Genomic DNA, 288,358 nt, shown 5'->3' with positions numbered 1-288,358 from the left:
CCATGATAGTCTTAGCTTAAGGTGTTGAAGGCAATGTTGACCAAGACAAACTTGAAAGTGCATTGTGCTGTAGCCATTATAAATAGTACCCTCCCAAATGAGGAACTATTTGAAAGCTATTACTCAATTCACCAAAGTTCCTACAGCATTGACAAATGAGTGAACTGATCATCTCTTTAAGGCGTATTCTAGAGAGTAGGTGTAAACAGGGGTGAGGGTATGTGTGCACATCCCGGAAGTGTCCAGAACAGGAGCTAGAGTTACAGGCAATTATGAGCTGCCAATGCAGGTACTGGGAACCAAAGTTGAGTCTGGAAGAGCATTAAGTGCTCCTGCCAGAGTCATCTCTCCAGCACCCATGGCCTGCTTAGCTTTTTTCACCTTTCACTAACAAAAATACAATCAACATCTGTGTCAGAAAGCCTATTCGTCAGTGACATGAACGGCTTCTCGACCAAATCCAGTAATGTCATAATAGACACAGTGTGGTTTGCTTTACACTATTGTTGCAAAGACAATTTTTAAAGAACTGATGGAGATTTAGCAAGAAATAGCACCTCACACTGAAGTTATATTTAGACTACAAAACAAAATGTTATAATTTAAAGTTGGTATTAGTTCTAAAATAACACATTGCAGCTATGACCTATCAGTTGGGCTTAGCCACACAGTTAACAGAAGAGTATTCATCTGTGCTGATCTGAAAGTCTCTCTCCATCATGTTAGTCACCAGAAGCTTATCCTCTTGTAGGGAGAAAAATTAAAATATAATTCTTTTTTTAAAATTCTTACATAAGATTAAATATCTTATAACTTAAATATTTTATAATTAAATTCATTTTCTTTTCTCCTTTTTTGTCTTGTTTGATTATTTGTTGTTAGATAGGTTTTTTATGTTACAGCATGGGCTGGCTTTGAACTACTGATGCTCCTGCCTCAGCCTCCCAAGGGCCAGGGTTATAGGCATGAGCCACGACAATCAGCTCAATTCATTCTCTACATTAAACTGTTTTAAAGTTATACGTGCTTTTATCACACACTGTAAGTGTGAGGTATCATCTTAGATAACTTCACTACATCTTGTAGTAATTAAAACCCAAGATGCTGGCACACCTGCAAGGGATTTTCTTAATCCAATTATTTAACGTAGGGAGACAGACCCTAAATCAGCCCACACCCACTGGCGGCCCATACACAAGGATATGGAAGAATGAGACTGCTATTTTTTTTTCCTACAAAAGTAAAAATTCACTCTGTAAATCCTGTTCCTTTAGAGAACCGACAAATACAATAAGGATAAATCTAGCATGAGAGGATTTTGTTTAATACGTGTACAGGTGTACAGGAACCAATCAAACAATCTGAAAAGCACTGCCCTTGTTCCCCATGAAGGCTTCCTTCGCAGTTGACTTTTCAGCTTCGTCCTGGGGTTTGCTTCCTAACGACTAAGTTGGACCTCTGTAAAACCAAATGTTTGTATCCCTGGACTCCAGGACAGATGTCTGTGGGAGACCAGCTGGCACCAGGGAACAGGTGAGAAAATTCAGGGAGTTTCCAGTCCTCGCATTCACTTATCCAGAAACACGTCTCACAGTCATTCCCCCCACTGAGCTGACAAATGTTCAGGATTTTTAAGGTGGCCAAGTGCTCCTCAGTCCCGGAGCTGTAAACTGACCTAGGAAATTGAGATCTGTCGTTTCTGCTATGTACACAGTCTGCTCTCTGAGCACCTGGAATTGTAACATAAGACCCTAAAGCGCCCTCTGCTGGCGACCACCGTTAGACACTGAAGTAAGAAAATGCTGCAAAATTCACTAGTACACGCGGTTTATGTAGTTCACGCATGGTTATTTTGCATTTATCGTTATGTGCTCCAATGGACAAAATGAAATTCAAGCCCCATAAGTTAAGGTAACTCTAAGTTTGAAAAACCCAAAGTTTTAGGTTTATGTTTTCAAATATTAGAGACAAACCTACACAATATAAAAGTGAACAGAAGAGTCACTTATAACTATGAGAAAGTTGTTAGAAGGGAAAAAATAACTGGTTTGAAATTTTGTACTAGATACAGTTGTATTTCCAGAATAATATAGTAGGCGTCCCCGTGGACAGGCACACAGCCCTGAAGTACACCGCAACCAATCAGCATCTTTTCTTAGACTGAGCAGGCGCAGGAGCATCCTCTTCCAAGTGTCGTTTTACATCTCTGCCAGCTAAAAATCATGACTATTAGACAAAAGAAAAATTATATCCTGGATTTTTGTTAAAGATATATTTGTATGTGGACAGGTGTTATGCCTGTAAACATGTCTCTGCACCAAGTGTTGCAGTACCCCTAGACACCAGAAGAGGGTGCTGGGTTCCCCGGTACTGGAGATGCAGACAGCTGAGAGCAGACACGCAGGTGCTGAGAACCAAACCCAGGTCTTCTAGCACAGCAGCCTGTACCCCTGTACCCATCTCTCCAATCCCAGTTCCTGGAATTATTAAAATTAGGTTTATATTTGCTATGTTTAATAGTGTAGTTTACTATTATTCTACGAACTTAGATTTAAAAGAGTATTAAGGGGCCTGATGGGCCAGTTTGATGAGTAAAGTCACTTACTACCAAGCCTGATGATCTAAGTTCACTCTCCGGAGCCATAAGGTGGAAGGAAATAACCTACTCCCATGAATTTTCCTCTAACCTCCACAAGCATACACACATGAATACACACTTACTGCACACACACACACACACACACACACACACGTAAGAAAACAATCAAATTATATGCAATCAAGTAGTAAAATACTGTCTTGAAAACTCAGTTCACTTAAATTAATAATTACTAAATTGTTTATTTATCCCTATGTAAACATAATCATAAAGAAGATAATTTAAAACACCATCATCATATCTCTCTCTCTCTCTCTCTCTCTCTCTCTCTCTCTCTCTCTCTCTCATTTGTTTGTTTTTCAAGACAGGGTCTCTCTGTGTTGCCTCGGCTGGAGACCAGGCTGGCCTCGAACTCACATCGATCGACCTGCCTCTGCCTCCCGAGTGCTGGGATTAAAGGTGTGCGCCACCACATCCGGCCTTTTCTCTCTTTCAAAGTTACTTCATGGGCTTGGCAAGATGGCTTAGCAAATGAAAGTACTTGCCACCATGCCTGCTGACTTGAATTCAATCCTTGGGACCCATGTGGCAGCAGGAGGAAACACTCCCACAAGTTGTCCTCTGACCTCCATACATGTGTGCATGCATGGGCGCGCACGCGCGCGCACACACACACACACACACACACACACACACACACACACACACACTGCAATGCAAAATACTTACAGGTATTTACAGTACATACTTAACTTTATCTAGAAAACTTCTAGACAGCATACATTTCCCAAGTTTTAAAACTCTAATAATATTTTGCCTGTATATTGAGGTCGTTAAAACCTTCCCATAACTTTGGGTATGACTAAATAGGTCAATGATAATGTTTAGTCCATCAGAATTTGAGAAAAAAATTTATGTAAAAGATAAATGGAGCCTGAGTGGAGCTCTGCAAGAAAACACTCAGCCTGGGCAAGGTCCTGCACTGCAGCTCAGCACTGATTTAAAAATCTGCAAAGTGATTCATGTCCAATACATTAGTTTGTATTAATTTGCCATATGGAAAATGTCTGCATTATCAGCCGGGGCTGGGTGTGATAGTGCACATCTGCAAGGCACTCAGGAGGCTGAGGCAGGAGGATCAGGACCTCAAAGCCAGACTGGGCTACAGTGTAAGATCCTGCTTCCAATAAGAACACAAAAGTAGTGCTGCTTCTGACTATCAGCACCCTAGAGAATCTACTGGTGCTATACACATGGCTAGGTTTTTAAAAGCAGATGTCTCTTATTAAAAGTTTATCTTTAAGAGCATAGTTATTTTAATAAGTCCCAGATAAAAATCAGGGGAGTGTGGAGCAAAAACCCTTAACAGGGTTATTGAATCCATAGACAAATAGGAACTGTATCCCCGCCACATCCCTTCAAAGCACTTCCATCTGTAAGAAAAGTTCTAATGTTTCTTTGTTTAACGGAATACTTTGTTTCTATAGTAACTCTAAAGCATATAATTGGCTGCAACTTCCCTAAGCCTTTAACATGGCAAATTCTTTTCAGTTAGTAAACAGTAATAAAATATAATCCTTGTTTAGAACTTCATCGTCCTCCTGAATATCCCTTAATTAGTATGCAACAGGATTAAATTCAACGTTAGCCTCATTACAAGATTTTGAATAATTAGGAGGAAAAGTCCAAATTCTAAAGTAAGCACATGCATCTTGTAGGAGTTTACTGCCACCTTCAGGCTTTAATCAAATACCCAGAAACTAGAGATTTTATTACATCTCCTGGAAACAGCCTCTAGGTAGTGTAGTCGAAATATTATTGTTGTTTTTAAAAAGCAAAATACTTTTGTTATCTTATAGCACAATGTCTTGGAAAAACCCCTTCTGTCTTGTCTTTATGTCTGATGTGAGTTGTTCAATAAACCCAAGTTTATCTGACCAGTCACTCTAACTGCAGTGACAGAGTTGAAGCTCCCGCAATGCTGTCACAAATGTAAGTATTTTAAAAGGCTAAATCTAGTGAATAATTCTTCAGACTAGTTTAAGGCCAGGCATCGTGGCACAAGCCTGTAATACCAGAACTTTGGAGACAAAAGAGGATTGGGAGCTCAAGGTCACCCGATTACAGAAGATCCTGTCTCACAAGAACCAAAACGGACCAGCAAGATGACTCGGTGGGAAAAGGCACTCACCGCACACACCTGATGAACTGAGATCTGCAGAACCCATATGGTGGGAGGAGAGAAGCAATTCCACAAAGCTATCCTCTGACCTGCACATGTGTGCTTTGGTGTGTGTACACAATCAGATCTTAAATTAAAATGCTTAAAAGGAACAGAAGATAACCATTTAGCTGTCTTACATATTCCATGTATGGAGAAGGGATGGAGAGATGGCTCAGATGCTGAGAGAGCACTTCCTGTTTGTGTCTCAGCACCCACACTGGGCAGATCATGGCCACTTTTAATTCCAGTTACAGGAGTTGCTATCTTCTTGTCTGGTCTCTATGGACACTCACATGCACACCACCAAACATATACATAAAACGATTTTTAAAATAAACATTTTATATATTGATGGTCCCTGAACAAAGGTCAGCAGGAATTCGCTTATGCTGGCCAAGCTGAGCTCCTGATACAGCATGAGCCATGAGTGTGCTATGAAGAATGGCAGGCATCTGAGTAGGACAGGGTTAGAAAAGACTCGTGGGCTTGTAGTAGAGTTATTATTGCTGTTGTTAGACTTGGAGTAGGGCTCCAGCAATGGATAGGATAGAACAGTGACCTGGGCATATTATTACTGCTAATAATGTTAATATATCCAGATGAGGAAAATAAAGAAAAAACCCACTCAGTAAGCAGTACACACAGCTACAAGAGGGAACACCTGGCCTCCTCCTGCCTTACAAATAGACATTTTTTAACATAGTAGTTTTATTGGTTCTTTGGGAATTTTATATCACGCACCCCATCACATTCAGTCCTTCCATGTCAGCCCCAACCCTTGTAGCCTCTCTCTTCTACAAGAAAAGAAGAAGAAGAAGAAGAAGAAGAAGAAGAAGAAGAAGAAGAAGAAGAAGAAGAAGAAGAAGAAGAAGAAAGAAGAAGAAGAAAGAAGAAGAAGAAGAAGAGGAGCCTAATTTGTGTTGTCTATATACTCCTTGGAGCATGCTCAAGTTTAGTGGCCTGCACCTTAAATAGAACTGAGTCCTTCTGCTCCTGAACCCCCCAAAACAAGCCATCAATTGTGGAGAGCTACACCTTAGCATCCTTATCACACTTTTTTTTTTTTTTTTTTTTTTTTTTTGAGACAGGGTTTCTCTGCGTAGCCTTGGCTGTCCTGGAATTCTTTGTAGACCAGGCTGGCCTTGAACTCACAGAGATCCACCTGTCTCTGCTTCCCAAGTGCTGGGATTAAAGGTGTGCACCACCACACCCTGCCCTTATCACACTTTTTAAGAGTTCTCTTTTGATGGCTTCCTGTTTAGGCTGTTACTTTGTGGAGAAGGGATGTAGGAATTATCACAAAAGTTTTCTACTACAGAGAGACTTGCTCATCCATGTTTGTTGCTGCTCTATTCTTAGCCAGAAATTAGAATCAGATGAATGGACAATAAAAATGTGGCACATGTACACAATGGAATACTGTTCAGCTGTAAAAAATGAAATTTACAGGTGAATGGATGTAGCTAGAAAAAGATCATCCTGAGTGATGTATAATCTACACCCAAAATGACAAATGCTGTATATATGTATGGTTTGGATGTATGCATTATGTATGTATGTTAGCTTGTAAGCCTTCAGCAGGTGTTGTTCTAGGTTCTGCTTCTGGCCTCAGGGTCTCCAGAAACTGCTGGGGTCCAAACCTTTGTGGTCCTCATAATCCTCCTAATACGTGAATTGTGTGGGCGGTATCATTGGCATACTCAATAACAATGCTTGATCTCTTTCAGGCATTGCTGCTGGAGCAGATTAATGACTCAACCAGCACCTTTGAAAACAACCTGCAGATGTGGATTGCTAACAATGACCACGACCCTTAGGAAGGAAAACAACCTGCAGATGTGGTTTGCTAACAATGACCACCACCCTTAGGAAGGAAAACAACCTGCAGATGTGGATTGCTAACAATGACCACGACCCTTAGGAAGGACTTGGAAAGATAGATTGTCCAACAAGGCTAGGGAAAGACGTTTTTGCTAGTGGCTCTGATGTAGACAGTCTTAGGGAAAAATGGATTGTTAGTTAGGTAAAGATGTTTTTGCTATTGGCTCTGATTGAGGACACATTAGTGGACAACTGAAGTTAAGAAAAAGTATACTCTTAATAGTAAAGCTAGTGACTTTTGAGATTGGTGAACAAAAAGAGTACTCCAATTAAGACTAGCTGGCATGACTCACTGAAGCTGGAGGTCAAGGTGACTTATTTCTTATACTTATTTTTGCCCTCAGCTTCCTGATATGATTTAATAAAAAAAAAAAATACCAACGAGTAGATGAGCGTCTTTTGGATTTAAAGTAGAGCTGGCTGATTGTTTTTTATGTAAAAGTTGAGAGTTGTGACTCTTCTAAGATCTTTGTAAGAGGCTGGGCATGGTGGTGCACACCTTTAATCCCAGCACTCAGGAGGCAGAGGCTGGTGGATCGCTGTGAGTTCGAGGCCAGCCTGGTCTACAAAAGCGAGTCTAGGACAGCCAAGGCTACACAGAGAAACCCCATCTCAGAAAACAAAACATAACAAAAAAAAAAAGTGATTCTTTCTTTGTAACCACAAATTGCAACCTGACAGTAAAGAAAAGCTGGCTGAGAAATCACCTTGCTAGCTTATACTGTTAATATGTAACAAGTTGCTTAGGTGCAAATGTGTGTGGGTTCTTGGAAATGACTTGTTATTCATGTTTATTTCTCACCCATACTACAGAAAACATTTGATCATGTGAAGGTATTAGGGCACATGATTTTCTTACATATATCCATTGTAATCATTTTATAGAGAAATAGAGTGTAAACACACTGTGATTTTTGTACTGCTTGAAAGATTGTGTTGGGGTATATAAACTGTGGGAGAAAATAAAAAGTAAGAAGCTTGTTGAAACCTACCTGATGGAGCCGGGCATGGTGGCACACACCTTTAATCCCAGTACTTGGGAGGCAGAGGCAGGTGGATTACTGTGAGTTCGAGGCCAGCCTGGTCTACAAAGCAAGTCTAGGACGGCCAAGGCTACACAGAGAAACCTTGTCTCGAAAAAGAAAAAAAAACAACAACAAAAACCTACCTGCTGGAGTCTGTCTTACTTCATCATCAAGTGTGTGTGTGTGTTTCTTTTCTCGCCTTTCTTTTTTTTTTTTTTTTTTTTTTTTTTTTTTTTTTTTTTTTTTGGTGCTTGCCACCATCAGTGGAAGCCTCAGCTTGCCACCTTTAACGGAAGCTATTGCCCATATCAATCAGTTCAAGCCCAGCCGGGAAGGTTGCCCTCAGAGAAAGTCTGCAGGATCAGCAGCCAGCCGCGGGATCTACGCCCGTTTTAGTTCCTCTCACTGATGTCGAAGCTGGACTTCCATAACACACTGTTGCTCACCGCTCCTAGAAAGAATGAAGTTTAACCGCATGGCTGGGTTAGCAGCGAGTTCCCCGGGGGAGCCTCCTCTGAGGACGGTTTTCAGTGAAACAGCTCTTTATTCCGGAGCAAGGGGGCAGGGGGCTATATAAACCTTGGGGAAGCGAGAAGGGGTTTTTGCGGTGAGTGTACATCATTGGCTGGGGCTGAGGTGCTGAGAATGCTTCGTTTGCATGGAGAATTCCAGGTCCTAGCTGGACATGCTCTTGTAAGGAAATAGGAAGTGACTCCAGGCTGTATGGCTACCTCAAGGGCGGCAGAGGTGAGAGTCCGAAGGCTACATGCACTGAAGCATGAAGGGCCACAACAGGGAAGGAGCGATCCTCACTTCTGCCGGTCTCAAGACGAGATTTTTCGGGGTTTGGACACATCTTGACCTCACTCTTGCTCAAGGACGGTTCCCCTGTCCCACAGCTCACTTGCCCCACAGATAGGCATGCTGCAGCTGGTATAACCACAGAATTTAGGTATAGAGTGAGAGAATGATAGGGAGGGGAGGATCTCCCAGGGGAGGGGAAGTGGAGAGACAGCTGTGAAACTGGGACATGAGGATTAACCAAGGAGGAGGAGGAGGACAGAAGGGAGCAAGGGAGGGAATTCAGGGAAGGAAAAACTAACACTAAGGCCATTTGAAGGGCCTTATGGAGACCAACTACTTGAGAGGGATTAGGAGCTGTGGCCTTGTTGAAGGAAGTGTGTCAGTAGGGGTAGGCTTTGGGATTCCAAAAGTCCAAGCTAGTCCCAATAGCTCTCTCTTCCTGCTGCCTGCAGATCCAGATGTAGAACTCACAGCTGCTTCTCCAGCACCATGTCTGCCTGCGTGCACCATACTCCCCACAATGATGTCAATGGACTAAAAGTAAACTGGAAGCAAGCACCAATTAAATGCTTTCCTTTATAGGGTTGCTATAGCCATGGTGTCTCTTCACTATAACTGAACAGTGACTAAGATAAGTAGTTTCCTCCCAAAGTGCCTCAGTGGGTACATATAAACCACACTAACGGCAGGCCCCATGCCCAGCAACACATGGCCAACACAAAACAAATTCAATGGTATTTTTGTAGATTTCTATTACTTTATTGGGGATGTTTCATTGGGCTCTTACTAGTCTTGTTTGCATTCTATGGTTTCCAATTTTGCAGGTGTGTGTGTGTGTGTGTGTGTGTGTGTGTGTGTTTTGTTTTTTTATTTGCCTGTTTGTTTCTAAAGAGAGAAAAAAGGCATGGAATTCAATGGGTAGGAATATGGGAAGATCTGGAAGGAATCAGAATAAAATGTATGAAAATTATTTTCAATAAAAAGTCATTAAAACACATGCATTCATATACATGTAACCTTTCCATGTTATACCATGTTGCAAATACTTCCCTATGACCTTGACATATACTAATTTATTAAACTCTCACTACAACCCTACAAAGTCTTAATCACCATGTAATTTTCAAATAAGGATACTGAGGCCTCAGAGGTTAAGTTTCCAAGCATATAATCAGTAAACTACAAAACTCACAACCAGACAGTGTAGTTCCAAATCTAGGAGTCAAGTCACCTACCACAGCCTTCACAAGAGTCTCAGTGTAGGTGGTAATTTGAATAGAAGCAAAATCAAGACCAAGAAAGGGGGAGAGGAAAGGCTCCTTGTGCCAAGAACACAGCCATGGCAGTTGGCAATAAGAAATATGAAAACATGGTGAAGACAGTGGTCAGCTTGGTGTTTTACAGGGCAGTGATGCTACCGGAGCCTATGAGGGCAGACACTCTGAGGGAGCAGAATGAGGGTCTAGCTGGCTGACTAATGCAAAGCGACTCAAGGCAACACAGGAAAATGACATTGAATAGTCACTGAAAACCACCCCAGTGTTCCCGTGATTTGGAGAAATAGGCACCCCTATATATTGTGAGTGGAATTATAAACTGGGATCATTTATTTACAGGGAAGTCTGGCAATGTCTATTAAGATATAAACTCCCCAAGGATTCAATTGAGCAACTTCACCTGAGAAATGGGATCCATCTACAAATGTTGTCTTCACAGACTAAAGAGACTTATGTACAAGAGTGTTCACTTCAGACTTTGATTAAGAAAGGGTAATCAAGGTGGGAGGAAATGGAAATTTTACATGTTGGCCAATGTCATGCTATATACCCCGGACTGCCACACCTCTTTATTCCAAAAAAGAACACTATGTGGCCCGGAACAAGAATAAGGTGCATCTCCAGAGGATGATAATGGAAGGTCACTGCGTTGATAAAATTTTCATCACTGTGATAGTGAAACACCAAACCAGAATACTTTTAAAGGGAAAAAAAAAAAATAAGGTTTATTTGGGTCCCAGCTTTGGAGGCTCAAAGTTCAAGACTACTAGACACTTGTTTTGGGTTGGCGTCTGCTGAGAGCAGATGGCAGCAGAAGTGACTGTGGGAGTGCAGAGAGAAGAACGGGCTCACAGCTCCAACAGGAAACAGATGGACAAAGCCAAGCTCACACCTTGAGAACAATCCTCAAAAGAACCACCAAGGTTCTCTAAGACCTCACCTCCCAATGGTCCGCCCCATCCCAAGAGCGCCACCCTGTGGACCAAGTCCTCAATCCCAAAAGACTTGTCGGACACCCAAACCACAGCCAATTACCAAGACACATTACGCTTAAAAAGAAAATGCAAAAGAGTGAAACATATATCTTCCTTTAGTACCAGGGGAAAAATACACGCCTTCTGTGTCCCTTCCTCTTTAACTGGAAGACAAATATAGAACAGAATCTTACAATACCTTCTAAGCCTTCAGATGGAAGTAAAAAAGTTAAAGAGAACCAGGCCAAGGAGGCAGTGACCAGCAAAGCAACCCTCCTTCTCAGGAGTTTAAACCCAGGCCATGACCTCACCTGAATGTTCCTTTGGACAATGCATAGCAGAAGAGACAAAATTACAGGTCTCAGTGCTGGGAGGATAGGTGGTTTAAGTCCCAGGCTCCCTTGCTAAGCCTCTCAACAGAAACTTTGGACCTGGGCGAGGCTATGGTGTGCGGCTCTTGGGTGACTGTTATTATATACATAAATATTTACAAGATATGGTCTAACACCACAGGGTATATGGTTCAAATATGTCTTAGGTGATAGAAGCAGGTGGATCTGTGTGAGTTCAAGGCCAGCCTTCTCAACATAAGCATTTCAGGCTAGGACTAGAGGGTGAGACCCTGTCTCAAAACAAAACTGCTAGGGTTCAAGGATAAACAAATGTTAAGTGCTCGAGGTACTCAGTGGGGGTTATGACCCTCCAAGGCACTTACATAACGTACTGAAACCCAAACAAACCTCCACACACAAGCAGGTCATTGTCTCCTCCCCTGTAGCCGCCTGCCGCAGAACCCTTCGGTAGCAAATGAAGTCGACTATTTCTCTCAGCATCCCTGTAGAGAAGGGAAGGCTGAGTCTCTGACCAACGACCTTCTTCCTCAGTTTAACATGATTTATAATCTTTAGTCGCAGTGATGAAAGGGCACCATATGGCCTGCTTCCAAGCCACAGGCCTACAGCGATTTCCCAGCAAGGTCGCCCACCCTCACCTATTTTAGCAACAAAAAGACAAAAAAGGAGGGAGGACTTGGAAGGCGCTGCTATCTAACTGCTCTCGACGTTCCTTTAACAAAATGTCTTCAAAGAGAACATAAGCTTCGACTTTTGGTGAAAAGGATTTATACACTTACAAACTTCGGCTTACCATAGCATAACACACACATTTTTTTCCTGAAAGATAAGCTATTGGAGACTGTTTCAGAATATTCATGCTATTTTGCCTTTCATATTCTGATAATGTAAGGCAAAACAAAACCCCTCAACTTAGGACAAAATTGTAGTCAGAATTCTTAGATTTTTTATTCATTTTGTTTTGAACATGCAAAAACTGGTGACTTTCGGCTTAAACACCAATGTGGCACATGGAAGGAACTCAAATTATAACTTTTTCTTTTTAAATCACTGGCTACCCATTAGTCAGGGGCCACTCTGTTCCAGAAAGAGCATAGAATGGGGCTGGAGGAGATAACTTGGTGTTTAAGAACATTTGCTGCTCTTCCAGAAGACCCAAGTTTGGTTCCCAGCACTGTTACCGGGTACCTCACAAAAGCCTATAACTGCAGCTTTAAGGGATCAAATGCTCTCATGGCTAACACACACGTGTGCACAGATGCGCACACACACATACACACTTCACTCTCGGAGACACACACACATAAATAAGCATTTTAAAAAATAAATCTTAAAGAAGGTAGGAAGCTGCGGGAGGGCAAGATGCTGGCCCACAGAGAGCAGTGGGGGGAACTTGCCACAAATCACACACAGTGCACAAGCATGGATTCCTGCAGCTCATCCACAGACACAAGGCATGCCGCCTCTCTGCCTCTACTCTGGACTTCCCTGTGCTTTTTAGTATTTTACATCTCTTCATCTTTCAAAATACAATAGCTTAGATTCCAATTTGGCAAGAGATCCTGGCTACTATACTCATTCCCTCCTTAGTCATTTCCCCCTTTCCTTAAGGAAAATGCACATTTCATTCTATCTTATAGCAGATTTACTGACTACAAAGGCAGAGGCTTAGAAACAACCAGTTTCCTTATTCTTTTATTTTCATTTATTCACTTTATATCCTGATCGCAGACCCCCCCAGTCCTGCCCTCACACCTCCCCCTCCCCCATTCCCATCTTCTCTCCATAGTCTCCTCTGAGAAGTGGAGGCCCTCCATGGGTACCAACCCACGCTAGCACATCAAGTCACAGTAGGACTAAGTCTGTCCTCTACCACTGAGGCCAGACAAGGCAGCCCAGCTAGGGAAAAGGGATCCAAAGACAGACAACAGAGACAGAGACAGACCCAGACCTTAAATTGTCCCTATTCTTCTTAAACAACTACCAAAGAAGGGTAAGGTACACAGATGGTTCTAGAAGTGAAATCATAGTGTACACCAAAACATAATTTTCTTTTCTTTTTTTTTTTCCCACCCACTTTGTTGGTTTGAAACAACCAACATATAGCCCAGGCCAGCCTCAAACTCTATAGCCAATTCTGGCCTTAAACTTCTAATCCTCCTGCCTCTGCGTCCCAAGTGCTAAAGTTACAGGAATGTGTCACCACACCCAGGAAGAATAATTTTTATTGAACACAGAATGAAATCACCCAGTGCTCAGCCCTCCAATATGAGCCAGGAGAAAGCGGACAAAATAAAGTGTACCCATTAATGTTTTCTAGAAGTTACTAATGAATTAGATGATGGTAGAGATCTTTTTCTTAATGTGAGATGACAGGCAAGGTGAGGTCTCCTTGTTCACATACAAGGAGCAGTGGTTTTAAAAAAAAGGCCCAGAAACCAACAGTAGAAAACTGACCATAAACACAGCAGTGGCAGCAGCTGGTACAGCACACCGCAGGATTTCCACCTATTCTCTAAAATTAAATCTTATGACTAAAAGACTGATGGGAAAGCACCTGTAGTAAACTATTTCATGTCACTGATAAGTGATATTAAATAGTATTCATATGCTGACCTCAATGTTAATATGACTGATGGTGAAATAGTAAGTATGAAACAGAAATTAAAGTTTTCACAGTAAGTGTGAGAAATAAACCTGTTTTTTTCTGGTTAGAATTTCAAAATACAGAGTACACTTGTGAAAGGATAACACACCTGCATAGCTCAGCTTCTTAAACACCTGCATCCACCCACAAGGGTGCATATGTGGGAGGCTGAGCAGAAGCACGGCCACAGCACTTTAGTTCCACTGATGGCAACCAGCTGAAACCATGCCACGGGTGGACAGGGCATAAACAACCAAACATGAGCATTAGTAAGAAACACACGACACCATAAATGACACTCAGACACTTCTTTTATTACATACTAAATTTAAAAATACAAATCTCATTAAAAATGCTTATCAAACATCATATATATATATATATATATAAGCACTGCCAAATGCTACTGGATTGGGACAGTACGGTAGCCACTAAGGTTCATCAGAAACAGAGCAGAGCAGCACAATGTTGCTGATACTGAATTTCAAAAGTCAAACCGGTTACAATTTGGCAACTGTGACATAGTGACCTGCACAGGATATCTGTAGAGGTAAAAACCATAAGGAATTAACGGAATCATGCAGAGGCTCCTTCGTGGAGTGTTAAATGAACCTTCCTCGTCATCCTCTTAAATACCATTGTAACAGAAATTAAAGTGCATGAGACCACCAGAATACTTGGTTTGGTTGTAACCTAAATACATACTATAGCTAACTGTGTTTGCCAAGCTGAGGGCTTCGATTTGCTGCACAGTTCCAGAGGCTTTGGAAGTTAATTTTGAGTGTGGCTAAGGGAAAGGAGGCCAGCATTTTCTAAATTGCACCAAGTGGCCATAAAAACGTGGAATATTTCTTTAAATCCCAATTTAGGGGGTTGATAGATTCAAGGAAAGTGTCCACATCTATTTTACAGTAGCAATAAAATTAGAATAAGGATCTAGTTTTGCCTTTGGAAAATACTTGCTAAAATCTTCAAAAGTTCAGACACACAGAAAGCACCACAATACTGCCAGCCACTGCTCACGTGGACACTGTGCATCATAAACACCTGCCCTCACAAAGCGCACCATAAACACAGCCAGCAACATGATCATACTTGATACAATGTCACTAATAAACATCATTTCTGATCTGGAAAAGAGGTCATCACCATCAAGGAAAAAGAGAAAGAAAACCAGTCTATAAAAGTGCTCCCTTTACTTCTCAAGCCCAACAGTTTAATTTGGGGTAAAACAAGATTGTACGGGTAGGCCACCAGTTCTCAGCACACTGATGACACCATATATACATACACACATATGTATAAATTTCAGTTCTGATTTAAACTAATGCACTAATACAAATCATTTATAGGAAACATTTCATCAGTCTTATTTACAAACACAAATAGTGACAAAGGTGTGGAAATTTAAAAATTGCAGATAACTATAGTTGCAGCTCACTAAAGATGAGACACACTCACATGATTAAGACACAAAATGAAATGAAACTGAGAAAGAAATACCTACCAAATAGATCTGTTGGCCACTGGACCTATGAGGCAAATAAACGTGATGGTCATGATTAAACTGTCTCACTATTTCTCTTAATGACTGACTAATGTGGGATCTACTTAGAGCACTGCCTAGAAGACATTCTCTCATGATGGATGAGACTATTAAGCTGCTGGATACATTTCTCGGTTCCCATGGCACATTACACTTGGTAACACTAATAAGGTAGATATGGGTAACACTTAAATAGTGATTATGAATGCTTAATTGAATATTTTCCTTTCTGTAGCTGTGAAATATAAAGCTTAGATTTGCTTCCATCAGGCCTCTTAAACCAAACTTCATCATGGTTAATTGTTGTAATTACAGCACTAAAAAAGAAAAAAAATTGAATGAATCACAATATAGTTCATTTAATTTAATTTAACTTAATTTAATACTTTGGGGCTTTATTTTCCTTTTCTTTTTAAAAACATGCCTTGTTATATATAGCTCAGGTTGGCTCTGAGCTTGCATTTCTTCTGCCTCTGCCTAGTTTATACTAATCTCATTTTAGATTACTAGCTTAAAAACAAGGTTTCATATATTATAAGATATGATAGGCTCAGTAGGTTCAGGTATAAAATGGGCATTTACCAGATGCTGCACTATCTGCAGGGCATGGAGTAGAAAATATCACAATGATTAACATTTAATAGTTATTCTTTCCTTCTTAATGAAATCAATAAACTTCTCTTTCTATTAGAACTATAGCTATGTAGTAATATACATAAGAACTATATATAATAATATAGAGTTTTATTAGAACATATAGCTATGTAGTAATATATATAAAAACTGTATATAATAATATAGAGTTTTATTAGAACTATAGCTATGTAGTAATATACATAAGAACCGTATATAATAATAGAGTTCTATTAGAACTATAGCTATGTAACATTTTTATCAATAATAGACTGCATACACTTGCAGCTTCATGAGCTAAAACTGAAGCTAAAAACTTCTTAGGTTGCCCTGTCAAAATATCACAGCACAATGCATTCTTCGTGTATGTGTGCTAACACTGGTGCATAGAAACCTACTGTGCTGCCAACTACCTGAAAGCAGAGCATATACAATCACATGCCATACCCAACACTAGGCAAAGACTGGCACACTTTGTAACTTGCTGACGGTGTACTTTTTACACCAAATATCTTTTCTGAGTGCTGAACACTGACACCTGGCCTTTGTGCACAGTAGGCAAGCACTTGACCACTGAGCTACATCCCCAGCCCTTTGGCTGTATTAGAATTTTTGTTATAATTTTAGTACATATTTCTTTCCAATTTTTTTAATACAATAAAAAGGGTTGCTGTAACGCATCTTACAACTCAGGTTTATCTCATCTCTTGACTGCATCAAGTGGCTGCACCATGTGACTGGCCTGTAATGTTTAGATGTGTGAGTGTGCTCTATGCTGCTTATACAAGTGCTGAAATGCCCTGTGGCACATATCCCCTTGCTAGGTGAGTCACTGGCTGCTCTAAAGCACATGACCCCCACCCCATCCACACTTCAGCCTCCAGAAGGACAGTGGGCTGACAGCCATTACTCAGGTAGTAACACAGCCTCTGCTATCAGTCTCAGCTGTAGGAAATCTTTTAAATACTAACCTATCAATTCCCAGTGTTAGATCATCTGTGGTCCTGACTTTTTTCTCAACACTACTAATCTTTAAATAAAAAACACTTAAAATCTATTTTCAAAAGACTTATCTCTTTCACTGCCATCTCTTTTTAACCACTTTAATGCTAAGTAGTAGTAAAATGTCTCAAAAATAATAAAATGAGAATTGGTATTATAAGAGTGAAATGAGAAAAGTTGTCATGTGGGACCTGGAAAGATGGCTCAGCGGTTAAGAGCACTGGCTGCTCTTCCAGAGGTCCTAAGTTCAATTCCCAGAAACCATCTATAACAAGATCTGGTACCCTCTTCTGATAGGCAGGCACACACGCAGGCAGAGAACATTGTAAACATAACAAATAAATAAATCTTAAAAAAAAAAAAAGTTGAGCCAGGCATGGTGGCGCATGCCTTTAATCTCAGCACTCGAGAGGCAGAGGCAGGTGGATTGATGTGAGTTCAAGGATAATCTGGTCTACAAAGCGAGTCCAGGACAGCCAACACAGAGAGACAGAGAGACCTTGTTTCAAAATACCAAAATAAAATAAGTTGTTATGCATGTCCCTGAAATCCAAAAATTTAAAGATGAAGTCATAAGCCAATTAAGCTTTCAAAACAATTCAAACTAAACTCAAATACTGTTATCTAGAAAAAGGTGTTTCTTACTGTAGAAAGCTGATACTCTAACCTTTTACCCGTTAGCCCTAGAGGATGAAAACAATAACTCCTTACTATTTTCAAAAGAAACCACAGCAAGATAACGTATAGGCTATACGGCTATATAAACTTTAGGTCTAGATTGACATGTAAAACTCAATTTCTAGTTTTCAAGTTATATTTTAATTAAAAAGTACTCTTTAACTTAAAGCTTTATTTTTGGTTTTTGTTTTATGTATGTGAATGTTGTATTTTCACAATGTACAAACTGTGTGCAGTGTTCACAGAGGCCAGAAAAGAGAGCCAGATCCATGGAGCTGGCATTAACTGACAGTTGTGGTGCTGTGGTTGAGAACCAGGGTTCTCTCGGAGAGCTGCTCTCAGCCATAAAACCATCTCTCTGCCCTCACTAAGTACTCTTAAATTTTTCATTAATTTTCCATTTGTTTCCAGTTTTAATCAATACTTTTTGTCTGAAGTAGAGTCTCCTGTATCCCAGGATGCCCTCCAACTCTCTATGTAGCTAAGAGTTAGGACTACAACAGTCCTTGTGTTCACACATAACCTCTAGGGGAAACAGGAATTTTAAACACGCAGGGTTTTCCACACAGAAGGCTGAGAATGGAGTGGCTGAGAGCCTAGGAGACCCTTGTGCTATCTGACTTCCAGGAGCTCTCCCCGGCTCCCACACTTAGGACTGAAGATGGCTAATAGTCTAGATGACCTCTGTGCTATCCATATGACCAAGGCCATGCCAGATCCTCCTCAAGGCCCTGAAGATAACACATGTAGCCTATCTTTAGAACAAACCCTCATGGAAGAAGTGACATGTACTTTGAGAAGAGTTGCAATGTAATTATGCTTCCTTGTGCACACAGGATTGTGTTACACCAGAAAAAATTTTTTCTAGTTGTACTGTACCTAAATATGCCTAAAATAAACTTCCTGGTGTCAGACTCTTGAAGTTTAAACTAATACCAGCTACCAAGTCATGCTGAACCAATTTTCTTCTTGTTTCACACGGATTGTTACTCTGTTGGCTGTGGCCATGGCATTTGCAGAGACACCCCACACACACACACACACACACACCTCCCTAGTGCTGGGATTATAGGTTCTCCACCTGCCCAGGTCCTGTAATGTTGGGGACTGAAACCAGAGCTTTGTGTATGCTAAACAAGCCCTCTAACAACTGGGCTGCACCACCAGCTGATTAAAGAAAACCGCAATGGGACCAAAAGCCCACCAAACTTCTTTAATAGTCTGGTCTGAAAGTCATTATATTAAGATCATAACAATTAATTACACTCTAAGAATTAACAAACAGGATCATTTCATGGATAAATAACTCTAAACATATCCACTATGTTAATACTGTGTTCAACTATAATATGAAGTCTACTATAGAAATGCTCTATCAATGCTACAAAATGCTACTATATAAGTAAAAATAACAACTGTGTACACATGATTGCCTCTTAGTCAAGTAAAAAGCATCCAGAGGAACTAGTGATGACATGACAAATATCCTACAGAGGCTGCAAATGTTGATTGACAACAGGTGTAAAACAGCAATTCCCAGCAACAACGAAGTGACAGGAGCTTCTTACCTTGTAGGACATTCATCTTTTTTATCAATACATATCGTTTGTCCGCGTATATACCATTCACCATCATAATACAGTCTTCCCTCTTCAGATCTAGCACTGTGCAAATGTTTTTCCAGTTTCACAGGCGCTAAAAGGATCAGTTAAATAACATGTTAATAAGACACTGTCAGAACTTCAGAAGATGGCAGTAATCCACGCACATGTATGTATAAAAACATTTGAAATATTCTTACATAGGAATCATATAAAATGTAATAAAAACAAGAGCATTTTTAGTTGGTTTTTTGTGTTTGTTTGTTTTTGAGACAGGGTTTCTCTGTGTAGCCCTGGATATCCCAGAACTCAAATTCACAGATATCCTCCTGCCTCTGCCTTCCTGAGTGATGGGATTATAGGCGTGCGCCACTGTGCCCGGCTCCAGAGCACCTTTTGCTTTGGAGCTCACTGTCTAATACAAAGGTAAGCAATAAGCAATGATCAGTAGAAGAGAGCCAGAGAGGAAGCAGCACGCCATGATTAATCACCAGCACCATTTGTTAAGCAGCCCCGAGAAATGTGAGTTGTCATATTTTCACTGAAAATTACTTTCCAAATCTCCTCCCCTATAAGGCATACTTAGAAAGAAGCAAAATCTAATGCAAGAGAGATCCCCAGAACTTTAATTCTCCTAAATAAAACTTGCATTTCCAACTCTCAGAAATAGTTTAGCATTAGTAAATAAACGACTGCAGGGAAAACATGTTCCTTACGGAAGCACATTGTCAGTTGCCCCAGGCAGTAGCTGCGCCTTCCCCATCCTGCTGTCACTTCTCAGAAACTCATCACAACTCCACATGGACTTCACAATGATTGTAATCACCTGGCACTAACTTACTTAGTCACACACATAGTACCCCACCCCCTGAAAGGAGGCTCCAAGTTTATTTCTTTCCCTATTGTCTCTTCAAGAACCTAAAATAGTCTCTGATATGTAGAAAGGAGTAAGTATATATATGCATTTGTTTTTCAGGCATTCATTCATTACATATCTGAGTCCATCCTATACACAAGGAACTGTGCTGGGTGCTGAGGAAAAAAATAAATAAATAAAGATATGGAGGTGGCATTGGTAAACCTTATAATCCAGTCTGGAAACAGATAAGCAAGTAGACAATTAATTTAAAAGTACCAATAGGGCGAGTGAGAAGACTGATGACGTAAGTTTGATGTTTGATTCCAAAACTCCCAGTAGAAGGAAGGAAGCAACTCCCAAAAGTTGTCCTCTGATCTCCACATGTGCCATGGCATGCAGGTGATCACATCCACACATATCACACACACATACACACACAAACCAATCACACATAGCTTACATGTACAGTAACAATAAATTTTTCTTTTAAAAAATTGTGGAATTTATCATTCTTAAAAAATGAGTGTACGAGTGAAGGTAAATGTTATGAATCAAAGTAGAACACTAAACTAAAAGGCAGGCTCAAAGAGAGCCATTTACCATTCTTCAAAATAAAGTAAATGTACAACTGGAGGTAAATGTTAGGAATAACAGTAGAGGAGCACTAAGAGAAAACAGGCTAGAAGAGAGCCATTCAGCTGCGTGCTGGGGCTCTAATCTATGAGGGGCTGCAAATATGTCTCACTGGCTGCACTAGTGTGAGGACCAAAGCGACATAAAAGCCAGGTAGGCATAGCAACCAACTAAAATCCCAACACAGGGAAGCAATGATCGGGGCTTCCCAGAGCACTAAGGGCAGCTAGAATTACCAGAATTGGCACTCTATTCAACAAGAAATCTTACTTCGATAAATGTAAATAAAGCAGAGAGCTATCAAGGACAGATCTCTAGCCTCCACATATACACACTCATATAACCACACATATGTCCACACATGCGAACACATATACACACTCATATAACCACACATATGTCCACACATGCGAACACATATACACACTCATATAACCACACATATGTCCACACATGCGAACACATATACACACTCATATAACCACACATATGTCCACACATGCGAACACATATACACACTCATATAACCACACATATGTCCACACATGCGAACACATATACACACTCATATAACCACACATATGTCCACACATGCGAACACATATACACACTCATATAACCACACATATGTCCACACATGCGAACACATATACACACTCATATAACCACACATATGTCCACACATGCGAACACATATACACACTCATATAACCACACATATGTCCACACATGCGAACACATATACACACTCATATAACCACACATATGTCCACACATGTGAACACATATACACACTCATATAACCACACATATGTCCACACATGCGAACACATATACACACTCATATAACCACACATATGTCCACACATGCGAACACATATACACACTCATATAACCACACATATGTCCACACATGCGAACACATATACACACTCATATAACCACACATATGTCCACACATGCGAACACATATACACACTCATATAACCACATATATGTCCACACATGTGAACACATATACACACTCATATAACCACACATCATATGTCCACACATGTGAACACATATACACACTCATATAACCACACATATGTCCACACATGCGAACACATATACACACTCATATAACCACATATATGTCCACACATGCGAACACATATACACACTCATATAACCACACATCATATGTCCACACATGCGAACACACATTCACATGCCCTGCCTCCCCCTCAAAAAAAAGGTCAATGAGCCAGAAACGTTCTAGAGAATGCATCTATCCCTCCCGTCAAGGGGAGTACATAGATACAGTACTGTGCAACTTTCTGATATGAAATAAAGTTCAAAGGATCCACTAAAAATAAACCAAACTCAAATTTTTTTGCGACAGGGTTTCTCTGTGTTGCCCTGGCTATCCTAGAACTCACTCTTTAGACCAGGCTGGCCTCAAACTCACAAAGAACCACCTGCCTCTGCCTCCCACGTGCTGAGACTCAAGATGAGCACCACTATCACCCAGCTAAGGATCTCTTAAAGATACTTTCAAAATGGAAGAAAAAAATTATTTTCTTTGATGCTTAAAACGTGCTTTTTAAAAATATAACCCCACCGCCTTTTAAAGGATTAACAAAAAATGTTTCAAAAAAAAAGACATCAATGTTCATCACAACTTGGACAGTTGTCTTAAGGATTGCCAAAAAACAGAAACAAAAAAGGTTTAAAAAGCATGTAACCCTAGCACTCAGGAGACAGAGGCAAACAGGTCATAATTTCCAGCCCAGCCGACTTAGCAAAGACCTGTCTCAAAACAAAACATATAAATCTTAGCAGCAGATAAATCTCTTAGTATTCCACTGACAGAATTCTAATCTCTGCGCAGAAAATAGATAGATAGATATATAGATAGATAGATAGATAGATAGATAGATAGATAGATAGATGATTGATAGATGATAGATAGATAGACAGACAGATAGATAGAATGAACGAATGAATGAATGAATGAATGAAAGGAAAAGGACTCCTAAGAAATTCAGTACACAACTCCAGAGATTCTAGCCTCCCTGGAATTAATTCATCAATTCATGAATTCCCAACACTTCCCCTGACGAAGTAATAGGCCAATTTAAAACAAACAAACAAAAAAACACGGATAAATGCATCTTGAATTACAGATCTAACATAAGAATACGGCTTAACAATGACAGAAATATACATTGGACACTTTCAAACTTTTACATGAAGCAGGAGACTCCTGAGTTCCCTGTAACGTCAGTTGCAGAGTTCGCAGACTAATGGAATCAACTGATATGTTCCTCCTCAATACACAGGCAATTAACCACCCTGACTCAACAGCTCTCCAGAGATGCATCACAAATCACAACTTACGTTCTGTTTTAACTCGGTGTGGACCCAAGGTAGCCATTGCCTTAGAGAAAAAGAGGGGGAAAGGGGAGAAATGTGAGTCAGACTGAAAATTTATTTTGCTATCTATAACACATAGAGTGTTCTTGATTGGCTCAATACAGAATAGAATATAAACATTAGCTGCTCTTATTTTCTTCTGGTGCTGGGGGAGAGGCATCCCCAGCCTCCAGACTAATGTGTAAAGCCACAGAGAACACGTTCTCCCATAGGTATTACTAACAGCGTAAATCATTTCTCTGGGCAATTTATAAACATGAAAATTTTTAATAAGGAAAGCAAGCCTTGAGCCAGACCTGGTGGCACAGCTTGTAATCTAGCTCCCAAGAAGGTCAAGGCAGGAGGCCCACAAATTCAAAGACTATGGGGGCTACAAAGTGAATTCTAGGGCAGTCTGAGCAAAACAAAAAGTAAAAATGATAGCAAAAATAAACAAAAAGTAAAAAAAAGGCAAGATATATAGCTCCATTTGTAAACAAGCATCAAAGAATCCACTCATGCCTCCAGAGTTAACAAAATATGGCACATAGGTTCAAGGTATTCATTCAACAAATATTTACTGGGTACCTTATACACCAGAAACAGACAAAGCTCTGAACCCAAATACTCTAGGGCAAGCTAAACATATTCTATTCCGTATTCATATAAATTATTACATTATTGAAAGAAGAAAAACAATTATTCATATGTCTCTAATTCTTAAAATAGTCTACAGCCCAATGTTAAACAAAGTATATTTACAACAATTATATTTTCCTGTGTTACTGAACTCCTAATAGACTGCTGCCGCACCAGTCGTCAATCATACCTTCCTGATTGTTGTCCAGTCCTCAAGAATATCAAGATCCTGCAGCATATACACTATATATGGGCGTGAGAAGTCAAGGTCAACTCAGCAGGGACAATCCCACACACTCTGGAGCCCAGCACTCAGTGTTCGGGTGCACAAGGACTATGAGTTCAGGGCTAGCCTGGGCTACATTGAGACCTTGTCTCAAAAGCAACAAAAAGCACCTGTACAAACTAACCACACTGTCTCGTTCGCAGCTGTCCCCCTCAGTCCTGTGGGCTGGACACTAACAGTTCTCAAGGCTGTAGACGCCCAGCACTCCGCTTCCCCTACCCCTCCTTGGTCAACAGTCAAACTTCGCCTGCGGTCCGTCTGTCAGTCCCCATGGGCTCGCTCCAGGGCAGGCACCAGGCGAGAGCCCAGACCGCGTGGGAAAGGATATCTGACACGACGACCGGCTTCTTCTTGTCGGGGCTGAAAGGGTCCTTCCTCTTTTTCCTTGACTGAAGCTCATCATTCCACAGCTCTGCAAGGGAATCGAGAGTGAGAGCTGGTCTCAGCGGCCACAGGGAGAAGGAGCTGCACGGCCTGCCATCTGTACTCTCATTTACGGAAACCACACACAGGGAGTTTTCTTCCCTTCCTTTCCACTTTTTTACATCTCTTTATTCATCCATTGTGCATGTTGCATGTGTATGCATGCTCACACAGCACAGCACACATGTAGAGGGCAATTTGTGAGAGTGAGGTCTCTCCTTCCACCACATGGATGCCGGGGATCGATTTGGGGTTGCCAGCCTTGGGGCAAGCACTTTTATCCTCTGAAGCATCTCGCCAGCCCTGAGGTAGCTATTCTTTTTCCTTCACTTTTCTAGACAAGAGCATTGACTTAGAAGAACTAAGCAACTGTCCACAGACACTCAACTCAAGAGGGAACACCTGCCCCAACTATAGTGGAGAAACAAAATGCAAAACACAGCAACAATACATACCCAAGAACTGTGGGCCAATCTAGTAAACCATCTGTCAGCGCACAACAGGAAACTTCCCTCATCATCCTGAAATGGCCGCAATGCATGCTGACCTGATTGTTAGAACAATCTCCAAGGCAAAACCTACCACCCTGTCACGTCTATCCACATGCCTGGAAGAACACAGGCGGCTGTCTTCCAGGACAGTCCCACGCTAGCTCCTGCCACACTTCTGGTCTGTCCCTTTTCCTGTGCTGTACTTTTTATATCTTTCTAGAGTGTGACTCTGATCTCACTCTTCAGAAGTCTCCTCCCCTGTTCCCTCCAGCTAGGGCACTGCATTTGCATAGCACTTATGCGAGAAGACTGAGGCTTTACGGGACACCACATCACACCGCGGCCCTGACCTGAGGTGATGTCGATGCTGTGCCTGTCCTCCTCAAGCCTTCTTATCTTCTCCTCAAGCTCACTCTGGACTGTATCATATAACAAAAGCTTTTCACTCTGGAAAGAAATATGACACTTAAGTGAAAAGAAAGAAAATACCAGTTCATCTTAACCAACAATACCGAATACTTAGAGTTCTTTAATATGTGGTAGCTTTATGTGTTTGTTCATTTGGTTTTGTTTTGTTTTTTGTTTGTTTGTTTGTGTGTTTGTTTAATAAATGGTGGTTGTATTTGCTTTTTGGGGTTTTTGGGGTTTTTTTTGGTTTTTCGAGACAGGGGTTTCTCTTTTTTGGTTTATCTTACTCATTTTTGCCCCTTCCCCCAGTTCTGAGGACTGAAGCAAGGGCATGTGCATACTAGGTAAGTGCTCTGTCACTGAGCTACATCTTTAGCCCTACAATTTAAAATGTTTAAATTAGAAAGGGTTAGTACATAAAAGAAATAAAACCAGGAAACATTTATAAAACCAGATTTAACTAAGTAAAATAGCATCCTGTTTAAGACTATCTAAGTTGGAGCCAGAAAGATGGCTCAGGTACTTGCAGCTCTTGCAGATAACCCAGGCTCAGTTCTCAGTACCTATGTGGTAGCAACTCAAAACCATCTATAACTCCAGCTCCAGGGGATTTGATGCCCTCTTCTGGCTTCCATGAGCATGCGCGCGCGTGCGCACACACACACACACACACACACACACACACACACACACACACAAAACAAAAATAAAAATTTTAAATTAACTGAAATAGAAGGGATCTAGTTTTTACTATCTCTACATCATATCCTACAGTAACATGTCACAAAAATATTTAGGTACAAATATTACAACATATTTAATAATCAAATAAAATAATACATTTCAGTTAGAATATACTTAATAAATTGACAGAAGAAAGTGACATGTTAACTCAATTATAAAATTACAGCTTAATTACATCAGATTCACTTGCTAAAACAGACAAGTCAGAATAAGAATGAAATCTAACAGGAGAGCATGGTAAGGGCTTTTGTGCAGTCCTTAGCGCCACAAAACATAAAAATATGAATAAAACAGACAATAAACAAACATGGCTCAGCAATTAAGAGCACTCAGTGTTCTTTCAGTGGACCCGAGTTCAATTCCCAGCACTCATACTGCAGCTCACGACCATTTGTTTGTTGTTGCAAAGCAACCTAGGCAAGCGTTTATTATGGCTTCCAGCCTGAGGCTGCTGGGTACACTGCACTCATTCAGGAAGTAGAGAAACAAAGCTAGTGCCCAGTTGGCTTCCTCCTCACCCGATACAGGACCCTAGGCCACAGAGTGTTGTCCATATTCAGGCGGGCCTTCCCTCTTATTAAGTACCCTCACAAACATGCCTTGCGCTGTGTCTCTAAAGCCAGGCAAGCTGACAACAACAATTAATCTTCACACTCTCCTTTTAAAGAGACTTTCTCCTCATTCTCCAACCCTGCAAGACCCTCAGAAGCTTCTCAAAGAGAGAGAGAAAAAGTTATACTTGATTTGAGTTCGAGCCCAACCTGGTCTACAAAGTGAGTCTAGGATAGCCAAAGCAGAGAAACTCTGTCTCAAAAAACCAAAAAACAAGCAAGCAAACCGACAACAAACAAAGAAATCATACTTGAGCAGCCAGAAATGACACACAACTCTTTGGGTGCCCGCAGTCATTTTTCTGTTCAGTGCGTGACTACTTACAGAGCGTCCAGCCTCTATTCTCACACAGACTGGCTGAACCTACTCATTAGTCCTTACCTGTTGACGTCTTTGCTATTCTCATTAGGGCAGTTCTAAGGACTCCCAGGATAATGACCCCAAGGTTCCATTTTTGTACTAACTTCACACTGACCTATATTGAGAATGAACCCCCTTTTGGAAGTTTCTTGCCAGAAGTGCCTCACAGTTCTCAATTTCCTTCAGGATTGGAACCCTGGGAGATTTTGAAGGATCAGAGAGTGACGCACCACAGTAGACAGGACTGGTAGTGCATGCCCGTAATTCTGGGACTTAGGAGGTAAAAACAGGAGGATCAGAGTTCAAGGTTAGCACAGCTACATAAGTGGCTTTGAGGCCAGCTGAGGCTCCATGAGACCTTGCAGTAATACCCTGGGCTAGTGAGATGGCTCAGCAGTTGAAGGCACTTGGAGTGCAAACCTAGGGACTTCAAATTTGATCCCAGAGCCCATGGAACAGTAGAAGGAAAGGCCTGACTCTACGAAGTTTTCCTCTGCTGTCCTCATGCACACTGTGGTGCATGCACTGCCCCCCCCCACACACACACACTACACTATGCCCAAACTAAAAAGGAAAAAGCAACTACACTGAAATTTTAAAAGAGAAAGAAAAAAGGAAGGAAGGAAGGAAGGAAGGAAAGAAAGAAAGAAACCAACTTAGAACAGACCTTTAAGCCTTAGGCCCTGTCTAAGGGAAAATCATTACAGTCAGCTTTCAAATTAACTGCAAATACAAGGCTATGGGGTGGTAACAAATATTAGTTTAGTTCTATTTGCAGGGCTGGAGGTGTAGCTCAGAGATTCCTGGTACACACAAGTCCCTGGAGTCACCTCCAGAACCTCCCTCAAAAGGACTAAAGAGTTCAGTCTATAAAATTAAATCTAAAAGAAATTAAAGAGAGACATTTTTCCCAAAATGGAATATATGTTTCCTGAAACTGGGTGTGGTAATGGATCCCTGCAATCTTGGTACTTGGAAGTCTGTCGAAAATACTGCTACAAGTTCAAGGCTAGCCTGGGCTATATAGGAAAACCCTATCTCAAAAAATTAAAAGTTCCCCCGAGTATCCTGCACACTGAATGAAAAAGAGACCCATGCCTCACTCCTCTCCAAAACCAAGGATGAGAAGGAACATCCTGTAAGTATTCAGGAAGCAAACAGATCAGAAGCAGTAATCAAAATGACATCTCAAAGGCAGTGAGGAGCCAGGCCTGACACACATTTAGGAGAGTGAAGTGCTAGGCCAATCTTGGATCCATAGCAAGATCCCATCTCAAAAAAGGAAACTATCCTGAGGAAACACAATACCACTCAGAGCTCTATGCTCTCAAGTGAGAGTCATGACGGTTTAGGACAACAAAGATGTAGTAGGTGAAAACAGTTCCTTGACACCACTAACTTAAAAATATAAACTAGGTTTTTCTCTCCTTGAATGTGGGCAGCAGGTTTGTTTGTTTGTTTGTTTGTTTGTTTTTAACACCTTTAATGAGCAAAATAAGGCAAAACTCTAGGTCAAATGAAAGTCACTTCTATCTCATTCTCTTTGTTCATTCAGTCTTGGAAAAGCCAGCCACCAGGTCCTAAGAGTGGAGAACAAAGGCAGCACGCCATGACCGGCACCATCCTGCCAACTCTGAGAGGGAGACATGCCCCCCACCCTCTGTCAAGCCTCACAAAGCCCTGACATCAAACTACTAAAAACGCTCTAAGCTACTAAGTTTTGGAGTAACTGAGCATACAACAATACAGAGCCAACACACAAAATCTCCAACACTGACTTCTCCACATCTTCTCTCAAGATGCCACCGAAAAATACTCTCTACCAAGCCGAAAAAGGAAATGAGATCCAGCCCAAGAGACAGGAGTAAGGAGGTAAAAATGACCTCCAGGTCAATGGCAAAGAGAACTTCATGAGGACAAAAATGCAGTTTATTCTAGAAAGCAGAGAAGGATAGAACAGAATAAAGTAGAATAGGGGCAGGATGAGGCCGCACGGAAGGGGAGGGTGGGGAGGGATCAGGGAGCTGGGGGAAGCAGCACCTTACAGGCACTAGGGCTTCAGGACAGCACAGGAGCAAACCACGTAAGACCTCTCTTACAGCTCACTTGGCAGTAAGAAGCTGGCCTGCCCCTTCTAGAACATGACTTTAAACTAGTGTAACTGAAAATGGGTCACAGGCCTCATGTTTACTGAGACTTTCCTTGAGTTTACTAGGTAACTGAAGAGGGGCAAGGGAACACAGGCTGGCTCCCTGAGATGGCGGCTTCTTCCCAGCAAACACAGGAAGAAGAAACAACAGGAAGGCATGGGGGCAAGAACAACACGATCAAATAGGGGAAGAGGAGGCCCAGAGGCCCTAAAAAATACCTAAGCCAGCTCAGTTAGCAGACTCCCAGCTGCAGGGCCCCTCCCCTCCCAAAGGAAGACAGTAGATACTGTCTTATGTTCCTTGTGGCTTGGTCCTTCCCAGATGGTCAATTCTTTGTCAAAGAGAATAAGCTCAGCAAATTCCCTAAACAACTATCAGTACCCCATTATAGTAACATGCAATTTAATTTTTCACATAGACCTTGTGGGGAAACCAAAGAAACTGTAATGTTTGACTTTGTTTTTAAAAGTAACAACTTCAGGGACTCACTAATCTGTGGAAATCCTGGGGAAGAACTAAAAAGAAAGCAGGTAAGTTAGGCCTGATAACATAACTTACCACATACTGTAGGCCTACCTAGACTGCCGAGTGAGTTCAAGGCCAGTCTGGCCAGATTAGTGTCATAAAAATAAAAGGTAAGTAGAGGGCCAGGGACACAGCTCAGGGTGGAGCATGTGGCCAGCACGTTCAAATCTCAGAGAAGAAGAAACAAAGCCGACAGTGAGTAAAAGTGTAACTTTTCTTCATGTTAAATATAAATTTTAATTACAAAAACTGTAGTTATTATCAACCTCTGCACAGACAGGCATGGTATACACAGGTGTTATCTGTACACAGAAAGAGTCACTAGGATACATAACTCTGGCTCATGAACAGTATTTACAACTAGGGCGACAGCAAGAACAACGACACAAAGATGGGAGAGGAACGGAGTGAAGAAGCTCATGGGACTCGTCCTTGGTTAACAAGAAGCTAACCGCATCTAAAGCTGACAGGGATATGGGGGTGACTCCAGGGCAGCATCTAGAAGTCACAGAGTTTAGACCCAGGACAGCACACTGTCTGTTCTCACTGGAAGTCTGTGCCTTCAGAAGTGTGTACATGGAACACACCTCCAGAGAGTATTTAACCACAGCATGAGCGTGAAGCTCTGGTTGAAAATACTTTAGAAAGCTGAAGAATTGTTCGGAATCACACCAGCTATGTTGCAAAATATATACAAATATGCTCACTTATTAACAGCCATTAACTCTGCATGGAAAATTATGATTTCAGTCTCTTCTTTACACTTCTTTTTCCAATTTTATCAGCAAGCATTTACTTAGCTTATAAATCAAAAGCAAACTTTCTTTTTAGCTTGTGTATGTCTATATGTGTTCCTATGTGTGCGTGAGCATGGGAGTGCAAGCACACATGAGTGTTTGCATATGGGGGCTAGAGGTTCAAGTCTGGTGTCTTCTTCAATTACTTTCCACCTTAGATCTTGAGGCGGGGTCTCTCACCAACTGGGCTGCACTGCATCGTCAGCAAGCTCCAGGGATCCTCTGCTCAATACTGAGGCCACAGCTACCCACTGCCAGCCACATCTGGCTTCTGCATGGGTTCTGGGGATCCACACCCAGCTTCCTGTTGACCAAAAGAGATCAGAACCCAGAAGAGCTCTCAACAATCTTCTCAGGAACCAGAAGCCAGACTGACTCTGAAGGCCTCCAACTGAGTCCTGGCTCCCACCTACTGCTGGCTTATAGGCACACGCTACCACCGCACGCAGTTGTATGAGGTGCTGAGGATTAAGCCGGGGCTTTGTGCATTCTAGACAAGCACTCTACTAACTGAGCCACATCTCCCACAGAATCCAATAAAATACAGCAGCAGTGAGACTTCTTCCAAATTTACAAAACCCTGCTCTTAAATATTAGCAAGGAAGGCTCTTGATTCAATATTCAGCATCTCAAAAAATAAACAGAGATCATGAAGTCAAGGAAAGCCTAAGGAAGTACTCCACTGAAGAAAACTAGCATGGTGCGCCCAGCACCAACATGCAGTCTAACACTAACAACGGTCTATAACTCCAGTGTAAGAGAATCCAATGTCCTCTTCGGGCACTGCACACACTTGGTGCACAGCAAACAAAACACCCACACAAAATAAGAATAAAAAGTTTTAAATCATAAACACAAACATAATTGACACTCATAGAACTGACAGCTGAAGTCTTAAATATATATCTCTATAGCACAGAGAATATCAATTATTCCTAATTTGTCTTATATAATCTAAAATCAAATCAAAGACAGTCCTGAAATTTGAAAATAAACTTCACTTATAAAAAAGGAATGAAACCTCTAAACAAAATACTAGCAATGTGCCCAGCATGGTGGCACACCTGTTACCACTATCTTTGGGGAACAGAAGCAGGAGGATGGAGAGTTCAAGTCCAGCCTGCACTACACAGTAAGCCCGGCCTCAAGAAGGAGTCGGGGGAGGGGGAACAGTAGTAGTCTGGGTGTGGTGGCATGCATCTCACAGTCTACATGAGTCCCCGACTAGGTATGGCTACACACTGAGATATAACTCAAAAAAAAGAGGGAGAGTCCATTCTTTATACTTATTCAGATATGGTACATTAAAATAAGGAATATTAGGGGATGAAGAGATGGTTCGATGGTGAAGAGCACTTGCTGGTCTTGCAGAAGACCCAGGTTAGATTCCCAGTACCCACATGGTAGCTCACAACCATTTCTAACTCCAGTTCTAAGGGATACAATGACCTCTTCTAGCTTCTGAGGGAACCAGGTACAAACAGACAAGCACTCAGGCACAACAGGAATATACATAAAACAATAAAAATATTTTTAAATTAGAATTAGGGGCTATTTCTAGAACTTGTCTTTTCAGCCTTTTAAGATATCTAAGTCTTACAAAAAGTTATTTGCAAAATTAGCATGATTTTCTTTCTTTCTCTCTTTTTTCAAGGCAGGGTTTCCGTGTGTAGCCTTGGCTGTCCTGGACTCACTTTGCAGACCAGACCGGCCTTGAACTCACAGAGATCCCCCTGCCTCTGCCTCCCTGAGTGCTGGGATTACAGGCATGTGCCACCCTGCCCAACTAGCATGATTTTCTTAAACACTACTCAATATAAACAACACATGAAGGAAACATACTTATATTTTCTTCACATAAAAAAAATGCTGTTCTAACATGTATAAAACAGTAGCCAGCCAGAGCTTAATTCTACAGCCCAGTGTTCTAGCGTCAGCACGGCATACACATTGATTAGCCTACGGCCCTATGTTGTGCCACATTCTATAGTGTACTTTTTATACTATAGCTTCACTTGTCTGATGACATGATCACTATCCAGTTCTCTAAAGTCACGTTACAGACTCTATGGCTGCAGCTCAAAAGACCTGAAGCGATGCAATGAGCTTACACGTTAGGCAGAGTGACCGTACCTCACAGTGCTGGCGAGAAGCCTGGATTTCACATTCATACTTGTTCTTCACAGACTCTAAGCAGAGCTCTCTATAGATTCCTGCAACCAAGCACAGTGATTCTGGTTACGCTGACAGTAAAGCTGGGGTCACCAGTACTTCCCTATAGTCTGTGTCCACCCCAGTTCATAAGGGGACTCAATAAGACAGTCACAAATGATTACAACTTTATCCTAAAACAAAAAAAGCAAAACACTTATCAAAGAAGATGAAAAAATTAAGAGGTCACGAGCTAGGAAGAAAGCACAGAGCTATTTTTTGCTCCTACCTCACAGTCCCAAGAATATTGCTCAGTGTTCACTAGAGAATGAACAAGACACAAAGCACAGTCCTTTCCTCCTCAGAGCCCTCCTGACAGGAAGGGAGACAGGCAATAAGCTCTGGCTTTATCATTGGATACTTTACTCTGTCAAAACCACTGTGTCCAAACTATTCTCATTAGAATCAGAAGCTTCGCAGGAGGGCTAACGGTGTAAATAGGCAGTACGCGGCGGAGCACGGGGAGCGCCCCCAACAGGCAGATGCCCAATACTACTCCTGCAGGGTAACGTGGGCAGCATGGCCTGCGCAGGAGCCCTGCAGAAGGCAAGCGCACACCCCTACATGTGCATACTCAGTGCCAAGCCACAAGTGGCCTAGGGATGTCACCATCTGTCTGTGCAGTCAGGGCAGCTGGCAGACACCTGGACTTATGCCATCTCCATACAACACCACAAAATCAAACTGTCACAAAGTGTACAAAACGTCACACATTCCTACCTGCTACCTTTGTGCGAATCTGCATATTTTCTTGTAGAGTTGCCAGTGGTTCCAAATACTCTGGTGCTTTTCCAGCTATGACTTCTTGGAGTTTTGCATCCACCTGACTTAACCGTTCTTTGTAAAGTCTTAACAAAGCAAAAATCAAGACATTAATTAAAATCTCCCAACAAAGGCAAGCAACTTTGTTCCAATAGCCTATCAAATATATTCTTGCCTTGACTGCAATCAGAAAATGCACTTATACACACCATAAAATTAAGTATCAGTCCAGAGTTTGTTTAAATCACTATTATTCTTTAGTCACAACAAAAAATGCAATTAAAATTCGAGCCCACCGGCCTTTGTCTCTTGTTAAAGTGACTGGGGAAGGGGAGTGAGGTAAGAAGATGAAATGGACTAGGCAACACAGCAAGAACCAGCTTAAAAAAATAAAAGAAAAAACTTGAAATGACTACTCTGGGACTCGCAACTTGTTTTAATGGAACAATAATAAATCAATTCTAAAAGAAAAGTTTAGACACTGAGCTTAAAAACAAACAAAAACTAAACTAAACAAAAAGGAAAGCCAGGCACAGTAGTACATGCCTATAATCCCGGCACTCAGGGAGGCAGAGGTAGGCAGATCCCTGTGAGTTCCAGGCCAGCCTGATCTACAAAGCAAGTCCAGGACAGCCAAGACTACACAGAGAAACCCTGTCTTGAAAAAAACAAACAAACAAAAAACCCATCTTACCTGAAAAAGCACAGCCCATATTCAACCCATTTAATTTAATCTGTTGTTTCTGGTATTTGAGCCAGGTCTCACTGTATAACCCAGGCTAGTCTAAAACTCACTATGTAGCCCAGGCTAGTCTTCAACTCACAAAGGTCCTGCCTCAACTTCCTGAGTGCTAAGATTACAAGTGAGAGTGACTATGCATGGCTCCTATTTAGTGTTTAAAAAAACAAAAAAGGACCAGCCCTGATGTGGGGAGGAGGGGGTGCATTATAGAGCCCATGATCTGGTATACACAACGCAACTGGAAATGAATAAAGTGAAATAAGATGAGTTACTAGATGAAGCACAGCACCACACAAGCCTGGATGATGGAGGCAGAAAAGGCCTATGTTTGAGACCATCCTGGGCAATATAATGGGTTCTGCATAGCCTGGACTACAATGTAATAAACTATTTAAAAAATATAAGAATAAGCCAGTTGTGGTGGCACACTCTGGTAGGATATGCTAAAAAAGCAGAAGCAGGGGAATCACAAGTTGGAGGGCAGCCTGGGCTACACCTTAGGACCAGTAAGGCAGCTCAGTGGGAAAGGCCTTTGCTGCCAAAACTGATGACCTGAGTTTGATCCCCAGAAACCAACAGGGCGGGAAGAGAGAACTGACTGCTGCCACTTATCCTGACAGGCACTACGGCTCAAATATACTATGCATACATATGCAGTCACACATATGAGCACACGCAAATAAACATTCAAATCCTAGCACTCACATGGTGGCTACCAACCACCCTTAACTCCAGCCTAAGGAGAGTTGATGCCCTTTTATGGCCATCACAGGCATTGCACACACATGGTACACAGACACAAATGCAGGTAAAACAGGCATATACATAAACTAATATACATATATAACAAAATCTAAACAAGTAAACAAATGCGTTTAAAGGGGATGAAATGAAAAATGGGCAAAGGGTCTCTATTGCCCCTACTTATAAATCTGCTTATAGATACTGTAAAATAAAGAGGGGAGTACCTTAATTTGGAGTGGGAATGTATCCCAGCACTATAACACTTACCTAGAATCTACAAGGCATGGGGTTCAACCATCAATAACAAGAGAAAAAAACAAATCTTTACCACTGATGTAATAGTTGGATTATGAGACTTTTGGGGCGGGGGTTGAGACAGGTTGACACTTTAGTTAGTTAGTTAGTTAGTTAGTTAGTTAGTTAGTTAGTTAGTTTTAAAGAACCCTACCGTACAGGGTTTATAAACAAGAAACAGGAAATCCTACTGTTTTTAAGAAGAAACTTTTTATACTGCTATACTTCATGAAGGAAACTATCTTTTCTGGTTTTATGATATTTTAAGACTGTTCTAGGGCTGGAGAGTTGGCTCAGAGGCTAAGAGCTGTCTGCTCTTGCAGAGGTTCTGAATTTAATTCCTAGCCACCACATGGTGGCTCACAACCATCTATACTGTGACCTGATGCCCTCTCCTGGCCTGCAGGTGTACATGCAGGCAGAACACTGTATACATTAATAATAAATCTTTAAAAAAAAATAAGACTGTTCTAAAAAAATTCAAAGGAGATTGACAATTTATTTTGCAAGTTCCTTTTATTCCATTCATTACTTTTATTATAGGCAATATGAATGCATACATACATACATGTGTATATGTATAACACATGTACACATTGTATACAACATGTTATGTTGGAAGATGGCTTGCTTATTCTGAATTCAAAACGGCCCATGATGGGTGAATCTGCTCTTCCAGATAACCTGAGTTTGGTTCCCAGGAACCCAGCCACTCATGTCAAGTGGCTCACAACCACCTGTAACTCAGCTCTAGGGAATCCAACTTCTGACCTGCATGGCACCTGCACTCTCATGTATGCATACCCATCCTCCAGTCACATCCCTGCTCACACACATAAGCCTCCTCCAAATCACAAACAGCAGCAGAGCGAAGACGATGTAATCGCCCCTGCGGCTAGTAAAACCAACACACTCGTGACAGCGGCCGTCTCCAGTTAGTACTTACTGGTCTTTGAGATCTGTAAACTGCTTCTCAAGATTGGACATTTCATCTAGACATTCCATCCTTCTCCTTTCACAATCTTCATCATCCATTTCTGTCAATAAAAAAACAAAAAAGGAAACATCAACGATAAAACTTCAAGGCCGGCCTGAAGGCACACACTTGTGATCTCAGCGTTTGGGAGGGTCAGGCAGGGGATTAGGAGCTTAAGGCTAACTACGACTATGGACTATGTGCTACATAGCCAGTTTGAGGCCAGCCTGGGACATGTGAGACCCTGTCTCAAAAAAACAAAAAGAAACTAAAAGATAAAACTTTCAAATATATCTGAGGTTAGTCCAAACAGAAAAAAAAAAAAAAGTTTAAATTGGACATCCAAGGTCTATATTAAATCTTAAAGGAAAATAAACAATTCTTTTTAAAATTTATTTATTATATATACAATGTTCTGCCTGTATGCATGCCTGCACACCAGAAGAGGACACCAGATTTCATTATAGATGATTATGAGCCACCATGTGGTTGCTGGGAATTGAACACAGGACCTTTGAAAGAGCAGCCAGTGCTCTTAACTTCTGAGTCATCTCTCTAGGCCCCAATAAACAATTTTTTTTCCATTTTTTTCAGACAGGGTTTCTCTCTGTAGCCTTGGCTGTCCTGGACTCGCTTTGTGGACCAGGCTGGCCTCGAACTCACAGAGATCCACCTGCCTCTGCCTCTCAAGTGCTGGGATTACAGGCGTGTGCCACTACTGCCCAGATCAATAAACAATTCTTATCCAAAATAGTTATTACAGTAGAATTAATTTAATGTCAGATTAGTTAAAGCTCCAGGCATCTCTAGAGCTTCTATTGTTTATCCATTTTTCAATCTTATAGGACCTTGAGAGCCATGAATGAAGTACTAAAGTCAATGAAGTAATTAACCTTCTTTTGATTTTACACTAATTCTTGAGAATTCAGTACAAAAAAATGACTATGTTCAAAAAAGGTCAGTATTTTGTTTTTGTTTTTGTTGTTTTTTGGTTTTTCGCGACAGGGTTTCTCTGTGTAGCGTTGGCCATCCTGGACTCACTTTGTAGACCAGGCTGGCCTCGAACTCACAGCAATCCGCCTGCCTCTGCCTCCCAAGTGCTGGGATTAAAGACGTGTGCCACCACGCCCGGCTTTTTTTTTTTTTTTTAAATCCACATTTGGACTTCTCTCTTCACAACTGGAGCATGTCAGCTGTGGTGTACAGTGATTGAATTCCCGTCATTTGAAAATGCTGGAGAAATGATGAGGGTTCAAAGTCAGCCTGGGCTGAAGAAAAACGAAACAACAACAACAACAACAACAACAACAACACAACAACAGAACAGAGCTGAAAGATGTCTCATAAGCTAAGTGTGAAGTGAATACCGCTCTGCTCTTACAGAGACCCAAGTTCAGTTCTCAGAATTCATGCCATGGCTCAGAGCCGCCTGTAACTCCAGGTCCAGGGGGGTCTGATGCCCTCCTCTGCCTGCAAACATACCATGAACATTCACATGATTTAATTTTTTTAATCTTAAAACTAAATTACAGGTGGAAGAGGAGCCACATGGCTAATTATCCCATCACATAAAAAAAACAAAAACAAAACAAAACAAATAATAGTTGGCAGCATGGTAGTACATGTCTTTGATTCTAGCACTTGGAAGCAGGGGCAGACAGATCTGAGGTGGAGGCCAGGCTGGTCTACACAGGGAGTTCCGGGCAGCCAAGGCTGCATAGTGAGACTTTGTCTCAGGAACAAAAAGCAAACTAACCCCATTACGTTTATGGAATCTGGGACTGCCACTCACCCTCTCATTGTTCCCTGTCCCCAGATTACTGTCGGTCAACAAAAAAGAATAAGGAGAAAGATAAGCCAACTTTTAAAGACAGCAGCTATTAATTACCAGTCTGCCCTATTTTCACATCTTCTGGTTTTACATCATATATATGCAAAATATCTGAGGTATAAATTGATCTTCATCTTGATCTTCATCAAATAAAGGTCAAACTATAGCGGGTGGTGGTAGCACTCCCCTTTAATCCCAGCACTCTGGGGAGGCAGAGGCAGGCAGATCTCTGAGTTTGAGGCCAGCCTATTCTACAAAGTGAGTCTAGGCCAGGCCAAGGCTATACAGAGAAACACTGTCTCAAAAACAAAACAAAACAACAACAAAAAGGTCAAAGTATGAGAAAGAAAGTTGCAGCACGTCCAGTTATTTTCATATAACAAGGAAGTAGATAGTGGTAATTTTCTAAAACAAATGTAAAATATTTCTGCCTCTTCATAGCTTACTCTGTTGCTCTTTAAAACCCAGTCCCTGACCAGAGTCATACCTCAGGGGTACAGCATGTGCCCAAGCTATTTAAGGCCCAGGGTTTGACAGGGAGCAGGAGGGACATGGTAAGGACACATGATCGCACACTCAACACTTGGTTCCTCAAATTTTCTTATTTTCTGAGTTCTGTAGAAAGTTTCTGTGCTCACAGGATCTGCTCAATACCAAGGTTTGGGAGGAAAAGCTGGGATGTGTTATAGGCAAAATGTATTATGATCTTTGTAATTATTTTCTAGGATGAGTTTTTTTTTTTTTTTGAACAGGTTAAAAATCACAACAACTTAAACATTCAAAGGGGAATTATAACCCATGCAATTTTATGAGAACCTGGCTCCCATTAAAACCCAAGAACAGGAGCTAGAGAGACGGCTCAGGGGTTCTGAGCACACTGTTCTTGCAGGGAACCAGAGCTGGGTTCCCAGCACCCACACTAGGTGGCTCACAACCGCTTGTAACTCTAGCTTGAGGAGATCCAATGCCCTCTTTTGGATTCCGTGGGTACCTTCACTCACACACTCACACCTACACACAAACACACACATATACACCTAGGCAGATGACTTCAGAATTCGACGTCTCATCCCTGATGAGATCCAATGCCACATTTCCATCTCCCGGTTCAGACAGTCTTACAGAAACAGACTGTACCCTCAACATAAACATACTCAACATAGATCACCTTCCAGCTTCAAGTGCAGTGCTTTGTTTTTCCACCAGTGTTGACCATACGCACACCTCTCCCTGTATCTGAGCTTTCGTCTTACCTTCACTCCTAAAGTTGTACTCATCAATTTCTGCTTTTTCCTTCTTTGAACTCTCTCACAGGCACAGCATTCTTTGCCTTTCCAAGCTGGTTGGTCTCCCAACCAAACTGGCTTTCTCATCCTTCAGCAAGCTTTGAACTCTGGCCTTTGCACTTTTTCTTACATTCCTTCTCCCATATGAACTTTCTGCCTTCCCTATCCCAACCCAAACTCTTCAAAACTGGGCAGTCCCACTTTCAACTAAATGTGCTGACCACTCAATCCTGGAAGTCTTTTCCCTGTCCCTGAATTCTTACAACGTTATTTACATTCAATCGTTTATTCTGAAACTTAATCAAGTAGTGTCTAGATGTTTTTTATTAATTCTTTGAACATAGTCACTGCCCCTCCCCCAGCTCCTCCAGATCCACTCCCATCTCCCTAACCCACCCAACTTTAAGTTCCCTACTTTTTATTTTATTTTTGCAAAATCATGGAGTTCAATTTGATTGGCCTAACTATTCTTGGGTTAGAGGCAGCCCTGGTGTGTGGCTGATCTACCAGAGGTCATGCTATTAAAGAAAACTGACTCTCCCAAAAGCTAACAAATATGGCAACTCCCTGCTAGTGATGGAACTTGATGCCCACCTCCACCCCTCCATACTAGGATTTTTTTTTTTCCAGGATTGAGCCTGCCCAGGTCTTGTGCACACTGTCACAACTGCCGTGAGTTCATATGTTCAGCTGCCCTGTTGAGTGAGAACACTGTTCTTCAACTGAGACAAGATAATATAACTATATATTTAGACCTCGTGCTTAGCAGTGCCCAATACTGAGCAAAAAGTCCCCATAAATATTGACTTTTGGAAGGCTGACTTACTGACACTGCATTCTCCCATGGAGAAGTGCACTCTGAAACACAAACCTGAAAAAAAGGTGTGGAGTGATAACGCACTGTCATTAGCCTGTTATCAATGCTTCCCTTTACAGGGCCAAAACCTGGATTAGACAAAGAAGCCATTCTCTATCAAACGGTCAGAGAAGGAAGGACCCAGGAAGTCACAGTTCAATTCGTTTTTGAATGACATTATTAAAAATTTACACAATTTATTTGTAGTGTTAATCTACCTCCCGCATCAAAAGACATCAAATATAAGGGGTCAAAAACAGCCCAAAGTCACAAAATAATGAACGCTCGAGAATTCTGGAAATGTCAATAGTGCCTACATAGTCTAGATTAAAAACCGATAACGATTCAGAATTATCCCCAGGCTAGTCCTTTCTTAGTGTTGAAAACTTTAGGACCTACTATGGACCGCATAGTTGCCAAGTCAGTCCCCTCGAGGGCACCGATTACAATACCAGTGACAGGCTGGCCTAAAAGGGAAGGTTAATGAGTTTCAAGCCCGGCAAGGACCAAGGCAAATCTATCCGCAGCCCCCACACACACGCTGACAAGCCTGGCAGAGACTGGTTTGAGCAAAGGGACATTTCCAGGTCTCCCAAACTAGCCAGTGGGACATTCCACTCCAGGGTCAGTAGCCACAAGGCACTGCCAGATGTCCCTAGGACGGGGCCCCACGGTGGACAGAAGCGCCTCGGGTCGACACAAGCCCGAGCTCGCCCAGTCCACCGGGAGCCCGCGCTGGCGCCCGCGGCGCCCCGCAGCTCCGGGGTGTCTGAGGCCGAGCCAGTCCCCGCCCCTTCCCCCGTCTCCCCGCCCCGCGCTCGCAGCAGGACGCGCCGCCCGGCGTGAGCACCGCGGCCTGTCGCGCGCCGGGCGCAGGGGACCCGGCATCCCCGCCCAGCTGGGTCGCGCACCTGAGCTGTCCCCATCCTCCGAGACCGACGAGCTCTCGGTGTCCTCGTCTTCGGAGCTGCTCCCCTCGTTCTCCGCGTAGTCCACCTCCATCTCATCGTGGTGATTCGTCTCCTTCTTATCCCCTCGGGAATGGACCGGCATTTTCCAGCCGCGCCGTCGCTTCCCACTCCCGGCTCCCAGCCCGGCCACTGCCGCTTCAGTGAAGGGTGCGCCGAACGCCCCGACCCACCCGGCCGCCGAGCTTCGCTCCGAAACCCTGGACTCCTCCCCACCCCCGGCCCCGGCCTCACAACCTAACCCACAAGCTGTGCGCTGCGAGCCCTGCCATTGGCCAAGGCTGTCCCAGAGCTGGGGGCGTGGCTTGGCATTCATGCGTATGATTGGTTACCGTGATTACGGCACGGCCTTCCCGGGTATTTCGGGAGTTGTAGTCCGCAGGCCTCAGCGCTTCAGGGGCTGTGGGCTTCTGAGATCCAGCTGCCTGAATCACTTCTAACTTCGGACTTCAAGTCCCACAAGGCAGGAAAGCTGACATACTGGAACGCAGTTTATAAACTAAACAGAAACAGATGGTGCAGGTTTGGTCGGTACTTATCCTTTTCCCGCCAAGTGGTTGTCTGATCTGCCTGGCTATGTGAAAATGATGTGAAAAGGTCCTTTGCCTGAAAGTCTTTGCATACTGTTTGAGCCTAGAGAGCTGCAGAATCATCTCTTCTACATTAGTAGTAACTTTATTACTGCGAATAAACTATTGAATTTGTATAAGAAATAATTTGTACTTTTTTAATTTTCACACAAAAAATTAATTGTTCTTGACAATTTTAATGGCCAAAAATACAGAGGGGAAGGAAATTGTATCTTGGTATTTCAATCTAGCATTTTTGTGTTTATTAAAGTGAAAGATGCCACCAGTTGATTTAATTTAAGGTTCCAATGAAAACTACATGTTTGACTTAAAAACTCTCTCTCTCACTCTCTCTCTCTCTATCTATCTCTACCTCTCCTTCTCTCTCTCCCTCTCTTTTTTTTTCCCCAAGGACAGGATACGTAGAGAAGTAGGGCTCAGTAACTACTGTGATAGTTGTGACTCATAAGTTGTAACTTACACTCTATGTCAGGTTGTCTTGGTAAATTCATTGCATGGGTTAGATGAGTTGCAGCCCTAAAGTAGGAGTCCGCATTGTGTCCATTTTGTAAACAAGGAAATCACTTCCAGACAAATCTTAAAGATGAGCGTGTAGGAACTTGCCTGTAGTCTCTACTTGGAAGGAAGAGGGGGCAAGGTCACAAGTACAGAACTGTCCTCAGCTACAGCCCAGAGTTTGAAGCCAGCACTATCTATCTGAGACAAAAGAAATGAAAAATTGTATCTTACCATTCATAAGGATTTACCATTCCTAAGTCATTTACTCCTGAAAGACGTTTCATAGAATGCACTAGAATGATAGCTCGGCACTTGAGACCGTGCTCTGCTCTCACAGGGGACCAGGGTTCGGTCCCCAGCACCACAGCAAGCCTCACATACACATACGTCCACACAGACGCATATGTAAACTTAACAATAACTTTTTAAAAAAATCTTAACTTGTTCTTCAGAGGCTGGAGGGATGGGTCAAGGGTCAAGAGTACTTCTTCTTGCAGAGGACCTGGGTTCGGTTCCCAGCACCCACAGAATAGTTCACAACTATCCATAACTCTGTTGTCGAAGGAGCCTATGCCTTCTGACCTCTCTGGACTTCAGTGCATGCACATGGTTCACACACATACATGCAGGCAAAACACTAAGACACATAAAATTAATTAAATCTAAAATAAAAAAAACCTTTAAATATTCTTCTCAGAGAACACAGTGCACCACACAGCGTTTCTTCCTCAGAAATGAGGTCCAAAGGCATTGGACCATATGTGATATCAACGCCCAATCATAACTCCATTGAAAGTTAGAGTTGTAGTTTTTCTTTGCTTTTTGCTTTGGTTTTTGGTTTTTGGAGACAGTTTTCTCTGTGTAACAGCCCTAGATGTCCTGGACTTGCTTTGTAGACCAGGCTGGGCTCAAACTCACAAAGATCCGCCTGCCTCTGCCTCCCTGCATACTGGGCTAGATTTGTAGTTTAACAATAGACAACATTTCAACAGCTGGCCATTTCCTGCATGGTAAAAATCCAAGTTAGAGGCTTCTATTATTTTGTGTCAATCTATTCTATCACTTCTAGATAAAATCTGAAGGGGGAAAAAGCTCTCTTTATGGTTGCTAAGGGCATGAACTGGTTCTCCCATTTCTTTACACATTCAATTCTCTCCACAAGCCCCTCCCTCTTCCTTTCTTGTTCAAAGCCTCTTTGTTGACGACTTGTGCCACCACCAGCATCTCCACCATCCCATATGCTCTTGTGTACTATGCCGGGTTATGGCTCTGCTCTGGACTTGTCCTACTATGCCGGGTTATGGCTCTGCTCTGGACTTGACAATACTGTCCTCTTCACCCCACCCCACCCCCACCCCGGCTGTATTCAGCCAGTGTGAGTCACGTATAGAATTGAGTCCCTTGAGAACAAGCGTTGTTTTAGTCAAGTATGAAAATACAAGGCGTGTGGGCTGCTGCTATGTTACAACCAGCCAGTTGTTAGGTTCTGAGAATTTTAGCCTAAGAATATCAAGCCTTCCAATTTTCAAGAGAAACTAAACTTGGGACTTCTGTATGGAATGCCAAGATACAAACGCTGTCTCAGATGAAGTGTTTTGTTTTGTTACGAGCATGTCTGTTGGACCTCATTCTTGAGAAAGAAATGTTGTGTGATGCTGACCTCGAACTCAGTGTTGCCCCCTCTTCCTGAGAGCTTGGGTAGTGCTATGCACCACTGCTACAGGCCCTAAGTTCTGTTTCTGAAATGCAGATCAAATAAAATCAGCTGTGGGCAAAGTCACTGGCTCCAGTTAATCTTGCTATCAATAACCAGAGAATGTGTCCTAAATAGTGCTGAGGTTTCAGGTTGCGACATATGTCTTGCACTGGTTTGTTTTTTTTTTTTTAAGTTTTTATTTATTTATTGTGTATACAATGTTCTCCCAGAATGTACACCTGCGTACCACAAGAGGGCACCAGATCTCATTAGGGATGGCTGTGAGCCACCATATGGTTGCTGGGAATTGAACTCAGGACCTTTGGAAGAGCAGCCAGTGCTCTTAACCTCTGAGCCATCTCTCCAGCCCATGCATTGCACTGTTACGTGCTTTAAATAAGTCAGTCCATTTAGCCTCTATAACAAATGAGTCAATTTTACAAATGAGGAAACTGAGGCAAGGCCAAACAGGTGGTAAATAAGAGGTGTCAGATTTGAACATTAGGGGGTGCGATATCAGAGCTTGCATATACTCTCTTGGCGTAAGTAATCCTTGAGCAGGTGCTGCCTGTTTCTGCTGTTCAGAGATAAGCGGAAGGAGCAAGGCATGGTGTTTTACACCTGTAATCCTGGCAACTGCAGAGGCTGGGGCAAGGGATGTGTCACACATGGCCAACCTCAAACAGAAGAAAGTTAGAGAGCAAGAGGCATGAATTCAAGCCTTGCTTCTCCCAATAACCCAGCAGTAAACTTGGCAACACATAGGCTCTCTGGTCAGTTATAAAGTGAGAAATTTATGTAATCTTATCTTTAAATTCCTTTCAAGGTCTTAAATTCTAATCATAGGCTGGAAAGATCGCTTTGCTGTGAAAATGTGAGGACTGGAATTCAAATACCCAGATTCCAAGTAAAGACCCAGCAGGCAGAGTAGCCCGCGTGTAACCCCAACACTAAGGAAACAGAGAGAGAATCCTGGGCTATCTGAATCAGTGAGTTCTGGGTTCAATAAGGGCTAGTACCTCAACATCTACAAAGGAAAGCAATAGAAGAAGAGATTAAACATCAACCTCTTGTCTCCATATGCACCTCCAGACACATGTGAACATACATACCCGTGCTGGCTGGTCTTATGTCGGCTTGACACACAGCTAGAGTCACCTGGAAGGAGAAAACCTTAATTGAGAAAACACCTCCATAAAATCTAGCCGTAAGGCTTTTTTTTTTTTTTAATTAGTTATCAATGGAACCCACCCAGCCCATTGTGGGTGGTTCCATTCCTGGGCAGGTGGTCCTGGGTTCTATAAGAAAGCAGACTGACCAAGCCATGGGGAACAAGCAAGTAAGCAGCACCCCTCCATGACCTCTGCCTCCAGGTTTCTGCCCTGTTTGAGTTCCCACCCTGACTTCCATAATAGCAATATTAGAAGTGTGAGCCAAATAAACCCTTTCCTCCCCGACTTACTTTTTGGTCATGCTGTTTCGCTGCCACAATTAAAAAAAAAAAAAAAAAAAAACCTAAAATAATACCATAGACACAATACACACCAAAAAAAAAGCATTAAATTTTTCATAATTTTTAAGATTTTATTTTTAATTATGTGTTCAAATCCATCCCTGATATTACCTGTGTCCTGTGTCCCCATCCAGAATGACAGTGGTTGGGTTTTGTTCTTGTTGTTCTTTTATTTTATTAATTAATGTGTTTATTTTGTGAGTCTCACTGTATAACTCAGACTGGGTGGAAATGACTATGTAAATCAGGCTGGGCTCAGACTCATAGAGACTCACCTGCCGTTATTTCCTCCACCCTGAGTGCTAAGATTAAGGGGTCCTGCCACTGTGCTCCAGTTACAATGTTATTTAACCATTCTTTTTTTCAATATCAAAGGTATTTGCATACAGTATAATTGTACTTTGATTTTTTTTCTGACGCAAGGTTTCTCTGTGTAGCCCTGGTTGTGCAGAAACTCACAATCTAGAATAGGCTGGCCTCGAACTCAGAGATCTACCTGCCTTTGCCTCTTAGTTCTGAAACTAAATGCATGTGCCACCACTGTCCAGCTTTTTCGAGATCTAATGATTTATGTATGAATGTTAACATGCACATGTTGACAGGCATTCAGATTGCTTTGAATGTTTTCACTATTAAAGATAGGTTTATTTTGTTAATAGGGATATTATTGTTCAAAGCATTTGGTAACTATTTTGACAAATGAGCTAGAGCAGCCACAGTATCAGAATCAGGGTGGTTTTTGTTTTGTTTTGTTTTGTTTTTGTTTGTTTGTTTTGGTTTGGTTTGGTTTTTTTTTTTTTTTTTTTTTTTTTTTTTTTGTCTTTTCTTTTTTCACATTTGAAAAACCCTGTCAAAATGAGGTCTGAATTTGTCAAACAGATAAAATGATAGTAGAATATATCCTCCCAGTTTATAGTACTTTTGAGTTTTTAAAGTAAATGAAAACTGCATTTTATTATATTTTTAAAGTATATTCTAAGCCTTCCAGTAGCATAAGCATAATTCAAGTTGTCACTTTCTCTGGTGCAGACTTGATAAACTGGAGACTCTGAAGTGGGAATCCCAAAATCATACCAGCCACTTTTATGTGTTACATATAATTCGTAAAAGGAAAAGTTATATGCAAATTGGGTACATAAACAATTTTCCATTTCTCTAAAGGAACACAGTGAACGGAACATCATGAATAAATATAGCTTTTATAATCCCCAAAAGATAAAAATAGTTGCTGAATGAGCACTGTTACATGAATCTCTTAAATTACATGTATGGGAATTTCTCTATATCAGAGTCTCCAAACTGGGTTATGTTTATGCAGAGACTGTCATAGGGAAGGGGAGCGGAAGGACACAAATCAAAGCTACACTGAAATTTTACCTCATACCAGTCAGAATGGCCATTATCAAGAAAACAAATAACTAATGTTGGTGAAGATGGAACTCTCACACACTGCTGGTGGGAATGCTGAGCGATGCAGTCAGGATACAAGACAATAGAGAGGTTCCAGAAACAAACAAACAAAGCAAAAGCAAAAGTAGAATTATAATGTGATCTGGCTGTCTAATGCGTGCCTATCATCTCAGCGCTCAGGAACCAGTGACAGGGGAATCCCTGCAAGCTCAAAGCTAGCCTTGTCTACATAGCAAGGTCAAGGCCACCCAAGACTACACAGTGAGGCTATGTCTGTAAACCAAGCCAAACCAAAATCCTGCCATATGACCAGTCTATACCAGTCCACTGAAACACTTGCACATCTATGCCTATTGTAGCACTATTCACAACATCTAAGGCATGGTACCAGCCTAGATGCCCATCAACTAATAAAAAAAAAATGTGGCATGTGTACACAACGTATTTTATTCAACCATACAGAAGAAAATCATGCCAATTGCAGACATGAATGGAACTAGAGCCATTGTGTCTGAAGACTCAGAAAGACACATATTCTATACTTTTTACCTCCTCCTCCTCTTCTTTTGGTTTTTCTAGACAGTGTTTCTCTGGGTAGCCCTGGTTGGCCTAGAAGTCACAGAGATCCACCTGCTTCTGCTTCCCAAGTGCTGGAATTAAAGGTGTACACCATCACCACCCAGCTTATTTCTTCTTTATAATATGTACCTAGGTATCTGTATGTTATCTACAGATAGATAGATAGATAGATAGATAGATAGATAGATAGATAGATGTATCTGAGATATGAAAACAGGAGAACTATTGTGTGAGGTAGAAAAGAAGCCAGGTGGAAGGTAAAGGTGAATGTGAGAGAAGTATAGAAATATACATGTATAAAGATGAGATAATAAATCTCATTTTACATTAAAAATTATTTTAAAACTTATAATGTTTTTAATTCCAGCTGTTTGCAATAAAATAGATACAGAGATGTTTTTTCTTTTCAAAATTCCTTTTCTGTTTTGAGACAGGGCCTCATTATGCGTCCCAGACTGTCTTCGAAGTTAACAATCCTCCTGCCTCCCCCTTCCCAGTGTTGGTATCATAGGCACATGTGCCACTACTCTCATCTTATAATTCCTCAATTAAATTCTCATTTATCTTCCTTAGCTTGTTTTCAGCCTGTGTCTCATGAAAAGCAAACAATTCCAAAATCTGCCACCTGGGGGAGCTGAGATATCAGCCACATAATCTCCAGGTTTGTCACTTCTGATAAGGCCAAGGTCGGATGCTGAACCGAAGTCAAAATAACAGAGGTTGTGACTAACAACTAGAATCTAAATTTTGGCATACCAACTGTAAGATAGGGCTTCAGATAAGTATATTGACAACTAGATAAAGACTGATTTTTTTTATGCCAGGCTAACCTGGAATTTACTGTGTAGCCCAGGCTGGCCTCAAACTTAGGATCTATCTGCCTCAGCCTCCCAAGTGTTGGGGTTACAAGCATGAGCTACTATACTCCACATTGTATTTGGGGTTCTTTTTTAATGTAAGTGGTGAATAAAGTATATTAAAATCTCTCAACATAAGATACTATTGTTGTTTAAAACTTCCTTCTCTGAAAATAAAAGGATCCAGAGGGTCCTAGAAACCTACAAGTAGAACAATATGATAGGCAGATTTGGGCCCAGGGGTCCTGCTCAAACTAAGGCACCAGCCAAGGACAATACAGGAGGTAAACTTTAAACCCCTTCCCAGATCTAGCCAATGGTCAGAATATTCTCCACAGTTGAGTGGAGAGTGGGATATGACTTTCTCACGTACTCTGGTGCCTCACATTTGACCATGTCCCCTGGAGGGGGAGACCTTGTGGCACTCAGAGGAAGGACAGCAAGTAGCCAAGAAGAGACTTGATACCCTATGAGAATATATAGGGGGAGGTAATCCCCCTCAGGAACAGTCATAGGGGAGGGGAATAATGGGAAAATGGGGGGGGGGAGGAATGGGAGGATACAAGGGATGGGATAAACATTGAGATGTAACAAGAATAAATTAATAATTTAAAAAAAGATATATAAAAAAAAAAACAAAACTTCCTTCTCTGGGGAGGGGCTGGGTACATGGTTTAGTGGGTAAGGTGCATACTGTTCAAATCCCCAGCACCTGTTGGAGCACTCTGCTTGCTTGAGGTTGCAGTCCTCCCCGTCCAGATAGCCTTTCTAAGCTCAGCTCTAGATGGAGGACTCCCTCTCCCCAGCAGAGCCTCCTCCTCTCTGCCTGACCTCATCCACAGAGTGTCTTAGGCACAGATGCCTCTAGCCATATCTGGTATATGACCTTAGGCATAGTTCCCTGCTAGCACTCCCCTGTCACTGCGCATATAGGATAATTGGGTACTGTGTTTCTGCTCATGTGATAGGAGCGTGCTGCCAAATGCAAACAAAAGCATCCCTGGAGTCCCTAGCCTTAATCAGTTATGCACACCTATCCTGGGAACTCCCCCCCACTCCCCAAGGACTATATAGCCTTTGTTCACCCTGAATAAAGTTAAGCTATCTCACAGAAGTAGTTGCCGGAGGTCATTCTGTAGTACTTGCAGGCCATCCGAAACCCCCGTGCGTCATTGCCTCTGCTCCCTTGTTCCTGAGGACCAGTGGCCAAAAAGTCAGGAATGAGGGAGAGCCATAAGTACCTATGTAAAAAAGCTGAAAATGGCAGTGTACTCCTGTAATCCCAGAGCTAGGAAGCTGAGAAAGGAGGACCTTGGTGGCTTGCTGGCCAGCCAGTCTAGCCAACTGGCGAGTTCCAGGTTTAGTAAGAGACCTTGCTTAAAATGCTAAGGTGGAGAGCCATAGAGGAGATACCCAACTCTATCTCTGGCCTCCTCCCATGCATATGTGGGCATCTGCACACACAGGCAGGCATACACACACACACACATACAGGGGTGGGGGTGGCAGGGAGCAGAGGCAGGTATGGTGGCTTATGCCTAAAATCTCAGAACTTGGGAGGTTGAGGCAAGAGGATTACCTAGCATTGAGGGCTATTCTGGGCTATAATGAGTTCTAGGTCAGCCTGAGCTAGAGAAAAATTATATCTCCTCCAAATTCCTTTCCACACTCATTAGTATATTATTTACCAAGTGCGTATTATGTGACAAGTATGGTGAGAATTTCAGGAGATAACTCAATGCAGAAAATAGGCTCTGCTTGTCTTTTACAGACCTTCAAGAAAAAGTGGAAAGAAGTATAAGCAGCTCTGCAAACTGGAGCAGCTTTCCTGTGTATTGTAAGCACAGGTCTGTGTTCCCAATAATAAAATCCAGACTTCTCTGGGATGGGGACGTAGCTCAACACTAGAGCAATGGACATCCTTGCATGCCTCACATGTACAAGGGCCCTGGGTTCGATCCTTAGCACAGGCAAATGATGATGATGATCATGCTTCCCAGTGAAAATTAGGAATTTGGAAAACCTTAGTGAACCTAAAGAGCATAATAGACTTCCAGGACTTAAAGGATTTTTCTGAAGTGTATGATTGTTTGATATTATTTAATGAAACTTATCATCAGATAGCCTAGTGTACAGTTCTTTTCCAAATGGCTCTGCATAGAGAAAAGATAGGTTTAAGGTGTAGGATTTTACTGTAGAAAACAGAGAATGTTTGCCCATGTGCTTTTCTATGCCCTATTGCAACTCATCAGCTCAGCAGTTAAGAACACTGACTGTTCTTTCAAAGGTCCAGGGTTCAATTCCCAGTACCCATATGGCAGCTCACAACTGTCTGTAACTCCAAGATCTGACACCCTCACACTGACATAGATGCAGACAAAACATCAAAAGACATAAAATAAAAAATAAATAAATAATAAACAAAACAAAACAAAACACAAGTGCCACTTTGGGGCTTTTAGTGCAATGGTCACAATTATTAAAAGAAATGATCAAAATAGTCTCTATTTCTGATTGTGTAAAGACATGGAACCAGAGGTTTTTTTCTCCTCAATACACAATTCAAGCAAAAAATGGTATCACGTCATAAGAATCTAGCTGTCTTCTATTTGGACATTCAAGAATTTGGGGAAAAGCACAATAATGATACTTTTCTAACTAAATACTTTTTGTTTTTTTTCGAGACAGGGTCTCTCTGTGTAGCCTTGGCTGTCCTGGACTCACTTTGTAGACCAGGCTGGCCTCGAACTCACAGTGATCTGCCTACCTCTGCCTCCGAAGTGCTGGGATTAAAGGCGTGCGCCACCACGCCCGGCCAATATTTTTGTTTAGAAAAGATTTTCCGAGGGGCTGGGGATGTAGCTCAGTTGGTAGAGTGCTGGGCTGACACTCATGTGGCTCAGGTTCAGTCCCAGCAGCGCATAACATAAAGTGTGATGAGGAGTACTTGGAATTCTGGTACTCATGAGGTAGGAGCAGGAAAGTCAGAGCTCAAGGTCATCCTTGGCTGCACTGAATCTGGTCTGGGATACATAGTATTCCGTCTCAGAAATGAAAAGGTTTACCATTCTGCCACCTCTGGTGAACAACATAATTTAAAATACATAGACTCCTTGTCTTTTTCTCATACTCGCTGAATTTCATTCTTACCTCAACTGTATATCATATTCTGATATTTTAAGGCTTTAATATTAATTGGGTTTTTACACTTGATACTACAGTTGGTCTTAGTCAAGGCATAAAAGTGGTCTCATAGGTGACATGGGTTAAAATAAAACATGAAAACTGTGTAGCTTAGTGTTAGAAGACTCACCCCATGTTTGTCAAGCCTTGGGTTTGCTCTCCAGCACTGTCTCCCCCTCTCTCCAATGCAAACATTTTCTTTTTTTGTTTTTGTTTTGTTTTGTTTTTTCGAGACAAGGTTTCTCTGTGTAGCCTTGGCTGTCCAGGACTCACTTCTGTAGACCAGGCTGGCCTTGAACTCACAGCGATCCACCTGCCTCGGCCTCCCTAGTGCTGGGATTAAAGGTGTGCACCACCACGCCTGGCCTCAAAATTTTTCTCAAGTGTAAGGAAAGCATAGAATATATTTCTGTGTGATTCAAACTCACAAAACGTTCACCTTTTACTTTGGCCTGCTATTATGAAGCACTGTTTCCTCCTCCCTATCCCCCACCCTGCCTCCTACCATCATGGTTTCTTCTCCTCTTGTGTTATCCTTAAGCAAATTGTCTTTTTTCTTTTTTTAACCTGATGTTCTTTGTTTAACAAATCTCACTCATTGAAATGTCCATTTTGGCTTTCATTTTCTGCTTTCTTTCTAACGTTTTATTGATTCTTTGTGAATTTCACATCATGTACTCTAGTTCCCCTCATCTCCCCAACCCCTCATAGCCACCCTTTGCCCTTGCAATCCCCCCCAATAAAACACACAAGCAAACAAACAAACAACAACAACAACAACAACAAAACCCCTACAATGTATAGAAAACATCTCAAGGTGGAGGCTGTACTATGTCACAGTGTGTCCCACAGTGTATCCCTCCATTCACACATCTTCACTTGCAAATGTTCATTGCAGTGAGTCATTGATCTGATTTGAGTCCCCTAATTTCTGTGATACCATCAATATTGAATCCTCATCAGGACTCCTCCTGGTTATCCTGTTGTTGCCCTGTGTCATAGGGACCCTGCAGCTTTGGAACAGCAGGACTGACCCCTTCATGAATCCCAACCATTTGCAGACGATTCAGATTTTGGGGTGAGCCAATTCAGAGCCCTGGGTCTGGGCCTGGGTGTTAGCTGAGCTGGTCAGCTTGCCTGCTGTCCCTTATCTGCAGCATCAGGGCAAGCTCTCCAGCACTGTTCTGTCCAGGACACCTAATGCCACCATGTGCAGGAGGCAGCCAGTGAGGGCCAGAGCTAACTCTCCTGCTCTAATGACTGCAAGGCCAACTCTCTTGACTGCTATAGGTGGTGAGAGCGAGGGGCAAGGGGGCAAGACATCACACCCTCCATGCCATCACACAGCGCAGACAAGTGCCCCCCCCCCCACCCCGTCCCAAGGTCAGCTCTGTTTTGCTGTCCAGGCGAAGTACAGGGCATGCTCTCCAGAGTGTTGCCCCTGGTGAGAGGCAAGGCTAGCTTGTCCAAGTTCAAGACCCTGTGAGCAGCTTTCCTGATTGGCAGAGCTGTCGAGGGGCAAAAGGGGACTGAGGAAGGGGGCCAGTATCACCTCTGGGCCTGGGCCTGGGCCACCCCACGGCAGATAAGTGGTAGGGTCAGCTCTCCCACATACACACCCCCTACCAGGACCAGCTCCCCTGAACTTGCTGGACAAAGCACAGGGTCTGTTCTTCCTAGTGCGGCGTCCTGCACTGCTGGAGGTGGAGCCAGCTCTCCAGCACATGCAGTGAGGGACCGGGCCAATTATGCACGCTCCTGGACACCCGCGTGGTCCTCGGTGGCTGCCCCAATCAGGGACATCCCCGTGCTCTCTAGTGGTAATACGAGCTTCAGACATCGACACTGACCCCTGCCACTGCATAACCAAAGACTCAGTGGCAGCTCCCGCTGGAACGTCACCATGGCCCCAGGTGGCGGGGATGGCCACTCACCAGCCTACTTCTTTCCAAGCTTGAGTCTGCAGTTCTACCTGTCTTCATAATGCTCCCAGAGGCTCCACTTCTTTCTCGCCCCTTTGACCACCACATACTAGCACACTGTGGCGGCTCCCCCTGCTGAAGGCTCACCATGCCCTGGAGGGGGAGGTCTGTGGGTGGCAAGGCAGTCCCCAGGACTCCTACTGCGCGCGCTGCCTGAATATGATTTGATTTTTTTGTGAGTCCTAGGCATAAAACAGCTTTGGCCGGTAAGCCAGGCATCAGGCTAGGATGAACAACGGACTGCCATCGCTCTGCCCCTGACTGATAGAAGACCACCACCAACAAGGTGTCTCTTTGCCCATTGCCAGGGCGACAAATTGTCATTATTGAGCTGACAGCAAAGTAATTGGCAACTTAAATATATTGCATAAATCATGTAAGCAGTTACTGAGTACCTACTGTTTACACAATCTTTGCATATGTATACACTGTGTATCTAGCGCTTAACTCTGATATTACAGGGCTAAACTGAAGTGGTGGTGTAGCATCAGCAACTGATCACCCAGCAGACTTTACTCTGAGGGTAAAAAGCTTGACTCTCCAGGCCAGAACTGATAGTAACTGGTGGAGGGTCAGAGTTGATGCTCTACACGTACATACGCGCATACATACATACACGTTCTCACATTGGGTGGATGGAGCAAAGCTTCGAGGAGAAAGCTCCAGCTACTTTACATATATATGTATACACATATACACATCTGGTGGATGGAACAAACTCCACAGGCTCTAACCATTTTTACATATATACATATATACACATCTACACATTTTGTAGATGGAACAAAATTCCAACCACTCCAACAACTTTATTTTTTTTCTCCTACAGCTTATATATCCCAGCAAAATCTTTTAGGTAGTACAGAAATCACAATGTAGTTACATTCTATTTTTCTTTAGGCAAATGATTACAATGAGTATACATAGAAACACATGTTCCCCAATACCCTCACATGATCAAGTGTTTTATGTATTATGGATGAAGAAAACAAATTATTCCAAAGAGCGCACACGCATTTGTAACTAAGCAACTTGTTATAGATTAACAAAGTGTAAGCAGGCAAGGTAATTTCTTAGCCAGTCTCTGTTTATTGGCAGTTACAAAAAAAAAAAAAAATCAATTGTTTTAAAAAGTTATTTTATAAAATTCATAGAAGAATCATGAATCTTAACTTTTATATAAAAACAATCATCCATTTTACTTTAAATCCTCAAAGTATACATTTATTCATTAACAATTTTTATTAAATTATATCAGGAAACTGAATGCAAAAATGGGTACAAGAAATGAATCATCACCAGCCCAGCTTCAGTGAGTCACATCAGCCAGTGTTAATTAGAATATTGTTCTTGCTCCTTGACCTCAAAAAGTCCCCAGCCAGCTATTAAGAGTGTACTTTTCTGAATTTCAAATTCTTCCTCAATATTTTCTATATCAGAGCCACTGACAAAACCATCTTAATCTTTCTAAAACTACTTAAAGCAAATTGGGAATTCTCTAAAATCGTTAATCCATATAAACAATGTTTTATGAAGGTTCATCTTCATAATGATCTGCAAGAAAATGCTTGCATATGAGTGGGTTGTCACTCAGACTATAGGCAATCAGGGTCTCCCCACGCTTATTCACACCATGCCAGATATGTGAGGAATACAGCAATGACAAACACGAGAAGGCACAGCAGCTGCAAGAAATCCAGAGACTAAGCCCCCAGGGCTGTGCCTCCTCAAGGCATACCCACTGTGGCCATGCAAAACAGTGGGCTGTCACCAGGAAGCTTGCTTGCCCTCCTGCGTGGTGCCCACCAAGTGTGTGTATGCTCAATTTTTTTAACCAATCTATTTTATTAACAACTTAGTGACCGAGCATACATCACTTATAACCCGACTAACCAAAACAATAGGAAATGAGGATTAATGGACACAATAACAAAACCATAAGGATATCAGTTCCAAGAAACAATTCTCCTGGCACAATCTTCAGGATTTCTTCTGTTGGAACCTAGAGTAACCAGAAACCAGAACCTCAGCAGGAGCAGGAGCCCCGAAGCCTTCCCTCAAGCAGTTCTTCTCTCTAGGAGCGCCTCGAAGTGCAGCGATGAACAACCAAAACTATCCCAAGTCTCTAAAAAGCCCCGCCTCCAGTTCTGGGCTCATTTATATATCTCCTCCCAGAGTCTGTTCACGGGATCTTTTCAGCTGGCAACAATCAAGCTCCCGCATGAGGTGGTCGGTCTTCTAGTGGATTAACCTCACCTGTTCTCTCACAAGACCATTCCAATCCCGCACTTGGGATCCTAAAAAACAGGTTTATCTCTCCTTCAAGTGTGGGTTTGGGTCTTTTGATCAGAAGTGCTATACGTTCCCTAAATAATTATATACTATGCCCCCAAATTATGTGCACTGATATCAATACATCCATTTCGCGCGCGCATGCGCGCGCGTGTGTGCGTGTGCATGTGTGTGTGGGTGTGTGTGTTTCTTTTGCAGGGTAAGTACTACAACCTTGAGCTACATTCCATGCCCCTAGCACTTTTTCCAGCACTCCAAGGATGGAGACAGGAAGTTTATGAATTCAAGATCAACACCAACACTATAGTTGAGATGACCAAACAAAGATATATGTAGGAAGTGAAATCGTCAGGACTTGGTAGTTGATTAGACACAAGGGGAAAGGAAGCCTTAAGACAGAACTATCTGGGCGAGGGGAGGACTAGGGAGATGGTTCCTTACAGTTCTCTACACACAAGCATGGGAACCTGAGTTCAGATTCCAAGTGTCCAACATGAAAGCAGTAAAACCTGGGCCTAGCTACGCTCTGGAACCCCAGTCCTCAGAGCCCATTGGCCAGCCAATCGACAAGCTCTGGGTTTAAAAACTAAGGCAGAGAGTGATAGAAGACATCTGAGTTTCAATCTCTGGCCTGCACTGAACACACATTTGCACACTCACACTAACATGTGCGCGCGCGCGCGCACACACACACACACACACACACACACACACACACACACAAACTGTAAGACAATTCAGGCTTGTTTCTTGAAATCCATGCTAGCATTAGGACTGTATACCTAATGAGGGAAGATGAGTCAATGAAGCGAGAATTTGTTTTAATCCCAGGTGTGGGGTATGCGGCTGCTTCAGACTGTCTCCAGCAGCCGACTATGATTTGTCTTGTACTCTGGCAGGGGCATGATTTTCCAGAATTCTGGGGATTCCGCAGAGGGTACATCAATGCCAGAGCCTCAAGAGAGGCGGCAGCTGCTGCTCCCCCTGCTGTTGTTGCTGTTTACTATTTGTTGTTTGTTGCTGTTTTCTGGATTGCTGGTTGCTGGTTGGAGATATCCCGGTGAAGATCAAACTTGCCTGAAGAAACTCGACACCCCTATCCGCACTAAGTTGTCTAACAGTATCACTGTCCCATCTCCCCTCTAACCTTCTTTCTCTCCTACCTAGTATTGGGGGGCTGGAAGGGATAGGGGTGGTGTAAGGAGGTCACCCTCAACTATATACTGAGTTTGAGGTGAGCCTGAGCATGTCTACAGATAAGTAAATAAATAGAAACTCTTAAAAAAAAAAAACTAGGTGTTTTACAAAGCGTTACTTCCGCCCTCCTGACTTGTAGCTCACCTCAAACTCAGTATGTAGTTGAGGGTGACCTTGAACTACTTATCCTCCTGCCTCTAGCTCCACAGTGCTGGGACTACAAGGATGAGCCACCTTGCTGCAGCCTACCAACCTAGCTCTGCCTCCAGCCTGACAGTTTCTATTCTCACACAAACATATTGATTTTTTTAGCTTAAAATTGATATGTTATTTTTTCTTTTCTTTTCTTTTTATTTATTTTCTCCCTTTCCTAGATGACACTAGCTTGTGTCAAGTTAACAACAAAAAAACAAAAAACAAAAACAAAAAGCTAACCAGTACATATGACAGACTATCCATTGACCATTCAACTAACTTCTGATGGGAGTCATTCATAGTAGAGATTTTCTTTTCTTTTCTTTCTTTCTTTCTTTTTTTTGTTCTGTTCTGTTCTGTTTTGTTTTGCTTTTGAGACAGGGTTTCTCTGTGTAGCCCTGGCTGTCCTAGAAATTGATCTGTAGACTAGGCTAGCCTGGAACTCAAAGGTACCTGTCGCGTGCCAGGATAAACAGTGTGTGCTACCACAGCCTGGCCATAGCAGAATTTTTCAATGCTATAGTCAGGTCGAGGTCCAGGGGAAACCCTTTCCCTCAAATTCCAAAAGGCAGAAGGGACGAAGGGCTGTCCGTGGTGCCAAGTAGCACAACGAAGTGCACTGTGACCTCCAGACTCCCTCAGTATCACAGGTACTGTTACACACTGCAAACTCCATAGCATCCTTCTCACAGCTTCCCGTACCCCAGACTTCTCTCACCCCAGCTGTACCCATTCCCCTTACAGCCCTGTTATTTCTCAGCATCACTCTCTGCCCTCCAACACTCCCCCTACGCTCTGTTCCTCCACCTCTCTCTGCTCTGCTCCTGCTTCTCTCCGAGCCAGGCCCAGTCTGCCGTTCACATTCAGTGTACGATTTTGTCTCTGTGCTCTGGACTCTTTCAGATGCCTCTGGCTATTCTCTCATATCTGCAACAAAAATCTTGCCCTTAACCATACCATGGAGAGATCACATAGTCAGCTTATATGGTTATAAATAATGCTTTAATCTTTCCAGACTTTCCCCCTCATTTCTGACACCCTTCAGAAGAGTTCTAAAAGTGGAACTTCTGAATCCGATCACACAAAGATGTTTACGTCTCCGATCACACAAAGATGCTTACGTCTCCGATCACACAAAGATGCTTACGTCTCCGATCACACAAAGATGCTTACGTCTCCGATCACACAAAGATGTTTACGTCTTGTTATTTTTCAGAAGCTTCGTATTAATCACTGTTTCTTACAGATAGGCTGGGTCGTCTACGCTGTTACACTCACCGCTGAATTGCTATCTGAAGGCAAACATTACTGATGAAACAATGCATCACTGTGAAAAAAGAGTTTTGTTGACTGAAGGAAGCTCGAGACAATTAAGAGTATTCTTGGACTTTATGTAAAACCCTCGGGGTTGGGGGGGAGCTGATCAGTGGTGAAGGGAGCATATGGTCTTGCAGAGGACCCATGTTTGCCTTTAAGTTCAGCTTCAAGGTCTCTGACATCTCTGGCCTCAAAGGGCACCTGCACTAATGTGTGAGCACACACACACACATACACACTTTAAAATAAAAGTAAATCAGCTCAGTGATTAAGAGGACCTGGGTTCAGTTCCCAAAACCAACACGGCAGCTCACAGCCATCTGTAACTCTAGTTCCAGATGATCTGGCACCATCACACAGACATACATGCAGGCAGGAAAACACCAAAACAAACAAACAAGTATGCTGGACATTGGTGGTGCACACCTTTAATCCCAGCACTCGGGAGGCAGAAGCAAGTGGATTTCTGTAAGTTTGAGGCCAGGCTGGTCTACACAGTGAGTTCCAGGACAGCCAGGGCAAAGAAACCCTGTCTTGAAAGACCCAAACCAACCAACCAACCGAGCAGCCAGCCAAACAAATAAAAATAAATCTTTTAAAATCTTTAAAAGAAAAAATACAAACAAAACCCTCTAAGAAATATGAATTCAGAGTGACAGAAGGCAGATCAGCAGGTGCCCAGGCACCAGGGATGGACAATGAGAAAGACACTGTTGAGAAAGTAAGAGGTGCATAATTCTGTAATTATTATTCATGTTTTTCATTTTTCTCTATTTTTTTTTTTTTTTGCTTTGTTTTTGAGACACGGTCTAATGTAGCTGAGCCTGACTTTGAATTTTGTTTCATCTCCCAAATGCTGGGATGACAGGAGAGCACTACCACACTTAGTTAATTGTTTTAATTGGACTGGACAGATCTTTCTTTAGATTTGTTTGAGTACTTCACTTACTAAGACAGCCTTCCTTTAAAAATCATCCAGATTTAATTTTTCTCTCAATACATGGTTGTACTCCTTTACCTGTACAAGATATTTATTTGATTATGTATTTTTTGTTATTTGATTATGTGCTGGAGATCACCGGCCCTGGCCATATGCGTGGTAACTTAAAGGAAAAGGATGTACCACACTCCTACGCGTCTCTAAAGTACAGTACATTTTTGATCATTCGTTTTCAAAACACAGGAAGACTCCAAATTAGAAAGTGAACAATTTGCAAAACATAGGAGGAATCATAGTTAGATAGTGAAATGACGTTACAGCCAAGGCTTCAGAGCTGTTATCAAGCTGGCTTTGCACATCGGCTCTGATGTTTACCTCAAGTTACTAGGAGCAACTTAAAGAGCAGAGATATATGACCTTATCAACAAAAACTCTAGAAACCGCTGTTTACAACGAGCACACCCTCCTTAGCTACCCTGCCCTTCATTAGTGCTCACAGAAGAAACCAAAGAGGTGAGAGCCCGCAGAAATGAGCTCAGGCCGGCGTGACGTCACGAGCATTTGACGTCAGAAGGCGGTTGCCACGGGGACCGCTCGCCACCGACGGCAGAGTCGTGAAACTCCATCTCCACACGACTCGGTTTTGGCCTCTGCGGAGTTGAAGCTGCTAGAGAAGCTTCAACCTTAAGGGGGCCTCAGGGAGAGAGGGGTGGCGGCGCGGCGGAGCGCTCCATCTCCGCGGCGGTGGGGCCCGGGCCGAGGCCTGGGCGGCGGCGGCCGCTCCGCGTCTTCTCGTCGCTGCAGCGCGCCGGGCGGATCCGCCATATTGGAGCCGGGGCCGCAGGTTCCGTGCAGCGGCGGCGCGAGGCGGGCCTGGCAGCGGGGCCGGCGCGGCGGCGGCGGGGGAGCGCATGAGTCGCCGCGGCTAGCCTCTTCCCCGCCCACCGCCTGCGCTGGGCCGTCGGGACCCGGCCGGGAGGGGCCGCGGCGGCCGCAGGATGTTCTCTAAGAAGCCGCACGGGGACGTGAAGAAGTCCACCCAGAAGGTGCTGGACACCAAGAAGGACGCGCTGACCCGCCTCAAGCACCTGCGCATCGTCATCGGTGAGGAGAGCGGCGACCTGGGGGGCGATGCCGGGGCCTGTGAGCCCCGGGGGTTCGCCCTCGCGACCTGGCGCGGTCGGGAGGGCGGCGTCTCTGCCCACTCGCGGCGGGGCGGAGGGTGAGGGAAAGGGGCAGCTTGACAGTTGGCACAAACCGATCGGTACCGACACCGAGAGACCCACGTTTGAGTTCGTGGTCTGAATTCTTAAAAAACAACAGCAACAGAAAAACAAACAAACAAAAAAGGAGCGTCAGGCTAGAAACTTAAGTCCTTGATGAGACTTCAGGGGCACTTGGTGTTGTGGGTAATGGTGTTTAGAGGGTGTGTTTGCTCTATGACTGACAACTGCCATCCCCACCCAAGTAGAAAGAAAAGCAAATGCTCGTTCGGGCGGTATAACCCGTAGTCTGCAGTTACACCTCTTTGGGAAGTGGGTGGTTCCCGAAGCTTGTGGGAAAGAACCCGCCCCACATCCCCCGTTCTTCCTTTGCTGTCCTTTAGAAAGAAAAATAATTACAGAGAACAAGATTCTCCAGAACTCTACAGAATTCAGTTTTCATGAAAAATTTCTTATTCTCAGCCGTCTTCAACTTCAGTTTTTCTAAAGACCGAACCGAGCTGAGTTTGGGGTACAGTGTTACATGAGGGGTTTGGATACTTGGTCATAGATAATGTTGATGCGGGCCAGACTGTACCTATGGAACTTTTTGTTCTGTACTTGAATGTTGTTGTTGTTGTTTTTTAATGAGGAAGTTTGAGATGAAAAGGACAGTTAGCCAGGGTTTATGTATTGAATAATAGCATAACTGAGCTTAGAGCTCAGATGCCTGGACTCCTATTCGAAGTTTATCATCGTAGGCTCTTTTCCCGTAACTTCCTGTTTTGGAGAGTGACATAGGATTAGTGGTGTGTCCTCTGTTTTAGGGATGTATTTCTCTACTGTGCTGTGACAGATACCACTAATAATACCCGCCATTGTGCTGTGCTTTCCTGTCTACAAAGGGTCTCACATGAATTATTATAATCTGTTTTTGCAATCTGTCTGGAAATAGAGATATTCTTGCCATTTTTTTTTTTTTTTAACAAATGAGAAAGTTGAAGGTAAGCCGTGGTTCTACTAAGCTGCTGTGATACTAAATTAAGACCAGATTTTGTGTCTCTAATTTATTTTTCAACCTTCCTACATATATGACAGCTAATCTTTATCACAATACTTAGATTAGAGAACGTGACTAAATCCAGCTTATGCAAACCATTTGAATATGGTAGAAGTTTTAGATGGTAGAGGTTTTCTTTTTGTTTGTTTGTTTGTTTTTATAAACATCTTACTTTCATTCTGGAGCTAAGTCATTAAAGCAAGATTTGTCCGAGAAGATGTGGCTGAGACATGCTACGTGTGACCATAGCTGTGTTAGAAAATAATGGCGGTTGGGAACCGGACACTTAGTGGAACATGATTCTCACTCGGGACAAGCGGTAGACTCCGTAAATGCAGAACTTTGAAGCTGAGTTACAACGGGGTATTGGGATTTCCTAAATTAACTGCCACTGATAAAGAGTGGTTTCTGTGGTGTGTGTGTGTGTGTGTATGTATGTGTGTGTGTCTATGTGTGTGTGTATGTATGTGTGTGTGTCTATGTGTGTGTGTCTGTGTGTGTGTGTGTGTTTCCTAACTTGGGAAATAAGAGATGTATTGCTGTCACACACGTTGGGTATTTTGTAGGACTTAGCTTCCTCATTTGAAACTACAGTACTTAAAAAAAAAAAAAAAAAAACAAAACCTCTTTTGCTTTATTAATTTAAAGGTTCTTTTTTATTTTATTTTATTTTATTTATTTATTTATTTTTAGGTGCAGTGAACTTTATTGATGGTATTCAAGAGAGTAGGGCTCCCTGGGCCCCTCCCATTATTCTGGGCTCTAGGATGGAGACTGTGAGGGGGAGATTCTCAGTGTCAGGGGCAGAGTTGGAACAGGGACTCCTCAGCAGCCGAGGGCCTCTCTCTCGCTCTCGTGTCCTTGCTGGGGTGGGGGGTGGGCTCCAGGGCTTCTTACTCCTTGGAGGCCATGTAGGCCATGAGGTCCACCACCCTGTTGCTGTAGCCAAATTCATTGTCATACCAGGAAATGAGCTTTACAAAGTTGTCATTGAGGGCAATGCCAGCCCCAGCATCAAAGGTGGAAGAGTGGGAGTCGCTGTTGAAGTCGCAGGAGACAACCTGGTCCTCAGTGTAGCCCAGGATACCCTTCAGTGGGCCCTCAGATGCCTGCTTTACCACCTTTTTGATGTCTTCATACTTGGCGGGTTTCTCCAGTCGGCATGTCAGATCCACGACGGACACGTTGGGCGTGGGAACATGGAAGGCCATGCCAGTGAGCTTCCTATTGAGCTCTGGGATGACCTTGCCCACAGCCTTGGCAGCACCAGTGGATGCAGGGATGATGTTCTGGGCAGCCCCACGGCCATCACGCCACAGCTTTCCAGAGGGGCCATCCACAGTCTTCTGGGTGGCAGTGATGGCATGGACTGTGGTCATGAGTCCTTCCACAATGCCAAAGTTGTCATGGATGACCTTGGCCAGGGGCGCTGAGCAGTTGGTGGTGCAGGAAGCGTTGCTGACAATTCTGAGTGAGCTGTCATACTCCTCCTGGTTCACGCCCATCACACCCATCACAAACATGGGGGCATCGGCAGAAGGGGCGGAGATGATGACCCTTTTGGCTCCACCCTTCAAGTGGGCCCCGGCCTTCTCCATGGTAGTGAAGATACCAGTGGACTCCACAACATACTCGGCACCAGCATCAGCCCATTTGATGTTAGCGAGATCTCGCTCCTGGAAGGTGGTGATGGCCTTCCCGTTGATGACAAGCTTTCCGTTCTCAGCCTTGACCGTGCCGCAGAACTTGCCGTGGGTAGAGGCATACTGGAACATGTAGACCATGTAGTTGAGGTCAATGAAGGGGTCATTGATGGCAACAATATCCACTTTGCCAGACATGAAGGCAGCCCTGGTAACCAGGCGCCCAATACGGCCAAATCCGTTTACTCCAACCTTCACCATCGTGTCAAGGGACGAGGCTGGCACTGCACGAAAAGATGCAGCTGTCTCTGGAACAGGGAGGGGCAGAGAGCTAAAGATTCTTTTTTAAAATATAGAAATCACCAGGAAGACATCTTCCAGGACTTTGAGACGTTGAACATCTTATAGACCTGTGCTCCATGAGAAGCCCACACTGACGTAGTTGTAGAACCGTGCTGTCTCACCAGACGCGTTTTGCCAACAACAGACAGTTGATCGTGTCTGGAAGCGCTTTTTCTGTGGGAGTTACTAGACATAACATGCTAGATGCTGCTAAATGAACAGAAAAACAGGATTCAGGTCCCAAGTGTCAGAGTACTGGGTTCTGAGCCCTTATCATTAACGCATACTAATAGATGAACCCACAAGTGTTAAGTTCTCTCCCTCTGCCTTAGGGCGAGGAATTGAACCCGGGCCTCAAGTCTGTGAGCAGACTCTTGCTGCTGAGCAGCGTTTCAACTTCGATATTTGATAGTTACAGCTATTTTATTTAAAATAAGATTAATATGATTTCTAAGAAAATGTGAGAAATAGAAAGACAAAGTTGAACCCTTAGAACCTTGCCAATTAGTATATTATTTGTAGTTAGAAGAGCCATTTTAAATTCTTTTTGAAAATAAATAGGGTTTTAAGTAAATACAGTGAAGAGACTGCTTAGTTGGCTAATTACATAGAGCCGTATCAGACCAAAGAAAAATACATCCAGATAATAAAATATCAACTCCCCTTAGACAAAGTCTTTGTAGATAGGATCTGTCTCCTGTTGGCATCACGGTTTTACAACCACTTTAGTGTGATCTTCTGTATAGGTCCTTACTGACAGGACAGAAAGCTATAAGAATGTTCAATATTTGAAAGTCTTTAGAGATGTTTTCCTCAGTGCTTTCCATTAAAAGATGTATTATATTTTTCATGTGTATGGATGTTCTGCCTGCATGTATGACTATGCAGTACATGCTTTGCATGTATGTCTGTGTACTGCATGTTTATTTGGTGCTTTGGTACCCAAGGAAGCCAGAAGAGGGTGTTGGGTCCATGGTGGAATTCCAGATAGTTGTAAGCTACCTTATGATAGCTTGAGACTAGATGGGACTTGAACCTTTAGGTTCTCTGGAAGAGCAGCCAGTGTTCTTAATCACTGAATTACCTCTCCAGCCCACCTTTCATTTTGTTTTTAAAGTCCTTAAAATGCAAACAAAGTGTGTGTGTGTGTGGGGTCTTTTTTTTCTTCTTTAAAAATCGGTTATTATATGAAAATATAAAATTTAAATATCCAGTGGACCTTTTTCTTGGCATGTGTTTCAACTGTAGTGAAAATTCCAGTTAAATTGGTAGAATTTAGTCAGGTGTAGTGCTGCACTTTGATGCTAAGGCAGGAGGATTACAAGTTAAGACACTCTGGGCTATAGCTATATAGGGAGTACCAGGTCAATCAGGGCTACATAGTGAGACCTTGCCTCAAAAAACAAACAAACAAAACAAAACAAAACAAAAGACTCCTGATGGATTTAGGTTTCAAATCTGCTGGCTTACTGATGATATCATATCTTTATTTGTAGGAACTAAAAGGCTTAAAAAAAAAAAAAAAAAAAAAAAAAAAAGAAGAGGCCTTGTCTGGTTTCTAGAGTTTTGTGGTATCTTTTTTTTTTTTTACCTCCTCACATGTTTTACCACTGGTAGCTTTAATATATAGTAATAATGATAATAAGGTTACCACATGTAAAATGAGTAAGATAGTTCTTGGCGTATTATGCATATTCTGGAAGTGTTGGTTTGCTTCTATTTAAAGTGGCAAGTTGGAAGTTTAGTTGTCTGCATTTAAAACACATGTTTACTTAGCTAAGAATAGATTTTTGCTAGGTCATTCTAACAGCTTCATTAATGTATAGATGTCATCGGATTAAATTGCACATATTTAAAGTTTTTACAGTCGTTTTAACATAGGGGTACCTCATAAAATCAGCATTAGACTTAGCCAAACAAGATAAGTATAGCTAGGGCCTGGGCAGGTAGCTCAGTAATGAAGCATTCACTGTTTGTACAAGGCTGAGGAGTTATCTTCTCTACAAGTAACAGAAAAATGGCTGGGGCTGTAGCTCAGTGGTCGAGTGCCTGCCTAGCATGCTTGAGGTCCTAGGTTCAATCCCTAATACTGCCTTCAAAACTAAGCAACAAAAACCTATAGTCATGTGCATGAGATAATGAATATGTTCCTAACCTCCCCAAGTTTCTTCATGCTCCCCTTCCTCCTTTCCTTCCTCCCCAGTTTATACCTTCCCATCCATCCCTGGACAAATTCCAACCTGCTCTCTAAATTTGCATTTCATAGAGTTCTATATAAATGAGACTACATAGCATATAACTGAAACTTTCCTATGTTGTGTTTTTTCGTTTTCTTTTACTCAGCCTCATTATTTTGAAATCCATCTCTGTTGTCCTCTGGTGCCAGTGGTTTTTGTGCTTAGTCTTGAGAAGTAGTCTGCTAGACCACAGGTTTTCCTGTTATCTGTTGATTAATACGTGCGTTGTTTGGGGCTGTTCCAAGTGAAGCAAGCTGCTGGGCTGGAGAGATGGCTCAGCCGTTAAAGGCAACCAGGAACAAGCGACAGTGCTGCCAGGTGGGCTTGAATAGACACACTTCTCATTTGGAATGGACAGGTACCTGGGAATGGAGTGGCTGGGCATGTGGCCGATGCCTATAATCTCAGCGCTTGGGAGGTGGAGTCTGCAAGATTGTCTCAAATTTGAAGCTAGCTGAAGCTATGTGAGTTACAGTCTAGCCTGGGCTACAGAATGAGAGCCCTTGTCTCAACAACAAAACAACCAAAGAAACTGCCAATTTCTTTATTATTATTCAACATTTCAGCTGGTATGAGAGTATCAGTTCCTCCATACATGCGTTATGGCTGCTCTGTGTGACCAGTGCTCTTTGTTTCAGCCTCTGTGTATGCTGGTCACGTCTGACAGTTTGTGCTTATTGGTATTGTGTAACTTTTTTTACTTTTTTGGTAAACTTTCTCTTAAAATCTGGATCGTTCTCATTTGTTGAGGCAGGGTCTCTAAATCAAGTCCAGGCGTGTTGATACCAGCCGGGCGAGCGAGCCAGCTGTTCCTGCCTTCCAAGCCCCAGGCTTGGGATGTGAGCGCTGGTCCTCACCTTTGTATGGCATGTGCTTCACCTGCTCTGCTGGGCCATCTCCTCAGCCCTGCTCAGAAGTTTAACATTGTTTGGTTTTCTTAGTTTTGAAAGGCCTTTGTATATTCAGTATAAAAGTTTTCTGTGGGTTTGTTTTGTTACTGTTGTTTTGTTTTCTCATTGCTCAGGGTCAGAGCCAGGACCACCTTAGTCAACTGCTCTCCTTGCAGAAGCACCCCAGCCAGCTAAGACAAGTCTTTTTTATCAAGTAAACGATTTGCCGAGCACTCACACCCAGCCTCAGCTGATTGTGAACTGTCCTTTCATTTTCTTCCTTTTCAAAAGATCATTTCTAAAGAGAAAAGCTGCTGCCCTCTCCCTACACCCCCAGGGTTTCTCTGTGTAGCCTTGGCTGCTCTGGACTCTGTAGACCAAACTGGCCTCGAACTCACAGAGATGTGCCTACCTCTGCCTCCCTGGGTGCTGGGATTACAGACCACTGTGCCTACCAAGAGGAAAATTTTATTTTGACATATAATACTCAGTATTTTCATTGAAAGAGTAGACATTTGTAAATTTTGAGGTTTTTAAAATATTTTTTAAACTTTTATTCTTATTTCATGTTTATGGGTGTTTTGTCTGCATGTATGTTTGTTTCTGTACTATGTGCATGCAGTACCTACACAGGCCAGGAGAAAGTGTCAGGACCCCTAGGACTGGGATTGCAGATGTTGGTGAGCTGCCTGCTTCTGAAGAACAGACAGTGAGTGCTCTTACTGCAGAGTCGACTCTCCATTCCCTAGCATTCTTAATTCTGATTAAGTATTTAATCCACCAAAACCAGAACTTTAATTTACTTTAAATATTTATATCAACTTTTTCTTTAATGCTAATTTTTGGACAGTGACATCTAAAATCTTTGTCTAACTCAAGGTTACATATATTCTTTTATGCTTCTAAAAGTGATACCGTTTAAGGTTTTATTTGGGTCCCTGGTTCACCTTGAATTACTTTGCTTCGTAACTGTGATACAGCGTGTGCTGTAGGGTGCTCCCCTCCTCCCCCGTCTCTATGCCTAGATACCCAGTTGTTTGCAAACTGCTGTTTGTTTAAGTCTTACTTTAGTGAACTTCCCCTGTGCTTTAGTTAAAATGTGGTTGTCTAAATATGTGTGGGCCTATTTCTAGACTCTGTTTTGTTTCAGAGATCTGTTTTATCTGTGCTTTTGCCAATACCACAATATTTTGATTATTGTAACTAAAATAAATCCTGAAGCTTAGTGTTTTTCTCCAGCTTTCCTCATTTTCAGAGGTGCTCTCTGTTGTTGCTTGTGCTTTTGAAGTGCCAGACCATTTGTATTTTCATGGGAGTTTGAGATTAACTTGTTAAGCCAAGCCCACCATGGTGGCACATGCCTGTACTCTCATCTACTTTGTAGTCTAGCAGTTTAGAAGGCTGAAGCCAGAGGATCATTTTAGGCAACAACCATATTGTTTTTAGACTGGCTGGCCAGCAAAACCCGGGGATCTTTCTGTCTTTGTTAAAACCTCTGTCCCTTTCTGTACCCCTAGCTTTTTGCATTGGTTCTTTTTATTTTGTTTTGTCAGGTGGTGCTGTCCACATGCTGAGTTTTATGGCCTGCATGGGCATGGTACTTCTGTCATGGAATCAGTTATGCTACGATCTGGGGTGGCCTACCAAGGTCAGGTGTCCTGTTATCCTAGTAATAGTTCCCCCCACTAGAAGCTGTAATACGATTTAAAAAAAAATGTGTATGGTGTGTGTATGCGTGTTTGTGTGTTATAATGCTTATGTGGAGGTTGATTTCTGGAGTTGATTCTCTTTTTCCACTACATGGGCTCTAGAGACGGAACTTTGGTTATTAGGTGTGGGTAGCAAGCACTTGTACCTCCTGTGTGGTCTCCTGGCCCCTACTGTGCCATTAATATGGCCTCTTTTGTTTTCATCTGGTTAGTGTTACATGGTAAGATTTTGCCCATCTTTTTAATCTACTGTATCTTTATATTTAACGTGGGTTTCCTGTTACCTGGTTGCCCCTGCCCTCGTCTTTGATTTATTTTGAACTAGTATAGGAAACAGGTGACGTCCTGAGTGAATGTGTGTTGTTGATGTGGGCACAGGCAAGGACCCCAGTTCCTTAGACACATGGGCCTTCCCTGGGTGAGGCTGAGAGGGATGGCAAAGCCTTTCTCTGGCCCATGTGTGAATGTTGATAATAGTGTGTGAAAAACAAACAAACAAACAAACAAACAACTCTATCATAGCTTTCTCTCCTGGGTGCTTACAGCTTGAAGAATGCTCCCAGTGAAGTTAGCAAAGCTTGCCTTCTTGTCAGCTGTGCACCATAAACCCTGCCTCCTCGCTAAGCTGTATGCAGTAGCTGGCCTCCCTGTTTAATTGTATATAGTAAGCACACTGAGTTTTTGGGGTGCTGTGGCTTTTCTATCAGGGAGCCCAGAACACCAATTTCCTAGCTTTCCTGTGTCTGTCATCTCTTCATTCGCTGGTCACCTCTAGTCAGTTCCAGGACTCATGCTGTGCAAGGATGTGGCAAGACAAGGTCTCATGCATGCCCAGGTTGGCCTCAGGCTCACTGTGCACTTGAGAATGATGTGGAACTTCTGATCTTCCTGTGATTCCATGCCTGGTTTATGTGACACTGGGGATCAAACCCAAAGCTTTTTGCATCCTAGGCAGGCAAGGTCTCTACTGACTGAACTACATGCCCTGTTCCCAACTTTACTGATTGGTTGGTTGATTGCTTGCTTTAGAGACAGAGTATTGTTAGGTAACCCAGGCTGACCTGATTCTCTGTCTAGTCCAGGCTGGCCTTAAATTTGAAATATTCTTCCTGCCTCAGTCTCCAGAATGCTAAGACAGGAGTACATCATTGTATCTAGCGAGAAGTTTTAAAAGTATGACCCTAGTAATCTACCTTTTAATGGAGATGTTGAGGATTATCACATTTAATGTGATTGTTGCTTTGATTAAGTTGGAGTCTGCCATCTTGCTTTTTGTTTTCTGTTTGGTGTATCTTGTCTAGTTCCATCCTTCCCTTTCCTTCCTCCTCCTCTTGTTTAATTTATAGCATGTATCTGTAAACCTGTCAGGGTTTATACCTCTAAGTGATGTTATACCTGTTTGCATTTAAAACCCTTAGAAGAGTATACTTCTGGGGCTGGAGAGGTGGCTCAGAGGTAAAGTGCACTGGCTGCTCTTCCAAAGGTCCTGAGTTCAATTTCCAGCAACCACATGGTGGCTCAAAACCATCTAAAATGTGATCTGGTGCCTCTTCTGGCCTGAAGGTATACAAGCAGGCAGAACACTGTATAAATAAATAAATAAATAAATCTTTAAAAAATTTTAAATTAATTTATTCATATTACATCTCAATTGTTATCCCATCCCTTGTATCCTCCCATTCCTCCCTCCCTCTCGTTTTCCCCCAACTCCCTTCCCCTATGTCTGTGACTGAGGGGGACCTCCTACCCCTGAATATGCTCATAGGTATCAAGTCTCTTCTTGGTAGCCTGAAGCCTGCTATCCTTCTTCTGAGTGCCACCAAATAAATAAATCTTTAAAAAAAAAAAAAAAAGTATGCTTCCATTCCCCCCTTTGAGCATTTATGCTTTTGTTACCATCTTTTACCTATATGCTGTAAATTGTATGATATTTTATATAAGCAAATAGTTTTTCTCTGTTTAGAATTCTAGGTCTGTGGGCTTGTTTTCCCTCTTTGTCCTTTAAATATTTTACTCTACTGTTTCCTTGCTTGCTTGTTTCTGATAAGTCTTTTTTCATCTTTACCTTATCCTATATGAGACATATCATCTCTTTCACTATGGCTGCTTATAAGGCTTTTTCCCTCTTCATCATTAATTGTGAGCCATTAGGTTATCTTCATATTTCTTGATGTGGAGTTCATTGAGCTTCTTAGACGCAGGTGGTAGCCTGTGGCAGAGGGCAACTGCTCACATCACCACAGACAAGAAGCAGCCTGGGGCTGATGTATTTGTGAGGATCTGTCTGCAGTGACTGACTTTCTTCAGCTCTGCCCTACTGCCTAGTTTCAAGAACTGCCCCAAATAGCACCATTAGCTGGATGTCAAGCCTTTGGAACGTAAAAGCTTCAAACCGTTGCTCCGATTAATGTACTTAGCAGAACAGGCTGTTCTAAATATAGAAAGCCATCTTTGCACCAGTATTTCATTTATTAAGGATTGTATTGTATCTACGTAAGCAATGAATAGAGTGTAGCATGAATAATTAGAGAAAGAACAACTCACCAGTCACCATGTGGAGAAAAGAAACATTATCAGGTTAAAGATGAGCTGATTACAGCTGTAAGTCATTGAGTTTGCCTCTTAAATTTCCTGGTAGCTCAGGTGAAAACAGAAAGGTCATGTTACAAGTTTTTGGTGTCTTTAGAACAGAAAGAATTCTTTGTTTTTGGTTAAAACCTTCATTTCTCTTTATCTCCTTCACTCATATGCCGTGAGTTAAGGTCTTCCTGCCTTGTCCTTCCAGGTGCTGGCATTGCACCATTACTGGCTTTGAAACTTTTTCCTTATTTAATTTGAAATTTATGTATATGCATTCATATATTTATTATATAGTACCTTTTGTTGAAGTATTTATACTATAGAAGTAGACCTTGGAGAAAATAGTAGAATAGATGAGTATTTTTTTATTTATTTATTTTTTTGTAAGTGATACCACCTTCCTCCAGTTGATATGAATCTTATCTTTTTTTGTTTGTGTGTTCTTTTGTTTTTCGAGACAGGGTTTCTCTGTGTAGCCTTGGCTATCCTGGATCCGCTTTGTAGACCAGGCTGGCCTCGAACTCACAGCGATCCACCTGCCTCTGCCTCCCGAGTTCTGGGATTAAAGGTGTGCACCACCACACCCGGCTTGGAGTATGGGACTCCCCCCCCCCCCCCGCCCCCTTTGAGACAAGGTCTCCTGGCTGTCTTGGAATTCAAGACATGTATGTAGACCATGATGGTCTTAATCTCACAGAGATCCTTTTTGCCTCTGCTTCCAGGATTAAAGGAATGTGCCATCATGTCCTGCATGTGGGGGACATCTATACTTTGCCTCTTAACTAAATATTGTTTTTTGTTTGTCTGCATGAGGGTGGGAGGGCGCATGTGTGCATATGGAGCTTAGAAGTCAATGAGAGATGTCTCAAATTTTTTTCTCTCTCTAATGTTTTTTCCCTCCCTCCCTCCCTCCCTCCCTCCCTCCCTTTCTCTTTGGGTCAGGGGCTCTCATTTGGCTTGGAGCTCACTGATTGGTTGGAATGGCTGACTAAAAAACCCTAGGGATCCTTTTGTCTCTGTGACTTTTCAGCTTTGGAATTATAGTGCACAGTCACTGGCTTTTTACATGAATTTTGGGGATCCAAAGTCAGGTCCTTATTCGTGTGTGGCAAACACTTCAACAACTGAGTCATCTTCCAGCCCCATCCTGTTCACTTTGGTGTGTTTTTGCTATCACTTTTTATTACAGTGATTTCTCTTTGTTGCTTAACCATGTGTAGCAGTTTACTGGTTGGTTTCCTTATGAGACTCTTTCTCCCTTTCTGAATTTCCACATGGTGTTGTCATAGTCTTTTATAGCACATTACTGAGCAGGTCACACCAACTGCTTTCAGATCTTTCATGGATCCCCACTGTCAGAAAGATGAAGTTCAAAAATTTTAGCTTGTATTTAAAAACCATATAATTACCTGGTCTTACTGTTCCCACTGAGTGATGCAGTTGAATCATAAAATGCAAAGGGATATAGTGGCACTTCATTTGGTTAAAACCCACCTGAGTCCCAGCTCTCTCCTTGATGTCAGGTTTCTGTGCATCATATTCTCATGGGTGACACACTCCGTGGAATAGGAAGCCAGCATCCCTGTATTGGTCTTGCTACTTTTATGCTTCTGTTACACTTCATTTGAAAATACTCCATGATTTGGGATACACATTGCTTGTTCACATTGTCCTTCAAACTTTCTCAGTGCTCTGAGTTCTCTACCTTCTGGTTGCTGTGTGCGTGTGCGTGTGTGTGTGTGTGTGTGTGTGTGTGTGTGTGTGCGCGCGCGCGCGCGCGCGCGTGCGCGCCCATGCATGCGTGCATATTTGAGAAAGGGATTCTCTGTAGCCTTTGGCTGTCCTGGAACTCACTATGTAGACCAGGCTGTCCTGGAACTCACTATGTAGACCAGGCTGTCCTGGAACTCACAGGATCCCCTTGCCTCGGCCTCCTGAGTGCTGAGGAGGCATCAAGACCAGTCCATTCCATTTCATTGATTACAATTTTTGCAGACTTTTCTTCTGTAGCCCAATCCGCCCTTCAGTGTTAGTGTTTTTCAGTGTTCTACTTACAAATCTCTTTTACCTATATATAATCCCTGAATAAATTGCCCTTGGTTTCAAATGGCCATGTATTTACTGTTGATGACCCACAAAAGCAATCTCTGCACTTAAGACTCACCATACCTTAAACTCAGGTGTCCTAAGACCTTTTCTACCACATTGCCTTCCTGTACCCCAGTTACAGCTCTGTGGGATGTTACACTGGAGCATCACACCAGAAGTCACTGCACTGTCCCTTGCTAATAATGCTTGCTGTACAGTCTGCCTTCCTATCACTCTTACTACTGGAAAACTTCAACTTTTGCAACTTTCAGGGGAAATGTACACTCAGCTTCCATCAGGCCTTCCTGGGTAGGTTAGTATAGGAGCTGCCATGACACTTTTCATACACTATGCTTATTTACCTCTAGTAGGTTGATTCTTTGGTGACAATATTATTTGCATGCCTAAGGACTGCCTTGTCTTTCCTGAGCACAGAAATATCTTTTTATATCCCTAAATTTAGTGGAGTGGCTTGCCCTATAATAGGTTATAATAGGTGCTTAGTAAATACTGTTCAGTTCTTGAGTGGATACATTAAGTATGAGGAGAACAAGACTGTTTGTGACTATTATTGGCAGTGGTACCAAAATCCTGGAGGTCAGCATTCTGACCAGAAAGAAAATTTGGGTTGTTTAAATACCTATGTAAAATAATTTGATTCAGAATCTAAAGTCTATGTTTTATAACAGAAAAATAGGCAAATGTGCACATACACCAGAACATTAACTGAAAAATGTTTATGGCATTATGGCAGTAGTAACAGACAATTTCTGCTGGTGAAAGACATTTTTATTACAGTTGATAGTATTCAGCCTTTATAAGACTCATTTTAAGGAGCCCGATGAAATGTTAGCCTTAAAGTACACTAGTCCCTCACTTTTACCCCCACTGTGTAAATATCTTCACTGGCCAGAGAGAAGGCTTGATCAAAAGACAGAGCAAATGGAAATTTCAAGGTGCTGGTCTTAAATGGAGTTATGTGGCCGATAGATGGCAAATGCTTTTAGAAGATGGAAGGGGCAGGATGGGTACTTCAGCTTCTGGAGGGAGACAGTGGTACCTCCAATGCCTTGCTTTTAGCCTGTTGATTTCAGACTCTGGGCATTAGGTGTTTTTAGAGAATAACCCTTGATGTTTTGGGCTATAAATTCTTGTAAACAATCACAGAAAGCTAAGAGAAGTTTCTTGGCAGTTTTGGCCTTTCTCCCTCTACTGTGTGTATTTGAGAATCAGCTGGTTAACTTCCATGAAAAGCTTCGATTGGATGTTTTGGTTTTTGAAACAAGTTATCTTACTATATATATAGCTCAGGCTGGTCTTGAACTGGAAATTCTCTTGCTTCACTTCCTGACAGCCTTACATGTGCTTGATGTTACTCAGCTTTTGTTTTGTTTTTTTAATTATGTTGAATCTACAGACTTAATTGGAGGAAATACTGACTTTAGTAGTACGTGCTGTCTTTCTGTACTAAGGAATTTTCCATTTACTTATTTAAGTTTTTTGGTTTTTTTATTTATTTTTTTTTATTCAGAAGGAAAAGTTTTACATTTTTTTTTTCCAGGAAAGATTCTTACAACCTTTTAAACAGTTACGTTTTAAGAGTGTTCATATTTAAAAGGGCACTTGGGAGGTAGATAGAGGTAGGACTACTACTATAGCAGAGGGCCACACCTGCCCGACACTGTCAGATCCTACCTCCAAAGGATGACTGCTCCATTTCCTACAGAAGGTGCTTGTTGATGAGATAAATGTTTAGATGAAGTTGAAGAAGAAAGTATTTTTTAAAATTTGGGCTTGGGATGTAGAGTGCTAGTGTATCACAGGGCCTGAACCCAGTATACCTAGCCCTGGGTTCAGGCCTCAGTGCCACAGAAACAAACAAAGCACCCAGAAAAATTTGAGCAAGTCCAGATAGTAATAATTTACAGATTGATTTTAGAATTTAGTTCTGTTCCTACATTTGAATATTATGTTTCTAAAGATTTGTTAGACTTTTTTGATGGAAAGCATGCTGAGACTTCACACATGTTAACACATGCTATATTACCCTGAATTACATGGCCAATCATTAACTACTAAATAAGTAAGCTTTTCATATGAATGTAAAGAATTTGTCTAGTAGTTCCATCCATATGTTCTTGGTAAGCTTTTAGACTGATTATTTTATAGAAAAGCAGATGTCATATATTGGTAATAATAGTACTTTCGACTTCTTAATATCTGACAGGCTCTAGAGCATGTATTTTACATGTATTACTTAACCCCTGCAATGGCCTCATAAAGTGGATAGTAAGTAACCCCTGAGGAGACTTGAAGACTAAATAGACAGGAATAGAAAGGCAAAGCTGGATTCTGATTTCAGTTGTTTATTACTTAATACTTTCAATCTTTAGTTTATCTGTCCATGAAATTATTATAACAATACCTCAAACACTGTTAGAGAATGCACAAAAAATACGTTTGAACCGCAAATCTTTTTTTCATTTATTTTTTATTAATTTATTCAGGTTACAGCTCAATTGTTATCCCATCACTTGTATCCTCCCATTCCTCCCTCCCTCATACCTCCTCCCTGCTCTCCTCCTCTAGGTCCATGACCGAGGGGGATCTCCTCCTCCACTTTATGGTCACAGCTATCAAGTCTCATCTTGGTAGCCTGCTTCTTCTTTCTTTGAGTGCCATCAGGCCTCCCCACCAAGGGGAGGTGTTCAAATATGGGGCACCAGAGTTCATGTCAGAGTTAGTCCCTGCTCTCCACATAACTGTGGAGATTGTCCTGTCCATTGGGTAGATCAGAGTAGAGATTTGATGTTTACTACTTGTATTGTCCATGTTAGTGCAATAGTTTGAGCAGACTCCCCTGGGCCCTGATCCACCCATTACGATGTTCTTCTTGTAGGTTACTAAGATCCTCTGGATCCTTCTATTTCCCCATCTCCTATATTTCTCTTACCAAGAGTCCCAGTAGGATGTCCTCACATCTATCCCAATCTCCTGGTAAGTGAAGACTTCCATGGGACATGCCTCTTGGGCTAGTGCCCACTTATAAGTGAGTATATACCATGTGAGTCTTTCTGCTTCTGGGTTAACTCACTCAGTATGATCATTTCTAGTTCCATCCATTTGTCCACAAATTTCTGGATTTCCTTGTTTGTTTGTTTGTTTGTTTGTTTTTTTAAATATGGCTGAGTAATATTCCGTAGTGTAAATGTACCACAGCTTCTTTATCCATTCTTCTACTGAGGGACATTTAGGCTATTTCCAGGTTCTGGCTATTATGAATAAGGCTGCTATGAACATGGTTGAGCATATGTCCTTGTTGTGTGCTGGAACATCTTCTGGGTATATTCCAAGGAGTGGAATAGCTGGGTCTTGAGGAATCCCTATTCCCAGTTTTCTGAGAAAGTGCCAGATAGATTTCCAAAGTGGTTGTACAAGTTTGCATTTCCACCAGTAATGAAAGAGTGTTCCTCTTTCTCCACATCCTCGCCAGCATGTGGTGTCACTTGAGTTTTTGATCTTAGCCATTCTGATGGGTATAAGATGGAATTTCAGAGTTGTTTTGATTTGCATTTCTCTTTAAGTGTTTCTCAGCCATTCAATATTCCTCTGTTGAGAATTCTTTGTTTAGTTCTGAGCCCCATTTCTTAATTGGTGAACTGCAAATCTTATAGAGGAGCCTGGAGCATTTTTGAAAGTTTAATTGGACTCTTAAATATGATAAAATTAAATCAGAGGGTTGTGCTTATAGCTCAAGGTAGAGCACTTACTTAGCATGCTCAAGACCTGGGTTCTGGCCAAACACTAGATTAGATGGTATACCCTACTCAGTCAAGTAATAGAATTTGTTTTTAAAGACTACAGGAGCCTTACATGTCTGGCAAAAATTAGCATCCTAGAGAATGATTGAGTTTCTGTTAGAAAACAAAGGTAATAAAGTTGACTACTGGCGTTTTATTTCAGATAATGTAAAGAAACCACACAACTGTTATTTCCCTTCCACTCAAACCTAAGATAGAATGGCCAGGCAAATGTGGTGTGTGTGTTTGTTGGAATTTGTTGTTTCTGTCTGAATTCTTTTAAGTTAATAGTTAAAGTTTCCTGCTCATCTTTCTATCAAGTATTCTTAGGATTTTCCAGAAGTAAATAGGTTGTTAATGTAAACCTTTTAAAAAATAATAAACATGCCATTTCTTGTCCAACAGGTTTAGAAACATAGTCATCTATGTGTATACTTATTTCTTTGACAATTTAAAAACGATGGATCTAAGCAGTCATACTTTGGTCAGTTGCTGAGGACTAGAAGACATGATGGCATGGTAATGTAGAGTCATATGCCAGATGGGAAACGTATGCACATGAGAGAGAAGAAGGGTTATACAAAGTACTACCTTCCTAGAGATAGGGGCATTTGAGCTCTGCCTTGAAAGATAATTAGAATTCATTATGCAACATTAAGGACCAACAGTTTGGGTCAAGGTAATGAATGGTAGGCACACAGACATGAATGTAACAAATTAGTGGGCCAGTGCTCCTTGAAGGTTTTAAAACAAAACATCAAGCTTCAGCTCTACATTTTCAATTTAATCACAAAGTGAGTAGAGGAATTGGTGTAGAGGGTGGTACTGTGTAGAGATACGTTGTGAGATTCGGTAAAATGTTTTTTTTGTGTGTGTGAAAATTTAAGTGGATATGATGTTATTTCTTTGATGTCATTGTTCTTTTTAAACTTCCTAGGTTTTTTTTATTATTATTATTCTTGTTACATCTCAATGGTTATCCCATCCCTTGTATCCTCCCATTCTTCCCTCCCTCCCATTTTCCCCTTATTCCCCTCCCCTTTGACTGTTCCTGAGGGGGACCTCCTCCCCATGTATATGCTCATAGGGTATCAAGTCTCCTCTGGGTAACCTGCTGTCCTTCCTCTGAGGGCCACCAGGTCCCCCCCTCCAGGGGACATGGTCAAATGTGAGGCACCAGAGTACATGAGAAAGTCATATCCCACTCTCCACTCAACTGTGGAGAATGTTCTGACCATTGGCTAGATCTGGGTTGGGGTTTAAAGTTAAACTTCCTAGTTTTATTGGTTAATTTGTATCAGAAATTCTCTGCTCTGGTATCACTATCAAGGCTGCTCAGCCTACCCACTGAAACTGTACCATTCCTTCCATAGTTAATGCTGCTGGAACACCAAATACAGTCTGTAAACTGGTGCACATGTACTGATGGCATATTACATATCGGAAACAAGGCAGACATACAAGTTGAATGTTTGAGTGGTTCATCTCACTTTGACGATGCCATAACATCCAAATTATTGGGCTTGGGCTTGTCTCATCACCTAGGGAATAGAGCATCAAACAGTCCATGTGCTTTCCACTTTGTACAAGTCTTATTCATATTTAAATTAAGAACACGAAATTTCACATACACACACACTTTATTTGGTTTAAAGTATTTGTATTGTCTGAAAACTTGGCATTTATTAAGTATGTTGGCTATATGTTGTTGGCTGTTTTGGACTTTACACTTCTAAAAGGCATATAACTAATCTCTTCAGTATCCAAAAGAAGATTTTTGCTGCTAGAGGAATGATTTCATGAACGGAGATAACTACTTTGGATGTGTACAGCTGGTTATAAAATATTGATATTACCTTATTTTGATTAATCTGAAATCAGATGTAATTATTTTATAATATATAAAATATTTTACTGAGGTACTCTTCAAAAAAGTGAAGGTCATGTATTTGTTTGCAGTAAACATTAGTCATCTGGTGATACTGTAGCTTGCAATTTCTAATTTTAGGGGGATTTTTACATATTCAGTTCTACATTCGCTTTAGTTCTTTCTTTATAGTAGTAGTTTTCAATTGGTCAGGAAGCTTAGCACTCATTCATTTAGCTGGGTAGGATGGCACAGGTTTTACAGATTGGGATTATAAGAAATTGAATATTAGCGTTAGAAGAGACCTTCAAAAGAAAGAAACAGAAGAAGCTTGCACCTTTGGCAGTTCTGTCCCTCTCAGGAGCCATTAATTACTGTGCATCTCTGTGGTTCTGGATGGATCATGTAAACAGACGAGGATATGTATTGTCCTCTGTGCCAGGTGTTTAAATAGTACTTCGTTCTTTTTCATGAGTATATAATATTTGTCATATGAATGTACTGTGTTTTGTCTATTTGTTCATCAATTTATGAACATTTAAATTGTTGGCAGTATTCGAAAATTATGAGTGATCATGCATGCTATGCATTTATAGTCAAGGCAGCAATGCACAATTCAAATTCCCCACATCATTGCCAACTCTTGGTTTATGTCCAGTCAGTCAGATAATAGCTGTATAGTTGATAGTGACACATCTTCCCTTTTGTGCGAGGGACTGAACTAGGACCTCATGCATGCCACGTCAGCGCTCTACTATGAAGACATACTCCCAGCCCTTTGGTTCTGCTGTTGCTTCCAGTAGCTGGGGATGACAAGCATTGTTTCACGTTCATATTTTTATTGGCTATTATATATGCCATTGAAGAAATGTCTTATTCAAATATCCTGCCCATTTTAACTGTGTTTCCCCCCTTTTTACAGTGTTAGAAATTGTTAAAAATAAAGTTGGCAAGTGTTGTCTTCCTTTCTGTAGGGAGACTCTTCTCAGTGTCTTGATAGTGTCCTTTGAAGCAGGCAAACAAATGGAAATAAATACACAAGTTCGTTTCTTTTCTCTTTACCACTGACCAGCAAGGATTTGTTCCTGGTTTATTAATCTGTATGTCTTTACTTCACTCACCAGTTTTGATTACTATTAGTTCCTCAGCTTTGTTTTTCTTAAGATTTGTTGTAAGTATTTTAGAATCTTTGTGTTTTTCTACAAATTATAGAATCAACTTGTCAATTTTGGTAAAAGACTAGTGTGGATTTGAGTAGGGATTGCATTGAATCTAGATGCATTTGGGGACTTCTACTGTCTTCACAATATGAATTCTTAAGATTTCTTTTGGTCTTTATTTGTTTCTTTCAAAAATGTTTTAGAGTTTTCTTATTTATCATCATAATCTGCATCAAGAACTAAACACAAAGGGGATAGATACAGAAGAAGAAAGAGCTGAGTGGAGACAGAGGATATGAAAGCTGGTCTGATTGCTGACCATTGTCTGGACTATGGGAAGTCTTCTCTGCTGCTGGGAGGGCCCCTGTGATGGGCAGTCCTGTTAGCTCGCTGAGCCTCTCTTTAGGTTTTGGATTTCTAATCCTGCCTGTGGTTAAGGTCAGTACTTCACAGGTAGATTCGAGATGTGGCCATCCCTCTGTGAATTCCTTCAGGGTTCCAGTTGTGAATGCAAGCTAGTTCTTGCCAGTGTTCTGCAGGCTGCTTGGAGTCTGTGAACATTCTAGTGTAACTTTGGTTCCCACAGGTTCTTAGCTCACTGAGTGCTGTTCAGATCTGATCTGAGAGCTTTTCTTCAATCTCAGTGTTCTCTTTGTCAGGTTGTTTAGGGCTACTTGGTGTGAGTCTTCCTAGAGTGTGATTTTGAGGGTTTTGGCGGCGGCGGCAGCAGCAGCAGCAGCAGCAGCAGCAGCAGCACTTCTTTTGAAAGAACATATTGCTCCTGCTTTGTTGGTTGCTCATGCTGAGCACCCTAGTGCTAAGGGAAGAGGGATTTTCCAAGCTTTTCTGCTATTGCTGCTCTGGGTATGGCTCCCCCTGCTATTCATAGTTTCTTCTGTTTTTCTGATGGCTGTTTATCAGTTTTGCTGAGATAATTTCCCAGAGATAGTACCATCCATGCCTGAGTATGGTCTGCCATTTTTCAGTTCTACATTATTAATTTTAAAGTTTTTTTACTTTTATTTTTTATTTTATGCATATGACTGTCCTTCTGTATACATGTATATCACATGTGTGCTTGGTGCCTTTGGTTGTGAGCTGCCATGTGGGTGCTAGGAGTCAAACCTGCGTCCTCTGCAAGAACAGTATATGTTCTTAATTTCTGTGCTTATTTTTTAGGTACTTTAGCTTGTGTCTTTACTTAGATTGTTAAAGTATCTTTTGCATGAATATCACCTAGCTTTTGAGTTTTGAGTTTAAATGCAAAAAGACTGTTTCTGTTTTCTCAGCTTCCTGTGTACTTGTTGGTCTTTCCTTATTGGGTCTCAGATTGTGCTGGGACCTTATCTCTTATATATTTTAGACACAAGAGTTGAAAACCAGCACACTATTGAGTGTGATTTTTTTTTTCCTCCTTAGAATTCTTTTGTTTTGGCTGGGTGTGATAGCGCACACCTGTAATTCCAGCACTTGGAAGGCAGAGGCAGGCGAATCAATGTGAGTTCAAGGCCAGCCTGGTCTACAAAGAGAGTTCAAGAACAGTCTTACACAGAGAAACCCTGTCTTGGAAAAAAGAACAACAAAAAAATTCTTTTTATTTTTATTTTGAGATAGTTGTGCAGAACTGAGAGCTTCCTAGTTACAATAACAAAACAAACAAAAAACCAAGAAAACAAACAAACAAAAAAAAAAAACCCAAAACCAACCAAAACCCCAAAACCTTTTCATCAAATATATTTGTTGTGGTATCTTTCTGAAATAAGCACTCCATCACCAGTGAGTGTGGAAGAGCAATGTCACTAGAAGCCAGGACAGCTCCTGAAAGGCTTCAATGTCAGTCCCATTTGTATCCTAAAACCACAAGGTGGGGCGGCCAGGTAAGCAAGACTTCACAGAAGTGTACTTGGCAGTCAGCAGGTTGTCAAGGGCAACGTCACTCTGTCCAGGTAGGAGTAAAGTCATGCTTGGTAAATGGCAGCGCAAGGAGTGCTTTGAGTAAACCACTAAATAAACCAATAAAGCAGTATCTAGTGATTGGTCTTTTCTGCCTTATTTACGTTTCATTAGCCTTCTTTAATTTTTGATTCTTGTCTTTGCCTTTAATTGATGAGGCAGTAGAATTGTCTGGGTCAGGATCTAGATTTTACACACACACACACACATATATGATATTTTAAAATACCACTTTATTTATTCACTTTTTATCCCAGTCATATTTCCTTCCCAGCCCCACACTCCCTCCCTCTTCCCCCCTTCCCCCTCCCCTCTTCGTCAGAAAAGGGAGCCTCCCCTGCCCAGCTCATTAAGTCGCGTCAGGACTGAGCATGTCCTCTTCCCCTGTGACCTGGCAAGGCAGTGCCACCATGGGGAAGGGAAGGTCTAGATTATATATTTTTATTTTATTCTTTTAATCTTTTTAGATTGTGTATGTGTGTGAACATGCATTTTAGGAAATACTTTGTAGATTTTATTAAAAGATAAGACTGATATATGGGCATGCTAGCCTTAAGCTTTCTGTGTAGCCACGGATGATCCTGAGGGCCTCCTGGTCCTCCAGTTTTGTGTATGCTAGACAAGCACTCTACCAACTAAGTGGCGTCCCCAGCTGCTTGCTCAGCTGTTTGTGATGAAGTCATACTCGTAGCCCTGGCTCGGCTGGAATTTGTCATGTAAACTTGACTAGCGTTAACTCACACCTGACTCTACCAACCAAGTGCTGGGAACAAAGGTGTGTGCCACTATGCCTGGCTTTATTTAATTTTTAAAAATGGCCTGTGGGTGTGTCCATGTCTTTCTAGTCCCTGTTGTTAATAAAGAAAGAAAATGCCTATCATTTGATTTTATCAATAAAGACTTAGAAAGCCCTTGGCTAACCTCCCTACTCAGCTCACATCCAGATGGAAAAAGCCAAAAGCCCCTTCTTCTCCACGCTGTCTTAAATAACCCTTCAACTCAAGTCCTTCCTTTCTGCTTAATCCCTGTCAAGTGGTTACTTGCTCTGCCTCTTGACCTAGAGTTAACCTTATTTACTCCTGTTTACAGAAAGCTTTTAGATTAAAAGTGTGTGTTAGGGCTGAGCCACACCACAGCTAGAAACAGGTTTTTACAGTTCACAATTTTGGGATTCACAATGGGATCAAATATCCTGCAACAATTCCCTGATAGAGGCATGGAGGCTGAAGGATAACTTGCAGAACCTGGTTCTGTCAGTCCACCTTGTGGATCTTGGGGATTGATTCAGGTCATCAGACTCTGGGGCAGGCACCCTTACCACTCACTGGACTGTCATCTCACGATTTGTGCTTAAAATCCTGTCCAATTAACTGTCTTAACTGGAGAGGCAGCATGGTAATTTTTTTCTCCATGTGACCTTTTCATGTTTAGTTATTTATTATTTATTCATTTGGTGCTTTGCTCATTTCTGTTAGATTCAGAGCCTTTTTGTATCCTCTTCCCCCTATAATGTTAGAAGTTGTACTTGTTACTTTTGTGATTACTGTTTTGTGTCTCTTATTCATACAGCCTACTTTCCCTGTTCCTGTTTTCCACTTTCCTTCTCCCCTTCCTCCCTCCCTTCCTCCCTCCCTCCCTCCCTCCCTCCCTCCCTCCCTCCCTTCCTTCCTTCCTTCGTTCCTTTCTTCCAAGACAGAGTTTCTCTGTGTAGCCTTGGCTGTCCTGAAACTCACTCTGTAGCCCAGGCTGGCCTTGAACTCATGGAGATCTGCCTACCTCTTCCTTCCTGAGTGCTGGGATTAAAAGCATAAGCTACCACTGCTTGGCCACTTTAACTTTTTTGAACTTATTGTTAAGTTGCTTGTATATTTTTATTCAGTATTTCTTTTTTTTTTTTTTTTTTTTTTAGTTTTTCTTTGTGTGTGTGTGCATACACATGTACACATGTGTACACATGTATTGGTGCTCTCAGTGACCAGAATAGCGTGTTGGATCCTTTCGTGCTAGAATTACATACAGGTGGTTGTTAGCTACCCAACATGAGTTGGCAACTGTATTAGTCAGGGTTCTCTAGAGGACTATAACTGACAGAATGAATGGGATTTATTAGAATGGCTTACAGGCTGTGGTCTGAGTGTCCAACAATGGCTGTCTACCAACATAAAGGCCAAGGATTGGGTAATTGTTTAGTTTACCAGGCTGGATGTTTCAGCAGTCCCAACCTGGTGCTGAAGTCCTAGAAGATTCCTAGAGAATTGCCAGCCTTCAAGTCTGGAATCCTGAAGAAGTAGGTTCTGATACCAGGAAAGGAGTGCCTCAGCCTCAGGAGAGATGAACTTACCAGGAAGACTGAGGGCAAGCTGGCAAAAACCAAAAGCTTCCTTCTCCCATGTCCTTTTATGTGGGCTGCACCAGACGGTGAAGCCTAGAATTAGGGTGGGTCTTCCCAACTCAAATGATACAATCAAGAAAAATCCCTCACACATGTGCCCAGCTGCTTGAGTTTTAGTTGAGTCCAGATATACTCAATTGACAACCCCCATTAGCCACCAAACTCTGGTCTTCTGAAAATGCAGCCAGTGCTCGTACCCGCTGAGCCATCCCTCTTACCCATTATTCAGCATTTCAGTGTTGCTCTGAAGGAGCGGTTTGAGAATAAGCCGCCATGTGCTGGATCCATCTCATTGTTGATTCTCTTAAGGAAATGATGTGCAAAGTTTACTGCTTTATTGTTAGAAGCATATTACTTACAGGCTGAAAATTATACCCGTATTTGAGGAAGAGTTTTAAAGGCAGTTACTATTTAGTAGATGAAGGATAATTAAAATTTCTGTGGGAGTTTTGGTTTCTCAACCAGGTTAATTTAGTAAACTTTCAGGGACACATTTAATACCTGGTTTTTAAAAGGAAAGGTGACTTCTGACTTTAAAATATTTGCTATATACATGCTATAGTATTTAATGTTTTAAAATGTATGAAAGAGAGTAAATGTATTATGGCAGGTTCTTAAGAGGTTATCCAATTTTTAAGAGCCCAAAATAAACATCTGAGAAATTTAATTTGTAGAAAATAAAGTCTAGAATTATCTTGCCAGTTAAATTTAATATTCCCAAAGGTTTACAAAGCCTGAGTTATTTTTAAAATTCAGAAACCTTAATCTGGATTTCTGGTGAAATATTTATCTAGCTTCTTTAGGAAAATAGTAGCTCACAAGTACTTCCAAACAAAAGTATTTGTGAATAAAGGTAATACTTTTGATCACTTTTTTCTTTGTATGTGTTCGCCTTCCAAAACACTTCCCCTAGATTGAAATGGTAAAGATTTGCTGCAGAAAGTAAGGTCCGCTCTGTGCTCCTGAAGACTACACAGTGTCTGTAGAATATTACTGCCCACTGTGACATGATTAGCACCCACTATATGTAAAAGTATGAGCAGGAAGGAGAAGCAGGAGGGTTAGTGGGGCATTTGGAAAGGGTAACATTTGGTCTTGTAGTTCAAAGTTGACTGTTTCTGTAGCCTCTCTGTAACTGTCCTCCTTTTTTTTTTTTTCTTTTCTCTTGAATTGTTTCAGAGAGTTTCTTATTATAATTGTTTTTAATATTTATTTATTTTACATGTATGAATGATTTGCCTGCACGTCTTTCTGTGTATTGTGTGTATGCTTTGTGCTTGTGGAGGCTAGAAGAGGGTATTAGCTCTCCTTGAACTGGAGTTACAGATGGTTATAAACTGTCCTCTGCACCTGCACCAAGTGCCCTTAACGCTGAACTATCTCTTTGGGATGGGGAAAATGAGAAGAAAGAAGGAATATATTAAGTAAGTGAAGGCCTGTTAAATTTTAATCTAGTTTGTCCTGGTTTTTTCCTCTGCTATGTAAACTTTGTGAATTTACTATCAAACATTTTATCAAGGCTTTTGTTTGCTACTGTGTTTTAAAAAAATAATATAGAGGGACTGGAGAGATAGCTCAGTGGTTATGAGAAAGTTGTGTTCTTACAGAGGATGAGAGTTCAGTTCCCAGCACCCATGTGAAGTGTCACTCCAGTACCAAAGAATCCAGTGCCCCCTTCTGGCCTCCATAGGCAACTGCACTCATATGCACATGCCCACACAGAGATGTACAGGCGTGCATATTATTTAAGGTACAAATAAATCTTAAAGTAAAAAAACAAAACAACAACAACAAAAAAACCCTAATTTTGATAGGCCCACCTCCCCTGCTTAGTCAGGGTCTAGATATATAGCCCCAAGAGCTTGAGTTTGTCACCCTCCCATCTTGGCTCCGTTGGAATGTCAGGAGTCTGTCACTGCCTAGCTTTGAGGGCTTGTTTATTAGCATTAGCCCGGTGTGCAACTTCCAGGCTTTGTTAATGGCCATATGGGAAGGAAACTGAGGACAATATCTTGGCTCCTAATATGTTGGGAAGTCCTAGGTTGAGTCATGTTTGCTTTTGTTTTGGGTTTTTGCTTTGTTATTCTCATTTTCTTGTTCTCTTGAGACATTACTTGTATTTTTAAGCACTTCAGAAAATTTAGATGTAGCTGTAGAAGAAATAGATATTTCTTTCTCATTTTAAAGTTCTTAATGTATTCAAAAGGAAAATGTTTTTCTTGTCAATCACAGTAGTTTAAAATTTTTATTTTCATATTCTATAAAATATATTTGTATTCTGTGACTACTACTTTTATGCTATACTCAGGTACTAGGTAGTTTTTATAACCAGTTATATTGTATAGCTGTTTAGATCATGGGCAGTAGGTGCAGTTCACTAAACTTTGAAAGTAATTCTGCGTTCTGAATTCTCATATATGGTGCTTTTCATTTCACTCTCATGATCTAACTCTTTCTTATGTGCATATAATTGTAGGTTTTTTTGCATGCTGTACTGACAAATTCTTGAGAGCAGTCTGTGTTTTGAGTTTTATAATCCTCAAATGCTTACTCACAAAGCCTATCGCTAGGTTATCTGTTTACTGAATTACTAGAATTATTCTTACAAATAGTTCTTTAAACAGTTGGGGAAGATAATAGAAAAGCTGAAGCCATAATTGAAAATAGATCTTTGGAGGCTGTAGACATGGCTTAGTGGTTAAGAGCACTGTTTACTCTTCCAAAGGACCCAGGTTCAATTCCCAGCACCCACATGGCAGCTTACAAATTGTAACTCCAGTTCCAAGGGATCTGACACCCTTATACCAATACTATATAAATTACCAATAAAATTAAATTAAATTTAAAAAAGGAAATAGATTTTTAAAGGATTTATTTATTTACATTATTTTATTTATCTGGGTGTTTTGTCTGTGTGTACATCTGCACACCAGAAGAGGGCATTATAGGTGCTTGTGAGCTGCCATGTAAGTGCTGGGAATTGAACTCAGGACCTCTAGAAGAGCATCCAGTGCTCTTAACTGCTGAGCCATCTTTCCAGCCCTTAAAGTAGATTTTTGAGATAGTGATTTTTGAGGCAATGAGTTCGTCAGTCTGTCTCTGTCTCACTGACCTGGGTCTCTTTATGTTTCTTAGGCTAGCCTTGATCTCCTGATCCTCCTGCTTCCGCCTTCACAGTAGCTGGATTACAGCTGGGTGGCACTGCACCTAGTTTTGACCAATTTTTAAAATATGAAACTGAAGTATATAAAGGCAAAAATTGTAAAAACAAAGAAACAGATACATAAGTATTTGTCCCATATGTGTGAATATGATAGAATTTTAAGTGCAGATCTTTGGCCTTGAAGGAAATTTGGCACTATGGGTGTTTGCTAATCATGATACAACCTTGATGACTAGTTATTAAGAGCTGTTTATTGTTCTTTTTTCAGAGAATGCAGAATCTATTGACCTTAAGCAGTTTTTTGACCAGCATTTTTCACATATATACTATGTGTTCTTTGAAAATTTTGTGACTATTGAAGCTAGTCTTAAACAGAAAGGTAAGATGTTAACATATATATTCTGGCTTATGTTTATGCTTCCAGTAGTCATAAGCATTACCTTAAAAAGAGGGTCTGGGCACTAGGGTTTTAGTATTGTTTTATTTTGATACCCTTGTAACACTGTTATTAGCTGCATTTGAGAGAAAACTAACAGACTCATATGACTATATTTATTGTTTTGTGAAGGCTTAGAACATTTGCATTTCCTGATTGGTTTCCTCAACCTGCCTTCTTTGCTTTGCCCTAGGAACGTTTGAATAGCAATAGGAATAGTGTGTTTTGTGTTCAGAGCTCATTTAAAGCTCACAGTGTATGGCGATTTGACATTAGATGTATGTATAAGCTAAGTTTTTGTGTTTATCCTCGGGGTTGAATTCAAGGCCTCACACAAGCTAAGTGCGGGCTTTGCCGTTGAGCTACTTGCAGCCCTCAGACCTAGAACTTAAAGTTAGAATAATTATGCTAAAGATTAGAGAGAGGGCAATAATATTGTCTGTATAATAAATAGACAATACTGTAGCATTTTGCTAAGAAATCACTGAAGAAAGCCAGGCGTAGTCATGCACGCCTTTAATCCCAGCACTCAGGAGGCAGAGGCAGGTGGATCGCTGTGAGTTCGAGGCCAGCCTGGTCTACAAAGCGAGTTCAGGACAGCCAAGGCTACACAGAGAAACCCTCTCTCAAAAAACAAAAAAAACCCCCAAAAAACAAAAACAAAACCCCCCACAACCCTGCCCCCCAAAAAAAATCACTGAAGAAAAACCCAGTGGTTGAAATATTTAAGTTCATTAAATAGTTAACAGTGAGTATAAAATGGTATATTTAAAGTATTTTTCTGTTGAAAATGTTTCAGGTCACAAGTCTCAAAGAGAGGAATTGGATGCTATACTTTTTATTTTTGAGGTAAGTGCTGTGAATCATACTTTTACAATTTTTTCAAAAATATTTTTAGAATATAAGTATGGATATGTAGAAATTATTAGATGTATAATGAAACATTCTTAAACACGTACCTGGTATATTTTTGAGGTACAGTGTATTCTTAGCAACAAAATTGTGTTTATGCTTTTGACAATACAAACTTAATTTCATAGCATATTTGCAAAATGAAAAAAATATTTTGTTTTTGTTTTTTGTTTTTGAGACAGGGTTTTTCTGTGTAGACCTGGCTGTCCCGGACTTGTTTTGTAGACCATGCTGGCCTTGAACTCACAGAGATCCTCCTGCTTCTGCCTCCCAAAGTGCTGGAATTACAGGCGTGCACCACCACACCCAGTGCAAAATAAAAATTCTAATTTGTATAGTTTACACAGATTTTTTTTAACCTCTAAAGCTGTGACTACTATATTACCTAGGAAATTTATTATTTTTAAAACTTGTTTTGCGGTCTGGAGAGATGGCTCAGTGATTTAAGGCACTGCCTGCTCTTCCAAAGGACCTGGGTTCAATTCCCAGCACCCACGTGGCAGCTGACAACTGTCTGTAACTCCAAGATCTGACACTCCCATACCAACGGACATAAATTTAAATTAAATATTTTTTAAAAATTTGTTTTGCCTTTTTTTTTTTTCAAGACAGGGTCTCACTATGTAGCCCTGACTCATCTGACACTTGCTATGCAGACCAGGCTGGCCTTGAACTCACACAGATCTGCTGACCTCTGCTTCTCAAGTAGTAAGACTAAAGGTGTGTGTCACCATGCCAGGCTTTATCATGTAGTTTTGGTACAGGGTCTTACAGTATTGTTTGCTACTATTCCTGTGTATTTGTGAAAAATATCCACATTGTGAAAAATATCAAACTAATGATACCACACCTAAGTCCAACCCTGTGAGCTAGTGAGTGTATTGGGTTACAGGAGTATGGATGAGCATGGATGACTCAGAGGCAGCTACAGCACTGAAAGCCCACCTCAGCACGGGTGATGAATTGGAACCCTTGGACTTTGTGCAAGGCATGCAGGCAGCTCGACATGTGGAAGATTTGTCCTAGCAATCCTTACCGTTTGTTTACCCTTATGGTTGGAGAGGGGGGTGCATATGATAGCTTATAGGAATTTTCTGAGGCATCTCAATTATTTTACTGCCTGAGCCTTAAAGACATCATTTAGAACTTCCTGAGTCTTATGCTTCTTTCCAGGATGGACTGTTAGAATTGGGAGGAAATTGCTACACAACACATGTAGCCCAAGCTTGACTTGGACTTCTGCTCTTCCTGCTAGAAGGTTAAAGGCATATACCACCACACCCAGCTCACTTCTGCTCTAATTGCTTTTTACTATAAATTTCAAAAAAAATATCCTTGGTTTTTTGTTTGTTTGTTTGTTTTGTTGTTGTTTTCAAAACAGGGTTTCTCTGTGTAACAGTCCTGGCTGTCCAGGACTTTCTTTTGTAGACCAGGCTGGCCTTGAATTCACAGTGATCCGCCTGCCTCTGCCTCCCACGTGCTAGGATTAAAGGCGTGCACCACCATGCCCGGCTTATTATCCTTGTTTTTAATATTGTTATTTTTATATCACTTTGAATTAGACTGGGGCAAGTATTTATAAGTAAACAAAGCATAGCTTAAGGGTAAATAAGTGCTGTTAAAATTTGTTTTTTTTTTTTTTTTTTTTTTTTTAGCATATTCAAAAATTAAGCCCGTCGCATTCTTATTTTAAAATAACTCACTCTCGGAGGAAATAGTCATAGGAATATTCTTTATTGAGAATTTAGGACTGGTAGAAAGCCAAGGCTAGAACTGATGACTTTAGATACAAGGAGAGAGCATACGATCCTGTTTGTCAAAGTGGAGGTGGTTGTGCACCTGCAGTCCAGGCACTGAGGAGAAGGCTACTTAGTGAGACAGGAGGAGCGCCTGAGCCTGGAGGTCACGGTCAGGCTGACCACCAGCTAAGACTCTGCCTCTGAAGTGAGTCTATCTGCACATAGTGGTACAGGCTTACACTTCTAACTTCTGGGAGGCTGAGTCAGGAGAGGTGCAAATTTTAGGCCAGCTTGGGCCACATGCTGAGAATTTGTCTCAGAAAGAAAAAGAAAAAAGAAGGCATCAGACAATAGCAACTGCTATTCTGAAATTAATTTTCACTGATCTTGAATCCTTTGAAAGTTGGTTTTATTTGGTAAGGAGACTAAGAGGAATAGTAAGCACAGGAGTTTCAGGAAAGAATAGTGTCCCTGGAGAATGCAGGATAATGGTGGTTCTGCATTCAGGAATTAAGGGGACTGATGAAGGAACAGAATTTCCTTTCAGAAAATTGAAATAATAGAAAAAATACTAAAAGTAATGCTTTCCTGTGTGTCACATAGGAAATCTTGTGTTGTGGCTCATTAAATTTCATTAGAAAAAGATGTAAGGTCAAAGTGACTTGTTTTTTTAGGGGGTGGTGGTGTTTATTTTGTATTGTTTTCCTTTAGATCAATCTGAGAGCTTTGTACATGCTAAATACACATTTTACCACTGGCAAAAAGGAAAACCTCCAGCTTTGGGATTTTCATCTTCTGAAAAAACATTTAACCTTTGTGCTGTTTTTCTCCTTAAAATTGGATGCTACTGTACAGTGTCTGTGTTTAGAGACAAATGATGGAAATATAAATATAAAGTAATTACTTTCTGGTTAAAAACATCACTGTATGTGACATTAATATGGACAAGACTTGGATTCTTTTTCTGTAATTGAAGGCACATATAATTTTTAATGTTTTTCTTTATCCACATTAGAACTTTGAGAGAGCATCAGCTGGACATGGTAGCTTTGCACCCATAACATTTAAAGAGGATCATGATTTTAAGACCAGCTTGGGTTAAATCCTGTTTCTAAATAGAGTTAAATCTAAAGTGTAATTGATTGGAAGTTAGGACTGTTTTTGATAGTTCACAAACTTGCCTTTTTAACCTTTATATAATTTTATCTTTTTCCACACCAAATGTATTTGTTAGTTAGCTATGGGAGGCATGTAGGAAGGCAAAGGTGCACATGATGTGTGTGGGACACTGCTGCTGCCCACGTGTGCCAGCCTTGTAGAGTTAGTCATCTCCTGCCTTTTCATGGGCTCCAGGGATCCAGCTCAGGGTTTTGCAGTAAGTGCCTTTCTTAATGAACATCTGTCTGTCCCTAAACTTTATGTTTTGTTTATTGACCTCTTGTGTGGAATCTTTAAAGAAAGAGAAAATTTAAAAGTGCCTACTAGGCTCTAGTCAGAATAGGGTAAAGGCACAGACATGGAAATAGTCATATTGAAGTTACCATCTTGGTCTATCTGCTTGTTAGATTTCCACCCAGAGTAGAAACTCAGGCCATTTCTCTATTGGTCAAAAGAGATGTTTGGGTTGATCGCAAGGCTAATGAGACACCATTACATAAAATGTCTAGTTTGAACCTGTGAGTATCCTTTAATTAATGATGTGTCTAAGTAATAGTTATAACAGCAGCAATAATAACACACACAATGTCATTCAGCAAATTGATGATGACTAAACATAGTTTAGAAGTAATTTAGCTGTTATTCTGGAATAAGCTACATAATATAGAAGCTTGACTATAAAGCTTCTAAATAAAAAATTTTTGCTTTCCTACCTATGTCCATCATGGCATCCAAGTACCTCTGGGATCACATGAGATAATTAATGCATCATGCCCTATTTCCCCCCTTTCTCCTTTCCTCTTTTCCCTTCTTAAACTTCCCCTTTCCCCATCCCTGTTTTTTTCCCTGTTTCTCCTTCTTTTCTTTTCCTCTTTCTTCTCATGTTACTTTTATCTTTTCTGTCCCCAAAAGCTGTCACTTCCATTTAGGGCAGGCCTTCCTGTTTTTAGTTCCCTCTTGAATACCCAGATGGTTACATTCCAGAGCCAGTCAAGTTGTCCACCAAGGTTAACCAGCCAAAGGAGAATAGACTTACTTTTGATAATTTGGCTTCTAGTATCTCAGATTTTACAATATATTGGCTCATTATTTGAGTTTTAACTCTTTATTTTGGTTCTTTTTTTTTTTTTTTTTTTTTTTTTTTAGAAAATTTTACAACTTCTTCCAGAAAGAATTCATCAGCGATGGCAATTCCATAGTATTGGTAAGTTATAGATATATTTCACATCTGAAATAAATTAGACCATAGCTTATCAGTTATTTATCAATTTTTTTAAATGAGTTTGTGGTTTGTTTTGCTGGCACAGAGATTATAAGAGGCTAGGGAGATAGCTCAGTAGGTAAAGTGCTTATTAGGCAACCAACAGTCGGAGTGCTGATCTCCAGCACCCAGGTAAAAAGCTGAGGGTGGCCATGTTCAAACCAGTAACCCCAGTACCATGGTGGGCTGGGGTGGGGGCTGGAGACAGACACTGAGGCTTTCCAACCAACCACTCTAGCCAAAACAACAAGTTCCAGGTTCAATAAGATACCCTGTCTAAAAAATAAGATGAAAGGCACCAACATTAACCTCTCTCTGGCTTCCACTTTTCGTACACACATGCATGTGTATGTGCACACACATGAATTAGAAGCAAGATGTAGCGCCACAGGTCTAATTCCAGCTACTTATGATGCCAAGGCTGGAAGATCACAAATTCAGGGACTGCTTGGGCAAGCAAGTCCCATGTAAAACTGAGAGTGAAGAAAGAGCCACATACATAATTCAGTGGTGGAGAGCTGGCCTAGAATGCCCAACACTCTTAGATTCTATCTTCATTACTATAGGGAGGAAAATACAAGGGAAGATTGCAAATCTAAATGATTCGCAAAAATTTAAATGAAGTGCCTCAGTGACAAAGTGTGATTTTGTTCTCACAGAGGACCTGACTTGGGTTCCCAGTGTCAGATAGTTCACACTGGCTGTGACTCCAGCTCTAGGGGATCTGACACCATCTCTTGCCTCCGAGGTCAATTGTACTCACATGCACATATTTCCACTTAGACTGTGCATGCACCCCATCCACGCAGGTGCCCACAGAGGCCAGAAGAGCATGTCACATCCCTTAGAACCAGAGGTAGAGGTGGTGATAAGCCACCCAGCTTGAAGTTCTCAGGGACTGAACCAGAGGATCTAGTGTTCTCAACCACTGAGCCGTCGTCTAATCCCCAAAACTAAATTTTAAAAGGAAAGAAAGCCATGGCTTTATTTAGGCCATAATTTCTTGTTCAGTCTAGCAAATGGAATCTTTTTCAGATATCTCAGGAAAATAAGGGATATTAGACAGAGATGGGGGATATTGATGTAATGAAGAAAGCATCAAAATCTTAGATAAAATGAACTTTGAGGGTTGGCTTGGGGCTTTAGCTCAACCATAGGGTATGTGCTTAGCATGCAAGTAGCAATGGGCTGGATCCACATTGCCCCATCCAAAGAAGCTATAAATGATTTTTACGTAACATATAGCGACACACTATATTCAAAAGACAGCATTTAAAGGTGGCCAAATATCTTAATAAACATAACACAAAAGATTATTAATTGCTAATGAGCATATAAAGTGCTCAAAAGAATAGTGAACTCTTACTTGAACTTCATGAAATGGTCTTGAAGATTGTCTTTGTAATTCTTTTGGAGATACCTGAACTTAAAATATAGGTTGTATTTCTTAAAGAATGTAGCCTTTAAGCCCTCAAAGACCTTGATGTTACTTAATTGTTGTGATTAAACCATTCCAAAATTTTGTATAACTTGTGAAAATTCATAAATGGTGATTTTTGTCTTTGTCACTTAGATGATTCCTACAATTTGTTGGTTTCTATGAATTGTTAATGAAGGAAAATGCATCTGTAGTTGGTGCAAAAATAACTTCATTGAGATATGATTTACATAGATAAATTTTTTTTGAAGTACAATCCAATGGTTTTTAGAAAGTAGTCTTCATAATCCAGTGTTAGGATACTTCTGTCCTCTTCACATAGTATTTGAAGCCATTTGTTGTCATAATGCCATCCTTGTCAATGTTGTGAATTCTAGGCCAGCCTGGCCAAAAAGCCAAAAAATTAAAAAAAAATTAAAAAATAAAAAAATAAAAAAATAAAAAAAAAGAAAGAAAGAAAGAAAAGAAAAGGGCCCTAGGGGTGGGGCTGGAGAGATGGCTCAGCCGTTAAGAACACTGACTGTTTTTCCAGAGGACCTGGGTTCAGTTCCTAACATATACATAGCAGCTCACAGCTGTCTCTAACTCCAAGATCTGACACCCTCACACAGACATACATGCAGTCAAAACACCAATGCACATGAAATAAAACAAATTATAAAAAGAAAAAAAGAGTAAAACACCTCACAAATTCTTGAAAGAAGCATTTGATTTATCTGTGTAATACCAAAGTCAAGGATTTCTTTATACATAGAAAATACATATAAAAATGAAAGTGTTGGTCATATTGAAATTTACCCACACACATGCATGCAAATACACACATGTAGACACACACCACAAACATGCTTTTTGCTTATTTGTAGATAGCCTCATAAAGTCTAGGCCTGCCCTCTTACCTACTGTGTGGCTGAGACTGGCCTTGGACTCTTAGTTTTCCTGTCTCTCCCTACCCAGTATTGGGATTAAAGACATGAACACCACACCTGGTCTAAAATTGAAGACATTTGTTGTTCATGAGACAATACTTCTCCCCCAACAAAAACATAACTTGTTTATTTGACAAAAATATCTCCAGTTTATAGAGCTGACGAAGAATTAGTAGGCAATATATAAAGAACTTTTTTCCTTTTTCTTTATTCTTGTCTCTCATACAATACATCTTGACCACAGCCCCCCACCTCCCAGATCCACTGTGCTTCTGTTTCTCTTCAGAAGAGAACAGGCCTCCCAGTGACGTCAACCAAGCATGGCATAACAAGATGTAACAAAAGTAGGCATACATTTTTGTAAAGAACTCTTAATTTAACAAACAAAACAAAAACTTGAGGACTGGAGGGGGGACTTCATGGTTTGAGAGAAGTGCTGCCCTTCTAGAGAGCTGAGTTCAATTCCTAGCACCCACAGCAAGCAGCTCACAGCAGCCTGTGATTGCCAACTCTCAAGGAATCTAATATCCTCTTCTGGCTGCCAACCGCACCTGTACACATGGCATTTACTCACACAAACACACACATGTGAATAAAAATAACAGATCTTTACATTTAAATTTTTATCTACTTGAAAATTATTCAAAGACACAACAAGTAACTGTAAAACTTTAATGAGTAAACAAAAAGACATCGTCACTAGAAAACATCAATGGAAACATTGAAACTTAATAATCAGATTATCAAACTTTAGAGTTTGTCATTATGTCCTGCTGCTATCACATACCAGAGCACTGTTACACACTGCTTGATATTATGAATTATCATTATGATTCTAAAATTCCTTAATAGCTGATAAAGCTGAAAGTGAGTGGTTTCATTGTAATTTATTCTTTTAATTAATTTATTCAGATTACAACTCAATTCTTATCCCATCACTTGTATTGTATCCTCCTGTTCCTCCCTCCCTCCCACCTCATTGCAATTTATATATGCTAAGAAATGTCATATGTGTAACAGAAAATCATGAATAATAACTTTATTAAGCTATTCTTGTTAGTGGCAAAAATTTGGAAATAAGCCAAAAGAAGTTACATTTTGGTATATTCAGATAATGAGAAAATACTAAAGTAGTTAAAAGTGAATCATCTAGAACTACATAGACTGGTATATATAAATTTAAAAAGCTAATATTAGATATGAAAAACAACAACTTATAAATGCATTCCTGTGAATGATACTATGTATATAAGGTTTTAAGCAACTGATTCTAAGTAATTTATGCATTTATAAGTAAGTAGTTATGTAAACATATTTCTATGTGGTAATTCCAAAATGTATATAGTGTTTTCCTCCAGAGAAGAAAATGATTTAAGCTTCATTGTGCTATTGTATGGTTAATTAAATAAAACAATATGTTTAAATTGTAACAAACACAACATGTTTAGATTTGTTCACAGTGAATGATGTGCCTCTGCATGTTACGGTAATGAAATAATTATTAGGAACTATTGGACTTAATAAATGGTCTTTTGATTAATTAAAACCTTTTTACAATAGTCTTTTTGTATTTGTGGTAAAATATTTTCTTTATATTTTTAGTATAAATAAGAGATGTAATAGATTGTTGTGTTAAATACAATCTTGGGACTAAGTTTTGTCAATAAAGTAAATCATGTTTAACTGTGTTGAAAGGTGACCTTTTTCTATGCCCCTCTGAGCTCAGTTTTGATCAAAGGGTTATCAGGGTCACCAAGAACAATGTAGAGATTGCCAAGGACTTGTTCAAAAGCGTTTTCAAGTCTGACCGAGAACTCTGACATTTATACATAAATAAGAAGATGGGGGGTTTTTTAAATCATGTTTTTCTTTTCAGGGCTGATTTTAAAGAAACTACTTCACACAGGAAACTCCTTAAAGGTAGTATATAATTATATTTGTTTTTCTATGACTTAAGTAATGAGTAAAGTGTGGCTCAGAGTGCTTGCTAAATATGTGCAGGGCTGTGGATTTGGTTCCCAGCACTGTATAAACCGGGTGTGATGATGCACAGCTGGAATCCCAGCACTGAAGATGTGGAAGCAGGGGCATCAGGAGTTCAAGGTCATCTTCAGCTACATAGTTCAGGCTAGCCTAGTCTGTTCTGAGACCCTGTCTCAAAACAAATTGGTAAACAAAAACAAAGAAGCATCAGTACCTGCTATGAACACTTCCCCCTTGACTTCTTCCTGAGGTGTGTTAAATTAATTGTCTTCAGTTCATTTGAGAGAAGTCACTTATAAAAACTTAGTGCCTGTGTTCTTTCTCGGGGAATATTCATTCATTGATTCAGGTATTTGTCATTTTTCGTGTGTGGGGATTGTTTTAGGCCATTGCAAACAGCATTATGCCAAAGTTCTAGACTTGTAGCTAGGACATAAGTAGTAAGTGAGATAATGTCAGAGAGCTTTTAGGAATTATTTTAAAAATAGTCGTTTAAATAAATTCATTTCTATAATTTGAGTAACTTCAGAACTTTTAAGGGACAAGAAGACAGAGCAGTTGTTCACTAGCATTCCTGTAGCCAATCCTACTTATTAAACCCACTGTACCAGGAGCTGTCACTGTCCTGCCCCTTCATTTTGGGTTAGACTGGTGACAATGGGTAGTAGAAAAGCAGAGAGATAAGAAATTGTTTTCTGGGTTTTTTGTTTGTGTGTTTTATTTTTTTGATTTTGCAAATGGAAACTATTACACTAAGTAGTTTATTCTTAGGATTTCATCAAGCATGGCTGTTTTTTCTCCCCAGTGCTGTAGATTGAACCCAGGGCCTTGCATATGCTACGACTGAGCCGTATGCTTAGCCTAAGTTTATTCTCACAAGTCTATGAACTTAGATTTCAAGATAATGGGAGTTGTATAGGTGCCCTGGATTTGCTCTCCATCTTGTCTTTCTCTTTTTCTATAAAATGTCATTCTTCCATGAAGAAATACTGTTTTGTTTTATTTTAGATCAGACGGGAAGGTGTTCGTCTCTTCTTGTTATGGTTGCAAGCTCTTCAGGATAACTGCAGCAGAGAGCAGCTTTGGATGTTCTCATGTCTGATCCCTGGATTTTCAGCACCACAATCTGAATATGGACCTCGAACGTTAGATAATCTTATTAATCCTCCACTCAACCTTCAAGAAAGTAAGATTGATAAGGTGTTATCTACCACTGTTTGATTTCTATAGTTTCTTTTTAAAAATGTGTTTGTTTATATATACACTTATGTATACACAAATGTGTTTGTAGTATATGCGTGCGTGTCCAGGTGTGCGTGCCTGTTCCACCATGTGGAGGCCAGATATTGACACCTATGTATCTTCCTCAGTTGATTCTCCATATTATTGTTAGTTTTGAGGCTGGGCCTGAAGTTCACTGTTTGATCTGCACTAGATAGCAGGCCATGCTCCTACCCTGCAGTCTACTTGTTTGTGCGCTGTAGCACTGAGGTTATGGGCGTTTAAGGCCGTGCTCATACTTCTCTGTGTGGGCTGGGATCTGAGCGCAGGTCCTCATGCTAGGCTAGTTGGCACTTCACCCACCAGACATCCCTACAGCCTTCTGTGGAGTTTTTGTTGTTGTTGTTTGTTTGTTTGTTTTTAATGTCAAATGTTATCACATGAATTATCACATAAATCTGAGGCGATTTCTGTAAAGGTAGATCTTAGTACTGTTTTGGCTTGGTGAGGCCAACAGATTCAGATAGATGTTGGAAACGTAATCTGCCACTTAGTCCAAGAGGAAGCACCCCATGCCCCTGGCCTGTGCAGACAGTGTGTGTGTGGGGGGGGGGGGTGACTAGGGTTAGTCAGAAGACAGGGAACAGAAGTTGGTAAGTTAGTGTGGGCAGGAGCCTTTATTGTGGTTTCTTGGGAAGGAAGTGGCAAGTCAGTAAAAATCAGCTAGTGTAAATAAATTCAGTTGACAATAGTAGAAAAAAGTTGTCCCTAGTTGTCTAGTCCTTGGCTCTGAAGTGATCAAATAGGAAAATAGTAGCCCTGAGAGTGAGCATAAGAAGACCCCTGGAGTGTGGGCGCCACACGGAGGGGCTTGTACGTGAGAGTCTTTATTAGCAGGTTAGTCAATTATTATCTCTTAAGAATTGGCCAGCCCTGGTAAGGACCCTGTGTCTGGCTAGCCAAGTCCCAGATAGCAGAGCATCTAAATCATAGTAGGATTGATATAGCCCACTTCACATCGTGTCTTGTTTTGTTTTTCCACTTTTGTGTGTGTTTTGTTTGAGACAGAGTCTCTTTTACCCCAGGCTGACTTTACATTCGTTATGTAGTAAGGATGACCTTGAACATAGGATCCTCTTGCTGGGAGGTATTGGGACACTTCTTCTGGTTTTAATTTATCTTTTATTTTTATTTCTTGTGTATTGATTTGTATGCTGGAGTTAGTTTAGAGGGACACAGAAAAAGAAGTGTTTTTCTTTGTGCAGTAAGTAACTATAAAATGATGGACATAAAGTTTTATAGATCTAAAATTGTATTTTTATATTAAATCTAATTTGTAGTTTTAAAAATATTATTTAACTTTTGGGTTTTCTTTTTACTATGTCTTTTTTAGCCCTAAGATTTTCTTGTTATTTTTCTTTACTTTTTAGTTTTTTCCTTGTATTATTCTGCTTAAATAACAAAGTGATTTTTCTTTTTGTTAAATATATTCTTCTTTTATTAGTAAGCATTTGTGATCTATAGTGCTGTATTAGTTGACTAGGCTGCAGTAACAAAATACTACAGAGTAAGTGGCTTCAAGGCAGAAGTGTATTTCTTAGAGGTCAAGAGTCCACAATCAGATGCTGTCAGATCTGGCTTCTGGGCGGCCTTTTCTCTGCTTGCACACAACACCTTCTCATTGTGTGCTCACGTGATTTTTTTCTTAGTGCACTTGTCTGCCTTCTGATGTTTCTTCTCTGCTCATATCCAGTTCTATACACTAAAGCCTGAACTGTAATAACCTCATTGTAACTTCACATGCACTCTGTTTAGAAACAGTCATACTGAGGATTCGTGTTCCAGCATATGACTTTTGGGAGTACACAATTCAGTCCATAACCTTTATTGGATGTTTCGTCTTATATAATACATATTTCTATAAATTACAGATTTTGTAGCAAGGCAAGCTATACTTATAGCATAAAATTTTAGAATCAAAAACAAGCTTGCATAAAATCTATAAATATACCAGCTTAAGTATGTATATCCACTTATTTACATGTCATTCTGTAGTAAACTAATGTTTCATGAATGGTTTTCTTTTGGATCACTGCCACTCGTGTCTATAAGTTTCCTTTTATCTCCACTTTTAGAACTACCTTTCTTTTTGATGAGGTTCAAATGCATTTGACCAACTCTTTTGCATTCTCTTTCTGAGAACAAAATGTAAACTTTCCTTTAATTTTTTTTGTGGGTATATATGTGTACCTACTTGTCTGTCTGTGTACCACTTGCATGCATGTTTTCACAGAGGCCAGAAAAAGGTCTCAGGTCTCCTGGTATGGATACTGGGAACTGAACCTGGGGCAAACAAGCGTAGTACACATACTTAAGTGCTGAGCCCTCTCCATCCCCAAGAATAGAAGGTTTGCTGTTTACTCTACAGGGCATAGAAAATATGAACTCTCTGTATATTCCTCTAAAACTGCTAAGAAGCCTTTGGGTCTTAAGTTGGAGTTTATAGCTTAGCAAAATAAAGCACTGGTACTACTCTGTGAGGACAGGGTGCAAAAGATAAAGGTTGTGCTTTTAAATATTACATTTTAAAAATGGGTGTTAGAAATAACATATTACATATTATGTTAGAATTGAAAAACACTCTTGCTATGGGCTTACTGACTGGAATAGTGTGACTAGCCATGAACCATGCTGCTTAGGAAACTTGAGGGCATTTAGCTAACTATGGGTTGATTTTTTTTTTTTTTTAATCAACATTTGTTATAGTGAATTAATATCTGAAAAAGAAAAAAATCCAAACTTCTCATGTATAATCAGAGTGCTAATTTGATGAATAAGCACCTTTCACTAATGTTTCCTGTATTTTGGCATCTTCGAATTTGACACTCCCAGTGTGGATCTTCTCTAGTGAGCTCCATGCTCCCGAAGTCACTGCCTACTGCTCGTTCCTGTTCTGTTTCCTCGCAATCATGGATTCACAAAACAGCCAATTTTCAGTTTTTTGATAATTATGTACTGTCAAGATGATCTCAGATGTATTTCAACAGGCAATTTTTTTGAAAAATTTAGAAGCCATTTTTATTGCTGTTTGCTAATTTTACTTGGTCATATTTTATATAACAGAGTTTGTCTCATAATTATACAATTCTCTTGTCTTTGCATAGCTCAAGTAACTATAGAAGAAGTCACCCCTCTTGTTCCCCCACAGTCAGGAGATAAAGGACAAGAAGACCTCACAAGCTATTTTCTTGAAGCACTTTTAAAATATATAGTAATTCAGGTATGTTACCATCTTTCCACTGCATGGCCAGGTAACATTCTTTCTGTGCTTACTGCATGCACGTCCAGATTCTTCTGTGTTCATCCTTTTCTTCCTATGAAAATGTACTGTCCCTTGCTGTCCTGTCCAGGTAATTTTCCTGTCTCTTAACATTACTTTGTTATAGTAGATACTTGCTTATTTTCTTGAAGAGTGACAAATTCTTTCTTTTGAAAATATGTGGTACTATCATTTCCTCAAATAAAAATCACTAGAAGATTATGAAACTCTTCAGAGAACGTGTATTTGTTGCCTTTCTGTTGCTGTGATAGAGCATCATGACCAGGGTGACTTACAGCAGAATTGGTGGAGTTTACCGTTCCAGGTGGGGAAACATGGCAGCAGGAGCAGGACCGAGGGCTCACCTTGAACGTGAAGCAGACAGAATGAACTGGAAGTCATACAAGCCTTTACATTCTCAGTGTCTGTTTCCAGTGACACTCTTCCTCCAACAAGGCCACACTTAAACTTCCCCAAACACCAACAACAGTTGGGAGCTACATGTCAAAACCATAAGCTATTTGAGTCATTCTTATTTAAACTGCCATAGCGCTGAAGAGAGAAATGTGTATGAGGTAGACTCTTATGTGTACATGTGTGTCTGTGCATGCACATCTGTTATGTGGAGGCCAGAGATTGCTATCAGTTTCCTTCTTCATTTCCTTCTCCACCTCATTTTTTGAGATAGGGTCTGTCAGTCTGTCACTGAGTCTCATCAGTTCAGCCAAATTGGCTGGCCCCTCAGCTTTGGGGATCTGCTTACCTGCTTCTCTCTGTCCTACCACAGTTGCAAGCCACAGTGCATAGATTTTGCTTGGGTCCCGAGGATCCGAATTCAAGTCCTCATGCTTACACAGCAGGCTGTACCTCCTAAGCCATCTTCCTAGGCCCATAAAGTAGACTCTTTTTGGCTTATGTTTTGCCACAAGGTCTTACTATGTATCTCTGGCCAAACTGGAACTTGCTATGTAGCTCTGGTTGACCTGGCACTCACAGAGCTCTGCCTGCCTCTGTCTCCTGAGTGCTAGGATTACAGGTGTGGACCACCACCCTATTGTGAAGTAGACTCTTGGTGTGTATAAGCTTCTTATATGAGCCAGTTGGACTTATTTTCTAATCCTTTCATTATAAACAACAGCTCTGGTACTTAGTGAAATAAGAATAAGGTAACCTATTCATCTCTAGACATGAAATGTGTGTTTTGGTTGATGAAAACACCTTTTAACATACTTAGACTATTTATGATTATTCCAAATACAAAAGCTTTTTTATCTGAGGAACAAACACTATACTATTAATGTGGATCCTAAGCCAGATTACCAGGGTTTGCAATAACGATTCTACTTTTGACTAGTAGTACAACCTTTGGCAAATTATGTAACCATTCTACATTTAGTTTTCCTCACTTATAAAATGCCACTGATTCCATTTGAGCCTTAAATAGTGCAAAGTGCTAAGAGTAGGAAGAGGCACAAGTCACAGTAAGTGTTCTGTAATGGACACTTGTTAGCGCCATCATTATTTTGCTTCATAGAAATTTTTTAAACTGCATTGAATGTCAGTTGAGATGTACTTGCTTATACAATCAATTTTGACATTAGGTTTTATCATTTGCTGGATCTTTCATTTCATCTTTTCTTTTCACCCTCCCTCCCTTCCTTCCTTTTGTAGCCTTATGCTAGCTTTGGAACTATCTATATAGCCCAGCCCAGGCTGGCATCAAATCATAATCCTCCCAATTCAGCCTCTGAAATACTGAGATTGCAGGTCAGCCACAACTTACTGCCCAGTCACGATTTATTGAATCTTGTTACATGACATCACACATTCAGCCTTTGAAGTTTTCTTTTATCCCTTTATTTTTTCCTTTGCTTTTAAAAATTATAATTTATTCACATTACATGCCAATTGTTGTCCCCAAACTCTTATCTTCCAGTTCCCACCCTCCCTCCCTCCTCTGCCCTATTCCCTTCCCCTAGACTTCTGGTGGGGGGTGCTCCTCCCCCACCGTTTGATTACAGTCTATCAGGTCTCATCAGGGTTGCCTGCATCCCTTTCCTCTGTGTGTCCCCAAGGCCGCCCCACAAAGGGGCAGTGATTAAATCACAGGCTTCAGAGTTCATGTGAGAGGCAGTCTCCTCTCTTCCTCCCACCATACACATGGATCATGAGCTGCCCATCAGCTACATCTGAACAGGGGGTCTAGGTTCTCTGCATGCATTGCTCTCGGTTGGTGCGTCAGTTTGTGCAGGCCCTCTGGGTTCAGATCCACTGGCCTTGGTGGTCTCCCTGTGGAGCTCCTGAACCTCCAGGTCCTTCCATCCACCTCCACCCCCCACTCTTCCATACAACTCTTAGCTTTCTTCTCTTACAACCCTCCCCAAGCAATTATTAATGTTATCTTCATCATATTTCCTATACATTGAATCATACGCATTCATTTTTATTCAGGCATCTTTCTTGACAATTATTTTGGGAATCACCCAGACTCTTGTATGGATCAATATTTTGCTTTAAATTTTTTAGAAATTTATTCTTTGAAAATTTTCATGTATGTATACACTGTATTTTGATCATCACAGCCCCTTACCACCTCTTTCCATCTCTCCTCAGGACCCCTACCTGTCTCCCTTCTGATAATCCTCCTCCTCCTCCTCCTCCTCCTCCTCCTCCTCCTCCTCCTCCTCCTCTTCTTCTTCTTCTTCTTCTTCTTCTTCTTCTTCTTCTTCTTCATCATTTCTCTGAGCCCATTATTGTTGACCATACATGCATGGGTGTGGGACATTTGCCAGGGCATGAGTAACCTACTAGAAGCCACATTCCCCCAAAAAAGTGACTCTGCCTTTTTCAGCAGCCATCAACTGCCTATAGCTCCTCTGCCAGGACTGGTCCTTGACAGCCTGTTTCCCAAGTGTCCAGGACTTGTGACTGGCTTGATCCTGTGCAGGCAGCCACAGCCACTCAGAGTTGATTTGTGCAACAGCCCGTGCCATGACCTAAAGACTATTTCAAACTTTGCTTCCCCAGCCGTTGTCTTCTATTCCCTCTTTATGATGTTCTTCACACCTTGGATTGGGGACATATTTTGACCCATCTATAGCTGAACATTCACAGTCACTTGTTATCAGCTCTTTAACCTATTTCTGTACAGGGGTTTCTGTATTAACCATAACTCACTGCAAGAAAAGGCTTTTCGGACCATGATTGAGAGTAGAACAAACATATGGATGTAAAAATATTTAGAAAACAATTTGACTACATGATCATTTAGCAAAACATCACCATTAGGTTCTTCCACTAGGGCCACTTAAGGGATTTTGACCATGTTTGCAGTACTAGACATGAAACCCCTCCTGGGACGAAGGCGTCTAATCTGATCAGAAAATGCTTGTTTACCCCTACAGCATTGCACCTGCTATTGCATCAGTGGGCATAACTTGCCTGGAAACACAATACTGTAGCGTGCAGAGTCCCCATCTTAGGAAAGACCATTGATGTCTTTTCTCCTCCAGCAGGCTTCATAGCACCTTCCAGCAATATGTTAGGTAGTCAACAGAAGAAATTTTCCTGGTCAGTTTGAGACTGGTATGTCTGTGACTTGCAACCAAAGTAGGTGGTGTCTTTAACAGTAGGGTATTACTTTTTCTTTCTTTCTTATTGAGTAGATTTTATTGTATGGATATACCACAGTTATTTAAGCTGTAACCTGTTAGTGGGCATTTGGGCATTGAACTTATATCATCAGGCTTGTGTGGGAAAGACTTTTTTGAGAGTCATTTTTCCTGCCCTCTTTTCTTTTTAACTTGATGAAGTCCAAGAAATAATTTTTTCCTCCTTATAAATCAGACTCTTGATGCTGCTTTTAAGAAATGGGGGGAGCTTGCTGAGAGTAATGGTGCACACCTTTAATTCCAGCAGTGAGGATAGTGGCAGGTGGATCTTCTAAGAGCTGGGTGCCAGCGTGGTCTACATAGAGAGTTCCAGGCCAACCCAGGCTATATTGCAAGACCTTTTTCTGTAGCAACACATATACCCCTTCTCTCTCTCTCTCTCTCTCTCTCTCTCTCTCTCTCTCTCTCTCTCTCTCTCTCTTTCTCTCTCTCACTCACTCACACACCAGAAAAAACCCAAACAAGCAAACAAAAACAACCAAACAAGAAAGAAAAGAAAGGAAAAAAAAAACCAACCTTTTTTAAAATTCAGTATCACAAAGATATTCTCTTGCTTTTTGAGTCATAATTTTATGATTTTTTTGAGGTCTCTGTGTCTTTTTGAGTGAATCCTTATATATTTGTAGAGTAGTTCTTGATGCTTTATTTGGTGTCTGCCAGGCCTTCTCAATGTGGTAGTAATGTTTTTATAATAAATATTTGGGAAACACATTATGTAACCTTTTCAAAATTTTACTCATACATTTTAGTATTTTGAAGACGGCTGGATGAATTTTTACTATGGTTGGCATCTAATAATTGTTTAAAGGAAGTTTTATTGAGCTATCATATATATGTAGGCTAGCTGTCGTGCAGAATGTAGTTTAGTGGATGTTTTTAAGGATTGTGCTGCTATCACTAATCACTTTGAAGTGATTTTAGTTTCCTTTCATAGGAAATCCTGAACCCATTAAGAGTCTTCTTATCCCAGGGTCACTCCATCTCCTGCCTGTGGGAAACACTAACATATGTGTTCATCTCAACATTTCAAATGAACAAATTCATTTAGTGAAGTCAGAATGGACTCATACATTGTATTTTTTGGCCTGGCTTCTTTTACTTAAAAAGTGCTTTAAAAATTCATGTTTTAGCATAATCAGTTCTTTTTACTAATTAACTGTATGTATATGCCAAGTGTGCATCCCTTTATCAATGGGATATTTGAATTTTTCCTCTCTTTTTAGCCAGCATTGAAAGATAATTCAGTTATGGCTACATAGGCCAAGAATTATCTGCAGAAGTTTGTTCCTTCCTGTTCATTTATTCAAATAATTGTTTATCTCAGCATAAGTTAATGTATTATTGAGACTTCAAGGTGATTTCTATGCATTTTGAGTTGTATCTAGTACAATTATTTTACAAATGTATTGCCATTTTATTTCTTTCACTGGAAAGGGGCAAAGTATGTCCGTGGTTCCAATGTGGAAATCAGAGAACAGCTTGTGGGAGTTGATTCTTTCCTTCCACCCTGTGTATCCTGGAGCACAAACTTAGGTTGTCAGGTTTGGTGGCAAATACCTTTACCCACTGAGCCATCTTGCTGTTCCTTGATAGAAATCTTTTGTTGTGGATTTTTAAAAGTTTGTTTATTTTGAGTCAGGGTCTTTCTGCATAGTCCTGGCTGTCTGGGAACTCCGTGTAGTAGACTAGCCTTAAACTCCCAGGGTTCCACCTACCACTGCCTCCTGAGTGCTGAGATTAAAAGTGCACCACCACAACTTGCTCCAATAAAATTCTTTACTGTTACAGTTTTATCGTGTGCTTTCCTTGGCCCTCTCTTGAGAACTGTGCTAACACTTAGGATGCTCATTACTATCAATACTAAGCATTCCTATTGCTGGATCCTCTGCATGACTAAAGTTAAGAAATAAGTATGTATACACACACCTACCTCCCTTGCTCCATTCTTCTCTTTGTGACAAACTTGTCTCACATTATCAATACAGTATTTAGTTAGTCTTCTTGAAAGTGATCGTGTTTATCCAGAATCACCATTTCCATGCTCTGCAGACATTCTCCTTAACTTGACTGGGTTCTAATACCCCACCTGGGGCCTTTGCAAACCTTTTTCTTAGGTACCATTCTCATTTTTCTGGAATTCTACAACAGAATATTAGTATTACTCCTGTTCCTCTATTCCACACTCTGTGAATAGTCTCTGTATACGTCTCAAGCTCAGAGTTTCCTCTGATCTTCTACCTTTCATGTGTTCCCTGATTCCTTTGGTTTCTGTACTTGCCTACTACCACTGAATTCCTACATACTCCTGTGCCATTGATCACAGTTATTCAGGAAGGGATCGAGAGGAAAGAACATTAGTATATTTGTCATTAATGCTGTCAAGTAATTTTCTCAATTTTGCAATTTAGTGTAAGATTTTAAAAAATACATACAATGTTTGTGTATTAGACCAATTGTAAAGAATAGAATATAATTAAAGCATATTATAGGTATATGTATGGGAACTAGGTAGTGAAACATATTTTACTTTATATGCTAATAAAAAAGAATGGAACTTTTGTTACATAATAATCATCATAGTCTAAAAGTTCAATATGTTATAACCTTTATAAGCTTGTTTATAACAGCTAAACTATATTTAAGAGATTCTGTTTCTGGGCATGATTGTAATAATATTGTTTATTTTTAGGTAAAAAGTTTAGAATGGAAGAACAAAGAAAACCAAGAAAGGGGATTTTCATTTTTGTTTTCACATTTTAAGAAGTTTTACTTGCCTTATATTTTCCCAAACATCTGCAAGGAGAATAGTTTATATCATCCTGTACTTGGTAGGTATAATTTGGAATTTTACAAAAAAGTACACATAAGGATAAGATGTCAGTGTAAAAGGTTAACATTTGTTACAGAAAACTGACCAATCACATTTACTATTTGTATTGATGCTATATACAGATTCATAGCAAAAGTGCATTTATAGTAAAAAATTTTTACTGAGAATGGAGAGGTTTCATTAAAAAGTTATTCTCTAGATCTCATCCATTTAGTTAGCAGTAGAATAAATTTGAATACTAAGGATTAGAATATGTATGTACTTTTTCTTTTTTCTTTTTAATTTTAAAACAGAGACTTAGTAAGTTGCCTAGGTTGGTCTGGAACTTGTTATATAGTCCAATAGCTCAGACTTAGACTGGTCTCAAACTTGTGATCTTCCTGTCTCAGCCTCCTGAGTGCTGCAGTTACAAGTATGTACTACCATGCCTGACTTTAAACTATATATTCTGATTTTTCCCATCTAAGGTTTTTCAAGGGTTCAATTAACTGTTGATCCATTAACTGTTAAGTTGTTGTGTCTTTTTGTCACTTCTTGTCCAATTTTTAGTAGCTTTGCCAAATGACCTCTTAGAGCCTTGACATTAGAACCATGTGTACAAATCTGGAGTAGAGGCAGACCTGGTCCATATACGTAAGGAAGAGATTACTCTGTATACAGAAAATCTATTTTGAAGAAAGATTTTCCTCATGGCAAACTCAGGCAACTAGCAGGCTCAGGCATCGCCATCAGGCTATCTCATTGAATCTTTTGTTTGTTTAGTTTTGGTTTTGTTTCAAGGCAGGATTTCTCTGTGCAGTCCTGGCTGTCCTGAAACTTACTCTGGACCAATGTGGCCTAGAACTCAGAGATCTGCCTGCCTCTGCCTTCTGAGTGCTAGAGTTTATGGTGTTTTAGAAAAGACATGTTTTTGTTTATTAGCCTAAAATATGGTTGATTCTTTTAGGTTCTTAGAAAGCATCTAACATTATAAAAGTATTTATTTTTTTACTAACACTTAAAGCAGTGTAATGTCACAAAATCTAAGACTTTAAAAATGTAAGCGTAGCTAAAGATAATTGCTTTTTTTCATTTCATGTTTTGTTTTCAATTTTTTTCATAGATATCCCACAGATCAGACCAAAGCCTCATTATGTGATGATAAAGAAGGATGCTGAAACCAATGAAACAATATATTGTACAAAAGAGCCTTTCATCCAAGCTCGGGTTATTGTCATTCGTTGGCTGGTTTCTTTCTGGCTGGAGCCAAAACCACATACAGGACCTAATATTCCTGGGATGGAAGGTGAAGTCTTGCCAAAGAATATTCAGGTAATATAAATGAAGCAAGGCTGTTAAAGTTAGAAATGGCTTCCTGAGTTCACCTGCCTTAGGTATACAGCATATCTATAATGGATGCTAGTGATAGTTTGTTGAGTAAATCTAGCTCATAATCCAAACTTTACCTGTTATTGTAGAAGTAGTATTTATTTTTATAAAATAAATATAACAAATAAAACTTGTTTAATAGGTGCCTTTAAAAAGAAAGCTTGAGAGGTCTCAGGTTCCAGTTTAGCTCATTAGTTTTGTCTCCTTTATTTGCAGAGAATACAGTCTGAGATCCCTTGGAGATTACTAACATTGCAGATAGTACTGGCCCTTTGTGTGCTATTTTTCCCTGTTCAGTATATGTTGAAGTTTAGTTTTACTCTGGTTCTCATGCTTGCATGACAATCAATTTTCCTAATGATTTATCTTCCAACCTCATCCTTTTTAGTTTTTAAACATTCACAGAATACAGATTTGAAGTCTGGCCCAAATCCCTCCCTTTATCAAGAGAGACTAAGTCTAAAAGTATAATATGGAGTTATATAGCTATACAGTAGAGAAACTGATATTTTAAAATTATTTTAAATTGAACAGTTTATCTATTCCTCACAGTTTTTTTCCTGTTTTTTCCCTCCTAATATTGTTCTTTCCCCAATGTATGTACATATGTATACATATGTATGTACGTACGTGTGTGTGTGTGTGTGTGTGTGTGTGTGTGTGTGTGTTTTACTGAGTGATGCCATTTATCTGAGTCTGATCTTGGCACAAACTTAAAATGTCAAATCTTTATTTTTAATGAATTTAAAAATACTTTTTTGTTGAAAATACAATATATTTTGATCATGTTCCCCCTCCTAGTTCCTCCCAGATCCTTCCCACTTCTCTATTTACCCAACTTTATATTGTCTCTCTCTCTTTTTAAAACAAACAAAACAACAATGACAAAACAAGAAGCACACACCTACAAAAATGAAAATAAAAAACAAGCAGAAACCTGTGTCTTTTTATCACATGTATGTACTCACTTAAATAAGTGGATTTTAGACTTATAGTATAGGATTAGCATACTACAATGCCCAGATCCAAAGAAGATAAAGATAAATCTCACTCAAAGGGGAAATAGAATAGACAGAAGTAGTGGTTGAAGAGAGGGAACAATGCAAGAGAGGAAGCACAGAGAGATATGAGGGCGGAGAACAGACCTGGGGAGGGCAGGAGCAGGAGGACAGAAGGCCTGTAGAGAAAAGAGTGTGTGGAGGCATCTCTGAGAAGCTGGAGACCTAAGTCAGGGTAGACCCCTAGGAGAATATGAAGGCGACTATAGCCGAGATTCCTAGTAGCAGGGGCCATGTTGATTGAAGAGGACACCCTCTAACCAGACAAGACTCCTAATGGAGATGGGAAAACACCTACCTACCCACAAAATCTTTGACTCCAAAATTATTCTGCCTACAAGATAATGGAGGGATAAACATAGAGCAGAGATTGAGGGACTGGCCAACCAATACCTGGCCCAAACCAAGACCCACCCCATGGGAAAGGGCCAACCCCTGACACTATTAACTATACTCTGCTTTGCTTGCAGACAGGAGCCTAACAGAGTTGTCCTCTGAGAGGCTGTACCCAGCAGCACTTTGAAACAGATGCTGAAACTGACAGCCAAACATTGGGTGATGCATAGGGGTCTTGTAGAAAAGTTGGGGCAAGGTAAAAAAAGAAGACCAACAGAGCCAATTAACAAGGGCTCAGAGGGGCTTGCTGAGACTAAAGCACCAACCAAGGACCATGCAAGGGCTAGACCTAGGCCCCTACAAAGATGTAGCTGATGGGCAGCTCAGGCTTCCTGTGCGTCCTCTAGTAATGGGAGCAGGGCCTGTCTCTGACTTGGACTTTGATCCCAGCTTTTTTATCACTTGCCCCTGGCAGGACTGCCTTGCTAGTCCACAGGGGAAGAGGACATGCTCAGTCCTGATGTGACTTGATGAGCTGGGGTGGATGGGAATGCGGTGAGCGGGGTAGGCTCCCCTTTTCTGAAGAATAGGGAAGGGGGGAGAAGGAGGGAGGGTGGGGCTGGGAGGAGAAGAGGGATGAGGCTACAACCAGGATATAAAGTGACTAAACAAAAAGAAACAAAACAAAACAAAACAAAACCCAAACAAGAAGAAGACCAATAAAGGAAAAGAAAATTCAAACAAAGCAAATGAGACAAAAGTCTACAAAAATGCCATTGAGTTTGTTTTTGTTGGTGTACTACTCTTTGCCATGGAACCTTTCCTGAGCTGCTGTTAATATACCAGTGAGATTTTTTTCCTTTGCCAGTGGCTATCAGTTGCTGATAGCTTCTTGGTTAAAGGTGGGATCCCATGTCCACTCCCACTTCGCAGTGCTGGGACCCCGTCTATTGACTCTGTGCAGATATTGTACATGCTTTCATAGTCTCTGTGTTCACATGTGCATCAGTCCTGTCATGTATGGAAGATATCATTTCCTTGGTGTCCTCTCTCTCCTCTGGCTCTTAAAATCTTTCTGGTTCCTTGGCCAAACAGATCCCTGAGCCTTGAAAGGATTGGTTTTATGAAGAATTCCTATTTAGAATGGATTGCTCTGAAGTTTCTCTTTCTCTACACATTGTCTAGTGGGTCTCAGTGTTAGTTTTCCTTTACTGCAAGAGGACACCTCTCTCATGAGGGCTGAGTGAGGCGCTGACCTGTGGGTAGAGTAGCATGTCAGGGTCGTTGGAGGCCATTCTATTGCTATGCTTCTTTAGCAGAATTATAGTATTAGCTTTTCTCCTAGAGGCATGAACTCTCCAGTCTCAGGTTCTTAGCCACTTGAGCAGTGCCAGATATGGGTACCATCTCATGAAGTGAACCTTAAATCCAATCAGAAAATGGTTGCTTACTCCCATGACATTTGTGCCATTTTTGTCAGTATATTTTACAGGCAGGTCACTGTTATAGGGAAGAGGAATATCCTGTTGCTACAGTACATAGCATTTCCTTAAAATTCCTAAGATATTCTCTTAGTTTTATAAGAAATAAACAATAAGAAACAAAGAATCTTTCCTGTTTTGAATCTTTTTTTTTTTGGTTTGGTTTGGTTTTTGTTTTTTTTTTTTTTTGAGACAGGGTTTCTCTGTGTAGCCTTGGCTGTCCTGGACTCACTTTGTAGACCAGGCTGGCCTCGAACTCACAGAGATCCACCTGCTTCCGCCTCCCGAGTGCTGGGATTAAAGGCGTGCGCCACCACGCCTGGCATCTGTCTTGAATCTTGTTTCCTCCTCCTCCTCTTCTTTTTCCTTCTCCTCTTGTTCTGCTTCTACTTCATAACATTTAAAATATTTAGCATTGTGAAATAAATAGCCCATGCTGGTTATTTGTCAGTTATTTACTCATTTTTGAAGACCTGAGCTGCCTCTGTGCCTCTGGGTTGAAAGTTTTTTCATGTAGGACTAATAACTTCAGGTGGTTAGATGCTTTGTCACTAGTTGTTTGAGTGTTTCTGTATCACTTAGGTGTTATTTGCATTCTACTTAATGATCTAGAATGGCTGCTAAGTGTAGTTGTATATCCAGCTTTTAAGCAGTGTTAGATAGGGCCTTGGGGTCTGCTAACATTTGCTAAAAGCAAAACATTAATTTGAGTGATAATGATATTCTTTGACTTGTGTTTTCATTTTAGAGGGCAGCTGCTAGTTTGGTATCCAGAGAAGAAAACAAAAGTGATAATGTTGATAAAGCAGACAAAACCACAGAGCCCGAGCAATCTCATTCTAATACAAGCACTCTGACGGAGCGGGAACCCAGCTCTTCTAGTCTCTGTAGCATTGATGAAGAACATCTCACAGATATTGAAATCGTTCGCAGAGTGTTTTCATCTAAAAGAAGCAATGTGAACTTTGTCACAGAGATATTTCGTCAGGTAAAATATTTTTAGATTGTAATGAAAAATTGTCATTATTATTGAATATATTGATTTTTAGCTACTTAAAATTGATTCCTTATGAAGATTTTTAAAGTTAATTTTAGGTTTCTTAAACTTTTTTTAGTTTCTCGAGATGGGGTTTCTCTATGTTATCTTGTCTGTCCTGGACTTGCTTTTTAGACCAAGCTGGCCTTGAACTTATATCAAGTATAATTTCTTCTTTCTCTCTCTTTGAGAAGCTTCTGAGGGTCTTGCAGGGTTGGAGAATAAGGAGAAAGTCTCTTTAAAAGGAGTGCCAACTTCCTTTTAGTATTTTTGTTTGTTTGTTTTTTGTTTTTTTTCCAGACAGGGTTTCTCTGTGTAGCCTTGGCTGTCCTGGACTTGCTTTGTAGACCAGGCTGGCTTCAAACTCAGTAGTCCACCTGCCTCTGCCTCCCAAGTGCTGGGATTAAAGACATGAGCCACCACACCGGGTGCCAAGTTTCTTAAACTTAGAAAAAAACCGTTTAACATTTTCATCTTCCTATTTCCTGTTCGTTGTTTTCCTCTCCTTTGAAACATAGAGCTTTGTGCATGCTAAACACAGGCTCTACTGGAGTTGCAACCTCATCCTTCCTTCCTTTTTCCTCACCTTCATATTTCCTGTGTTATCAAAATAGTTTATACTTGCTCAGTATATTTCTTAGTTAGGGTTTTATTACTGTGATAAAACACTATAACACCAAAGTTAGCCTGGGGAAGAAAGGGTTTATTTACAACTTGTTGAACACATCAACCAGAGAAGTCAGGGCTGGAACTCAAAGCAGGAACCTGAACTCAGGAGCTGATGCAGAGGTCATGGAGGAGTACTGTTTACTGGGTTGTTCCTCATAGCTTGTGTTCAGCCTGCTTTCTTTTGGTTTTAATTTAATTTAATTTAAAAAAATTTTCTTTCTTCAGCCTGCTTTCTCATAGCACCCAGAATTCCAGGGTGGCCCCACCCACTTGAGCTGTGCCCTCCCATATCAATTATCAACCAAAAATGAAAGATAGGCTTGTTCCCAGGCCAGTTTGTATGGGTAGTTTCTCAGTTAAGGTTCCTTCTTCCCAAATAACTTTGCTTGTGTCGAGTCAACATAAAACTGGCCAGCACACTGTGGTAGCTAAACTCTGGAGTGGTTTCCGTCAGGTTGGCCTGTAGGCATGGGGAATTGTTTTGATTTTAATTAGTTGATATGGGAACAGCCAGCCCGATATGGACAACATGATTCTTTGGGCTTGGTGTACTGAACCATAAAAGAGTGGGGAAAGTGAGTTCAGTACTGGAAGTATGCATGCTTTAGATTCCCTCTGTTCCTGTGCATGTGATGTCACTCAATCTCAGGCTCCTGTGACTTCCTTAAAGATGATGGATTATAACCTGGAAATGCAAGCTAAAACAAACCCTATGCCATTTTCAGACATGTACATGTACATTTCAGCCATACTCACCTGTTACTCTCTTTTGTACCCCTCCCACTGCTGCTAACCCCCATCCTCTTCTCAACTAGCTCTCTTCCTTCTCATGTCTATTCAGAGTTTCATCCGGTTTGTTTGGTTAAAGGAGTGTGGCTATACCACTGAACAAAATGTCTCTCCCTCTCCCATTAACTCTTTTATGTATAAATCTTCAGAGTGAGTGGAGGCCCATGAACCTTTCTCAGCTGGATGCTGACCATCCCGTTCTTGTTTCTGTCTTGTACAGGTGGTCACAGCTGCTGAGAGTTCAGGAGTGTGACAGCCATGGCATGCCTGGAAACTGGTGTTGCACACTTTTATATCTCCTGCTTCCAGCTCTTAAATTCTTCCTGTCTTTCTGTGTGTTTTCAGAGGGGATAATAGAGACTCACATTGTACTTGGGCATTCAGTAGCTATTTATTCCCTGCACTAGCTATGAATCTTTGCAGTCATTGGTGCTCTCTGCACTGTATTTCTGACTAACATTTACAGTAGCACTAATCTATGGGTATAAACATAGTTATTTAAAGAATAATTTGAGCATCAGGTGTGGTGGTTCATTCCTTTAATCCTACAACTTGGAGGGTAGAGGCTGGTAGGAAAGCCAGAGGCAGGTGGATCTCTCTCAATTTGATACCAGCCTGGTGAGCCAGTCTAGTGAGACTCTTCTTCAAATTTGGGGGGGGGGGTTAGAAAAGTAAAAAGGATAGCTTGATAGACATATCTTACCTATTTACAGAAATGATAGCAGTAGCTTCCCCACTAGGGCCTGTGATTTCCCTAACCAAGGCATTTGAACAGGTTTACAATACCAGATATGAATTTCGTCCTGTGGCGCAGGCATCAAATCTAGATAGAAAGCAATGTTTTCCTGGAGAGGAATTTTAATCCAGCAACATGGCTGCTCACGCAAGCGATCATATCCAAAGACTTAGGTCTGGATGACCCAGCTAGAACACAGACATGCCCTTAGTACACACTTTACTCCCTCTGGCTGAAATACACACTCTTAATCCCTCTGGCTGGAATTTAGTACAGACCTTTAATCCCAAACAATGATGTCTAATTGAGGGGAAGACAAGTGACAAATCAGAGAAAGATTTGACAAAATGACTCAGAGATAGGGATGTCCAACTCTCACAAGAACGTACAGGAAAGAGAGGCTACTTGAGAACAGCACACTGAGACAACAGGGGAGTTCATGGAGACAGCACAATAAAGTTTGGGAGTATAGTACAGTTTAATTCAGTTTGAGTACCATTGAGTTTGTGCAGTTCAGTTTGTGTAGTTCAGAGGCAGTTTTTCCAAGCAGAACAATTCAGTGAGAAGTAGAGAGAAGCCACTTTGAACCAGTCAGCGTGGAGAGGAATTTTGAGCCAGAGGAGGTGAATTTGAACAGCCAGCTAGAGTTCAGAAAGAACTAGAAGGGATAATTCAGTAAGTCTTGGAGGCTGAAAACATTCTAGGCTTGGGTTAGCAGACAGAGGATGGAAGCTGAAGCCTTCAAGGTCTGGGCTTGCAGAGGGTTAGATTGTATCGAGGTTAGAAGCTTCCAGGGGTAGGCCTGGGGATAGTTAGATAGGAGCTCTCTAGGTTCAGCTCAAGCCATGTATTCATAAAGCTTGGGTGCAACTTTCATTTAAGGAAATAAAAACATTTACATTTACCCATAATAGACTTTCCACTATTGTATTAGTGGGTTTATCTTACATGTCTGGTTGATTTTTCTTTTTGTTTTTATTTTTTCCTCTTAGGATTTTGAGACAGGTTCCCACTATTATCCCTGGTTGGCTTTTAATTAGCTTATCAAGTATCAGATTTTCCTAACGTTCCTTGCATGCACCTCCTCCTCCGCCCTGCCTCCCTACCCAGCTCAGTCTTCTTCCCTTCATTTCACTATCACAAGCCTTCTGCACCTCAGTCCCGCCCCTTTAAAATGCTGTTATTCATCTCGTGGTCTCCTTTCTATTTTCATATGATCTACACACACCTACATAAATGGCCACATATGAAAATACAAGCTAGGACTGTATATGAGAGAAAACATGTAGTTTTTGTCTTAGCCTAAGTTACTCTACTTAATATATTTTTATTTTACAAATTTTAAATTTTCATTTTTGAAATTTGTGTATGTGCCACATTTGTATTATCCTTTCTTCAACTGATGGACATCTAGGCTGATTTCATTTTCTTGCTTCCGTGAGTAGAGCAGTCATGAATATGGATATGCAATTATCTCCCTGGTATATATAGACTTCTTTGGGTAAATGCCTAGGAAGTGATATAGCTGTGTCATTTTGAGAAACTTCACTGATATCCATAGTAACTGGACGTGTTTTACGAACTCCCACCAACAGTGAATGAGGCTTTCCTTTTCCTACACATCCTTACCAGCATTGTTGTTTTTGTTTTATCTTTTCTTTCTTTTTAAAAAACTTTTATGTGTACGAGTGTTTTGTTTGCATGCATGTCTGTGTACTATATGCATGCCTAGTGCCTGTGGAGGTTGGAAAAGGATGACAGATCCCCTGGAACTGGAGTTGTGGATGGTTGTGAGCCATCATCTGAGTGCTGGAAGTTGAGCCCAAGTCCTCTGCAGTAGCAAGTGCTCTTAACTGCTGAACCATTTCTCTAGCAACTCATATGTTTTCTCAATGATAGCCTTTCTAACTGCAGTGAGATATAATCTCACAGTAGTTTTAATTCGTGCTTCTTTGGTGGCTAAGGATATTGAGCACCATTAAAAGTATTTATTGGCCATTTGCATTTCTTTTAGGTTTTTTACAACTCCCTGGCTAATTCCTTAGCCCAGTTTTCGGTTGGTTTATTTTTTTCTTTATAGTTTAGGTTTTTGTTTTCATTTTGGCAGGTGGTACTATGCTGAGTTTTATGGCTTGAATGGTATTTCTATCAAGGAGTCAGTTGTGCTAAGGTCTCGGGGCCTACTAAAGTCTGGGACGCTGTTACATATAGACTCATGTCAAATGCAAATAAAGTGACATTGACCTCATCTTTTTGTATTTGTATCCCTGCTATTTCCTTGTGTTAACACTCTAATTCTCAAACATTATACTGAGTAGGAATGGAAAGAGCAGCAAACATTATTATTTATCTCGGTGAGACTATTTCTTAGTTTTCTACCATTTAGCATTTTGTTGACTACAGGCTTGTGATAAATAGCCTTTATTAGATTGAGGTATGTTCTTTCCATTCCTAGTTTTTTTTTTTCTGCACTTCTATCGTGAATGAATATTGAATTTTGTCAAAAATGTATCTATGAAGATGATCATGTGATTTCTACCTTTGAGTCCATTTGTGAAATTTATAGCATTTATTGAGTTAGATATATTGCATATCTAAGAATAAAGCCTATTTGATCATGGTTAATGATCTTTCTGATGATTTTTGAATTTGGTTTTTAAGTATTTTCTTGAGAATTTCTGCATATACATATATATTTATTAGGGAGAGTTGTCTGTAATTTTACTTTTCTATGTCTTTCTACTTTTAATCTTTTATAGATATGTTTAAATTGTTTATCACACCGTGGCTTTACTTTGGTTGATTATAAGCATTTAGAAATTCATCTACTTCTTTTAACCTTTCCAACTTTAGAATATGTTTGTAAGGTAAAAACCTAATAATTTTTAAGATCTTAGTTCTATCTGTTGCTGTGGCTCCCTTTTCATCTCTAATTTTATTAATTTGGGTCTTTTTTCTTTCACTTTGGCTAAAGGCATGGTAATTCTATCTTTTCAGAGAAACAGCTCCTTGTTTCATTGTTACTGCTTTTATTGCATTAATTTCTGCTGTGGTGCTAGTGCTGTCTTTCCTCTGGTACACTGGGATTTGGCCTGTTCCTTACCACGTTCTCTAGGTCATTTACTTGAGGTCTCTTGGATTTTTAATGTAGGAAGTTAGAGCTCTAAACTTTGCTTTTCTTGTGTCTCAGTATGTCTTTGTAGCTTTGTTTGCATTCAGCTCTGGAATTTCTTAATTTCTTCAAGGCCTCAGTCATCATTTAGTAGTGTTGTTTAATCTCCATGAGTTTATATTCTAGGCTTGTTCTTACTCCATTGTGTTCAGATAGGATACCAGAAAATAATTAGATTTTCCTGTGTTTGTTGAGGCTTTATTTTGTGCTAACATATGATCTCTTTTGGAAAACATTCCAATGGCTTCTGAGAAACATTTCTATTTTACAGTGTTTGCATGGAAGTCTGTAGATGTCTGTTAAGTTCATTTGATACATAATATCATTTAATGCAGATTAAACTAATTATGATGGTTTTCTTTTCTTTTTTTTAAATTTTTTTATTAATTTATTCTTGTTACATCTCAATGGTTATCCCATCCCTTGTATCCTCCCATTCTTCCCTCCCTCCCATTTCCCCTTATTCCCCTCCCCTATGACTGTTGCTGAGGGAGACTTCCTCCCCCTGTATATGCTCATAGGGTATCAAGTCTCTTCTTGGTAACCTGCTATCTTTCCTCTGAGTGCCACCAGGTCTTCCCCTCCAGGGGACATGGTCAAATATGAGGCACCAGAATACGTGTGAAAGTCATATCGCACTCTCCACTCAACTGTGGAGAATGTTCTGCCCATTGGCTAGATCTGGGTAGGGGTTTAAAGTTTACCACCTGTATTGTCCTTGGCTGGTGCCTTAGTTTGAGTGGGACCCCTGGGCCCAAATCTGCCTATCATAATGTTCTACTTGTAGGTTTCTAGGACCCTCTGGATCCTTCTACTTTGCTATTCTCCCATGCTCTCTCATTTAGAGTCCCAATAGGATGTCCTCCCCTCTGTCCCAGTTTCCTGGTAAGTGAAGGCTTTTGTGGGACATGCCCCTTGGGCTAGTATGCAGATATAAGTGAGTATATACCATTTGAGTCTTTCTGCTTCTGGGTTAACTCACTCATTATGATCATTTCTAGCTCAATCCATTTGTCCACAAATTTCGGGAATTCCTTGTTTTTAATAGCTGAGTAGTATTCCATAGTGTATATGTACCACAGTTTCTTTATCCATTCTTCTACTGAGGGACACTTAGGCTCTTTCCATGTTCTGGCTATTATCTGATGGTTTTTTGAACTCTCTATCTTTCTCATTAGTTTTGTGGTGAAGCCTGTTTTGTCAGCAATGACATCCATCCTAACCCCATTTGCTTGGAAGGTCCGTTACTATCCTTCCATCCTGAGGTGATGTCTGTTTTGTTGTGGTGAAGTATGTTTCTCAGAGAGAAGGGATGGCTCCTGCGTTTTCATCCAGGCTACTTGTCTGTATCTTGCCTGAGAAACTGAGACCATTACTATCTCAAGCTCTGTTGAATGCTGTCTACTGATTCCTGTCATTTGGTTGATTTTTATACTCCTTTTTTTTCCTTTCCTGATTAACTATTGTTCTGGTGTAATTTATTGTTTCCTGTGGCCTGTGGATTGATTGCTTTCTTTTTTCATTTTTCTTGTTGGTCTTTTTAGTCTGGAGCATTCCTTTAAAGTATCTTTTATAGAGAGATGGCTTAATGGTTATAAGTTCTGTTAGCCTGTTTTTATCTTGGAAAGTTTTTCACTTTTCCCTCTACTGTGACAGGATAGCTGAGTGTGGCTGCTGCTTGTGGTTAGTTTGGCTTTCAGAACTTGAAGTGTGTCTTTCTAGGACTTTCTGCTTTTTAAAGTTTCACTTGACAAATCTGCTTTTATTAAGACAAATCTGCCTTTATGTGTAGCTTGATGCTTTTTGCCCTTATCAGTAAGCTTTCTTTGTTCTGTGTGTTTAGTGTTTTAATTAGAATTCAAGGGGAAATTCTTTTTGGCCTTATTGTTTGCTGTGTTGAACTAAACATGCCTCCTTTGTATGGATGGGTATCTCTTTCCTAGCTCTAGGAAATTTTCTTTTTTGATTCTTTTGAAATATTTTCTGTGTCTTTAAAATGAAAATTTTGTTCTTCTATGCACATGGCCTTTAGTCTTGATCTTTTCATAATATCACAAATATCTTGGAAATCTCACTCATACATTTTTATTACCTTAATTTTGCCATTGCTGGGTTGTTTCAGTCCTTCCATCTTGTCTTCAAGCTCAGATTTTTTTTCTAATTTTAATTTTAATTTTTTGGTTTTTCGAGACAGGGTCTCTCTGTGTTAGCTTTGGCTGTCCTGGAGTCACTTTGTAGACCAGATGGCCTTGAACTCACAGCGATCCACTTTCCTCTGCCTCCCAAGTGCTGGAATTACAGGCGTGCGCCACAAAGCCCGGCTCAGATATTTCTTTTTTTTTAAATCTCTTTCATCCATTCTTCTGGTGAGACTTTGCACAGAACTTTTAATATGACTTACCATTTTCATTTCCAATTATATTGATAATTTCAGTATTATTTTGTTGAATTATTATTTCATACCTCACATTACTGTTGCTGTCTATATTCTTTATCTGTAGAAAATTTTTTATGGAAGCATTTTAATAGTAATAATTCTTGAAACAGGAATAAATGTGGCCTATTATGTTATATTTGTATTGAACTTTGTAAGAGTAAAGTTTCATCGAACAAAGAATATTACCATTCAGAAGAAATATAATTAAAACAAATCTTTGTTGCTTCTGCTTGAATGACCATCTACTGTATTTCTGTTTCAAAATATTTACAAACTATTTGGGGGATATAAAGCTTTCTGTGAGCTGACTAATAGTTAATGAGCTTATGGAGTTTGTGAAATTGTTTTTAATCCCCTATTATGTGAGATGAGAAATATATTAATATATTTATGGCAAAAGTATTATTTTTTTATTTACTAGGCATTTTTATTACCAATTTGTGAAGCAGCAGCTATGAGAAAAGTGGTAAAAGTCTATCAAGAATGGATTCAGCAAGAGGAAAAACCTCTGTTTATGCAAGAGCCTGAAGAAGGTGTGATCCCTTCTTCAGATATACCCTGTGGGGAAAGTGTCACAGGCCATGATATTTCAGTAGAAGATGGAGAAAAAAGAGAAGAGGTAAAGTTATAAGACATAGATATTTTTTAAAAACATTTTTAGTGTGTTTGTGTGTGTGTGTGTGTGTGTGTGTGTGTGAAGAGAGAGAGAGAGAGAGAGAGAGAGAATGTGCGTGTGTGCAAGAGAGTGAGTATATGTGTGCAAGACAGAGAATGGACACATAGAATATATGTTGTAATGCAAGTTCAGTAATTTTTCAAAAGTATAATAATGTCTTTATATGAATATGTTTAAAAAGATAAAGATCTTTCAGTATATTTTGCGTTTTCTATCACCATATAAAGAGTTAGCACTCTTGCAAAGCTACAATTTTATTTTATTTTCCTGTCACAGTTTAAAAGCAAATATTAACAGCAACATTGAGCTTGCATTGTGTAGATTAGAGATTTATAAGCTTTTTCCACTGATAACTATTTTACCAATAAAAATTTTCTACAACCCTGTATATATCAGTGCATAAAAAAGGAACCTGGGATAAGTAAGATGGCTCACACCTTTAATTCTATCTCTTATAAGGCAGATCTCTATGAATTTGAGCCACTCTTGTCTATATAGGAAGTTCCAGGCCAGCCAGTGCTACGTAGTCTCAAAAAAGAAAACAAAAACACAAACAGAAACTGAATCTTTCATTAATAATAAATCATTATGTTTATTTTCAAAAAGTGTTGGTACAAAAGCAAATTTACACGCTAATGAAATAGATATGAAAACTGATTTTTATACTAAAAACAAAAAGACTTGGATGAGTATTTGATCCTGCAGGATTTGAGCATGCTCAGCATATTTTTTTCTTTTAGCAATTTTTTTGTTATATTTCTTTTTTACATATACATTTACATTATTATATTTTAATTGATATTTTTGTTTATAATCATCAGTGGTAATTGTGATAGTTTGTATAAATATGTAGTGCAAAATGTTGAAAGTATCTTTTAAGACCAGTTTAGAAAACTGTTCGAAATTCTGTCTTAATGTCAAACTAAATTTCATTTTTAAAAAAATGCTACTCAAATCAGCAGCTTAACAATAATTAAAAAAAGCAAACATTCTGACACACTCCAATCCAAAAAAATACTAATTGGATACTTCCATGCTAGAGAATACTAATATGAAAATACCACTTTTCCATAATTAAGCCATTATACTTTTTCCTTTTTTTTAAAGATTTATTTATTTCAGAGGACCTCTATGGTAGGCTCCCTTCCTGCTCCTTCTTTTCAACTGCTTCTGGTGTCTATTCTTCCTAGGGTCCTTCTTGTTAATTTAGTTTCTTTACATCTGTTTATTGTACTGTGGTTATCCTGTATTATGTGGCTAATATCCGCTTATGAGTGAGTATATACCATGCCTGTCTTTCTGGGTCTGAGTTACCTCACTCAGGATGATCGTTTCTAGTTCCATCCACTTGCCTGCAAATTTCAATATTTCCTTGTTTTTCTTTTTTGTTTTTGTTTTTTTTTTATGTTATATCGAGTTTATTGAGTATGGGGGGAGAAGGAAAGGGGTAAAGGGTACCCTAGAGAGAGACAGAGACAGAGGCAGGAAGAGAGGGAAGAAAGAGGAAATAGAGAGAGAAGAAAAAGGATTTCCTTGTTTTTAATAGCCAAGTAGCATTCCATTGTGTAAATGTACCACAGTTTCTTTATCCATTCGTCAGTTGAGGGACTTCTAGGTTGTTTCCAGACCCATGAAGAGATCCAACCAGATGCTGAGACACAACAAAACTCTGTGGTGGAGCACAGGGAGTCTTATGGGAGGGTTGGGGAATAGAGGGACCTGGAGGGGTCAGGAGCTCCAGAAGGAGACCAATGAAGCCAACAATTTGGGTGGAGGAGGAGGGTACTGCAGAGACTGATGCACCAACCAAGGTCCATGCATGATGTGGACCTAGACCCTCTGCTCAGAAGTAGTAGATAGGCAACACAGTCTCTTTGTGGGTCCCATAATATGGGGAGTAGGGACTACTTCTCACATGGACTATGCCCCCACACGTTGGTTACCTCTCCCTGGCAGGGTGGCCTTGCCAGGTCACAGAGGAGAAGATACAAGCTGTCCAGATGAGACTTGATAGGGTGAGGTCAAAGGTTAGGAGGGGAGGAGGCGCCCCTTTCTGAGGACTAGGGGAGGGAGGAAGAGTACATATGGGAGGGAGGATGAGACCTGGAGGTGACTAGGGAAGGAGCTACCAAAAAAAAAAAAAATGTACTATGTATTCAGTGTTTTGCCTGTGTGTATGCCTGCACACCAGAAGAGGGCACCAGATCTCATTACAGATGGTTGTGAGCTACCACCTGGTTGCTTAGAATTGAACTCAGGACCTTTGGAAGAGCAGTGAGTGCTCTTAACCTCTGAGCCATCTCTCAGGCCTGCCATTATATTTTCTAAGAACAGAAAACTTTGCCTGAATAGAAAAAAACTGCTGCAGTTCATAAATATTATGGTCCTGAGTCTGATCAGCACTTGTTGATGTTTTGTGGTATGAAGACATGCTCAGTACAGATTGTGTGTGTTACAGATTCAGAGCCAGGTCTGTAGTCCATTCATGAAATGCATCATAGGCTAGGTGCCAGACACAGCTCGGATGCCTTTGATTGTAATTTTCTGTTGTACATTCAAAAGCTTTTCACTGTTGCTAAATTGTTCACTTATTCCACATTCATTTATACAACTCATGGTTAAGAAGGTAGAGTGTGAGATGGGTGGTGGCGGCACATGCCTTTAGTCTCAGGCTGAGGCATGTAGATTTCTGAGTTACAGGGCAGCCAGGGCCACACAGAGAAACCCTGTCTCAAAAAACAAAACAAAACAAAAACAACAACAAAAGCAAAAACAAAAAACCCAAGGGTATGAAATCAAAATTGATGTTAGAAGATATACTTTGTGTGTGATGATTGTCAAATTATTGTTCCTAGCTGGGAGCAGTGGCACAGGCCTTTAATCCCAGCACTGGGGGTGTCAAAGGCAGGCAGATTGCTGTGAGTTCGAGGCCAGCCTGGTCTACAAAGTGAGTCCAGGACAGCCAAGGTTGCATGGAGAATCAATCTCTCTCCCTGCCTGCCCCCCCTCAAAAAAAAAAAGATGAATTATTGTTCTTCTTTTTTCAAAATATTGCCTCTGCTATGAATGGCTACCCAACACAAACCAGAATGTTTTGAACTCTTTCCTAGATACTTTTGTATTAGAGCTCAGTGCAGAACTCAAAACTTCCTGACATGATAGTGTATATCACTGGTGATAAGAAAGCCTGAACTTTATTCACAGAGCAGAAAGAAAAGGGTATAGAGGTAACACTGGGTCACCAATTCCATTTATTCTTAGACCTAAGCAAAATTTCATCTTTTGATTGTTCAACCCTTGTCATATGTCAGACTGAGTAGGAACTAGTAACTGAGATGTTAGGAGTATAAAAAACTATTTAAAAAAAAAATCAGATTGGCTTTTCTATAGTACCATATTTTTCAGACTATAAGATGCACCCAATTTTTAGAGTAGTAAAACAAGAAAAACAGCAATCAGACCATAAGGCGCACCTTAATTTCTCCCCTCCCACTTTTTTTGGGGGGGCGGGGAGTGCGTCTTATGGCCTGAAAAATACGGTACAATGTTTTTTGAATCAGGAAAGAACATGAAAGACTTTTTAAAATTAGATTTGCTTTTCTACAGTACAGTGTTCTTTGAATCAGGAGAGGAACTTTTGGATAATATTTGTTTACTTTAGCAGTTAATTTTACCTCACTGATGGAGTTTGATCAGGAAAAAAGACACATGAATGAATAGGGTGATTCTACATGGATTAATTGAGGAAGGGTTTGTGGGTGGGGAATAGCTCCAGGATCTGTCTGGAGAATCTAGGCTGGCTTCAGACCGTCAATCTTGGCTTAGTGTTTTGCATGATCCTCTGTATAAGAAGAGGAAATGTTAAGTAGTGTTATGAGAGTGGTAGAAGCAGGACTCACATGCATGAGGCCTTGGGTTCAGTCACCAACTGCCACAAAATAAGTAAATAAAAGAAAGACAAATGTCGCTGTATTATATAAATTATTTTTGTTTTGTTTTGAGATAGGTTCTCATGTATTCTAGACTGGCATCAGTCTCACTCATCTTAGACTTTTGATCATCCTGTTTTCACTTCCAAATACTGGGATTACAAATATACACCACTGAGACTGGAGAGATGGCTCAGAGGCTCCAAAGGTCCCGAGTTCAATTCCCAGCAACTACATGGTGGCTCACAACCATTTATAATGAGATCTGGTGCCCTCATGCAGGCATACATGCAGGCAAAACACTATATACATACCTAAGTAAATAAATCTTTAAAACAAACAAAAATAAATATACACCACTATGCCTAGCAATGAATCATGTAACTTGTGAAAGAGAATTCATAGTACTCCTAGGTATTGTAAGAAATATCAAATATTTCAGATATATATATCTATCAGTCTAAATTATGTATTTTCCAAACCCCTTTTAGTTATACTGTGCCTATGTACACTGACCCTACCCTGTATCATTTATATAGGAATAGAATAAACTATATAGAGAATTAAGAACAGGGGCCAGGCATCGTGGTGTATGCCTTTAATTCCAGAACTTATGAGATAGACATCTCTGTAAGTTTCAGACCATTGTGGTCTATATAACTCCAAGACAGTCAAGAGCCACATAATGAGACCTGTCTGAACAACAGCAAAAACAAACAAGCAAACAAAACCACAAACAAATAGAAGAGGCAATGAATGGAGTGGGGAAAGGTGATTGACGATATAGATGGTTTCATCATATGTTGGTTACTCACAGCAATATTTCCATTAGCAGTGTTAATTTTCAAAATGCCAGCAACTCTTGTAAGGTTATTAACCTGAATGATATAATCACTCATTGATTGACATCCGATAAGTTCAGTACATATTGCAGTTCCTTAAAATTTTGGTGTTACAATTAAAAATGAAATCACAGATTTACATAATTATGAGTGGGTTTTTATTTCACATAGCATTTAACATGTTTGGAAGACAGCAGGCTGTTTTTCTGTGAGTGTTCAGTACTGTCATGCACCTTGTAATACATTAGGCATTTCTTAGTTCATCTCATTAAATCCCAGTGGCATTTTCCAATAAAGACCTCCCAAATGTTGAGGATGTCCTCTAAGGCAAAGTATGAATTATAAAACTGTCAGTGCTGTGATCCTAGAGCATGGAAGAGAATACTTCATACTCTGCCTGGAGGTGGTAAGACAGTGTGAAAAGCAGATAGATTAGTGGGACAGGAACCATCGAGTATGAATAGCATCCACAAAGCTGTATGGGACTGTGAAATACTTTTCTGCCTTTAGGTTAGAGTAGTTAGAGAGCGAGAGGGTGTATGAGGTAGGCAAGGGTTAGGTGCTGGTCAGTAACTTGTCACATGTTCAGTGCACTTTGATTACTTTCCAGACTTTAGAAAACCTTTGAAAGGAGCATGAGTAGTTAAATATTTTAGCAGGATTGTGCAAAACCAAGTAGAGTAGACTAGAAGCCAGTCTGGGTCAAGCAGACACGTTAGGAAGTGTTATCAGAGTCCAGAGTGAGGCAGGGAATACCTGGAGTAGGATCGTGGGCTTGCAAATGACTTAGGAGAGCACATACATGTTAGTTTCTTTGTTCATAAAAATCTGTGTGCCTTGATGATTAATTGGCTGAGAGAGATGAGGGATGGGGAGATGTCCTAAGTTGTGTTCTTTTACATGGAAGGATGGAAACTGAAAAGTGCAAAGTTGTTGTTGATGACTACCATGGCTGGAGTAGGTAGAAACAAGGGGTTTGTGGATAAGAATCTTTATACTTGCAGGTCACTTAGGACAACTTTAGAAGACATAGTGTCAGAGAAATGTAGAGCCCAAGAGAAAGGCTGGGAGTGTTGTATTATTGGCTCCTCACAGAGCTGAGTTCCTGGTGCAGTTTCTAATTATGACAGAGTATTGGACGAAACTACCTGTATGTTGTAGGTATAACTATGCAAGCTATAAGAAGGCAGTGCTTAGAAAATATTGGTGACAAAGGGCTGGGAATGTCACTGTGTTTGAGTGCTTGCATAGCGTGTGGAAGGCTGTGAGTTGGATCCCTAGCACCACAGAGGGGTAGGAGCTGGCATGATGGAGGAGAAAAGGAGGATATTATTAATGAGTGTTGAAAAGCCACAGTGGTTGAGGGGACCAAGTATCCACACAGGCACATATGGGTACAAGTGCCTGTACACACCTGTGCACACACATGCATACAGCACTGCACACACACCCTACAGCACAACGAAACAGGCTTTTACATGAAGGCGCTTATAGTCTAATACCTAATAGCACTAAAACTCAGGCAGAAAGCTTCAGTAGTAATTGTTTGAGCAGTGGTTTCCTTGTTTTTTGTTTTTTAAATTATAGTTATAAGAATTTTACTGTTCTTAATCTGCTTTAAAGTTATATAGATTCTGACATTTAACATAGAACAGAATTCATGTTTAAAAAGCTGTGAATAGTGTAATGTGATTGTTGTATATGTGAGAATATACACAGAAAAGTGACTCCATAATGAATTGATTTTTAACTGTCTAGTCATTATCCATATTTTTTTACTTTGTTATTGTTAATACTTTTTTTACAGCAAATAGTATTACTTGTGTAATAAGTTAAAATATCTTTATCTCTTGATTCATTTTTTAAAGATTTTTATTTTTAGTTATATGTAGGTCTGTATTTCTGCAAGTGGGCATGTACACACGAGTGCAGGCAGCCTTGGAGGCATCAAACTCCTGTGCAGCTGGAGTTTCAGACAGTTGTGAGCTGCCTGATGTGGGTACTGGGAACTGAGCTCAGGTCCTCTGGAAGAGTAGCAAGTGCTCTTAAACACTGAAGTTAAAAAAAAAGAGAGAGAGAGAGAGAAAGAGAAAAAGAAAAAAAAATTGAAGTCATTTCTCCAGGCCCCTAACATAGTCTATTTTGAGGGAAAGAAACAGTTTAATAGTGGGATTAATAATATCATAGACCTTTTATGTTTACTGACTCATTGCAGCATTATGATTTATGAAATATTAAAAATAAAATATTTTGCTTAAGGAAAATGGGACCAATATTTCTGAGCATGTTCGGAATTCTAGTTGGATAAAAAATGGTTCCTACCAAGATGCTTTTCATGTCGCTGAGGAAGCCATAGAACAAAATATTCAAGCTGGTACTCAGGCAGTTTTGCAGGTGAGTGGCTTATACTTACTTACTTGTTTGTATGTGTGTTTATAGTTCCTGGGATTGAACCCAGGGCTTTGTGAGCTAGATGGGTTCTTTACCATTGTGCTGCACATCTAGCTTACAACAACAACAACAACAACAACAACAACAAAAACCCCCACAAAATAGTTATCAAATATTTAAAATGCCCGTAGTTTAGGTCTTCATATATAATAAATTCATATATATTCACATTTTGCATTGTTATTATAGCATATTTGTTTTTTATAAAATACATTGCAGTCAGTTCATAGATGAGATAAGATGCTCACATTCAGACCCTGACACTTCCCGAGTCTCCGTCTGCACATCCCATCTAAATTGCTGTTTGCCTGCATTGTGCCTTTCTGCACCATATTAGTGTTTTTTTCTTTGAAAGGATTTGTAGGAGTTTTCTATGTTGCTTTTCTCCTTTTCCCTCTCTTTCCTTGTTCTGCTAGGATAGAACTTAAGGCCCTTGACAAGCATCCTACCATCTAGCTATGCTCTGACCCATTCTTTTTTATTTTTTTTACTTTTAACCTCTATCATGTTAAATCAAAAATTGCATCTTGTTGTTGTTTTTGAGGCAGCCTCAGTATATAGACCAAGGTTCTTTGTGTCATTTAATGGCTTCTCTGTTCCCTAATTTCCAAGGGCATCTTGTTTCTTGTCTTTCTTGTATGTACATATTGCATTCCTCGGCTCAATCTTCAGAGTGTATGTAGACTCTCCTGCTGCTTAGCGCTCAAAGCCCTTACTAACCCTTCACACTCACGTGCATTACAGCAAACTCCTACCCCCAAATCTGTTCTCAGTGCTAGGCAGAGGGATTCTGTAAGCCTAAGTCAGATCATATGTTTCTCTGTTCAATACTTTCTGTGGCTTTTCTTTATCACTAAACAGCAAATTAGGTCTTGGTTCTTGTCAACAAGGCTTCATTGCTGTCAAGAGTGCTTCATATGCTAGCCCATCAAGTTTCCTTCATGCCGAAGCTTGCTTGTCCTGGAACCCTGCAGGCCAGGCTGGCCTAGAGACCTGACTCCCAAGTGCTGGAATTAAAGGCAGGCATCACCACATCTGGCTCTAAGCCTTTTTTAAAAATTCCTTTCACAAGCTGGAAGTTTAGCTGGATAGGGTCTTTGGCTGAGGTCACCGCTCCCTTTCTTCCATTTAACATCAAGCCTTTCTTTATTCTGTGTATCTCCTTAAACACAGGATTTAGCTCCGTTCCACTTTCTGGCGTCCCTTTTCTTTTTGAACTGTACATTTTGTATTTTCCTTGTTTACCTTGCTCCTTTTCATTATAGATCTTCATAAGAATAAACACTAATAACCACCCATCAGGATCAATACTTGGCTGTTTTGGAAGTTTCTCTGCCAACATAACTAATCCAAAACTCTTCAACTTAGGACCAGGCAGATTTTCTGCACCAGGGCAGAAAGCAGCTGCATTCTTTACCAAAATATCACAAAAAACGTCTCTAGGCCACATACTAACATTGTTCTCTGAAACCTCTTGGGCTCCCCCTTACCCCACACACAGTTCAGATCACCCTCAGCTTCACTGTCGTCCGTGCTCCTACTACTATGGCCCCTTAAGCTGTGCTTAAAGCATTCAGCTGTTTTTCTCATCCAAAGGCTCAAAGTCTACACCATATGAACAAAATCATGGTCAAGCCTATCACAGCAATACCCCAGCCCCTGGTACCAACTTTTGTCTTAGTTTGGGTTCCTATTACTGTGAAGAAATGTTGGTGTCTGGGGTCCCACAAACAATGAGGATAGGACCACTGGAATCAAAAGCAAGCCAGGTGTAGTGGTGAAAAAATAAGATGCCAGGCAACAGATATGATATGGATAAGTTTATTAAATGAACGTGGGAGGGGAATTCCAAGGGTGGAGGGGGGGAAGGAGAAAGAGAGAGAGAGACAGACAGACAGACAGACAGACAGAGACACACACACACAAGGTGGGCTTTCCCTTTTTATATCCTGGGCAGGGGCACACCTAGTGGCAGGCAGGTAATGATGTCATAGGCTGCTAGGTAGACTGGGGTCAGTATGCTACACCAGAAGCAACTTGATTCACCTGGGAGTGCCTCTTTATCCAGCTAGAGTTGCATGCAGCTCAGGCTGTGGAGCTGAAACTGCTGCCCTGGGGGGAGGGAGCAGGCTCCTTGTACAGCACCACAGCCAGAAGTCCAGGGGATGATTAAGAAGGAACTTAGCCCTGGATGTTGCAGTTGCAGCATGTCTGTTTAAGCTCAGGGTTAGTTAACACTTTCTGTAACTAAGGTGAACCTAGGGCAAAGGACGTTCTGCAAAATGGGTTACATATCTGAGAATGGGGGTTGTTCTGGCCCTTCAAAGACACCACGACCAGGGCAGCTTTGTAAAGAACACATTTAACTGGGACTGGCTTACAGTGCAGAGGTTTAGACCGTGTGGGAAGCAGGCGGCATGCAGCTAGTCATGGTGTTGCGGGAGCTGATTGTTTTGTATCTTGATCCACAGTCAGCAGGAAAAGAAAGTGACACACTTCCTCCAACAGTGCCACACCCACTCCAGCAAGGCCACACCTACTACTAATAGTGCCACTCCCTGTGGACCTCTGGCTGCCATTTTTGTTCAAACCACCACAGTCCATTTTATTTGAATTCTATTGTCATGCAGTTAATCACTGAATTGCCTTTTTAAATCCTCTGCTGAACTTCATTTCATTTTCATTTTATTCCTAATGCTAACCTATTTCTTTCTTTTGTTGGTTCATGTCTGCTACAATTACACAATCTGCTCTTTTCATTCTTAAAAGTGTGCTTAATACTTTTTCCCAAATGATCATACAGTTGCATATGACAACATAGTGCTTCTAGGAGAGAGGAGATGTGAATAGAAAAGATAAATGGTCAGAGTTTGTAGATGCAATAGTGAGCTCTTCCGGTGTGTCTGAGACTAGCCTTAGGTACAACAAAAATAAAGCAAAATGAAGTTCTTGAGATCCTCTGCCCACAGCTGTTGCATTATGTTTGTCTTTACAGCGGCATTCAGAAGGAAATCACAGCTTACAATGAATGAGTGATAATAAGTTTAACTAATGATATTATTAATGGATTCTCATAAATTATAATATATAGCCTTTTATATAGGCTGTTATTATAAGAACAGATGTACACAGATAAAAATAAGTAAGGAAATGGTTATGTTTATACAACTTAAAGAAAAAAATTTCTGGCTTAGTTGTTATCTTTTACAGTAAGCTTTTTGTACTTAACTTTTGTCCATGGTTATGCTGATAAAGTTCTCACTTTAGAAATGCTGTTTTATATGTGGATCCCTTACTTTGGGGGTGATTTAAATTTTTTTCTAGATTACCCAGTGATCAGTATCTCTCTCTCTTTCTCTCTCTCCCCCCCCCATTTCTGTCTGTCTCTCTGTATGCATATATATGTGAGAAAGACAGACAGAGAGACACAGACATAGACAGAAAGAGAGTGATACATATACATAGAGTCCCACTCTTTATCCCAGGTTGGCCTCACACTTGCAGCCCCACTCCTTGTCAGCCTTCTGAGGTCAGGGATTACAGGTATGAACCAGCATGCCAGACTCGTTTTTTTATTCATTAAGTAAGAAATTTACCATTGAGCCTGATGTGGTGGCCCATGCCTATAGTCCTAGCACTTGAGAGGCAACAGCAACAGGATTGCAGCAGATTTCCAGCTTATCCTGTTCTACATAATTAATTTTGGGCCATCCAGGGCTACAGAGTGAGATCCTGTCTCAAAGAAAAAACAAGGGAAGGGAATCTACCACTGAAATTTCATGAATAATTAATGATTTCTCCTATTACAGGTGTTCATTATAAACTCATCAAACATATTTCTTCTTGAACCTGCAAATGAAATAAAAAATCTTTTGGATGAGCACACAGATATGTGTAAACGTATTCTTAATATTTATCGATACATGGTTGTGCAAGTATCAATGGACAAAAAGACCTGGTAATCATTCTTTATCTTTATACCTACATTCTCTGCATACGTATAGTTAATTTTTCAAGGAATAGTGTCTATGAATAGGGTGCATTGCAATGTGAGAGTGCTCCTGTTATTGAATGGATACAAATCTTTTTTAATTTTATTAATTTATTCAGATTACAACTCAATTGTTATCCCATCACTTGTATCCTCCCATTCCGCCCTCCCTCCCACGCTCACCCTATTCCCCTCCCAGTAATCATGGTGACATCCTTGATTAAGCTCCAAAAGACCTCCAGACTATCCAAAGTAAGCATAATTGTCACCTCTTTCTCCTAGCAATGAATGCATGCATTTCTGCTTATACAGAGAAGTTAAGTTTTGCTTGTGTAAATGTTGAAGATGTTATTAGATGATTGAGCTTTTAAAGTCTATTTCTTTACTTTGGCCTTCAAAGTCCCTGCTTTCAGGTCCCTTCTGCTTTTACTTGTCCACTTTTGCCCTCTTAAATTTAACCTACATCTTGCATACTTTCTAGGATTGTCAAATTGTTTTTTTCCTGAGCACATCCCAAATTTAACTTTAGAATATCTGCTATCTTTTTCTGTGGTCACCAAAGCTATTTGGATTGCATCTTACTCTTTCTATATTTCTTTTCCATATGTATTTTTCCTTATTTCCTTTTATACTAGATGGGTACCTCTGTATACTTCTTCTCAAAATAGTCTCAGTTCTTTTCTAATTTTTTTATTTAAAGAAGGAGTGGTTTATTTGGGGCTTATGGCCCTAGAGGGAGACTAGTTCATCACCATCATGGCAGGGAGAAAGGCAGCAGGCAGGTGATAGAGTAGCAAGGCAGCAGGCAGGCAGGTGATAGAGTAGCAAGGCAGCAGGCAGGCAGGTGATAGAGTAACAAGGCAGCAGGCAGGCAGGTGATAGAGTAGCAAGGCAGCAGGCAGGCAAGGTGATAGAGTAGCAAGGCAGCAGGCAGGCAGGTGATAGAGTAGCAAGGCAGCAGGCAGGCAGGTGGTAGAGTAGCAAGGCAGCAGGCAGGCAGGTGGTAGAGTAGCAAGGCAGCAGGCAGGCAGGTGGTAGAGTAGCAAGGCAGCAGGCAGGCAGGTGATAGAGTAGCAAGGCAGCAGGCAGGCAGGTGGTAGAGTAGCAAGGCAGCAGGCAGGCAGGTGATAGAGTAGCAAGGCAGCAGGCAGGCAGGTGATAGAGTAGCAAGGCAGCAGGCAGGCAGGTGATAGAGTAGCAAGGCAGCAGGCAGGCAGGTGATAGAGTAGCAAGGCAGCAGGCAGGCAGGTGATAGAGTAGCAATTGAGAGCTCACATCTCAATCCATAAACAGAGAGCAGATAGCACACTGGAAATGGTACAAGTCTTTTGAATCCTCAAAGCCTACCCTAGATAACACACTTGTTCCAGCAATGCCATACTCCTTTTAGCTTTTATAATTTATTTATTTTTTATTAATTTATTAAGATTGCATCTCAATTGTTATTCCCTTACTTGTATCCTCCCGTTCCTCCTTCCTTCCCTCTTTCACCCTATTCCCCTCCCCTAGGTGTGTGACAGAAGGGGACTTTCTCCCCCACCATACTTCCTTTTAATTCTAATTAATTCCTAATAATTCTTAAATTATTTGTGTTAATGTCTGTTTACTCAAGAATAATAAATGTTGTCCTAATTTTGTATTGCTACCTTATTTAGTGTAATGCATTATGTATTCTTAGTTCTTTATATATTTAGTAAATTAAATGGGAAACTAGACCTTTGAAGAATAGCAGTTCTGTAGCTTATGTTAAAATAATACATGGCTACAACCAAATTAAAAAACAAAAAGGAGCATATAAGGTATAAGTACAGCCCATTCTCTTGAGGTATTTGGGTTTTTTTGGTAAACATTTGACTCATCAAATCACACATGCAATTGCATAATATAGCATGTAAGGCGTAATTTTATAGTATTTTTTCAGTATTAGGTATTTAATTATGCCTTGTACATAGTCAAGAAGTTTTCTAACACAACAACAACAAATTGCTATGTCCTTGGGTTATTTTAGTGATTATTTACTTCGATGATTGTGGTTTTGGTTTTTGTTTGTTTGTTTGTTTGTTTTTTTTTTTTGAGAAATGGCCTTGTTACCTATGTAGCCCAGGCTGGCCTACAACTTTTAACTCACCTATCTTAGCCTTCTGAGTGCTGGGATTACAAGGTCTCATTAAGTAGTCCATCCTGGCCGTGATCTTGCTCTGTAGCTCAGACAAGCCTTAAATTTATAGTTTTCCTGCCTCAGCCTCCTTAGTAGCAGGGACTACTAACCTAATCGACATCAGTAGATGGACATGCACTTTTGGCCTGGGGTAAGAGGAGTAGAGGACAATGAACATCCTCATATGAATGCATTTTTTTTCTTTTGAGTCGTTTTAAAAAAGCAGGATCACAGCCCAGTGGTGGTGGCACACACTTTAATCCCAGCACTCAGGGAGGCAGCGGCAGGCAGATTGTTATGAGTTAGAGGCCAGCCTGATCTACAGAGGGAGTTCCAGGACAGCCAGGCCTACACAGAGAAGCCCTGTCTCAAATAAATAAAATAAAATAAAAAACAAAAGCAGGAACCCTTGGTTAAAGGATATAAATGTTTTGCTTCTTCAGAGAAAATGGCTTTAAAGATGTGCGTGTACATGAGTGTTTTGCCTACATGCATGTAACTGTACTATGTGCATGCCTAATTTCTGTGGAGGCCAGAAGAGGGCCTCCCTCTCCAGAACCCCTGGAGTCAGAGTTACACAGGCTTGTGAGCTGCCATATGGGTGCTGGGAGGTGAGCCCAGCTCCTCTGCAAAAGCAGTCAGTGCTCTTAACTGCTGGACTACTTCCCAGCACTCTGGCTTTATTTTAGAAACATTTTTTACTAAAAGTATATGTAGAATCATATAAAATGTATGTCTTTTTGAGTTAGTCACTGGGAGATTAAGTGACTGGTCTTTGTTTATACAACCCATGATGAATGATAAGCAGAGTTTGAGTTACAGTCTTTCTTCTTTCAAAAAAGTAATCCAGCACCTGAAGGCAGAGACAGGAGGATTGCATATCTGAGGCTCACCTGTGCTGCTTACAGCTATACTCTCTGAGAAAACAAAAACAAAAACTCACACCAAACTGAAGTATTCTTTTTCTTCCTTTACATTTTGAATCAATGATGAGACAGGAGTCTTGCTATATGTAACACAATTTTAGAGTTTATTTTGCATTTTTAATTTAAAAAATTTTTAATTTTAGTTTTATGTGTATTGGTATTTTGCCTGCATGTATGTCTGTACACCACATGCATGCCTAGTGCTGGCAGAGGCCAGAAAAAGATACTGGATCTGCTTGTCCTGGGGCTATAGGCAGACGTGACCTGCCATCTGGGTGCCAGGAATCGAACCTGAGTCCTCTGGAAGAATAGCCTGTGCTCTCAACTGCGAAGTCATCTCTCCAGCCCCATAATTCTTTTAAGTGCTTTTAAAGCTGAAATTATAGTACCACAAACTTAACAATAACTTTATGAGATTTTAAAAAATTATTTAAAGTAAGTCTTTTTGTATTACAAATTGTAAAAGTCACCTAATACATGAGAGAGTGAAAGTTAGGCTGTAATTAAGATGAGGTTTATTTATAAATTGTGTCATATGTAGTTAGATTTTTATTTCAAACAGCTAAGCTAAAAGCCCAAGGTAACAAATACGACATTTAATATTTTTATTCTCTTAATGATTGTTTTCTTTGCTAGTTTAGTTTTCTTTTTATGGTACTGGGAATTGCCTCACACTATAGGCAAGTGCTCTGCTGTTGAGCTATACCTCTAGCCTTAGGAGTTTTAAAAAATGATTATTTCATTTTATGTGTGTTGATGTTTTGCCTCTAATTTATCTGTATTATGGTGTCAGATACCCTGGAACGAAAGTTACAGACAGTTGTGAACTGCCATATGGATGCTGGGAATTGAACCTAGATCCTCTGGAAGAGCAGCAAATGCTCCTAACCACTGAGCCATCTCTCTAGCCCTCAGGATTTTTTTTTAATCTGAGTGATAATTTCCTGTTTGATTCTGTACTCACTTCCTCCCCTCAAATGGCATCTAGATCTGGGACATATTGCTGTCTCATCCACATTTCTTTCACTGACCATCCTTAAAGCTATGCCTAGACAGGCACTGCAGGATGCCCTCCAAAGAAGAGACTCTGATAGGGACTTGAGCTCTAGCTTGCCTCTATACTCAACTAAAATTCTCTTATCAGTTTTTTTTTTTCTTTTTTGGAGACAAGATCTTACTATGTATCCCAGGCCGGTCCCTAATGTACCACCTTCCTGTCTCAGTCACTCAAGTATTGCAACTGTGTTCATTCCACTAAGCCTACCTGTTAGCCTCATTTATTGGTATGCTGAGAAATTTATTCCCAAAACATCACGTGTAGTTTTATGTTGTTAGTAGGAAGCATATAGGAGAAAAAGTTAGGTCAGTGCTAGAACTAGTTCTGTTTCTAATGCACTCATAGAACAAAAGATTTAAAAATGGGGCTAGAGAGATGGCTCAGCAGTTAAGAGCACTTTATGCCTTTCCAGAGGACCTGAGTTCAATTCCCAGCACCAACATTGCACAACCCACAACTGCTGATAACTCCAGCTCCAGGGGATCTGATGCACTCTTTTGACTTGCTTAGGTGCCTGTATACATAAGGCATACACACACAGATGCACACACACTCACATATACACATACACAGATACACACACTCGTACAGGTGCATACACACACTCAGACAGATACACATGCCTGCACACACATAAATAATTGTTTTAATCACTGAAACTAAAAGGATGGAAAGGACATGGTGGCAAGCTTCTGTAACTGGAGCACTAGATAAGATGGAATCTGGGATCAGGAATTCAAGGTCATCCTTGGCCTCGTAGGAAGGTTGAAGCCAGCCTAGGCTTCATGAGATCCTGTCTCAAGAAACAAATAGGGGGTTGAGAGGAAGGGAAGCAACAACTTTTTATCTTTTCTCTTTTCTTTAATGTTCATTATTAAACCCATAAAACAATTTGTACCTGAAGGTATTATGCCCTAAAAGGATTTTATAAATGACTCATAAAAGCTTACAAACTTCAGTTCTTTTTTTTTTTTTTTTCCAAGTAGAACTGGGCGCATTTTCTTCTATTGAGGCAAGATGAGGCAGGCCAGTTAGGGGAAAGAGATCCAAAGGAAGGCAACAGCATCAGAGACAGCCACTCCTCCTGCTATTGGAGGTCCCACACGAGGAGCAAGCTGTACATTTGTTACATATATGTGGAGGCAAACTTCAGTTCTTAATTTTAATATTTAAAGAATTCTAAAACTTTGGTAGTCTTTCAAAGATTGAGTATTTGAGTTATTCCAGTGATAATGATATTTTACAACAAGTTAATATGAAAATTAATCACTAACCCAAAGCAAGAAAGAATCACTAATGGATCTTCTTCCTTTAAGGGAACAGATGCTGCTTGTGTTGCTCAGAGTCACGGAGTCTGTACTGAAGATGTCATCACAAGCTTTTCTGCAGTTCCAGGGGAAAAAAAACATGACCCTGGCAGGTCGACTTGCAGGACCACTTTTCCAGGCAATAACAATAAATACATGGATAGATGGGTTTGTTTTTAAAGGGTTAACTGAAGCAGAGCTTGTTATTAGGGGAAATGCTTTAAATCAGAAACCTGTTCATGTTAAAAGATCTTTTATTGAGTTAAATTAAAAGCCGCTCATCTAAATAGACATATATACAAATTCACAACCTAATGGAGGAAAAATGTAAAGAAGAGTAATGGAGCTTATTTTACCTCTGGTGTGGCATGTGTGTGGCTTCCAAACACTAACAAGGGACTCGAGGAGTAGTGCCTGAGTCTTAGGAGTTTCTAAATCTCTCGACTTACTAGGAAAACCATTTTCTGTTTGTTCTATAGTAATAAAAATGTAGTACATAATCAAGAGACATTCTTGGGCTGCCCATAGATTTTATTGTTCTCCCTTCTAGAATTGAAGTATCAGTGATATTTTTGATTATACAGAAACTGTGTTTTCAACACAAAGGTTATGTGCTGGTTTTAGACTTCCTATAAATCCTGAAACAGGCAATATTTTATGATGACACATTAAATGAAATTACATAGAATGATTCTTAATGTCAGAGGTAAAGGCTATCTAACTGTTGGCCATAAGTATAACCATTTACATTGGAATTTTTCAGTTTTTATCTCTCACCTAAAACTTTTTGCTGATGGTAAATTAGCTTTAAAACAGATACCTGTATTATGTAAACTTTGAGAAAATTCTCAATTTTCATAACTCACCCAGTGATGGAAACCACAGAAAGATAAAATTTAGCTTGTGCAAAATAACTTTTTTGGTAGTTTAAACATGTAAAGAGGGGATGGAAGGTCACTAATCACTTTAGTTTTATCTTTACAAATCATGTGTGAATTTGTAATAATTCCTCAGCAAAATTCATGAAGTTAGGTTTGAAAACTTTTTATTTTGTGACTTATTTCTTCAATAACAGTGTATATATTTAGTAGGAATCCACAAAACATCAGAGAGTACAGGATAATCAGTATTTTCTGCCTCCTTAAAAGTAAGCTTTTGATACTGTAATTGAATTTGTTACAAAATGCTCTTATTGCTGTTGTATCTTAAAAATGACATTTAATCTTAACTTTTAGTTTACATATAAATTTCCAAGGCTGTTTCATTAAGTACATCTCCAGGACCTCTTCTTCCCTTTGCAGTAGTAGTAGTAGTAAAGCAAACTTCCAGATTATATTGTCATTTCCATTTAATTTGAGAACATAGTTTGAAGTTTTTCATTTAAGAACTCAATTTCAACACTAAATAATATGGAAGCATCTCTGTACATAGCTTTTACTTAGCAGTGATTCAGTGCAGGATGAAGGTTATGCATTAGAATTACTGATCAGTCTGTATTCCTAGAGTACTGGGAATCAGTTGTCACTTAGCTGAAATTCTTACTAGGTAACAATAATTGCATGAGTTACTTGTACAATGGATATTATGTGATTTAATTTTTCTCTGCTTTTTAGGTAAAAAGAACTGAATAGTTGGTTTTGAAGTCACACATCAAGTAGATCTCATTGTTACCTCTGAATATTTGTCTTTGTAGACTCTCATTGTTGCCTGGATCAAAGCAAATCTAAATGTGTACATCTCCCGAGAACTCTGGGATGACTTACTTTCAGTGTTGTCATCGTTGACCTATTGGGAAGAATTGGCCACTGAGTGGTCACTGACCATGGAGACACTGACTAAAGTTTTAGCTAGGAATTTGTATAGTTTGGATCTCAGTGATTTGCCATTGGATAAGCTGAGTGAACAGAAACAAAAAAAGCATAAAGGGAAAGGTAAGAGTTGTTCAAAGATTTTCCATAGGAATTTGTTTAAATAATTTGGGGAAAACCAAGTCAGGAAGAGCGCTGAGGGTAAGTCATCTTTTCTAATCTCCTTTCATTTTTTCTGGAGGTTTCAAGTTTCCAACAATGAAGTATGGAAATACACTGTTATTTTCATAATCTTAAAAGCAATAATTTTATAAGATAAAGAATGTTCTCTATATATGTTATAGTGAACTTATATTTAACTAAAGTTAAGCAATATAGAACCTTAACTTTTATTTTAAGTGATTAGCCCAAGTCAGAATTTATAAAATGTATTTACCTTTTACTACAAGTAGTTTTTACGTAGAACTGAAAGGATGACTTCATTTTATTCTATTTTAACGTATATGATAAAGAATTACTTGGAAAATTCTCTTGAAAGAATTTTATTAGTTTAAAGTACAAGTAAATATTGTTTAGATGTGAAATATTATTTGTGTAATGGTAAAATGAGATGAGGGCTGTAGCATAATTATTGCATCACTATCATGTCCTTTGTATAATATTTTGCATTTTTAAGAGTACGTTGCTGGTTAGGAATTATATTTAAATCATATTTCATATTTACTTGTTTGTCTGTGATAGGAAAGCATATACTCATACTAGTTTTTCTATACTATTTTTCCCCCAGTGGCTATTATTGGCATATGAAAATTAAAAACTGCCACTATAAGATGACTTTCCTTTACCTCATTTTTTATCTCTATATGGTAGAGAATTATAAGTTTATTGTTGGTGATAGAATTAATATAATTTTAAGTTTCTGTGAGTTTTTAATATGGTTTTTACATAAAATAAAGTTCAAAAAAATCTTTATACTTTATTTTATTTATTTATTTTTGTTTGGGATACCGAAATTCTCTGTATAACAGTGCCCTGGCTGTTCTGGACTCTCTTTGTAGGCTAGGCTGGCCTCAAACTCACAGGGATCCACCTTCCTCTGCCTCCCGTGTGCTGGGATTAAAAGTGTGTGCCACCACACCAGGCTATAGTTACTTTATAATGTATTATGGGGAAGCCTTGGAATCTGCAACGACCTATCCCTGATAAAGATAACCATCAGGCAATCAATATTCTATATACTCATATTGCATTTCTAGGAGTTGGACATGAATTTCAGAAAGTTTCAGTTGACAAGTCATTTTCTAGAGGATGGAGCCGTGATCAGCCAGGCCAGGCACCCATGAGACAGAGAAGTGCAACGACCACTGGCTCCCCAGGAACTGAAAAGGCAAGGAGTATAGTACGGCAAAAAACTGTTGGTATGTACTCTAAAACCATGGGACATGGGCAGAGCAACATGGGGATAGGTGCTGTCAGGGTCCATTTTGCTTCCTTTGAAGATGAGAAACTTCTATAGCAAACTTTCTCCCCATCCTCAGTAATTCTTATAGCCCAATAGCATGCGTATAAAACTTTATGCTTTTAATATGTGCACTCTTACGTTTACATAGTTTACTTTATTATAGGTTTCTTTGTTTTCAAATTGTCATTTTGTAGAATTTAAAAAGTAGAATTTGGATTCAGAAAACGGAACTGGAGCATGAGCTGCTATACTTTTTATTAAGGAAATATATTCAAAACATAGAGATGGTAGCAAACTTACAGTATTGCAATTACATAGTCTTATTGGCTTTACAAACTACAACAGGGAATTAATTCACACTCTCTACTGGCAGGTAACTGAGGTCAAGAAGAAACCTATGCTTTTTTTCTAAACAAAGCAATTTCTATAATGTAAAAAAGGGTGTAGGAGCACTGTGGGAAGCACTTGTAGACGTAAGCAATACAACATATTATAGAACTAGCAACTCTCCTGTCTTCTTCTCAGAGCCATGTAACTTGGCTGAATTATAGTAGAGAGCATACTACTGGAAGGCAATATAAGGAGGACTTACATCCTAAGTTCTTTCTTACTCTTTTTCTTACTAAATATCTAGGTAACCTTGGACAATTTACCAAAGCTTTCTAGGCATTATATTAAAAATTGTTTGTGTGTGTGTGTGTGTTTTCTACCTTGTGTGTATAGAGGTCAGAGGACAACTTGTTTGGGTTGGTTCTGTTTCCACCAGGTAGGTCCCAGGATTGAGTGCTTGTTTCAGGCTCGACCTCTATGCACTGGGCCTCTCATTGGCTCCCCTTTCTAGGTTTTAAGAGCGTCATTTGTTGGGCTGGAGAGATGGGTTAAGAGCACCGCCTGCTCTTCCAGAGGTCCTGAGTTCAATTCCCAGCAACCACATGGTGGCTCACAACCATCTATAATGTTATCTGATACCCTCTTCTGCAGATAAAGCACTCATATACAATAAATACAATAAATAAATCTTAAAAAAAAAAAAAAGAGCGTCATTTGTTTAGTGGCAGTGGTAATACTTCTGCCTGAAACAGGTTTCAGGTTTCACATCCATCAAACAAAAAGTAAAGCATTAAATGTTTTGCTAACAAAGATACATGTACAAAGTTGGAAAATTCTTTGAAAGTTCAAGTTCAAATATTGTTAAGGCTTGCTTATTTGTTTGTGTCTTGCTCTCTGAGACAGGGTCGCAGTGTCTCTGGGCTGGCCTGGAACTCACTGGCCTCAAACTTGAAATAATCTTGTCATGGTAAATGTGAATCACCATGACCAGTTGATTTCTTATTTTTTAAAATTACTTTTTTATAACCAAGGTGAATGAGCAGGCTTAAACTTTGGGTCTGAAAAAGAACATACCTTCTGTTCAGCCCTCCCAGCATTCTCCTCCTGTCCTCCCAGTTGGCTTCACTAGAGGCAGACAGACCCTCTTACCAGTTTCTTGTACAGTCTTCTGGAGACCCTTTATGCACACAGAGACCTAAAGCACTTTGCCCAGGTACTGTGCTTAAACCAACGTGGATTAGTCACAGTGGATTTTACACATTTGAATGAAAAATAAATATTCACCATTGAAGCACTGTTCTAAACATTAAGGATATAGTTAAGAACAAATTCTTTATCTTGGTTAAAGGACTGGGAAGTAATAAAGCTAATTTTAAGAACAGTCACTGGCACTTAGAGTTTTACTGTTGAGCGTACAGATCCAGTAAACATAGCAGCTAGTAGTGAATTATGGAGAACAGTCAGGCAAGTTAAAGGGCTGGAGAACAGCAGGTGGAGAAAAGACTTTTAGATCAAGACAGGTTTCTCTATCATACGATATGAGAACATAGATTTGAGTAAGTGAGAGAACATAGCAACGATCTCTAGGAAATACATTCTGGGCACAGAAAACGTGTAAAAGCCCCAAAGCCAGGAGTTTTTGTTTTGTTTCTTTCTCCTCTCATGTGCATAGACTACTATGCAATATAGCTTAAGCATCATGTTCTTACATAGCCATACCTATAAATTCATTTAACCAGTAGTCCCTAACCTGAAGCTAAAATTATTAGGAAGTTTGTTATTAGTTATTGCTATGTAAACTAAAAATTTCTGTCTTTGTGATCTAGTGGCTCTTTTATGAAGTTACCAAATGCAACTAAAAGTAGAAGTTTTGGAAAGTAACCTACAGTTTTTATATATGAGAAGATACTTTGAAATTTTTATATGCTTATGATTTGAATGAGCACAAACTACATATTTTTCTTAAGAACTTGATTCAGTGTTGTTGTTGTTAGTGGTATATATTTGCTTTGTTTTTGTTTTTAAAGACAGGGTGTCACATAGACCACGCTGGCCTAGAACTCATTGTGTTGAAAATGACCTTGAACTTCCGACCCTCCCACTTTCACCATCCTAGTTGCTGAGATTACAGTGTGTACCCACCTGTACTCATGGCTCAGAAACATGATTTTTTGTTTGTTTCTTTTTGGCTTTTGGAGATAGGGTTTCTCTGAGTAGCCCTGCCTGTCCTGGAACTCACTCGGCCTTCCTGAGTGCTAGGATTAAAGGCATGTGCCACAGCAGCTGCTGGCTAGTCTCAGGCTCTCTTTCTTTCTTTCTTTCTTTTTTTTGAGATAGAGCTATGTGTAGCTCTAGCTGTTCTGGACTCACTTTGTAGACCAGGCTGGCCTCAAACTCACAGTGATCCACCTGCCTCATCTTCCCCAGTGCTAGGATTAAGGAACATGATTCTTCAAGTTGGTTGTAAATTCTGTTTTCTGTCAATGTCTCTAATTAAAACTTTAAAAGTCATATTACTATACCTCAGTACAAATGAGAGATACTAGTTTAATTACGTATTCTCTCACCTGGAATAGCTGCTAAACTCAAGAGTAAGTCATGACAAATAAAATTCATAAGAGGACCAATTAGTGATTAGGAAATAGACTATGAGAATAGAAATGACTGGTTAGTAGAATTCAGCTTCCTTAAGAGTTGCCTAGAGAAATGACCAAATGCGATACCAGAATTGCTTTGGACTAATGATATTGAGTATTTTTTTAAGGTTTTCATTTGATGAATTTCTCATTTGCTGTTTTTTTTTTTAATGTGCTGAAGTGTCTGCTTTGTTTTTCAATACTATTTCATTGTAATTGCTAATAAGAGGCATTTTCCTGCTTTACACCAAAAGAATTACATTCAAAATGTGTGTTGTGGTTTCTTTTCTTACAGCTTGCCAGTATTTGCTGTGCTGAAATGTTTTAATTTGAAGTTTCCTTCCTTTGAATCTTTTAGTTTTCTCTGTTGCTGCTTTTTCTGTGACACAGCCTTTCATTATAGTCACTCTTCTTTTTTCCTTCCCCACTTCTTTCTTTTCCTTTTTAAAGCCATGAGAAGCCGATCCATTGGTGAATGTGCTCTGCCATCGGCCTATATTCGCAGTGCTAAAAGTGCTCCTGTTCTGATCCATACTTCCAAACCCTTCTTGCCTGATATTGTTCTCACTCCCCTTTCTGATGAGCTTTCAGGTAGTGCCACCTCTGCTAATTTCTGCACCACCCTTTTCACTTTTAATCCTCTGCTTTCAAATTTGCTTAATCAAATAAACTCTTCAAAGTTAATTTCTTTGGGGGGAGGTGTGGGAAATTGGAAAATAATTGAGAAATCAACACTTTGAGTTATTTGAACTCTAATGCTATTCTTGCAGTTCATTCTGGAAGTGCTAAGTTTAGTGCTGTGCCAATGTCATATATATATATATATATTTTTTTTTTAATTGTAAATGGCAAGTTATGTTTGATTTTTTTTTTTCTTTCAGGTGATTAAAAGAAATGCTAGTGAATATTTGTTTCATAAATGTCTCTCAAGAGATATAGTTGATTTTATTGTTTTAACAATATAATATGTCTCAGATATTATTTTCTCCCCATCTTCTATACTTATGGAATTAAGTAAGGGCATATAGTCATTGGAGAAAACTTGCAATCTAATAGTTCCTTTTGATTTATATAGATAAACCACTCTGTGGAATTCAAAGGATGAACTATTTTTTAAACCATTCCATAGGCCGGGCGTGGTGGCGCACGCCTTTAATCCCAGCACTCGGGAGGCAGAGGCAGGCGAATCGCTGTGAGTTCGAGGCCAGCCTGGTCTACAAAGTGAGTCCAGGATGGCCAAGGCTACACAGAGAAACCCTGTCTTGGAAAAAAAAAAAAAAAAAAAAAAGAACCCTTAAAACATTCCATGTAGCCCCAAGGAACTTAAAAACCTGCTCAGCTGTTCCATTGGATTAGATCCAGTACTAGGATGACTTGCATGCATTCAGTTCAATGAGTTTTGAGAATTGTACATATGCTATGACCCAAATAATTATGGGACTTCTCATTGCCCTAAGATTTCCCTACTTTCTCTGTGCCAGTAACCACTCATTCTCCACCCCATCATGCATCTTTTACTTCATCACCATGGTTAGGATAGCCTTTGTTATTTTGCATATGTATATATATGCAAACATTATTTAGTAATTTGTCTTATGAACAGAAGCAAGCTTGAGTATGTTATTGTGCAAAATGTGATAGTTGAGTTTACCTGGGTATTGTTAGGTACCTTCATAGCAGTTTGCTTAGGTGTTCCTCTGACATTGCTGTTTTTGAAGATTACTGATGTGTTTTAATTTTGCATGTTTTTTCTTTTTCTTTTTAAAATCTATCTTTAGTTTCCAGTGGACTGAAAGATCTGTGAAGGAAGTTACATTTGTGTTAATGTTATCTTCAGTGAATTCCTTAATGTCAATCTCACTAAGATCAAATTTCCTTCTAAATCATCAGGGTTACAATAATTGAGAATTGCCTATATGTAGGTACAGAAATGTATCTAAAATATGTTTTGTTTCATGGTTTTAAAAGAATTATAAATGACAGAATGTATTTGTGTTTCTCAAAATGGAACAACAAAGCATTCAGTTCTTGGATATATGCATTTTCTAGGTGGAATGAGTAGAGTTGCTTCTGGGTAATATTCTGATAATGTTGTTTTTGTTTTGAGTCAAGGTTTCACTTTGTAGCTCAAACTAATCTAAAGCTGCATAGATAAGGCTGGCCTGAAATTCACAGTGATTTCTCACCCCAGTCTCCAAAGTGCTGGGACAGCAGGTGCAAGCCACCATGCTCCACCCTCATATTATGATATATTTGGGAGATGAATAATATTTTTAAATTAGAGATAGTTAAATTAGTGATAAATTAGTACTTGATTTTGCAATTAAATTACAAAAGTAAATTTGAAATTTGGCCTAAATTTAAACTTTGGATGACCCATAAGGCTTTTTGTTTGTTTTCTTTTTAACAGACTATTTTTTCTGTGTAGCTTTGGTTGTCCTAGAACTCAGAGATCACCTGTTTTTGCCTCAGGGAGTTCTGGGATTAAAGATTGTGCCACCATGTCCAGATGATCCCTAAGTATTTGATGAATAAATCAGTAAAATTTAATACTACCAGTGCAAGAATCTAGGACAATTAGATGATCTATAGGTGGAGTGATACATACTTTAATGGATGAGAAAAGTGGTACATATAGCCTTTAAATATGACCCTTAATTCTAAATAAATGAAAGAATGAACATTTCACCCTTAGCTATAAATAAATGTTTTGTATTTTCATTACTCCATTCAAACACTGTGCCTTCCTATGCAAATAGCATAGTTTTTTTCTGTATATGCTTAACTATAATTTATTTACTTAATTTGGCAAACAAAGCAAAGTTTCAGTCTGATAACAGAATTAGATACAATTTTTAAAAACTAGTTTATTGTAAACAGATAAATTATTTTGCTTAGACTCTGTATTTGTAGACAGGAGCCTAGCATAACTTTCATCATAGAGGCTTCACCCAGCAACTGATGGAAACTGATGCAGAGACCCACAGCCAAATATTAAGTGGAGCTTGGGGAATCCTGTTGAAGAGGAGGAGGAAGGAATGAAGGAGCCAGAGAGGTCAAGGACAGCACAAGAAGACCTATAGACTCAACTCACCTGGGTCCATGGAGGCTCATAGAGACTGAACTGTCAACCAGAGAGCATGCATGGGACAGACCTAGGCCCTCTGCACAGATGTAAGAGTTGTGCAGCTGGGGATTAGGGCTGTGCTGACTACATTGCCTACCTTTGGATCCCTTCCCCCTAACTGGGCTACCTTGTCCAGCCTCAATAGAAGATGCTCCTAGTCGTACTGCAACTTAATAGGACAAGACTGGTTGGTATCCATGGGAGGCCTCCCCTTTTCTGAGATGAAGGGAAGGAGGGGTAGATGGTGGAAGGGCAAGGTGAGAGGGATGGACTGAGAAGAGACAGTAAAAAAAAGAAGGAAAAAAAAGTATATACACTTAAAATACGTAATACAAACTATACTTATTTATAAAAATTAAAAAGAATTACGGCCACTAATTCTTAAATTTTGGGTTGGATCAGATACATCTCCTATTTTGTTGTTGTTGTTGTTGTTTTGTTTTTGTTTTTAAAGAACCTTTGAGACTTTTAATTTTTCTTACCTGAAACTTTAATATGTTGACAAATAATTATCTTAGATGCTAATTAAAAAAAAAACAAGATATTTTTAAAAGTAAGATGCTTGACTTGAAGGGGAAACTATCTAGCATTCACAGCAGTTATATATGTGCAAAAAAGAAATGGGGATAGGAAAATGAAAGGATAAAGAAGTCCATACTGCAGTAACCAGGATATGTTGGAACCAAATTTCTGCCTGCTTGCTTGCTTGCTCTCTCCACCACCACCCCTCAGGTTTTTTGTTTTGTTTTGTTTGTTTGTTTGTTTGTTTTGAGACAAGGTTTCTCTGTGTAGCCTTGGCTGTCCTGGAACTCTCTCTGTAGACCAGACTGGCCTCAAACTCACAGAGATCCTCCTGTCTCTGCCTCCTGAGTGCTGGGATTAAAGGTGTGTGCCACCACCCCCTGCAAATGTCTGCTTTCTAACTGAGAATATATTCTTGGTCTGTAACAAAATGCTTGAGTAAAGTAGCAAGCTCCCTGTTCAGTGGACACCTCCTGTCTGCTGCTGGAACACACCAATTGTATCATCATCCTCCATTTCCAGCTGTGCAAGTGTTTCCATTTCTCTCACTAATTGATTTCCCATAGAACAGAAGCTGTTCTGCCTCAATGACAAACCCTGCTATTCACATAGGCTGTTGGTTCATTACGAGGTGTGTGTTTGTTTGTTTCTTTTTTTTTGTTTTTCGGTTTCTTAGACAGGGTTTCTCTGTGTAGCCTTGACTGTCCTGGACTTGCTTTGTAGACCAGGCAGGCCTCGACCTCGCAGAGATCCACCTGCCTCTGCCTCCCTAGTGCTGGGATTAAAGGTGTTCCACAAAGAGACTCTAGGTCCACACTGAAGGAGCACATGAACAGCACCAGAAGCATATGTTTAAAAAAAAAAAACTTAAAAGAAAAAGGTATTTATACTTACCTGCCACCCCCACCCCATTGTTTGAGACAGTCTCATGTAGTTCAGGCTGGACTTGAACTCAGTATGCAGCCAAGGATGACCTTGATCCTCTTGCCTCCGCCTGCCAAGTACTGGGCCCAGACTAGGTTGTTACTTTCAAAATATTCCAAGTGGTGTAATATATAAAGATAGGTTGACATGCAACATATATGGTATAAAGGAGGGAAGGTGAGAGGAATTAGGGCCTGAGTGAACCGTGAGGGCAGACAGAGAAAGAGACCAAGAGAAACAGACAGCGGGAGAGCTTATGAGGAGAGAGAAAGAGGACTGAGAAGTGAAAGGGGAGGAGGCGCCCCACAGAGAGAGAGGGAGAGAAACCAATTGAGTGAGAGCCTTAAGTAGCATCAGATGTTTCTATTTCACAGTTCTTGCTTTGTTTCAAATAAGTCATAAAGATTAGCTTTTTAAAAGACCTTTACGTATTTGTAGATAATATTTAAAGGATTTTTTAAGTCCATGGTTTTTGCCTTCATTTTCATTTGAGATAAAATGCCTTCTATGACAAGTTTAAATATTTAGATAATATTGGCATACTAGTCACTAGAACGAAACATTTTAAATCTCATTATCAAATGATGTTTACTTATATTTTTGGTTTTGGACATGTTCTAACTCTGTTGTTCAGGCTGGCCTCAAACTCATGACAATCCTTCTGCTTTAGCATCCTGATTATCAGGATTATAGGAATGAGTTACCTGTGCCCAATGTCATTTTTAGGACATATCTCAGAAGGTGCATTTAAAAACATATATAATTCTCCAAAACCATTTTGTTCATAAGATACTTCTGTCACCAGTGTTTTATGCAAATACACATACACAATGGCAAAGCATAATTAAAGTAACTTTCAGTTAGAAATCATTTTTCTCTTAGGACTCACAAGAGGCAAGAACATGGCATTTTCTTTTTTCTTTGTTTTGAGCGCAGCATTTTAATGCAGCAGTAAATCCTTATTTCCTTTACTTAAGATGAAATCACCATTTGCAAGCTGATACATTTAATGTTTAGAATATTTTCTAACATATAATAAGATGTAAAAAGAAAATGATTGAAAATCATAGTGTTTGCTAACATACCGAAAGACCCAGATGTCTCTTAGCAAATAATAATTGTATAATCCAATATTTTTCAAGTTTATTTCAGCATAAACACTTTCTCTAACACTTGACAGTTTGATATATAACAGCATTAAGGTCCATAAGAGCACAAATTTAGAAGACACTGAACTAACCTTCAAGTTAAAAAAACAAACAAACCAGTACACTATGAAAATCAGATAGTTTTATCAGCTTGTATTGCAGGAATCTGGGTTATTGTTTGGTTTTTGCATTTGTGACTCATAGAAGCAGATTAAAGCATGGAGTTTGTTTCTTCAGGGGGTAGACGGGGGGCGGGGGGAGAAGAAATAATTATATGGCAGAGGTATGTAAATTAGTGCTAAGTTAATAAGCAAAAATCACGGCTTGAATCTTGAACTAGTCCAACTTGTTATTTTTGTTTTTCCAAAACGTAAATTTTATTTTAGAGTAGTTTGATGTATAAAAAAAGATTGCTGGACAATCAAGTCATAAATAAGCCAGATGTAGCAATGCAAGTCTCTAATTCTAGCACCAGCAAAACTGAGGCAGGAGTGCATGATAGGGAGATAGGAGGATAATGTCTTAAAAAGATAATTCAGAGGGAAGCAGTAAGGAAAGTGGACTGCATAAATGGCATGGTGGCCACATGTCGATTGCAGCATTTTGGAAGTTGAGGAAAGAAATTTTGAATATGAGGCTAGCCTGGGCTACATGCTAAGCTCTGTTTAATAAAAAATCCCCTATAACTCTACAAAAGAATAAAAGAAAACAGGATAAAGAAAAGTGATGTTTTCCATGGTTTTCTGTGTCTCCACCTCCTGAGGGCTGACGTTACAGAGTTTGCCACTATGACTAGCAGTGCTTATTTCCTGTTAAGCAATTTCTTAAGCAAATTTGTTTTTATTGCCCAAAGTAATACTTCTGTGAAAGAAAGGATATAAAACACTTTTAGCAATAGGGACAATTTATTATTTGTAATTCTGTTTTCTGTTAGAAGATGGTCTCTCTCCCCTCTTTTTCTAAGTTTTACCAAATATGGATGAAAAATATCTAATTAAACAGGTATGCCCCTTTTTAGCAATGCAGGAACTTTTTTGTCATTAATATGTATTCTTTGATAGCTCTTTGTATCTATAATATGATGGTTATAGCATAGTTATATATTCAGTCTTGGCCCTGGACTTACTTGTAGAGCAGAACATGACTTTGAGCTCCTGATCTTCCTGCCTCTGCTTACCAACTACTGGGATTATAGGCATGTGTCTCACACTCAGCCTTCAAACTCTATTTTATTTAATTTACTTATCTTAATGTTTTCAAAGTAAAATTTGTTAGGGTTTTAGAGGCCAGTTAGTAGATGTGGGCATAGTGGCGCATGCCTATAATCCCAGTAGGTAGGGGCTGAGACAGTAGGAACATCTGAAGCTTACGAGTTTGAGAACCACTTGTGCTACCTAGTAAGTTCTAGGCTAGCCTGGGCTAGAAGGTGGCAACCTGTTTCAGAAAAGGGAAAAATAAAACAAGGCAATCCATACATAACATGCTCATAAAGAAAACACTACAGTCTTAACATAAAGCTAAGTGAACGTGTTCATACACCTTCACACACAAACATGAATATGCATACATGAGCAAGAACACACATAAACATAGAACAGGTATATGTGACTATTAGAGTCTTTAAAAAGTAGAACGTAGTTCAGTGGAGTAGGTTTTTAATTAGCCTTGATTGATTGGTTTTTAAGTCTTCATATGATTTTATAATGTAACACTGCTTTGCGCACTAATGAGACATCTTACCTTTTAAAAGATATAGTGTTTTTGCTAATATAGGTGTAGTACACAGCTATATAGAACATCTTACCATGAAGTTACATTGATATTGTTGCCAAAATAGCCAAAAAATTATAAAATTATTTATCAATTGTTGGTCAAAAAAACTTGAGTTTCATAATGACACTGATTTCTGCATAATTTAACATAAATCATCTTGGATTCAAGGGTCATAAAATACACTATTTGTGCTTGACTAAGAAAATAATTTGATTTCATTAAAAGAGAATTTGGAGATTCTGATTTTTAGAACTCTAGTTGAATGTTAATATTCTAATTTAAAAGGTTCTGTTCTTGAGGAATTATTTTTACCAGTAAGCAGCAGTTTTGGTTTTTTTTTTTTAACTTTTCTGTATTTGTGTGTTTGTGTGTGAGCTTGCACATGTGAGTGCAGGTACCCATAGAATCCTGAAGGAGGAATCAGCTCTCCTGGATCTGACTGTGGGCTGCCTAACCTGGGTGCTGGGACCCATACTCAGGTCCTTTAGGGGCAGTGCATGCCCCTCAGCATCAGCCATATGCCAGCCCCAGTGAGCAGCATTTTATGTAACTGATGCTTTCCTCCTACTGCAGTAAATCCATTCTGGATGACAAACCTCTTAACCGCAATGGGGATCATTGTATGAAGAGCAAAAAAATCTTCAAGAAACCTAAATTTTGATCAAAGGGGTTTTTTTCCCTTATATCCAGTAATACTTTAATGCACAATTTACCTTCAAAATAGTAAAATACCTTTCTTTGAAATACAATAGCCAGAAAAGCCTACTTTTTACTACAGAAAATAAGTTGCAAAACATTACCAAGGAAACCCAGAAAAATAAGACTTGCCACTTGTATTAAATTGTTGACTTTGTGAAATACTGATTCACTGGTTAACATTTTTTGTTTTTTCTTTATTTAAGGTAGAAAGACCACCATTTTTACTATGTCATAGATTCTGAAATTACATTGAATAGCAATTTACCTTTTGTAAACAAGGAAGCTGCCCTCACCTTCTAGAGGATATAAATCTAAATCTAAATTCCTTGTATTCTTAGATAAGTGAATCTGATCTAAATGTTTGGTTACAGTGTTTGAGTGATAGTTCTGTTACTTTTGTGTTTTGATACAGGTTCTCACGTTTGTGGCATAGGCTAGCTTTGCATTCAGATTCCCATCCTCTGCCTCCTGAGGGCTAGAATACATCCCTGTGCTGCTGTCATGCCAGCTTTAGCTCTGCTACCTGTAGCATTTGCATTACACGTGTAATAAATAGCAATGATAATCTCGGAGAATTCTTTTTTTATTTTGCTGGTAGATAGAATTTTTGTTTGTTTTTTGTTTTGTTTGTTTCTAGGTAACCTAAAGGCTTTATAATAAGTTCATAGGCATTGTGTTAACTTATACAATTACTTTTTGAAAATTACATCTGTATGTATGTATATATACACACATATATATGTACATATATGTATATAAACACTATTTTGTGATTTATGATTTCATAGATATTTCTGAGGACTTAGCACTTTAAGATTGTTAATGTAATGGCATTAAGCTTCCTTCTGAAACTGCATTATAAACATGAAAAAACTTAACTCTCTGGGTTTCAACTTCCTCATTTATGAGACAGTTAATTAAATGAGGTATTCTCTAAATCTCCATTTTTGACTTCAGAATCTGTACTTCTTAAAAAGAGATGTAAGAAGCCATAGTTTCTAGAGCTTGGTGGTTGTCTTAATTTTCTACTGCAGTGATAAAACACCATAACCAAAGGCAGCTTGGAGAAGAAATGGGTAATTTCAGTTTACAACTTGTAGTCCATCATCTAGGGAGGTCAGAACAATGAACTCTTGACAGGAACTCATGCAGAGGCCATGGAGCAATGGCACTTGCGAGCTTGTTCCCCTTGGCTTGTTGAGCCTGGCTTCCTGTGGCACCCAGGACTGCCTGCCCAGGGGCATCACTGCCTACAGTGAGCTGGGCCCTCCCTTATCAGTCATCATCATCAATCAAGAAAATTCACCACAGGCTTGCCCACAGGCCAGTCTGATGGGGGCATTTTCTCAGTTAAGTTTCCCTCTTCCCAAATGACTCTAGTTTTTGCCAAGGTGACATAAAACTACCCAGCACAGTGGTTATTTATGAGAAGGGCCACTCACAGGTAGATAAGATGTCTCTATAGCAGGTTTAAAAATCTTTATAAAAAACAAAAAATTATTTTTATGGTATACTGATTCTATTTTGTTTTTTTTTACTGATTATATTTGATGATAAAGAATAAAATTTAAGATCATAGTAAATAAAGTAAGACAGAAGATAACATACAGGGTCCTAATGAAGAGAACTTTAAAGAAGAGAGAGATTTCCAGTCTTATAATATGTGGTCAGCCCAGTAGCAAAAGTTGAGGAAAAGGTGATGTCTTCTAAGAGTCTGCAGTGGACTTCCTAGAGTAGCTTTGTGTTTTATGATCTACATTTTCTTCTGTGCTTAAAACGTGAGTAGGGAAAACTAACAAATTTGAATTGCTTGGTTTATTGGCACAGCTCTATCTTAAACTGCACTTCCAAATGTTCCATCACCTCACTGTTTGTGTGCATGTTAACATCTTAAATGTATTTGGTCATTTTCTAATTCATTGACACCATATGCCTTGGGTTCATCATATTTTTTAAAAGTCAGTTATATATTTTTAATTGGTTTTCTTTAGTTGAACTTATAAAAATGTCAGAATTTTTATTGGAAAGCATATGCTTAGGCTGTGGGTGAAACAATTTTTATATTTATATAGTTTCTACTCCATATAATTTTTATCTTTTACAGATATTGATGATGCTCAAATCCTTCCCCGCTCAACCAGAGTCAGACATTTTTCACAGAGTGAAGACACTGGAAATGAAGTCTTTGGTGCTTTGAATGAGGAGCAGCCATTGCCTCGAAGTAGCAGCACTTCTGACATCTTGGAACCATTCACTGTTGAGCGAGCCAAAGGTGCAGTTCCTGTCGTTGACAGTTCATCCCGCCATGCTCCAAGCTTGCAGAGTTCCACAGAGGCTTCTTCAATATCTAGATCCACTGAAAGCTGCATCACTGATACTCATAGCAGAGAGTCTTCCCTGGAAGTCGGTGATAGCATATATGACCATCTTTGCCATTTAATAGGTCCAGTAGAACTTGCAGATGCAGCTTTCGAACAAATCCAGTACATTGACCTTGAAGGAGATGATGATCTTCTTTCTTCCCTGAAAGAATACTTTAAAGAAAACCAGGAAAATCATAGTAAAAATGAGCTAGCTAAAGATACAGCTTCTCAGGAAGTGATTATTGCTGTAGCTAGAGATGAAATATCATCTGTAGATAAATTAGAATGCATAGGTCAGGAAATAAAATCAGAAAATCTCATGCCTTTTGTTGGGACTCCGGAAAATGCACCATTTCAGAAAGAACCGAGCTCAACTGTCTTCACAAGTACTCTTGGACCTATCCAGGCAGATAGTTTTCTGAGAACACAAACTGCTGAAAAGTCTAAGCAACTAAATCTTGACCAGTCATCGGATCCTAGTTCAGATAGCCTTTGTGATAAAGAAAAAAAGAAACATCTGTATAGACAGACAGCCACAGAAATAGATGCCTCTGTAGATATGACACTAGCCGAAAAGCTTAAGAGTGTGCAAGTTAATGAAAAAATCACCCCATATATAATGCATGCCAAGAAAACTGCACTAAAAGCACCAGTAAACCGCAGAATGCCTCATGTTTCAAACACTAGCAAGCTTTCTCCAACTAAGAGGAGCTTGTCTGAAACAGTAACCCATAGGGCAAAAATCATGAAAATTGCTGCTAAGAAACGAAATAGTGTTCATGTTACTTTCAGACCATCTACCGAGTCTGTCCAGTTTTATAATCCTCTGGAAAACAGAGAGGCTCCATGGAAGATGAGACTACGGAAGCTCGGTGGCTTTAGCAGTAGTAGCAGTAGCACTACCAGCAGCACGCAGCCCAGCTCAACTAACAGTACAGACCTTGTAAAACCTGGTGTGTACAGACCTCTAGATATGATTGGTGCAGCATCAGTTAGCAAAGCAGTGAAGGAATCCTCAGAGATTCCCACCGCCGCATCACAGAGAGAAGGAATTGCAAGTAACCAGTTAGGTAGTCGCAGTACTCTTAGGCCATCGAGTCAGGAGGCAGGACTACAGCAGGGCTCCCTGGGTGGCGTTTATAAAACTGTTGTACATGCTCTTTCGAAGCCGAAGGCAAATGTTTCCCCACAGAGGCAGAACAGAATGCCACCAGAGGCTCCACTGAGGGATCTGTACAGTCATGTAATGGGCTATTTTGGAAGGAAAGCTGCAGGTGAGCACTAACAGTGTGCAGAGCGCAAAAGGAGAAAGACAGCACCAGTTTGGCTTAATGCAACTGAAGCAAGCTATAAGCAATCAAAAAGCTTTGGGATGGTCACTGCTTTCTCTCTGTTTGGTTATGCATGCGCCTTTCCCCAGCTGTATTTTTCCCAGCATACATATTTATTTAAATTACTAATTTCCCTTATGAGGCATTTAGTTAAACCTCTTTGCTGCTGAACAAAAAAAAAAGGAAAATTTTAATGATCTTTCGAAGGTCAGGAATTTTTCTGAATAAGTACCCTGAGTCTTGAAGTTTACTGAGGACTTGGCTGTACTTGCCCCATTGCTTTATGTCTAAAGGGGCATTAGCTGTATCTAATTTAATTTGTTTATTCTTACTGCTAACTTAGTTAGCCTTGTATTTTTCCTTGGTAGAAAGTTACTTTGACAGATAACATAATAGAAATCAAAGTCCTACAACCAGCGCCAACATTGTACTTAACTATCATTGAAGAGGAAATTCTTTAATCTCAAAGATATAGTCATTTTCCATTTAAGCTGTAGGGTTTTAGCTTTTCATTCTTGTGTACAGAATATAAGTTATGTCTTTGAAAGATTTAAAACTTTATTGTGAGATTTTAAATATCCATTAAGGTTTCATGATAGCTAATTATTATTTCAAAATGGAACCAAATGTACAGATTAGTGAAAGGAAGCAAGATTGCCTTGTTTCAAAATTAAAACGTTACTGATACAGAATCTTAACTTTCAGCAGTAAGGTAGGTTTTAATTTCATTTGTTTTAACATGGTTTTGTTAGCATGATTAACAATGCTATATAATGCATCTTGCATTGAGCCATTAATGCCACTTGAGGGCAGTATATTACAGCTTAGCAAAGCCTGGCCAGTATATAAAGATAATGGTATTTTACAGTCTGAAATTCTTGGTGGTTCAGTAGGAATATAAGTAGCGCTGGTTTTTATTCTACAGAGAAACAAAAACTTCAGTAGTATGATAGTGACATAAATATCTTATGTTCCACAAGTTAGTTTCCCAAGTGAAGGTAATCTTGTTACTATAAAATCATATTGCAGTGTTAATATCAAGCAAATCAAATAACTATTTTGTTTTTATTTTTTCTTGAATCTTGAGAAAATTGAAGTTTTTTCTTCAAACACTGAAGTTAGATTTTAGAATAAACCTAAAAAACAGTATATCAAATCATGAAATTTTTATTTATATCCAAACCTAAATGTGTTTGTGTCACACTGAGATTTGCATGAATTGGAAGGATATATTCCTTGAAATTATTCTCAGGAGAAAGAGGGAAATTTTGAAATCTTAACGCCCTGTAGCAGCATAAAGTAGGAGGAAAGAAAAACATACCAGTTTCTTTATAGGCAATATTAACCTGACCTCAGCTAGTGCTTACCTCTAGCTTTCCTGCTGTTTAAGGTCATACTGAAGATTGACTAACATCTGCTTAGTTAAGTACAATAAACACAATTTACTAATTCTTAAAAATTAAATCTGAAAAGAGGGAAATTATTCATAAGTGCATGTTTGGCAAATAATTGATATGGCAGAGGTACTTTATTTTGGACTATTTTTGTTTCAGATTTAGGAAATACAGTTAAGTTGTTGCTCACTATATGCAGTTATTTATTTGCTTCCAGTAAATAAAGAGGACACGAGCCCCAAACTGCCTCCTCTTAGTACTGACACTGGCGGCAGCAGTGCTAATGTGCCTGACCTGATGGATGAGTTTATTGCAGAGCGACTTCGGAGTGGTAATGCCTCGGTGAGCTCAATTCGGCTTCAATTTATCAGTTTTTGAGACAAAGGTAGAAAACAAAATAAGTGTCATGTATATGTAGAAATTTTTCAAATTTTCATTTTCCTGAAATTTAACTTTTTTTTTTGAAGTACTTAAAACATTTTAACATGATTTTATTTATTTTATATGTGTATATATGTGGGCACATGTGTGCCATAGCATGCATGTAAAGGTCAGAGGCAGCTTTAGGGAGCTAGTTCTCTGCCTCCACCCTGTTCATCAGCCTTTACAGTAAGCACCTTCACCCCTAACTATCTTGCCAGCCCTTAAAACTTTTTAAAGCTGGATTTAGTGGCACAAACTTCTACCCAGCTACTCAGGATGCTAAGGTAGGAGGAGAGCTAGTTAAAGGCTTTGTCTGGGGTACAGTGTAATTTAAGAACCAGTGTGTACAATGTACTGTTTTGGAGGTTTTTTTAAAATATCTGTTACATTTTTTTAAAGATTTGTTTGTTTATGATGTATACAGTGCACATCAGATCACATTATAGATGGTTATGAGCCACCATGTGGTTGCTGGGAATTGAACTCAGGACCTCTGGAAGAGTAGTCAGTGCTCTTAACCTCTGAGCCATCTCTCCAGCCCCTGTTTTTGTTTGTTTGTTTGTTTTTCTCTTGTCCTGGCTGGCCTTAAACTCACAGAGATCTGCCTGCCTCCTCTTCCTGGTATTAAAGGCAGGAGCCACCACCAATTCCCATAGTTTTAATGGCACAAATATTGCTTAATCAATTCAGATATCTCTAAAATTGATGTTGAACTTTACTTTTTATCTTAACTACTAAACAATCAGAATGAAAATAGAAGCTAATGTATCTTTAATTGTCAATTGAACAATTCTTTCTTAAAACTGCTATAACTCTATTTGGGTTTTAATTTGTCTATGACTATTGTATTACCTTTTGTTTACTTTTATTTGAGTTTTTTCTTTGAGTGAGAATTATTTTAGACTCATAAAATGACATCTTTGCTATCTTTTCACTAACTATCTCTTCTGCTTGCTTCTTTGTCCCACTGTAAATTTAATTTTTCTTATGTCTAAGAGCCTTGCACCCAGCACCATCATGCCTGATATTTGAGTCTTTGCTTTAAGTGGAAGTACAGTAGCTCAGGCGTCAGGCCCATGTCATTACATACTATTTAGATTGTTCAATAAGTATCTTTTTCTTTTCCAGCTGAGGTCCAAATATCAGCATTTATTCTGAGAATTATCTTGAAAACTAAAGGTTTCAGGTGCTTAATGGAAAAATATTTTAATTGTAAAATGTTTCTTGTTTTAGACGATGACAAGAAGGGGAAGTAGTCCAGGCAGCCTTGAAATTCCAAAAGACCTCCCTGATATTCTAAACAAGCAGAGCCAGATGCGTCCCGTTGATGACCCGGGTGTGCCCTCAGAATGGACGTCCCCTGCCAGTGCGGGAAGCAGTGACCTTATGAGCTCTGACAGTCATTCGGATTCTTTCAGTGCCTTCCAGTGTGATGGCCGAAAATTTGACAGCAAGTATCTTTTCCTGTTTGAGCATATTTTCTGTCGACTGTTTTCTGACTCATGGATTGCATAGCTTTTACTTTGCTCTCCGTTGTTAGTGCATATTTTGATTTCACTTTGTAGTAAAATTCTAAAGAAAGTTTTAGGGAATCATCTCAGGTTGAGACCATTTTATTTTGCCAAACAAATGGCACTTAAAGAAACCACAACCAAGGGGGGGGGGGAACCAAAACCACTGTCTGTCATAAGATAAATTACATTTTTAAGATAAAAACTGTGAAAAGAAAGGTGATTTAGAATGGTCTTAATATTAAAATAAAGGGCCAACATGCTTATGAGATGCTGCTGTTTAATGCACTCAGATTTGACATCCACTGTCCAATTCTGTTCTATGCAGATTCTTTCTTGAATATTCCTCCATGTTCAATTATCAGCAATTATTACTTTGTACCGTATGTCACTACATCATTATGCTGCTGAAAGTCTCTCTTCACTGAGTCTTCAGAGAATAAAGTAAAAATAAAAACAAACAGAAAAAAATTTTAAAAACACCTTTAGGAATCAAGTTTATGAAGAGCGAGGAGATACACTGGATGGTGTATGTTTCCTTCCTTTATGGGTTGATTATGTACCATCCTGAATTCAAACAGATAGGGTTTTCAGAGAGGATGATGATGATGATGACAATGATGATAATGAATATGTGCACATGTCTGTGTCTGTGTCTGTATGTCTGTGAATGAGAGAGAAAGATGGGGACAGACTGATTTATAAAATATTGGAAAGTAATAAGTGTATTACCAGCTATCAGAAACCATTAAGGATGGTGATGGAATGTCATGTCGTTTTAAAATAATTGTTGTTAATAATAAGCTGTGGCAATCTTAAAATGTTTATAGTTGAGATCTTGAAGGTTTTACTGCTGCTTACACTTGTCAGAATGTAATGCAGAGTAGACTAGGAAGAATGTGGACATGTGTTTGGTGCTGCTGTACAGATAGCATTTCTTCTTCCTGCAGATTTTGGCTTCGGGACTGACATCGGGATCCCATCCTCTGCTGATGTGGATTCAGGTTCTGGACATCATCCGAGCACTGAGGAGCAGGAAGTGGCTAGCCTAACAACACTTCATTTAGACTCAGAAACAAGCAGCCTTAATCAACAAGCCTTCTCTGCTGAAGTCGCAACAGTTACTGGTAAAATAACTCAGGGGATGTTTCTTAAGCTTGGCCCCTAAACTTCCAAAGAATCTGTTGATGGTTTCTACTGGTTGTATGACCTACTTCCTGCTATTTGAGTGTTGTTGTTTCTTTTTAACAGTGGAGAAAACAAAAGAAAGTGGTTTCTTAATATGTAGTGCATATAGGTAAGCATTAATTAATAGGAAATATAAAGCACCCTGCCAATAAGAAGACATTTGTTAATAAACTAGAATTCTATAGTTACACAGCAAATTATCCTCTTCAGATACTTTTATATGACCAAATCCAACTTTAATATATCAATGGAGTCCTGGAAATGGAGTCATATTAAAAGCAGAGTCATTTATTTCAGGGTTAGTATAGAGATTAAAATGAGCATGAAGGTCCTGCTGTGTGATCAAAACTTACTGTGGTTCCATTACACTCTGATGCACCTCATTCAATGTTAGCTGTTCTAGTTAACAGTCATGAGGTAGTAGCTGACAATTCTAAGCATCATAATTGCTCTAAAAGCAGAGACATTTCCTCATGCAAGCCTGATTCTAATTCTAGTTTATTCAAAACATTAGTAAAATACTATTTTTCAAAGGTTATCATAATGTGAAAGAAAATTTCACCACACTTTCTCTTCTTCAGTTCCTTCTTTTTATTAACTCATACACAACTATTTGTCTTCTGGTTTATTGAAGCTGTAAGTCAGACAACACTTGCCACAGTAATGTCTGTCAAAGTGGCTAGCCATGAAAACTCCCTCACTACACTCATCAGAAGGACACTCTCTATGAAGTCAACTTATTTTGCCATTTTCATCCACCTTATAGTATTTCAGCACAGTCAACTTAACCTTCTTCCTCTTATGCTTATTCTTGGGAGTGGTGTAAGATGACTTCTTCGTTTTCTCAGCACCGCCACGAAGTCTCAACACAGGTGAAGGGTGGACTCCTGTTGAATGCTGTAGACAAACTGCAGTCATCTTCCAGCTGCTTACCAGCGAAGATCAGCCTCTGCTGATCAGGAGGAACTCCTTCCTTATCCTGGAGCTTGGCCTTTACATTTTCTTTAGTGTCTGAGGGTTCAACCTTGAGCGTGATGGTCTGCCCCATAAGGGTCCTCACACAAATCTGCATCTTGGTGATGGCTCCACTGCAGATGGCGGCTTGGAAAAAGCCATCACACTTTTTCTTATGTCTCTGAATTCATCAAAAATAAAGTTCCAAGAGCTAGGGAGACGATTCCATGGGTAAATTTCTAGCTGAGCAAGCATGTGGGTCTGAGTTTGGATACTAGAACCCTCATAGAAACTAGACGTGGCAGTGTGTTCTTCTAACTTTAACTTTGGGGCACTAAGCCTGGTGGAGCCTGACTGCTCGCCCGCCAATCTACCCAAAACAGGAAGCTCCAAGTTGAGTGAGAATTAGTGTCTCAAATTAAAAGCTGGAAAGCAATAGAAAATGACAAACTAATATCAACAATCTGGCCTCACCATGCTCCTGTATGTGCCACATGGAGATGAGTGCACCTGCACATACATGTACACACACACACACACACACACACACACAAAAGTAAATAATAGTTCCAAACAAGGAAATCTAAAAATTAATAGTTATATGTGGAGTAATTGGTTCTACATTAATTTATAGTGTCTTTTTTCTTTCCTTTTTTTTTTTGAGACGGGGTCTCTCTGTATAGCCTTTGCTGTCCTGAACTCACTTTGTAGACCTAGCTGCTGTTGAATACCCAGAGATCCACCTGCCTCTGCCTCCTAGAGTGCTCAGATTACAGGTGTGTGTTACCTCTCCCAACTTATATTGTCCTTTTTAAATGGCAACTAAACTAAAAATTTTAACATGCGTGCAACCTATTTGTGCTGCATTGAGTGACTGATTCTGTTACTTTCTTGAGAGGTTTTATTAGGACTACAAATCTTAATCATCAATTTTGTCAATAATACCAGGTTGTTGAAAACAGCTTTGTTTTTTGTTCACAAACATACAGTCGGCTGTGACTGTAACTCCTAGGCTCGGTATACAAAACTGTTGAACATAATATTTTCTATTGGTCATTTGCATACATTATCACATTGTTAACTGTTTTATCAGAGGAATGTTAGTTTTCCTAATAGCTTCCCTTCTGTTTAGTACAGAAGATTTCAGACACTACAAGAAATCTAGTGGGGAGCATTAAATGATATTAAGTTTACTTCATCCAGTAAATATAGACTCATGCATATTTGGGGTGTGAATATCTATATAAAATATTGGGGATTTTTTTTGCATTTAAAAAGCTTTTCTAACAGGAAAAACATTTAAGTCAGCCATTAGAGAATCTTGTTAATTAAGGTAACATTCTGAGGTTATTCATCTCAATATAAATTGATTTTAAAATCTTAGGTCTTAAAAGGATATTTAGCAATAGAAAGATGGCTCGTTGGGAAAAGGTGCTTGCTGCCACACCTGACTGCTTGAGTTAGATTCCAGAGATTTACATGGTGGGAGAAGAGAACCGTCTCCTGCAAGTGGTCTTCTAACCACCACACATCCTGTGGTCACCGGACACACACATGCACACAAAATCACAATGTTTAATGTATTGATTTTTATGAAATAAGATAATATATAAATATAAAAGAAGTAGATTTGTGTTTCAAAATATTTGATGAAATTACTGATGTCTGTTGGCATGTTTGAAGTGTTCAGGAGATTATTTTCATGTGCCTTTGTGTGGCAATGCTTATGCTCAGGCTGTGCAGCTGTCTTATTGTAGGAATTTTTCTTGTATCTCAAATAAAAGAAACATGACACCTCATTAATAATATGGCCCTACCTAAAGTTAATTGATATAAATTACTATATTACTGATTTATGATTGTTACAGAATTATAATGCATATCCTAGTTATTTATCTTTTTAGGCATTTATTGTGCTACTTTTAAAAATTACTGAAGTGATAATGTGGAATCACACTTTTGGAAAATTAGTAGAAATATATAACAAATTGGTTTTTGTTTTACTGTATAAAAAGAAGTAAAAGGGACAGAATTTTACAATAACTGTGTCTAGAACATTAATATCTCTGAGCTAGAAAGAAGTTAGACATGAGATGAGATACTGTGTATAGCTTCTGTTTAGTACTGACAGACATCGGCCTGCAGCTACCATCGACCATTCTGTATGGTAACATTGCTGTGCATTGCTTAAACTAGCAAGACGCTTCTGTGTGTCATGCACTTTAATAGGCACTAGTCAGCAGCAATATACGACAAGTAGCAAACTGTGCTTAGGGATTTTGTACTCCACTGAGGGTATTTCAAAGTGAACAGGCATGCTGACATCAGTACCACAGTGGTATACTGTGAAGATGCAAAAGTCGCCAAGCCATATAACAGGAGTTACACTTGGAAGGTCAGTAGTAGGCTTCAGTAGAAAACAGTGTCTAAGACAGTGGTTCTCAACCTTCCTAGTGTTGTGACCCTTTATTCAATATAGTTCCTCATGTTGTGGTAACCCCTAGCCATAAAATTGTTTCAATGCTACATCAAAACTGTAATTTTTCTACTGTTATAAATTATAATGTAAATAATTATCTGACATGCGGGACATCTGATATGCTACCCCTGTGAGTAGGTGGTGCAGGCCCCAAAGGAGTCCTGACCCACAGGTTGAGAACACTGGCTAACCCAAGAATTTAATCAGGATTGTGTGGCAAAGGGAAAAAAAAACATGGAAAAGGCCTAAACAATGATGTTTTAATAAACATAGCTATTTGTCTAGAATACAAAAATTGCAGGCAGATTGTAGAGAGATAAGAGTATTACGAGAAATTGGGAGGTTTGGAAAGATGAGTGAGGAGATCCTGTCGACTTGAAAAAATGTTTGTTTGTTCGGAGGCGGGGTCTCAGGCTGTCCTCAGGCTGACCTTGAATTCGTGATCACCCTGCCTTAGCTGTCCACATGCAGTACAGGCATGTTCCACCTGCCTAGCGATTTGCAAGATTTATGATCGGTTGTTCTGTATGACAGTTTTTGTTGCGTGGGTTAGGTTTTTTTTTCATGTTTATTATGACTTACTGGTGTTTAAAATATGTCTTAGGTAGGATATTGAATACATTCTTCACAGTGATTCTATGACATTATCTTTACAGGTTCAGAAAGCGCTTCTCCAGTTCACTCAGCTCTGGGATCCAGGTCACAGACACCTTCCCCTTCTGCACTGAATATAGACCACATGGAGCAGAAGGCTCTGCAGCTCGACGAGAAGCTCCACCACTCTGTTCTTCAGACGCCTGATGATCTAGGTAGTATTGGTATTCGCTCCTGTTTAGTAGAGCTAGTGTAGGAGGATTTAAACCATCACAGCTGTGATGAAGTATATACCTATTTTAAGACTTTGATTTTTCTAAATGTTCTGTTGTTTCTCTTGTCCTTAAAAAAGGCCATTATTAAAATAGCTCTCATTTTTTTACATTTAATTATAGTTGTTTAAGTCTTACAATTAGTGATTGTACTATTTTATGTTGTATTATCATTTATTGATATGGTATTTATTCTCTCCCTTTCCTGTCCTTCTCCCCCTCCTCCCTCCTTCCCTCTTCTCTCCCTGTCTTTCTTGTTTTGAGACAGGAGCTCACTATGTAACCCTGGCTGGTCTGGCCTGGAACTCACAGAGGTCTGCTGCCTCTGCCTCACAGTTGCTGGTATTGAAAGTGTGTCACCATGCCTGGTTCCTTGTTTTAAAATTTTGGCTTTCAGGCAGGGTTGCCAGCCACTAACCCCTTCTTCTCCTGCCTCAGCTAGGATTCTAGGTATACCCCCACGCTTGCAGGTCTCTTAATATTGTACTTGAGTATCTCGCTCACTCACAGGAGGAAGTAGCAGCCTTCTCTTTTGTTAGTTAAGGTTTCAGTAAAACAGTTTGTCAAATTAGTAATTTTACCTTTTTTTTTTTTTCAGTCCGGGTAACTGAAATCCTGAATGGTATAAAAAATGTCAGATAAATGCTTGTCAGGGACGTAGTTGACAAAGACATTTATAAGTCCATTATATATTAAATATTATATAATATTTATATATTATAAGTTCATTATATATTAAGTCCATTTTTATTATTCATGTAGCATATTTACTCTTACCAAAGAAAGAAATGAAAGCTGTTTAACTGCTGAGCTATTTTAAAGGGCTTATTCTTTCCCCCACCCTCTTTATATTTCTGAAATTATTTCATTTTATTTTGTTTATTTTGTTTGTTGGTGTTTTTTATTATTATTAAAAATAGATTTTTCTCTCATATAATACATCCAGATAACACTTTCCCTTCTCCTCCAGAGTGGCCAGAGCCACTCCCCCTACATTTCCTCATGAGAAAAGAATAGCCCTCTAAGAGATGACAGCCAAACAGAACAAAACATGATAGAGTAAGACCAGGAAAAAGCCCTCATATCTAGGCTGGACAAGGCAACCCAGTAGGAGAAAAAGAGTCAGAGACACACCCACTCCCACTCTTAGGAGTCTCACAAAAACACCAAGCAGCAATAGGACCTAGCACAGACCGGTGCAGGACCCATGCTTGCCGTTAATGTCTCTGTGAGCCCCGATCAGCCCTGCTTCATTGATCAGTGGGCCATGTTCTCTTGGTGTCCTCGATCTCTGACTCCTATAATCTTTCCTCCCGGTTTCTGGGGGGAGGATTCCAATGGAGACGTCCAAATTAGACTCATCCTCTGTATATGGGTGTGACTATGGGTCTCTGCTGCTAGAGGAACCATCTTTGATGATGACTGGACAAGGCACCAATAGCAGAATATCATTAGCAATCATTTCATTGTTTTTTTTTTTTTTTTGGTTTTTTTTTTTTTTTGGTCAGTTGTGTTTGGTTTTACCCTAGGTCTATGGATTATCTAATCTCTGGTTCCTGGCCATCCAGGCAGTGTCAGGAATGGGCAGCCTTTCATTTCTTGGGCCTCAAGTTAAACCCAACATTGGTTGGCCATTCCCACAAGTTGTGCACCACCATTGATCAGCACATTTTGTAGGCAGGACAGATTGTAGGTCGAGGTTTTTGTGGCTTTGTTGGTGCGCAGGTTTTTCTTTTCATAGCTGGCAGAGTACATTCTCATGCCAAAGAGACTAGAGCTGGAGCAGAGGGGGAAGGCTCCGTGTAGGTATCAGCTGGACCGCTCTACATTCAGTGAGCTGTGTAGACGTTGTCATCAGCAGTGGGGCCTGCTGTCAGTTTTCAGAGAGTGACCTCCTGTCATAGCATCAGCCTAGGTTGTTTATGGATCTCCATTGACCCCCTTTCCAACAACTCAGCTGAATGCAACAGTCTCACCACTGGAAGGAAGCCTTGCCTGGCTACCAAAGATGGCCAGTTCAGATGCTGTATCCTGCCACAGGAGTCCTTATTACGTTCATTCTCAAAGTTTCCACAGCACTAGTTTTTCACACTGCCCCCAGTACCCCTAACTCCAGCTGTCTCTCCCTGCACTTTCTCCCTCTGGTCCCCTACCTCCTGCTTTCATCCCCACCTTCCCCCAGTCCACCAACAAAGTCTATTTCCCCTTCTCAGCAAGGTGCGTGTGTACCCCCTAGAGTAAGGGTCTCGTTCCTTAATGTGAAGTTATATAGTGTTAAGTTGCTGCTTTGTGCATTGTTGGGACCTCTAAGATTTGTTTTTCTTCTATTTGAAAGAAAAATTTATAATTATAAAACCGTTAACAAGACTAGTTTAATAAATCCACAATTTATTCACATAAGTTCACCAGGCTGTTACTGCCATTTTGCTGGTTTATATCTCTGATTTCAACACAGAATTTAGATTTTTAAATATTTTGTACCTATAAACTTAAGTAGAGCTGTCCCAAAAATATATGTGTACTTCCGGCATAGCCACAAAGTATCAGCTTCATTCACGATATTGAATAATTACTGTTTTTATTAGCTATAGTAATTTTCTCAGTTATTTCATATTTTAGCCAAATACCGCTTATTGTTTCTTGCTCTTTTAATTATTTAATATTTTGCTGTTTTATTTTGAGAAGAGTAATTAGAGACAAACGAATTGATTGCATCTCTGTATACATACACTATGTATATATATACACAGATTCTGTAGAACAGGAAGGGCATTACAACTGTATATGGCTAGACATCAGTAGCTTTCTTTTGATATACTAGTTTTATATCAAAATACATTGATTGGTTGGTTGGTTGGTTGGTTGGTTGTTTTAGGTTTTTTGAGACAGGGTTTCTCTGTGTGGCCTTTGCTATCCTACTTGGCTACTCACTCTGTAGACGAGACTGACCTTGAACTCACAGAGATCTGCCTGCCTCTGCCTCCTAAGTGCTGGGTTTAAAGGTGTGCACCACCACGACCACTTGGTCCAGAAGGCTATTTTTTATTATGAAGATTAACTATATAGTACCTTTTAAATATTGTTAGTAATTGTATACTTTACATGCAAAGAGAAAATTTAAGAATGTATTGTGTGCATATGTACATATATATAGTAGAATGGCCTGACTCTGAATTATCAATATATTTTGGATATTATCAGACATGAAAGATCCTACTTAAGGTAGGTAGTGGTGGTGCATGCCTTTAATCTCAACAATTATAGTCTATAACATGTTTAGTTTCTCAAGTTCTTTAGATGCAAGGATATCTGCATTTTTGTTTACTTTTATTTAGTTATTTTACTGCAGGATTTCACTCTGTAGCCCAATTTTATAGGTGAGGAAGTATAGTCTTAAGTCACTAGGATAATTTGTTTAGCATACTTAGTAGCAGAAGTGAAACTAGGATCAAGGTTACCTATATTTCTTGTTTATTACCATGTCAGTATTAAAGAGAAAGCATAATTATGCTAACTTATTATGTTCAAGTTTTAGTACAAGTATCATTTTCATGTTGTGATGCCTCTTTCAATGCTATTGTGTAGACACTGGCTACAAAGAAATTGACTTATGAAGACTACAGAAATTGCTTTTAGCCTAAGATTTTCTGCCTAATGATATAATCTAAACTAGATGTTAGATAAAATTGAGAGTATGTGTTTATAAAATTGTTATTCATGTCCAACATACATTTCTCTATCACAGGCCAACAAGATGGCCCAGCTAGTAAAAGCACTTTGTAGCACAAACACCAACACCTGCATTCAGTCCCCAGAACCCACAGAGTATGGAGAAAAGCCGGCCTGCACACACCCACTCTCACATGCATGTGTGAGTGCACACATGTCCACTCCTCCTTCCCCCATACACAGTAATTTCTCATTTTGGCATCTGCACAGTAAGTGGTAGTCGCATAATTTTTTTTGTTAGTAAGTTTAAATAAAAACCCTGTTCAGTAAGAAATTATTACCAACATAGGGAATATGAATTGATAAGGTTTTGATATTATCAGAAAAAAATTATCTATATTTCCATTTCTTTTATTCACTTTTGTAGCTGTTTAAGAACATGGGCTCTTTTAGGTACTGACACTATTGTGTTATATTTTTTTTCTGTAGAAATAAGTGAATTTCCATCTGAATGTTGTAGTGTGATGGCAGGAGGTACGCTCACTGGATGGCATGCTGATGTTGCTACTGTTATGTGGCGAAGAATGCTAGGCATTTTGGGAGATGTCAATGCTATTATGGACCCTGAAATACATGCTCAAGTTTTTGATTACCTCTGTGAGCTTTGGCAGAATCTAGCCAAGGTAAGAAAGAAAATAAAGACTATAAGAGGAATAGGATAGAAAAATAAAGTATTAATAAATAAAAGGCCAGATGTGGTGGTTATCACCTATAATTCTGGCACTTAGAAGACCGAGGCAGCGGGATCATGAGGTAGCAGCCATGTTGGGCTATATAGCGGGTTACAGGGCAGCCTTGTCTGCCCTGTCTCAAGAAACAACAAAAAGCACTTCCTCCCCACCCCACAGCCCCTAAGAAAGGAGTCCTTTGTGAATGTTGCTACAACTTGCCCTTCCTTTGAATTAAAGGAGCATCCAGCATTGTGAAGTCACTTGGCCATAATTAGCCATAATGAAATACGTTGTTACTGTAGAGACTGGATTCAGCCTCTGTTTAAGTAAGGAAAAACAGCTGAAAGAGAAAATAGTTTTAATATGTTTGTTACCTTTTATTTGAAAATTATAGATAAGAGATAATCTTGGCATTTCAGCAGATAACCTGACTTCACCTTCTCCACCTGTTTTGATTCCTCCACTAAGAATTCTTACACCTTGGCTTTTTAAGGTAAACTTGATATATAAAACATCAACATGTTTTTCTTTAATAAATTAGTTTTGAGCATCTGATAAAAATTTTAACAGTTATTTGGTCTTTGAGAACACTTGCTTTTTAACCAGTATTTTTAAGAAATAGTTAGGTATTGCATAGAGAGGAGAGTTACACATAGCAGAATTACATTATTTGTTTTTATATAATTAAGCAAAAAATAAGTGTAGAAAAGTATGTCTTTAGTGTTTTTAAATGTATTTATTTTTATTCATTTCCCCTTATTAGGATCTACCTATGGCCTTGTCCATGCTAGACAAGTGCTCTAGCACTGAGCTATCCTCACAGCTCTAATAGAGTATGTCTTCATTGTACTTAAATACAAATAAAGCGTGAACTATACTGTTAGAGATTTATTTCTTTTTAAGTATTGTTTGATGTTTGGTCTATCTTTTAAGTGAAATGTGTGATTATTCATATGTACATTGAATCATTTCAGATAATAGTAATTTCCCTAGCCCTGATTTCTAGTTCATTAGTGAAATAGAAACAGCATAGAAATACATGAAAACAGATATTGTTCATTCTATTCAATTGTTTAAATATTTACAAACAATATTTGTGTTTTAGTATTAAAACTGGTTTCTTAATTTTAGGCAACCATGCTAACTGATAAGTATAAACAAGGTAAACTACATGCATATAAACTTATTTGTAATACAATGAAGAGAAGACAAGATGTCTCTCCAAATAGAGACTTTTTAACACATTTCTACAATATAATGCATTGTGGATTGCTTCATATTGATCAGGTAAATAAATGTGCCTTCTAAAATGTTGTTTTATCAGTTGTGACAGTTAATGCCTGCTTCCAACTTGACAAAAATTAGAATCACTTAGGAGATGGGCCTTTGCACACGCCTTTGAGCGATTGCCCTGGTTAATTAAGGTAGGAAGACCTGCACAGTGTGAGTGGGCACCATTTCCTGTGCAGAAGGATCCTGGACTGTGTAAGAGCAGAGAGAGCTGAGAGCTACAGGATGCGTTCATTGCTCTCTTCTGTCTGTGCACATGTGTGACATACTGCTTGAGTTCTTCTCCTTATGACGTCCCTTCAGTGGTAGACCGTAACCTGGAGATATCAGTTAAACCATAGCTCTCTTAAGTTGTTTTGGTCAGAGTATTTTATCATAGCAACAGGAAAGGAAGCTAAGACATCAGTTTTCCATTCTGTTTAGCTGTTGCTTTTTAAGACCTAGAATTAAAACTGTCCTTCATATGTAATGATTTATGTATAATTTACTTCCTCTTAATAATTTTATTTATTCTTGAAAGGTGGTTGAAAAACAAGCTATTGGGGTACTTAAGGGAATGATTTCAGTGTTCTTTCAGCTTCCACATTATCTAAGCAGTTTACTTTTTTTTTAATATTTATTTATTATTATGTATGCAGTGCCCTGCCTACATGTATACCTGCAGGCCAGAAGAGGGCATCAGATCACATTACAGATGGTGGTGACCCACGATGTGGTTGCTGGAAATTGAACTGAGGACTTTTGGAAGAGCGGGCACTGCTCTTAATCACTGAGCCATCTCTCTAGCCCCAGCAGTTTACTTTTTAAAGCGCTTAAGCCATCCATTGTTGAAGTTTTTCTCCTAATGTTCCAATCTGTCTATTTTTAGGCATTTTATAATTGACTCTTTATTGACACTTGAAGCAGATGAATTTGCTCATTTTTTTATGTAGCAATAATAAGGCTTATTTTGTTTCATATTTTTATTACTAAATTACATTGCCATAATGATAATTATACTGACTTGACACCTGTGTCATTTATGATCACTGAATAATGACAAATAGGATACCAGGACACATACGTCTTTCTGAGCAGTGAGAAAACATCCTTTATTAATTTAAAAATAATTATAGTGTCCTAACCCTATAAGCGTATCTCAGATCCAATCACATCCTTACTACTACAGAAATAGTTTCCATTTAGGTCAGTCACACTCAGTGGGAGGAAGACAGGCTGGGAGAGGAGGGAGATGAGTGGGAATGGGGTGGGAAATGGCAAGAAAGGGTGACCAAAGGTATAGTATTACATATGTGAAGATACAATAAAACCTACATAATATATAATTAACATGGGCCAATAGAAACCTTTTCTAAAAAGTCAAATTGAAAATATGACCAAATGCTCTGTATCTTTTCTGGTAAACTTGAAACCCTTGGACCATTTAAGAATATTCACTTAAAAACACCTAGCTTTAGGTATCTGAAGCTAGATATTTCTTTTTAAAAACAAGATCTCTCCATTTGCCACATAGCAAATCATAGAAGCTCAGCACAGACTCCGGGTGTGAGTTATAACACAGAAGAAACTAGATGGCTAGAGAAAGCACTCTGTAATTCAGTGTTAACAAAATGCGGAATGAATGTTTGCTGTGAAGCATCAAGCTCTGTAATGTGGAAAACACAGTTCTGTCATTTATATCAGTTACTCAAATGTGTGTTAAGTTCACTTTTTTACCAAAATATACTAACCCCATGGATTAGTTGGAAGAATTAAGAGTAGACATTTCAGGTAGCTCGTATATTTTTTATTTCACACTTTACCTACTTTTAATGATATTGATTACCTGATACCCAGGATTCCATATGTGGTCATCTTTCTTCCCTTTTTTCCTTCTTCTAAGGACATTGTCAATACAATCATCAAGCACTGCTCACCTCAGTTCTTTTCACTTGGTTTGCCCGGTGCCACAATGCTCATTATGGATTTTATTATAGCAGCTGGGAGAGTGGCTTCTTCAGCTTTTCTTAATGTAAGTCTTTCTAGTTCTTATAAATTAATAAACTGTTTATCAAGACTCAGATCACAAAGCAACAAAGAGAGAAAGAGAGGGCCATTGCTGGTAAAATATAACAAATCATGTCCTAGAAGGTTTACCATGTAATTGGAATTGACTGCTTCTTCCACAGTAAAAAGAAAGACATTCTGGTGTGTTAAACAATCAATGAAATCAGCTGATGAACTGGCTCAAGAGCTATAACAATGTTTTACATCTGATAGGCAAAAATGATTTAAAATTGAGAAAACTAAGGAAACAGGAAAGGAAGTAAAGAAAGGGTTGTGAGTTATGGCAAAAGATAAACAGTGGAGAATAATCACTCTGTGTGTGTGTGTGTGTGTGTGTGTGTGTGTGTGTGTGTGTGTAGTCAACATGTTATTCACCTAGAATTTTTCTTTGACTATTAAATATTTTAATGGGATAAAGAACCACTATTTATGAGATAACCCAGAAATATGCCTTCAGAGTAAACCTAACATGTTAAAAAAAAAACATAGATAATGCCAAAAAAACAGGGTAGGTGGAATATTTCTTACATAAGTAGCATAGGTGAGCTAGCTACAAAGGTAGTTAGTTGCCTTGGACATAGTGCTGAAAAGAGTTAGATTTTGTCTAAGGAAAACTAAGTAATCATTTAAGGAAATAGATTGGTAACATGGTCAAATACTGGATACAGTTGATCACCTGGAGGAAATGTGCAAACGAAAAAAAAAAGACTGTGTTTCTACCCAGTTCTGTTTCTCCAGTACCTGGAGAACAGTCATCGTGTCTTGCGTCTAGTTTCTCCAGCCTCTGCCCAGGGCAGTACTTAGTAGATACTGACTGACTGACATGCTAAGCACTGATCTAGAACCTGAATGTGCTCAGCATTTTGTGCTTAGCCCTTTAGTGGTTTTTAGAAACTTTTTCTTCCTTGTTTACAAGTATTCGTTTATTGATTCATTTTTCTACTATTTGCTTAACAAATACCTGAGGTAAAGTGACTTTTAAAGAAAAGAGACTTACTTAGCTTACAGTTTTGGAGGTAGGAAGTCAAACTAAATAGCTCTGGCTTTGATAAAGGTCCTTTGGTTTTATCACACTACTTTAAAAAAGAATAGTTGTTGTGTTTATTTATTTGGCGGGGTTGCACATGCTATAGTGTGTGTGTGGAGGTCATATGTGTTTGTACTCAGGGAACAGATAGTAGCAACCAAGAGATGTCAGAAGCCCAAGCATCACCATTTCTAGATAGATGGTGTTCTGGTGAGAATGCATGTAAGGTGGGATGCACCAGTATCCTATCTACCTCTTAATGATCCCACGGTCTTTCTGCATGGTCCCACAGATAGCAGCCTTCTGGCAGGTTAGCCTTCCAGGGGACGGGATGGAGAAGGCAAACCACATACAAACCATAGAATTACTTTTGAGTAGAACATGAAGGGATGAAAACAAATTAGATAGCTTTGTGCCTAAGGGACCTATAGTCTGCTGTTGGAGTGCTGGGGTGTTAATGAATAAAGAATGTAGATTCAGAATAGAGAACTATAAGAAGAGTGGGAGCACAAAATGGAGTCTGGAATTAATCGACCTGGGCTCAAGTCTGAGCTTTGCCATTCATTAGTTATATGACCTGTAGCAAGCTGCTTACTCTGTGTTTTGGTGTGTTCAGATATGAGCATGACTGTATAAGGACTAGTCACATGGGACATTTTATAGTGTGTTATTGGCTTAATACAAGAGTGGGCTAAGTAGCTGGTAATATAGCACAGTGGGAAAGTACTTAGCTAGCTTGCACAAAACCCTGGCTTTGTTTAATCAGAACAAGGTAAAAACAAAAACATTAGAGTCAGACATGCTTGTAATCCTAGTGCTTCGGCACTCTGAAGGGAAAGCCCAGAGCCAGACTCTGCTACCTGCTGAGTTTAAAGCCACCTTGTGCTAATGGATAGCTTTCTCCCAAACAAGCTACAGCAACCCCACCAGCCCTATCGGGGCCAGAACACATGGATCATCAGGTAAAAGCACTTGCCATGCCTGAAAACCCAAGTTCAATGCCTTGAACACTCAGTGGAAGGAGAGACCCACCTCACCAGTGCACTCATGACATGCTCACACTTACACACACATAAAAAATAAAATTTGGAAATCTACATAAATATACGTTTGTTGTATAGCTGAAGAGATCTCATATTAATCACTTGGTGGCACACTTGAAAGCTTAGGAAAACAGGAAGAAATGATATCCAAAAAGAGTATATGAAAGAAATATTCGAATTCAGGACTGAAAGCAATGAAATAGAAACAAACAAATAATAAAAAGAATTAATGAAATGATCTGATTCTTTAAGAAAATCAACAAGATTGACAAACCTTTTGCCAGTTAACCAAAAGACAGAGAGAGAATATTTAAATTAATAACATCAGAGATAAAAAGGGGGTGTTGCAAAAGATTATGCAGAATTTTTCTTTGTTATGGAGTTGATAGATTCATAGGATAAGGTCTATAAGTTGACCTCTTAAAGGTAAGTAATAGAATATATAGGAGATGAAGGAAAGTATTCAGATTACAGTAAATAGACTCAATTAAAATATATTCAAAGAACAACAAATAATCCATTTTCCTTAGAGTTTAATATACATGAATGTAGTCAACAGAAGAACAAAAAAGTGTTCCTTATCACCCAAAGCATGGTCTAAACAACCACATTACTATGATCTGGTTGCTCATTAGCATGCAGACTCTCAGACCCCATCTCTAAGTACTGAGTTAGATCATAGATGATGAATGAAGTCATTGATCAAAAATCAAGAAGCATTGTTTTAGGATACATTTTAGAAGGTTTTAAATGCTGTGGACCAGTTTATGGTGCTATAGAGGCTTAAAGAAATATTTCAAAATATGGGAAGAGAAAATTAACCTGTGCCTTGAGAATATTAAATAAGTTTGTTACTCTTGGAATAGATTACATGGAAGACAAACCAAAGATGATACACAAGCTCCAAGTTCATTGTAGTATGATCATGGTACCCAGATAATCAGCCTCTTAGAGAGTGACAAAATTGGTAGAACTCAAAGGTGACTAATATTCAAATCACTGCCACTTCTTATTAATTTACTATGAAAACTATTACTCATCAGTGGACCAGTTATGATGAACAGTTTTTTCTACAACTTTTTCAGAGTTCTGCAGAATTAAGCTCTGATGCTTTTGATGTGACTAACTTTTCTTCCCTACATCAAGATATGGGTTATGTAATAACTATACTCTCTAATTCATATAATGCCTATTACTGAGGAAGGTGAATTAGAAAACAAAACATTGTAGGAAACAAATTGGACACTCCAATGTGCCCCATAAGGTTAGAGTGATTCTTCCTCTGGATGGTGTTAAAAACACCAGTTCCATGTCTTGCACTTCGGGTTCCCATTTTAGATCTCATCCACTTCTTTCATTGTTAGTATTTCCCTTTTTTAAAATATATTTTATTAATTTATTCATATTACATCTCAATTGTTACCCCATCCCTTGTATCTTCCTTCCCTCTTTCTTAAGAGGATTACATATAGAATTTTATCTTTCTGAACTATTAGATAACTGTTACATACACTTGTAGGTCTGTTCCTGTTATAGCTTCATTTTCAGACATTATCAGACATTACTCAACTTAGTAGAAAAACTTAACTAACCTCTTCAACTAAATACTGTGGGTTTTTTTTTAAGTCAGTTTTATTTGTATAGGATAATTTTAAACCAGGATGGTAGATGTGAGTTTACCCTGCCCTTTCATATTTTATGCCTAGGTTGTGTTTTAATCTGGACAGGAAGTATTTTATTTTTTGTTTTGTTGTTTTGTCTGAGACAATGTCTTGCTGGTAGTCCTGGCAGGCTTTCAACTTGGTATTGTCCTGCCTCGGCCTCCTTAGAGTGGGATTTTACGTATACTCTATCAGGCCCAGTGAAAATGATCTGTTCTGTTCTGTTGAAAGTCATGGAAGCTTAAATCTTAGTAAGCTGCAAGTCTGTTTAGAGATTAAGTCTTGATTTATGTGAATGGAAGTATTATATTGCTCTTATACTGGGTTTTCATATCTTTATTATGTATCCTTAGACCTATAAGCCAATTTGCAAGTATTTAACAAATAAAATGATGCTTTGGGTCTTGTTTAATGGACATACAATAGGGTAGAAGAGGAAATGTTCAGTATTGATACTTAAGAAGTGACTTAGTAAAATGAAAGACAACATGAAATTACTTTCTTCTGTAAGATTTATGGTGACATAAATTATGCTAGTAAATACTAAGAACAGTAGATTTTTTTATATGTATAAAAAAAAAAAAACATCTAGCCTGGTACCTGTTTCTTGAAGACAGAATTAAGGTTTTCCTGTGTTTTCTTGGATGTAGTTAACCTTCTTGGGTTGGAGTTTTTCTTCTAGTATTTTCTGTAGGGCTGGATTTGTGGATAGATATTTTTTGTTTTTTTGTTTTTTTTGTTTTTTTGTTTTTTTTGTTTTTTTTGTTTTTTTTTTTTTTTTTTTTTTTGGAATATCCTGTTTTTCTCCTTCTATGGTGATTGTGAGTTTTGCTGAGTATAGTAGTCTAGGTTCACATCTGTGGTCTCTTAGAAGCTGCGAGACCTCTGTCCAGGCCCTTCTAGCTTTTAGAGTCTCTGCTGAGAGGTCAGGTGTAATTCTGATAGGTCTGCCTTTGTAAGTTACTTGGCCTTTTCCCCTTGCAGCTTTTAATAGTCTTTCTTTGTTCTGTAGATTTTGTAGTTTGATTATTATCTGGTGGGAGGGTTTTCTTTTCTGGTCTAATCTAATTGGTGTTCTACATGCTTCTTGTATGTTTATAGGTATGTCTTTCTTTAGGCTAGGCAATTTTTTCTATGGTTTTGTTGAAAATATTTTCTGGTACATGAAGCTGGGATCCTTCACCTTCTTCTATTCTATTATTCATAGGTTAGGTTTTCTCATAGCATCCCAGATTTCCTGAATGTTTGTATGAGGAATTTTTTTTTTAGATATAACATTTTCTTTGACCAATGTAATAATTTATTCTATTATATCTTCTAAGCCTGAGAGTCTCTCTTCCATATCTTGAATTCTGTTGGTGATGCTTGCATCTGTTCTTGCTGTTCTCTTCCCTAGGTTTTCCGTCTCCAGGATTCTCTCAGTTTGTGTGTGTGTGTGTGTGTGTGTGTGTGTGTGTGTGTGTGTGTGTGTGTGTCTGTGTTTTTTAATTAATTTATTATTCACTTTACATCCCATTCGTAGCCCCCTCGTTCCTCCCTTCCCGGTCCCACCTTCTTCCCTCCCCTAGTCCTCAGAAAAGGGGAGCCTCCCCCCCCTCCCACCCCAGCTCATCAAGTAGAATCAGGACTGAGCAGTCCTCTTCCCCTGTGGCCTAGCGAGGTAGCCCCCCCAGAGGGAAGTGATCAGAATCAGGCAACTGAGCCCATGTCAGAGACAGCCCACACTGCCTTTACTAGGGAACCCAGAAGAAGCCTGAGCTGCCCATCTGATACATCTGCATAGGGCCTTTGGTCCAGTCTGTGCACGGTTCTTGGTTGGTGCTTTAGTCTCCGCAAGTTTGTGTTTTCCTTATTTCTTCTGCCTCCATTTTCAGGTCTTGAACAGTTTTATTCATTTCCTTCACCTGTTTAATTGTGTTTTCCTGTATTTCTTAAGGAATGACTTTGTTTCCTCTTTAAAGACCTCTATCATCTTTATAAAGTGGGGTTTAAGTTCATCTTCTTGTGCTTTGGTTGTGTGAGGGTATCCAGAGCTTATTGTAGTAGGGTATCTGATCTCTGGAGATGCCATATTGCCCTGGTTCTTGGGTTTGTTTTTTTTTATGGTTTTAAAAAAAAAAATATTCACTTTACATCCCAATCATAGCCCTTTCCCTCTTCTCCTCCTGGTTCCACCCTCCCTCCCTTTTCCCCTCCCTAGTCCTCAGAGACTGGAGCCTTTCTCCCCTACCACCTGACCCCAGTCTATCAAGTCTTATCAGGACAGCCTGAGTCCTCTTCCTATGTGGCCATGTAAGGCACTCTCAGCCAGAGGGAAGTGATCAAAGAGTAGGCAACAGAGTCTATGGCAGAGATATCTCCTCCTCCCCTTATTGGGGACCTACATGGAGACCGAGCTGCCTGTTGACTATATCTGAGCAGGAGCCTAGGTCCTCTGGATGCATGTTCCTTGTTTGGTGCATTAGTCTCCTCAGGCCCCCCTAGGCCCAGACTTGTTTACTCTGTTGGTCCTCTTGTGGAGCTCCTGTCTACTCTGGGTCCTTCAATCCCCCAGCTCTTCCATAAGATTTCTTGCCCTCTGCCCAAAGTTTGGCTGTAAGACTCAGCATCCCTGCTGGGTGGAGTCTTTCAGAGGACATTTATGGTGGGCGCCCATCCTGTTGCCTCTCTTTAACCACTTCTGGTGTCTGTTCTGTTTGTCATTCTGAATGAGAATTAAGCATCCTCCTTAGGGTCCTCCTTGTTACTTAGCTTCTTTAGGTCTATGGATTGTAGTGTGGTTAGCCTGCATTATATGGCTTATATCTGCTTATAAATGAGTATATACCATGTGTGTCATTCTGGGTCAGGGTTACCCCACTTGGGCTGATTTTTTTTTTCCAGCTCCATCCATTTGCCTGAAATTTTCATGATGTCCTTGTTTTTAATAGCTGAATAGCATTCCATTGTATAGGGAAATGCAAATCAAAACAACTCTGAGATTCCATCTTACACCCATCAGAATGGCTAATATAAAAAACTCAAGTGACAGCACATGCTGGCGAGGATGTGAAGAAAGGGGGAACACTCCTTCATTACTGGTGGGAGTGCAAACTGGTACAACCACTTTGGAAATCAATCTGTGCTTTCTCAGAAAATTGGAAACAGCCCTACCTCAAGACCCAGTTATACCACTCCTGGGCATATTATATATACCCAAAAGATGCTCCACCGCACGACAAGGATATATGCTCAATTGTGTTCATAGCGATGTTATTCACAATACCTAGAAACTGGAAACAATCCAGAAGTCCCTCAATAGAAGAATTGATTGTGTTCTTATGCTGGCATTTAGCCATCTGGCCATCCTTGGTGTTGGCTAAATGCAAGACTCCTCAGGAGGACAGGCAAAGCCTTGGCCCTGACAGTGGAGTTCAGGGGATAAAGTGGAGCTCACCTCTGATGGCTGTGCCCCAGGTGGTCCAGGCGGGCAGGGAATTGGCAGGGATGGGTCTAAACTGGATGTTGCTGGTGCCCCCCTCAGGCCTCCTCCCAGAATTAACATTTTAATCCCCTTTCATTTATCCTAAAGTAGTGACGTTGAGGCATCAACTTATTTGAGTAATAGGTAATGATTAAGCATGAGTTACATTGACAGTAATTTAGCCAGGCAGGGTTGCACATGCCTGTAGGTCCAGCATGTGAGAGGCTAAAGTAGGAGTGTCACAAGTTCAAGACCAGCCTGGGTTACAGAGTGAGTGTGAGACCAACCTAGGTGATGTAGCAATATGCTCTCTCTCAATAAATAAGTAAACAAAATATTCATTTTCTCTTTAATTAGATTAAATGTATGCTGGCTACCAGTTTATATTTCTATTTAAAAGTCACTAGCTGCAGATTATTTCTGTTTATTTGTTGCTTTCCAAGAAATTTTTGTTATTTGTCCATTGTATTTACTGAGAATAATCATACTTTCTGTAGAAAATCTAGATGGAGTTGGGTGCAGTGGCATACTCCTGTAATCCAGCACTAAGGGAGGCAGAAGCAGGCAGATCTCTGTGAGTTTGAGGCCAGCCTCATCTACAAAGTGAGTCCAGAATAGTCGAGGCTACACAGAGAAAACCTTGTCTTGGAAAAACAACAACAAAAAGGAAAAAAAGAAAGAAAAAGAAATTCTAGATGGAAACCTAAATCTTTGGCATCCTTCCTTTTTAAACGTTTTATGTTCTCACTGCCCTGCATGATGTAATTATATAAGAAAATATTTTAATGGTAGCTTAAGAACACAATGAAAGAGCATTTTAAAGATTGTGTAATCTGATATATAGGCACCAAGAGTGGAAGCACAAGTTCTCCTGGGATCTTTAGTTTGCTTTCCTAACTTATATTGTGAACTGCCTGCGCTCCATCCCAGCATCCCCGATATTGCTCTGTCTCAGTTTACAGACGTTAAGGTAAGACATCAGGTGCTAGTACTCAGTATATGGGTAAGTTTGTAATCATGAAGTATATACGGTGTCATCTGTTTTCTCCCTTCTCTTTTTTAAATTTCTAATTAAAGAATGTTAATGCTCCAAGCATAAAAGTAGAATGTCTGCTAAGAGCAAAGCCGTCTCAGTTGTAAACGCTTTGAAGCTTTTTCTCATTATTGAGCCTGCTCACATGTCTGTCTCTTAAGAGTCATTCATTTACTTGCTGAACATGAATTGAAATGGCCTGTAACCCAGACCTATGCTGCTAACATAAGGCTTCTAAGATTGAGATGCTGAACTAAAGCTGAATAGTTTGACTTCCACCTTCTATTTCTTGATAAATTACATCAAGGTGATAGAACTTTACTGCTATATGAAACTTGGAGTGGCAGTCTCCTGTACCTGAAGCGTAAAGGTCTTGCACAATCATCAGGAACAAGCATGACAGTTAACCCTTGTGATCTATGTTCAAGGTTTTCAGATTAGAAAACTAGGTAAGAAGTTGTGTTTGAGCCTCTGTTTCAAAAGGCTCTGTGGCATGATGGATGACATATTTAGTTCTCTGTACTTAATGCCTTTTAGACCAAGGTAGAAAAAAGCAGTGTGAAAAGGTCTGGAAAGGCTCTGGGCCCAGCAATATGAGCCATAATAAAAAATTCTGTGGCTAAGTCATTGTCTCTAACTGATGCCTGTGTACTTTAAATTCTCAAGGGCTTAGCACTCCTGTTAATAAAGTGTGCTTTGACAGGAACTGCAAGACGGTTTCTATGTTGAACTTGAAATGATCTTTAGCATTAGAAGAGTTGAGAAAAAAGACACTGTGGCTCCTGGGAGAGCAGGCTGATGTTCCCCCACCCCTTTTATCTAAGTTGTTTTCTCTGAAAGTTTTGGGTTGGGTTTTTTAATCCTTTAAAAATGTGTTAAAGTCAGCATATATAGTGTGGGTTTCATTTTAGCATATGTTGAGCTGTTTGAGTCAAGGTCTCACCATGTATCCAAGACTGGCATAGAATTTACTCTAACCCAGGCTGTCTTTGAACTGATAGAGGTCCTCATGCCCCAGCCTCCAAGGTACAGGTAACATAGGCTCATAGCACCAAGCTCAGGTTTTTCTGGGGTGGGAGTGGGTTTTGGGTTTTTGAGACAGGGTTTCTCTTTGTAGCCTTGGCTGCTCTGTACTCACTTTGTAGACCAGGCTGGCCTAGAACTCACAGGAGATCCACCTGCCCCTGCCTCCCAAGTGCTGGGAACCAAGCTCAGTGTTAAAGTGGAATACTATAGAAAGATGACTTTTAAATTTGTTTTGTTTAATGTTTTTCAAACAAGATCTCACACTGTAGCCCCGGTTAGTCTCAAACTTGGTATGTAGCCCAGCCTGGCCTGAACCTTGTGATCCTTCCACCTCTTCCTGCTGGTTCCTGAGACTGCAAGCATATGGCATGGTGGCCTGCGTGTACTGTTGTCTTTTTGTCACACTGATTTCTTTTCTTTAGATAAATAACTATAAGTGGAACTGCTTTGGATTATATGGCTATTTTAACATTATTAATCTGTATTCATCAGAGGTTGGACTGTAATTTTTTAAAAAGTATCCTTATGAATTTGGATATACAGACAGAATTCACTGGCCTCATAAAATGAGTATGGAGAATGTTCCTACTTCTTCAGTTTTTTAAAATAGTTTGATAAAAAAAATGATCTTAATTTTTAAAATGTTTGGTTTAATTTGCCAGTGAAGCCATCTGTCCCTGCCTTTCAAATAATATCTAAAATTTTTTTAAGTATTCATGCCTTTTAGGTATCAGTTATGCTGTATAGTGAGTGAGCCTTTGTTACTCTCCTAATCATGAAAAAAGTTATTTTTAAACATATTTTAATTGTAAATTTCATTATCTGTTAGCTACTTGTAGAATAATGCTCAGATTTTATTAAAGAACAAACTGTTTACTTACCTGCTTGGTTTCTAATGCCCAGAGCACTGTCTGGCCCAGAATAGCTAACTAATAAAGATTTGTTGAATTGGTACATGAAATCATAGTCATTTCTTCTGTTTCTTTTTATTTTAGGAACTTATAATTAAAACTGTATTAAGCTCAGCAAGAGATGAGCCCTCTGGTCCCGCACGGTAGGTCAGATGTTCTTAACCCTAACAATTAATGAAACTACTGTTCTTGGTATTTTGTAAAAATTGATCATTACACTCCAAATTATTCCAGACTTCTAAAAGCCTTCATTCTCCATAGCTAAAATAATTTGCCTACCCTCACTTTTCCCACAAACACTATTGTTACTCCCACTCTTTGTTTTTTGTTAATTGAGCCCATGCAGAACTTTGCTGTATTTTAAAATGTATTGTTGCTTTAGGACTTCATATACTTCTGTTGCTGGAGCCTCAAACTTGGGTGTTTAGATCTTTCAATGCTATGTAAGACTCAATGATTGATGTCCGGAGAGAAAAAGTAAGGCAATGGCCTCTACTCTGCAGACCTTTCGGTTGTCTCAGTAGTGAACATTTTGGTAGCATTAACAGACCACACCAAAAAAGGATACTTCACACTCTAATGTGTTCTCGAAGAAAAATAGTTTTTCATTAAATTATTCTAAAATATAGTATTGCACTACATTTTAGAATATCAGTTATAGTACATGCACATATGCCAGAATAATAGATATTAGACTATTTTGATACTTGGAGAGATACTTGGAGTTTATCAGACACCTAAACTTTAGCACCCTGGTTTCTTCTACCATATCGCATTCAGCTGAAACTTTGCTGAGTTACATTGAGGAACAGAAAGCCCCACAAATGCCTGGGATACGAAACATCTATTGCTGCTGGGATTTTTAAAACAAAATTATTTTCAATTTTTCTTAATGTGGCTAGTTGTGTTAAGTTTAAATAACAAAATAATATTTTACTCGGTCCACCAGCTTATTAAAGTGGCCTGGTGGTGGTGGCACACGCCTTTAATACCAGCACTCTGGAGGCAGAGACTGATCTACAGAGGACAGACTGGTCTACAGAGTAGGTTTCAGGAAAGTCAGGACTACCCAGAGAAATCCTGTCTGAAAAAACAAACAAACACAAAAGACTTTTTTAGTTGAAAGCAGGTTGCACATTTGTTTGGCAAGACTTACCACACTGAAGATTTAGTAACATGCGTGTGTCAGAAAGATGCTGCGTGTTTTCCCAGGCTGCTGCTGTTCTAGTCACTATATCACCATGAGTAACAAATTACACTACATAATTAGGTTTCAATTTTGTGGCATATTCATTCTTTCTACTTTTTTCCCTTTAATCATCACCTAACTTATAGAGTAACAAAGTCTTTGATTCATTTAAACATTAAATGTACTAATTGATGGGTTTATTTCATTTAAAGGTTCATCCCTTGTGTAAGCTGTCTATTTTTTTTCCCCCCAGATGTGTAGCACTTTGCAGTTTAGGTATTTGGATTTGTGAAGAATTAGTTCATGAATCTCATCATCCTCAAATTAAAGAAGCTTTGAATGTAATTTGTGTTTCGCTAAAGGTAAAGAAAACTATTTAGTGAAATATGTTGAAGTCATTTAGAACATAAGGGTTTTTTTCAGACAGTAATCTTGTGCCCTTATGACTACAACACTTAATGATAATTTTCATCATATATTATTACATTAACTCTTTGATTCTGACTCACTTTAAGAATAGTTCCACTATTGAATTTAAGGGTTGTTTGTTTTAATTTAAGGTAGTTTTGTGATGAACTCTTTTTTTTTTTTTTTGTCTGAACTTTTCTGTGCTTGACTTCTTCCCTAGAAAACATGTGAATGATGTCTTTAAAAGAAAGCAGCCATTTAAAACCACATGTAGGAGGGAGGTTATATAGTGGGGGGAGGAGCAGGGGGAGGGAGAGATGGCATAGGCATGTGTTTACGTGTGGCCAGCTTTTCCTGTGGGTGCTGAGATGGCATAGGCGTGTGTTTATATGTGGCATAGGCGTGTGTTTATGATGTGTGGCATAGGCATGTGTTTATATGTGGCATAGGCATGTGTTTATGATGTGTGGCATAGGCGTGTGTTTATATGTGGCATAGGCATGTGTTTATGATGTGTGGCATAGGCGTGTGTTTATATGTGGCATAGGCGTGTGTTTATGATGTGTGGCATAGGCGTGTGTTTATATGTGGCATAGGCGTGTGTGTATGATGTGTGGCATAGGCAGGTGTTTATATGTGGCATAGGCGTGTGTGTATGATGTGTGGCCAGCTTTTCCTGTGGGCGCTGAGACGGCATAGGCGTGTGTTTATATGTGGCATAGGCGTGTGTTTATATGTGGCATAGGCATGTGTGTATGATGTGTGGCCAGCTTTTCCTGTGGGCGCTGAGGACTTGAGCTCAAGATTCTCATGCTTCGTCTGTAGACGCAAGCTGAGCCATCTACCATTTCTGTCACTTACTCTTTGATCTTTATTACTTCCTAAATTGTTGAGGCTTTTGGCTTTTGGCTTTACTATTAAATATTAAAGACAAGTATCTTTACAGCTGGAGTAGAATTTGTGCACAAGTAGTAGTCTAGGGGCGGGAGCAATGGCTCAGTGATTAAGAGCACTTACTACTGTTTCAGAGGACCCTGGGTTCAACTCCACAGGGTCCTCTTGTCAACTCAGGACTCTGTATTACTTGTTCCAAGAGATCCAGTGTCCATTTCTGGCCTCCTTGGGTACCAGCGACACACATGGTGCACATGCAGGCAAGACACACCTCCACACATTAAAAAAAAAAAATGTTTTTTAAAGATAATCTAATCATTTGGAAAATCTGAATAAAATTATGAAATTTTACTCTGTTTTGGTATTATTTTGGGGTTTATTTTTACTATTGTTGTTGGAGAGAAAGTCTCAATCTTTAGCCTAGGCTAGCTCCTAGTTTAGTAGAATGCTCAGACTCTCACTAGCCTCATGACTTTTCTGCTTTAGTGTTCTAAGTGCTGGGATTTCGATATGTTCCACCATGTCCTGCTTATATGAATATTTTTTACTTAGGAAAGAATGTTTATTATTTTTGTCTTAAAAACTTTTAATACCTTCTGTTCAAGACTAAATATGTAATTTACATAGAAAGCACTGTTGAGGAATACCAGTTAGTTGACAGATATTCCTGGTTGTGTGCTATGTTTAGGCACTTTGCTGAGCTCTGTGAAGAGTAGAATGAGAACTGTACAGATACCAGCTTGACAGTAGCTGGGGTTTATAACAGAAGGGAACAGGAAATTCAGCTGCTCAGAAGCTGGTGTTGCTGACTGTGTGTGCAGCCCTTTTGATGGCAGTGCTCTCTGTTGTTGCAGTTCAGTAATAAAGCGGTCGCCCACGTAGCTTGTAACATGCTTCACATGCTGGCTCACTATGTGCCTCGGCTGCAGACGTACCAGCCTGATTCGCCCTTGAAAATTATTCAGGTAAATATCTTTTCATTTATTTTTTTATTATAAGCTTGTAAAGCATTTCTTAAATATTGATGTCTTGAAATATGAGATTATTTTAATAGGTACTAATTTTTATAGGTAAATACTTGGTTTTCATCTTACATTTTTATAACACCAGAGTTCCTGATAATTTCTTTGTATTTTTAAAATGTTTTTTAAGATACATTTATTTCATGTGTGTGAGTGCTTTCCCTACGTATAAGTATGTGCACCACTTGTGTGCTTTGGATACAGAGGCCACAAGAGGATATCGGATCCTTGGAATTGAAGTTTCAGAAGGTGGTGAGCTACCTTGTAGGTGGTGCGGATTGAATGTCCTCTAGAGAAGCAGCCAGTGCTCTTACTACGGCACCGTTTCTCTAGTTCCCCAGGATCACAGGGTCTCTCTGTGTAGCCCTCGCTGTCTTGTAGCCCAGGCTGGTCTTGAACTCAGAGAGATCTGCCCGCCTCTGCCTCTCGTGTGCTGGGATTAAAGGTGTGTGCCACCTTGCCCGGCTCAGGATCTAATTTTTATTTTTTTATTTATTTTTTATTTTATTTATTTTTTTTTTAGGATCTAATTTTTAAAAGCATCTTGATGTGAGAAATGACTCCCTGAACTACTTTACCTTATTTAAGAGAGAAGACTAAGGCTTTTTTCTGATTAATCATATTTATGTAAATTTTAAGTATGGGTTGAAAATTCTACAGTGTGATATTTTAGTGTATGAGTACATTGCATATTAATCAAATTAAATCAGAGCTGTTAGCATATGAAGCACCTTCTATTTTGATATATATCCATATATATATTTCAAGTTGATCAACCTGTATGTTATTTTTAATGTATGTTTTCAGGGCTGACCATTTGGTACCTAATGTGCTCTTCCCTGGGGAAGACTAGCATCCTTAGGTGCCTGTAGTTCTTTTTATATGGTTGAGGGCTCATGGTCTTGCCCTGGTCCACTTCGGCATGTTTATTGTTGTCCTTGGCTCAGCTCACGTTTAAGCAGTCTTGATGGTAGACTGTGCAGGTGCAGCTTGTGATGTCCCTAGGATATCATCTCACAGCCGACTCCCAGATCCTCCGCCCCGTCTTCTGTGGTATTCTCTGTACCTTAGATGTGAAACTTGTTTTTAAATATAGCCATTGGGGCTAAGCTTTACATCTCTGCATTTTGGTTAGATTTTGATTTTTAGTAATGGTCTTTGTCTGTTGCAAAGAGAAGTTTCTTTGATGAAGAGTAAGAATTACACTTGTATCTAAAGATACAGAGCTGGGAGCCTCCAGTGAGAGAGAACATACATTTGTCTTGCTGGGTCTAGATTACTTCACTCAGTATGATCTTTTCTAGTTCTGTCCATTTACTGCAAAGTTTATGATTTAATTTTCTTTACAGCTGAATAAGAATTCCCTAGTGTATACGTTCCACCTTTTCATTATCCTCAATGTTCCACATTGAAAGACATTGGACTGTTTATATTTCCTAGCCATTGTGACTAGGGCTGCAGAGAAGGTGGATGAGCAGGTGTCTGTGGAGCAGCATGTCAAGTCAATTGGACGTACACCAAGAGTGGTATCGCTGGGTCATGTGGTAGATTTATTTTCAGCTTTTTGAGAATTCTCCACACTGATTTCCATAGTGGCTACACCAGTTTGCAGTCCCACCAACGGTGACTGAGATGGCCCCATCCTTTCCTCCCCCACCCCATATTCCCTTCCAGCATTTGTTGATCTTTGACATTTTGACTTGAATAAGATAAAATCTCCAAGTTGTTTCATTTTCATTTTCCTAGTTACTGGGGACAGTGGACATTTTTTGAGATATTTCTTGGCATTTTTTTCTTTTGTTCAGGCTCAAGGTCCATTTTTTTGAATGGGTTACTTGTTTGATTGTCAATTGTTGGCCTTAATTCTTGGGCAAATGGAGCCCTATTCAGAAAGTTCTTTTCTACACCTGTATCATGATTTTTCTTCTAGCAGTTTCTATTTTACGTTTCAAGTTTAGATCTTTAATTGATGTGGAGTTAGTTTTTGTGCGGACCTAATTTCATCCCTCTGCATGTGTACATCCATTTCCCAACTCCAGTTGTTGAAAGTGCTTTCTTTTCTCCAGCTTACATTGTTGTTTTTGTTTGGGGGATTGTTTGGTTGTTTGCATCTTTGTCAAATATTAAATTGCTTAGCTTACATGTACTCATGTTTGGGTCCTCAATTTTACTAATGTGGCTTTGAAATATATCTTAAGATCTGGAATGATAATCCCTTCAGCATTGTTCTTTTTTTATTCAGGGTTGATTTTCGCTGTCTGGCGTCTTTTGTGGTTCCATATGAATTTTAGGACAAAATGAGATGGGGTTTTGATTGAGATGACATTGACTCTCTAAGCTCCTTTGGGTAAAATGATCATTTTCACAATATTAATTCTATCCACAAACATGGGTTGTCTTTCCATTTTCTAGAGTATTTCTTCAGAGTTTTAAAGTTTTTATTTTTAAAGGCCCTTCACTTTCTGTGTTAGGTTTACCCCTGGCTATTTTATTTTCTTTGAGGTTAATGTGAATGGGATTGTGTCTATGATCTCTTTCTATATATGTTTGTTGGTGTGTTAAAAAGCAAGTTGATTCTGTATCTTGCCACATTGCTGAATTTATCATTTCTAGAAGTTTCATGGTAGAATTTTTGGGAACTCTGTCATGTCAGGTTTTCTACAAATAGGGATAGTTAAATATCTCTCGCCGTTTGTATCTCGTTCATTTCCTTCTCTTGCCTCATTGTTCCAGCTCTTACTTTGAGCACAGTATTGAAAAAGAAAGGAACTAGTGTACATGCCTGTCTCATTCCTAACTTCAGTGGGATTGCTTCAAGATTTGTCTCCATTTAGAGTAATGTTGACTGTAGTTTCTCATGTATAAAAAAGCATAGCTTTTATATGTTAAGGTATGTTCCCTCTTGCTCTGCATTCTTTAGGACTTTCATCATGCAGGCATGTTGATTTTGTCAAAGGCTTTTGTCTGTGTCTGTTGAGATGCTCTTATGACTTTTGTCCTTCAGTTTGTCTACATTTGATGGCTTACATTTGATGGCTTATGTAGTTGAACTATCCTTGCATTTTAAGGAAAAGGCCAACGTGGTCATGGTGGGTAACTGGTTTGCTGTATGTCTACATTCTGTTTGCAAGCATTTTTGAGGCCATGTTCTTCAGGGATATTGGCATGTAGTTTTGTTTTTGTTGTGTCTTTACATTTTAATATTGGAGTGATAGTGGCTTTGTGGTAGAAGTTAAGGCATGTTCCTTCTTTTCCTTTCTTCTTTCATTTCTTTTTATTGACTATAGGTTACAGAGTCTTGGAGAATTCTGCTGTGAATATCTTGGAAAGCTTTTTTTTCTTCTTCAATTATGGCAGGTGATTTCCTGGGCATGCTAGTCTAGGCTGGCTGCACAGTCTTTTAGGTCTTGAAATGCATTATTCTGGGCTCTTCTCACTTTACAAGTTTCCACTGAGAATCAGCTGTTATTCTGATGGGTTTTCTTTATATGTGACATGGTGTTTTTCTCTTGCAGCTTTTACTAAACTTTCTTTGGAGTGTTTTAAGTGAAATGCTGTGAGGATTTTCTTTTTGGATCTTGTCTATTTGATGTCCTTTGTGCTTCTTGTATTTGTATAGGTGTGTCTTTCCTTAATTTGGGAAAGTTTTCTTCTGTGATCTTATTAAAGTTCTCATGTGTATCATTGTCCTGGGATTCTTATTCTTAATCTATGCCTATAATTCAAAGGTTTTTATCATAGTGTCCCACATTTCCTGTTTGTTCCTGTGTGTGTTTAGATTTTCATACTTCTTGCTTATTTGGGCTAGATCCTGTATATTCTATATTTTCCTTGATTGATTCATTCTACTTACAAGGCTTTCCTTTGAGTTTACTAGTTGAATTAATGAGGTTTTCAATTCCCTCTTCATTTCAGCTTGAGTTCTCTTTAATGTTTCTTTGTCTTTACTGAATGTTCTACTCCTGGGATGTCTCTTAATTTGGTCAGCCTTATTTTTGTGTTTCCTGGTTCATCACTCAGCTATTGATTCTCCTTAAGTTCTCTCTCCTTAATTTCATTGAGCTGTTTCTTTCTGTCTTCTTTAAACTCCTTTATGATTGTTCTTTTAAATCTTGTGTTGGGTTTCATCTAGGTAATTCTCAATGGCAAACATTTCTACAAACTGGTAGGTTTTGGAGAGAAGATGCTGGTGTGATCATTCCTGTTGTTAGTTTTTTGTGATGGTATTTGGGTTAGACTCTGAAAAGGGATGTGGAAGATCTGCTTGTATGGAGAAGTTGGATGCAGTATTAAAGATACTGTGGGTCCTTATTTCATTTCCTTGGGCATTTCCCCTGTAATGAAGTGATTACATCATACAGTAGTTCTTTTTTAAATTATTTGAGAAAAGTCTATGACATTTTTAATGGTGTACTAATTTACATGCCACAGCGTTTTCTCACCAACATTTTTCCTTTGCCTTTTTCATACTAAAGTGAGGTGTTATCTCATTGTGAGTTTTCATTTATTTTTGGTAGTGGATGTTGAATCTGGGATCTCAAAAGTATATTCTTTGTCATAAGCTGTACTTTACACCTCATTGTTGTTTTTATTTGCATTTCCCTGTTGAGTCATGATGCTTAGCTTATTTCCATATACAAGTTGACCTTTTGTTCTTTGTTAAATGATCTATTCAAAAAATTTTCCATGAAATTTCAATCTATTGATTTTCTTACTATTGAGCTATTAGAATTTTCATTAGAGGGTATATTTAGACTGTTTTTACTTAATGCATGGAAATAACATTTGGTAAAAATATAATAACAGTACAATAAAAATACAATAAAAATTATTTCCAGAGGTTGAAGAAATAGCCTAGCTGGTAAAGTATTTGCTTGAGGATTTGTGTTCCATCTTTATCATCCACATAGAACTTGGGTGCTGAAAATCACACCTGTGATCCCACAACTGCAGAAGTACAGACAGGAGGATTCCTGGGGTTTCCTGGCAAGCCAGCTTTACCAAATCAAACACAGGATAGAAAATGATTGAAGAAGACAACCCAACATTGATTGTTGGCCTACACACACACACACGTTTAGTACTAGTACCTTCACTACATTTGTACCATGTACACAAAATTGAAAAGGGTAGGCTGTGGTGATGATGTCTGTAATACCAGCTACTCAGGATAGTCTAAGACATCCTGGGCTACTTAGTGACTTCTAAAGAGCTGAGGAGGTAGCAGGATGGTACAGTACTTGCTTAGCATATGCAAGGGCTTGGGTTCAATCCCAATTGCTGCAAAAGAAATGTTGAATAAAAGCTAAGAGTAGGGGCTGAAGAACTACCTCGGCAATTAAGAGCATCTACTGTTCTTTCATAGGACCACAGTTAGTTCTCAGCACCCACATCAATTGCCTTATAGCTGCTAAATCTCCAACTAAAGGAGAATCCAGTGGCTCCGACCTCCATGCAACCTGCACCCACATGCACATACCCACACAGTGACAAACATATGCTCATAACTTTTTCTAAAGCCTGAGAAATGGGGCCTGGTGAGGGGGCATAGCAATTAAAGCACTGGCCATTCTAGATAACTTGAGCTCAATCCAGGCATTCGTATCTGGTGGCTCCCAACTTCTGTAGCTCAAGCTCCATGAAATTGGTACCATTATCTGGCTTCCATGGACACCAATCACACAGACAGCACACAAATCTACAGATACATACATACACATAATACATTAAAAAAATAATAATAAGGGGTGGGGTGGAGAGATTATTCAGTGGCTAATAATGCTCATTGCTCTTCTAGAAGATCCAACTTGATTCCACACTGTGGCTCACAACAGTGTAGCTCCTGAGTTTCAGGGTACCTAGCACCTCTGACTTCCTAGGAATGAACTTAGTGCACATACAAAAATGTAGGAAAAATACTTGTGTAAATAAAATAAATATCCCTTAAAAATAAAAAGTGGCAGGGCTGAAGAGGTGGCTCAGAGGTAAAGAGCACAGGCTGTTCTTCCAAGAGTCCTAAGTTCAATTCCCAGCAACCACATGGTGCTCTCTTCTGGCGTGCTGGCTCACATACAGGCAGAACACTGTATAAATAATAAATAAATCTTTAAAAACAAACAAACAACTGGGAATGGTGCACATACTTCTAATACTGTCTACTCAGGAGGCCCCAGATAAGCAAGATACTTGAACCTTGAACCCAGGCTAGCATGGGTAGTGTAGCAGTACTGCATCTCAAAAAAAAAAAAAAAAAAAAAAAAAAAAAAAAAAAGTCACTGAAACCAAGCATTTCTTATTTTGATAGATGGAATTATAATTTTTGTCATATTCTTTATTTCATATGTGTTTTGGGGCTTGTGTTCATTAAAGCACTCAAGGAGTATATTTACATACATTATGTATGTAGCACATATATACATATATAACATATATGTGGGGAATGGGGGGATTACTGGCTTGCTCCACCAAGCTCATTGTTATGTGATTCTATAGATGTGACGCAGGGATCCCTGCATGCTAGGCAAGCACTCTACCAACTGAGTAATATCCTCAACCACAATAACTTCTGGAGTACACTCTCAGATTTTTGGATTTTGCAGTATTTCAAGACAGGCTGCTCAGTCCACATAGATAGGGAGATCCGGAAAGTCAGGAATATGGTTCTTTGGGTGGTAGGAGCACAATGACGTGTTAGATCCTTTAGTTAGATCTTCAGCTTTCCTCTAAAGGGCATGAATATCTGTGTTTATGCACATAGATTGACCTTTATGAACTGAAATAGTACAAAATGATTTGTCATGGGCAGAACATATGTATCTAGTTTTGGTTCTCTACATGAAGATTATAAATTATTAATAATTAAATGTACCTTAAAAGCTTTCATGGTACAAATTAAAATAGCAGTGCATGGGTTAGATGTTGTGTTTAGATGTTATGTTGATGTTAAACTTATAGCAATAGATTTTATATCACTTAAGCATGAAATCATTAAAAATTTAAGGAATACAATGAATGTAATGCATTTTAACTTTACTCACTTGTTCATTCGTCTTTTGCTACAGATCCTAATAGCTACTATCACCCACCTTTTGCCAAGTACAGAAGCTTCAGCATATGAATTGGACAAGAGGGTAATTTAAATTTTTTGACATTTAATATGTATTTATCGTGAATATTTAAATTTAAGATTTTAAAGGAACAAATTTTTATATGATAAATCATCTATATTCAAAATAAAGTATAGCAAACTATAGCTTTTCAATCCTTAGGTGTACAAAAGCTCACTGTATGGACTGGAGAGATGGGTCAGCAGTCAGGAACACTTGTTGCTATTCCAGAGAACCCAAGTTCAGGTCCTGGCACCGCATAGCAGCTCACTGGGGTCTGTAGCTCCAGGCCCAGGGCATCCAACTGACTCTTCTAGCCTCTTGGCACTAGACACACGTGTGGTAAACAGACATATGTGCAGATAAAATATTTATGCACATTAAATAAATAACGTTGAAAATTTAGTGTTAATTTTATGGATATTTGAATGTCTTTAAAGCTCAAGATAGTAAGGAATCATAGCAACCATTTTGTTTACTTATAATGATTTTACTATAGCCTGCCAGATGATGAAGTTATTAGAGTTTCTGAGAAGTTTACCACCTCTGAAGACAGTCCCCTACAGCTGTTATTAGTGGAAGGTAAAGATATTTACAATAGAGCAATAGAGTACAAGAATATATTAGAGGTAGACCTTTTTTTACATATACATTTATATTATTACACATATATACAATAGACTACCTATAGCAAGAAGAACCATGACACAATCAGGAAGCATATAAATGTTACATTCTTAGTGTTTTGGCTATTTGTATTTGACAGCCTTGAAGAAAACATCTTTCCTATATTGGTGCATCTAAAATTCTGAATGTAAATCAATCTCCATCACATATTATCATTATCAATTTAAAACATATATCTAGACCTAAAAACATCTTAACCTCTGAACAACTAAGCTTCATTGTAAAACTAAGCTACCTGGTCTTCAACTCCATCAAAGACTTGACTTGAGAAGGAGTAAACTTGATTCCCTGAGTATGCCAAGAGTGCAGGTTAGTGGCTTTCCAAACAAGAAGATGACAGAGACAGTTTGCTACCTGAATAGTCACCCAAAACTCTCTATAATGTTGGAGCATCTTCTTCAGCCTTCTGGCCTACCTTTGTTTTTTGAGATGGCGTTTCTCTGTATGGCCCTGGCTGTCCTGGAACTTGCTCTGTAGACTAGGCTGGCCTCAAACTCAAAGATTCACCTGCCTCTGCCCCTTGAGTGCTGGGATTAAAGGCATGAGCCTAGAAGCATGCTTTTTAGGAGAAGGTATTTCCTTTACGCACAAAAAAGTTCCACCATTTGACATTTACCTTTAGGTTTTTCAGAAGGTCATTAATGTTCTTTCCTTTTTAGCCTGTTATTCACCCTTTCCCCTTTTTACTGCTGTGCTTGATCTCCTATACCGTTTAAAGATGAAGAATACTTTACTAAGAACTATAAACTAAATATAGAGAAGAAGTTTTGGGACTATATAAATATTTTAGAATTCTTAAAGATTTACATATATATTGTTGGCTGTCTTGGGGTTAGAACGCAAATCTAAACAAAAAAATCCTTTATATTTTCTGTACATCTTATTTATCTGAAGATAATTTATACAGTAATTTAGTGCACCTACATTTGGACTATATCCTGTAATTTGACATCAGGTTTGACTTTTGTACTTATAGCATTGTGTTGGTCCTCACAAAGTTCTGAATTTTTTGAGTATTTTGTATTAAGCATTTCAATTTATAGTCTACTTTTAGTCAAGTCTTTCATTTTAGTGTGTATGGCTGTAGTATAAACTTCAACTCCCAGTTTGTGAACAATTCATGAATAATTTTCCTTCATATCATCCTTTTTATGGAGTCTTAGCTATTATGAAAAATCTGTGCTACCAGATTTTCCCCTGCTTACTTAATCCTCTTTGTTAATCACAAAAATTGTGAATGGTGTTCTGCTGGCACTAGTTAAACAGTTTTGTTGTTGTTAATTTACCAGTATGGCCTAATAATTTTTATTATCAGGCCTATAATTATTATTACTATTTTTACAGCAGCATAACCCGCTAGCAATCAATCAAGACACAGACACCTGTTATATTTTAAAATGGCTTTAGTTGACCTGTAACAGGGCAGATATTAATTCCCTAAACTACTTCCCATAGTGGGGCAGGTATGGGATCCCTGTCCCAGTCCCATGCTGTCTGCTTCTAATTATTTCTATCAAGCTACCTCCCATCCAGAATCCCAAATACTTGCCCATGTTCTTCATCTGGGGCAAATCCTCCATCCACGCCGACCACGTGTTCTCTTCCATCTAACCCATGGCGGCCTTCTCCTCTATTCTCCTCAGGTCTCTCCTCTTCCCAAGATTCTCAGTCTCCCCAAACCCTGGAACCTTAGCCACTCCTATCCCATTTTCCCTACCCAGGTCTGATGGACTTTTATTAAGTCCAAAATATATCAAACCAACCCTCAACAGAGTTTTAAAGGGCACAAGTGAGTTAAATACTATAAAAAGTAGGTGCACGCCTGTAATCCCAACACTCATAGAGGCAGATTCAAGGCGAAGGTGGTCTACAAAGAGAATCCAAGACAGCCAAGGCTACACAAAGAAACCCTGTCTGAATTTAAAACAAAAATTGAGAAGTAGAAGAGAGCCAACAAAATGGCTTACCAGAAAAGGACACTGCTACTGGTCCTGATGCCCTGAGTTAAGTTCCTGGGACCTATGTGTTAGAAGGAAAAAACTGATTCCTGCAAATTGTCTCTTGACCTCCAAACATACATACTCATCCCCCACCTCTTACACACACACACACACACACACACACACACGTGTCTCCAAGTAAATAAATAAACTAATAAAAATTTTAAGAGTTTCTATTATACAAGATAGCACAGCATATAGAAAGAAGAAATTATTAAAGGAGAAGAGATTTTTTTCAAAGATGAACAGGATTTTCAACACATGAGAGATAAGAGCTGGAGTTATTTCAAATAGAGAATAACATGTGTAGTCATGGAGATAGAAAACAATATTTTGGTGAACTACAATGCAGTTCCATATCATAGAGTGTGCTGCATGTGGTTGATAACTGGGAAGCATGAAATTGCAGAAATGGGAAATGGCTGGGTTTTAAAGGCATTTGGATGCAATAAGAAAAACCTTGGACTTTTATAGGAAAGTCTTTCTTCAAAAGTGCTTTTCTTTAAGCATTTTAATGTACAATGAAATAGGATGAGTTTTGTGAAAAGTCACTTTAGACGCTCTGATGAGTTACTCAAGTGGAATGATCATTGTTAAAAAAGGTCTCTATAATGATGATGATATGAAGCAAGGCTAAAGGAATGTATATAGATATTCAGAAAGTGGAATCTGCAACCAAGGAGAAATACAGGGGAATGAACAGGAACACTGAAGGAAAATGAGTTTCTGTTGTCTGTGGCTGTACCCTTCAAAGTAAGTACAGCCTGAGACCACCAGCAAAGCTCTTCTGATTTGCCTGTTTACACAGCTCAACCCTGGGAATAAAGCTGTTGACACTATCAGCACAAGAGCAGTATAGAATGGTAGGAATGTATGCATTCACGTCAGGAGAGACAATGAAACAGGATTCAGGACTGAGAGTAATGAGCAGGCAAGAAGGAAGATTGAATAGGAAGGGCTAGTGAAAGAAACAGGAAGACAAGTCCAAGAAACACACAGATTTAATCCCCTGAATGCTTTTTTTATCTTATCATTCACTCTTCTGCTAATCAGCAATGACAAGTAAGAGCCTAGGGGCGGGGATGGTCTTATTCAAAGTTTACCCAGGTTACCCTTTGATCTAGATGTACTTATCAGCAGGGAATGATCATTCAGCATGATTTACTCCATCTTTCTTGAGCCAGAAGCGGATTTCTCTGTAGTTTTCAAATGCCTGTTGTTATCCTGGGCATCTTGAAAATGTCTGACTTGCCTCTCTGTAGAATTAACATCAGAGCATTACCCAAATTCACTGGTTTTTCTCTGTTGTTTTGCATCCCTGTACCTTTCCTTTTCTCCCATCAAAATTTTGTCTGAAGCTTATATATTATACTTAGAAAAGCACTTACTGGATGATCTCATTATTTTATCTAGGAACCATTAATACTGTTAAGCCAGGCACAGTATAGATTGGCATTTCTATGGATGAAAGTCAAATCCCTTACAGTGGGATCCTTAGTCATGGGCTTGCAAGAATATGTGTAAACTCTGTATTAAGCAAATAACTTTAGATTTCTGAAAGAATCTGTTGTTATTGGTGAACATAACATTGTAATGTTAAACATGTGTATAGACAGAGGTTAAAAGGAGCTGGAGATATGGCCAACTTATAGAACACTTACTTGGCTAGCCTGCATGAAGTCCTGTGTTTGGTCCTCAGCACTGCCTGGGGCGGGGGGGGGGGGGGGGGCGGGAGATCGAGAGAGGCGGGGCCGGGGGGCCGGGGAGAAGATAATTTCTATGATGATTTTTAAAAGAAAATCCCCTGTTACTATTTTCTTCATAAGAATTATTGCAACTTTGAGAAATAAAACAAAATGAAGACTTTTATCACCGATTGACGGAAATAAGATTCGGGTTAAGTGGCACATACTCACAGTTGTCCTACATACGGAGCTGAGGAAGGGAAGGAACCTACCATTGGCAGACAGATTCCAAACCTTTACTCTTTTTATTGACATCAGTTCAAAACTTTGATTTCAGTTCTAAGTTGGAACATTAATTTCAGAGGTTTATTTGGGTTTGTTTATTTTGATACTGAGGATGGAACTCAGAGCCTCCTGCATTGGTAAGCAAGCACCAGAGGCCATAATTTCAGATTATAAGGAAGTTTCAAGAATAGTGGGAGGGCTCTTCATTAAATAATTCACTTAATTCCTCCTTTTAGTCTATACTTGCTTTATTTCTCTGCAGTGTAGTAAATGCATCCAACTTCATTATGTTCTTCCTAAAATCAAGCAATTCATCTTTCTAACCACAGTACAGCTATCCACATTTATGTGATAACATTGATTTGTTCACTGTAATGTAACCTATAATTCTTACTTAAATTTCACTAGCTAGCTCAGTAATGTCTGCTCTAACAAAAGAAAGGCCCAAATCTGGTGTCCTGTTTGTAAAAATACTGCTTAACAGTATAAAGTTTATTATGGACTGTTTTTTCAACAATTGCTGGTTTACTAGAACAGTTATTGTTCTCATAGATGCCTTGTGGTGATAAAGCTCCTCCAACAAGGCTATATCCTTAATATTTCTCAAACAGTTCCGCGCTTTGGGGACAAACTATCTATAGAGCCTTTGGGGCCATTCTCATTCAAACCTCCACAGACACTTCCTATCTTATACGGATGGTTTTGGTTTTGTGAGGGTCCATTGGTTAGTACAGGATTAAACCTTGACTTGGAGAGTTTATCTTTAAAGATGAGCAGATCCTCATAGCTGCCTGATTGCCACTTTCATGACACTAATTATTACTTAGCATTAATTATGATTTTGAAATTTATGACATAAGATAATTCTGTTTTAGGGTAAAAGTATTGTTTATGCTATCTATTATTTTAGTTACTGAAAGGTTCTATTCTATAAAATGAGTAAATGCTTTCTGACAGGATACTCAGTGGGGTGTTACAAATTAGAAAAGGAAAATGACCCCAGTTCAAATCCAGAACCACATAAAATGCCAGGCATGAAGGCACACACCAGTAGTCCCAGTGCTGGGGAAACAGAAACAGGAGGATACTTGGGGCTTGCTATCCAGCCAGTCTAGCTGAATCAGTGAGTACTGGGTGCAGGGAGAGATCCTGTCTCAAACAATAAGATGGAGCAGTTAAGAAAGACACCAAACAAGGATGTCCGGCCCCATACACACATGCACATGCACAGACATGCATATACACAGCAAAGTTGGACATATGAGCTGGCTCAATGGGTAAAAGTACTTGTTAGCAAGGCTAATGACCTAATCATAATCTCTGGAATGGAGAAAAACAACTCCCACAGTTTTCTCAGACCTCCACAAGCTTCATGCCAGATACACTACCACATACGCACACAAAAAATAATAATGAATAGAAAAATCAGAAAACAGACGTGATTGAACTAAATGAATATGAATATGAACTAAAACTTTATGTTATATCTTTGTGTAGCTACTTGAATGAAGTTTTGTTTCCTTTTCCTTTTTTGTGTAATGCTTAGAGGGCTAAGCTCAGGATGCTCTTTCTCTGGCCTATACACTCAACTTCAGTGTATATCTCTTTTATAATTAATGAATTGTCTATCAGTGTCAGGATTCATAGTTAAATATAGGATTCATGGTTCCTATTATAATTCTAGAAACCCAAGAATAAGAACGTGATTTATTGATTATTAGTAATCAATGGAGATTAATAATCAGTGGTCTGGAAATAAGGCTCAATTGGTAACATGTTTGCTTAGCATTGACAAAGCCCAGGATTCAATCTCTGGCATTGCATAAGCCTGGCATGTTGGCACAGCTTTGTAGTCTCAATGCTTGGAAGAGGAGGCAGGAAGACGAGGAGTTCAAGTTCATTCATGACTAATGTATTAGTTATTTTTCTTTTGTCTTTAATAAAATACTTGGTAAATGTAACTTAAGGAAGGAGTGTGAGGCAGGTAGTCACACTGTGTGTGAGGTCAGGGAGCAGAGTGATGAATGAGCTTTGCACCCCAGTGCATGTTAAAGTGCTACCTGCATTTTAGGTAGTGTTCATCGATCTCAGCTACTCAGCTTTGCTGGATGGGGGTGGGGGTGGGTATGGGGGTGGGGTGGGGGGGTGGGGGCCAGAGGCCCATGTTTGGTGTTTTCTTCAATGGCTCTCCACCTTACTATTTTGAGACAGAATCTCCCAGTCCAATTTCTAAACTGTCGTGGACATAGAGCAGTTTATCTCCTAGGTGATTCTAGATCCTATCAACTTGATAATATTAGAGCATCGTTGCTGCCACATCCTTGGCTATATGAGAGCCTTTCTCAAAAAAGGGGTTAGGGGAAGCCCTTCTCTTATCACGTACATTGGTAAGCATTTTATTGTTATTTGTTGCAGTTGGTTGTGTCATTACTACTTTGCCTTCTGGACTGGATCATGGCCTTACCTTTAAAGACACTACTCCATCCAGTCCACGCCACAGGAGCAGAAAATGATAAGACAGAAAAATCTGTCCTCAATTGCATTTATAAGGTAAGTCTGTGTTGTTGTTGTTGTTGTTTTATTCTAGACAGGGTTTCTCTGTGTAGCCTTGGCTGTCCTAGACTTGCTTTGTAGACCAGGCTGATCTCGAACTCACAGAGATCCACCAGCTTGAGGTAAATCTTCTTGGGTCTTTACTATTTATTTCATAACCAAGTGTTTTTTAACTTCAGAAGTAACATTCCTGAGTATAGTCTTAGTTTAGAACTAGATATTTTCTAAAATACGTAGACTTTGCCTATAGGACCTGAAGAGCTAAGTTTTAAGATACTTGTTTTTATCAAGCTTTCTTGTTACTGATGACTTTGTTTTCTTTTCATATTTTCTTTTCCCTTAGGTGTTACATGGGTGTGTATATGGAGCACAGTGTTTTAGTAATCCAAAGTACTTTCCAGTAAGCCTTTCTGATTTGGCATCTGTAGATTATGATCCTTTTATGCATTTGGAAAGTCTGAAAGAACCTGAACCTCTGCACTCTCCTGACTCAGAGCGGTCGTCTAAGCTCCAGCCTGTGACAGAAGGTAACGTGAGTTCCCTGAAGACAGAAGTATTGCTTGTGTCCTGATGAGCTGTGATTTGAGGCTATTCATGAAACTAGTTCTCTGACTATTACTTCTCTGCCTAACCACATATTTACCTATCATAAGTTAGTTTTCAATGTAAAAAACTTCATCTGTACAATTACTAATATTGTGTATAATAACATTCCCTTTATACTCTGGCTAACTTAATCTTAGGAATACTTTGTTGTAGATTTCATAGTATTTTTGAAGAATGAGAGAATTTTGAAGTCTGACAGACTTGGTAGTAACTCTCAGTTCCTGAGTAACTTTCTAGTTCCTCATTTATAAAATGCATTTTAATAATATCAGTGCCAACATGGGTTGTTTTGAGAACTAAAAGATTATATTGTAAATCTCTTTGCACAGTTCTTAGTACATAGTGGGTTCAGCAATCAATAGCATTTTAAAATTTGTATTTGATAATTATATGTGTGTATATACACAGAAGACAACTTAATGGGAGCCAACTCTCTCCTGTCATGTGGATTCCCTGAAGAACTCAAGTTGTCAGGCTTAGCAGCAAATGCCTTTACCTGTGAGCCCTCTCACTGCCCCTTTCTGAACCTACTCCTAAAGGAACTTGACTGTTTAAAAAAAAGAAAGGAAAGAAACAAAGAAAGAGAGGGAAAAAGAAAATGAGATGTTTCTTAAAGTAGGTAGACTAAAGGCTAATTCAGGTGTTTAAGGTGGTTTTTAAGGATGAACTGAGTTGAATATCTTAATATCTGAGGAAATAAGTGAATAGGGTTTATTTTTTTATTTAATTAATTTGTTCGGGTTACATCTCAGTTGTTATCACATCCCTTGTTCTTCCCTCCCTCCCGCTTTCACCTTATTCCCCTCCCCTAAGTCTATGACCAAGGGGGACCTCCTCATCTTGCCTCCTCATCAAGTCTCATCTTGGTAGCCTGCTTACCCTTTCTCTGAGTGCCACTAGGCCTCCCCATCAGGGAAAGTGGTCAAATATGGAGCACGAGAGTTCATGTCAGAGTCGGTGCCCTGTTCTACTCAACTCTGGAGAATTCCCTGTCCATTGGCTGAGTAAGGGTTCGACGTTTACTGCGTGTATTGTCCTTGGTTGGTGCAGTACTTTGAGCAGAACCCCTGGGCCCAGATCTGCCTGTCATGATGTTCTTTTTATAGGTTTCTAGTACCCTCTGGTTCCTTCTATTTCCCCATTCTCCCATGCTTCTCTCACCTAGAGTCCCAATAGGATGTCCTCAAATCTGTCCCCATCTCTTGGTAAGTGAAGACTTTCATGTGACGTGTCTCTTGGGCCAGTATCCAATTATAAGTGAGTATATACCATGTGAGTCTTTCTGGGTCTGGCTTAACTCATTCATTTTGATCATTTCTAGTTCCATCCATTTGTCCAGAAATTTCGGGATTTACTTGTTTTTTATAGCTGAGTAGTATTCCATAGTGTAAATGTACCACAGTTTCTTTATCCATTCTTTGACTGAGGGACACTTAGGCTGTTTCCAGGTTCTGGCTATTATGAATAAGGCCACTATGAACATGGTTGAGCAAATGTCCTTGTTGTGTGGTCGCCTATAAGAAAGTAAAGCAGTGGCTCACAGTTGAGCTCTCACTAGACTATGTATACTCTAGTTCTACCTGTAGGTGTTGATGGACTGTCTTCCAGGATAGCCAGGCTGTCCAAGGCTCTGCATTTGAGGCCGGTGGCCATGCTTAAGAACGGCTCACAGTTGGTGTGCTGTGCCAGCGGATCTTAACACTGGGGTTTTAAGGAGTAGCATTTCTTTAAATAAGTTTAACAAGGAAGCTCAATTTGTAAAACTTTTTAAAACAAAGCTGCAGCAGAGTGGAGCTTAAAAATCTAGTCACCTTTCCAGGGGCTTCTCCAAGGACCCTAAAACACAAGTAGAGACACATCATCAGATTAGGAAGTTTTGGGTAAAAATTAGGCTATGAAGGAACAGTTTGATTTTCCAATGTAAAAGAATAGTTAAAAAATGATTAAAAGACTTGTCTTGATCCTAATAATGGTTTGATGACATACATAAAACTGAAGTTATGAAATTAAAAGTCAAGGAAAATGATTGGCTCCAGCTTTGAGTTGAATATAATTGAATATAGCTTGCTAACAGTTTGCCTAGAACACAAATACATAAATTAATAGGAATATAATAATTTAATTATTAGCTCTGAAAAACATTCTGGACAGTGAAATAGGACAGAAAGTTAGACAATAATTGATATTAATGAAAAACTCTGTTAGACACCATGAAGTGTTTATCTTACTTAGTATTATATAAAAAGGTGTTTGCTCTTTGCATTCAAATGTAGCATTCTAAGACAGCACACTTAAAAAGAATAATAAACAATATTTACTTATATGTAAAAAGTTTTTTATTTTTAAAATATTGAGAGTATGTGTGAGTACATGCGCTTGGAAGTCAGAGAACAACTTGTGGGAATTGGTTCTGTGCTTTCACTGTGTGGGTTCTGGGGATGGAGCTCAGGTCCCCAGGCTTGGCAACAATCATCTTTACCTGCTGAGCCATTTCCCCTCCCCCAGTTTCAGTGACTTACAAAAGAGTACAATAAGTAGAGGAAAAAATAAAAGGTGAGCTTAAAACTGATACCAAATACGCAGCATTTTGGTTTCCTATGTATAGCAGAACTCCTGGACCTGCCCGCAGAACGCATAATGACACAGGTTTTTTAGTATTTGAAAGCTTTTTTTAAGGCATTTTAGTTGGGCAGATTCCCAGCCAGCTTCCAAGCTTAACCAACTAAGCCTGGCACTATGTCCCACCAAATGGCTCACTCTACCTCTCTGCTCCTCTTCATGTCCATCCACCTCCGTGTCCTTCTGGCAAATCTCCTGACTTTGCTTTCTTCCTTCCGGAGTCCCTTGTCTTCCAGAAGTTACACCGTCCAATTTCTGCCCAGATACTGGTCATCAACTCTATTACATCCTATTTAGGCAAGTGAGGAAGGACGAATGTTTACAAAATATGAGAGCATTGATGAACCATAAAAATAACAATACCAAGGTCTAGCTATTACTTAACTCTGCCAGTTGAGCAATCAACAATTGAATATATGGAGATACATCTTCACACAGTGAATTCCAACATCTATATCAAGTTCTTCCCTTTGGGCTTCCTCAAAGATAGTGAGGACCACATAAATTCAGACTAGGTTAGGAATGGCATGATGTTTCAACAGGTGGGACTGCTGTATCTACTCTGGTCTGCAGTGACTGTGTGCTGTGGGGTTTCTTGCGGTTTTGCAGGAGGAGGTTGTTTTGTTGACTTTTTAAGGCAAAAAAAAAAAAAAAAAAGACTAATCAGTGTGTCCTTGACTAAGACATGCTTCATTGTCTTCAAGTACTTTTTTGGCCAATGAATTCTAAACATAGAGTGCCCATAATCAGCTCAGTATTGGATTGAAAAGTGATTTGAAAACTATTGGCAGAAATGGCTATAATTATTAAATTTACTGCAGAACAAGGCAAGGTAGTAAAGTTGGCTTTTTGTCAAATGTCAGTAGTTTTATTAGCAAAAAATTCGTCATTTGCAGGGCCAGAGTGAAAGGAGGCTCCAAAGATCCATTCTTTCATAATTATAGTTTCACCTATACATATTATGCAAAGCTAATATTTAAAGCATTTGCCAAAATTAACTTCCTCTGCATGTCTTTTATATTACAGTGAATTGCGGCAGCTTTTTATGGCTTGCTGCTTTTGTATGCCATAATAATCCATAATTATGGGTTTGCTGCAAATGATGTAGGGTTTGTTTAATGTAACCATCTGAAAAGATAACCCTGATTAGCTAGGTTTGTTTAATGAGTGCTAGTTATATAATGCCCTAGAAGCGCTGGTATCGTCGTTTTGCATTTGTCACCAGGACAGTTATTTTAGGATTTGATTTTAATTTTTAAATTAGAGAATTTTTATGTCTTCCTTCTATTTTAGGAGATAAGTATGAGAGAGATATTTTCTTTCTTTAAATTAGGGTTCAAAAATCTAAATAAATTCTAACCACCCAATTAACAAGTTAAGAGATTTTGATCTTTTCATATATGTGCATAGATCCTGAATTTAGAGAAACAGCTTAGGAGAAAAATTATTTTGATCATATCTGAATTTGAAATTTACCCTTTGAGTATTTTCAGTATTAGTAATTATAGCAGATTGCAGCAACTTTTTACAGCTTGCTATTTTTATGTGCTACTTAAGGTAGGTGGCGAGTATTTAGTTCTTGAGCTGGGTCTTACTATGTGTTCAGGCCAGCCTGAATCAGGAGCTCCTCCTGATCCTCCTGCCTCAGCCTACCCAAGTGTAGGATTATGTAAGTGCACCTCCATTTCCAGCTCCAAGAGCTCTTTTAAACTGGATCCCCACTGTTTGATCCTTTGGGCAGAGGATATGTAGGATAGACTACTGCCTGGGCGTGGGGGCTTATGCTCTGTCAGTGAGTAGGGCCACCCTTGGGGTTTGATTAGTCCTTGTAATGCTATCAAAACTGAATGGTTTATATTGTATTTATTATGCTGAGCTTTGTACATAGGTGTTTTTAATTCATCTTTACATATAAGTCTAGGCTGTTCTTACAGAGTAAGGGAATAAAGAGTTTTCTGTGATTGGTCCATGATCATAGAGCAAGCTAAAGCCAGAGCTGTTTCTGATCCCTTTTGGCAATCGCATCTGTTAAACTGTACTCCTTTCTTCCTTCATGATGTAAACTTTTATGTTCTGTAAAGAATATTATTGTTTAGAAATGACTCACCTGTTTTAAGTATGTCACTCTCTAGGTGAAAGTACAAGTAAAGAATAGAATTTTTTTACTGCATCAAAAGTTAGTTTTCACTGGGCATGATGGCATAGCACTCAAGAGACAGAGGCAGGCAGATCTCTGAGTTCTAGGCCAGCCTGGTCTACACAGAGAAAACTTGTCTCAACCAAACAAAAAGGTAGTTTTAATTTTTCATTGCCATTTAAGACATGATTTACTCATATTTAGGTGAACTCTACTTATGGGTCCTAACTATTTATTCAGTAACTTATGCTATATATTATCCTTTTTGAAGGTCCTGTGTACAGAAATTTGGGGGGCTTTTTTATATTATTTTTGCATATGCATTTATATTATTACACATATATACAATAAACTACCTACAGTATGAAGAACCATGATGCAATCAGGAATTAAATAAATGTTAACATTCTTAGTGTTTTGGCTATTTGGCTTAGTGTTTGGCTATTTGTATTTGACAGCATTAAAGAAAACATTTTTCCTATCTTGGTGCGTCTAAAATTCTGAATGTAAAGCAATCTCCATCACATCTTATCAACTTAAAACATCTATCTGGACCTAAAATCATCTTAACTCCTAAACAACTAAGACCAGGTAGCTTAGTTTTACAGAAAATTTAAGATTTAAATTCATTGTTTTCATTTGTCACAAAGAAAAAGGCACTTTAAGAAAAAGTAAAGTGTATAGATACTGGTGTGTAAGGCAAAAGACCAGCTGATAAATCACTCAGCTTTCTGAACCATTTGTCCTCATGTGTAAGATGAGCTTCGATACCTACTCAGTTGCCATTACGGAAGGGACAGCAGACGTTAGATTGGAGCCAGTCCTTTCTCATCATCTTGTTACACAGCTTTGAAAATGAAAGAATAAATCAAGATGAACTACTTAATGTTATCGTGTGCTATTAAATAGCTGATTTTCAGAACTAGCATAAGCACACTTAAAAGTAGCTCAGTGTGTGTGTATGTGTGTGTGTGTGTGTTGAAGATTAATTTTTGATGTGAACATATTAAAAATCAACAGAATACTAATGAAAACTGTCCATTGTTGGGAGTTAGAGATCATATGGTGAGCAGAGAAACTGACTGCTTGCTCAACTTTCTATCTATGCCAGTGTTATAGTTCTCAATTTTGAGGGCTGAAACCTTAAAAATGCAACACACTAGACTATTCTTTAAGAAATCATGCCAGTACTGCACAAGCCAGTTTATTTTTAAGTTTGTTGAAATATAGTTTACATAAAATACATGCTTCTTTTGATAAGGCAGTTTTTGTATATACTCAGCATTTTGGTAGTAACAAAATTATATGCATTTTACCAAAAACATCAGGCTAAACACTTAATATTGGAATCTTCAGCTGAGGCTATAACTCAACTAAAGTGGAGCACATGCCTATGTTCTGTGAAGCCTTAAATTCAATCCTCAGCACCATCCCCACCCCCAAAAGGAAGTTTAATAGTATGCAAATCAAGACTTTAATTCTGAAAATTTTATATTTGTTTTGATAGGTAAGTCCTAGTGTCCCCAACTGGTTAGCTTTCAGGAAAACAATAGATGAATAGGTAGGTAGGTAGGTAGGTAGGTAGATAGGATAGATAGATAGATAGATAGATAGATAGATAGATAGATAGATAGATAGGTGATAGATGGAAAGAAAGAATACAAAGACAAGATCATTCCCTGACCATAGTAGAATAATAGAGAAATATAGTCATTTGGTAACTTTATCTAAATCTAAGTGGAGGCAGGAACACTAACTCCTCCTCACCCCTCATACAACAAAGCATGCTCTTCTGACATGAATTACTAAAATATCCTTACCAGTGACAGCTCTCCTCCTACTGCTTAAATTGAAAATATCAAGAAAATGACCAGTTATCTTCCTAACACCACTCACTCCAAGCTAGTCTCTGCAGCCCCACAGCTCATATTTGGAGCTTGGCCTTTAGAGTTCCCTTGTCATATAAGGCTGCACTGATTCACTATTTGAATTCAGGTATCCCTTTTTTTCTGACACACTTTTTACTATCAATAAAATCCAGAATGAAATGACATTTCAAGATGCTGCAAACTATGTCTCTAAATCTGGAATATCATTGTGAGATAAATGTTATCGGTTAGATAGATTTCATTGGTTTTTTTAATCTGTATGTTTAGTGTATTTCAGGGAATTGATTTCTGATACCTTCGGTCTTCAAAGATGATCTACCTTTAAAAGCTTCTGTCTAAATTGTGGATCCATAAGAAACAGTTCTAAAAGGGCTTCCTTATAAAATACACAAACTGCTTCATCACAAAAGTTTTCTCTACTATTTCCATTACTCCTATAATAAGAAAGCTATGTGGGTGGTAGTGTCTCATGCCTTTAAACACAACACCCTGGAGGCAGAGGCAGGTAGATCTTTGTAAGATCAAGGTAAGCCTGGTTTACAGAGGGAGTTCTAGAACAGCCAGGACTACATATAGAAACCCTGCCTCACACAAAAAGAAAAGAAAAGAAAAAAAGAAGAAACCTAAATTACATATATTAATATTCAGATATTTGATTGCGATTTAACAATGCAGTGAAGTCCTCCTTCTTTTCTAATTGTTTTATGACTCCTAGGAAGCAGTATTATACCCACTCATTTGTGGTTTTTTTTGTTTTTGTTTTTTCAGTGAAAACTCAGATGCAACAAGGATTAATCTCTATAGCAGCCCGCACTGTTATTACCCATTTGGTGAATCACTTGGGCCATTATCCAATGAGTGGTGGTCCTGCTATGCTAACAAGTCAGGTCTGTGAAAATCATGACAATCACTACAGTGAAAGTGCTGAACTTTCTCCTGAGCTCTTTGAAAGTCCAAATATTCAGTTTTTTGTGCTGAATAATACAACCTTAGTGTCTTGTATCCAGATAAGATCAGAAGAGAGTTTGCCTGGAGGAGGTTTGGCTGCTGGCCTTGTGTCAGCCAATTCAAATGTTAGAATCATAGTACGTGATCTCTCTGGAAAGTACTCATGGGATTCTGCCATACTCTATGGACCACCCGTTGTAAGTGCTTTGCCTGAGCCTACATCTTTCTTACTTTCAATGTCTCACCAAGAGAAGCCAGAAGAGCCTCCTACATCTAATGAATGCTTAGAAGACGTAACAGTAAAAGATGGACTCTCTCTCCAGCTTAGAAGGCTTAGAGAAACTGTACCAACTTGGTCTACAATAAGAGAGGAGGAAGATGTCCTTGATGAGCTCCTGCAGTATTTAGGCACTACAAGTCCTGAGTGTTTACAGAGAACTGGAATCTCCCTCAATGTTCCTGCTCCACAACCTGTATGCATTTCTGAAAAACAAGAGAATGACGTCATTAATGCTATCCTTAAGCAATACACAGAAGAGAAAGAGTTTGTAGAGAAGCACTTTAATGACTTAAACATGAAAGCCTCAGAACAAGATGAACCAACACCTCAGAAGCCTCAGTCAGCATTTTATTACTGCAGATTGCTTCTTAGTATATTGGGAATGAATTCCTGGGACAAACGGTAAGAAGGAGGAAAGGTTTTCCTTTTATATATATTTTTTTAATGTCCTTACTTCTAATCAATAATTTTAGTCTCATTTTTTTCTTATTAAATTCTATCTACTATGCCAGAAAGAAAGCTGCCTAAGAGTGTGTGCTCTTTCAAAGGACCCAAGTTTAGTTCCTAGCATCCCCAGTGAGCACCTCATAACTGTAACTCCAGCTGCAGTGAGTCTAATGCCCACTTCAGGCCTCCTTGGGCATTGTAGTCACTTGCACACACATAGACACGTACACACATATATACACATAATTAAGAAATGTAAAAAAAAATAGGAGTTGAAGAGTTGATTCAGTGGTTAAGAGCACTTGTTCTTGCAAAGTCCCAAAGTTCTATTCCCGGCACCCACATAGTGGCTGTAAATCCAGTTCTAGAGGAGCTAATCCTCTCACCTCTGCACCAGGCATACATATGGTACATATATACATGCAGGCAAAACACTCGGACACATAACAGCAACCTTTTTAAGAAATGTTTTAGAAAGAAAATAAAACCTATAAATTCTATCTACCAAATAGTGTTTTGGCCAATAGACAAATTGTTTGGATTTGATTGTTTGGTTTTTTTATATGAAAATTCAGAGGAATAAAAAGATCCTTAATCCAGTACATTCTTAACATTTTCATACTTACTATGAAGATTATGTAACTTAAAAATTACAGTCATATAATTGAAAGAACATCAAATTTTTAAACCTTCATTTAAGCTTATCAGTTTCTTAGATCAGTTACAATGTTTTCATTTCAAATTTGAATTAAGAAGTAACTCAAAATTCAGGATCATATCAAGAAAATAATGGATTTTTCTTTCTATTTTTTTATACATGTCATAAAACCTTATTAAAAACTTGTACAGGGCATGTTGGTATATACCTGTATCTCCAGCATTTTGAAGGCCAGCTTGGGCTATAAGACACCCTGTCTCCAAAATCAAAACAAAACAGCCTTATGATAGACCAGGAGAGTAGTGCAGTATCAGGGTGGAGTTCGCACTTGCAAGGCCTTATGTTTAAGCTCCAGTACAGAAAACAGCAAATAAATTTCTTACAGAACCAAACAAGAAGTTAAATGAAAAGAACATTTAAATCAGAACCAGGTAGAGATTCTTTGTCTTTGAACTTTGGCCTATAGTGTCCAAATTAAGAATAATTTTTACCTCAATAGTAGAAAGAAGTAATGTACAAAAACACTTAAGACTTACTTCACATAAAGCATTACTCATACATATTTAGGTCTTTTGTTTGTTTGGGTTTTTTTAAAGACAGGATCACATGTAATCCAGGCTGGTTTTGAACTGGCTCTGTAACTGAGGATGACCTTGAACCTCTTGCTCGTTCTGTCTCCACCTTTCAAGTGCTGAGACTATAGGTATGTGCCAACATGCCTGGCTACATTCAGGTTTTGTTGTTTTTAATAAGAATTGAATACAGGACCTTGTTTTTAATTTTGTGCCATCAATGACATAGGAGAGTAAATGGCATATTATTCCTTTTACCATTAAGTAATAGAAAGATATCATTTTATTAGCTTATAGTAGCAGGAAGAGAGAGGCTCACAGATGACTGGATGAGTGAATGTGCGATACTCTGGGCACATGTGAAACATTAAGATGGACTTGCTCTTTCTCTTGCTGAGTAGCTACATTTCACTGGCTGAAAGCCTTCCACTTGTTAGACAGTATTCTTGCCTGGGCTGTTTTCTTTTACTTCTCATTTATTTTCTGGGGTATGGAAGCACACACACGCTATAGCACATGATAGAACTCAAAGAACAACTCCCTGTCCTTCCACCTGCTGAGCCACCTAAACTATTTTATATAAAGACCATAGTTTGCCTTATGTTGTGTCTGACTACATAAAAATGTCATTTAGTTATTAAAGAAATACATTCTAATTTCTTGTTATGGAATGGTCTATATATTCTCTCCTGAGAAAAGTTAAAGATGGAAAGCTATATTTTTTGACAACAAGCTTTTATACTTTCTGTCATAAGTAAGTACATTTTGTACTTTGTATTGATTTTATGTACATGTTTAGGACACAAAGTAAAAATTATATGTCTATTCATATTTCTAAAAAACATAATAGGACTCGGGGTATATAATATATATGTATACACACATATATGTACTAATAGCACTGAGGGTGTGTGTGTATTTTTCCAGTATGTGTAACCCTCCCATTTGATTATCTTGCACTATATACACACAACACACACACACAGAAAAAAAATGTTTTAATAAATGCAATATAAAACAAAAAAAGCAAACTCTTACAAGTCCTTGTGTCCATTTCCTTGGATATAAGCTTGGGGTACTCAGAACACCTTCAAGGAGAGATGAACTGGCCGTTATAAGGTATCTGTCGGAAATGAATGATGGCCTCATAGAAATAATAACATATATTCTTTACATTTTTTAGGGTCTGGTTCTCCTTTGTGTTAGAAGTATAGAAACATAAAGAAAGTGTAAAAAATTGCATGAATAGAATGGGAACTATTCCCAGACCGTCAAGTCCTTCCTTGCAAAGGTGCTGAAATGTTTATAAATCTCTATTTAGGAGGAGCTTTCATCTCCTGAAGAAAAATGAAAAGCTGCTTAGAGAACTTAGGAACTTGGATTCAAGGCAGTGGTGAGTTCTTGGGAAACCTTCACATTTACAATTGGAAACTTGCAGCTATTTCTGTTGGCAGTAATACTGTGAATAACAATGTAAACTGTCACACTGTGCTGTTGAGTTACAGAACAGAAACTGTGTCAGTGAACCTTAGATAAAATTTTTTTTAAATATAGAACTGTCTTAAGATGTTTGCTATATTTGAAATACTTAACATTCTTTGTGTGCATTTCACAGTCCCTTTTGAATTGGAGAAAACTAATTGGATGTGTAAAATACCCTCAGGTTTCTGTGCCATACTTAACTGTCGCTCGTTCTACTGCTTATGACAGATTAGAAAGCTAACTTAAAACAAGCCACCTACTAGGTCATCACTCTTGTGCAAGAGTTCGAAGAGAAGTGAGCTGATGTGCACAGTTGCTGTATGAACTCCACATCTTTGAAAGCTCTATGCTGAATCATTTTTTTCCAGTTTCAAAAAAGTTACCCTTTTATTCATATATTACTCTGACTTACATCTCTTCTGCCTGTATACGATCCTCTTCAAAAAAAAAAAAAAGAATCTCTTCAGCTTGCACCTCGTTGTATTCACAAATGTGCTTGGCACACTCAGGAAAAGGGGCCTTCAGTTAAGGAATGCCTTCATGAGACTGGCCTGTGGCTTGTCTGTGGGGCGTTTCCTTGCTTGCTAATTGACGTAGGAGAGCCCAGCCCAAAATGGATTGTACTTTCCTTAGGCAGGTGGGTCTGGGCTGGATATACTGGGAGCAAACCTGTAAGCATTGTTCCTCCATGGCCTCTGCTTCAGTAGCTGCCTTGAGTCCACTGAACCAGCCCTTTTGGTCAGAGTCTTATCACAGTAACAGAAAAACAAACTAGGACAAGTTTTAAGCTGCAAGTCTTATTCCTTTCATAATGTTTTCTACCAAATTTATGGGGAAATGTCACCATGACTATCCTATATTTCCTAACTGAGAGGTGTCTTGTTTTCTTCAGAATGGTCTTTTTTTTTTTAATTTGCATTTATTTGCTTGCTGTGTGTTAGGATTATTTTATATTTGTGGAGGCTGTTTAACTTTCAGTTTTAAGCTTCAAATTGGTGGAGTTTATTCATTTTTGCATAGTCATCTTTCTCAGTATTTTTCTTTGCATTTCCTCAGTTGCTTGTACATACAGAGTCCTGTGTTGAAACCATTTGTTCTGTATTTCCTTATAAATATTTATTTGATTAAGATGGTTATATTTTAGATTTACTTCTTTATTCTTTCTAGAGTACATTTTGAATTATGACATAAAAAGGCACCTACCACCAAGCCCAGTGACCTGAATTTAATTCCTGTGACCCACATGATGAAAAAAAAAAAGAGCAAAATCCCCCCAAAAAAATCTTCTGATCACCCCACATGCATGTGTGTATAGACACTAACAGTAATAATAATAATTAATAAAATAAAATAATGAAAGTGGGAGGAAGGGAGGAACAGGAAGATATAAGGGATGGGATAACAATTGAGATATAATCTGAATGAATTAATTAAATAAAAAAATAAATAAAATAAAATTTTTTTAAAGGAGAGAGCTGGAAAGACAGCTCAGTGGTTAAAAACATATCGTATGGTTGCAGAGGAACCAAGTTCAGTTCTCAGCACCCATGTTGGTGTCTCACTACTGCCTTGTAACTCCAACTCCAGGGGACCTGACACCTTTTATGTTTGCATGGGCACTAATATGTACTTGCAGATATACCCACACAGACATGCACACACATATAAATCACAATAATATAAATAAATAAATAAATAAATTGAAAAATAATTTGAACTAGGTTGAATGTTGGAAAATTATTTTTATTTCTATAATTTGTTAAATTAATTCCAGTCTTTCTTACTGATTTAATATTTCCTTTATCAAACATTAAGCCTTGTGCTTCAAAGCTGTGTGTTTCTATTAATTTATATTTTTTTTTGCACATGTATATATGTTTAATATATTACTGCTATATAATACATTTTCCATGTACAATTATGCTGTCATTTTACTTATTATGAAACCCAAACCTTGTTTATGTGGGTAATTTCTGGGTATTTTGTTATTTTACTGTTAATTCTATATTTTTGACATTTTGGCTTTGAGCCTAGCCTTTAATGGATGAGCCATCTCTCTGGTCCCTTATATTTTTGGGCTCTTTTCCATTTTTAATATTGATCTTGTACCCAACACTTTAGTGAACTTTCATACTGCTTTTAAGCATCTTACAGTTGGTTTTATAAAAGAAAGAAAGAAAGAAAATCCCAAATGTTCAATTTTACCAATGAAGACTAAGAAGCCAGATGCTGGAGTGAAAGCCAGCTAGCTCAGAGAGATAGAGAAAGCACCCAGCTGACCTTCCTACTCAGCTCATGTTCCAGAAGGAAAAAGCCCAAAAAGCTCACTAGCTCAGCTGACAGTCCAGGGGAAAAAAAACCAACAAAGCAAAACAACCCCCCCCCCCCGCCAAAAAAAAAAAAAACAGACAAGGACAAAGAGCTTGCTAGCTCAAAGCTCAAAAAACCCCTTCTTCTTATCCACATTGTCTTAAATACCCTTCACCTCAAAGTCCCTTCTACTCTTTCATGCCTGTCAGCTGGTCTCTTGCTCTGCCTCTAACCCTAGAGTTAACTTTATTAAACCCTGTGTCCAGAAGGCTCTTGAATTAAAGTTGTGTGTTAGGGCTACTCCAGGCCGAAGAGGAAATATGTTTTTATAGTTCATAATCTTGAGGTTCACAATGGGATCAAATATCCTACAACATATAGTTGTCCCTCTTAAGATTTGTTTAGGTATACAACCACTATATACAAACAAACAACCCTTTTCTGATAGTTATCTTGGCTTCTATCATCTTTTACACTGAGCAGAACTTTGGGGTTAGTGATAAGTAATGTCGTAAAAGTGAATGGGCGTCCTTGTCTGTCTGATTAATGAGAGTAACTCTTCTTTTTCCTCACTCAGTAGGAGCTATTCTTGTTCATTTAAAATTGATCTTTTTAATCATGCTAAGAAAGCAATTTATCCTGTATGATTTAAAAAAAATAGTGCTGGTATGTTATCACAGTTTTTTGAGGTTATAATATAATTACAACATTTCTCCCTTCCCTTTCCTCTTCACACTTCTTTTTTCCCTTTTTTAAGAGTATTTATATATACATTTATATTATTATACATATATAAAATAAACTACATACAGCAAGAAGAACCACAAAAAACAGGAATTATGTTAATGTTACATTCATAGTATTTTGGCTATTTGTGTTTGTCAACTTTGAAGAAAACATCTTTCCTATCTTGGTGAGCCTAAAATTCTGAATGTAAATCAATATCTATCATAGCTCATCTCTATCAACTTAAAACATCTATCTAGACCTAAAAACATATTAACCACTAAACAACTAAGTTTAATAAAATATCTAGTCTTCAGCTCTATCAGAGACTTGAGAAGGAATAAAATTAATTACCTGAGTAAACAGGAAGTGCAGGTTAACAGCTTCCAAAGTGAAAAGACAGTTTGCTGCCTGAACAGTCACCCAACACTCTCTATAATGTGGAAGCATCATCTTCAGCCTTCTGGCCCAATATATCTGACAGACATACTTGTGAGGCAGGAACTATTGGGGACTTGCTTACCACCCTGTCTTGGCAGAGTTTAGTTGTTGACTCTGCCTGCATCCAAACTTGCCCATTTTTAGGCAAAATTCTGTCAGTGGCCAAAATGAGGGCATTTTGCCCCGTGGCTAGTTTGTCATATTTGAAGCCATCTCCATGAGGAGATTCTTTCCATTCAGGTGCTCCTGTGGTTCCAATTTCTTAACTAATTTGTGTCTATTGTATTTTAGTATAAAAACTGTGTGTACACTTGGAGAGTTGCCTCAGTGATTTCACGAGCACTTGTTGCTCTTACAGAGGACCTGGGTTTGATTCCCAGCATCCACATGGTGGCTTACGACTCTCTGTAGCTCCAGCCCCAGGGGATCCAAAGCCCTCTTCTGACCCTGTGGGCACCAGGCACTCACTTGGTTCACTTACATACTTGCAGGATGCAGGCAAAATACCCTTACATATAAAATAATATTAAATAAATCTAAAAAATATGTCTAGTCTGTTGACTTGCCATATTTGGCTTACTAAAATTTCATTTTGTATCGAGCTATAGTCCATTTATTAACAGGTTCTATAGATTTTTTGTTCTGTCACTGTGGGTTTTAGAATTAAGGTTATAGTGAACTTCATAAATCAATATTATGTTACTTGAAATTTCATATTTAAAATAATTTCCCTCTTGATTTGTCTTTTTCAGTTTTTGTTTCAGCTTTTGGATCAATTCCATTACTTTTTTGTTTGTTTTACAAACATATTTTATTGAGATAATATGTTATCAAGTAGATAAGAGTCGCATTTTTGCCTATTTCATCTGTATTACACTGACCAAAATTCAGCATCTCATAATTCGCTATTCTGTTCCTTTTCTCAGCTTAGGTTTTTGGAATAAACAAACTTTCCTATTGTATATTTGAGTGTGTGTGTGTACACACATGCACATTAATTTGTGTATATGCATCTGTACATGTATGTGCAGGTACACATGTATATGCAAGTGCATGTGGAAATAGACAACTTTATCATTTCTCAGGTGTCATCTACTTCATTTCTTGAGCAGGGTTTCTCACTGGCCTTAAGCTTGTTTGACGTGGCTGTTTGGTCAGTGAATCCAAGGACCCACCTGTTTTTCCCTCGCATGTACAGGTTATTCTAAGTACACACAACCACACTTGCTTTTTTTCTTTTCTTTTCTTTTCTTTTTTTTTTAAAGTAGGTTTGAGAGAATCAAACTCAGATTCTTGTGCCTACATTGCAAATACTTTACCAGCTGGGTGCTCTCTTCTGTTCCTATGTTCTGTTTCTAATTCATTAGTTTCTGTTCTGATATTTTTATATCACTTTCATAAGCATTGTTTTCTTTTTCTCATCTTCTGATCTGATTCTGATAACATCAGACACATTATCCATCATATCACTGGCTCCACTCTTTCTTAGACCTAGAACCAAATGTTATGTTTCTTACTGGTGGGAAGGGTGTTTGTTTTGCTGTTTGCTAACAATGAAATGACCCAGGTGTATGTTCTAGCTAAATGTATAGCATCTATCCACCCTTCAAGTCCGGACTTAAGCATCAGAGTTTCTGGAAAGCCTTGCCATAAACCACTGCTGATCTCCTTAGTTTATCTAATTAATTCAATTTAATTCCAATTAAAGTAGTAGAAGGTTTGAAAATAAAATTGATAAGGAAGTGTTTCCATATGTCATCTTTCCTCAACAGTTTCTCTTGATTCTGACATCTTGTCCTGGTGTGCAGCTTTAAAATTGACAAACCAATACTGAAATGCAGTTTTTATCTAATATGTAAGCTAATAGTAATATATTTACTAAATAACAATCTAATTTTTGAAGCTGCTTTCCATTTACTGTGTGCTATACTGATTTATATAGCAGCTGTAGCACTTCTGATCCTTACCAGCCATATGTGCAGGCTCTGCCTTCTCTGTCATGGCATGCTTATTACCACCTACTTTTTAAATTCATCTTAGTGAATAGGGAGTTGGATCTTGTAATTTTGACTTGCCATATATTATTGGGTATTTTTAAGTGATTAAAATGGCCATTTATATATCTTTTAGAGGAAAGTATTCAAATTTGTACTGAATTAAATAATACCTTCTGAAATTTTTATGTCTACTCAGAACCTTAGAGTGTAATTTGGATATCAGGGTGCAGATATATTAAGATAAGATCATGCTGGATTAAATGCGCTCCCAAATCTGACTGCTGCTCTTATAAAATAGACATGTGCATATATAAAGGAAGAAAGTGACTGGGCAGCTCATGTCAGTGACTCTCTTTTTACGAAAATTTCGTAGATTTTCTTGAATGAAGATTCTCTGTTCCTATATGCATTTAGGACACATCTTCTAAATGTTAGATTTTTTTTAAAATAATAATTTTCACCAGTTAAATTGGGTTTTATTTACAAAAGAGCCCACCCAGATCCATAGTCTGTAATTCTGGAAGCTTCTTTTCTTCCCCATGCCCACCTCAGTTCCATTTGACTGCTTAGACTAGATTAGATTAACATTATATTGGGCATATTGAAACTTTCCTTGTGTCTTTACCACCTGAAGTGAAATGCACCACTTATAAAAACTTGCTGAAGCTTCTTTATTGCTGACATGGAAACCCACCGTCATGACTTGCCTTTTCAAAATACCTACAAAAATCTGGCTGTCAGACTTCAGGCTTAAATACTGTAGTTTGTATCTGCTTATTGTTAGCTATGACCTATTTATTTATTCGTTTGTTCTTACATAATCTGGTAACAAAAAACTTCATGTCTGGTCCAATTTTGAAATCAGTAAGCCTGTATGAGTTCTTCCTATTTGTTTTTCTGGTCTTAAAGTTTGCCAGTATTCACCAAACAAAGCTTGTCAAGTTAGCTTGGGTTGCTAGACTTCTAATGAGTTTTCTATTATGAACACTTTTTAATTCAGAAAGACTAAAAGTTAATTGTCCAAGATTTTGGCAGTTAACCCATGCGGTTTTGTGTCTATTTCTTGTGTTGTTGAATGTAATTTTGGAGAATACACTTCTTACTTATGGCTACTTAGGTCTAAAACAGTTGCTTTAACCTTGAGATTCAGTCACACTGCACAGTGATCAACTCCTTACATGATTCATGCATTCATCTCTAACTAGCCTTGCCCATACTCTTTTCATCTCTCAAACTCTTACCTTTACCTAATTCATTATTACTTTAAGTGCGCTATATTTCTCCAATCAGGAGTAATCAAGCCTTTCTTCTTGTCCAGTGGCAATTTTGACACTTTCATAACTTTTTTATTTATATTGCAACTATTTGTCTCCTTCTGTAGACTATAGCATCTAAATCTTTTTTTATATCCTTACTGTTATATACTCTGTACATAGAATTTAATAAGCAAACAACTTAATGAGTGGTATAATCTTTTGTTTTACAGCCGAGAGACACACAAGATTGCAGTATTCTATGTGGCTGAAGGACAAGAAGATAAGTACTCCATTCTCACCAATACAGGAGGAAGCCAAGCATATGAGGATTTTGTAGCTGGCCTCGGCTGGGAGGTATTGTTTTTACGTTATACCAGCCATCGTTTTCTATTTAGCCCTCAATCCCCCTGCAGACATCAGAATCTAATGATATTTCTATCCCTAATATAAAATAGTGGGCCACTTGTATAAAACTAATGTGTACCCTCCTGTATAATTTAAAGCATACCCGAGGTACTAATGCCTAGTTGTCTAAATGCTGTTGTTTTAGAAATGGTTACATGAGGGACTGGGACGATGGATCTGTTAGTTGAGCACATGAGGACTGAGTGTGGATCCCCAGCACCATGTAAAAGCCAGGCACAGTGGCAGGCATCTGTAACCCCAGCGCTGGGGGAGAGGAGGCAAACAGATCCTGAGAACTGGCTTTACTTTTGATGAGTATACATTTAATGCAGTGGAGTCAAAATAGTATCCTTGGTAGCCATTTAAACTTACAATGAAAATGTTCTCACAGTTGACAATTGTTTCATGGCATTTGTATTGAGGGTATCTGGTAAAATTGTTGAAGACCATTGCACCAGCTATAAACTTGTAGAGGGCTGGAACTTCTTAGTGACTTTTTCATTTAATGCCAGTGCTTTCCACAGTGTCTAACATATAAGCTTTTCCCACTTGGTATGTATTATATGGGTCATATGTATATTATATGTACTATGTGCTTACCAGCTAGTTTACCTTGTGTGGATTATGTAAGCACCAGACAAAAAGTAGTTAAGATGGTCTATGTAAAAATGACTTGAAAATATTTTTAAAACACAAAAGATAGATTTTATGTATTAAAGAACTATAGAATCTGGGCCTGGAGAGATGGCTCAGTGGTTAAGAGCACTGACTGCTCTTCCAAAGGACCTGGGTTCAATTCCCAGCACCCACATGGCAGCTCACAACTGTCTGTAACTCCAAGATATGACACCCCCACACCAACGCACATAAATTAAGATTAAATAAAAAATATTTTTAAGAAAAGAACCATAGATTCATTACAAAAGTGCAGGATATATGAGAAGAAGAGCAAATTGGAAGGACTCATATATACATCCTGATTTCACGTTACTACTAAGTAGTACTAATCAAGATAGTGCGGTGTTCACACAGGAGGAGAACTACAGAATATTGGAATACAATAGAATACAGAAATACTAAGCACACAAGTTTATGGTCAACTGAATTTTAACCTACGAGTCTTTTCAACAAACGTTGCTGATATAGCCTAGTAGCCATATGCCAAGGAAGACGCAGAGGAAGAAGAGAGAGAAGTAGTAGCAGCAGCAGCAGCAGCAGTAGTAGCAGCAGCAGCAGTAGCAGTAGCAGTTGTCATCATCATGGTCAGGAGCCTGGAGAAATGATTCAGCAGTTAGGAGAGTTTGATTCCAACCCATGTTACCAGTCTCCCAACTGCCTGTATCTCAAGTTCCAGAGTATCAAGCAACCCTCTTCTAGCCTCTACAGGTACTTGCATCCATGTGTACATAGCCCCCACACCCTAACAACACAGGCATACACATATAATTAAAAATAAAATAATTTCTAAATGAAGTCAGACCATACTATATAAAATAATTCACTCAAAATGGATCAAAAACCTACAATTATAAAACTCATAAAAGATAATATAGGTGCAAACATTTATGATCTTGGATTTGACAGAGATTGCTTACCTGTGACACTAAAAGCATGAGCAAGAAGGAAAATAGTACTCATCAAAATTAAACTTGTTGTGCTTCAAAGGACACTGTTGGCAAAGTGAAAAACTCCACAGATTGGGGAAAATAGTTGTACATCGTATATTTGAGAAAAGATTTGTACATAGAATATTTGAAAAAACTATCACAAATTAAAAAGTAGAATGTGGTACAGCTTTAAAAAAAATGCCCAAAGTCTATACCAGTGAACATGCCAAAATGGATGGAAGAAAATTTCACAAAATTTCCCTCAATAAAGAGCAATAGGCAGTCAGTGGCAGCTGAGGAAAGAAAACCCATTTATTTTTCGCTCCCCACGCCCCCCCAGGAACAGGACCATAATCCTAAGTGGCCATCCCTAAACAGGGTGGTTTAAAAAAAAAAAAAAGAGGAGTTTAACATAGAGGTGCCATATGCCCAAGGCGTCGTATGCCCAGTGTGGGTTACTACTACTGTGGTAAAACACCATGACCAAAGCAACGTGGGGAGGAAAGGGTTTACTTAGCTTACACTTCCACATCACTGTTCATCAATGAAGAAATTCAGGACAGGAGCTCAAAGAGGGCAGGAACCTGGAGGGAGGAGCTGATGCAGAGGCCATGGGGGCAGAGGAGCTGCTTACTGCCTTACTTGGCCTGCTTTCTTATAGAACTGAGGACTACCAAGCCCAAGGATGGCATCACCCAAAATGGGCTGGCCCTCCCCCACTAATTAAAAAAATGCCCTGCAGCCAGACTTTATGATAGCATTTTCTCAGTTAAGAATCCTTCCGTTCAGATGCCTTTAGCTTGTGTTAGGTTGACATAAAGCTAGACGCCATATAACAAAATGTTCTGCTATGTGCATACCCAGGGAAAACAAAAGCTAAAGGTTTTATAAAACACTTGCTCATCTGCATTCATTGCTGCATAATAACAAAACTGAAAAACAACCTATATGTACTACCCCATACATGAGTGAATGGATAAATAAATGGAGCACATCCACACTAGCAAATATTAGCTATAAAAGGGAATGAGTACTGTGGTGCTTAATTTTGTTTGTCAACCTGATGGCATTTAGAATCACCATGAAAGAAATGTCTGAGCATGAGGGAGCCTTTGAGTTAGATTAATTGAGGTGGGAAACTGCACTCTAAAGCTGGGTGGGATCATTCCATGAGTTGGGGTCCCAGACTGAGTAAAAAGAGAAAGCAGGCTGAGCACAGCATTCATTGCTTCCCAGCTGAGGAAGCCAGTAACCTAAAATTATAGAAGCAAACAAACACTCTTATAAAAGCCAAAGAACCAGGAAATGAGCCCCTAGAAAAGTGGTGTGTGTGTGTGTGTGTGTGTGTGTGTGTGTGTGTGTGTGTGTGTGTAAGGACAGACAGGAAACCTAGACTTCCATCTTCATTCACAAGGCAGTAGACACTTGAATCTTTACAAAGAAGCCAAAAATCATAAAATGGAAAAAAGATAGCATCTTCAACAAACTGCATGTTTGCATGTAGAAGAATGTAAATAGGTCCATATTTATCACCCTGCGCAAAACTGAAGTCCAAATGGATCAAAGACTTCAACATAAAACCAGATATACTAAATCCAATAGTGGAGGAAGTGGGGAATCAGCCTTAAACTCGTAGAAGACAACTTCCTGAACAGAACACCAACAGCTCAGGCTTTAAGATCAACAGTTAATAAACGAGACCTCATGAAACTGAAAAGCTTCTATAAGGCAAAGGACACAGTCAATAGAACAAAAAGACAGCCTACAGACTAGGAAAAGATTTTCACCAACCCTACATCAAAGGGCTAATATCTGAAGTATATAAAGAACTCAAGAAATTAAACATCAACAAATAAAATAATCCAATTTTTAAAATGAGGTACAGAGCTAAACAGAATTTTCAACAGCAGACTATCTAATGGCCAAGAAACACTTAAAGAAATGTTCAATATCCTTAGTCATCAAGGAAATACAAATCAAAACAACTCTGAGATTCCATCTTATACTGAAAGAATGGCTAAGATCAAAAACTCAAGTGACAGCTGGGTGGTGGTGTGGGCCTTTAATCCTAGAACTCAGGAGGCAGAGGCAAGTGGATCTTAGTGAGTTCGAGGCCAGCCTGATCTGTAGAGTGAGTTCTTGGACATCTAGGGCTACACTGAGAAACCCTGTCTCAAAAAAAACAAAATAATAATAGTAAACAATTCAAGTGACAGCACATGCTAGCAAGGTTGTGGAGAAAGGGAACACTTCCATTGCTGGTGGGAGTGCAAACTTGTAAAGCCACTTTGGAAATCAATCTTGTAGGTTCTAAGAAAATTGGGAGTAGTTCTACCTCAAGACCCAGCTATACTACTCCTGGACATATACCCAAAAGAGGCTCCACAGTACAAGGACATTTGTACAACTACATTCATAGCAGCTTTACTCATAGTAGCCAGAAACTGGAAACAATCTAAATATCACTCAGCTGAAGAGTGGATAAAGAAAATACAGCATACTTAGACAATGGAATACTACTCAGCTATTAAAAACAAGGACATCCTGAAATTTTCAGGAAATTAGATGGAACTAGAAACCATCATCCTGAGTGAGATAACCCAGACCCAGAAAGACCCACATAGTATGTACTCACTCATAATTGGATATCAGCCATAAAGTACAGGAGAACCAGTCTACAAGCTGAAAACCGGAAGAAGCTAAGTAACAAGAAGGGCCGAAGGAAAGATGCTTGAATCTCACTCAGAAGGGCAAATAAAATAGGTGTTGGAGGTGGACAGAGGGAGGGAACTGTGAAGAAGAGAGCAAGGTGGGGATCAGTGGTAGTGAGAGCTGGGGGAGGGTGGCACATGAGAGAACTGAAGTCAGAGATGGGAGGCATCTCTGGGACATGCCAGAGACCTGGGATAGGGGAGGCCCCAGGAAGTCTATGGGGTTCACCCTAGCTGAGACGCCTACCAGTGGGGGATATGCAACCTGAAGTGGCTACCTCCTGTAGCCTGGCAGGACTTCCAGTGGAGGGATAGGGACACCTACCCACCCACAAAATCTTTGATCCAAAATTTGTCCTGCCTACAAAATGTGCAAGGACAAAGATTAAGGGAATGGCCAACCAAAGACTGGCCCTACTTGAGACCCATCCCATGGGAAAGAACCAATCCCTGACTCTACTGATGTTACTCTGCTATGCTTGCAGACAGGAGCCTAGCATAACTCCTCTGAGAGGCTTCCCTCAGCAGCTGATGGAAACAAATGCACACCCACAGCCAGACATTAGACAGAGCTCAGGGAGTCAGATGGAAGAGCTGGGGGAATGATGACAGGAGCTGGAGGGGTCAAGGACTCCACAAGAAGACCTACAGAGTCATCTAGCATGGGCCCGTGGGGGCTCACAGAGACTGAACTGCCAACCCAAGAGGGTGCGTGGCCTGGTCTGCACGTATGTAGCAGATGTGCAGCTTGGTTTTTATGTGGGTTCCCCAGCAACTGGAGCAGTGGCTGTCTCTGACACTGAGGCCTCCCTTTTGGATCCCTTCCCACCAAGTGGGCTGCTTTGTCTGGCCTCAGTGGGAGAGGGTGCGCCTAGTCCTGCAGTGACTTAATATGCCAGCATGAGTTGGTAGCCATGGGGGACCTTCCCTTCTCTGAGGAGGAGAAAGGAGAATGGGGGAGAAAGGATCTAGGAAGGGGGCTGTGATCATGATGTAAAATGAATAAATAAATTTTAAAAATTAAAAAAAAAATGGCATAGCCTTGGTCCTAACTGGCCCCTCTAACCCCTGCCTTATTTAGTTCCTCAGTCAGCTATATGTGGCCAGTAACCTTGGCCTGGTAAGTAAGTGCAGGTGCTTATAGGAAGATAGTTTTGTGAAGAAATATGAGCTATCCAATTGATCATTCTGTGAGTTAGTAGTCTTCTAACTTCTTCCAAGTCATTTCAGATTTGGTTTTTACTCTGCCCTTAGTGTGCCAAAGCCATATGGTTTCTTGTTAATACCTAGTTACCTAACATAAGTCTCACAGTAAACTGCAGTTGATCTTTTCCTTGATTAGCTCCTATTAATTAAAGACCTTAAATATTATTTTTTTAAAAAACTGTGATGAATAAATAACCCTAATAAAGTTGGCTCAGGTTGTCTGTGGGGATTGGTTCCAGAACCCCCTTGAGATACCAAAATTCACAGTACTCAGATCCTTTATATAAAACAACAGCATAATACACATTTTCTTGACTAATATATGAATTATTTATAATACCCAATAAAGTATAAATATCACATAAGTAGTTGTTATATCAGGCTGTGGATAGTGGCACATGCCTCTGATTCCAACATTCACAAGGTGGAGACAGGACATCAGGAATTGAAGGTCAGCCTGGGCTATGTGAGGCCCTGTATCAAATAAAATAAGATAGTTGTTATACTATATTTATTATTTAGGAAATATTAATAATAAGAGATAAAAATTTATACCTGTTTGATACAAGCTTATATTTTTGAATACTTTTAATTGAGAGTTGATTTAATCTGTAGATGTGGACCCCACAGATACAGAGAGCCAGCTATAATGCTAAATTTAATACTGGCTGATAGCATATAAAAGACTTATTCCTTTGCCTCCATTTATTGAAAATAGATTTTTTTTCTCACATAATATATCCTGCTTATGGTTTCCCCTCTCTGTACTCCTCCCAGTTCCTCCCCGTGTCCCCTCCCATCCAGATCCACCTCCTTTCTGCCTATGATTAAAAAAACAACAAGTGTCTAGGGGATAATAATAAAATGTAATATAATAAAACAAACATCAGAATAAAACAAAACAAACAAACAGAAGGAAGAGTGCCTAATAGAAGGCACAAGAAACAGACCCACTCATTTACACACTCATGAATCCCATAAGAACACTAAACGGGAAGCCATAATATATATGTGCAAAGGACCTATAGGGTAAAACAGAAGAAGAAAATATATATTTATTCTTCTAGGTAAACCTTACAAATCACTGTGGTTTCATGGGAGGACTGCAGAGGAACAAAAGCACTGGACTGACCACTCCATATTTTGCTACCTCTACAGTAGAAGTAATATTTCATGTATCAACAAGAATGCCTTCTGATTCTGATGACTCTCTGACCAAAAAAGTAAGTACAGGGGTGGGGGAGTGGATTACTTTAAGTTAAATCTTATTACTTAAGAAAATTAATGCATAAAATACTAATATCCAATTGGTGGAGCCCTGTTGGGGGTTGAAGAGCTTGTTTCTTTAACCAATGCCATCTTCAAACCCAGGATCATTGTATAGTAAATTGTGTTTTCCTTCAATAAGGAAAACAATGATGTGATTATAGGTAACAGTCTTTTCTGATTTTTTATGTTTAGGCTTATTTTTAATCATTTTTATATATGTATCTATGTGAGTGTATGCCACATGTATGCAGATACTGAAGAGACCAGAAGAAGGCATCAGACCTCCCTGGAACTGGAGTATAGACACTTGTGAGCCACCCAGTGTGGGTGCTGAGAACTGAACTCAGGTCCTCTGGAAGAGCAGTTAGTGCTCTTAACCACAAAGCAATCTCTATAGCTTATTTTGCTGTTTTTAGTGAATTTTATTTTGTATATTTGAGGTTTACAGCGTTATGTTTAGAAAACACATAACTGGTAAATTACTTCTGTGATGAGACAAATTAGCATGCCTGTTATCCATTACATAGTTACATAGTGAGTATAGTAGTTAAAATCTCTTTAAACACAATAATCTCACTATTGAACCAGTTCGCTGGACTCCTGGATATGTAACCTGTATGCCTGCTACCTTACATCGTTAGGCCTCTATCTGCTGGATACGTAACCTGTATGCCTGCTACCTTACATCGTTAGGCCTCTACCTCCTGGATACGTAACCTGTATGCCTGCTACCTTACATCGTTAGGCCTCTACCTCCTGCTACCTTACATCGTTAGGCCTCTATCTCCTGGATACGTAACCTGTATGCCTGCTACCTTACATCGTTAGGCCTCTACCTCCTGGATATGTAACCTGTATGCCTGCTACCTTACATCGTTAGGCCTCTACCTCCTGCTACCTTGCATCGTTAGGCCTCTACCTCCTGCTACCTTACATCGTTAGGCCTCTACCTCCTGACTTCCTCCCTGACTTGAGCAGCTGGATCACTGCTCTGGTTTGGTTTTGTTGTTGTTGTTGTTGTTGTTCATTTGCTATATGACTTTGAGATGGCTTTGTGATTAAGAGCGCTTGTTTATCTGTTTGTTTGTTTGTCTGTCTGTCTGTAGACATAGTTTTACTGTGCAGTCCAAACTGTCCCTGAACTCACGATCCTCTTGTCTAGTCTCTTCAGTGGTGGATTATAGATGTATACCAAAACAAACTTGGCTTTTATTATATTTTTTATATTTGATTTTTAATTTTGCATATAAATGAACTCATGTTTTCTCTGCTTGTCATAGTTCACTTAACAGAATCTTCTTCAGGTTCTTCCATGTTGTGGCAAGTGTCAGAATCTTCTTTTTTAAAGCTAATCAATATTTCATCACTTGCATATATACTTCATTTTCTTTACCCGTTAATCATGAGTGGATAATTTCCTGGTTTCATTTCTGTTGTGATAAAAACTAGAGAAGAAGAGTTCTATTTTGGTTCACAATTACAAGTTATAGTCCATCATTGAAGGCAGGAACTTCAAATCACTAGTCATATTATCCAGTCAAGAGCAGTGAGCAGTGAATACAGTCATGCTCACTCACTCGCTTTCCTCTGCTTAGCATAATTTCTCCAGATTTACATAGTCCAGGACCCCTGTCTAGAGAATGATGCCTCCCACAGTGGGCTGGACCTGCCATCAGTTTAAGACAATTCCCCACAAGTCAACCCAATGCAGACAATCCTTCACTGAGACCCTCTGCCCTGGTAATTCTTGGTTGTATCAAGTTAATGATTAAAACTAGTCATCACAGATCTATAGAATGTTTCCATTTCCTAATTAGGAATATTCTGCAAGAAACCTGGGAGTGCAGATACCTTTATAAGGTCATAGCCTAGTTCATTTTGTCAAGTTAACACTGCCTGTAGTCATCTGAGAAGAAAGAGCCTCTATTGAGGAATTGCCTAGATCAGATTAGCCTGTGAACATGTCTTTAAAAGAGATGGTCCTTTATTATTAGTTGACACACGAAGGCTCAGTCCACTCTGGACAGGTGGGTTTGGGCTGAGTGTGAAAACTTACTAAAAATAGACCTCTTAAGTGAACCAGCAGGGAGTATTCCCCCATGGTTCCTGCTGTATTTCCTTTGCTGTGAGGAGTTCATAACTTGAATTCGTGCCCTAATGTCCTTCAGTGATAGATTGTAAGCTGTAAGCTAAAATAAATCCTTTCCTCCTTTAAGTCGCTTTGGGTCAGAGTGTTTTACCCCAGCAACAGAAAGGAAGCTGGAATAAGTGGTGGTTTCACCTCTTTCAGTATATATCCTGAACAGAGATGATTGGCAGTTCATGTGCAGCTCTTTTCTTTTATCAGTCTCTACACTATTTCCCATCATAGCTCTATCCACACATTGCACCAATGATGAATGAGCGTCCCCATTTCTCTACATTCTCAGCAGTACTTACCTCTTCTTTACAGTAGCCATCCAGCAAATGTTGTAGTGGTTTCAGTTCCACACTCTCTGAATAACTTCCCTGATACTGACCACTTACCTTTCTGTATACCTCATTGGTATAACATCTCTTAGGAGAAATATGTGTTCTCGTCCTTTGCCTGTTTTTTACTGTCTGTTTTTCTGCTTATTGAGTTGAAAATGTTCTTTATAATTTTGTTATTAACCCTTCATCACATGTGTGATTTGCAGATTGTTTGGTTTTTCTAAGTTGGTAGGTTGCTATTTTTCTCTTTGTTCGTTTTAGTTTTGTAGTATAAGTACTTGTTTGATGTCACAAACAAATAAAGCTATTGCTAAAACCATCCATATGCCTTTTTAGGACTTATGGTTAGGTCTTTTTTCCACTCTGAGTTGATTGTTATGAATGGTAGAAAATGCAAGGCTCATTTCATTAGTTGGTATATGGAAGTCTAGGTTTCCCATTCTAGTTGTTGAAGAGATTATCTTTCCTCACTTATATTATTGGCATCTATATTGAAACATTTGTACTTATGTACATATTTTCTATTCTGTTACCTTGGTCTTCATATCTATTTTTATGACAGTTCCATCCTTATTACTATATTGTAGTGTGTGTGTGTGTGTGTGTGTGTGCGCGCGCGCACGCGTGTCTGTGTGTCTTAATTTTAATCCATGAATTCTGGCTCATAACTCCCTTGTTATTTCCTGGATTATTATAGTGTCACAATAACCATCAGAAATAGGCCTCAGAAGGAAAACAAAGAAACCATTCTCTGACTTTCACCTACCCTGTTTTTACCTATAGATACTAATCAACTCCTGCCTTCTGTCTTGGAATTAGCCATTAAGTCAATTGCCTGACTGCAAGTAAATCATAAAACCCCCATTTCAGAAGAGCTCTCATTCCGTACTCATGAGAAAGGCATGTTTCTCACAAAACCAAGAAGATTCAGCAGCTGGACTCTACTGAGTTCCCCCATTCCATCGGTTAACACTAGTCATAATCCTGTGCTTCAGTCTCCATATGAACCCAGGGGACTGTGTTCAGGGAGTTTCTGGATAGCCAAACACACAGGAATTCCTGGAGAATGGCATTGCCAGCATGGGAGCTCCACATGCCTTCTTCTTATCTCACCTTCACATCTGTGGTGCCTTACCTCCATTGTCAGCATGACTGGACTTGGAGAAAGAGTTCTGGAGGCATTCAACTAAGGAGGGAAGGCCCAACCCCTCCCCCCCGAATGTATGTCTTTCTCTCTGCTTTCTGCTCAGCACTGAGGATCAAACCACTCCCACCACTGTTCCTTTCCTTCTGCGATGGACTGTATTTTTCTGAACCATAAACCAAACGATCCTTCCCCTAAGCTGCTTTTTGTCATGTATTTGGTCATAACAATAAGAAAAGTAACTAGTACAGCAGTGCTTCTCAACCTTCTAAGCTGCGGCCCTTCAATATGGTCCCTCAGGTTGTGATCAGCCCAAACCATAACGTTATTTTTGTTGCTGCTTCATAACCATAATTTTGCCACTGTTGTGAATCATAATGTAAACATGTAACCCCCCCCAAAGGGGTCACACCTACAGGTTGAGGACCCTACAGTGCAATGTCTCTTACTATGTTCTAGTTCCATCCATTTGCTGCAGATTTCAAGGTGTCCTTGTCTTTAATAGCTGAGTTGAGTGAGAGTATAGAAAAACCTGAAATCCAAGGTTAGGTTTCAGAAGTATTTGTAATTCTGTAATATAATTTCAAGTCAAAGAGTTTGACACCTCAACTGTTTTACATTCTTAGCACACCATTATCAAATCTTGTTAGGAAAAAAAAAAACTATGGACATCCTAATAGGTGCAAAGTAGTTATTTTGTTTGTTTCTATTGAAGCAGAATTTGTCTGTCTGTCTATATCCCAGGCTATTCTTAAATTCACTGCTCAGCACATACTCATAGTCTTTCTGCCTCTCTTTCCCACCACCATGCCTGTCCCAAAGTGTCTATTTCCTTTAGTTTTAATTTACATTTCTGTGACAGCTGGTGACAGTGAGCATCTTGTTATGTGGAGACTGAACACTTGTTTATCTGCTTGGCAAAATGTCTATCCAAGTCCTTTACTCATGTGTTTATGTTTCTCTTATGTCATTATAGGAGTTCTTTATACATTATAGTTATTATTCTCTTATCCAGTATATGGTTAGCTAATATTTATGAACTCAAATTTAATTTCTCTTTGGTTGCCTCTGTTGTTAATATCAATCCAAGAAACCATTACCAAATCCACTATCATGGAGATGTTTTTCTATTTTTTTTTTTCTGAGAGCTTTGCAGCTTTAGCCCTTATCATTTACATTTTCTATTAACACTGAGCTACTTGTAGTGTATGGAGTAAGATACAGAATTGCATGTAAATGCCCAATCTTTTCATCACTATTTGTAGAGAAGCTACTGTATTATAGTTCATTAGTCTAAATGTCTGTTCTTACACCATTCTATACTGTTTATATGGCTATTGCATTCTAAGTTTAGACTCAGGAACTATGAATCCTCCATTTTTTTTTTTCAAGATTGTTTTGGCTTTGACCATCTCTTAAAGACTCCATATACACGATTTAGAATGGTTTGTCTATTTGTGCCAAATCTACTGAATTTTTTTCTTTCTTTTTTAATTAGCAAGTACAAAGTAAGGAGTTTATTTAGACACTTTCATACATTTGTATATTGTGCTTTGGTCATTGTTACTTCCTCTGTGACAGTGTTGAGATTTTGGTAGGGATGTATTTAATCTGTAGATAGTGTCAGGTAGAATTAATATTGTGCCTTTGGGAGTTTTGTTGCATTTTAGAATGCACACATGTGGAGGCTATTGAGAACTAGCTCTCACCTTCCATCACATTGTCCCAGTGGGGCAGCGCAAGCCGTCAGGCTCTGTAACAGCAGCTTTTACCTGCTGAGCTATCTTTCTGGATTGTTCTGGTATTTATTAAAGTGATGTTTGGTTGGGGTGTGTGTGTGCGCGCGCATGTGTGTACAATCGCATGCTTGCACATATGCCACAGTACGTGTAGAGACCAGAGGATAACATGTGGGAATTAGTTCTTTCCTTCCACCATGTGGATTCTCAAGGTTGAAGTCGGATTGTCAAGTTGTCAGTCTTGGCAGCAGGTACCTTTACCTGCTGAATCATCTTGCCAGTCCTTTCTAATTTTCTTTAAATGCAAATATCTGGTTGCAGTTTTGCTGTTAAATAAGTACTGCTAAGGAAATACCCAGTCTAAATTAGCTTTTTTACTTAATGCAATTTTATTTGTATGTCTTAACATACAACAAAAAGAATATATAAATATGATCTCATAATTTAGAATTGCTATTCTAAACCTTCTTTCATAGAAATCAAAAACAAAAATACTTGTCTTTCCATGTACTGATTTTCCCTTTTCCTTATTCTCACTGACACTTCGTGTTAATATGCTCCTCAAGCATCCTACTAATATTTTTTCAATAGCAGCTTTATATTTTAGTTTTATATCACTTTCTTTTCAATGACTTAATTGTGTAAACTTAATCATAAATGCCAGTTGTCTTATACAAGTTCTTAATTAAGAAATCACTTTCTGTATTGGTATTTTTTCTCCTGAATTTAATAAATTCCACATTAGTGGTAATAAGTTGAGGCCTAGAACATGTCCTATTACAGATGAAGAATTGGATTTCATTAGGTTGTCCCCCCGTCCTTTGTACATGCATCTTCAGGTGTGTTCATCTATTCAGTAGACACATTAATGAGCACTGGTTGCAGTGTAATATTGGAGGAAGTAAAGCTTGTTGACCTCAACATGGAGTTTAATACCTCTAATTAAATTAGATAGTCGACAGTCAGTATAAAGAAATAGCCATGCCTCTGGCAAGCTAGAATTATTTATGACTCTGGTTCTATGTTTTAAACTTGGTAGGAGAAACATCATTTATATCCATTTTTATAAAAACTAATGTTAGTTCTGACTTTTTATTTTAAATATGTGGTGGTTTTGTAAATTATTTTTAAACATTTTATTTTCTCAGAATGTGAAGTTAATGTTTTTGGATCTGTTTAAGTATAGAATTGTTTTGTGACGTGAAGGTTTCTCAATGCATAAGATAATAGCAGCAGAATTTTTGTAACATAGACTATACTTTTTAACCAAATTAGCCATTCAATCTAGTAATGTCTCTCTTAGAAATATTATGCCACTGTTTCAAAAGTCCTGCTATAACCCAGTCCAAGCCATCTGTTCTATGAATTATTTCTACCTGAGAAAGATTGATGGAAAATGGTTAAAAATAATTTCCACTTAACTGAGTGTATTCACCCCTAAAAATCAAAAGTGCTGCAAGCATTGGTATAAAGTGTTGAGAGGAGCCTCTCTCATTTCCTCTGTCTCCTTGTTGCGGCCACTTGCTGATACTCTGCTTCCAAGGGAGCTGAATCATCCTTTTAGAAGCTTGATGAAGATCAAGTTGAGATAATTGTGAAATACTTAGTTGGACTCTCTAGGCTATCTTTCATTTCCTGAACCCCCAAAAGAGGAAGAAGAAGTACTCTGTTTAAGTCAGCTTCCTTTGAAATACTATTAGTGTAATGGACAGCAGGCCATGACTTGAAACTTGATCACAAGAGTTTCTCAAGTAAATGGGTCTTAAAAACTCTACTTGGTCTAATTTTTATTTCTAATCTATTTTTATTTTTATTTTAAAATAAAATTAGCATGTGAGAAACTTTCCAAAGAACTATAAGGTAAATACAATGTGAACAAAATTGAAAACAACTTTGTGGAATAATAATAAAAAGGGTTTATTATTTTAATAAAAATGGGGTTAATAATAATTAACAGATCCTATGGAATTGTCATAGTTTGCTTTCTGTCACTTGATAAACTCCATGATTAAAAGCAATGTGAAGGAGGAAAGGGTTTATTTGGCGTACATGAACCAATCACAGTCCATCATTGAGGTTATCCAGGAACTCAGGCAGAAGCAGAGGCAGGAACCATGGCGGAATTCTACATAGTGGCTTGCTCCTCATGGCTTCCTCAGCAACCTTTTTTTTTTTATACAACCCAAACCAACCTGCCCAAGGGTGACATTATCTACAGTGGGCTGGGCCCTCCCCATATCAGTTATTACTCAAGAAGGTGCCCCCTAGACGTGACTACAGCCATCTGATGGAGGCATTTTCTCAGTTGATGTTCCCTCTTCCCAGATGACCCAAGCTATGTCATGTTGACAAAAACTAAACAACAGGGCAATTGTACTCATAGCTTCAGATCAAAATATAACAGTGTTACAAGTTCTATTCCATGTCACGTAATACCCACAGCCCACTCCTGATGACAGAGATAGAGAGTAGAAATATTCTGAGCAGTTCCATGCCAGCTGTCTCACCACCTTGAGCAGCATGATTCAGATAGGGTAGCAGTAGCTTCTCCTTGCACACAAAGTAAGACTTAGCCCCAGCGTCCTCCCTGTGCTTTGGCCACCTTTCTGCTCACTTCTCTGGTCACTTCTGTCATCTTCCTACTCAGCAGACTGCTTTCACTCTTCTAACCTTCCACCTAAGCAAGTCTAGCCCCATGGCTGAGGTTCCACATACTGAACTGTTGGGTTAATCTGCAGGTTTTTCTCCAGGCTTCTTCATTCTCACTAATCTCTCACACTTAGGTGACAGTTTCACAGTAAGATCTTTCCAAATCATTCTAGCTAAAGAACCCCTCTACTCAGGAACACTCTCCCTTTGCCCTATGTTGCCCTTTTAAGTGTGTGTGGTGTGTGCACACTGCCAATGCCTAGCACATGCACATAGAAGTCAGAAAACAACCTCAGCTTACCAGTCCTCTCCTCTACCTCAGCTGAGACAGGTTCTGTCAGGGTGCTGCTGAGAGAACCTAACCCTGCTAGTTGGCATGCTCTGGCTTCCCAGGGTTCAGTGCAAGTGGCATTATAGATTGATGTTCTTTACTATTTGTATCCAGAGAAGTGTTTGGAACACTGTGTGTAACTTATTCATTGTTTGCTTATCTGACTTTGATGTGTAAACCATTTGACATTTTTGTTCAGAACTTAAATGAAGATGTAAGAATTTTAACTTAATGATAACTATAATCTAGAAAAGAATGAGCCAGCACACTGAATAGCAGAGTAGGCTAACAATAGACCTTAATACGCTTAAAAGATAACCTAGACTTGGCAAAATAAAACTTAATAACAATAAATATGAAATCCTTTCTTTAAATGGAACAATTTATTTTACCTAATTAAAAGCACTTTGCAGGTGGTTCAGTGGGTAGAAGAACTTGCTCCAAGCTTAGCAACCTAAGTTCAGGTCACTAAGAATCTACATGTGTGCATACACACAGAGATTGATAATAAGAACTTTGCAAGGAAAGAAGTTTAAGTTGAGTTCAATGATCCTGTAAAGTTTCAGAAAATAATTGAGTAACAGAGGAAGAAATAGTCCCATTAATGAGTTTGCTGAATTAGAGCATATATTGATGTTCTATTCCAGACATTGCAGCTTAATAGAAACATCAGTAAACTGAGAAAATAATCCAGGAAAATGACAGTTTTTAACCTGAAAAAGAAAAGTAAAGATATTAAATTGATCTTCAAATACCTGAAAAGATAACTTATAGATTACACGTTGGATTTGTGTTTGGAAGTAGTATCAGGAAGGCACAGTTTGCTTCATGTAAAGAATACTCTGGTGACTCAGGCTCAAAGGTAGAGTCTGATTGTGACCAGTTACACTTCATGATGTTAAAATTGTTTGTACAAAGGGTGCACATCTACTCCTCAGATATCACAGGGGGCCTACTGTTCTAGGTGTGGAAGTGCTCCTTTAGGCTAGCCACTATTATTAGCACTCTGTAAGGATGACGGGCTAGAGTTTATTTTCTTCCTAACTTAGTACTGCTCATCTCTAGCCTACATCATACAGCTTAGATTCCAGAGTAGCGTCAGTAGCAGTTGAATTTAGAAGAGCATTGGTTACTAGTTACCACACAGATCTGCCCCTTATACACAGCAGTCTGGATGCTTTTTCAAAACTTGGCTTGCACATGGGTTCAGAAATATGTACATAGGCTCTATGTGCCTTTAGTAAAACACTTTGGGGGAGAGGAGGCAGGAGATCTTTGTTTGAGGGCACCCTACTCTACATATTAAGCTCCAGGATCGTCAGGGCTATACAAAGAAACCTTGTCTCAAAAAAAGAGTTGTAGAAAAGAGACAGAGACAGAGAGAGGAGGAGGGGAGGGGAAGAAAGGAGAGGAGAAGGAAAGGCACTCCTTTGAGAAATTTAGAGTAGAGGGAAACTTACTGAGTATGCACAGGACATAGTCTTTTAAGTCCTTAAGAGGTAAGAAATAAATAAATATAAAATAGTATATAAAGTATCTGTACCAAATATAGATACGCCCAACTTGTTTGGTCTCTTGTTTTTTTTCAAGCTTTCTTTTGTATTTATTTTTTCTAACATATTCTTTTTTAAGATTTATTTATTCATGTATTTTATGTATGAGTGCTCTGTCTTCTTCATGCACACCGGAAGAGTCAACCAGATGGCTGTGAGCCACCATATCGTTGCTGGGAATTGAACTCAGGACGTCTGGAAAAACAGTCAAGTGCTCTTAACCACTGAGCCATCTCTCCAGCTCCTACTCTCTTGTTTTTATTACTGGCATTATGGCTTCTGTTTCCTTTTGATTATTAGAAAGTCAATTTTCAATGGTCTTCCAAAAATTCCCCATATATACAGCAATGATTAACAACATCTCAATTTCTGTTATTAAAGTTATAAAAATGTCATTTTGACAGCTTCATACAACTATATTCTTAGCATTGGAATCTAAGTAATAAAAGATTTTCATGAAGGTTTTTACTTTAAATATCAAACACATATAGAATGATTTGTTAATGCACATGGTTCTGTGTAAAACATATTATAACATCTTGACAGAAAATGTGTCTTTTTTTAACTTCTAACAGACCTTTAATACTATATGGGAGATATTTGAAGACAACTTTGGTAAAAGATAATAGTACAGTTGCCTTGTTCTCTTGTTTCTTTAGATAAGTGGCACTAGAAATTATAGGTAATTTTGGCAAGAGTTCAAGGGTTAATGTAGCAGATAAATAAAAGGAATTTTCTGTAAATTGAGACCTGCATTATTTCAGTTGTCTTGTCTTTCCTAACCTAACTCATTTAATTTTAAAAAGTAAATACTTAAATTCTTCCTGACAGTGTGCTCAGCTTTTACTATCATTTATTACTTCAATTATACTTGATATCACTTAGAACAATCTGCCATTTGGAAATCTCAGTATAGCCTGGAGCTTAGTATTAGATCTGGCTGCTATTGTAACATGTACAGCATATGACATTAATGTATCAAAATTAGATTGGATCATCCCTCCTGGTTAAATTTATTTCACATTTCTTTTGTATTCAGTTAACATAAACCTATTAGGGAAGCTGACACATGGGGATGGCTGTATAGGAAGGATATTTTTAAAGTATTTTGATTAAAAAATATAATTATAGGGCATGGCTTTTCTAGGTTGTGTAATCTCTTTTTTGCTTTTTAAAAATGGCACAAAGTCCAAGTCTGCATTTATGCAATTCCTATATGGTATTCACAAGTGGAAGGGGAGTTAATTCCAGGTCTAAAGCATGACTGAAAGGGTCTTTTCAAAAAAATTGAACTTAACTGCTCTTTTTGTCTCAGTCAAATATTAAGTTTTTATCTACCTTGTGGTTTTTAATCTAGAAATCACATATGTAAAATATAGAAATCACCAGTACATTAGCTCAGACCAGCTGTGTCCTTCTTTCATCTACTGAACTTTGCCAACTGCAGTTTGGTCAGTTGTCTGGAGGTGACGGAAGAGCTGATGTAGAGTGCCTACCAAACATCGACTCACGTGTTCCCAGGAGCAGAGTCTATAGTGTCCTAGATGATGGCATTTTATACTAACATTGAGGCTTATACCGTAATCACCATGAAGAAAGCTCAGTAACATTCAGTAGGTTCATTTTTGAACAACTTATTAGAAGCACAACTTTTAAATGCTCTTTTCTTACAGTTTTAATTATCATAACAACACTCTCAAGATTGCCAGAAGTATGTTTGTAAGCAACACATATCAAAGTTAACATTTTTAGAGCCTAATATTTATTTGGAAGATTTTCTAAGTTGTTTGTGGGGGAGGGTGCCTAAAAAAGTAACTTGTTAAACCAAAAATAACCAACTCTTTCCACCTCAATAAGTGGTTATAAAATTTGTGAGGCATATTTTATTTTATTTTATTTTATTTTATTTTATTTTATTTGTTTCTCTTCTGGATGCTTCTTTAGGCCATCTTGCCACTTATTAGCACGACAGAAAGTGGAGAGACTAAGAGGAGAGTAATCACAAATTAGTCCCTTTGAGAGTGGAATTGCGTTACTCCGGCAGCTAGTGCTAAAGAATGGGCTGCAGCTCATCAGTTCTTTGTGTCTCTTTGGCTGCAGGAGTTGAAAGTGTCTGGTCTTCTCTGTCCCTTGATGACTTTGAGTGTTTGTATTTTATGTGTCATGAAAATAACCAACCTTGTCCCTTCTGTAAGGTCTATTGTCACTAGTTGTGTAACTATGCTCACAGGACTTTTACAAAGCACTCTAACTATTTCCTTGGTTTTTCTAGTTGAGACACCTAGGAAATGATGAAGTACACATTGTTTGGTCAGAACATACTAGAGACTACCGGAGAGGAATTATTCCTACAGAATTTGGTGATGTCCTCATTGTAATATATCCAATGAAAAACCACATGTACAGCATCCAGATCATGAAAAAACCAGAGGTGAGAACTTCTTAGCTTCTGTCTTAGTAATAGATTTTCAGTTGTGAAAGTAGGGGGAAATGCAACAGCTTGTAGCTGTGTAGATTGTCTTAAACATAATGCAGAAGAACTAACCCAGCGAGAGAGACACTAGGTAATGCCTGAGTGGAAGTTCCTTTGTACTTAGCTTACCCTTTATTAAAGTAGAAAACAACTACAGTTTTCCAAAAAAACACAGAAAGAAGCAGGCAGGTATTAGTAAGGCACAGTTGTAATCCCAGCAGGGCATAGGCAAAGATGATTACTGCAAGTTTAAGGTAAACCCAGGCCAGTCAGTGGTACTTAATGAGGCCCTGTCTCAGAAAACCAAAAGTAATTTTAAAATAATAAACGGAATGCCTATAAATATATTTAATTGTTAAAGAGATGTTACCTCTCTTACGATTGGACATCTAGATGTACCCCAGGATTTCAAACAACTATTTCAGAAGTATTTATTTTTAAGATAATAAGATACAAGCAAGGGGATAACAATTGGGATATATGAATAAATTATAATTTTAAAAGTTTGGCATTATTTTCATGTGTTCTTTTCTAAGATGAATGCTTTTAATAGAAAATTGTAAAAAAATATAAACAAAGTACACTGTGACTGTGAAAAAATAAAATTAAATGGTGTATTTCGTAAAACGCAGAAAATGAAGATAAAAATGAATGCTGCAGTACATTTGCCAAAAAAAATTTTGTTTTGATAGTTGATTCAGAATCTTTAAATTTTCTCGAATTGGGTTAAATTCTCATTTATAAATTTTCCTGGAGGACAAGGTTTGTTTGGGTTTTGTTTTTGTTTTTTGGTTTATCTAAGCCAGAAGTCAACTTATAACAGGGCACAACATAATTTGGTGCAGCCTACTGAGTGTTTTTTTTACAATATTTGTAAAGCGTTTTTTGTTTTAAAGTTCAGGTATATAGCCCGAAGGCCTAAAATGCTATGGCATCCTTGGATAGTTGTCTTGCCTTGAACTACCATTTGTACCAACCATATTTAAATCTTTTTTTTCCAGTATTGGTGCTTGCATCCAGCTAGGTTAACACTCTACCACTGACCTATATATTCACAGCTATAAATTGTCACTGGATAAAAGTGACAGTTAATTATCAAAGCATAGATTTTCTTTTGTAATTAACCAAGCCAAATGCACTTTAGGTTCTGTATTTGTGTTAGATTTGTTTTTTGTCATTGTAACAAATCCTAGGAATGACATCTTAGAAGAATGATATGCTTTGACTCGTGGCTGCTTGACTCCATGTTTCTGGGCCTGTGGGTCAAAGCTCGGTTGCCCATCACTTCCCCAGAGCTAAGCACTCAACATGAGTTTTAGGAAGACAATTCATGTCCAAACCATAAGAATAAAACTAGTATCTCACAAAACCAACCATCTAACTGCCTACCTGTAAGAATGTGTGTCTTTTCCAGCTTGTTTAATAAAGGAATTGGGTTTTTTGTATGTATACAGTTGAAACTACAAAACTTTGGAAACTGGCAGAGGATATAAGTTACTTAGTTACATAAAGCATATACATAGTTCTTTTGAATGGCCAACCTATTGGCTTTGGGAATTTTTGTTTCTTTGTTGCCCTAATATAAGTGATTATAAGTTCATGTAAAAAATGAATTTGAATAATATTTTTACATAAGAGACAACCAAAGAGGAAGCAAAAACACATTTGTGTGTAAAGGATCTTGATTGTTTTTATTACAGTCTTTCTACGGTTTGACTTTAAAATTATGTTCTGATCTCTCTTACCAGGTTCCCTTCTTTGGTCCACTTTTTGATGGTGCTATTGTGAATGGAAAAGTTTTGCCCATTATGGTTCGATCCACAGCAATAAATGCTAGCCGTGCTCTGAAGTCACTGATTCCATTGTATCAAAACTTGTATCCTTTTTTACGTGTGTAGTTAGTACACTAGTGTACATCTACCTTACAAAAAGATAAATATTTCTTATTATTGAGACTAGGGTTTCTGTTCCTGAGAAGTAGATGGCAGAGTTCCTCACTTTACATCCTGATTGTAGCCCCTTCCTTTCTCTCCTCCTGGGCTTTCCCTCCCTCCCTCCCTCTTCTCCCATCCCCCTCCCCTATTCCTCAGAAAAGGGGAGCCTCACCCACCCACCATGCCAGTCATCAAGTTGCATCAGGACTGAGCATATCCTCTTCCCTCATGGCCTGGCAAGGTAGCCCTGCGGTGGGCAGGAGGGTATCAAAAAGCAGGTATCAGAGTCCATGTCAGAGACAGCCCCCAGTCCCCCTTACTAGGGGACCCACATGATGTAGCCCGTGGGCAGTTCCGGCTTTTTACATGCTTCTAATAAGTAGTCATCTTTAGCTTAGTTAAATAGAATGCTGTTATATGTGGGGCTCTGTGCTGCTCTGGAGGTTCAGAAATGATCAAAACAATCATTGGAAAGAATTCACTCTGCATGGAAAAAACATACTTTTTTCACTATTTTCACTACATGCATTTTAAAAGCGGAGTGTGCAGGATGTACTCTAAAAAGGGGCCACCAGCCAGTTGAAGGTTAGTGTCCAGAAACACTCTTGAAAAAAATGAAAAGTGAACTAGTCTTAAGTGATAAATAATGAGATGGATGAAATTAAAAACCTAAGCAGGGAACAGTATGGTGAGGGACATGAAGGTGTGCAAAGATGTGGGAACAGAGCTTCTGGAGCTAGCCTATCAGGTCGGTGCTGCTCTTGTGGAACTGCATAGCCTTGAACATGTCCTGAGCCTCCTGACCTTAGTGGACTTACCTTTGAAATGAACTTAGTGATGACAACTTCCTCATGGTCTTGGTCAAGCCACAGAAGCAGGTTTGGGGTGGTGGTGGTGTTGGTTGTTGTTGTCGTCGTGGTCTTCCCTTCCTCTTCAGCTTCCAGAAATAAACCCAGGCCTTGATCATACTAGGCAGTCACTTTACCATTGAGTCATAATCCTAGCCCAAGTCATAGAATCTTTAACTCTCATTGTCTTTATCTGTAAAAAGATTCTAATATTATCTGAGCATTACTATGAGTGCTAAATGAGGTGTGTGCAATTATTAATTATATTACTTACAAATATTACCATCAGTATAAAACATCTCTACCCAAGACTAAGGAATTGCTTAATTGAGTTTTTATATTACACTGATTAGCGGCTTGAGGTGAATTCTCAGGCCTACTTTATGACATTTTTAATATTTAATCACATTAAGATAATGGTTACCACATTAGAGAATATTGTAGGATGAAAAGAAATAATTTCAATGAAAATAGTAGGCAGGAACACTTTTGTTTCAAAGAGCAAATCTGTACAGTTCCTACCAGTAAAGTTGCTTATAGACTTCCTAGAATAAGAGGTGGAGAGACAGCTCGGCATTTAAGACCATGTGCTGCTTTTGCAGAGAGCCTGAGCTTGGCTCCACACCAGCAGCTCACAGCATCTCTAACGTGAGCTCCATGAGGAGCTGATGCTTCTGGCCGAGCACATGTATATACACATAAGCTCATACACTCTTAAGTTTTAAAATAAGAAAAGAATAAAGTGAAAATATTTCATAGACCAAGCAAACTTTTTCTATCATATAGAAAATTGATTTTTTTTCATACTGTTTAAGAGTATTTGGCCCTTGTACCCAGGATTCCCCATTTGAAAAATTCAAACAACTGTATGTGAAAAATATTTAGGAAAAAATGAGATTTTTTTTCTTATCAATACCCCTTTAACATTGTAGTATAACAACTACTGATACTTATGCCTGTATATTTATTACAATAAGTAATATGAAGATTTGGTTATATATAAATATTTTATCATTATACATAGGGGACTTTAGTGTCCACAAATTTTTGCTATCCATAGGGATTCCTGAAAACTCTTCCATATATACTGAGAGAAATATTTAATAATCAATATTCCTATCCTTTGTTATTTGAAGAATATAGTATTGTATTTTGCAAAATATACATGATCTATATTGTAATTATTGAGGAGGAGCCAGATGTAGTAGGAGCTCCTACAACCAAAGATGTAAAAGCAAAGAGATTGGAAAGATCACTTTAGATCAAGAATTCAAGACAAACCACAGCATAGCATGACCCTATCTCACAAACATAAATGAATGAAGAAAGGGGGAAACGTTATGGGAAAGTAACTTCTTTGCTTGATTTTTTTTTAAATACTTTATTCTTTTTTTTTTTTAAGATTTTGTTTATGTATATGAATGCTCTATCTGCATGTACACCTGCATTCTAGAAGAGGGCATTAGAGGGTATGGATGGTTGTGAGCTATCATGTGGTTGCTGGGAATTGAACTTAGGACCTCTGGAAGGGCATACAGTGCTTTTAACCACTGAGCCATCTCTCCAGCCCTTCTTTTCTTGATTTTAACATGAAAGTTTATATAATAAATTTCAACTGATAGTTGTATCTAGAGGTACTAAAGTAAAGGAATATATGACTTAATTTTAACTAACATGCTGATTTCAGAAATGTGTCAAGTTTACAATGTATGTTTTTTACATCAGATTTTTCAGTGAAGAGAAAATTGTGTATTCTAAAATAAATCAATACGCTTAATATGAATTATCATAGGAATGGAAATAGAAGTTGGTTTTGAAAACCACCAGAGTTAATTCTTTAATCCTCATCAAAGAAATAAAGAGGTAAAATGTAATAAACTCAATTGTATTTGTATAACTACACTGCTGGGTCAGTTATCTTATGCCCAATAATAGTGCCTATGAAGATTCCACAGCATAAATTGTGCTATTTATGATCATTAAGTAGAGTTTAAATTTTATCCTAGGAAAATCTTCTGTAAGTATGAATCTAATGTTGTTCAGAAAATGAGGACAGTATTGATTGTCATGTGCTGCTCAAATCGATCATGCTAGCAACCAGAATTACAGTAATCTGTCAGTATTGATGATTTGTCTTTCAAGCTTTGAAACCTCCCTTCACATCACTTGTTGTTTCTTACATTACTTGTAGTTGAAAAGCATTTTCATGCAACCTCTGATTTTGTCAGCCAGGGACTTTTGTCTCTTAAGCTCAATTTGTTGGTTTGATCATGCAATTAGAACTGAATTGCTATACTTGGAAGGCAGAGTAGGCAGACTGGGGGGTACCACTGAGCCAGGGGAGTGTTTCAGGTTTGATCATAGACCATCATTTTATTAACTACCTAGAAAGAGTTCGTTTGTTTGGTTGCTTAGTTTTGGGTTTTACAGTGGAAATAATTCTAGAGCTTTTATTTCATGTTCTTGCCAATTGTAGCTCTATTCTTTAAATTAAAAAAATTTTTTTTACTTAAGAAAGTTTCAGTATGACTCTCAAGTTACATGCGTTTAGTATAATACTGTCATTGTGTGTGCTCTTTGTTTTAGTGTGAGATTTCCATGTAAGAATTTTCAGAATTTGTAGTGTGTAATCACATTAGTAAACGCAGAGAAACAGAACTCTGTATCCATGGGGCATTGGGTTCTAAAGGAACCAAGTTGCAAGTGGTTCAGTCCTTTGTACTAACTGGTACATTTTCATTTAATCTACACAAATTCCCTTCATCTGCTAACCTTATTTAGATTGATTATGATAATTAATCCAATGTAAATGTTACATAAATAATAAGATAGATGTACTTCAAGGAATTGGCTTCCCCAGCAATGGGGATTGGCAAGTACCAAATCTGTAGACCTAGGAAGAGCTGATGTTGCTGTCAGTCTTAAGGCATCTAGCAATAGGATTCTCAAGTGACCTCAGGTTTTTCTCAACAGCCTTTGACTGAATGAGACCTCCCTGCAGTATGCAGATAATGGGCTTTATTTGTTCAGGTCTACTAATTAAAGTAGTAGTCACATCTAGACAAAAACAATAATAGCTACACCGGTGTTTATCCAAACACTGTGTCCTTAACCCAGCCAAGTTGACACAAAATATTCCCTGACTTATTCTGATTTGCTTTACATCTTATTTATTATTATTATATAATTTGAGAAAAGTACACAAAACATAAATATTGACATATGATAAATTATTATACTTACTATTTAGAGGTCACAAATGTACCTGTAGTTTTTTCTTCTTTCAGTTACATTGGGTTGTCAAGATGGCCAAGTGGGCTATGGTGTCAGACTCAAGTATATTTATTGAAAGCCAAGGCTATTAGCACATACCTGTAAGTTCCAGCATGCAGGTGCTGAGGCAGGAGTTTGAAGCCACCTGGGCTATAATAGCAAGACTATTTAAAAAGGAAAAAAAGGTACAGATGTATGGATATGTGTATGTATTATGTATATGTAGAAAATCTAGGGCTCAGTGGATTTGAGTAGTAGTAGTAGTAGTAGTTGTTGTTGTTGTTGTTGTTGTTTTATCTTTTTTTGTTTTTGTTTGGTTTGGGTTGGGGTTTTTTTTGTTTTGTTTTGTTTTGTTTTTTGTTTTTTTCTTTGAGACTTGGACTCAGTGTATAGCCCCGACTGTCCTGGAACTCACTGGGTAGAACAGACTGGCCATGAATTCACAGAAATCAATCTGCCTCTGTCTCCCAAGTGCTAGGATTAAAGGCATGTGCCACTAGGCCCAGCCAGTGCTATAATTCTTGTGACTTATATCTGAGCTTTGTATGTACCTATATATAATATATTTGATACGCTGAGATACACAGTATAAAGAGCACATGACATCTTTAGAGAGTGCTTTCCACCTAGGCTTGATGTGCTTTCCCACCACAACCAATATTATTTGATGTTTCTCAGTCTGTTTAGATTGACTTTTTCTTAAATGCCAGAATTGGCTTTGTTTAACTTTATCAGACAAATTACTAAATTCAATGATAATTCTTCAATTAGTCTCAGTTTATTAGCCCTGCAGTTCTACTACTCAAATGTAAAAGACCTGTTGCACAAGTATGAGAGCCAAAACTAAATGAACGGTAATTGATTGGCTCCACTAATGCAGTTCCCTTTCATTATGATAGGACATTGTAAAGCTCCTTAGGGGGCCCCATCAATATTGCTGCCATTTCATGTTAAAAGAAAATGAAATGGGAATAGGGCTTCCTCAAGACCCAGCTATTCCACTCCTTGGAATATACCCAGAAGATGCTCCAGCACACAACAAGAAAATTTGCTCAACCATGTTCATAGCAGCCTTATTCATAATAGCCAGAACATGGAAACAGCCTAAGTGTCCCTCAGTAGAAGAGTGGATAAAGAAACTGTGGTACATATACACTATGGAATACTACTCAGCTATTAAAAACAAGGAATTCCCGAAATTTGTGGATAAATGGATTGAGCTAGAAATGATCATAATGAGTGAGTTAACCCAGAAGCAGAAAGAATCAAATGGTATATACTCACTTATATCTGCATACTAGCCCAAGGGGCATGTCCCACGAAAGCCTTCACTTACCAGGAAACTGGGACAGAGGGGAAGGCATCCTATTGGGACTCTAAATGAGAGACGCATGGGAGAATAGCAAAATAAAAGGATCCAGATGGTCCTAGAAATCTACAAGTAGAACAATATGATAGGCAGATTTGGGCCCAGGGGTCCCGCTCAAACTAAGGCACCAGCCAAGGACAATACAGGAGGTAAACTTTAAACCCCTTCCCAGATCTAGCCAATGGTCAGAATATTCTCCACAGTTGAGTGGAGAGTGTGATACGACTTTCTCACATACTCTGGTGCCTCACATTTGACCATGTCTCCTGGAGGGGGAGACCTGGTGGCACTCAGAGGAAGGACAGCAAGTAGCCAAGAAGAGACTTGATACCCTATGAGACTATATAGGGGGACGTAATCCCCCTCAGGAACAGTCATAGGGGAGGGGAATAATGGGAAAATGGGGGGGGGGGGAGGAATGGGAGGATACAAGGGATGGGATAAACATTGAGATGTAACAAGAATAAATTAATTAAAAAAAAAAAATAAAAAAATAAAAAATAAAAAAAAAAAAAAAAAAAAAAAAGAAAATGAGTTTCTTGAAAAAGTACATAATTTTATGTATTTACTGTCTTTTGTAAAGCATTTTCTTAGAAGATAGTATCAATAAATATGGACTATCCTTAATTTAATCTGTAAGAAGGAGATAATTATAGTACCAAACTCAAGATTAGTGTAAGGATTAAATAAAGCTATCCAACGAAGCACTAGGCATCCTGCTTGTCATCTCGGCCACAGCTCAGAACACTGTAGCTGTGTGGGAGCTGATGACATTATTACTGTCTAAAACACAAACCCAGGCGTGCCCTCCCAGCCTCCTAGTTCTCAGTGTAGCTTTGTCAAACATACCTGCATACTTCCTCGATCCCGTATCCCTTCTCTGCAGTCTTCCTCACTGTATTGACACCCAAGATGCTATCTATATTTCTTCACCTAAACCAAATTCGTGTTCTATAAATGCTCATGTTTTAAAACTCCAAGAGTATGTACTTCTACTGTTTTCTGTCTGATATACTTGTTTATTATGACCTAAATGAAACATCTTTAGGTAACAAAAAATAAAAATAAAAATAATTCCTTCATTAAGCAAACTTATTGCTCACACTGCCATAAAACATGTTGGTCTACTATTATGTGTTTGTGCACATATTAGTAAGTCTTACCTTCCAGATTTCACTGACTTAGCACAGTATCTGGTAACGAGCAGTAACACATAATAGAACAAGGGTACAAACAGTGGGTGGATTCTTACTTGTTTTTTTTAGTGGATGGATTCTTAACTAATATTTTTGAACAGAAATTTTTCACTTATCTCCACATATACTCTAAAAGTTCACATGTATTCTTATTGCCTACAGTTTTAAAGACTTGTTTCTATTATTTTAAGAGAACGTGTGTTTTTGTGTGTGTGTGTGTGCGCGCGCGCGCGCGCGCGTGCTAGAGTAACACAGTTCTTTACTACTAAGCCATCTCTCCAGCCTATTATCTATGTTTTTGAAGTTTATGATTAGCTTATTTTTTGGAGTTTTTTTTTTATTTTATTTTTACCTTATAGCTTTAAATTTATATTAAACTAGGCCTCATGGGGCTGGAGAGCTGGCCCAGAAGTTGAGCACTTGAAGAGGAGCTAAGTTCCGTTTCCAGTACTTCTAGCATGTGGAAGTACATAACAATCTACAACCCCGGTTTCATGGGATCCGGTGCCCTTTTCTGAACTCCACTGACACAAGGCACACCTGTGGTGCATATACAAGCACACAAGAAAAGCACTCATACACATAAAATAAAACAAACCTTTAAAAACTTTATAACGTGGCTGCCACTTTGAAGAGTGAAATGAGAAAGTCTAGAACCAGAAGAAACTGCCTTTGACACGAGTAAAACAACAGCATGGCATGGGAAGGGTTGGTTTGGGTTGGTTGGTTTTTGTTTTTTGAGAAAGGGTCTTGCTGTATGGCTCTGACTGGCCTAGTATTTACTGTATAGACCAGGCTGGCCTTGCAGTCACAGAGATCTGCTTGCCTCTGCCTCCTGAGTGCTAGGATTAGAGAGATGTGTGCCACCACACCCCAGGAATGTGTATTTTGACAGGTTAGTCATTGTATTTGTATGTTTAGTGAAGATCATTCATTTTCAGAAGGGATGATAAAAGATAAGGGGCAAAGAGTATCCGTTAGGGACAAAAGTGAGCCAAGACATGTCTGACTTGAAGGCAGTGGCAGATGCTGTGAGTCCCTCCAAGCTGCTTTGTACAGTTAAGGTTCCAAATGCTCACACATCCTCACTAATTGGCAAGAGAAGTCAGAGCCACCAGTGAGCAGTAGAGGGAGCTGCGGTACTCTGGGTGCTGGGGAGCCAGCTTTGCAGCGCACTGCTGGAACATTTGTACCAATATTATTTGTGCCATTAGTGATTCCACCAGCAGCCTTCATATCTGATGGCATTTATTCCCCATACTTTCTGAATAACTGCCTTGAACTTAATGGACACATTGATTAGCTGGTAAATATTGAGAAATACGAAAAGGGGCTTTTGTGTGCTTGCAGCCATTGCTTTTTAGTAATTGTGTTAGGACTTCTCCAAGAGTTGAAATATTCTCATTTGCCTGGCAGTTCCTAATTGGAGCCTTTACATCTTCTGTGTTAAAGACATGGGTATTACTTTCAAAGAAAAATTTTTGTATGCTTACGTATCCCGTTGACCAGGATTTTATTTCCAACCCTAATAAATGTCACTGCCAACAGCAGTTCTTTTTTTTTTTCAACAGCAGTTTTTTAAACAGGGATCTTGGATATGTGTTGTACGTCTATAGTGACACTAAAGCATCCCCTACTGCGTAATTTTTTTATCTGTTCCTGTCATTGGGTAGAAAGTATCTGTTTGTCAATATTACTAAGTACCTAGTAGATTCTTGTCAGTCTTTGTAGAAATCTTTTATCACACATTTTTAAAGTTATTATTGGTTTGGAAATACCAAATCTAACTTACATTTTCAACAAGAGAAAAAATAAAATCAACCAAACATGGTGGCAAAGACCTATAAAAGCAACTTTTTGGAAAGATGAGGCAGGAGGATCATGAATTTAGGTAAGAGTAGGCTATATAGTGAGTTCACTAGGTCTCCAAGTTTAAAAGCAAAAAGGTTTTTTTTAAAGGGTCTGTAACTCGATCGAAGAATGCTTGCTTAGCATATACGAATCTAGTACTGGAAAGAGGTTGAGAAAAGAGGAAAGGGGAGCCAAAAAAAAAAAAAAAGCAAGGGAATAAATGTGAAACTCTATGGTGTGTAATAAATACGTGGTGGTAATACACTGTTTGTTCTGTGGAATTGAACCAGTAATCTAAAGTTACCATATTCTCATTCTCAAATACTTTCTCTCCTCGTCGTGTATGTGTGTGTGTGTGTGTGTGTGTGTGTGTGTGTGTGTGTGTGTGTGTGTGTACACGCACATGTGCGTGCGCATGCCTGCCTGCCTGCCTGTCTCTTGAGACAAGACCTTGCTATATAGTTCTGGCTAGGCTGGGGGACCTACTATGTAGACCAGGCTGGGCTTGGACTTCAGAGATGCACCTGCTTTTGCCTCCCATGTGCTGGAATTAAAGATGTGGATCATACCTGGTGGTAACATTGTCTCTTAATGTTCTCTAGAGATAATCTTTTATTAAGGTTTCACTTACTATTAATGATTTTACTATATTTAAACTGTGGGGGCTCACAAAAATAGCTTTGGTTGCATGATCAACTTTGTTTTAACAATACTGTTGTAATCTGAAATACAGGTTTTATTCTCTAACGATAACTGACATTAGCCTTATCACTAAGGAATTTTGGGCCATTCACTTATTCACGTATTTGTTGACTCCCTTGGATCTAGGAGACACTGCCAGAGAAAATCTGGAATGTAAAATGTGACCGCTTCTTCCAGTTGTGGATGTGGTGGTACACATCTTTAATTCCAGCACCTAGGGGGAAGAGGTGGTTAAGAATCTCTTGAGTTCAAGGCCAGCCTGATCTATTTATGGAGTTCTAGGACAGCCAGAGTTACATATAAGACTTTGTCTCAAAAAAAAAAAGAAGTTACCACATTTGAGGGCCATACAGTGGTGTAGGGAACGAAAGCCCCTATGAACTAGACGAGTGAGCTGCACACTGAAAGAGTCCAGCAGAAGTGATATGTACAAAGGAGGATGGTGCTGGTGATGGTGAGTGAGAAAAGATAGTGCTGAGGTGGAGGGGTTTAGGACTGGCTTCACCAAGGAACGCTCTTCTACAGATTGCTTCAGAGATATGCAGGACTTTATGAGGCAGAGAAGAACAAAGTCCTTGAGGGTAGGAAAGGGACATGGTATCAGGAAGTGTAATGTTGTTAAGATATGCAAGTTGAGACTATAGATCAGTGGGTAAAAACAACCGAGTGCATCCCTCTGAACCCACATAAAAACCAGATGTAGTAACACACATCCATGTTCTCAGCACGCCTGTGGATAGAAACTGGAGACAGGAAAATAAGCCAGAAGCGTGCACCAGCGGTTCAGCTACTGAAATGAAAGACCCTACCTCCAAACAAAGTAGAAAAATCAGGTCCCCCAAAATGTTGTTTTCTGTCTTCCATGTACATGCTGAAACACAGAGTGTTCATTCCCTCCACCCCATAAGTGAATCTGAATTTGTTTTTCAAGACAGGGTTCTCTGTGTAACACCCCGGGATATCTTGGATTCACTTTGTAGACCAACTGTCTCCAAAGTCATAGAGATCCACCCGCCTCTGCATCCCAAGTGCTGGGATTAAAGATGTGTGCCACCATACCCAGCAATAAATCTGACTTTTAATGAAAGCAGCTCACACTGTTGGGTGATACAGGGCAAAGGGAAGAGCAGTAGCAGGTGAGATGAAGAAATGTGTCTAAACTAGATAGTGGTAGCTGAAAAGAAAGACAAGCAAAGTGAACTTGATTATCTGGTGATCCTGACAATATGGCAGCCAGTGACAGCCCCTCCCACTGCTGTATACCTTTTGTGTGATGATTAATAGAGAGCTACAGTTCAAATTAATCGTTTTTTATTCCTTGGAGAAGACTTTCCAATGTATAAAACTACCATTTTCATAAATCTTAATTTTTGCATAATTTATCAAGCAATTATTGTCAGGCTAGTGACAGTAATAGCTTGTGTCTCTAGTGAGACTGAGAAGGTATCTATAAATGTTTGGTAACATTTACACATATTTGTTATTTTTAAAGAGCATTTTTAAAATGTGCTCTTAAAAATCTTTAAAGATCTTCCCCCTGTGGTAGACTTTAGCACACTCAGTGTGTGTGTACTAGACAAGACACTCTCCGCTGCTGAACAAACTGCCTCAGCACTTTGGTTTTTGAGACAGAGTTTCTATCTCAGAGTTAGCCTATGAATCCAGGCTAGCCTGGACTCACTGTGTACTATAGACTGGCCTTGAACTCCATCTGCTTCTGCCTCCCAACTTATTGGGAGTACAGGTTGCACCCTCACACCTGGCTTAGATTCTTACATAATAATCTATTGTTTTTATACATTGTGCTTTTATACATTACTGGCAAGTTAAGTTCTTGTAACCTATCCTTTTGCAGGGCTGGGGAGGTCCTATTCTTATTGTATGTAGGCTTCATGACTCTATAGATAAATATTCTTCCACATTTTTGTCAAATCTAGTATGACAGTATGATCTACAAATGCCAATCTAGACAGTTGGATTATATCACAGTGTGCCAGAAGCAAAATAGAGCACTCCATGAGGGCCTGGACATACGGTTCCTAAAAACAACCAAACCTGATGTTGGGCTGTTTCCACTTTTCCCTTCTCACCTGTCCCGAAACAGGGTTTTCCCTGTGTTAGAAGCCTGTCTGTGTTCTGTGGGGGATAAGAGTAAACTGATAGACTATTAATATGTGTTTATCACACTGATGTATAAAGTGCATTCTAGTCTTTGTTTAAATATAAAAACAACTGCAGACCCACATATTATTTGGGGGATTCAGAACAAATAGCGTCTATAAAGCAGAAATCAGTCTAACTCGTTAAGCCTGTTTGACATAAGGAACTAAAGTGCTTTTAATACTTATTTTACTAAAAGTAAGAGCTTTTAATACTGAATCTTTAATAACCTAATAATGTAATTAAAATTAAAGCATGGGTCACAAATCTCCTCATTTTCTTCTAAATACGTTCTCTCAAACACTAGACTATAGCCTATTTAAATCTTAACTTTTGCTTGCCAAACCACTGTTACCATCCATCTGTTCGTGCCAGTTGTGAAGAAGGTTCAGTTTTTAGTGAAGCTTTGCATTTCACATAAGGTATGTGAAGTGAAATTTCACAAGGGACATGATGGATCCTGATTCTTAGTGATAAACCTTTGGGGCCATCAGGGTTGGCATATGGTCCAGTATGATATGAAGGCTTGGGTTCCCTGGCTTCACTTCTTTGGCGTGAAGCTGATAAAACCTGGCTCTTGAGTATTATTTCACTGGACACCAATCATGGGCAGCAGGAACTGCCCATTTAACTCTCTGTGGGAAGGAAGCCCAGAGAGCATTCACAATGGTGCTATTGTCAAGTTGCAAACTGCTCTGAACAGCTTGACAGCTAGGGAGGAGGGAAGGGGTGGCTTTACTAATTGCTGCTCAGAAAAGAGAAGGAGCAGAAATAGCTGTTGTAGAACTGATGTTTCCACATGTACTTACTCTCTTGATAGGAGTGCTGACTTTTCTTTAGCACATAGCTACTATCAAAAAGAAGCAAATGAATCTATTTAAATGGCCACCTGTAGTACTCCCTTGTTAGCATGCCATATCTGTTTTCGGATCACCGGCTTATACTTCAGCAATGTCAATTTTATTTCACGAATTTATGTTTAGAAAAATACAATGTATTTTTATATCCATAAAATTTTTAAATGAGAAATGGCCTAAAGCCACCACAATTCACATATCAGATAAAGCTATAAATCTGGTTTCGTTTCCTTTACACTTTGCCTTTTTGGAATTTCCAGATGATATCTGAGTGTGTGTGTGTGTGTACACACGCACATATATATGGCATATTACAGGATTGCAAGTCAACCGTATTAACAGTTACAGGTGCTAAAATAAGCTACTAAAATAAATGATTTAGCATATCTTAAGATTAGTTCCTACCTTTACCATTTAGTAGCTAATGACTTTTAATCGTGTACCCTTACCTCAGTGAGTTCTGTCCAGTTTTGAGTATCTTTAAGAATGGGAAGGTTGTTTACTTTTTATGAAGCATCATATACCCTGATGTAAATACTCCTGGAGCTTTCTGTTTATTTCTGGAACTCTTTCAGCAAGGCACTGATGATTCTGAAGCAGACAATGAACTACTTTTTTTCCCCTCTTAAGTTAAAGCTTATTTCAAGCTCTAGGGATTCTGGCCCCACGGTACATTTCCACAGATGTTTCTTTTTCCAGCTGAAATTAAATTGACTAAGTTCTATTTGGTGTTACAATTTCCAGCTGTCCTTATGAGAGAACAAGAAGAGATATTTTAAGACAACTTTTTGCTGTAATTCCTTACATAATTGAGATGTTCCTGCTGAAGTTGGAGAAAGTCAAGTGCATGTTTTATAAAATTAGTGAATCTGTAAAATTTACTAGAATTCTCTTTCCTTGTATCCCCTTAAGTGATTTTAGTAAATGGCACTAGTGCAGTATTTCAAAACCAATAATTCATTGAATGCCCATTCTTCCTTCTACTGCAGAATAGATTATATTTAAAGTCAAGATTAATGGACAGATTTTGATGTTAAAGCCCAGTGTCCCAGGCTGTCATTCCCTGGGGGCACATAGTGCATTAGTTTAAGCCAATATACTGCTTATCATAGATTCTATGACCATGTTTGAAATGGCAATTTGCTGTGCTTTGTTAATACTTGCTATGATAATAAAATCTCTTTTCTGTATCCCCAATAATTACAGCATTTAAAGTCTTAATTATATTAGTACACATTTAAGTAGAGATAACACATAAGTAATTGTATACTGTAAAGTCTCACTTTAGAGTTTGGGGAGCTTTTGGGTTTGGGGTTGTTTTTTTCATGTGTGTGTGTGTGTGTGTGTGTGTGTTTAATTTCCTCTGCTTTGGTATACTGAAATTTTTGTTCCCAAAAGGAACAACACAAAGAGACTGTGTTTCTAGTACCTCCCAGTAGTTTTAAACTTACTCCAAGACTGCTGGTTTGGAGCACTTCTTTACCCAATATGAAAACTTTATTATTACAAATTAATGATACTATTCTCAAGCATCTCTTAACAAGAGTGGGTACAAATTTTTAATTCCATTAAATGTGAAATTCAGATACCTTAGTTTTTCTTTTAGATGTTGTGTTTCATGCACCTTTTGTGATATATATATATACATATATATATATATATATATATATATATATTGCCTTGTGTAGAAGGCAGTATGTATGTATATATGTATGTATGTATGTATATATAGTATTTGATATCATGCTGGTAACTTTGGAAATCACCAATGATTATTAGATTATTAAATTGAGGAGTATTTTCAGAGACTTTAGATGGGTTTGAAATTTTAAGCCTATTTCTTTGAAACTAATCTTTCCTAATGTATTTACATGAACATTGGTAAAAATGGGCTTATCAACTCTTCTAACATTTTCATTTAGTAATTGAGTGATTTATGAGCAATTATATATGGAAAAAATTTATCCCACTCCAGCTTTCAGTAATAGGGCTACCCTCACACTGCCGTAGCACCTGCTATGGATTTTGAGTCATCTGGCAGCCATGGGACTCCGATAAAGAAGTACCAGGTGTCCTGCCTATCTCTAATTGAGATGCAGTGAAAACAATACAGACTTGGCAATATGGTTAAAAGGATGGATTAAAGCCCAGCTTTGTCTACTCTGACAAATCACAGCTTTTCCTAAATGGTCTAGATAGTGTCATCTACTAAAGAATTTCATTAATATAAGATATCATAAAAAGAAGGTTGATCATAACCTGTTGCAGACTTTTTGAGAAGGGCTTCTGCTAGTCTAGTACAGTTAAACAATATAATATTTAGGAGAATTTGTCTTTGCTGCAAGTGAACTAGACTGCATGTTTCTTGAAGGATTTAGCTACAGTAGGAAAGAAATGGAATATCCCTACCCCTGCCAAATTGTTAATTTACAAGACATTGCTTTGTAATATAAACAATACAGTTTACATTCATTTTACAAATGAATAGTGCCCTATCTATTTCAGTCTTATATAATACTTTATTACTGATAGTAGCATGAGATCCCTGAAATGTATTTGTAAAATGTATCTGTTCATAAAATTAATCATTTTTGTTATTCAAGACTACTCATTGATTTTACTTCAAAGTGGATAAAGGTATTTCATGGCCTTCTAAAACTAAAATGTTAAATATCACTTGAACTCTTTTCTCATTTTTATTTTAGAATAAATAAGGACTTTTTAAATATATACATAGTGAAATACAATAATTACAATTTATTGATATAATCAGATGTTTTCCAAAACTTGCCAGCCTTAGAATTGAGGCTAATATTTGTTGTCTTGACCATCTTTGGGATAACATGCCTCATAGCCTTTTTTTTTTTTAATCCTCCACAAAACATGCAAATCAATAAAACTAGATAAAAGAATACTGAGGTATTAACTAAAAGACCAGGTTTCTAGTCCCAGCTTGACTCAGCAGCAGCTTTGTTTTTTTTTTGTTGTTGTTGTTGTTGTTGTTGTTGTTGTTGTTGCTTTCTACAAATTACAGAAGTACTCCTCCAGACTTACTGCTGAATAAACATTGTTCTGGCTGGGGATGGGGACAGGACGTAATCATGCATGTGACACATGCCTGAATCCTAAGCACTTGGGAAGCTGAGGCAGAAGGATCGTGCATTTCAGGCCAGCCTGAGCTCCAAAGCAAGAGTCTGTCTGCAAAAACATTGAAAACAACAATAACAAAACAAAACATATAGTTCCTGAGTTTGTTTTGGTTCAGCTTCACATAGCTTCCTTGTGTAGAAGGCAGTACATTTGGTGAGAACTGCCCTTGAATTTCTAACTGTCTGGCCCATCTGCACGTCTTGCTGTACTAACGCTGTACTTTGTTGCCCCTCCTGTCCATCCACATGAGAGTGGAGGTAGATAACCATGTTCTAGCTGGGATAGTCAATAGACTTGCTGTATTAAAGGCATTTTAAACGTATTTTTACCTGCAATAGATTTATTGGGAGGTAACCCCCATTATAAGTTGAAGATCATCTTTATCTAAATGGTTTTCAAGCTTTTTGGGGGGGTAGGGTCTCTCTGACTCTAGCACAGGTTGGCCACCTTAAAGTCTCAGCAATCTCCTACCCAAGTCTCATAAGCACTGGACTTGCAGACATGTGCCACCATACCCAGCTAATGCCTTTGTCTTTGTGTACCAGTGTGGTTCAGAAACATGGTCTAACTGATTTTAAATTATCCCACATTTTATTACCTACACTGATTTTCTCTAAGGTCCTTTCTCCTTTTTCAGTGATGGCTTCTTTATACTAAAACTATGAAAAATTTTAAATGTTCAATTTCGTTTTAAGAATTATTGAAGGTGGGGAGCATGTTTGTCTCAGTGTTTAATTACAATGAATTCAATTACAAAGAAATATGATTCTTTGCAACATTCATACAATGTTTCCTTTAACCAATTATTCAAGAATAAATATTTTAAGAACAGTTTCCAGTTTTGCTTTTTGCTGACATTAATCTTTACCTGTTTTTATATATATATATATATATATATTTTTTTTTTTTTTTTTTTTTTTTTTTTTTTAAGACAAGGACTTACTGCTCACTGTATATCCCTGGCTGACCTAGATCTCATAGAGATTGTCCTGCCTCTACCTCCAGAGTGCTGGAACTAAAGGTGTGACCACCACACCTGCTACATTGTGCTGTATTTGCCCTTTAAAAGTCAGCAAGGTCAAGTGGTGGGACAGAGCCGAGCATGTGCATAGATATAACTGAGGGTGGGCTATGCTGGGTACAGGACTGGCTCAGTGGGTGAAGTACTCCCTGCACAAACATGAAAACCCAAGTTCCAATCCCAGAACAACGAATAGGAAACAAGACACAGTAGAGCAGGGTTGTGCCCAGGATCCCTTCCTGAGACAGTAGAGAAGACACAAGAATACCTGGAAGCTTCAGGGTAATTAGACTGCTGTAAGCCGAGGGGAACAAGGGACATGTCTCAAGGTGGAAGGCATGAGCTGTGTCTCCTAACCTCCCCACACATGCACGGTGGCCCCCAAACACCTGCATTCGTTCATTCTTGTTCTCTCAGAGAGGGGGCGTCTTTACATTGGTGTTGGTGTTTTTCTCATTCTCATTGCTGCAGAATCTCTTTCCTGGTGCTTATTCTAGTAAACCTCTCTCTTAAGTAGTTTCTAGCAGGATCAGTAACTCATATTTATTATCCCAGCACATAGGAGTCCGGAGAATTGGGAGTTCAGTCTCAAAAACAAAACAAACAAACAAACAAAAAACAAAAACAGAAGAAGAAATCCTTTCTGTTCCCAACCATGAAGGGCAAGCTCTGATGCACTTCAGTGCTGCTGTCGCAGAGGCAGAGACCATGCATTTTTATCATTGTAGTTTCAGTACCTAGTGCAAGTTGCAAAACTGTCTTACAAATAGCATGTGTACTGACCAGCTGGTTCTAATAATTTAAGTAGTACTCAAGTTACAGCCACTTGAATTACAACTCAAAATACAATTTAAATAATATTCTCCAGTACAGATGCTCATTCAATAGTTAAAACTTCTAAATAATGGTTTCTGTCAGAATTGTACCTGTGATAATATTCTTGGAATCTTGAATACAGAGAAGAAACAAGAAACTCCTAATCCCCAACACTGCAGAAAAGTTACAGGCTGAGTGTAGAGCACATGCTGCCTAAGAGAGCCAGCAGTTCCTGCGGAGGCTCTATGCCAGCCCCCCCAAAAACTGCCATTAATAACAGATACCAAGCTTCAAGTTTAGTTTAAAAGAAACCATCTTTAGGGTGGGATTTCCCTGCATTTATTATATAAGTCGTTAAACCATAAACTTAAGAAAAAAGTAATAATAAAAACCTTTGATATGTGTTTATAAAAATAGTTTTTATACCTTATTAATTATGCTTTATTCCTTCTTATTTATATGTATTTAAAGTTTGTATGCATGCAAAACTTTCCATTTCTTTCAGTCTAATCATAAATTACATTCTTCTGAATGATGGATGATCACAAAACTAAAACTGAGGCAGGGCGTAGTGGGTGCACACCTTTAATCCTGGCACTTGAGAGGCCAGCCTGACCTACAGAGCAAGGTCTGGGACAGCCAGAGATACGTAGAAGAGAGACCCAGGGAAAAAAGTGAAATTGTTCTTATTTCTCATGATAACAGAATTAAGAAAATTGTAGAGACTGAAGGTTATAACTTCTTTAAGACTAAATCCCCTTTTAGTCTAGTCTCCTTGCAGTTTAATAAAATGGAAATATTTACTGCTTAACCTTTTCTTTATGTTCAATTTCCTTGTCAGAATAAATCAAAAGCCCTGTATACATACCACAAATAAGAAACATTACCAACATTACAGAGTCCAGACACATGAACATAGGTTTATTTTGGATGGATAGATGGATGCTCACTTTGTAGCCCAAATTAGACTGACATGTAAGACCCCCCTCCCTCAGCTAAGTTCTGAGATGACAGGTGCATGCAAGCATATCTGACAACAAAGATCTATTTCCTACCTTGGCGTTGAAAACTTTCCTTAGAGCAGGGCATGGTGGAGTACACCTGTAGTTCCAGAAGATTTGTGTTCAAAGTTAGCCTGGACAAGATAGAAATATAGTGAAAGGAATTGAAGGGATGGAAAAAGAGCAACTACCATTTTACAAAGGTGTGTGGCAAACATTAAACTAGACAAATAATATATCGGTTACATGAAGATGTAGATGAAGAGCAGGATTTTTCCCAAAGAAGAGCTACTTTGAGATTTACAATTTCTAAAAGCTCATTAAAGCTATTTGCACAGTTATAGTTCTTATATTTGCATATATTGCAAAGATTGTTGGCCTTCTTAAAAGTATTAGACAAACTTTTAAATAAATTTTAAATTCCAGGAATGTGTAAGAGCATTTGTCCTACTGTAGCAATGGAAATGAAGACTTCACATAGATGTAGGGAGACCTCTAGGCACCAGTGTTATTTATATTCTTTAAAGCCTGAACAAAGTGACTAGGAGCAGATGGTGATATCCCCCAACCTGTAGAGAGGAGAATTCATACTTATCTTTGCAGGACCGGGACAAAACTGGGCTCATTTTTTTAACAGCATGTCTTCAAGTTGAAAATTAAAAGCAATTACTCAAAATGTCTACTAATGTAAACTTAATGAAGTTCAGCTTAGATTTAAACTATTTCTTTGTGACAGAACATGTGTAGTATCCTTCATTATTTTCACAATTGCAATATCCTTTCCCCTTTCTGCTTTGCAGGAAGTATAAGGACAGGATTAGTGGGTAATTATTCTGCTATGATTGCCGTACATGAGTGGGTGGGGCGGGGGAGGAGAGGGAGAGAGGAGAGGAGAGAGAGTGTGTGTAGTTGTGGGGTGGAGTGTATAGGTGTGTGCGTTTGTTTTATAGGCTACTTCTGTATTAAAGATTCCTACCAGCTAAAAGTCTGCTTTACCAAGTTTTTAGGCTAATTTTACCTTAAGATGTCTTAAAACTTACAACAAATACATGAATTCAACTTAGAGCTAAGCTTTAAATTAAATTTTAGTTCTGAATAATTTTTTAGTCCCCTTCACCTTTTTATCATTTTATTCATTTCATTGATTTAATTTTAATGCCATTTGCAACACTAACTGTATGAATATATTTTAAGTTGTCCTCTTTTTTGTTTTTTATATTGTATTAATTTATTCACATTACATCTCAATTGTTATCCCATCCCTTGCATCCTCCCACTCCTCCCTCCTTCCCATTTTCCCCTTACTCCCCTCCCCTATAACTGTGACTGACGGGTACCTCCTCCCTCTGTATATGCTCATAGGGTATCAAGTCTCTTCTTGGTAGCCTAGTAAGGCTTCCTCAAGACCCAGCTATTCCACTCCTTGGAATATACCCAGAAGATGCTCCAGCACACAACAAGAACATTTGCTCAACCATGTTCATAGCAGCCTTATTCATAATAGCCAGAACATGGAAACAGCCTAAGTGTCCATCAGTAGAAGAATGGATAAAGAAACTGTGGTACATATACACTATGGAATACTACTCAGCTATTAAAAACAAGGAATTCCCGAAATTTGTGGACAAATGGATTGAACTAGAAATGATCGTAATGAGTGAGTTAACCCAGAAGCAGAAAGAGTCAAATGGTATATACTCACTTATATCTGGACACTCGCCCAAGGGCAATGTCCCATGAAAGTTGTCCTCTTTTTGCTGGCCACTGAGTTTGTGTAGGCCACTCAATTTATAGATACTAATAACTCCTCCCTAGAGATCTGTGTCTGACCTGCTGTGGACATACAGGCATTTGATGCGCTAGATGGTGGTGACAGCTGCAGATACTAAAACTACACTTTAGAGCTTACAATCATTGCAATTGCTGAAGTGCCTTGCTATGGATCCAGGACTGGTGGAAGTTTATCACATCTCCTAGTTATGTTTTCTGAATCAAAAATTGTGAAGGTGTATGTATGATAGGTTGGGTTCATCTTTAAATTATTTAGTTTGGCTACAACCAACCTGAAGAAACTATAAAGGACATTTACTTTTAGAAGATGGGTTACTTTATACTTCTCTGAAGTTAACCTACAAAAAAGGAAAGTTGAGGGATTAGCCTATGTTAATATGTCATGAGTGCTGCAGTTTCTCACTTAAAACCCCACTCTTTCACATAGACTCAAACATCTCAAAACTAAGAAGCCTATCTTCATTAAGGAAGATTTATTGACATTTTAATAAATACATTGTATATTTTGTATCAAAATCTTACATGTGTAGAAAACCTTCCGTTTACAGGTCTGTGTGCTATGGATTAGAGTTTCTTTGCTTTATAAACCTTTTATATAGCACTGTAGGTCACCCTTCAATGTGCTTTATTTACCTAACCTTTTTTTTTTTCCTTGATAAATTTGGCACATTGAAGCTATCCTCCTTGTTTTTAAAATATTAACATTTGCTTTTTTCTGCCTAGCTTTTTATGTAAACTCTAAATATAATAAGATAAAGCAAAATATTTCATTTATAGGCCCTCTGAAAGTAGAGCATTTTCAAAGCAGGTAGGTGTCTCCACCCTACTTTTCATGAAGCGTTTTACCCATTCAAGCAGACTTTTAAAAACAGCTTGTTTTGATAGCAGACTGTTCTCCTGTGGGCCTTCAGCCTTTGCTTCCTGGCAGCACCTTTGGTGCGAAAAGAGAGTGATCAATTGGGAGACTATCAGTGCCAGCATGCATAGAGTGATAAGTTAACACACCACTGGGAATTTCTAGGGCCCACCAAGATACTTCACTTGTAATGTGCTAACAAGCTCACTTTTCTGCCTCTTGCCTCTTCAGTTATTTTTTTCTCAGAAGAGCTTAGAAGTTGAGTGCATCAGGCATAATGAAAAGCTCTGTAGGAGGGAGAAGCAATAACCCCATTTTTCCCTTTTCAGCCAAATAGAAAATTAGTTTCTGGTAATACACAAAGGCCAGTATTTTTTGTACAAGGGGCACTGCTGTGAATCAAAGGACTCTATTAACTGCAGAAAATTCGGCAGCTGTGAATCTCCCCCAGTGAAAAAGTACTTTCCAACAAGTTGTGAGATATGTGGTATTATTTAGATTGAACTGTCAGTTTCATCCTCTTCCATTTAGAGCCTATATCTTCTTTTTAAACGTGCTGTGTTACTTTTCTATGTTAAATTTGCCTCAGAAATGTCTGCTACCCTTCCATACAATCCTCCTTTACCACCAATCATTTTAATGCAGCATCCTATCCTATTGCTACATATTTCACAAGTAAAATTCTTTTGGAGTTCAACCACAGTGTACAAAATTGAAAGAAATAAATTACAAGGAGGTAGAGCCCAGGTTATTTCAATATTTGATGCAAAAACATAAACTGTAATGCAGGAAGGTACTATAAAGTCGTTAAAAGGACAAATGATCCAATAAAGTCAAGTTCCAGTGAGCGCTCAGTGTCCACTCTGACTAGCAGGCTCTTTGCTACCTATTAATAAACTTTTGTAAATGTAATTGGCCGTGATATCACCCATTGAATTAGCAGTTTAAATTATCTCCCAAATGATTTTCCTAGTTTGAGTTTTAATTCCTAGAATTATAGAACTGAAATATTGAATTGTAATTTTTAAAGGAGAATAACAAATTTTAAAATGAAAAGACTAAAATGGCTTTTGGGGTGAGGAGATCAATGGAAAAAGAAAAGCCAATGGGTTAATTTTTGCTGTCCCTATTTAAATATCTTTTTCATTGTCTTTGTTTAAATGTCAACATTGCACACCAAGTACAGCAGGAAAACTTAAAACCTGAAGAGGAAACGTTAGGTGGCTTCTCAGTTCAGGAACTGTACAACACGGAGCCGGCATGTGCTTTTTCCTGATAATTGTCTGCTACTGCCTGCTGCTCTACATCTGACAGCCATTTCCATAGTTGCTTTCATGAACAACAGAAATATTCTCTCTCTTTCTTGCCCTTTCTGTGCTAACAGCACAATCAGACCTGCTGAAACAGGAAGCCTGGAGTGGGCTGTTCAAACGCAACAACACTTGAAGGGACTGGTTGCCTGTCAATACTATCAGAAAACAGTATGTGCTGCGAGGGAAGCACAGCCTCTCTTCGTCAGTGTCAGAGCCCTGGAGATGCTTTGTTGGACAGTATTTAGGAGTCCTGTGGACCCTTTGCAAATATCCCTGCTTGTTTCAGTGTTGTAATTGATGGGATGTTTTTTTCCTGACACACAGATTCAGCTATGCATTTATCTTAGCTGCATGGAGTTATTTGAGGAGTATAGCAACAGTAGTCTTCCATTCAAAGTGAGAACAATTGTTTAGAAAATACAAGGATTTTTTAAAATTAAGAAGATACACAGGAATTTCACAATAAGTCTTTACAAATTGGGGGGGGGGGGAAGAATTTGGGACATAGTATTTTAGAAAGCAGTGTAATGGTCTTGAATGGCTTTTGAGAGTAAATCTGCAAATGAAAGTTGATAAGAGAAGACAGGCCCAGGCTGACCAGCTAGCAGTTGAATCTCTTTCAAAATGTTCTAATAATAAATCAGTAGTATAATTATTCCCTAGTAAACTTCCCATTAAACTATTATTTGTCATGGATTCAAGAGAAATAAACTTCCACCAAGAAGTACATCTTTATACTTTAAAAGAGGACACTTTTAGTCATGTATAGGAGCAGCGAGCAGTTGACTAAGTAAGGATGAACTATTGTGGACCTGTGTGCACTGTATCTCAGTTTATCCTTAACAGAAGGGAATCAGCTATGAGGAGAGAGCACGGTACCTGCAAACAATTGTCCAGCACCACTTAGAACCAACAACATTTGAAGACTTCGCAGCACAGGTTTTCTCTCCAGCTCCCTACCATCACTTACCTTCTGATTCAGGTAAGAGGAAAAGAAAGTTTTGATTACTTGTCACAAACACAAAATGCAATACCCTTTTCTTCTAAATCTTGGGTGAATAAAATTCTGATAATTGAAATATATTGTTCATGACTGTTTGAGTTTGGCCTACAAACTTAATTTGTTTTCTTTTATTTGGATGTGGTTCCTTAAAAATTCAGTGATCTTCATAAAAAGTACATGGTCCACATCTTACCACAGTCACTGGTTCTTGCTTTGCGTGAGATTCTGAAGTATCTGCAGAGGGAACTCTCAACTTCAGAGGATCAGATTTTATGACTGAGGATATGGTGTCATCATCTCTAGCTAAACCAGCCTAGAGTTAAAGGCATTTAGCACAGCAAATTATATTATAATATTTGAAGATTTTTAAGAGGGTACTGCATTAATACAGTTAACTAATTTTAAAGAAATCATCAAAAATGACTCATGGCCTTCCTATTCTGTAATATCTTGCACTCCTTATGATTGTTTCATTTATTTTATTTTCCCTCTTTAGATCATTAAGTATCAGTTCTGTTTATCTGAAGGTAAGACAAAGTGTCAACCAAAACACCTTCTGTTCTTCTCCCATTTCCTCTTTCCAGAAATAGCAAGCTCTGTGCTTGTAACTCAGACAGTAAGAAAACTTAACACTGCCCTGTTCATACTAAACATTTCACAAATTGTCACTAAATTTTCTCCCCAGAATTATACTAACTAACCCAGGTCTGCATGAAACACTAACATGGTTTGGGGATAAAGTAACTAATGATAGGGCTAGGACTCCTTGGCTAAAACTAGTTATAACTTGTTATATTGACTTTGTTTGTCTGTCTGTTTCTCAGCATGAAAAAGTAGCTCTATTGAAGTGACATCGTGTGTCTTTGTGGTTTTGCAATGCATTCTATTGTCACCAGATACCTCAGCTCATCTGTTGGCTTTTCTCTGTGCGCCTTGCGCTACACTGGGCGCCTGAAGTCAGCGAAGAGTGTTACGGTGCTGTCCAAGGGCAGCATAAGGAGCACAGTGGGGACTTGGCCACAGTAAACGACCTCTCATCCTCTTACGTCACATACATTCTTATATCAGTTAAATTTAAATGCACAACACTTTTTCAACCTAATCTATTTTTAAATAAAATTGTAATTTTCAATTGAGGTTTCATTAATAAAGTTAAAGCTTCCTTCCAGTAATAATTTGCCATCTGAAAAATAATTTTACCAAAGAACTTCAACTAACATAAAAGACCTAGTAAAGAGAAAATATGTCATGCTAGGTTAAATCTTGAAAATAAGATAAAAAGTGTAAGATTCAGTTTCAAAGATAGACACTACATAAAACTAACCAGTCTGGCATTAAGATAAAAAGGTAAAAGAAGGGTATCAAAGATAAATTAAGGAATATCAAAATGAAAACCACTTATGTATACCTGGGCCATTGTCATCGTCATTCCTAGAGACCATCTGGTAAGATGCAAGGCTATATTAAAGAGCCTTGGCAAACATTTGTGTCTTATATAGTCAAAAGGTTTTACGACCAGAAAAGACTGATCGAGCACACTGGGCTCGCGCTCCACTTCTGTTTACAAATGTTGTTCTGCTTCTGTTGTTATCCACCAGCAAGAATCTTTAGCATTTGTCATCTGACAGTTCTTTTCATGTTTTGTGTATGGTTCTGCACATCTAGCAGGTACACAAATAGGAAGTAAGTGGTATTTTGAGCTTTGGAGACATTAGCACAGGATGTTGCTACTGTAACCATCCAAGACTGTGTTGACTTCATTTTTAATGTGTCGGTGTTCTTATGAATGTTTTCAGCAAGATACTTGATTTGATTATTACCTAAACAGCAATAAAAATATGAATTTAAGCATGGACTTAATAATGATTTACAATTTTTTAAATTTTTTATTAATTTATTTTTGTTACATCTCAATGGTTATCCCATCCCTTGTATCCTCCCATTCTTCCCTCCCTCCCATTTTCCCCTTATTCCCCTCCCCTATAACTGTTCCGGAGGGGGATTTCCTCCCCCTGTATATGCTCATAGGGTATCAAGTCTCTTCTTGGTAACCTGCTATCCTTCCTCTGAGTGCCACCAGGTCTCCCCCTCCAGGGGACATGGTCAAATATGAGGCACCAGAGTTCGTTTGAAAGTCATACCCCACTCTCTACTCAACTGTGGAGAATGTTCTGTCCATTGGCTAGATCTGGGTAGGGGTTTAAAGTTTACTGCCTGTATTGTCCTTGGCTGGTGCCTTAGTTTGAGCGAGACCCCTGGGCCCAAATCTGCCTATCATAATGTTCTACTTGTAGATTTCTAGGACCCTCTGGATCCTTCTACTTTGCCATTCTCCCATGCTTCTCTCATCTAGAGTCCCAATAGGATGTCCTCCCCCTCTGTCCCAGTTTCCTGGTAAGTGAAGGCTTTCATGGGACATGCCCCTTGGGCTAGTATGCAGATATAAGTGAGTATATACCATTTGAGTCTTTCTGCTTCTGGGTTAACTCACTCATTATGATCATTTCTAGCTCAATCCATTTGTCCACAAATTTCAGGAATTCCTTGTTTTTAATAGCTGAGTAGTATTCCATAGTGTATATGTACCACAGTTTCTTTATCCATTCTTCTACTGAGGGACACTTAGGCTGTTTCCAGGTTCTGGCTATTATGAATAAGGCTGCTATGAACATGGTTGAGCAAATTTTCTTGTTGTGTGCTGGAGCATCTTCTGGGTATATTCCAAGGAGTGGAATAGCTGGGTCTTGAGGAAGCCCTATTCCCATTTTTCTGAGCTAGCACCAGATAGATTTCCAAAGTGGCTGTACTAGTTTGCATTCCCACCAGCAATGAAGGAGTGTTCCTCTCTCTCCACATCCTCGCCAGCATGTGGTGTCGCTTGAATTTTTGATCTTAGCCATTCTGATGGGTGTAAGATGGAATCTCAGAGTTGTTTTGATTTGCATTTCCCTGATGACTAAGGAGGTGATTTACAGTTTTTTAAGTTAACTTTTTAAATTGCCTCTGCCTTTACGAACATCAGAGACACACACTCTGGTTTTATAAACAGTGCTCTACCTCTGAATGGCATGTGTCAGTGTGTTGCAGACCTTAATAATTATGGAAAAATTTTTACCAGAATGGCACTCAATCCAACACAATAATAACTATGGTTACAAACATAGTATCTGAAAAATAATGTTTCTTCTACTTATTTCAATTTTTCATTTTCCTGTCATGTTTCACCTCTTACATAGAAAGCTATCTTTTAAACTTTAAGTCAAAATGAGAACTGTGAAATAAGCCGCATAACAGTTTGGACCTGACTGCTGCTTTGAAAAGCTGACATAGCATGATGTTTATTGGAATGTTTTTTTGAGACATAGTCTTGCTATATAGCCCACGTTAGCTTTGAACTCTTCTGAGCCACTAGGATTAAAGGGTTAGCCAGCCAGCACACATGTATAAATTTATTTTTTATTCATAGAATTTGTTTGCTCCATTCAGGAAATAGATTATTGCAATTGAGAATCAACTTTAGATATCCTGTGTATAGAAAACAATACTAGTCAGTAGTAGTATATTTGAAATCACATTTTTTAATTGCTAGTATGAAGATTATATTCCTTGCAGCCAACCCTGTAGTATACTGTGTTATACGTTACTTAACTCAGTGGAATAGTACAAAAAACTATTCGTAGGGGACTGGAAGAATAGCTCAGTGGTAGAATGTATGTTTATTAGACTCAGGCATTGGCTGAGCTCATTCCCTAACTGAGGGGGAAAAGTTTATGTGTGTTTACATAATTCTGTTAATCTAAAACTTGCTGGTTAACAGTAATCTACTAATAGTGGTGACATTTAAATCTAAAAGGATTTTTCATGTAACTTTATTTAAATAGATGTGAAAGATTTCAGTGTACCATAATTGATCCATAAATTTTATAACTGCATTTTCTCAAAATGTACTGTCTGTGGCACTAGACTGATAACTTAAGGGAAATTATTTTTATCCCTAAGGTCATTGAGGGAAATACTGTGATGTCACATTGTGTTGATCTTCCATAACTACATTAAAACATTATTACATTTTTCTTGACCTTTAATTTTTTTAAAGTTACAGGAAAAATGTTTTATCTTTATGAGGCATGAATGTAAAAAATATCAAAAGTTATACACACACACACAGAGTGTATTTCCTCTAACTGTAAACTTGAAAATAAAATCATTCTTGTTCCTGGCCTGATCACAGTGATAATTCAAAAATATTCATATTTTTTCTAATGTTACCTTGTTCTTTCAACTATTCTGGTTTTTTTTTTTAATAAAAAGTATAAATTGCTATTAAGGAACAGAATCCTATTTTGCTGTGTACAATAAATACTACTACTTAGTTTGTCTTTCTTGATTTTTGCATTAAAAGTAATTATTATAACACTATGTATTTTTATTATATCTGGAACTTTTACTTTATCTAGAATTACTTGTAAGCCTCTATTACTACCTTTTTTGGAGTTGTTTTTCAATAACTTAGCTATTTAATTCTTCAGCAGTTATAGAGTTGACTGAGAACATGATTCTCTACAAGTATGTACATGAATATATGTACATACAGATACATATATCACTTTTAGTAATTATCTTTATTAAATATATTTTCTATATTTTATATAGAGAAGAATATAAAAATAATGATTTACTTATAAAATTATAATAACTTGTGACAGTAATTACTGGGTTCAGTTTTTATATAGAACACTCATTTGCATGTAAACCTTTTGTAGTGAAAATAATTAAGTAATAATTGAGTGTAGGGCACTGCCCCTACTGCAGTATGTGGGCCCTTTTATTCATTCTTAGCAGCATATCTGTGCAACCTGAAAAGGTGAAAGAAATTATATCAGGATCACTCCACAGGTGCTGAAGTCAGCACTGCACCCGACTCTGTCTGCCTTCAGAGCATCACATTTGCCGTCTAGACTGTCTTCAGCCCCTTGCTGTTGCTACAGAGGAGAAAGGGAGAGGGCGAGGGTCAAGGAGAAGGAGGAGGAGATCGGTTGCTTAATACTCATCACATTTTTTACTCAGAGCTTGTTGCGCATTTTGTTTTTAGGGCTCTGCTTTTCCATTGAAGAATCCTTTAAAAAGAGGTGTAGGGTTCCCAGGGAAGAGGGCTGTTTTAAAATCAGACTGGTCTGTATTTAAATGTAATCCTGACATTTATACCACATGAAGTCAAATTAGCCTATGCTCTGGCAGTTTCCTCACTTGTCAGGAGGAGATAAAATGGCCTGGTATATTCAAGTCTCCAGTAACAGCTTTTGAATAGCTTAAAACAAATCCACCTTTGTTTGTCTGTATTTCTGTACAGTTTGTATTGAATAATGTGTTACTTTATGACAGTTAAGGGCTGAGTCTGCGTAATCTTAATCATTAACTATAAACAACATTAAAAAGCAGTAGGTTTATCGGAGTGATTTATAGCACTCTCCACCTAAGAGGATAAAGCCTTTGAAACCTACATGTATGTTACAGAGACTCTCCACATGTGGATGATTATATTCCATAGGTAATCATTTTCTCCAAAAATATGTCTAGTTTCAACCCTTCCTTCCAAACCCTCGCCTGTTCTGAGTCAAAGTCTCCTATTGGCTTTAAAATAGCTGTTTATGTAGCCATACTTACTTTGTACCTGTTACACTCCAGGCTCTTTGCTACATAGTCATTAATCTCCCCAACTTGACAAGGTAACTACTGTTGTCTCCACTTCACAAATAAGAAAATGACTCCAATCAGCTTGCCCGAGATTAAATAAAACAAGAGCTGGGCCAGCAAAACAGCTCAGCAGGTAAGGTGCTTTCCACCATGCCGGACAACCTTCATTTGATCCCAGGAACCATATGGTAAAGGGAGAGAACTGACTCTCACAAGCTGTCCTCTGACCTACACACACACACACACACACACACACACACACACACACACACACTCACATACGGGGCAGGGGTGGGGGTGGGGAGTAAGTAAGTAAATGTAAATACATAATTATTATAATAAAACAAGACCAGCAGTCCCTAGCCCCATTTATTCTAACACATTCACATTGTCTTTTAGTTTGTCTAATTGAAGTTACTTTCAAAATTACAGTATTTTAAAGACTTTATTAGCCAATAACTTTAGGGAGTTTTAAAGTGACCACAACTTGTCAGCAGATAGTACAAACCAAACCAAAACAGAATTTAAAAATCATTTATTTCCCTTTTAAAATGTCTGTGGAGCTTCCCAAAGTCATATCAATGGTTTCATCTATGATAGTTTATTACAGTCAGCATGTAGTATACCAGCTTGTACAGCCAAAATGTAGACCCAGTCTGTGGCACCTTCATGGTTAGTGCGCGGGCAGAGAGGGGCCATGGGTACTTTTTAAGTTACTCTGGAATATGCACAACAGCAGGAATAATTCAGTCATATCTTCATGACTCGAATGGTGTAAATCAATAACTAGGAAGAATAGGTTGAGATGGGAAGTGGCAAGTGTGACTATATTCTTTACAAATCCGAAGCTTGAGGCCTGCCTTCTGTGAGCTGTTACGGAGTGTGGCTGTGCTGAGTATATTCCACATGTGTGGCTTGCAGAAGTGGAAGCACAAGACCTACACCAGCCCTGCCTCGGTTGACTCCTTTTAATTATATGAAATGTAATCATTTTAATGTGGCAGTGACTGCCTGGTTACACAGTGCCTATCTAGAGATCTTAATGACCAAATTGTGAGCCAATATGGATGACATGGAAAACGACTGTTCTTGAAGAAAGCATCTTCTAAATAGAGAAGCAGGGTATGCTCCCAGATACCGAAGATGGGCCTTCTTTACTGTTGATAAAAAGTAGGAAGGGGCCAGAGAGACAGCTCAGCAGTTAAAAGCGCTGGGTGCTCTTCCAGAGGACCAGGGTTCAGTTCCCACTACACACATGGTGGCTTACACCTGCTTGTAACTCCACTTCCAGGGAGTCCAGCACCCTCACACAAACATGTATGCAGGCAAAATGCCAATGCATGTTTTTTTTAAAAGTTTTTAAAGTGAAAGAACAGTGATTCTCACTGTCAAGCTGCCTTCAAGGGTTTGAACCAATGGAAACAGTTGATGGAAACATTTTGTTTTCCTCCAAAGATTCTTTGGTTTGAGGATTATCTGGTGCCCTCTTCTGGTCTGCAGGTGTTACATGGAGGCAAAACACTGTATATATAATAAATAAATAAATCTTTTAAAATAATAATAATTAAATGAAAAAAATACTCTTGGTTTTTCAAGACAGGGTTTCAAGACAGGCTGTCCTAGAGCTCAGCTCTGTAGACCAGGCTGGCCTCAAATTCACAAAGGTCCAACTGTGCCTCTCGAGTGCTGGAATTAAAGCGTGTGCCACTGCACCTGGCAAGAAATCTCTTAACAGGGATGCTTGAAAGCAGTACTCTTCAGTAAAACTTGTGTGGTGATGTAAATGTCATGTCTGCTCTATCCAACATGGTAGCAACTAACCAGGTGTGACTCAGCAACTTGAATGTGGCTAGTGTTGTGAGGAGTTTATATTCTTAATGTTAATTACATAAAAACGTAAACATTTTAATGTGGCTGTTACCTCATTACACTATCTAAAAGCCCTTGTGAGTGAATTGTAAGACAGTATCAGTACAGTGAACACACTAGACAGTAGATGTTTCTCGGCTCTCTCACAGATTTTTCTCCTGTTCTCTTTTCCTATTTGAACTTGTTTTGTTAGTTGGTAAGTATGGCGTCTGGACTGGCGGAGCATCATTGGCCGTTGTGGAACATCCCCGCTCTAACTCATTGCATGCAGTTGTTTTCATTGTACAAACCTGGTTGCTCTCTGTTGCTTGGGTAACTAGCACCTGCGCAGTCTCCCTCACAGCTGTCCCTATCTGCTCTTTTGTTCTCCACTCTGCTTGCTTCTGCATTTCTTCCTTCACAGCAGAAAGGCATGCACTGCTAATTCTCTTCCTCCAAACCTCTGCTAGAGACACTGCCCTCAAGGTAATATCACTGGGAGGGGAGCCCTCTCCTCACACAGCAGCCCCAGGAAGCACAGCTACTGCTCCTCAATGGCTTTCCCAACCCTTGCACCATGCTTCCCTAAATGAGCTGTGAACTTTATTCTCTGAATATTCTAGTCTGTGTTACTGTAAGCCAGCCAGATCATTGGGAAGAGTAAACATGAACAAAAATGCTTCCTGCTTTATTTTATAGGCCAGCCTCATCTTGGTTAGAAGTAAGATATTGCAGAAGATACTTTGACAGGAGTTTCCCTTAGAAATGGGTATTTGTCCCCAAGTATAATTATACCATTTGGTCTTTAAAAGTACTTTGAAGAATTCCTGGGGGGGGAGGGGTGTGTATATTCTTAAGATGTCTCAATAGGATCTGTACTCCTTTTGAACATTTTTGTTTTTCTTTTACAAATATGTACACCTTCAGTTTAAGCATGAGTATTTTTTTAACACAGAAATGCTAGCATAATTGTCCTAATCCCAAAATGTCAGGTTCTGGAAGAACTGCCCTGTACATGACATACAGTTTTCCTATTTGAATTTATTTTGCTTAAAGTTCTATGTCTACTAATTCTACTAACTATAAATGTCTAAGCTAACAAACCCAAAGCATATGTCTTAAAAGTATTTTCTGAGGTCGATTTGTCTTTTCTGACTGCTTTCAAATGAAAATTCCTGTATTTTTCCATATCCCAAGAATTTGCTCCTTCTGCAGCCTCCTTAAGTCCCTAGCATGGTCTCCTAAGGAGCCTAGCATGTGCCAGTGTGGAGGATCCTCCCTGGCTTGTCTTGCTCCTCACATCCCATCGCCTTCCCTGCATGCTGGTGGCGCTTTAGATAGATCCCTGATCTTTCAGGCCCAAAGACTTTACTACCCATTGTTTTCTCCGGGGTGCTGGCTCTGGACACAATAATTGGTGCTTTCTCTAATAGGATGACATGAACCACCAGAGCACAGGGTTTCGAATATATTTGTAAGCATTGAGGGACAGCAAGTCTTGGACTTGCTTTTTTTTTTAACCTCTAAAGTCCTTATGAAGGGTTGGGATCCTGCTGCAGCTTATCAGCAGGAAGCTTGCTACTGTATGAGAGGCTGAAATGCTAATGTGCTCACTCTCTCCTATAGGATCCTACCCAGAGATGCCACCCAGTGACGCACCCACAGCAGCACAGGTGGATGGGGCTGACCTGGCCTCTCCAATGTCTCCTCGAACTAGCAAAAGCCGAATGTCCATGAAGCTGCGTCGGTCCTCTGGCTCAGCCAATAAATCCTAAGGAGACAAACAGCCCTGCAGTGATCAGCAGTAGCCACCCCAATCAGCAGTAGTGTTAACTCTTTCACGCCTCATGTTTGCCATAACATTCATATTCCTTCCTGTACATTTATTTGAGGAAACATTGGATGTAATGCTCACGTTACTATTTTAAATTTGGACTGTTTATTTAGTTCCGTTCTTTCCCACACTCCAAGCTGCCATATTTTGAGGGTCTAGTTTTATTCCACACTTAACCTTCCTAGATAATCATGTCTAAGTAGTGCTGCCTTCAAGTTCATGATTAATGTTGAGCCAAAATATAATTGGACAGATAGTCTTGTGTTATTTATTGTGCCTCATTACAACTTTATGATTCAATAAATACATAGTTTTTACCGTTGTAACTTTTTGGTAGTGCTGGGAATAGGAGCCAGCATGTCAAGCATGCTAGGCAAGCACACTGTCCTTTACACCCCAAACCTACAAATGTAAATTAAGCACTTATAAAGTTAGAGCAAGCTGCACATGTGTTTGTTACACAGGATGTGTGCAGATTGCTTATGTTACAGACAGGAACGCTCCAGCAGCCATGCAACAGCTCAGATTCCAACTGAAACTACATTCATTAACTAGGACAGTGTCTCGTCTTCTGCACAGCACAGTCAGTAACCATGAAGACCACCGCTGAACTCTGACTTCTGTTCAACTTTTTTAGGTGGTATCACTCACTGTTACATGCTATTTCTGTTTTGAGGCTGTGGTCCTTTATTATTGACCAGTTTATCCTGGTGTGTCTTTGTACTTTAAGTACCAAAAAAGAAGGTGGTGGAGAGAAGAGTGGAAAACTTTTCTCTTATAAATGTTTTGCTCAAATTATGTGTTTTGTTTAACAAGCAAAGGGAATATGACCCAGGAGTCTTAAGTTAAAGCTAATAATTTAGTACTAAACTTGCTGCAGGTGCAGGTTGGTCCGCATCCCACCTCCAGAAAAATTTCCCTCTAGTAAATAAGCTGCCCCCTTTGTTTAACATGGGCATCTCCTAAGGAAATGTAGCATGATTGATACCAACTGCATGTGTAAATACATCATCCTGAGAAGCCACAGAATATAAATTATGTATCATTCATGTAATGTCTACAGATTTGTAATGAGACAAAAAGATGACATGGTATTTAATAAAATGAAATAAAAAATATTCTTCACACTTCCTGTCTGTGATCATATTCTATTTTGTGTATTTTTGGACCTAAAAGCAGCTGGGCTGTGAAATTGGGAGATGTAACATACCCCCTGTGGTGTCTTAGCTAATCATGAAAATAAACATAAATGCATTTTCAGAAGCCATGCAGTGACTTCTCAGAGGCCTTCCCTCCATCAATGGAAGCACAAAGTCTTCCACTTGCTAAGGCTGGCCAGAAACTTGACCAAAATCAATGTATCCTTCTCATGGCATTTGACTTTTGCATTTTCAACATTTTAAAATATATTTTCAGGAATAAAACTTCAACCAAATTTTCTAAGCAAATTCTCAGAATTCCTATATACTTTTTAATGAAAATTAGTGCTTACAAATAAAAGCAGTCTAATGAGTAAGGAGAACCTGTGAGAATATGATCAACCAGTGTAGAGAGTTTCCCATAGCCAACAGGAATAATTTTTCAAAGGAAAATCAAATTTAACTCCTTACATATTTCTATCGGATTGATAACAGGCAACAAGATGGAGAGAGTGCTGACTTGAAATAATGAAACTAACACCACTCATAAAATCCCTGTCACCTCCAGGTAACACTTGAGTAGATTTTTTTTTTAAATACTCATCCTATTTTCTGTTATGTTTGTTGGGAAGTGTTTTACAAAGTTTAAAAACAAAACAAAACTGTTTATCTTTCTCCCTGGAACTTGAGTCTGCAGCTAGACTTCAAAGGGGACATTCCCACTGCATTTCAGCACCATGCACTTGCAAGATATACTGTCTCCTGCCTTTGTGTTCTGCCAGAATAGGTCCCTAAGACTCTAAAGTAAAATACTGGTACTGGGAAGGTAAGAAATGTGCCTTTGAAAATCCACTGTGTTCAACCATTTCTTAAGACAGAATAAAACTAGCATAGTCTACGTACATTTATTTGGCGGAACCATCTTACAAATCTATTTGTCAAACGTCACTCAGCCAGTGTCCCAGACTCTGGTTCTTGAGGGAATAGATACAGAATATACATTGAATATGATTTACAAAAAAGAAATTCAGAAGTTGCTCCTGAAAAGAAAATATAAACAGTTGAGTGAATTGGCATTCAGTCCGTGGTGGATTGATTACAGGTATTAATGTCTTCCTGGAGTTGTACAATTTACGATGTAGTGTGCAGCAGATTTACAGCATAGTCGTTACATAATTAAACGAAAGCTTGCTAAAACATTCAAACTTTAGAGATGAGCATAGTACCTTCCTCCCGCAAAGGAAAGGTATGTAAAGATAATTTTTAAGTACTTCCTCCTGGATGCAGCACATAAAATAGGTGACATTTAGAGGGCACACCAACTCCTTCCCGTTAAGCAGTACCTTCCCCGCCCGACTCCAAAACCTAATTTAAAAGAAGAGATGAATACATTCAACTGAGGAAACAAAGTTCCAGGGACAGTATCACACCAGACAGCAACGTCTTCAGATTTCCTGTGCATTTACATGGGTCTAAGTCTTCCTTCCCTGCAAGTTCGGCATCAGTCACAAAGCTTGATTTACAATATACAAGGCAAGAAATCAGATCCTTTTAAGAAAGAAACGACGTAAGTGCGTGTGATGGCGAGGGGGAAAAAAAACGGTAACTTCCACTTCAGGTAGAACCTTGTGTAGTCAGATTTGCACGCGTTCACTGGACTTTGCATGGGAACTACAAAAACCACATTGGATCCGTTGGAGTCTCCAGTGATTTACAAAAGGGTAAATCCTATTTTAGTAGGGGAACATGGGGACTTAAAAGCTGTCAGCTTTGACCGTGGATTTTTATACCAGATATACATACCTGCTCTAGAGAGGGAATTTTACATCTTGCTGCCCTCTCCCCCGGGCGGGCGGATTGTGACTGGGAGACTTTTAAGAGGGAAGGCGTGGGAAGGAAAGAGGAAATCGCAAGTTGAAGAAAGCCCTACAGGAGTTTCCTTGTTGGTTTCTCCAAGCCATTCTCGAAATCTCACCCGGCCTCGGTCCTCAACAGCCAGGCCTCAATGGCATCTGCAACAGCAACACTTGCCGGCTTTCTGAGGGGTGGCACTTATTGATGTGCCTGGTCAAGCCCGGGGAGCTAAAAAAAGTGGATGGACAGTACTTGCACGAGAAAATCTGCTGAGTGCTACCATCGGATACCCCTCCCGGGCCTGCTTCCGAAGGAGCCCCGACCAAAGCGGGCAGTAGCAACTCCTCGCGGACAGCATGCCATAGCCGGTGCTTCTCTCGGATGTCGGCGGACGGGAAGTGCGCCCCGCAAAGAGGGCACGCGAAGGCGAGTGGGGCCGTGCGCTCCGAGCCGAAGTTCGGGGCTGGTGCGCGGGCTGGGCCCGCTTCGTGGGTGCTCAGGTGCTTGCGCAGATAGGCCTGGCGACGGAACTTTTTGTGGCAATACGGGCACACGAAGACCTCGGATGTTGCTCCCGAGCTGGCACCGCCTGGCCCGGGACCGCGGCGCCCTAGCATCACCTCGGGGTAGGGAGCCTGTGGTCGCGTGGCTTCTGGGTGCACCAGCGCTTGCAGGCCTGGGCGCGGGGCGCTGTCCCGGTGCTGACCGTCCCCGGAGCTGTCCCGGGCCTGCGGGTGCTGATCGTCGGTCCGCAGCACGCGGCCGTTCTCCTTGCCAGCCGAGGAAGGGTCCGAAGGGGCCAGCGGTACAGTGGGAGGCTTACTCGCGGCGCAGGCGGGCGCGGGACGTGGCTTGTGCCAGCGGCGGTGGGAGGCGAGGTTTGCGGGGCAGCTGAAGACCTTGTCGCACTCGGGGCAGCGGTACTCGACGCGCACGATGCGAGAGCAGCGGTGCTGAGCCAGCGCGAAGGGGTCCGCGTACTGCTGCTTGCATAGCTGGCAGATGAACTCCCCGAGCGGTGTGCGGACACCGCCCAGAGCCCGCGCCGGCGCCCCGGGCTCCTCCTCTTTGATCTTCAGACCGAGTACCGGGGAAGTGGTCACCTCGTCGGCGAAACTCAGCCTCCTCACTGCCTTAGGCTTCCTGACGGCCGCCGGAGCTGGGGCGCATCCTGGGGCTCCCTTACCGCGGCGCTGGAGGCCGTGAGGGACGGACGCCGGAGCGGAGACGGGGACGGAGACGGGGACCCGCGCTGGCACCAACTGCTCCCCAGAGGTCGCGGCCGCGGGCGCCACCGAACAGAAGGCGGTGGCGCTGGGGAAGGATTCGGCGGAGACCGGCGAGCGCAAGCAGCGCTCCAGGAACGCGCGGCGTAGCTCGGGCCCCGCGGGCCTCGCGGGGCTGGGTCCCGGGCCGTCGCCGCTACCTGCGCCCCACTCAGCGCCGTCCCGCGCGGGCGCGAGGCAGGGGGAACCCGACAACCCACGGCCGGGCTCCAGCGGCGAGGGTGGCGCCGCGAGGGGACCCGGGGCAGGGAAAAGCGGTTCGGCCGGGCGCGCGCGGTAGGAGCTGCCAGAGCGCTTGGTTCGCTTCACCAGGAAGCCCCTCGGCATGGTGGGTCAGGTGTGCGGACAAGCCCCAGAGCTACACTGGCTGGGCCGAGCCGGGCACGCGGCGGCCAGCTTTATAGCTGAGATGCCGGGCCGGGTCGGGCTGGGCCCCTCGGGCTGCGCCGGCCAATCAGGAGTGGGAGCGGGTCCCGGGGCGGGGCCTTCGCCCGGCCCGGCGCCCCAAAAGAGACGCGGGAAGACGAGAGGGCACCACCGGGCTTAGAGCGCCCAGCACAAACCTCCAGAGACCGCCTGTTGGGGACCCGGGCTCCGCCAGCCCACCACGCGCTGGGAGCTGACCGAGCCGGCTCCTGGGCGTCGGGCTGAAAGGCTCGGCCGCCGAGGAAAGACAGTGAAGGAACGACCGCCAGGACTAGGCGGGAGTCCGCGCGGGAACGGGTTAACGTCCTCTGCCAGCACTGAGCTGATGAGAAGCTGCTAGAGGACTGCAGGGCGGCTAAATCCACCGCCCTGTGCCTACACTTGACGGCGGGAGCACGTCTGCCATCCAGTATCGATCGGGACTGCGTGAGCCTGTGATACTATGAGAATTCATCTGGGGAGAAGGGCTCTCGGCGCCGCAGATCGTGCGTGCTGGCAAACCTCTGGAGCTCAGGACGCTGCACGGTTCGGGCGCCCGAGCTCTTGGCTGATAAGTGCCCCCTCCCCTGGGGGAAGAGGAATAGGGAGGGGAAGGGATCTAATTTTCGACTGTCCTCACATAAAGTGGTTTCTCTGTTCACACTTTCCACTTAAGCTACCCAGAGACATGACTTAATGCCTTACTGGCCTGTTTAGCATGGAGGAGATTGAGTGAGAAATGCTGGTGGAATTGGCATTACATCTGCTTCCCTGTACACGACAAGACACTGCAAAAGATGTGCGGTAGACCAAACTCAACAGACTGCCCCGTCTGCCTCTCCCCACCCGCCTTGCCGCCACCAGGCCAGCACATCATTGTTGTAGTTAAGAACGGGAAGAGATTTGTAAGTTTGTAATACTAACTGAACAGTGAAATAATTAGCCAGTGTTCCGCAGAGGTACCATGCCAGCCTTTATAACAGAAACCTATGCAACGTGAAAATAAGACAGGGAACAAGCTGTGCTCAAGGCTCCTCGCTAAACAGAACTGGAAGGCGAATCTGGTAGGGTTAAAGTGGAATGCAGGCTGAGTTCCATCATCCCTGAAGTAATTTTACATGGAGGACAGTATTTAAGGACAGCGACATGTCTCAGGCTTCCTGTTCAGTCCCACTGCATCTTAAGGACTGGATTAAGTCTAGCAGTCACGCTGCTTCCCACTAAACCGCATGGAGTCACTGCAATCAGTGTAACATTTTACAAGCAGAATTCATATCCTGAATCATTAAAACGCTAAGGTCCTAAGTAGGCTGATAAACTGTTTCCCAAATTGGTCGTTTCTGACATGTCAATTATGTATGATGTGACCGATTCTAACTCAAATTCATCCCAGGCTTCTTTTTATTCTTTCTTCTCAAGTCCCAGAAATATCTGTGACGTGGGAACGTCGTGTGAGGATTCTAAGGCTTTAAAACAGCCCCTTGCCCAGGAGGCGTTTTCTCTGAAGCAAAGAACATTGCCACATGTTTCCCACAAGCTCCAGTGGTGCCCAGCCACTCCACACCCCATCCTGTCCCATAACAACCTTCCTGGAAAAGTGTTCACCAGGAACTTTTTTTCTTAATCCTTAATCTAACATTTTCTAGAAAACATTCATAAAGAAAACTGTTGACCACAATGTTGTTGGCGAGTGTAAATAATCTGAAATTAACTCAAGGAAATCATATATACTGACAATGATGACCTAGCCATAAGCATCAGTCATAACTGAAAGTACATTGTGACATTAAGCATAAACTACAAGATATGAAGATGCTTGTGCACTCCGGAGCTCAGTTCTGAAAGAATAAAATGCATACAACCCTGGAAAGAAAAAGTGTGAAAATATTGTCGTAATGTTCTGCTTAGGACAGGATTTTAATAGTTTTCGCTGGCTGAAGTTTTTCCACCTTTTAAGTAGCCTGCAAAAAAAAAGCATACATGTCTCTGATGATCAGGTGAGAAAAAGGATACATTGCACACACAGGAAAAAAAAAAACTAGGGTTAAATGTGGTGGCTTTCCCTAGGACATCCAACATCAAATGGAGACATGTGTATACTTCCTAAACATTCTACAGTGCCCTGACACCAAAGTGACAGTCTCTGCCATGTGACCTTCCAGCTCCTAAGAGCTGAAAAATACAAAGACTTAAAATGTTGGTATCAGAAAGGACTCGGTGAGTAAAAACTTAGAAGTCTTCCAAATGCCAGAAGTCCTTTCTGTTTTCTCACTAAAACGTTAAGGTAAAGAGGATGGGACACAGTGGTGTGTGAAATTTTTCTCTTGACATTGTGAGTGTCTTCCCCCTTCTAAACACATAGGCCCTTCCTCTGCTCCATCACCTCTCAAGGTTCAATTCTCTAGTTGTGGAGTAAATCTGATATAATTTCAGAAATTGTGAAGGAAAAAAAACAGGGCAAGACAACAGAAGGGAGACAAGTGGGGATAATGGGGAAACAAGAGAGGGTGTGAGCCGAATAGAACCCACATGCACTGTGCTGGTTAATTTTCATCAGCTTAACACAAACTAGAGTCACCTGGTGTCTTAGTTGGGCTTTCCATTGCTGTGAAGAGACACCATGACCAAGGCAACACTTATAAAGGAAAACATTTCATTGGGGCTGGCTTACAGTTTAGTCCAGCAGGGCAGCGTGCAGGCAGACATGGTGCCGGGGAAGTTCCACAACTTAATCTGCAGGCAGCAGAAGGGGACTGTCCTAACACTGGGAGCATAAATATTAGACCACAGAGCCCACCTCCACAGTGACACACTTCCTCTAACAAGGCCACACCTCCTAACAGTGCCATTCCCCTTGGGCCAAGCATTCAAACACATTGAGTCTATGGGGTCCATCCCTATTGAAACCACCAAACCTGAGAAAGAGGAAACCTCGTTTTAAGGAATTGCCTACATCATATGGGCCTTTGGGCATATCTACAGGGCATTTCTTGATTAATGGTGGATGTAGGGACTCCCAGGCTGCTACAGGTAGTGTCCTTCCTAGGAAAAGTGAGCCTGAGCTATATAAGAAAGCAGACTAAGCAAGCCAAAGGGACGGACCCACTAAGACGCATTAGTTTCTCTGCCTTCAGGTCCCTGCTTCCCTTCATGATGAGATTAAATAAAACCTACTCTGCCTATGTTTCATTAGGCTGTGGTATTTATCAAATCAATGGAAAGCAAATTAGGACACACTATATATGTACAGGGAAATGACATCATGAAACCCATTTTTTTGTACAAATAATATGCCATCATCACAGTAAAATAACTTTCAAATTTTGGGGAAATGTTTTTGGAAGAAAGAAGATCGCTTTTGTCCTGAAATCATAGTGCATATGAGAAAGACTCAGCAGCTGGCCTACTCTTTAATCCCTTGAATATCTAGGGGATTTTATCTTTGGATTTTTTGTCAGGAACCATCTCATTTCTTGTTTCCTGGCCGCCATCATTTCTACCTACAGATGTTTCTGTAAAACCTAGCATTTGTCACTGTTAGAAGTCATGGACCTTGAGAACTTGGAAGTCAGCCATGGCTCCAGAGTCTAAAAGTGAACTACTGAAATTTTCCCCTACACTTAATCCTGTCTGGATTTCCTCATTTTATCAAATGGCACCTACATCAAACCCCCAAAATCCTTTGCCTCAAGCTACCCTCATTCTCAGCCCATTAATAATTCTGGTTATTTCTACTTTCAAACTGTTTCCTGACTCTGAATCCTTCTCAGACTCCTCATCATTACATTCCTGTCTTCTGCATCCGCTACCATTCTCCCATATGCTCTATTTAGAAACAAAAGGAACTTGACTGTTTTGCTCTCTTGCTCAGAAATGTCAGGTGACTCCCACCACATTTAGAGTAAAATCTGAAGACATCATGTCACTTACAAATGTGGCAGCCATATATGTAACCAGTTGGTTGGTTTCTGGTTGGCTGGTTGGCTGGTTGTTGGTTGTTGGTTGGTTGACTGGCTGGTTGGTTGGTTTCTGGTTGGTTGGTTGGCTGGTTGGTTGGTTGTTGAGTTCCTGGTTGGTTGTTTAGTTCCTGGTTGGCTGACTGATTAATTCCTGGTTGGTTGGCTGGTTGGTTTTCCTCAATGCTGGAGATTTAACAAAGGACTATCACATACTATGCAAGTACTTTGCCATTGAGCAAAGTTCCTAGCCCCACGTTTCCCACCCCACTATTCATTCCATCTCTCCCATCCCCACCGGTCATCTTTGTTTCCTCAGATGTGACACATCAAGGCTGTTTTCTTCTGTTAGGCCAGTGATTCTCAACCTTCCTAACGCTGTGACCCTTGTCACGGCTTCCTCATGCTGTGGTGACCCCCATACACATAAAATTAATTTTGTTGCTACTTTATAACTGTAGTTTTGCTAGTGCTAGTAATTGTAATGTAAATATATCTGTTTTCTAATGGTCTTTGGCAACCCCTGTGAACCCCTAAGACCCTAAAGGGGCTCCCAATTCAGAAGTTAAGAACCACTGTGCTAAACTCAAATTCAAGTGGATCAAAGGCCTTAACATAAAACCAGAAACACTAAATCAGTTAGAAGAAAGAGTGGGGAAGAGCCTGGAACATATTGGCACAGGAGACAACTTCCTGAACAGAACACCAACAGCCCAGGCCTTAATGTCAATAATTAATAAATGGGACCTCATGTGGCTGAGAAGCTTCTGTAAGGCAGGAAACACTGTCAACAGAACAAAGTGACAGCCTACAGACTGGGAAAAGAGCTTCACCAACCCTACATCTGACAAAGGTCTAATATCCAAAATATATAAAGAACTCAAGAAATTAAACACCACCAAACCAAACAATCCAATTGAGAAATGGGGCTCAGAACTAAACAGAGAATTCTCAACAGAGGAATATCAAATGGCTGAGAAACACTTAAAGAAATGCTCAACCTCCTTAGTCATCAGGGAAATGCAAATCAAAACAACTCTGAGATTCCATCTTACGCCCATCAGAATGGCTAAGATCAAAAATTCAAGCGACACCACATGCTGGCGAGTATATGGAGAGAAAGGAACACTCCTTCATTGCTGGTGGGAATGCAAACTAGTACAGCCACTTTGGAAATCTATCTGGTGCTAGCTCAGAAAAACGGAAATAGGGCTTCCTCAAGACCCAGCTATTCCACTCCTTGGAATATACCCAGAAGATGCTCCAGCACACAACAAGAAAATTTGCTCAACCATGTTCATAGCAGCCTTATTCATAATAGCCAGAACATGGAAACAGCCTAAGTGTCCCTCAGTGGAAGAATGGATAAAGAAACTGTGGTACATATACACTATGGAATACTACTCAGCTATTAAAAACAAGGAATTCCGGAAATTTTTGGACAAATGGATTGAGCTAGAAATGATCATAATGAGTGAGTTAACCCAGAAGCAGAAAGACTCAAATGGTATATACTCACTTATATCTGCATACTAGCCCAAGGGGCATGTCCCATGAAAGCCTTCACTTACCAGGAAACTGGGACAGAGGGGAGGACATCCTATTGGGACTCTAGATGAGAGACGCATGGGAGAATAGCAAAGTAGAAGGATCCAGAGGGTCCTAGAAACCTACAAGTAGAACATTATGAAAGGCAGATTTGGGCCCAGGGGTCCCACTCAAACTAAGGCACCAGCCAAGGACAATACAGGCAGTAAACTTTAAACCCCTACCCAGATCTAGCCAGTGGACAGAACATTCTCCACAGTTGAGTGGAGAGTGGGGTATGACTTTCACATGAACTCTGGTGCCTCATATTTGGCCATGTCCCCTGGAGGGAGAGACCTGGTGGCACTCAGAGGAAGGATAGCAGGTTACCAAGAAGAGACTTGACACCCTATGAGCATATACAAAGGGAGGAAATCCCCTCAGTCACAGTCATAGGGGAGGGGAATAAGGGGAAAATGGGAGGAAGGGAAGAATGGGAAGATACAAGGGATGGGATAACCACTGAGATGTAACAAGAATAAATTAATAAAAAATTTTTTAAAAAGAACCACTGTGCTAATGCTCATGCCTTGTTCTTTAATTTTGTTCAGGTCTATACTCAAATAATGCCACCTCAGACCGTCCCTGAAGCCCTAACTAAGCTAGTGCTTCTCTGAGCTTGAGAGATGGTTTGCATGTCTCTACATGTGTATGTGGGTTGCACGTGCTTATGGAGGCCAGAGGTTGACATCAGGGGTCTCCCTCAGTTGCTTTTCACCTTATTTCCTGAAGCAGAGTCTCTGACTCAGGCCAGAGCTTCCCAGCTTGGCTAGTCTGGCTGGTCATTATCCTCCTGGGATCTGTCTCTGCCTCCAGAGAACTGGGATAACAGACTTCTATGTGGGTGCGGGTGGTCCCAACTCTGCTCCTCATGTTTCTGTGCAAAGTGTGTGATCCACTGAGCAATCTCCAAAGCCCCTGGTAGCTATTCCTTTAACTTATTATACAAAGAAATGGGTTTTATAGAGAAATTTTCACAGAGATATATCATTATACTTCGTTTTTGTCCTGTCGCACCCTCTTCCACTCCCCCTTTCATTTCACAAGTCTTCATTTTGAAAAGGTAAATCTGATAGCTGTGTTGGAACAAAGCTGTAGGGCTGAGGAGACAATCTGGAGAAACGGAAAAGAAGATGAACTGTGAAGCAAGTAGCCCAAGCCAAAAATTATAGGATAAAAGATAACATGGGCTTAATCGTTGAAGTGCTGAATATATTTAAATAATTGATTAACAACTGTGTAATTACATTTATCTGAGTGTTCTCCCTGTGTTAAGCAGTAAAATAGATGCACATTCTAAAAACTTGAGAGCAGAAGGAAACACGCTGCTTGACTTCCCCTTGGCCCCGAACGAACAACTGACTGCCTTTTGAAATTGGGATTCACTTCGAGAGCTCTTCAGCAATGAGAACAGTGAGCCTGAACTCGAAGGAAAGGGTTTCCAGTGACATAAGATGTGATATAGGAGAGACATTGTAGTTGCCAGTGGGCAGGGTACATGCTGGGCCATTTTCTTTGGCCATCCTCACACTCCAGAGCGCAGTCTCCCCTCCCAGGACAGCTCGCAACACTTCCTGTGCCCAGTGTGCAGCACCCCTATATCGCAGAAACTTAAGCCTTTGTCAGCACTGTACAAAGACAGCTCCCAAACATCATTACAGATTCTCCTGTGAACATTCGGCCCTCCTTCCTTCCAGTCTCAAAGGAATAAGTACTTTCTGAAATGGACTCACTGCACAGAAAGAAGTAAAATATGCAGGTTTGAATCCTAGCACTGCCATTTACTGGAAAGCTTAAAATGTGTTTTCCTTGGTTCTCAATTAGGTATTTCAATATGTAGACTATAGAGTGTGAATTAGATGAGATGCAGAGAATCCTCTGCTGTGTTGGCTCATGCTCACACTTGTCTTGAGAATGCACATCTCCTCCAAACTCACAAGGGTGACGACAATGCAGCCCACTCTTTGTTATACAAATAATGTGTGTGCATTTGTTCCAAACAAGCATCTTGGACTCCTATGAAAGCATTGACTGGCTGGGGAATAAGCCTTGTCAGTCTTTATTTGCATATGTATATTAGACTTAATATCCAATTCATATGCTTGAAAAGAATATGCATTTTGCAACTGAACATGCCAAGACTAGGTGTGTGTATCTAGGCACTCTCCCCCACGTGGCAAGTTACAGATTTCTCTCTTGGTTGTCTCTCAACTTTTACTGCATATAAGCTTGAGGTTCGTGGTTTCAAGATTCATATTAATTAAAGCCACATCTGTTTAGCTAACTGAACCTTTCCCCACCCTCAAGTCTTATCTGCAGAAAGGTTTTCTGCTGTAAAGTGTGTTGGTTGGTTTATTTGGGAACACGTCACCTCTCTTTTGGTTAGTTGTCTCCAAGGTATACGTGTCTTCATTTTCTTTTTTAAAATATATTTTATTAATTTATTCATATTACATCTCAGTTGTTAGCCCATCCCTTCTATCCTCCCAATCCTCCCTCCCTCCCGCTTTCTCCTTACTCCCCTCCCCTATGACCGTGACTGAGGGGGACCTCCTCTCCCTGTATATGCTCATAGGGTATCAAGTCTCTTCTTGGTAGCCTGCTTTCCTTCCTCTGAGCGCCACCAGGCCTCCTCATCCAGGGGACATGGTCAAATATGGGGCACCAGAGTTCATGTGAAAGTCAGTCCCCACTTTTTCACTCAATTGTGTAGAATGCCCTGTCCATTGGCTAGATCTGGGTAGGGGTTCGAATTTTACTGCACATATTGTCCTTGGCTGGTGCCATAGTTTGAGCAGGACCCCTAGGCCCAGATCTGCCCATCATAATGTTTTTTATGTCTTCATTTTCAACCTTTCTTTAGCATTGAGTCTTCAATGACTCCTGCTAATAGCAGTCCCTATTTTTTAGCCAGTAGTGGTTTTAATGTAACTGAACTTCCAGCCCCTTTCTTGTGCCTAATTGCTCTTATATTTGGAATGAAATCTGCCATCTCTCAAAAGCCTTTGCATTTGAACAATTCCATCTCTTTTTCTCCCTTTTTTTTTTTTTTTTTTTTTTTCTTCCTTGTTAGATCAGAGTCTGATCCTTATACATACAATGCCCCTTGGCCAGTTTAAAATCTTCACTCATGTTCTTTTCTTGTTTTTAAACTATAACATTTTAATCGAGCAAAATTCTTCTTTGATAATAAAAAGACATCTGATACCTAAACTCCATCTACTCTGTCTTGACTCATGCTACTGTGGCTGTGTGCCTTAGTATTGTATTTTAAAGGTCACAGCATGGGCTGAAGAGATAGCTCAGTGGATAAGAGCTGCCTGCCTTTGCAGAGGACCTAGGTTCAGTTTCCAGCATCCACATCAGGTGCCTCGTAGCTGCCTAGGACCAGCTCCAGGACAGGCAATACCGCTGGCTCTCTATGGACACCTGAGCTCGTGTGCACATAATTAAAAATAATAAAAATGAATCTTTAAAACAAGAAGCACAAGGTCCCTCTCAGCTCCACATCAAGTTCAAGGCCAGCTTGGACTATAAGAAATCCTATCTCCAAAACAAAACAGGTTTAATTTATTTATATATATTTACATAGGTATATATACTTAGGTTTAACAGTGTCAAAATACATCAACAGAGATATATCTGAAGAGTTTCTCCCCATTTAGGCTGATGTTGGCTGTGGGATTGCTGTAAATTGTCTTTAGTATATTGAAGTGTGTCCCCTGTGTCTCTAGTGTGTCTAGTACTTTATTATGAAGGGTGTCGGATTGTGCCAAAGGCCTTTTCTGCATCTTAAAGGAGCTCATTTTGTGGTTTTGTCTTTCAGCCTCTTTATGTGGTGGGCTATGTTTACTGATATTACATGCTAAGCCACCTCTACACCTCTGGGATGAAGCCCACTTGACCATGGGGATGACCTTTTTTGATGTGTTCATGGATTCAGTTTGCAAGTATTTCATTAAGAATTTTTGCATCTATAATCATTGGTCTATAATTTCCTTTTCGCTGGTTCTTTGTGTGGTTTTGGGATTAGGGTAAGAGTGGTTTTTGTAAAAAAACAATTAGGAAATGTCTCTTCAGTTTCTATTTTGCAGAATAATTTGAGGCATGTCAGTGTTAATTCTTCTT

At 39.3% G+C, this 288,358-nt stretch overlaps 4 protein-coding genes, 1 non-coding gene and 1 pseudogene across 7 annotated transcripts; 1 reads left to right on the top strand and 5 right to left on the bottom strand.

Annotated features, from left to right (window-relative positions):
• Positions 1 to 14,055: 14,055 nt before the first annotated feature.
• Positions 14,056 to 41,447, bottom strand: Brms1l (BRMS1 like transcriptional repressor). Of its 2 annotated transcripts, XM_051146334.1 has the most exons (10): positions 41,185 to 41,447; positions 36,271 to 36,361; positions 33,503 to 33,630; positions 32,705 to 32,784; positions 25,326 to 25,422; positions 24,390 to 24,473; positions 23,966 to 24,030; positions 23,122 to 23,161; positions 19,212 to 19,338; positions 14,057 to 15,647 (listed from the first exon to the last, which is right to left on the bottom strand). In XM_051146334.1, exons 1-10 carry the CDS (start codon positions 41,324 to 41,326, stop codon positions 15,530 to 15,532), a joined length of 972 nt encoding a protein of 323 aa, XP_051002291.1. In that variant the 5' UTR covers positions 41,327 to 41,447; the 3' UTR covers positions 14,057 to 15,529. The 2 variants fall into 2 exon arrangements, with proteins under 2 accessions (XP_051002299.1, XP_051002291.1); XM_051146342.1 differs by lacking the exons at positions 25,326 to 25,422; positions 32,705 to 32,784 and having other exon boundaries at positions 14,056 to 15,647.
• Positions 41,448 to 53,722: 12,275 nt separating this feature from the next.
• Positions 53,723 to 53,861, bottom strand: LOC127197342 (small nucleolar RNA SNORA48). The gene has a single exon (XR_007831653.1). It is a non-coding gene; the product is annotated as a small nucleolar RNA SNORA48 (small nucleolar RNA).
• A 6,528-nt stretch (positions 53,862 to 60,389) lies between these two features.
• Positions 60,390 to 274,071, top strand: Ralgapa1 (Ral GTPase activating protein catalytic subunit alpha 1). Of its 2 annotated transcripts, XM_051146313.1 has the most exons (41): positions 60,390 to 60,594; positions 87,845 to 87,955; positions 88,812 to 88,861; positions 92,968 to 93,025; positions 97,326 to 97,369; positions 98,441 to 98,618; positions 101,818 to 101,933; positions 108,333 to 108,471; positions 109,576 to 109,784; positions 113,465 to 113,704; positions 121,977 to 122,174; positions 129,262 to 129,396; positions 133,263 to 133,411; positions 138,902 to 139,031; positions 140,586 to 140,823; positions 141,957 to 142,118; positions 145,579 to 145,719; positions 155,426 to 156,958; positions 158,627 to 158,751; positions 160,066 to 160,282; positions 161,294 to 161,470; positions 165,621 to 165,773; positions 169,989 to 170,182; positions 170,625 to 170,723; positions 171,362 to 171,517; positions 173,403 to 173,531; positions 181,605 to 181,730; positions 183,815 to 183,873; positions 185,173 to 185,281; positions 187,076 to 187,186; positions 194,305 to 194,373; positions 201,422 to 201,556; positions 201,903 to 202,086; positions 209,579 to 210,440; positions 213,037 to 213,108; positions 220,158 to 220,281; positions 226,924 to 227,079; positions 239,286 to 239,444; positions 241,235 to 241,362; positions 264,482 to 264,606; positions 273,796 to 274,071. In XM_051146313.1, the coding sequence occupies exons 1-41, from the start codon at positions 60,489 to 60,491 to the stop codon at positions 273,942 to 273,944; spliced, it is 7,755 nt and encodes a 2,584-aa protein (XP_051002270.1). In that variant the 5' UTR covers positions 60,390 to 60,488; the 3' UTR covers positions 273,945 to 274,071. The 2 variants fall into 2 exon arrangements, with proteins under 2 accessions (XP_051002270.1, XP_051002279.1); XM_051146322.1 differs by lacking the exon at positions 145,579 to 145,719 and having other exon boundaries at positions 155,426 to 155,593.
• On the bottom strand, positions 62,566 to 63,671 carry LOC127189454 (glyceraldehyde-3-phosphate dehydrogenase-like). Its single transcript, XM_051146289.1, has one exon. The coding sequence runs from the start codon at positions 63,654 to 63,656 to the stop codon at positions 62,646 to 62,648; it is 1,011 nt and encodes a 336-aa protein (XP_051002246.1). The 5' UTR covers positions 63,657 to 63,671; the 3' UTR covers positions 62,566 to 62,645.
• On the bottom strand, positions 162,141 to 162,603 carry LOC127189459 (ubiquitin-40S ribosomal protein S27a-like; annotated as a pseudogene).
• A 3,039-nt stretch (positions 274,072 to 277,110) lies between the features above and the next one.
• Insm2 (INSM transcriptional repressor 2) lies at positions 277,111 to 278,609 on the bottom strand. The gene has a single exon (XM_051153751.1). It carries the CDS (start codon positions 278,607 to 278,609, stop codon positions 277,131 to 277,133), a length of 1,479 nt encoding a protein of 492 aa, XP_051009708.1. The 3' UTR covers positions 277,111 to 277,130.
• Positions 278,610 to 288,358: the final 9,749 nt, after the last annotated feature.

Source organism: Acomys russatus, chromosome 1, assembly GCF_903995435.1.
Source record: "Acomys russatus chromosome 1, mAcoRus1.1, whole genome shotgun sequence".
NCBI classification, from domain to species: Eukaryota; Metazoa; Chordata; class Mammalia; order Rodentia; family Muridae; genus Acomys; species Acomys russatus.
This window is presented reverse-complemented; position numbering and strand designations above follow the sequence as displayed.

Coding starts and splice junctions, on each gene's coding strand:
- Brms1l (XM_051146334.1), bottom strand. CDS start 41,326: ATGCCGGTCCATTCCCGAGGGGATAAGAAGGAGACGAATCACCACGAT. Junction 33,631..36,270: donor TTTACAGATCTCAAAGACCA/GTAAGTACTAAC, acceptor TGCTTTGTTAAG/ACTTTACAAAGAACGGTTAA. Junction 19,339..23,121: donor ACACCGAGTTAAAACAGAAC/GTAAGTTGTGAT, acceptor TGATCCTTTTAG/CGCCTGTGAAACTGGAAAAA.
- Ralgapa1 (XM_051146313.1), top strand. CDS start 60,489: ATGTTCTCTAAGAAGCCGCACGGGGACGTGAAGAAGTCCACCCAGAAG. Junction 88,862..92,967: donor CTATACTTTTTATTTTTGAG/GTAAGTGCTGTG, acceptor TTTTTTTTTTAG/AAAATTTTACAACTTCTTCC. Junction 161,471..165,620: donor TGAAGTCGCAACAGTTACTG/GTAAAATAACTC, acceptor TTATCTTTACAG/GTTCAGAAAGCGCTTCTCCA.
- LOC127189454 (XM_051146289.1), bottom strand. CDS start 63,656: ATGGTGAAGGTTGGAGTAAACGGATTTGGCCGTATTGGGCGCCTGGTT.
- Insm2 (XM_051153751.1), bottom strand. CDS start 278,609: ATGCCGAGGGGCTTCCTGGTGAAGCGAACCAAGCGCTCTGGCAGCTCC.